This window comes from Drosophila biarmipes, chromosome 2R, assembly GCF_025231255.1.
Source record: "Drosophila biarmipes strain raj3 chromosome 2R, RU_DBia_V1.1, whole genome shotgun sequence".
NCBI lineage: Eukaryota > Metazoa > Arthropoda > Insecta > Diptera > Drosophilidae > Drosophila > Drosophila biarmipes.
The window spans coordinates 21776521-22053652 of NC_066615.1; the positions used below are offsets into that span (position 1 = coordinate 21776521).

The window sequence follows — 277132 nt, forward strand, 5'->3', positions numbered from 1 at the left end:
AAGCCACCTAGCTATGTGGCCAACCAGTTATGCGTATTAGCCAGGCCCAAAGATACAGCTTCCAGTCTGCCCGACCGCCAGTCCGCCAGTTCCAAAGCTCCGGCTTTTCGCATTGAAATTACAAATGACGAGAAATTTGTCATCTTTATTATTGCAAACAACGGCGCAGTTGTACGTTGCAAAGTTGCAAAACGACAAACGCCAGCCGACAAACGACGACAATGCTCCCCTGGACAATTGCAATTGGCGGGGAGTGCGTGCCACGGAGTGCCGTGCCACAAAAGCAAGAGTTGCTGACAACTTGCCACACATCCGAGTGTGTTCGGGGCAGCCAGGGGATTCAGGGGCACACTTGTGGGTTAACCGCAGCCCCATTGTGCGCCAATTGATTTTTCATTCAAATGAAAAGGCTCCGTGGAGCGAGGATTTCGGCTTTCGATCCCATAATGAGCACGGCCAAGGCTTCGTTTGGTACAAAAAATAGTCGCTTTTCTTTTATTTCTCAAAAAATAATACAATTTGTTTAGCTTTTGTGTGGATGTGTATGTGTGCTAAAATCTATGATGACAGTTGGTATGAGGCAAATTGCTCTCGGGGCTCGCCAGGGAATGCAGTGCGTTCCGCGGCCATAAGGCAGTTTACAGGGTACATAGATGTTATGCTAAGTAAAAGTAGATGGAGTGAAATATAAACAAGTTTCCTGTGAATTCATTGAATTTATTTGGCGTTTTACGCGTTTGAAATATCATATTGTCAGCACACCAAGATGTCTTCAACGGGTAAAGGGTGTTATGAAACAGTATTTTCTAGGTCCCTTTTTAAGAAAATAATTTAAAAGTAATTTCTATATTAGATTATTTTTAATTGTGAAACATTGAAATAAAGGTAAGACAATAGAACAGAAAACGATGCATAAGCCCCTTATTCAAATCTCTCAATAAAGAAGTACAAGCACTCCCTTTTTGTACCCCATCAAAGTCCTCATCCACTATCACATCATATGCGTATAGTACAAAACGTCTAAGATACCCTACTGATGAGAGAATTTCTATATATAAATATTGCTTTGCTTGGCTCCTCCGTTTCCCTCTGTTTTTGCCTCTTTTGTAGTTCTTTTTTGTATATAAAATTTTCTACTTAATAACCAATAAAAATTTGATCTAAAATTAGTTAAATTTCTTCTTATCGCGCTAGGTTGTAAATGTTCATCTAGATCTATGTACACGCGAGTTGCTAGCACCAATCCAAAACTATCTGTATGTATGTATAAGTATATTTAACTATGCAGATACTTCTATGTGTAGTAGGTTAAAATCCACTTTGTTAACTTGGCTTCTGAAGGCAATTGTCTCTGGGCCCTAAATGTGAAAAATTTTACAAATCTTTCGGCCCCATAACTATAGTTTAGCTAATTCTAGGTTGGGCTTTGAGCCCGCTTACGGTGTAAATTGAGCTACTTAAGCGACATGGAATATCTGGTCTCAGTAAGAATGATCGATGGAAGTGGTTCGAGTGCGTATAAATAATCAAGAGCTGCTCCACTCCCCCGCAGCATCTCAGATGAGTATTCTCGGATATGTGAGTTCGAGTACGAGTACGAGTAGGTATGGCCTTGGCCGGAGGGGCAGTTCCGCCCCTCAGTGGCGGCGCATGTGCAGCGACAGGTGGTCCGAGCGGCTGAAGCTCCGGGTGCACAGCTGGCACCGGAAGGGCTTCACGCCCGTGTGCTTCCGGTAGTGGCGGGTCAGCTCGTCCGACCGGGCGAAGCGCCAGATGCAGCCCTCCCACGTGCACACGTACGGCTTCTCACCTGGGGAAGATCGGTATGTCATAGGGTTAGTTTTTTTTTTTAATAACTCCCCTTATGAGTAATCGAAGTAAAATAAATCAGTGTAGAAAAGTGAAACTGCAAACTCACCTGTGTGCGTTCTTTTGTGCGCCTTGAGGTGCGAGCTCTTGGTGTACACCTTGTCGCACCCTTCGGTGTCGCACTTGTGCACCTTGCGGTTCTTGGAGAGATCATTGTAGCCGCCGTTGGCCGTGGAGTCGGAGGAGGAGGAGCGTCCGAAGGCGGAGGCGCCACCGCCCCCGAAGTTGATCCCGCTGAAGCTGCTGCTGTCCTTGCGCGTGGCCCCAAGGGCCATGCCCCCGAAGGCGGGATTCAGGGCGGCGTGCGGCGAGCCCGAGCCGGCGTAGCTCTTCCAGCTCGGCGAGGAGTTGGAGCAGCTGGAACCGGCCAGGGACTTGCTGGATGCCCCCGCGGGGGAGGACTTCCTGGTGGCCTGACCATCTCCGAACTTGTAGGGGTTCTTGAACAGGCTCAGCAGCGAGAACTTGCGGTCGTAGTCCTGCATGCTGCTCCCCGCAGATCCGGCGGCTGACCCACTGCTGCTTCCGTTGTTGTAGCTGCAGCTGTTGTTGTTGTCCTCCTGCTTGCCGCCACTTCCGCTTCCGCTGATCCTCCGGTAGGTGAAAAAGAATGGCGAGGCCGCGAAGAACGGCGAGAATGGCAACTTGGACACGCCGGAGGCATAGAGTTGTTGCTGCTGTTGCAGCTGCTGCTGCTGATGCTGCTGCTGCTGGCGGGCAAAGGCCCCCAACGACGAGGATCCAGCTGAGCCCGCTCCGAAGTTGGAGGACGAGGATGAGCCGGATGATCCACTCTGCTTGCCATTGCTGTAGCCAGCTGCCTTGGTGGCCGACGCGGATTTGCAGCTGGTGGAGCCGCCGTGCGAGGTGCTCGCTGCAAGAGGGGGAAAAAGCGGTAGAGCGGTTGAGCAAACCCATCGAGTTTCGGTTAACAAAATGGCCAAAATGGTGGGGCCACTTTATGGCCGCCAATGCCTAATGAGCCTCGTAAATGAACCGCAAACTGAGCCAGGCTGCCGGCCAAAAAGCAAAAAGCCGGCTAAGTTAATTAGCCGAAGATATTGATACCCTGGCGATGGTGGATCAGATATCCAAAAGATATTCTTGTTATAAAATATAGTAAGTAAGCACAAAAAGTATTAGTTGTGTACATGGATATTTTTAAATCATTTTATAATAATTTTGAAGATAAAACAAGAAGGCCGAGATTAATTGATTTTTCTCTAAGTGCTTTATAAAGTACTTATAACAACATTAAAAAATCGAACGTCTATAAAAGATAACCAACGTAAGAGATTGAAATATGTATATATGCTTTTGTATATTAAGAATCCTTATAAAATATACCTTGGCAAAATTTGCAAGCTATAGAGCAGGCAAACAGTCGGCCGGGAAAATTTTGGCCCGTCAGCCGAGAGTCTTTACACAATTTCCTAATTTCGTTCGACCGCCTCATTGCATCAAAAACGTTTGCATGTCGCGTATTTTATGGCCGGCAGACAGCCCAGATGGACGGACATGGAGTTTGAGACTCCAAGAGTCGAATAGTCAAGGAGTCGAAGACTGCAAGACGCGGATTCCTATTCAGACGGACAGCGAATCCGTGCAGTCGTGATCCATTTAACCTGTACTCTGGGCTCCAGACGACGACGACTGCCACTTTCGGCTGCCAGTTGCAGTTGCATTTGCAGTTCCAGTTGCAGTTGCAGTTGGGACAAGTGTGTCGATTTTGGCGCCCGCGACATCAACATCAATTGCCAGCCAAGCTGCAGCTGCTGCTGGTCGCCCAGTGCCCCACCTGCCCCTTGCCCCCTGCCCCTTGCCCCATGCCACTTGCCTCTTGCCCCACCTGCTCCTCATTTTGAAGGGTGCCCCAAACAGAAGTCCCAGAGAAGTTCGCTCAGTGCAGGTTCCACTCCACTTGTCTTGGCTCAAGATTTTCGTACCTTCTTTTTTTTGCTTGTTTACTGAGATTGGAGTTCTCGCTTAAGTTATTTAATAACATTAAGTATTTATAATAAGAATTTGGAATGTGCTAAAAAGCAAATTGGTTCCTGTAAGAAGCACTCAAATTTTGGGGACTAAACTTTACTGAAAAAATGAAAATTTACACATTTAAGTCCGTTAATAAATAGTATAATTCAAAGGATTGAAGAGGTATCCTTTATTGATAAGTATAATTTTTCTAAGCCTTTTCGTACAAGGGTACTTTCTTGAAGCACCACAAAAGTTTGCCCAAAACTATAAGCCCGAAACTTGACAAATGAAAGCCCAAGAGGCCGTTGAAAAGTATTTAACCATTACTCCCGTTACCCTTGGGCCACCCCTCGATTTTTCGCCTGCTAAGCACATTCAATTTTCACTCTTCTTGGCGTTGCAACTCGTTTGTCAGGGGCCAAAACAAAAGGCCGGCGAAAGGGGCTCCGCCGGGGGAGCCGAACAAGTGACCCGGGCTTAAGTGCTTTGTCAAGCCTGCAACTCCACATGACCGAGGGCCACATGGCGGCCGGCCAGGAACAACAACCACAGCGGCGCAGAGACCAGACCATCCGAACGAACCGGGCCCAAACTGACCGGCCAAGCAGAGAATGGAGTCCGCTGGTTTCTTGGCCTCAAGTGCCTCAAGTGCGTTTGCGTTTGCGACTGTCTACACATGTGTGCCCTGGCCTGATGCATTTGTAATTTCCATGCCAGCGAGCGTTTTGTTTCACCAGCAATGGGTTACAGTGCCCAAGGTAGCAGACCTACAGTAGGGCTTCTATGGTAGGAACCTCTGTGCAGCACACACTTAGTATTATTGCAAAGTAATAATAAAAAAAATAAAAAATATAGTTAATGCATCCAAAATACCTATTGATTTTTAAAGGTTTAAGGATTTTATTGTGCATACATAAAGCTTCATAGTGACCTATGGCCCAAAAAACCTAAACAACTCTTGCTTCCTAATTAAGACGATTGAAATAATAACTTTTGGTATGAAAATTGAAAAAATGTCAAAGTTTGTAAAATATTTAAAAATATTTATTTTTAGTCAATACAAGAAGTAAACATGTCATGTCTATCTTTCTCTCGATCTATCTATCTATTTATGTACCTATGTATCTTTGTATATATGTATGTACTCGTATGTATCTATCTATCTATGCATATATGTATCTATCTATCTTTCTATCTATCTCTCTATCTATCTGTCTATCTATCTATTTTTCTTTCTGTCTACCTATCTATCTATCTATCTATCTAACTATCTATCTATCTATCTATCTATCTATCTATCTATCTATCTTTCTATCTATCTATCTATCTATCTATCTATCTATCTATCTATCTATCTATCTATCTATCTATCTATCTTTCTATCTTTCTATCTATCTATCTATCTATCTATCTTTCTATCTTTCTATCTTTCTATCTTTCTATCTATCTATCTATCTATCTATCTATCTATCTATCTATCTGTCTATCTATCTATCTATCTATCTATCTATCTATCTATCTATTTATCTATCTATCTATATATCTATCTATCTATCTATCTATCTATCTATCCATCTATCTATCTATCTATCTATCTATCTATCTATGTATCTATCTATCTATGTACCTATCTATCGATCTATCTATCTATCTATCTATTTATCTATCAATTTATCTATCTATCTATCTATCTATCTATCTCTCTCTCTCTATCTCTCTCTATCTATCTATCTATTTTATATCTATCTATATATTTATCTATCTATCTATTTGTCCATCATTTTACATATTTAAAATAAGAATGAAATGCAGATAAAATGGCTCTGGTTCTTTTAAACTTCAGCATAGAAAGTTTGAGTTTCGGAAGTAAGACTGTAGATTTCGAGGGAGGCAGGTAGAGTAGGCCCCGGGTCGAGGTCCGTTAGCCCAGGCAGGCGCGTTATTAAAATTGATGGCATTTAATTGAACTGGCCATCAACGTCAGCCCACAGTGCTGTTTGCTGTTGCTGTTGCTGTTGCTGTTTGGCCGTTGCTCTTGCAGTTGCTGTGTCTTTCCGCTCTACCCCATTTGCGATTGCTGGAAAGGGAAGTCCAGCAGCAGCGAAGATCTCGCAGAGAAGGGAAATGGATGGCGGGTACTAGACGGTGGATGCTACGGCGGCGTATGCTAATGCGCATTATGTGGCAACTCTCCGGCTGTCATATATTTCTCGTCTCCCAAATGGCCATTCTCCTGTCCAAACTCTGCGAGTATATAACCGAGTGTGCGAGTGTGTGTGTAATCACTGCTTTTACCGAAATGCACACGCTGACTTCATATTTCTGCCAATTTGGCTTTGGCAACAGGCAGCAGGCAGCAGGCAACAGGCTACAGGCCACAGCCAAGAAACACAGTAAACTCCAAACCCCAAACACCACACCGGGCGACCCAGAGATTTGAAATCACACTTGTGCCTATTGCCAAAGTGGTGCAATAAAAAAAGTGAATGTTGCCCCCAAGTGGCACCCGGCAGATTCGATCCAAGATGCGATGCGATGCCATCCAATGCGCCGCATATAGATGCTATATAGACAGGCTCCTCCATCTCGGGCTCCTTTGGCGCGTCTTCAAATGGTCGTCGCTGTGGCCATAAACTGCTCATTTGACTTAGCTAGATTTACGTTGAGCAGGCCCCCTTCTGGCCCCTTTAAGCCTCCTCCAAGCCCCCTTTGCACCCCCATCGCCAGCCCCGCCCCTCCGCTCGTGTGCGTAGTCGAACGTGCCGCCCCAGTCTCAGGCGGCGATAATTATGATGAGGCCAGATCGTCCCCAGACCAAGTCGAGTCGGGAAAAGCAGGCATAGCCGGAGAGAGGGAACAGTGGTGGAAAGGGTTAGTTTTGAGGAGAAATGTAATCGCATAATACATACTAATTTATAAAGAGTAATTGCTTATAAGTCGGGGGTTCCTTCATCGAGAGCTAACATCTTCAGAAATCTACCTAGACTGAATATGAGTCCATCAAAATTTCTATTTTAAAGAAGAGTATCTTCAATGACTTTTTTTAATAAAATAAATTTAGCAAGCTAAGTAAATTGTTTTTAATTTTCCACAGATTTCATTGGGTGTATATAATATGTATACTACACATTTTCTAATTCCAAAAAAAATAATAAGAATAAAAAAAAATATCTTATATTAAGGAAAATTTTTTTTAAAATAATATAACTGTATTAACGAAAGTAATTTTTAGTGTATTACATTAAAATACTTTCTCGGTCCTCCATTAAAATTTTAAAATAATATATTTCTTAGCGAGCAAAGACAATTCCAAATTATAAAGTCTCTGAAGTTTATTTTATTGATACAACTTTTAAGTTATTAAAACTTCAACAAATGTAATGCTGAAGTTCTATGTGTACCCACTACTCCCCCATTTGACAAAGTAACCACTTTGCAACCCGTCTCGGCCCACTGTGCAGTGCCCACTGTCGCAGCGTGTGCTGTGTGTGCAATGTGCAATGCGGATCTCGCACCAAATGCGACTGCAGACCTCGCAACTTTAGAAATGAGAAGCAGAAGAGAAAAACCCAGGCGAACAATAAATTACAAAAACAGTTGATAGGGTTTAATGTGCACTTGGTGTGCGATTGGTTATAATTGACAGTTCGCTTGGCTGGCCTGGGCAGCGCAGCTCTGCTCAACTTGGCTCTGGGCTCTTGGCTGTTAGCTGTTGGCCGTTGGCTCCCATCCACCAGCTCCGAGCTGCAGGTCCGATTCCGGGCTCAAGTCAGCGACGTGCTTGGCCAAGCACCACCAGGGCACCGAGAGGCACCTCCGAGCACCACTGGCACCACCATCGCGGTTACGTTTCCAGCCACTTAATTGCCAGGCGAGCTTACGTTGATTTACTAGTTGATTTTTATATGAAACTGTCGTATTTAAGTTATAATTATGAAACAACATGGCTGCGTATCCGTGTCCGTGTCTTTTTGATTCAGCAACTCAGCGATTCAGCTATTTTCACACATGAACCGCTCGCTTTCTGGGCCAACTTTGACTCCAGTACGTTTTTGGGCCACCGACGAGTGCGAGTCACATTGGATTTATGGCATTGCGCATACGCCGTGGGGGCAGCCATCGGTTTAAATCGCCACTACAATATCGTACCCTCCGCTCTGGAGCGCTGGCTTTTTGTTTCAGCCATTTTTCACACTCTGCGGGCGTCTTTTGAACCTTGAAATAAAAGTTTTCCCACACTGAACACCGCCGTCTGCGCACTGCACACTCCACACTGCAAAACATTTCGATTTTCCTTTTGGCGGCCTTACCTTGCCTTACCTGCTAATCCAGCCAACGATTCCCAGCCAGCCCAAAATGGTAACAGACGTAGACTCCGTGGCAGCAGGGAAAAAACTAATGAGCAACAACACAGCGAATGCAAACTGCACCTGCCAAAGAGAGCCTCGGCCGGAGGAGCCGAAAACGCCACAAAAGTCAACTGATTTTGGGAAGGCGAAATCGAAATGCCCTTTAGATAAGGAGGACCCACTCTTGGTTAAAGACCTTGCTGCCAGAGTATTGAAAAGGGAGCTGCTAAGTTTTAGTAAAGATTAGATGCCTTATAAAGAAGAAGATGCCTTATAAGAACAGGTAATCTGGAATTATCAGATCATATTTATTTTTCTAAAAGAATATTTTACCTCGTACCCGAACATATTTCAATTAGATGCTTTTCAAAATATGTATAAAAAATCTAAAGCTTTAAATTCTTTTAAAAATTAATATTTTTTGGTGCTTAAAAATATATACGCTATAAAATACCTAGCTCAACTTGTTATTCAAGATGCTTTGGAAAATAAACTAAGTCTAGATCGAATTGTAATATAACAAACAAAGAAGCCATTAACAAAAAAGCCATTAAAAATAAAGGTTTTTAAAAATACTTAAGAGATTAATACAAATGAGTATTGTATTTATTGTGTTTGTTTTTTAATACTTGGTACTATTGATCCAACAATGCTTTTAAGAAGAAGAATTATTCATTACTCAGAGCTAAGATTTGGATTGTTCAGATACTGTCGCACGAAAATATCTTTATCATTGCCAAGTGCCTCACAAAACCGGAAATGCCTTTCCACCCGAAGGGTAGTCTCAGTCAGCGAGGGCTGCCCACAAGAAAATCAGCAAACAGCATCGCCGAGACGTTGGCGGCGCTTCGTTAGCGGTTAGCCCCTCTCGGGGTCCCCAGTCCCAGATAACCCCCTGTACTATGCAACCCCTCGTGCTCCTGCCACCCACGGGCTTTTCTATTTATATTTCATTTTTTTTGTTGATTTGTTTTTTATGAGCAAATTGTGGAAATGTCTCAGAGCGACGGCAGAAAAACGTTGACAACTAGATAAATTTAAATGAATTTCTGAGACTCATAAGCTGACAGCGAAATGGTCGATCAGAGTCGCGTATTTAGGAGCATGCCTCGCATGGCGTTCTTGATCAAAAGGCGGTAGCAGAGAGCCAGCAAAAAGCGGACATTTAATTGTTTTTGCTACCAATTATGTATTTGTCAAGTTAATTGGTATGTCAACGCAACTAGTTTTTAGAGCGCAGCTCAGCCGAGCCCGGCTCCATCTCCCCGACGAGCCAACTAGCCAACATTGTCCAAGTGGCCAACTGGCCAACTGGAGTCATCAAAGCTGACCACCGCCGGCGGAGCAAACGCCTGACGCATTGTCAATAAGCCGGCGACGACACACGGACATGGTCGAAGATACAAAAGCAATGCCAATCATGCAGGCATTTTACACCAGGCCCCGGTCCGAGCCAAAAAGCCAAAGAGCCAAGCTCCCAGAGCTTCATCCAGGGAGAGAAAAATCGAATGGATCGGTGTGGAATGCCTACTAGCTAAAGACCCAAATTCCACTGCCTAATATTAAGGGTTTTCCAAATAGTTATTTTAAAGTTAAAGTTACCATGTGTTAATTTTAAGAAATTTATGCACATCTATACAGAAGACTGATTCATTACTAAAATATTTATAAATTATTTATAAAAATTTACTTAAAAATGGGATAGGGATTCTGTAAAAATTATAGGTCCACAAAAAACATTACAGCATTTCATTACAAAGTTTAGAATACACAACACAATTTTTATTCATTTATATAAAAAATCGAAATTGTATATATTTTAATAATCACTACATTAATTAAAAAAAAAAAGGATTATATTTGTATAATCCGTTGACTTCAAATTCTATACTCTCTTCAATGTAAATGTTTAAAATTTAAGAGCAATTCGTTCTTGAAAAGGTATCTTATCAACCTTTACCCCTCTATTTCTCCCAGTGCACGCCTCTGCGAAGGTGTGAAATAGCTGGCCTGCCTGCAACCCAAAACCGGACCCGTTTCAGGCAGCTTCGCTTGTCGCCATTGATTGTCAGCGCGTGTTCCCTCTCCTGGCGTTGATGGATGGATGGCTGGATGGACGGATGGACGGATGGCTGGATGACTGGCTGGGTGGACGAGTGGATAAAGGAGTCCGGTCGCCAGGCAGTTAAGCCCCTTCTGGGCGCTATCGGCCCGATCAGCGAGTGCTTAACAAATGCTTTGCGCTAATGACAATTTTGTTATACATTTTATGCATGCACAGATCGCGCGCACTCATGGCGTATACGCAATGTCCGTGTCCGCTGTCCGTGTCCGTTGTCCCCTGTCCGATGTCTCTGATTTGCCGATGTCCGATGACCAAATGCCGATCGCGATGACGATGATCGCCGTGCCGATAATGACGATTGCAGCGATGCTAATGATGATGGCTCGGATGCGTGTGCGATAACGCGCGGCCAGTCGCAGCCCATGTCGATGGACAAGCCGATAAATAAATTTATGCACCGACCAGACGAGGCGTAAAATGCGCAATTTGATTTAATGCCTATACATGTGTGCGTGTCCCGCCGTGGTGTCGGTATGTGTGTATGCAATGATAATCGATTTATGGTGTGTGAAGTTTGTTTCCTTTTTGCATTATTTTTCCACCTTCCTTTGCCCGCCGCGATTCTGTTTTTCCCCCGGCTTTTTCGTATATTTTTCTTTTTTGTGTCATTGCTAATTGTGTACAAATATGGACAAAAGCGTGGACACGGCCGCAAAGGCGAAGGCTTTCTAAATGGCCAGTAAGTAGGCAGAGTCGCTAGTTGCAAGTTGCAAGTTGCAAGTTGCTGGTTGCAACCTGGCCATCGGCAACTTGGCTAACAGGCGCTTTAAAATGCCCGCGAGAAATAATTTATGCATTTCTTTGTCTGCCGGCTGAGATAAACAGCGGCAAAGCAGTTTAAGTGGTTTTTTCTACGGCCGCACAACTTTGCTATACATATATGTATATGAAATGCCGTGGCCGCAGAATTCTGATTGGGCTCGGATCGAATCGGATGGGGCATTAAATGATCATTTTATGCAGCATTTCATTGATTTATTGATGCGCATACGTAATCGATGGGCTGGCAGGCGAGGACTTAATGCTAGTCGAACTCAAAATATCTCCATAAAAGCTGGGTATAGCTTGTATGCAGTTTGGGCAAAAAGTGTGAAAAAGTGGGGAAATTATTAGGCTTTAAACAGCAGTTTCTGGAGTGAAATAACTCGAATTATCTGGCAAAGTTGGTACTCGATACTATTTAGACATATTAATTTACATGAAATAGAGATTGTGTATATACGATAATTTCATGCCATAATATATTATTTAAAAATATTTTTTTACTTCAATTTTAATTTACCGGATGACAGTTGTGGATTTTTTAGAACAATATAAAAGCCGCTAATAAAAACGTAAAATATGGTACATAAATTCTACATAGGTGTTTCCACAGGAAACTGGTATTATTAAAATCACAAAAAGTAAAATTGTCCTGTAGATACAAAATTGTGTACTTAAGATAGTATTATATATTTAATATTCATTTAATAACTTATATAAATTCCAGATAAATGTCTTATGTTATGTTAACAATGGGAGTATGTACCATACATATAATAACTTCAATACTCAATAAATCATAAATACTATCTTTCTAATTTTTAAACCCAACAAATACCTGGTAGTTTATATCAATTGCCGTATTGATTGATGTATGCCGAATACAGGCCAGGTCCATTAGGAAGCCGCCTAATCAGTTTTACAGCGAATAAACCAAGTTTACGAGATTAATTAATGTTATTTATCTAAAAATTAGCACCCCGCAATCGCCGCGGCCATTATCGGTGGATTGATCGATTGTGCAGTTAAGCACCGACTTTTACAACCCCCTAAATCACCAGATGGACTTCGGCCCGATCCTCGCCAGACTTCCGAAGGCTCTTTCGGAGCCTCAGCCGGAGTTGCCGCTGGGATAATTGGATCGCCGAGCTCCCAGCTTTTTGGGGCTTTGGAGGAAGGAGTTCGAGTGGTGTCTGAGCTTGAGTTCGGTTTTGGTGAGCGGTAATTGCCGCGTGTTAATTCAAACAAATGTCGGGGATTGCACATTTAATGTGAAAATGAAGAAACATTGCGCCGGGTGAGTGTGTGTGTGAGAGTGTACTTATGTGCTTGCAGCTTGCCCCCAAACGAGCGAATAGTAAACTTGGACAGTGTTACACTTTGAGAAATATATCACCAAGCTTAAAAAATATTAACATCTTGTGCAACTAGTAAAAATATTTTCTGAATGCCAAATTTAAAAAAGTGAGCATTCTCGTAAGGAAGGATTTTCTTTCGCTTAATGGTATGATAAATAAACTAGTCATGTAAACATATTCTTATCTTAGCACACTTTACAGAATAGGCTACATGCTGTATTAAAGGTCTAGTTACCAGACCAAAAAGTATCTAGGCAATCGACTTTAATCAAACTTTGGTTTGTAATAGGAATAAATAAAAATATATATGGGTTGAATAAACGAATTATTTTGAGTATTTTAAATGAGTTATTTCCGAGATTCACATTTTAGAAATTATTTTAAATAATTAACTAACGCATACACACTTTTCTCTCTGTGCCCTACGCCGGTTAGGTGGAGCGAGTGAAATAAATGATCCCAGCTTCATGTTTAATTTATTTGAAAGTTAACACACATATAACAACGGCAGCAACAACATCACTAGGCAAAAGCTGCATATACGAAGAAGACGAGGCCGGTGACTGTAAAACAGTAAAAAGCAAAGCCAACAACAACAACAAAAACTACAAGAACAACAAAAATTGTAAAAAATAGAGAAAAAATAAAAACAAAACGTAGACACAAGGTGGAGATGCCTGGACGTTTGTTGGCCATTTGGCTGGAGAGCACGGCATTAATGCGTCGTAATCACACTAAGCAGACATTAAATGCGTTTTCGCTGTTTGAGCACCACCACAGCAGCAAGGCAGCAGAGGCACCACAGCACCACCGCACCACCGCTGAAAACCCACAAAAAACCAGACGACTAGCCAGGCGAAGAGGAGCTCGCAGCTACAGCATTTACCTGTACTAGCGCCTAAATGATTGATAAAATAATTGCCTGCACGTGATGCTGGAGAAAGAGGGAGATAGTCCACGAGAAATAGAGAGGTGAAAAGAGAAAGGCACCGCCTCACGCAATTCCCATTCCCCGGCTACAAGTCCAAGTGTCAACCGAAGGCCTGGGAATGCCAGGAACCTCCCAAAACAAAACACCCAAAAACAAGAAAGCAACAAGTTACCCCATGTCCAAGGAAGGAATTCCTGCGCAGAACAATTAATCTTAGCACGTACACAATCTACAATGCAATAGGTGAGATTTTGGTTAACACAGATATAAGATAATATGGTAACCTCTAAACTTAGGAAAACGAAAGTCCTAAATAAATGACTAGACATAAAGATAGATCTCAATAAAATATTTTTAACATCACATCGGATTGGATTTTTATGAAAATGTTACATAGCTTTTTGTCATGTCAACTTGTTCTGACAAATTACAATCTAGAAAACTATCATGACTTTACAAGAAGTCTCCAAGAGAATATATTTGAGCTATACTCATTAGATAATTAACTTCACTAACATAATCAAAGGTGAGTAGAGAGTAGGAGAGTTAATTGGAATTCATTTTAAAATAAGAGCTTTGCTGCACCTTATTTAAGTCCTTTGAATATTTGTTCACCAGGAAACAACTAACAAATTATTAAAAGTGTTACATCCTTTCCTTAATAATTATACACATATTGAATTGATATACTAGTTCTTTATGGACTCTTATAGACTTCAGGGAACCAGCAATAATAGAGACCACTGCTAATGCAGTCAATAAAAAAAGAACCTTCAATCAGCGGTTGAACTAAAGCCTCCCAAAAACTAAAGCAATTCGAATGGAGCAGGCAGAGCAACTACACCGAAAACAGCATTGCAAATCCAACGAATTATAACGTGGGAAACTAACTAAAAAAGACACCTCCAAGAGGGAGACGGAAAGTGAGTGAGGGAGAAGGCACAAATTGCCGCAGTTAACGGTTCCTGTTTCATCGCAAATTTGGCGGCTGAAAACAGAAACAGAAAAGCGGAAAACCCCGAGCCGAACGGGGAAAAATACAGAAACAGAAACCGAAAGACAAGCGCCTGAATGAAGCTTCCAAAAGGCAACAGCGAGCGGGCGTCACTAGCCTGCGGTACCGTGGATTGAATAATCGAGAAAATCCAACCTCACAGCGAAATTTAATATAGATAAAGCATTTATAATGATTAAACTTTACATTTGAATGGATTTTTAATCAAAGGCACCTACATAAACAGGGTCCATAATCTTTTTTCCCTCTGTGGGCCTAAAATTCCCAAGTAGTTCTATCTTTCAGTCTTATTTGCAACACTTTGTAACATTAAACTTAAATTTTTTTATTAAATAATCCCATTAAAAGCATACTATTTTGTTTTTTTCCCAGAAAGCTTCATATTCTGATACAGATCTTTCTGACACTAACATTACTTTCTAGCATTATCCTTCCCACTGATTGATTTTGATGAAGCCTTCGCCCCACTGTGCTTTGTATCTTTGGCAATGCCAAAACGACTGCTCCACGACAAGTGGCCCCCCGCACGGTTCTGCCCGCCCACTCGTGCGCCACATTATTTCATGCAAAATCATGCCATGGGAACCACGACCCAGCGATGCTCCACGAGCAGTCATCCTACCGTCCTCCCATCCTCCTGTCCTCCGATCTCCGCCCCAGTCCAAGCCACCCCGCCTGGAGTCCACTGCAAGAGGCAGCAAGCAGTCTAGAACTATTACCCCAGTCCATGGCCATCATGGGACAGCATCCGACTGCAACTAATGCACAATCATCGCAGATTATTTCATTTAATGTCAATACAAAACCAGCAAGAAGCCATCGCAGGCTTCCTCCGCTGCAGTTCCTCCTTCCCCAAGTCAATGCACTGAGAGAAAGTCAAAGTCGTAAACTACTAAAATTATAGAATTGATATATATAAACTACCTCAAAGTGCATTTCCTACATCCGTATTAATGAACGTAAAAAAAAAGCTAGAGTTACCAGTCTAGTGAAAAGTACGCCGAAAACAAAGTGTGACCATCCTATCAATAATAATTCCAAAATTAATGTAGTATTTGATCATTCGAATATGTAAGCAACCAAAAATATCCAATTTTTCTCTATGTAGCGATGACTACGTTTCTATCTCGGTTTGCGTCCATGGGCTTTGCCATGGGTTTGGGACGGGACCCGGGATCCTGGCGTGCATCGAAAGCTGAAAGTTTGACACTCCAATTCTCAATGCCGCTGGGCAAACAAATTGAGTGTAGAGCGCGGCAGGGGGCACTGAGGCGTTTTGCCCGTTAGTGTTTTGCAAACGAGTTTAAACTGCTGTTGACTTTTGAAAAGTTTAAGGGCCCGGGCGACCAGCAGTTAGCAGTTGCCATCGACTGTAGTCGGAGCTGGGAGCTTCGATCCGGACAAAAAGACAGGCGATCGGGCGATCCCACAGCCAGTTTCAATTCCTCCGTTTGACCTTGCTAAATCGATGTTCAATGTTCGATTTCGGCACATTTTTCGCTGGTTTCGCTTTATTTATGGCCCAGCCAGGCGATATTTATTCGAGGCTGTCTCTATGCCCGATCCGATCGCATCCGTCATGCGCCTTTTCAATGGCATTTGAAGTGTGCAATCAATTTTGGTTTGCGGTTTTGAAAACAACACAGCGGTTTGCATACTAGGAGCGAGCGAAATGCGATTGAGATTTAGCGAATGACAGAAGATGGGACATATTCTGGGGCGGAAATCATTGAAAGTTAGTTAATTTGGAAAGTAATTTGTTAGGTTTTCGATTTTTTCAATATCATGTCAATTTGTCAGAAAAAGTTAACATAAAGTTTTTGGTATTCCCAATGCAAAGTACATTTCATGAACGCCAAGTCCCTACAGTCGTAAGCCAATGATTATGTTAAGAAACAAAATATTTTCGAAACATGACTTTGAGGAATGGGCCCTGAAAGACTCAAGCTCCCAATTAAAGGCTTCCATGTACGCCTCCTATAACCAACTTAATAAGGGTATATTAATCGCCCGAGATGGTATCTTAAGCTCCCCATCGCCTACCATTCCCACAGTCGGCCATAAAGTATTCATAAAATATATATCCCAGCTCCCTGCTGCCAGCTATCTTCCTGCGGTCATCAATTGAGCCAGCAACCACCCACCGATGCTGCTGCTAAGGAGGCTAACAACCCAAGTAAAATATAAACCGAGCTGATATCTGGGCAATCTTTTAAATTAATTTGTTGTCACCAGTTTGTTGAAATAATCTGGCGGGCAAAACAAATGTTACCGCCAATCGAAGCCAGGTGGGTGGGCACCGGCAGCAGCAGCAACAACAAGAGGCAGCGACACATGCCGCAGCGGCAGCAACTTGCAACTTGCAGCTCGGACCCAAAACTGCCCAACCCCAAAATTGTTCACCTGTCAAATCAGCGAGCTGCGATCTTTTATTGGTGGCAAGAGGCGAGCGCCAATTGTTGCTGGCCACAGAGCAGCAGGCTGCAACAGCAGCAGCCGCAGCAGATTTATTTATTTAAGCGAGCCGGGCTGCGCGGTGCACCCAATTTCAAATGGTGCTGGCTATCCCAGACGTGCACTGTGAGAAAGTTGTGGTGGGACTTTAATAACAACAAGCTCTAAGGTCAAAGCAAAGTAGACAGGGACATTATGAAAGTTTAATAAAGAAATTTTTCACTATAAGTGATAAATGACTAGAAAATGAATATGTCAGTAAGAAAATTGCTTTAATGAATTATATTTCGACGTACATATTTTAAGAAACTTCGCTTGTCCTATCAGTAGATAGGGACAGTAGTAAAGTTTTATTAAAAAGCTCCTGCTTTTTCCCTTTCTACTAATAGATAACAATCAAGAAAATTAATGTGTTATTTACAAAACGGCAGTAAAGCAATACTATTTATTTTTACATATTGGCTAAGCAACTTCCCTTACCTATTAACAGTCCAGTAGATAGGGACAGTAGCAAGGTTAGGGCTTCCTACGTTGACCACATGGATTACAAGTATAACAAAATGCAAGATTAAGTTAATCTTCCACTTCCAAACGACAGTTAGTTTCTTGAACATTTCACTTAGTCACTGTCACGCAGCTGATTCTCTAAGCTCTTGACGGCTTGAAGCGGAAAATCGTGTGGTTAATGATGCCCACAGTCTCCGAAAAATTGTTTACGGATAGGATCGATTCGGAACGGCTCCTGGTGGTCTCGGTCTGTGGTCACTGATCCACAATCTGTAGAGGCTTTTCTCGCAGTGTCCGGCAACAACGGCTGCCGCTGCCCGACTGGCTGGCCTCGTAAAGACTTAATTAAAGCGCCTGGCCTGGCCTGGCTCTACTCTGCTTTGCCTCGCTGTTGCCCACTCTCAATCCCCGAGTCCGAGTCTCTCAATCCGAACCCGAATCGAATCCCGCTTTGTGAGCTGTGAGCTGGCTTTGCTTTTGTTGCTGCCTGTTGGCCGTTGGCCGAGCGATAAATTCATGCCGCTAATTTGGCAGCGTTAACTCAATTTGTGACCACAAAATGCACAATTTGTCGCTGATTTTGATTGCCCATTGGCTTGAATCGCCGCTCGAGTGCCTGTGTGTGTGCTGTCTGCTGTGAGGTATTAAACCACGCCCCAAATGATCACCCAATGCCTTTGTCTGTGGCTTTGTTTATTGTCTAATTATAGAGAGTGGGGCATAAACCGCAACAACTGGGGGGGAGACACCGAAAATTGCCAAAGGGGAAACGACTCTCCAGCCACAGAGCTCCCAGATGCCGGATCCCAGCGCGAACCCAGAGCAGACCCCATCCCAACTCCACCTCCATTTCCTCCGTGGGCATCGTCATCATCTCACGAGTGCATCCAACTGCATTCGGCTTTATCGGAACTCGCAAATCTCTTCTCCTCACACAATTGACTGTCGGCTCTTTTCTACTGCGGGGCCTCCGATGGCAACTCCGATCCCGCGGAGGTTGGTCTATAAAAAGATTTTCCCATAGCTTGCCGCTTCATATTTTAAACAGATAAAAGTGTGAAGTGGCTGCAAAATGTGGTTCAGCTTATGCATAAAGCGCGGCAGCCTTATAAGGCTCTGCTCTCAACTCTAAACTCCTAACGGACTGGGCACGCACTCCGACTCCAACTCGGACTGCAACTCGGCTTTGCCGAGTACCTGCATCCGCGGATAGTATATGTGCCTACAGCTCGGACTGGCGAGCCCGATTCGATCCACTAACTGGCTCATAAATCTCGGCAATTAATTTTTTAAAGTGCAAGACCGCTGGAGTGGGACTCCTAGCCGTGACAACTGTCACCAGCTACACACGTTAAGTAAATAAAAATTTGCTCACATTTGTTTTTCCAGCTTTTGCGTAATTTGCGCAGGAATTTTTCTTTTTCGCTCGTTTGCTTTCCTGCAGATTTGCAAGATGATTTAGGGCAAACAACTCGTTACGCAACGCGTTGGGTGGAGGGGCTAAAACTGGCTGAAAATGTGTTTAATGATAGTGAAATTAATTGGCGGATTGCGCAACTTTGTCATCTCTTGTAGGAAGTTAAGGGAATAAAGGAAGGTTGCACAGAATTCACAGATTAGTTACAGTAAATGTACGACTGCGTTAAAAAAAAAGCTTTGAAATTATAATGTTGACTACTTTAAAATCTTCTTTGAAATGTCTAGAGATCGTTTTAATCTTTTAAGATTTTAATTATCGATTTGATCACTCAATTTAAAACATTTAAACTTATCTGTTCAGATTAGGATGAAAATAATAATTTTTCTTTTCTTTTTTAATTTTGTTATTTCAATCTCTAGAAATAGCGTGGCAAAAGTCATCATCCTTTTATATAATGGCTAACGAAACCCTGCACATTCAGAGATGCCACCCCCAACCATTTTGGCTAAGCAGTATTAACTTTCCCTTCCTGGCCATTGCCACTTTTACTTTCAAAATGTGTACAAAGGCATCGCAAGAATTTATCATGTCGAGCGATAGGATATCACTGAATTTCTCACACTGATTGCACAATCGAGTCCATCAGCCATATTTAAACACATATATGGGGTCTCTGTGTGTTACTTTGGGATTGCTTCATTAGGACTACTCCATTCGCCAGCCTTAATTTCCTTGTACGAGGCGCGCACATTCAAATCGTTAGGCCGAAATGTGCACAATTTTATTTTACCAATAATTTGCGAAAAAATATTTTCACGAACGTGGGAAAACCGCCAGCGTCTGCTGTCCATGTTGTAATGGTCGTCTCTCCCCTTCCCCGCGGTCTTTTTCCCGCCTGTCGATCCCTGATCGGGACCAGCCGATCAACAGCAGCAATCCATGTCAAACTGAAAATTCAACAGAATTCGAGCGCAGGCGCAAAGTCGACGTCGCCGTTGCCGTCGCAGTTGCAGTCAGCTGAGCTACAGTCAACCAATTATTTTTATCGATTTGGTTGCAGCCACAAGACGCAGCAAAAGTTGCAGTTGCAGACGCAGGCTTTTCATAATCAAATGTGTGTGTTTTTTCCCGGCCCGACTTGTGGCATCAATGCTCAGCAGCTTACACAGCTCCCAATTCAATCCCCATTTCCATTTCCATTCCCCATTCCCCAATCCCCAATCCCAGTCCAAGTCGCAGTCTGGATCTGTCTGGGAGTAGAGACTCCGTCTCGGGGTTGCGGACATGTGGCAGGCGCAAATGTGCGACTTGTTGTACAATTTCAAATTGAATTAAATGATTGAATGCATGAATGACTGACGCTCGCAACTGGCAGGCAGCAAACGAAAGACTTAGGCAGCGAACGCAGATTCGCGGAGAAGGCCACTGGGAGATATAGTTGGTTAGGAAACGAGCTAATGAAGATGTTATAGTTAGGAAGTCTTTTCGCTCTCTATGGCAATAACTTCTACTTTCATTTCTTTAAAAATAAAAATTTATTATTTTATGAAATTCAATTTAAAAAATAAACATTTAACAAGAAAACCCTAAATAAAAAGTAAATTTATTTAGTATTTTCTAAGAAAAATCGCTTAATTAAGAAATAAAAGTACGACTTTACCCACTTGATTACGTTTATTGTTTTAAGCGAAGGTTTTGATACTTACATCCCACAAGTAAATGAAATCAATGATTAAATTTAACTTAAATGAAAAGTAGGTCCCTCTGACATCCTTAAATATTTCCTCATAATTCTTGTTTAACGCTTCTTTATAATCGATAATATATAGTTACCTGCTCCCCTTTTTCCCAGTGTAAAAGACCTCTTGAGTCAGGTACCTCCTCGGCTCTCTGTGCGAGTGTTGAAAATCCTTTCAATAAATAGCTAAAGACAAGTAGCCGTTAAAACGCATTCAGTTGATTCTGGTTGTCGCTGGTTGTTGTGGTTGTTTTCGGCTGTTGTTTGGGGGGGCAGTTGTGGCTGCTAAAACGCCAAGAGTGTTTGATGGTGGCTTGGCTTTTTGGCTTTGATTCATGATGCTGCTGGTCCAGAGGTTGGGACTCCGTCTCTGGCCGGGCTCCGTGTGGCATGTTTCGTTTGTTGCGTTTTTGATCGCAATTTGACAATGCGAACAAACACAACAGCAACAACAGCAGGGGCAACTGCAACTACAGACAGACAACGCTAAAATGAACATGCGCCCGCTTGTCATTTAACATTTTTATGATTTCCAACATGCAAAGGCAATAACATTGTGGCCGGGAAATCGATGGGAAAACGGGGGAAAAGGCGGAACACTGCGAATGCGACTGCGAAATGGGATGGATTTGGATTTGGAAAATTGGTCTTCAGTTCAGATTCGGCTTTTATGGCTTAATTGAAATGGCCACCTAATGAATGGGAATGGCCGAACGGCAATGCCAAATGGAGATTGCCTTGCATTTACATAGTTCCTTTCCTCTGTTCCATGGCCAATTCCGCACGGAGTCCGCGGACGCAGGAATTCGAATGAAGCTCGTTGATGGCTGACAGGAAATTGATTTAGGATTCCGTGCTGCCCCTCCTCCCTGTTTGCTTTTACGTCCCATTACCATTAACGTCCCCATTAAACGATACATAAATTTAATTGGATTATAATTGTGGACGAATGCATTTAGGAAATTAAGCCGATTTTTTATCCTTGCCATTAAAGTTTTATTCAGTCTGGTCATGGTTTCTCCTCTGGGAACAGTGTTTACTTGTAATAAAAGGAACCCTATGTGGTTTTCAGTGGGTCAAAGTAATTAATATAACTGCATCATTTTTATATGTTTTACGCAACTACATAAAAGATATATTCCTTCTCATAATAATCATAATACTAGGAGATAGGCTAAAATAATTGAGTCACTTAGTCAGGTAACTGAAATAATGTAACCAAGAATGGCTATATCTACACCTTTGGCAATCAAAACTATCAGAGCAATTGCCCAACCGAGACTCACTTCTTGGAAACGATCATGGCCAGAATGTTGTTCACTTCCGATGACAATCTTGACAAGATCCGATGCATGAAGTACAATTTTCTTGCCTTATATCCCACTGTCGGTCGTGAAAAAGTTCCCCCGAAATATCGAGGCGATCAAAATTACTGCAGCACAAAGGGGCTGAGAAAGCAGATGGGCGATCGAATTATAAACTAAACCAATCCGACCTGGGCTGTCTATTGATGCCCTGCACCGAGTCAATCTCCCACTGCCCGAAAAAAGATAAACAAAACAAGACAGAGGGAAAAGACAGGCCCAGCAGCAGCAACAAAAAATAGAACGTGAGAAATATTATTCGATGAAGCGCCAAAGTAAACGCTTCGAAAAGTTGTTAGTTTATTCCCCTCGTTGTATCGACTCCCAGACTCTTTCTGCCTGTCCGCAACCCATTTTGCGCCTGGTACACGCTACTCGTAGTCGCCGTCGTCGTCTTCGGAAACCTTTCTGAAGGTTGATTGTGAAAGTCACGATTAGAGCAAAGTCACACTCCCCGAGTCGAATGAATGACGAACTGCGGCCCACAGGGCCTCCCCCTTCTGCAGACGGATTTCGTTGTTCATCCAGAATTTGGCGGTTTTACTTTTCGGTGACAAATTGGCAAATTGGCCAGGCGAAGCCAATTGCGCGTGTCATTAAAACGCCGACTACGTTTGAAATGCACCGACTGCAATGAGTGAATGAATTGTTTAAAAGTGCCGGAGTCTGAGGGGTCTCTCAAGAGGGGCGGAACACACCTTCTGCGAATTGCGAAATTGTCGCCGCTGGGGGACACACCCGTCGAGGGGAGACGAGCCGAACCCGGAGCTGCTCTCAGCGCTTGCCGCATTTATTAAAATCGCATACCCTTCACTAAAACGACGAGCCACTATTGCTGATTCTAAAGTTAAATGTCATCGGCAACTGGGCTTCTAGGTGTCGTAGAATATTTCTACACATTCGCAAAAATCCCTGGTAAAGAATGCTTTACATTGTTTAAATTCTATCCGCAAAGATACATAACAACAAGTTTGGAAAAAAATATAGAAAATACTTAGATATTTATCAACTATTTTTATATGATTTAAGATATTACTTTGATAGTATTCTTAAGCTACTAACTCTTTCCATTTCCTAGAAACATTAATATTTAAGTTTAAATTATTTTAAGCTGTTTTAAATTAAAAATAAGAGTATCTCACATTTCCGATCATCGAAACCTCGCGGATTTCCCCATTTATTATTTCTTTCTAAATCACTTGAAGCTGGCTTCCAATCGCAGACTCAAATCGGGGTGAGGGCGGAAGCGAGAGGTATGAAGTCTTTTTCCGACTGCCACAACTGAGTGAGTGGCTTGCCACATTCTACACCTACACCCACACCTCCGATGACATACGGATGCACTTAAAGAAAAAGTTTAAGCTAGTAAAATAATAATATTATTTTTACAAATCTAAGAAGATAATCACCAATATTATCAATAAGTCAAATTTCAGTTTATGCTGACAGTTGGATAAACTCTTATACAATATAAATAAATAAATTCTGCAGTGAAAACCCAAAGATAAATCAAATCTACGAGTATTATAAATAACATGTAGTTGGGAATCCTTTTTAAAGAAAGCTATTTTACATAAAATCCATGTCTACAAATCAGTTTTTGGAGATTTTTTCGCAGTGCCTCGCTGGATGCTCCCACATGCCGCTGGCTGGGCCCGTTGTTGCTGTTCCTTGTGTCGCATATCGGTTACAAAACGCAGAAGAGCGGTCCACACCCAAAAGCAACAGTAACACACGAGCAACACCCAGGCAACACCAAAGCAACACCAAGCAGCAGGGCAACCCAAGTGCAACAACAAAACTTCCGTAAGCAGTCGACAGTTTAATGACTTTGATGACGCAGCGTGTGCTTTCAATTTACAGATACAACTCGACTGCCAAGGCTCCACTGCCCCGTGTTGTTGCTGTCTTCGATCTCTAGTTGTTGCTGTGGTGCTGCTCATGTTGCTGCTGGGTGTGAGGGTGTTGCCGCTGGCACTGCGTTCTGTGGGCGTCTCCAAATCGCTTTTATTATTTTTATTTCATCCCATTTGGCCACTGCAGCATCAACGTTTGGCAGCCAAACGTTGAGGCAAGATTTGTGGCAGAGTTCGAGAAGCGCAAAGAGGTAGCCCAGCCTTGAAAATGGGCTTGAACCACGAATCTAGGTCATTCGGAAAAAGGAATTCTGAGTAACTATCCAGGAAGTAGCTTTATAGTTTGGTTTTTCTTATTATTTAAATATAAAAATGTTTGCATTAGGCAAGACAATTTGAAAAACAGATTTATCTTTAATTAATAATTTCTACAAAATTTGTTTGCCCTTATATTCTTAATATGATTAATATATTTAAACACATATTTACTAAATTTTTTCAGGTTTTCAACTACAAATAATATTTCTTAACATGTAACACAATATTACTGATCAAAGTACTTAAATTTTTTAGGTTTAAACACGTTAAAACCTTTATAATTGTTGCAACATTTTCAAAGAGTTTCCCCAAACAGAGTTTTAAGCCATTATTTCAGCTGACAATCCAATGCAGCAGCCAAATTCTTTTCATTCAGGCAACGAGACAAACTGTCAACTGCAAAACCTACGGACATTACTCATACGCCACATGGGACCTGATGTTTGCCGAAATCTATTTACATGTTTAATTGATGGCTGCGATGCGATTGCCGCGGAGTTCTCCTTCCCCGGGCTTCTATAAGTTTTAATTTACTTGCAATAAATTTCTGTTGGACTTCTGTTTATTTTTTGAACATGTGCCGCGAAAATGAGCCAATTAAAGAAATGCTAACTGCCGCCGTAGAACCGTAACAACCTTGCGACCATAAAAGCGGCAACCACGAAAAATTGGCACACACACGGCGAGAGGGAGATAGAAAGAGGGGGCGCAGGGAGACAGGGAGAGATGAGGGGCCTTCCCGTGGCTCTTGGCCAAAGTAAAACCAATCAAGTGGCGCACAGTGTCACTATTACCACCTGACATTTACACAAATCTTGCTTTATGCCCCGAATGAAATGAAACAACAACAGTGTGCGGCGATGGACGAAAACTGAGCTGCACTGCAAGAAAATATGTTCAGAAATTGTATTTTAGCTGGGAAATATCTCTTTATTTTTAGAAAGAAAATCGAATTACCATAGAACATTCCTTTTTAAAAATTTACCCATTTTTTGTTTTATTCATAAATTATTTATATAACTCTTTTGGATCATAGACATAAATATCTAAAATTTAAGGGTTTCCAACAAAATAAATATAGTTGACTCGCGGAATAGGAAAAGTCTCTTCCGCGGCTCTGCTGACGATCTTTCACTCTTACAATTTTTTATTTCAATTTAATTTTCTATAAATAATTATTTTAGATTGAAAGGATTAAAAACCAATGAGCAAAACTTGATGACATCTTAACTTTCATTTATTCTATATCCAGCCTATTATAATTTTCAATAATAATGATTGTTGAATCTCTTGAAATGCACCTGTACCCGTACGTTTTTCTTTCAGTGCACCTGGCAAACAAACAAACAGTCCAGCAAACGACAACGACGACTTCCTAACAACGCCGCCTGGTCGGCTTGGACCTGGTCCAATCGCTGCTCTGGCCTATCGCGATGCAGCGATCAAAGTGCTGGGACCCGGGCTCAGGTTCAGTCTTGGTCTTAGTCTCAGGCTGAGGCTGAGGCTGAGGCTCTGGCTCAAGATCTGGCTGAGACCCTGGCTGAATCTGAAGAACGGGCCTCCGCCGGAGAGCGCTCGGCAGCCACCAGGCGGCTTATCTTAAGAGCCGACCAGCAGCAAAGTCAACAACAACCACATCCACAACCGCAAGCAGCCGAACACCAAACAACCAAACACCAAACAACCGGGGAAAAACTCCTTTGTATGCTGAGCACATGCGATGGAACGACGGAGCTCCGCATTGCCTGCCTGCCTTAAACTGATCGCTAACAATCAATTTATTGATTGAGGTCTCAGGTGTAATCGATAAGAATGTTTTTTACCCCTACTTTTGTTTTTCCTCGCTGGTTTTTGTCTTTTGTCAGCTCGCTTTTTGCTTGACTTAGTGCTCCAGTTCGGAGCTTTTTGCCGGCCTAACATATGACATGGCTACATGACATTATCCGATCTCGATCCGCATTTGTTTATCTTAATGCATCGCTGCAGCCCAGGTCGCAGACGTTTTGCCGTTTGGCCGTTTACACATGACTTAGCGATGGACACTTGACACGGCATCGATGGCACGGATTAAACTAAGGCCTGCAGAGGTGTATCTGAGAACAAACCAGATCGATCTATGAATTTATTTAAACTGATGATGATGGTGTCGGCTCTAGTGATAAGAAATGAACGGGCTTTCAGTGACAGATCTTTATTAGGTTTAAAAATTGTTCTAAAGTTTATGTTTATTAATGGTTATTTCAATATGTTCGTGTTTCTCTGCTGAATAGGCAATAGGAAAATTATAAACAAAAATTCAAAATAATCTGAAAAGTTGTTCATTTAAACTTTCAGAAAGTTTTTAAAATATTCTAGAATTTGTACATTTTTGATATTAACAAAGAATTAAAGTATAACACATCTGAGACTCATTTTATGTACAAAAACTGTTCGACATCCATTTTTAACAATACTAAAAGTTTACAGAATATAAGAGCATAAAAATATTATTTTTCTGGGTCTAGCAATGAGAAGAGCTCTAAACCATCCCACTTTTCTATGTATCCCTCTTGTTATAGGAACGTCATCCCAGTCTCATAGCAATTTTAACTTTATATCTACAAGTTTCTATCTGTTGAATAAGTGATTTTTATGGAAAATTAAAATATACTTCTCATTGCCATAGTTTTAATTTCTTATTTTGTGAAGTAACCCACTCTGCACATTCTTCTTGTGAAAACTTTAAAAAGTATCTTATCTGCCATATACAAATACCCTCCCCCGCTCGAACTATTCACCGATAAGAGTCAAAGTTCCTTTCTCAGGATGGCCCACCTTCACACTGAGATCGCTATCCGGCCAGCCCGGCCTTCAGCATCTCCGATCTGAATCCGAGACCTAATTAGCCGCCGGCTGGTGGGGCTCATTGAGGAGTTGGCCACTGGTGCACATGGCCGAGGTTGATCTGGTTGGCTGGTGGGCGTTCTCCGTGTGTGCTGGCCAAGTGGCTGTGGCCGGGCAGCTCTGATGTTTATTGCGGCGGCCGCTACAGATTTGGTTAACAGTTAACAAGCTTATCGCTCGATACGGTAAACAAAGGTGACGCGACCGCAGCTGTTCGCCCCCCAAAAACCTCTGAGACTCACAGGCATCCTGCATTAAGTCTATATGTAGATATTCGTATTTACTTTATTTTTCTTAGCTTCTTGCAGCTCCTCCAGATAATTAAGGCAAGACGCTCGTTCGGGCCAAGCAGCCAGCTGCATTCGGGCCGGCAGACCAATTTCGGCCGAAAAGGAATCACAGTGTGGTCGGTAGAAGGCTTTGTTGTTGCCACTGCCACCGCCGGTTAGCCTTGTTAGCCCGGCCGCCGAAAAGAGATAATGATCTGGGTTGGGGGCGGTCAATTTAATGGTTAACTATTAATAACGTGATACGAAATTGGCGTTAATTTGTAGAAACATTCCCCGCCGCATGCACGGACTAATTTGAGCAAAACCAAAAGTGTAGCAGCGGCCAGGAGCGGGCCAAAAAAGGATGTGAATGGTGGATAGGTGGGTGGCTGACTTTGTTCAGCTCTTTTTTTTCCTCCATCCCCAAGTCATGAGTCAAATTTTTTGCTTGGCAAACACGAAGAGCGAGCTGCTGCCGTTGCACGATTCGCAGACGCTGCTCCGAGAATTCTTTTTCACAGCTTCGAACAGAAGTCCCCCTTACTTCTGAAGGGGCTTCCAAAACATACACCTATTGGAAAGGCAGGCTAAAGTAAACCACCTCTTTCGGCGCACCAAGTGTGCTCCAGTAGACAATGCAAATTGCTAATATGCGATTGCTATGCAACTCGAGTCGGAGACAAATTTTCAAATATTTTTTGCCTGCTGAATTTTTTACTATTCGTTTGTTTGTGAGCTTGCCGCACTTATGACCAATAAATATGCAGCCAGCTTGGCTCCGTTTCTTGGCTTTTTTGCTTATTTTTTGGGGGCATTGTCTGCGGCTTGCGAAATTAGCTTGCCAGGCTAATGAGCTACACGAAAAGATCTTGGGAAACCTGGGAAACGAGCCGAGATCCTTAGATGCAATCGGCTCGGCCTTATCGATCCGATAAATGGCACAGTTTTGGGGAGCAGCCATTATGAGGAGCCTCATTATGATTCGTGTGGGCCGAGTCGGCTGTGATGACTAACACGAATCGATCGTCGCCGAGATCTCTGCCAAGTCGTTGTCAGCTTTCGAATTGTTTGCTCACGAAAGCGTGGATCTACTTGGGTGCACTGAGAAAAAAGAGCAGTGCAGCCAGGGATTTCACATTTAATATTTTGAGTCTCGAAAAGGACCAAATTAACAAGTATAGTCAATAGAATAATGGGATGACTACAATTTATTAACCCTGTCCTACATTGATTTGAATTTTGATTTGAATTTAATATGTTTTTACTGAAATATATTAATTTTCTTTGATATTTTTATACAATATTACATTTCTTTCAGTGCTTGTTGTTGTGTGGATTTTGTGCTGTGGTTGTTGTGTTGTCTGCAACTTCGACTGCGTGGTTGTTGCCTCCTTGCTCCGTCGTATATTTTTCGCTTTTTTTCGGATCTCTTCACATGATCCTCTTTTTTCAGGCTTTTTTGTAATTTTTCGACTCGGTCTGAGAAGATGCGCACGCGGGAAAACACTGTGCAACAGGTTTCTTTGGAACTTTGATTTATGCTCGCCCAGATGCAGGGCATCTCGGCTTAACGGGTAAAGAGGGACTTTCGATTAGCCCCGGGGTTTCGGGGAGTTGGGGGTGTCTCGCTATAGAGCAGGTGCCCTCTTGGCTTGGCCATAGATTTATAAACACTTTTAAGTATTTAAAGTTAAAATTATTAGGCCAAATTGTATCTTTTAAATATTTCTAAAGCCAAAATTTAAAGCCATACATTCCCCAGCTACTGAAGTACTCCCAGGTTTTTCAATTGTCTCCTCCCAAAGAGCTTTGCAATTACTGTTTGCATAAACTTTCAATTACCAATTGCCAAATCATCTTCCCCGCCCAGAAATTCCATTCGGCCGCACCCCGACCATCCGCGTCGCCTGTTGTCCAGTGTAATCTTTTCAAAACTTCGTGTGGCATATGCTGTCTAGCATTTTGTTGCCGGTGGTACTGGTGGTTCACCGGTGGTGCACTGGTGGGGCCGTCGGTGGAGGTGGTGTGTCAGTTGCACGATTGCCAGAGACAACGTGTCTCCAGTGTCATCAGCATCTCCATTTTTCTCCGCTTGTTTCAATGTTTTCGGGTGAGTGCTGCCACCGAACATCCGAGAGCACCCCAAAGTTAATGCACAGAGAAAAAATACTTATAGTATGTCTAAGTATTTAATTTGGATTTTAAATTTAAAGAAATAAGTGATAGAGGCCATATGACACTTGATAGATTTTTAAAATTTAATCAGACAAGTTGTATATGGACTATCCCTTAACAAAATATATCAATCTTTAAAGGTTATAAAAAGAGTTTCAAATTGATTAAAATTTTTTGTTGTTTTAATTATTTCGTTACATATATCTATGAGAATGCTAATTCTTGAGTACATTTCTAAAAGTATTTATTTCCAACTTATAGCATTTAAATAAGTGGAACGTACTTAGGTTGAATTTTTGACTTAAAGGATTGATGTATATTATTTATGGGCAGCAACATAAGACAACTATAGGTCCTAGCTTTAAGTTTGATATGCGCCCTCGAAGTGCTTTAGATTTAGCTATTAGAATTTCTCCCAGTGCATATTTCGATGTTGTTGGAGGCGACGCTGGCCGTTGTTATAGTGCAGAAAAATTACTATGACAACGCTGGAAACAAGTAAACCACAGTTTACATTCACTCAATTCGGTTCCGGCGAGGGCGGCGGGATGTGGCGGTGGGATCTCCGCCAGATGGGGATTGCGATGGGGATATAGATGGGTGAGAGGGTGGGCTGGGTTAGCATGGGATGCTGATGAGGATGGGGCCTGCAGAGCCAGGGAGACGGAGACGGGAATGGCAGAATCGTGGCGTGGTGGTGGCACGCTCATCTTCAATTTTTCTACGATGCGACGTCGCTTGGGTCCGGTATTTCTTCTCTCCCGTCTGTTTTTATTTTTTCAGTTTTTCTGTTTTTCGGCGGCGGCGACTCACACTCGTGTTCCTTGCACTCTACTCCCGTACTCCCGTGCTCCCGGCTCTGGGTCTCCGTTTCCATCTCCATCCCATCCCATCCCATCCCAGTTCCTCTGGTCTGGGCCTGGTCTATGGTCCCTGGGCCCGATCTGCGCAGCGAGATGAGTGGTTGGCAAAAATGTTTGAATGCGATCACGAACTTGACCTTTCACATAACCTCAAAAGCCAGTCACAGTCACTCAGTCAAGTCAAGTCAAGTCAACTCGCTGCGCTACATACGCGCCATGTTAACCAGGCCCAGAGACACGGCTCCGAGGTCTCCACCCAGCTTCGGTTCCCCAGTTCCCCAGACCATCTAGCATCCACCATCTGCCCATCTTCAATGGTCATCCGCCCGGGTGTCAGCTGAAGCATAATTAAAAAACAATCACCACGGTCTGTCCCCACGCCCCTTGTGCTGAGGTTGGCCCCTCTTAGTTTCGGAATCGCATTGTGCGGGCCTGGCATCGGGGATCTGGGATCTGGGGATCTGGAATCTGGGATTGGGGCATCTCGCAGATCTGGGCGAGGCCAGCTGGAGTGGAGTCGCCACTCTCCAGGTCGCTGGGAGCCGCCAGCGATTATGAGATCTGGCTTCAGTTGGCCATCCCATCGCTGGGGGAGCAGCAGATGCATTTGCCAAATCAGCAGCCCAGCCAGATCCCCGAATCGATGAAGTGCAGCAAAGGTAACACAACTTCTGGTATGGGGTTCGGGATAAGACCATAGACTTCTCTATAAAATTCTTATGGTAAACGATTTCTAACACTTTCTGTATAACTTATAGATTTCTGCCCTTTTATATACTCAAGCATAAAAGATTATTGAGGTGGGAGTATTAGTATACGATGACGATGATATTATTTAAGATAGAGTCTATTATTTAATGAGAAATCGTAAGTAGGAGGTCAGAAGGGGTGTTTTACATAAGCCAGTGTGTGATATTAGAAATAACCCATGTTGTAAAAATGTTTACTGCCGCAGATCTGCCGCCACAACGCAGTATACACACATCGAAATGTTTTACTAAACACATTACTCACACAATAAAGTTCCCTCATTTCATTGTATACTCTGCTACTGCCAGCTACTGCCACTGACACAAACTAATGGAATGAATTATGATAATATAATTCGGTAGTCTTTCGAGCGATTTACAGACCTTAAGATGGCACTCTGGGCCTGCTAAGATTACTAAATAGTTAGTAAACGAGAGCTAGCATTTCCCAGATAGCATCACTGCTTGATCATGATCATTCCCTTGTCCCTTTGGCCCAATCCCCGACCTGCCCACCTGCCCGTCACATTTTCACCTTGCCATCAATATGCCCCAGCCCATGCTTGGTACTCGAGCACTTCACTAAATGTTGCATATCATTCGATAGATGCCGTGGATGCTCCGACATCGTCGCCCGGCTGAACCCCTCCAATCTGTCCCCGGCAGACCCCCGATTCGGGCTGGGATCTCCGTCTTAAGGTCGTTCGCTCGCTGGATCGACCCGCGTGTCGCCGCATCTACTTAACCTGGAAAGCCTATGCCCCTGAGTGGCGAGAGGCCGATGGCTTGGTGGTTTCGGCGGGGCGGCAATGAGGCAGGGGCTCCACCGCCAGTGGTGTGGGATTGTAAGATGTTGTGCTGGGTTTTCCATCCTCTGCTTTTTTGGGTAAGGCACTGTGGATGTCCCAGGCTCAGTTCAGAGACCCTCCCGGCCGATCTTCGAGCTGCAGCTCCAGCTCCAGCCCCACCCTTCTGCTCCGCTCCTGGAATGGTGGCTAGTTCAACAGCTTTATTTATGGGCTGTTTGGGTAGCTTAAATAAATCAAGTTGTAGTTGCAGTGCCTGGCTTCCCAGCTCGCCAGCTCCACAGCTCTCACCTCTTCTGGGCACTGCAATTAGAGTTGGTGGGAATTTGGCACTGTCTCCTCGGTTCTTGGGCCTTTGGGCTTTGCCCTCCATTCATTGGCAATTTGAGGCTATCTATCGCTATGCTGGCTAATTGCATAATTATTTAAAACCCATAATTTATGTGTGCCGAAAAATCCCAGCTCAGCTCAGCTCGGGTGGCATGGGCTTAGCTTTTCTCAGATGACCGTTAAGGTTGGAAATTAACCCGAGCCATTATGTGCCGTTTGTTTTACAAATTTTAACGCTATTTAACACATTTGCCACGGATCTGCGGATCGGTGGGCCCGTGGTCCCGTGGACCTGCGGACGCTTTGGTAGCACGCCATAAACCATTAGCATGAGAGATTGCCGTCGCCGCCTCTCTATGCGCTTCTCAAATAGCTTTTGTGGCCAGGTGAGCGCATTGACAAAATTAATGATGCCCTCACTAATATCATGCCTAATTGATTAATATGCGCGGCGAGACAACAACGTTTCAGCTCCGACTCTCCAATCCACCAGCTCTTGGATATCTTTAATGAACGGAGCAGAGGTTCAGCTCGGCTTTTAGCTGTTAATCTTACTGTATAGCCATTTAAGGTAAGCTCTCTGGCTTCTTAATTAAATTAGGTGTACCGCTGGGCACCCTACGGCTGAGGAGCTGTGGAGCTGAGTAGATGGCCGTATAACTAACCATCTATTTATCTAGTCAACTTTTTGTGGCTTTTTCGCTTTTTCGGGGCGTTGCTGTTAACTTCACACACACATCGAGGCAAAGAGAAAGGCTGCCAAAGGTCAAATGGTCAAACAGTTGGTGGTTGGTGGGTCGCTCGTTCGATCGCTCGATCGGTCAAGTGGGTAAAGTAAACCTCTTCTTCATCACGAACAAATCCCACAGACACTTGCTGTGGGTCAGGTTCCTGGGCGTCGGATATGGAGCGATACTCACAGCGGAATCAGCATGAACCTAATGGGCCCATGGCAGATCTGCTGATGATCCCACAGCGCTACTCATCAGGCTTTCACGTATGAATGGCCCAGCGTGTTGAGCATTAGGCAATGACTAACGTTTTGTCTCCCCTTTTGTTGGAACCTGTCTGCGAGATTGCCGGATAATCTCGCTCTACTGATCCGCGGGGGAGAAGTCGGGGGGACAGGCTGTGGAAGATCTAAGGAATTCGGTGTTTGGAGCTCTTTATAGAGGAGTGCGATCATGGGTTGATATAAATGCTGATAGATATCTTTAACATAGATCTTCGTATTGTGCCCAACGAGCTGCGCTGTTCCTTATCGGTTAGACTGTTTGTTCATCATTTGTTGCCCATCAAGAATATCTTTTATGATCTGATTGAATATCGAAGATAAAGACAAAGGAATTCGGTGTTTTTGTTATGAATTTCGATCATTTTTAATTAAGCTCATTTATTTCTCGCGCTTTAATATTATTAATTTTCAGATTTATGGTCAAATTTATTTTACAAGCCCCTCAGCCATCCCATGTTTTGGGATCATTAAGGTGTTTTTGGAACCTAGTATTTGGCACAAACTTATAATTCTGCTCTGCGTAAATCTATATTTATACTATTTTGTTTACAAACCAGAATTTTGCATACATTGTCCCCGAATCAGTTTTCTATTTGTACCTTTCACTCCACCCACAAAAGGTATTCCAAAAACCATCTTTTAAGCACTTTATGCCCACGAAAAGTCCAACTTCATCAGAGAAGAAATGCAAATTGGTGTTGTACCTAATTTTTTCTAGACGTTCGGTATTTTCCATCTCGCTGTGACCTGCTTTTTTCAAGTGATCAACTTGTGGCGGCCATTCCGTTGATTAATTGTTCTCGGCCCATGAGTTCAGGCTGAGTCAACTTAGATAGCGTATAATTAGCAACTTACCGCGCGGCGATCGCAAGCTCAAATCAACTGGTTCAACCTGAACCGGAGGGCCCTCTGCCTGTGGATGGGAAAGAAATTAAAGATTATCAGCGTCGTCATCAATATTGTTTATCGCCGGCCAGCGGGGGAGACCCACTATGCTAGACCTATAATGTATGCAGCCGAACAATAGAGTCATAAGCGCTGCTTTGCCTAATCAAGTTTGACAAAATGTTGTTGATGGGCGAAAGTGTTGGCCGGGCCAGAACCCGGTCCACGGGGGGCTCATAGGGAATGATTCCGGGGAAATGGTACTCATGGGGCGTGCGTGTTTGGTGGCTGTTTGCTCATTGAATTCGTCTAGCTGGAACCACCGCAAATGACTTCCGTCGATATCTCACTTGCTCCGCATGGCGGATCGTGGCAGATAAGTGGGAAGAAACCGAAAACCACAATTGTTGCGCATTTCATGCGCTTACGAAATCTTTAGCCAATAAACTAGCGGCAATAAAAACCAAAAAAATAAAAAAATCAAGTAAAAAATCGCCGCAAAAATAACAAAGAAACAGTTATGAGCTGCCCGCAGCGCCATAAAATGGATAAATTTTAATTTGGCACTGCATATGCATTTTCGGAGGGGGCTGCCAGAGCCAACACTTTGCAGCATTATTTAAATGAGGCTTACAATATATTTAAAGGGTGTTTCGGACCACGAGTTACCATACAGAGTGCTCGTTTAATTTATGAAAATAAAGCACACGCAATTTTTAATGACGGCATCTAAGTCCTAAGTCTGCTTTAAATAAAATTTACAACTATTTTATGTTCTCAGGGAGTAAGCTTATGAGGTACATAAGTGGCTACAAAAATATGTTGGGCAACCGAGGTAAACTGATATTGACACATAATCATAAATGGATATTTTATTACATATTTTTGATAAATTATGGGAATGCTTTTTTAATAAATGAATAATAGACAAAAAACCCATTTTGGAAAGGGAAAAATAAAGCAGATAATACTCTGACTTATCTGATTACGTTCACATCGGAAACCATAAACTATATTTTCTTATAAACAATTTGTATTATTTTAGGAAACCTACGACTAAGCAGATGGCAGATTCCTTTCTTTTATAAATATGTAAATTTATCGGTTGAATATAAAGATGCATTTTAAAATTCAAAAATATTTAATTATCTCAAGTCTGTAAATTTAGTAACACCTTTAAATTGGTTATTACCTTACAAGTATCCCTTTAAACTCCCATCCTTATTAAATAATTATTAGACTCAACATTTTATTAAATGGTCTTAGTTTTCAGTTAAATCAAAAGACCTCTCTCAACCTTTGAAGCGCTTTAAATATTTCGAACCCATAAATTCAGCTATCCCTTTAAGGGGGACAATCCTTTTAGCCAGTCAACTCGGTTAACCCGACTAACCCCAAGCCACTTGCAGGGTAGCCAGGGTACCCAGCCTGATGCCGACAACACGGTCGCGAACAACGCCAGCAACACCGACAACCAACAACCAGCGAGCGACAACCGCGCGGCAACCAAGATCCATGGATGCAGAGTGTGCCCAGTGGGCAACAACGACAATTGTCAGGCTTGTAGCGCAAATTATGAAAAAATGTCAGTGGCGAGTGGGCGAAAGGTGGTGGGGTCTTCAGGGGGCCGGACGGGGGTTTCAGAAGGGGCTGCGGGGTGAGCCCAGAACTTGGCCACGCGATTTGAGCAGTTGTCTACCGCTGTCGCCGCTTACTGCCATGCAGTTATTTACACAAACAAATGCTCATTGCCAGCATTAGATTAGATAGTTTGTCTTCGACTGTGTCGAATGGCAGCCGCGGGGCTCTTTTCGGCCTTTATGGCCCACAACATTGACAACAACAACTTCATTGGCCTGTATCAAGATCGGGATCCCGATCTAGATCCCCATCGAAATCGAATTCGAGATGGGAGACGCGGCGATCGACGATGGAGATTGCAATTGATATGCGACTGATGCCGGCCCCTGTCCGAAGGTATTTATATTTATATTTCTTAGCCTGCGCTTACTTTACCCTCTAATTGCCCGCGCTGATTTATTGTTGTACAGATACAGATAGATCCCCCCGCAACTGCCCGCCATCCCGTGCTTTATGATATTGTTATGGGGCGCTGCAGCCTCCGATCTGCTAATTTGTGTTGGGACGTGCTGAAATTTCTCATAGGCGCCGCAATTGATAGAATGATGGTCGGAACATTAGTTGGCTCCGATTTCCCGATTTCCCCACTTTTCCCTTCCCCGAATCCAACTCAATTTTATGGATTGTCTTACGCTTGGTATGTGGTTTCTGCTGCTACCGCTGTGCTGACGGCTCCTGCCTTTGAGGCAGACGGACGCGTTGGCTTGGGATGGGTTTTATGGGGCATCCAAGCGAATTGGTCCACTGGGAATTCCTTCGCAATTGTCATTTCGAATGGCCCGAAGTGTATCGCTAACATGAAAATATTTCCCTCTCCGCGGGCCTAATTGACAGAGGCTTTTTTCGGGCGTAATTGTCGCCCATGAAACCTATCGGCCCTAATGAGTTGTCTTTAACTGATATTGCAGACAAATTGCAGCCTATAACAATTACTTAGATGGCATAAAAATAACATAGGTGCAGCTCTCATTAAAACTAAGGATAGATCTAGTCAGAGTAGGTGATCAGAGAGCGATGCCCTAGAAGATTCCGCTTTTAGGTGTTAAAAAAATTATGAATGATAATGTTATTATAATATTATTAAAAGGATATTAATTTATAAAATTGGGGATAGTGTTAGGGTTTATAATGAGTATTTATCAGATATAAGATCATAAAATGGTTTGTTTGTTATCTGACTATGATTTATATGATCTTAACTCTTAGGAAACGAAATATTAAAAGCTACAGTCTCACTGATTAATAGGATGAGACCCTGTTTCCCCCAGCTCTTATCACTAGGCTCTGCGTCACCTCGGAACTCACCTCCTTTGCTGACAGAGGGTCGGATCCAAGTCCATTCTGCAAAGAGAGAAGCAGAAACAGGGAATTAAGAGCTGTTTCTCCCCCCTTCCCGCTCCGTTCCTGGCCAGAGTGCAACAGGTTGGCGGTGACTTGACCCCTCCTGAACCCTTAACCCTCGAGAGTCGCCAAAACAAACTTTCGGCTGACAGGGTCGCAGAGGTTGGCCGAGCAGAGGAAGACGAAAGGGGAGCACATGGCATATGGCGTTGGCGGTTCGCCGTCGTTGGTGTACTTACCATGAAAACCATTAAATTGTAAAACGTCTTACAAAATAATAATTGCCCGGCAACGTTCTGGCCACGTTACAAAAGACAGGCAGCAAGGGTTTTTCCGCCCGCTGAGGGGGTGTGTTGTGAGGGGGGGCGGGCAGGCGGAGGCGGAGGCGGATGCTTGAAATAATCGCTGTTTTGGCTCTGGCTCTTGCTTTTGGCCTGGCTTTTGTCGCAGCAGCTGTTGCCTGTTTCTTCCTCGCTTCTGCAACTGCCGCATGCTATTTCGCATCCGCGGAATCAATGACAAAACGAGTGCAACGCACCTTGGGTCTCTGTGGCCCCTCTGCTTTTCGCTTCTTCTCCGCTTCTCTGTATTATTTTTTTTTGTGTTTTTGTGGCTCGTTTTTGCTCGTTTTTTAACTGGCGTTTTGGTGGCGGGGGGCGGGGGCGACCCTTTCGGGGGAGGGGGGCCACCGTAGCAGAAGCAAAAGCCGCATTTTGTGGGGTAACGAATGCAGCGCGCGCAGTGCGTGACGAAGTTACTTAGGCAAATATATTATGAGCCGCCTAAGCATGACTAAAAAAACGGGGTAGAAGAAAACTAAAAACCAAAAACCAACAGATTTTTACAACTAAACGAAGGGGGGTATCGAAGTTAATTAAACTTTCTGATTTTGAAATTGGCAAAGCTTTTAAAAATAAAAAAATTATCTAAACATGAATGCCAAAAAAAATAGAAACAACCAATTTTTTTAATGAGTGAAAGAAGCAAGTCAAAAATCTTGCTAACTAATAATATTTAAAAAATCTTGGTGCGTATAAAAATATTTAAATTAAATAAAAAATAAATAAATCAAAGATTTTTCCATTGATCAAAAGTATGGTTAATTTTTCCCATTACATGATCTTGGCAATACATATCGTTAGGAACATTCTGTTTTGAAAATAATGTGAGTCGCCTAGGCATGACAAGAACAGAAAACATAAAAACCCAAAAACCAACAGATTTTCACAATTGAACGAGGGACGACAAAGAAAACAAAGAGATGACTAAAATTGGCAATTACTAGAGGCCCTGCATCCGGTTTTAGTTGTAGTCCGCGGCTCACTTATTAGCACTTATTGCCGCCGTTTCCTGGGCGGGGGTGTTACACTTGTTGCCGCTGTCGCTTGAGGGGTGGCGGGGCGGAGGGGGTTGCATTTCCGGTTGCCCAGTCGGCCGGCAGTCAATTGCAGTTCCCGGTCCCGCGGGCGCTATAAAACTCGCACTTAATTCGATCAACTAAGGCACATGCTACAGACACACAGCACCATGCAACGCCCCTACTAAAACAGCGTGTGTTGCTACTATTTATTCCTCCGGATTCTTTTCCACCCGTTGTTTTTGTTGTATTTATTGGGTGAGCGATCGTGAGTGTGCAAATTACAGCACATCCGTCATTTTAATTTCACTTAAAACGCCATTTAAAGCGTCGCACCAACACAAGCACTCGGCGGCAGTGCACGCAATGCACGCATGCGCAGAAACGCCGGTTAACGCGGAACGTAACGCGGCGCAACGGAAGGTGATTAGACGCAACGTAAGCAACAAAGGTCAACAAATGTGTGTTTTCATATGTATTTTGCTATTATTATTTTGTTATTATTATTTTGTTTTATTATTATTGTTTATTTGTTATCTTTTGTTTTTGGCTAAAAAACAGAGTGGTAGTTAGAAAATAAACCGCAGCACGTTTGAACGCGACGCGGAGCAAACTTGCTCTGAGCTCTTCGAATTTCAACCGCCAGCTTGGGCTCCCCCAGCGTGGTGAGCTTTGCCGGCTGCGAACTCACCACGCCACACCGCACACCTCGCGCACGAGTGCGTGTGTGTCTGTGTGCGTGTGCACCACTTTGTTTGTTTGTTTAGCCAAGGTGGAGCTAGGCTAAAATGACAAGTTGGCGCTTGTGTTATTGGGTGGCCAGCAGCCGTGCGCCTGTGTGTGTGAGAGCCCCCACCCAAGTGCGCCCGTGTGGGTGTGTGAGTGAGCGCCTGCTTGTGTGTGCTCCGCTGGCTGTTAATTAACATGCCAAACACACACTCGCACAGCTCGCAGTGTAGGTGTTTGGCGCCAGCGATTTCATTGGCTGTTGGCCTGGGAGCAGGGCGGCCGAGGGGCCGCGGGGAGGGTGGTGCAGGTGGGTCACGTACGTAGGCCAGGTGAGTGGGCACAATTAACACAGGCACAGGAACAGGCCACTTTTTGGAGCACTCGCTGACAGCAGCCCGAGTTTCCATCAAGCGGCTTAGCGCCTAATCTCAGCGGCAGCATCACACACGATTTTCTACATTTTTCCTCTCTGCTAACTACAGTCGAAGTTCGGTAGGATAAGTCGGTGATCGGTGATCGTGGATAAGCCAAGAACGTATCTGCAAGATACGGAACTAGTGGTTACATGTAGGGTTCGCTCTATTGACAAAAATAACGAAGAAAATAATGAAGAAAGAACAATCCAAATAATGAAAATACTAACCTACTTATGAATATAACTCAACTATTCGTTCCACATAACTTATTCTACCTATTATAACAGTAAACTTTTATTTTATCCAAGAAATAAATCATCTATAAATGCAAAATATATCTTCCCGCTCTCAAAATAGGAATGGTAATACTGCATCGCTGATAGATATTTTAGTAAATTAAAAATGTATACCTTAATTAAACCTTTCTCAACTACATGTTAAAAACATAAGACAACATAAAACATAATTAAATATACTTTTACTTACAGTTACTTACAGCTTAGCCTCAGTTGTAAATAGTTTTCTGCTATTATTATCTTAAAGTATCTTACAGTTTTTTTAACAATTTAACGGATGGGTATATTAAAGAGCTACAGAAATCCTTGGGTTATCTATTATTAAAAGAAATAATAATAAGAATAAATAAAAACACAACAATCATTTTTTAATCTTTTATAACGTTTGTTTTTATTTCTCCTGCAAAAATGGTAATTTTGATGCACAAGTAAAATCCATGCCAGGAATATCCCACCTAGGGGACGTCCACTGTGGCAGCCAAAAGCTGTGGGAGTCTGCCCGCCGACCGCTCGCCGCCCCGCTTTGACCCAGCAGCCGAACCGTTAGACGTCGCCAGACTACCTGATCCACTTTTCCACGCGCTTTGACGACCATTTTTGGTAACAATAAATCGTGATACATCATCAAAAGTCAATTCGAATATGTAGACAACGCTTGCGCTCTCGGCAGGCAAAAAATATTTTAATTTTAATTGATTGTCGAGCGAGATTTACGTGCACCAAAAGTTTCTTCTCACGCTCCGCACACTGCCACACACACGGTTTTTGCGATGGCAGGATTAGAGCATTGTCAAAATGGAAAGTTGGCCCGCTTGGCAATCGTTTGGCAATCGCACCACGCAAGGCCAGAAAGAAACGACCAGAGATGAAAAACAGAAGCAGCAGCGCTGAAAAATGCAATACGCAAAATACCTTTTCCAGCTTCTCTCCCATTTGTTTTTTATTTTTCGTTTGATTTGGGCTCGTAAACGGAATTGAAATCAATAAACTACGTGACTGCAGCGTGTCCAATTTGAGCATTAAGATCATTTTGAATGGTCGGATCTACATCTGTGTTACACTCGCTGAGGCGCCATCTATCGGGGGATCCCTAAAAGATATTCAGTGTGATATCTGTAAATTTGTTATAAAAGATACAAATGTATCTCATTTTAGTTCCTTATATTTATAACGGTCGCAAATTCATTATTCATTATTAATCTTCAAAAATTCATCACCTTCCTTTTTTCACATCAGATTTGTATTTTTTGGTGCATACTTTAGGGCGCTCCTCTTTTCTTACTTTCCCAAAATATCTCCTACCATTTCATCCTAAAAGCTGACAACTTTTAATGTTTTGTATCTTTTATTATTCTTCCTGGCAAAGATAGAGATATTTTAATTAAAAACCTATAGCCAATAAGAAAATAAAAATATCAAGACTGTATCTTTTAAAGTATTTAATGACATCTAAATGATTTAATATGGTGCCTAGATAAACTTTATTATTTATTATCTATTATTTATCAATCATATTACAGGTAGCTTATCTGCTTGTATTTCGATGATTCTGTTCGTAATATAAACCTAAATAATGCAAAAAGAATTATTTTAGAGTGTAAATAATATGTGATTTTATCACTTCGATGTTATCACTTTGAAAATATTTAATTATATCTTGTTGATTTAACTTACTCCCTAAATTATCAGCAATAAAGGGCCTTAGGAGAGTAAAAATAGGTAAATATACTTATAAATTGATGTAATCTTTTGCTTTCAAGAGTCATCCTAATTGATAAAATAATAACTATTTTAGACAATAAAAAATATGGGTTATCATTTTGAAGCTCCTTGCGTCCAGGTAGCTTGAGACCAGGGCAAAACCCTGTTGGTGGTTTTTCTGAGGGGACATTTCCACGTTTCCACGTCCTGGGGTTTCGCTATTACCTAAGCCGGCGATCGGAGATCCGAGATCGCGGTTTTTTCCAGCGGAAGTTCGCGCTCGGCATTAATCGGGTATTTTCGGTGGCCGCGGCAGGCAGGCAGATAATTATATCCGGAAATTTGACTTTTCGCTCGTATTTTTCTGGATTTTCGGAGATTCGAGTGGTTTCGGCTATTCGGCTGCTATTTTCCCGGTACGTGTGTGTGGGAATTCACTAATTAGGCATAATGGAACCTTTTTGTGGAGTTCCCCTCGGTTAGGGTTGAGGATTTAGACGCTTTACGATGGTTGGCAACTGAAGATTATATAATAGCGGAATGATTTTGATGGGCCAGCGTCTAAACATTTTGGCTTGTTTCCTGGGAAATTCCCGGACAAATTACCAATAAATCGTAAGTCCCCCAACTAGAAGCGGTGATTGGGAAAATTTTCAATCAGATAAAGTAAATAAAACTGGTTTTTGATCTAGGCGATTTATTGACATTTATTTATAAAATACTATGCCTTATTAACCCCAAATTGTTTAGATTATAAATTATGTAGATGGTTGATTTGATGAATTGAAAATTCATAGAACAACAAATTAAGTTTAGAATAGTTGACGTAAAATCGTAAATGAGGTTCAAAAAGATTTAAATGGTTCACATTAGTTTTCTAAACAAATACCATTTTATATAAATAATTTTTGATTGAAAATAAAGTATGAATACAACAAATATCTGACAAAAACAAAACCGATATGGTACAAAAAATACTTTATACAACACAACGGATTCAAATACCTTCACGATACTGTTGTTTAAACATTGTCTCAAATATATTTTTAACGAATAAATTCTGAAAAGTAAAATTAACTAATACGAGTTCTTAGTTGGTAGTTTTTTCTTCAATTTTTTTTTAAAGTGATTTGCTAAAAACACAATGTCAGTTCATAGATTCTCTTCAAACTTCACCAAAAAGGAAATACATTTACAAGCAATAATACAAAGATATTCTCCTCCCCTCTTTGAATCAACAAGTAAAAATATTTCAAAAATTGCCGACAGTTCCCATTCCCATTTCCCAGGGTCCATTACCCGATATTTTCCCAGATCGAGAGAAAACCCAGAGAATAACCCAAGAGAGGGCGATGAAAAATCCAGAGCGCAGAGTCAAGGCGCTCTTCCAAACATTTTCCATTTATTTTTGTTTTTGTACTTTGCAGCCGCCGTTGCCGCTCGAGGAAATCGAAATCCCCCGCCGCCGCCGCCTGACGTCATACCTGCGCTGCCCCGCAGCTTCCGCCATTGGGAGCAAGCGAGACGGCCGTATGAGGGCGTGCGAACGGGACGACGATAGGCCGGCGGCGGCGAATGGCCGTCGAGCAGTCGCAAAATGTCAATTTGAGCAATGGCCGGAAGGATCGTGCGTCAGTTGCGTTCCGTGAGTGCGTGCGAGCAGATCGATCCACCAAGACGCGGGCGTGAAAAAAGATACAATATCTATCAGTTCGGAAACATAAGACTAAGCTGCAGCCAATTCTAACATAAGAAGTGATTTGGTAACACCTGAAACATCACCAAATGATGAGCGCTCGCTCGGTGTCGCCCAAAGTGCTGCTGGACATTAGCTACAAGCCCACGCTGCCCAACATCATGGAGCTGCAGCACAATGTGATCAAGCTGATCCAGGTGGAGCAGCAGGCCTACATGCAGTCGGGCTACCAGCTGCAGCAGCAACACCTCCAGACCCACCAGCAGCAACATCAGCACCAGCAGCAGCAGCAGCAGCCCCAGTACGCCCCCTTGCCCTCGGAGTATGCGGCCTACGGGATCACGGAACTGGAGGACACCGACTACAACATACCCAGCAACGAGGTCCTCAGCACCAGCAGCAATCAGAGCGCCCAGAGTGCCAGCCTGGAGCTGAACAACAACAACACCAGCAGCAACACCACAAATGCTTTCGAGTCCCAGAATGGAGGCGGTGGAGGATCCGCCTGGAACGAGCACGGCAAGCGGGCCCGGAGCAGTGGGGACTACGACTGCCAGAACGGAGGATCCCTGGCCATGCAGCCCGAGCACAAGAAGCTAATCCACCAGCAACATCAGCAGCAACAGCAGCAGCAGCAGCAACACATCTACGTGGATTACCTGCCCACCACCGTGGACGAGGTGGCCTCGGCCCAGTCCTGCCCAGGAGTCCAGAGCACCTGCACCTCCCCGCACTCGCACTTCGAGTTTCCCGACGAGGAGCTGCCCGAGCACAAGGCCCAGGTCTTCCTGCCACTCTACCAGAACCAGCAGCAGTCGCAACAGCAGCAATCGCAACAGCAGCAACACCAACAGAATCACGCCCAGATGCACTTCCAAAACGCCTATAGACAGAGCTTCGAGGGCTACGAGCCGGCCAACTCCCTGAACGGCAGTGCCTATTCCAGCTCGGATCGGGACGACATGGAGTACGCCCGCCACAATGCCCTGAATTCCGTGAGCGATCTCAATGGAGGCGTCATGTCGCCCGCCTGTTTGGCCGATGATGGCAGTGCTGGGAGCCTGCTGGACGGATCGGATGCCGGCGGAAAGGCCTTCCGGAAGCCACGGCGGCGTCTGAAGAGGAAGCCCAGCAAGACGGAGGAGGCGGACGAGTTCAGCAACCAGCGGGTGATGGCCAACGTGAGGGAGCGCCAGCGCACCCAGAGCCTCAACGACGCCTTCAAGTCCCTGCAGCAGATCATCCCCACGCTCCCGAGCGACAAGCTCAGCAAGATCCAGACCCTCAAACTGGCCACAAGGTAAGATGTCTTCCCAGAAAGTTTCCAAAAACAGGAGTCCTGAAGTTAGGAATTGAAAATGAAAATGGAAATTAATGTGATTTGGTGATGTGGAAAGGTTTACTTTCATATCCATTTAAAACACAGCTTTATCATCCTATATTATTTCCAAAAAGTCCTTTCATGATTTTCCACATTATTTCAAAACATAAGGAATTATAAGGATTTTTTTTGTAAAATCTATTACGTTTTTTATAAAATCCTTTACCGAATTTCCATAACAGGCCAAAGGATTGTAATAGATTTCTATATTTACTTTATAAAATGTAGATTTTTAACACCTTGTTTTGATAGTAACTTTTATTGATCCCCTGTAATTTAATACTTTTTTTCTTTTAAAAATCCCTAAAAATATAGAAACAATTCGAAAAGGATCCCTTATGATAATCAAATCTCCTTTTATCGTAACCCGAAACTAACCAAGGATCCCTCTCTTCACCTACAGATACATCGACTTCCTGTGCCGCATGCTCAGCTCGAGCGATATATCCCTGCTGAAGGCCTTGGAGGCCCAGGGATCCCCCTCGGCCTACGGATCGGCCAGCTCGCTCCTGAGTGCCGCCGCCAATGGAGCCGAGGCCGATCTCAAGTGCCTGCGCAAGGCCAACGGAGCACCCATCATCCCGCCCGAGAAGCTGAGCTACCTCTTCGGCGTGTGGCGCATGGAGGGCGATGCCCAGCACCAGAAGGCATAGCACCGGATCGGGACACTATATACGCAGTGATTATATGTGCCAAGGATCCAGGAGGGCTTCCAGCAACCAGCAGCAACTATCGTGTGAATTCCAGAGCCCCGCCGCTCTCACTCTTCAATTCTCTGTCACTCTTTCCATATATACGTGTGTCGCTTATATAAGTCTAAACCTACGATTAAAACCTATTTAATTTTATAGTCTAAACTAAATTAATTGTAAAAACAAGAAACAAGCCAAGAAACAAAGAAAGAAAAGCCATGAACAAAACCAGTCGCCATTTTGCATTTTTTCGTTTCTCCCCCTCTATATCTGTGGTATATCTCCGCTCATTTCGTTCCGATGTGGTTTTGGATCGTCCCCTCCACTAAATTGGGCGCGAAAATGTCTTCGCTGGGGGGGTCGGGCCCCGGTTTGAAACTTTTTGTCTTATAGAGCGAAGACAATCGAAGCGACGTCGACATACTTAGAGCGTAACGTCATTCCGCCGACAGATGGACTGTATGTACACATAATATCTGCGAGATACACATTGCATCCTATAGATGCTCGGTGTTCATGGGAAGGCAGACGGCAGCGCGATGGAGCAACACATCCACATCCGGTTGATTTATGTTCAAAAGCATAAAAACTGTTTACAAAGTATACCAGCCACCGAATATATAAACCGAGCAAAGTATTTATGTCGCCAAAATGCGTGCTTAAAATGCTCATAATTAGCCCAGTCAGATAATTTAGTCGCCGTTCTTGGGGAACTGGAACTGAAACTGAACTGGACCCGTCCTCATCAAAGACTTCGAATATCTCGTTCATAGTTGTTGACTTAATTGCTTTTTAAATGACAGCTCTCGGTGCGCGAGAGTGCTCAACGCTCTACATACATTGTGCGCAGCTTATTTTGGATCTTCTTGAAGATCTGCACACATTTTGTGAGGATACAAATATAGATTTGTATTTGGATCTGGTTAAATTAGCATATCGCATGCATGTTGACAGGTTGCCGTTCGTGGGCCGGGGAGTACTCATTTGGAAAGTGTTAGAACTTATTAGGGGACGGTATCATGGAGATTATCTCAGATAATGCGACATCATACTTGAGAAAGGATAGGGGGAAAGTAGGGAAATTATCCACTTAGACCCCTTTTTTTTGTTTGATCACTTCACACATCGACCAAAGAATTGGTAATGTTTTTGAATGATTTATTTCGTGCCAATTGATTTACTTTTCTTGGAAAAAAATGAGTATGCCTTGGGAATTTAATTCTTTATCATTCATAAAAAATCGTTGGTTATGTTTCCAAGTAAAATAATAATAAAAACTCGCTTAAGAAGGATCTCCCTGATCCACACCCATTTAGATATTAAATTCTATATTTAACACAATGCTTTTCCTTTATTTTATTAATTGTGGCATTTATCATTATTCCTAGTTCAGTAAAGTTACATTTTCTTAGTTAAAATTTAAATACTTAAAACCATTTTACAAAACTCGTTTCTAAATAAAGGAGTATGCAAGGAATTATATTTTCTATTTTCAATAGGAAATCAATTGTCCAAAAACACAGAAATCAAAAGCATGCTTTTGAGAATCGGCTTGTTTTTCTATCCCATGTTTGTCCAAATATTCCATTAATCAAGGCGATGGCTAGCTGGCCCAACAGATCAATAAACCCGAATCACCATTTTATTTTTCTGGCAATAGTCGTATAACGAACACAGAATTTCCAAAGAATTTCCGCATCTAATTAAGGCGGAAAACTATATGGTACATAAATGAAAGAGAAATCAGGGAAATAGAAGGAGACAGAGACGCGTTTCAAGAACAATTGATTTATACGAGTATTGGTTGCCAGAACGCCCATTTTCGGAGCCTGATGAATGAATCCGAGTAGCAGAGGCCCAAATATAAATGGTAGATCCCAAATTTGAACTGGCGGCGCCTATTCCTCTTCCCTCCGAGAGTCAGCGAGGGCATTGAAAATCGTGGCAAGGGACCCGGAAAAATCCTGGCATTGTTTTCATTTCATTTGCGAGTCGACTCGAGTCCTCTCGCCCACACATGTGTTGGGAAAATAGTACGAAATCGGTTTGTCCCCTGGCATGAGGTCCTTTTCGCTGCGCAGCGAGATTTGCAGTCCTTAGGCGCATAGCACATGCCATTGATTACCATGTGTGGGAATCAGCCTTGCGAAAAAGAATAACTTAGCTAAAATCACACATTAAGAGGCAATGTCCTTGCTGGGACCTCGCTCGTCCTGCGGCGAGCCCATCCACCCTCGGCACGTTCTAAATTTAGCTACAGCATTTATGATCCCCTGACATTTGAGCCGCTCTTCCAGCACTTTTTTGAGAAGCCCCTGGCATTACTTACAAATATTTGAAAAGGAAGGAGAGTGGTGGGTTCTGAGCAGGGGGCGTTGACAGTTTTGTGTCTCCCGTTTTTAGGTAGCTATGAATTTCCTTCTTGGGATCCTCAAGGTGGTTCCCCCCTCATATCTTTTCTATGGGGGCTGAACTAAAGCAATGTTCAGAGGAAATTCTACGCGGTAAGTGCAATAAGTGAAACTAATACTTCAGCCATAGTTTTCGTTAGATTTTTGATGCAGGCTTTGAGTAAGGCATCTTATTTCTTAGGGGAAAATGTTATAGATGCTGTTAAACAAGTGCTTATATTTGGTTAATTCGAAAGTATATCATAATTAAGTAAGCAAATTAATTTCATTATATGGTTAAAGACATACAAGGGACAAACATCCTAAGCCGATTGTTGTTCCATTCGTATAACCCCTTTCTTTAACCTTAAATGTTCACAAAAATCTTTCTTTGAAATCCTTATGTATCAGTTAATCAAAAGGCGAATAAATAGTTTCACCAAAATGCAACACAAGCTACTTTTATTGTTCCAACGAATTCTTGGCAAATTTCAGAAATGTGAACAACCCGCTTACAGCCATGAATTCGCATTCCTGTCCGAGATCCCCTAGCCATTCCCAGACGGGCAGATGACCGTGTCCGTGTCCATGTTAAAGTCAAAACGGTGTGTCCAAAAATTATACGAAGCGTTTCCGATTTCAAAGTAAAACCAGACAGACAGACGAGAGGAAGCCGAAACGGAAGCGATTTCGCTGGCCACTCGGAGATCGCGATGCATTGTTGTGACCCATTCGCAGACTCATTTGTGACCCGCTGATTGATTGCCAGTGGGAGGCTGGGTGCCCCCTGCCCCAGTCCTAAACGCATGGGCGTAGGTATCATCGGTTGTTGCGGGGAGAGGTAAAATATTAAAACTATTTATAAGGAAATTAAATTTATATCCATTCATATAACAGTTTTAAGATGCAATTCAGGTATATTTGTCATTATATTAAGATTATTCAAATCTTATTCAAATTATATTTTGATTGATATTTTTTAAGAAATCTTCACTGTGATGATCTCAGGACGAAATCCTTAAAACATTTCTTATTTTCCCTTGGAACACTATGCTTATTTTTTCGCCCCCTTGCCACTCCCATGTCATGGATTTCCCCAGACCCATCTCGACACCCCTATTCCTGGGGAAAACATCTGGTTCACGCAACGCTTGCACCGACAACCGAGTATGCAAACTGCTCAACGGCTCAAGTAATTAAAATCATCGATATATGTGCGGAGGTGCTGCCTGCATTTTCGAGTGCATTTGGCCAATCAATCAGCGATCAAAGCTCATAGATGCTCCGGCGGATGGGACTGCGAAGGGGCGAGGGGTCGAACCCTGACTAATGGCCACCGATGATGAAGTCGGCCGATCTGTCCATCAGCAACAATAACAAAAAGCCCAGCTAATGTACTGGCTGTGCATCTACAAGATACATATTAATGCGTACGTAAATGTTTGTTTATGGCCTAGCTGGGTGCTTCGGTGTGTGTGTGTGTGGAAGTTCATAAAAAGACAAGTGAATACGACTTTAGCTTCTGTCATTCGACTACTAGTTTCTCTCTAATGATTAAGTTGTTGTAAAACACATTCCCATTTTTTAATATTTTTTATAAATCTGGTAAGTATCTCGAAGTGGCATGTTGAAATTTCCAAGTTAAAATGCTTCTAATGTTTAAGTATTCCAAACAAATTATATTATGTAAAAATATATTGATATATTTGATATTCCCGAAACTATAATTAACAAATTAAAATATACTTTTATCAATTAAATAAAAACATTTTCTTGAAATTAATCAGAACTCTTTTAATTATTTGTAAATAATTCTTCTTTTCCCATCGAATCTGTATAACTGTATCTTTCTCTTTTATTATATTCAATTTTAAATTTCCAACCTTTTATTAATATATTAAATAATTGGTTGCCCACAGAGGATACACCCCATATTTCAGTAGCACTTGCAGGGTATTCGAGCAGAAGTAATTGCTCGGAGGCGTGAAAAAAGGGGTAGCAGAGGCCGATCGCTACTGCGGACATCTCGCTCCGACTCTCAGTCATCCGCCCCGTTGCCACCCCCATTTGGGATCCGATTCTGGACGGAGTGACGGACGGCTGTGCCTCGCATCGGTCGCATAAATATTTTGCTTTTATATTTTTTCAGCCGAAGATGCGCACAGCACATAAAAAGCGAGTTGCTCACAGCCATACATACCCACACACCCCGACTGTAGTTGTCTATAAACAAAAAACAATCCATAAAAAAGCCCAACGACGACGGCGGTCGACATCCAAAAAGGAACATCCCGGGCAGCAACAACAAAGGCAAAGGAGGGAAAACCAAACCAAACTTTTGTTTATTTACATAAAAACATTTTAGTGACTTGGCCCGCAGGCAAAACTGTTGACTTCCCCCCACTCCACAAAGGGGTCCCTAAAATTCAGGAAGTAAGGAGAACGCTTTCTCAACTGCAGGTCAAAATGTGATCAAAGATAGAACCGATAAAGGTCCAAGATCTGAGGCTCAGATACAAAGATAAAATGTATAAACTATGGGATTGGCTTAGGACAAGTTATTTGCGAAATATGTAAGATTATAAATGTAGTTAAGTACTTAAGATTACTCCTTAAAAGTTTAAAAATCCCTTAATATTTTTAAGATGTTGTAAGCAGTAGAAGAATAATACTTTGGTAACAAACTTAAAATTTTAAGTATATACCTTTATGTATTACCTTCCGAATTATTTTAGTGGTGTGCAGGGGACAACAAAAGAGTAATGACGGGGAATCAAAGGAATCAAAATGGTGAATTCCTTGTTCTGGGAACCCGATCATCTCTGATGTAAACGCTTGACACTTTGCGCCAAGATCTCGACTTACCCCTAGTCCTCCCTCCCCGCGTTCCCCTTTGGCCAACCGCAGCCGGCAGAAGCAACATCTGGCGAAAGGGAAAAGATTAATTTCTGACAGCGCGGGAGCGTCCCCAAAGGCGGGCATACATACGGAAATATAGACATATAGACGATGAAGAGCAAGATTCCTGGGCGGCAAACATACAACCAAAACCAATTAGGCGGCAGAAAGTCGGAGGATGATGTACCCTTTAGGTCAAAGTTAGATAGAATATATTTACTTAGAAATCATATACTTTTTCAGTAAGACCATCAACTCGAAATTTAATCATATATCCCACGTATATTAATGATTTGTATGATATGATAGAGTTATAATTTAATTTAAACCCATATTATGTTTTTATTTACAATCCCTTTTAAATTAAAATAAAATATATTACCTAAGTCCCTAAACTATAATATATTTGCAAAAACAAGGCATTGTTATATATATTATTTTTACCCATTTAATCCCTAAGGACTAACCTACCCAATATACCCCAAATAAACGGTTCAATGGCGAAAAATTATTCATGCCACCGCTGATGGATATGAACATCGATGTCGAAGTTGAAGCGAGAGTTTTCCACGCCGCGCTTTTCACGGTCGCCTCCATCAGTCCGGACGTAACACAATACGCCATATAAAGTCGGAGGAGAAAGTATACACACATCTCCTTGGATTTGCGCTAGTCTCAGTCGGAGGAGGCGACAGTGCGTCTCTAGAACTAATCATTAGACCCATAAAACATCGCCTTGAAATCGAATTCCTCCATTTCGGGGCTTAGTCGCACTCTCGAGGGACTGCTTCTTGGGTTCCTCTTTAGTACTTCATTATGGACGCCCTAACGATGTTGTTTTAATGATCTCAAAGACTCGACAAGAATCCACTTGACAAAATCCCCAAGAAGCCGGCCGAGCAGGCAGCTCCCTTCTCAAGTGCCGCAGGCGGAGGGCGAAGGGCAGGCCCCGAAGGGTAGAACATATTCCGAACTATATAAAGGCAGTGCGCGGCATATATAAACCGAGTATGTGCGACTGCATTTTTTGCACAGACACTTTATGTCTCCGGTTGGGCATGTGTGAAAAAGACCATTGAATGTCGGGCATATCTTTGGAGCCTTGTTATGGGCACCTCGGGGCGCGAAGGGGGTGCGACGAGCTGTTGATTGGCGGGAACTATAAAACTTGTAGAGCAGGGACTGCCAGGCGTTGCCATTTTAGAGATTGTGCCGACAGATATGAATTATGTTGTACAGGTAGGTAAATGGACCGCGAAATTATGATCGCGAAGAAGGACAGTGCAACTTTGTAGGGAGCTGTAAAATAGATTTTGTAGTATTCAAATACCTTCTCTTACCTAAAACGAATATAATAATAAATAGTTTAACAATTTTAAAAAAATAATAATAACACCAGTACGTTTAACTAATGGTTCGATTGCTTTAGATACTTACAATATATATTTTTCAACAATTCACTTTGTTCGAACACCAAAACAAATATAGATACATATAAAGACCCAGTAAGCCCCTTCAGATATTCAAGCTGATTGTTCGGATAATTACAAGATCAGATTTGTACCTGTGACCTGAACTCTGCCTCTCTGTGGGGAGATACTTATCATGATTCACTTGTTATTTTCCCAAGTCGAAGCTCAGACAATTATAACCTCTGACGAGCTTTGGGTTCGTGTACGAGTGTAATTAGAACTATTAAGATGAACGAGAGTCTTGTTAAGAGGGTTCTCCTATAATATGACATCACGGTATTAAAGCTCTTTGAATATCAATACCAGCTTTTAGTTAATAGACTGGAACTTCCAGCTACCTAAGATCAGCTACGATCCAAGCAATTGGAGCTATAAACCCAGAATGGGTCGATGCTTCGATACGAATTACAGCTTTGTATTTAAAGATGCTGAATGCATGCTTAAAGTGCCTCATGCACAGTTGTTATTTGACCAAAAACCTTCACCACAGACAGCCCAAATTTGTTTGGCAACACCCAATTGACCCAGTTCCTCAGATCCAAGCCCCCGCCTGGCTCTACAGATCTGTATTTCTCAGTCCCACAGACTGTTTATAACAATTTAGCAGAGTCATGGCGAGCGATCTGAGCTAAAGAAATCAACATGCAAAATTATATTTAATAAACGGTTTGCGTTGCACTTGCCAGGGAGTTTTCGAGTTTCGGGCAGGGGCAAGAGGTCGGCATAGGGGTAACGCATCAATTGCTGGTACGAAAATACATGTACATGGGCACAGACGTACTTTGTTAGTGCACGGAAAGAAAAGATTGGGATGAAACCAAGAAAAAAATAGAAAACAATTTGCATATTAAGGTACGGCCTTTTGTTTTCGATTTAAAATGACTATTTAATTTATTATATATTTTTTTAACTTTATTTTTTAATACGTGATAACTATGAAATAAATACTAAGATTATCTTAAAAATTTGAAATTAGTTTGGAATGGTTTTGTAGTTTTGTAAATTTGTTTGTGGGAAAATTGCACTTATGGATAGACAATTTTTCTAAAAGGTCTTTTCAATTTATAAATATATATTCAGGTTTCGCAGTATAAAATACTCTTCGTATAGCTGGGAAAGCTTAAAGAAATGCAAACGACTAAAGCTAAATTTAGCATAAATATATATTTTTTTTCCGATTTCTCGCAGTGCATACATAGAAAGAAATGCGAGGGAAGGAATCGCGAAACTGAGGGCAACAGCCACAAAGAGAGTACGAAGTGAGACACGTGTTTTGAATTAAATGCGCGCTGCACCGCGCGCGACCCGCCCCCAGCGGCACCCCACTCGCCTCCCACAGCGCCACCCCCTACTCCCTCCCATTATGGCCACATTCTTGACGCTCCGTGGTTGTTGACATGTTAATGGCCACAAAGGAAACGCGCTTAAGAGGCAGGGCAAATAAGACAATACACATGTTGCATGCGGCGCAATCACGTGCAAACACACAGCGAAAACAGAATCGCAACTGGCAATTCCAGCGGACCAGCAGCAACAGCAGCGGCAGCGGCACTTTGCTAACTTGGCTCAGAAGCCGAGCTCCGACCCGAAGCTTGGCTCTTTGTGTGTCAGTGTGTATCTGTGTTTTCCGATTTTTGCGCCGGCGACCTGTTGCCACCGACGTCGGCGGCGGCAGAGCCCCGGCAGCGACGGCTGCAGAGGCAGTTAGCTTTTTGGGCGCAGTTGATGAACGAAGCTGTTGGCCGAAAGACGCGACCGGCTTAAACTCCGATTTAAACTGCCGCCTGACGAAAAAGAAATACCTGGAAAAAAAGTAAAAAATCTTTAAAAGTACTTAAGTATTCCTTAATGATAATTCAAGTTTTAGCTGAACTTCCATAAAATAAAGTCTTTATAAGTCGAACTTGTTTCATGTGGAGTGCAAAATGATAACTTAAGTGTATAGCTCAAAGCTTAATAACTGAAATTATAAAGTGGCAAATTGTGGATAATTTTCTTTCAAGCAACTTCAATAAAAATGTTATCATAATCTATTTTTGCAGTTCTTCAACTTTTAAAATTTAAATAAAAATCCAAAGTTATAACTCTAAACCACCACTAAAAGTCCCTGATCTAAAAATGCAAATTAAATTCAATTAAAGTTTTAAATATATTTAAGTTTAATAACATCATAAAGCTCCAGAATGCTACCTTAATATGCCACTAAATCTTTTCATCTTCCAAATAAATCTCTTTCGTTTCTATTTGTGCGTGCAATATATCCATTAAGTTAATAGAGTGCGCAGCAATTTCAACCGCAATTTGATCGCATCCCACATCTCATCGCGTACATCTTAATCCCCTGAAAGTTCCGAGCTTGGGAAGTGGGACCCACAAAAGGCCATGAAATCCAACAAAGGAAAGGAGAAGATTTCAGTGAAAGTGATGAAGCGTCGCCAACATCCGCATCTCTTAATGATCTCTGCCGATCTTATGTGTTTATCCATATGTGTGCCACAAAAAAACCGAAAGAAACCACTATAACAACAGCCGTCAAACTAAATGTTTGCATGTGCAAAATGTTGTAAAAAAATAATTTGCAACACGAGGACTGGAATTTAAGTTTTGAGCCGCAGGCTGAGAAAAAGCCATGTTTATGCATTGGCAAATTAGTGAACAAGGCGAAAGGGAATGGGTTAAGCTTATTTAAATAAATTATTGTTTGACATAACAGCCATTAACTAGGCAACACAAATCATTTAGAGCTTTTCGCTATTTAAATTTGATTTCTCCTAGCTAATTTGCCGTTAAATGCATGAGAATTTAATGCATGTTTGCCAACAATTAAATTTTACGAATTGTTTTGTGTATATAATTTGGGGTTATCACCTATCACTATAAAAATAATTACATTAAAAATATGGGAGGATATTAAAGAAAATTAACAAGTAAGCCTGTTACCTAGACCAAATATATTCAACTATAAAAGTGTTAATTTGCTCGTTCCAATTCACATCATCGTATTTTAGTTCAAACGGTTAGAAATCAATTACGTCTTGAAATGACCTTAAACGTTTTCGGCTTGAATCCGTAAACTCGTTAAAAGTAAACAAATGCCACTTCCTGTTCAAATGCAGACACCTTCCTCCAGCCCAAGCCCACTTCCTCAACTCTAGGCCCAGTTTAATTGTCTTCGCCATTAAGTGAGTTACCATACATTAACGGCTTTATGGCCCACCTGGAACTTCACTTGACTCAACTCTTGCCATTCGTCGCGCATAAACAGCCGCATCAGACCCCAAAAGCCCAAAACTCACCTTGGGCTCGCAAACACACTGTCGTCGCTTGCCGAACTAAAAAACTGAAAATGAAAAGTAAGAAAAACGTCGCAGCATCATTCAAACCGCGTCAAAAAAGCAATTTTTCTCCATCTTTTCTGCGGTGACACTTGTGCACTACAATTGCAAGTTCCCCACATCGTTGTATCTGCTTTTCTCTTTGTGCCTTTTGTCTGCCCCTTCCGACTGCTGCACGTCGCCTAATTACCCATAATTTCGCTTCGAAAGTGCACTGGGAAAAAGTACCACTTATTACTAGAAAGGTGCGCTAGGAGTGCGAAAGAGATGGAGATGTGCATGCAGCAAATCGACTGTTCCCGATCTTGCTTTTTTGCTTATAACTTTTGAATGAATAGTCCGAATAAAACAACATTTGGGCAAGAGGAGGGTATTGATAATCAATATAAAACTCTTCTACGAGTAATAGATAAAAAAGTCTTTGAATTCAATTTAATTTATTTTTTAATTTTAATTTTTTAAAGAATTTTGTAGTCTTAATAGGAATATCAGAGTTTTAAGAACAGCATAAATCGAAAGATCTTAAAATTAGGTATTGTTATTTGAACTTTGAATATATATCAAGTATATATTTTATTAATTTTTTACCAATAACAACACATAGAAATTTTAAATCTTCTTCCATGTGTAGCCATCGAGAGACCACAATAAAAACCACCTGAAACGACGGAGTTAATTGAAGACCCAACCGAGCCGGACTGCAAACCACATCACTTCACAGCCCCTGTGGATGTGCTGTTAAATCCGAAATCAGTAAAATGTGCACCGCTGGCGCTGCGGCTGATGATGGTGGTGCTGCCACGGGTGGCGCTACTACAGGTGGTGCTGACACTGCGGATAATGGTGGCTCTGCGGCCGCCCCAAGTTCGGCGGCCTTGAACCCCCCACAGGTAAATACACATCGCATACCCATCCACTCGCACGAGTGTGGTCAAAATACATATGGTTTTCGGTTTTCGCGCTTGATTCGCTTTGTTGTGCTCACTAGGTGGGTCGTCATCCCCGTCCCCGCCCCTCGTCATCGAGCTGAGCCTTATCTGACAACACAATAATACTCACGTTGCCATCAAAAGCAAGCATCTACGAAAGCCGCAGAAAAAACCGAAACCAGTTTACTTTTGGCCTGTTGACTTTAACCGGGACTAGGTCTGGGTCTTGGGTATTATGCGATCGGTCATCTGTTCAGATAAAGCTCATAATCAGGTTTTATACGAAAGATTATTGCAGCCCAAACTATGTCTTCTCGTTGAGTTGGTCCGAAAAAATTTGAAAGTCAAGATCAGGGTGAATTCAAATGGCTGTTAATGGAGGTTATTAAAATGAGCTCGGTTCGTGGGGGGAATACGTTTTTATAGAACTAGTTTTAGTGCACTTCACGACACAATATATCTAGCATCTGATTGAAGTAGTTTATGGAGGATATACTTCTTTAAAGACCCTGTTTTAGGGCTCGACAAGATAATAACTTAGGTTATTAGAAAGTGAAAATGACCTATATATATTTTAGAAAACCAATATATCTTTCTCATCATACAGTCTACGATTTATGATTTATTTGTAGAACTTCCAGCTAATTTAAAGAAGAATAATAGGTGATTAGGTTAGGGGAGTCCCCTTTAAAATCGATCAGTTTGCTTTTACGAGGAACCGTCACACCTTCTGAAAATTCAATGTTACAATACTTCCCCGAACCAACTGTCAGTCGCCTAGGAAAAACCCCAAAACAAACCGATAGACGGCTGAACCATTCAAGCGCCAAGGGTCGAGAGAGTCGAGCAAAGGTTTGCCTACCATGATGACGGGCAGCGATAACGATCCGTTGGTAGAAGACGGTGGTCTGAGGGTCCCCCAGCACCGACTGACCATTTGGCACAAGGTAATGGGCAGTCCCTGCAGACCCCACATCCCCATATACAGAACTATTCATACCGTGTGCATAACTAGATCGTGTTCTTTATGCTGGGACTGATCTCGGCGCTGACCATATGCGTTCTGATCCGATTGTCGAACCGATTGGCCTCCGACGCCGAGAAAAAGGCTCTGATGCACTTCCGCGAGCTCTCCTCCGGTCGCAATGCCCACCGATTTGGCCACTAGATCTTGCTCATCCTCACACCACTTATATTTTTTGTGTGTTTGCCTTTTTCACTGTTTTGGTTGTTTGTTTGCAAATTGCCTAAATAAAGTGCTAATTGATCGATGCGGAATAAGTTATGGGGCAGCTGTGGCTGGAGTGCAAATTAAACAACAAGCAATTAGCTGAAGATCAGGAAAAGCTTTGAATAAACCTCATCGGGAGGGGTCAGGGTGGGGGTCATTCTATTTGTCATCCAACACCCGTATCGCGCGGGCTTACGCGGCGTATGAGCGATGCGGCGGAACTGTCTGTCTCTAGAGTGACATTATACACACATTTCTATTATCGTATTTTGCCTCTTGATTTGTTTATAAGGTGTCTTAAAATTGTCGGAGGTTTCCTTATTTGCCATTTTAATTAGGAAAACACCTAAATTCATTTTATCATCACATCAAACGTCAATTTAATCTGGTTTAATCTACCTTTATTTATAGTATAAGGTTCTATTCCATTTTCTAGGTCACCATTACCATTGATTCTCCGGAAACCCTAAAACCATCGAAGAAGTGCAACTTTCGGAGTCGTCTTCAGTGGGTTCTAGCCCCCATCCTAACTGCTGTCACCGGCCTGATCCTCTATTACCAAGGACCTTGGTATGGAGTGGCTACCTTATATGCCAGTTTGGTGGCCACTTTGCTGGTGCGTCCAGGGTGGAGATGGTTCTACATAGCAGCGGTCACCACTCCCCGAGACACTGTGTAAGCAAATATTTTATTAGAAATATATATTTAACTCTAAGAAGTATTATGAGCAAATAAATTTACTGAATACTTGTGAGTAAATATTTTATTGCATATCCCGCAGGGCCCTCTTCGCCTACATCCGCGTGTTGATGTTCATCAAGCGGCAGGAGCGGAAGAACCTGAACATAGGGGACATCTTCGAGGCGAACGTGGCCCGGCAGCCGGACAAGCTGGCCATCGTCAGCGAGTCCCAGCAGTGGACCTTCCGGCAGGTGAACGAGCACTCCAACCGGGTGGCCAATGTGTTCCACAGCCATGGCTACAAGAAGGGCGACGTGGTGGGCCTGCTGCTGGAGAACCGCGCTGAGTTCGTGGCCACCTGGCTGGGTCTCTCCAAGATCGGGGTGATCACGCCGCTGATAAACACGAATCTCCGGGGGGCCTCCCTGCAGCACAGCATCGTGGTGGGTCAGTGCACGGCGGTCATCTACGGGGCCAGTTTTCGCTCCGCCGTGATGGACATAGCCAAGGATCTGCCCGCCCACGTGGGTCTGTATCAGTTCAACGACGAGCCCTCACAGGAAATGGTGGCCTCGGAGGGCCTCAGCCAGGGATTGGCCCAGCAGTTGAACGGTCTCCTGGAGACGGCGGCCAAGGATAAGGTGGCCGCTGGTGCCTCTCGAGCGGATCATCATGACAAGCTAGTCTACATCTACACTTCGGGGACCACGGGACTACCCAAGGCAGCCGTCATCACGCATTCGCGGTAAGGTTCTCCATTTAAAAATGTAATCCCCTCCTGAAAAGCGACTTCTATTCCTTTAGGTACTTCTTCATCGCTGCGGGCATCCACTACACTCTGGGTTTCAAGGACCAGGATGTGTTCTACACACCCTTACCCCTTTATCACACTGCTGGCGGAGTGATGAGCATGGGTCAGGCCCTGCTCTTTGGCTCCACGGTGGTCATCAGGAAGAAATTCAGTGCCTCCGGCTACTTTTCGGACTGCGCACGCTTCCAGTGCACGGTAGTACTCGTGATCCGTGATCCAAAAACCCATTTTTAAACAATTCCATATCCCCAGGTTGGGCAGTACATTGGTGAGATGTGTCGCTACATCCTGGCCACTCCAGCGGCTCCTCACGATCGGAAGCACCAGGTGCGCATGGTGTTCGGCAACGGATTGCGGCCACAGATTTGGCCGCAGTTCGTGGAGCGTTTCGGGATCCAGAAAGTGGGCGAATTCTACGGAGCCACCGAGGGCAATGCCAACATCATGAACAACGACAGCACGGTGGGAGCCATTGGCTTCGTCTCCCGGATACTGCCGCAGATCTATCCGATATCGATCATCAAAGCAGATCCCCACACGGGAGAGCCCTTGAGGAACAGCCAGGGACTGTGCGAGAGATGTGAGCCCGATGAGCCGGGCGTCTTCATAGGCAAGATTGTGAGGGGCAATCCCTGCCGGGAGTTCCTGGGCTACGTTGACCAGAAGGCCTCCTCCAAGAAGGTGGTCCACGATGTCTTCGCCAAGGGCGACATGGCCTTCATCTCGGGCGATCTGCTGGTGGCCGACGAGCGGGGCTATCTGTACTTCAGGGATCGCACCGGCGACACCTTCCGCTGGAAGGGTGAGAACGTGTCCACCAGCGAGGTGGAGGCGCAGCTCAGCAATCTGGCTGGCTACAAGGACGTGATCGTGTACGGCGTGAGCATACCCCACACGGAGGGAAGGGCCGGAATGGCGGCCATCTACGATCCTGCCCGCGAGGTGAAGGTCAGCCAGCTGGGCGAGGAGCTGGCCAAATCCCTGCCCACCTATGCGCGGCCGCAGTTCCTGAGATTCCTGCGCAGAATCGACCTCACGGGCACCTTCAAGCTGCGCAAAGTGGAGCTCCAGCAGCAGGGCTTCAATCCGGAGCTCATCGAGGACGAGCTCTTCTACGTGCAACCGGATGGCGCCTATGCTCCGCTCACCCTATCCGTATACGAAAGGATTCTGCGGAACGAGCTGCGCTTCTAGAACCCCGCGACTTCTCTCTCGGAGAAGAAGGGAAGTCAAGACTGTGCCTAGTGTGTAGTAAGCAGGATTTCGGTTGGGTAAAAACCGAGGTTCCACTATTTTTAGTTTCGGTAATGTGGTTTATTGTGCTGCCAATAAAAAGCATTAACAAAGGAAATTTACCTTTCTTTGAATAATTGTCATATCTTATTGTAATTATTTTTTACGTGATAAGCATTTGGACAATAATATTCATTGTTAATTAACTTCATATTTAAAAACATAATAAAAGCATTTATATCAAATTGTTCATATGGGCTGATTCTAAAAAACGAAATTTTCTAAAATTATTTACCATAGAATTCAAGACATTTTTATAATGAATTGCTTTAAATGATAATGGGATCACATTCTTCAAGTAATTTCCTTTTTGTAGGAGGCAATTTAATTCAATCGCAGTTGTATTTGATTAGTTTTGTAATTTATTGTGCTATTATTAAATAACTTTAAAAAAGGAAACTTACAATTGAAAGAGCATCATTAGCCACAGAGAAGGAGCAATTAGAAAATCTAATATCCGGATTCCACTTCCAGTTCCAATCAAATGCTATTTGCTTATGTTACAGTATTCAATATAACTAGCAGCTTGCTGGATCTTACATAGTATATAAGAGTAAGAGCTGATAGTTTTATGAAGAACTGAAAGATGCAAACTACGCAAATCCAGACTTGACTATGATTTGGTCGTGGAAACCGGGTCGTATAAAATACTTTCAGCAGTCTTTAAAGCGATCTTTGCTCAATCCTTGGGCGGCACATCCTTGTTGAGCTCGGCCCGCTTCCGCTGCTCCATGCGCTCCTCCACCTGGTCCAGCCGGTCGCTCATCGCGTCCAGGGAGCTGAGGAGGCCCGCCTGGATCTCGCCGTAGCGCTTCATGGCCAAAACGAGGCTCTCCTCGATGAGCTCGCTCTGCTGGGCGTACTCGCCGTTGTTCTGGGTGATGCCCTTCAGCTGCTCCAGGCACTCGGCGGGAATGCTGCGGAAGTACTCCGCGCCCAGGGCCGGCTCCAGCTGCTTAATCCTCTCCAGCTGCTCGGCCTGGGCGTGCAGCTCGGGGGCCACGGCATGCAGGTAGACCTCCTTGGAGCGCACCTGCTGCTGCTCCTCGAGGAAGTTGGGGTCCAGGTACTTCTCCAGCTCGCCCGATCTCTTCACACACTGCTGCAGTGGAACACTGCCCGTGGTGGCTTCGCCCAGGAGGGCGTGAGCGGAGCACAGGGCGTCGACCACGCCCTCACCCGGCTCCGAGTCCTGCACGGGACCCAGTACTCGCGTCAGGGCATCGATGCGCTTCTCCAGAATGTCCAGGGCCTCCATTTTTCGCCGGATTTCTCTTTATTTTGTTTGGTTGCAGGAATGATGTCAGCCTCTAGGAAATATACTAATTAATACCACATTTATTAATTAAAAGATACCAAAAAGTATACTTAAGGTGTGTGTACTCGCTAACGGGAAGGTGACCTCGCTAGGCATCTGATGGGTACACACTGGCCGGGGTCGGATATTAACCCTTAGGTGGGTTCTTCAAACAATTTTAAATACCTACATTTATAACGATCTTTATATAGGTTTTTTAGATAATCTGTTAATCTGTTAATGCTTTGTAGTAATAAAAATAAAATAAACAAAGACCACTCTCATAATTATGCAACTATTTACTTAGTTTCTTTAAACTAAATCGGGTATTTACTATACAGTTTAAAAATCTCTTTCTCTGGATCAGCAACTCCTTCTACAGCTTAAAATTCTCGAGGGACAGCCGCTCCGCATCCTTGTTGATCTGCGCCAGACTGTCCTCGGAGATGATGCGCACGTCGGTCTCCGGATCATCGCCTGCCGAATCATCCAGCACGCACAGCAGCCCGTCGTTCTCCAAGTAGGGAAAGAAGAACTCCGGCTTGTCCCAGCTGGCCTTGTCTCCGATGCCGCAGTGCTGCTCCTGCGCCATGTGCTCCACCAGCAGCTCCTGCTCATCGAACTGCAGGTCACAGGTCACGCAACGCAGCAAGCACATCTGGCGGCGCAGGTAGTTTACCACCTTGACGCGCTGGTAGAAGTTCAGCGAGCTGGTGGCCTTGTCGAAGTCCAGGCGATGGGCACCGACCATGTGGTCCTTGAGGGCGGCAAAGTTGTGCCCCGGATGGGGGCAGTACAGGCACTTAATCGCACTCGGCTCACCGTCTGCCGCCCAGTCCGACCAGTCGGAATCATGCTCGCCATCCGAGTCCGGACGGGCAAAGTGCTTGTCAAAGTCCACGCTGCCGGTTTCGGGATCAGCGACCGTCGACACAGATGCGGTCTCCTGTCTTCGTTTCGAGTGGTGCTGCTGCTTCCGGGGTGTTGGACCCGCAGGTCCACGATTGTAGTTAATGAGGAAGTACTTGTCGTACTCCCTTCTGTTCGGATTGATCCGCTTGTGTCCCTTCTTGCGCATGTGCTCCTTGAGCGTGGGCCGATCCCTGAAGATCTTCTCGCAGTACAGGCACATCAACCGGTTGAGGTTCTCCTCCAGGTGATCGAGCAGCTCGTCGACGTAGACCAGCTTCTCCGGCTTGCCCACCAGCAGGAAGTGCTTGTCGAACAGGTGGTCCAGGTAGTCGGCCCGCAGTCCCTTGATCACTGTCCTGCAGAAGAGGCACTCCTTGCTGAAATTCCTGTCTGTTAGCTCGAATTGGTGGCGCTCGAGGGCCTCACTCAGGCGCTTCTCCTTCAGCCTGCGTCGCAGCTCGTAGTCCTGGGGCAGGATATCGCACAGGAGGTAGTACTTCTCGTTCCTGGCATACTTCCCATCGGGCAGTTGATCCAGAAACATGGTGGTGCAATATTGCTCGAATTCATGGGCTAAATTGGGGGAATCGTCAATTGAAAGTGCATTTACTGGGTGGGGGTACTCCTACCCTGAAACTCCTTCTCCCAGTACTGCAGGTAGTCCTCCAGCAGGGCTATGTCCTCCACATCGGCTATGACCAGGCGGTGCTCTAGGTACAAGTGCGCCAGGCAGTCGTCTCTGTCGGCGGGAAATATGTAAACCTTGTCGCACTTCAGGCATTTAATGGCCGTATTGGCCGAGGGCTTGAGTGGCGGACTAGGTTTGGTACCCACTGGGGGGCAATCCTCCCCAGAAACAGCCACCTCGTGCTCCATTCCGCGGTGTTTACGTTCTGCTCCTAGAATTAGTAGGACCGTTCGGGTGTAGGCAAAAAATACTGCAGTATATGATCAAATATGCTCTACACTGAACAAAATTGTTAACAAAAATCTAACAAAATATAAATGTTTGAAAAGAAATATTTAAAAAATTGTACAGGAAATGATTTTATCTTGAAAATTTTAAATATTTTTATATTTAAATATTATAATTTAAAAACATTTCTTAGTTTTCAACTTTTTATTTATTAAAAAAAAGGGTGTGCGAAATTATAATTTCTCTCTAAATTAGATACGGACTATACCATTTTAAAGACTGTTCCTGGCTGGAGTGGTTTTATCTAATTTGATAATCTCGTAATTGTGTCCACGATCCATGGTGTATAGTGCGTGACATTTGTGTAGACAAGTAGTGCACCTGAAGTAGAGCATTTCGAAGATCCATAGCTAGCCAAACCGATCTGGAAATTCAGGGTCTTGCCCCCGTAAGCGAACTCTGCGGATAGCAGGTTTCCCAAGCGCCACTTGCAGGTGTCAACCGTGTTACTGCCAACACATATCTCGGATTGATCTGCGTGCTTGCCATATTTTAACGTACAATGCGATCGATTGGTATTGTACAGAATGGCCTTAAGTAGTATTTCCCCCGATTGATTATTTGCACTTAGATCGTGTCCCCATCCGGTGGAGTTAAAGCTTGAGCCGGGTGGCAGGTGCTCATCGACGAGGAGACAGATCGGCCTTACATAATCTAAGGAAGGGGCGTGAATATGGTTCTTGAAAGCGAGCCATTTAGTTACCTGAATATACAACGCCACTCTTCATTCGAAGCAGGCCGATGTTGGAACTCTTTTGCCCCACGTCGAAAGCTGAATGAACTATTTTCATGTCGACAGAAATTACATATTGCCTTGGTACGCACAAGCCCGAAAAACAATCTGGACCCGGCTCTTCAACTAAGAAGTCGCCCAGGTGCACATACATTTCTTCTAAGGATATGCAATGCGCCGCAGTCAGAACAAACCCTTAAGAAACAACAACCTAGTTAGGAACTGAATCACTCAACAATTTGTAATACATACGTGAGGTGATAAGCGTACCGCCAAACTCAAAGCCATAGGTTTTATTCAAGACTTTCACCATCCAGGGATTCTCGTATATACCTATAGTTGGAGCATGGTCAGGGTTTGATGTTCCACAATCGCTGTCAAGCAAAAAGGCCGATCCTCCTTTGGTGCCGACAAACAGGCAGACTGCAACTCCCAAAAGAAAGACCTTCATCGTTATACGGAGACTGAATGACTTTCTCCTGAGACACCGGTATATATACGAGTTGGCCAGTCCTATCAACGGGGTGTCAAAAGGTCAGTACGCAAATAAGAATTCCCACGAATCCAATATATGTATTCTATACCCAAATTGCTTTTAAATCTCTTGTTTCTAATGCTCGGAATTCTTATCTTTCGGCTAACCTCAAGGCTATTAAACATTTCTTTATGCCAGAAAAAGCCATAACTTATTAAAACGTAAAGGTTATTTTGAATAATCATTTCTTTTAATCTTTTAATAGTAATAAAAATATAATAATTTCAATCAGTAGTTTCCAACGCACGAAAGGAGACGTTTCCGACCCCATAAAGTAAATATATTCTTGATCAGCATCGCTAGACGAGTCGATCTAGCCATGTCCGTCTGTCCGTCCGTTTCTACGCAAACCAGTCTCTCCAGGAATAGTCGGTATAACAAGTTTTACAAAATTATATCTTTGTTGTTTTTAAACATATAGCATAGAATGCTTGGTAATACACTTTTTTGATTAGTTCTGAATTTTGACTTTAATTTTATCAAAATCGGACGACTATATCATACAGCTGTCATGGTGGAAAAATAAAATGAAACTATTTAAAGCTTCAGAGTCGGGAATATCCTTTTTTAGTTGTCAAAAAAACGGCAACAATCCTTAAACATTTAACAGGGCGGGTATATAAACTTCGACTTGCCGATTGGTCCATCATAGCAGACTTTCGATGCTGCGGCTCCGCCACTACGTGTACTGCCGTCCTCAGTGCAAGCCCCTTATCCCTGCCCATTTTCTTGCCGTGTACTAACGTACTTAGTGAAACAAATAAATACCAAATATACCAGACCGCCGCAGTATTTACCCCCTCGCGGCGAACGGTAGCACTCACTGCTGAGCGGTTGCGTTGGTCGGGGGCGGAATCGAAATTGTTAAACAAAAATCGAGACTCAAACACGGCAGCTCGACGTCAGCGTAAGTGCAGCGGCGATCGATTCAGCTCGTCACGCCACCCACCACTTGGGGAGTCCTCGGTGCACAGATACACCCGCGCCCACACGCACAGCCCGGGCAGGGAACTCGGAGCCGGAATCTCAATTTATCAATTTGGCAATTCGAACTGAGACTCGTCTGCACTCGTCTGCAGTGGGTACAAAGTCCAGGCCGTGTGCACCGCCCTGCGGCTGTGTGCGTGCCAGTGCAAGTGTGTGTGCAGTACGCGAGCGAGGAGAGGAGAAGAAGAAGCAACAGAGATTCCACTGCAAATCATTTTCAGTCTGTGTCCAAGGCGCCCTTGTGAAAGTATTCCCGTGAAAGCACTCGGCACTCTGCAGTTTTCCGCAACTACAATGGCTGCGCACTTCTTTCGCACTGCGTTCTACGCAACGGCGGCGAGAAAATCGATGAGTCTGCCCTTCGCCGGCCGGACAGCCGCAACCCTAGCCGTGGGCCTCTCCTTTGGTGGTAACATATCCCAATCTCACCGTGCACACCGATCCACCTCACTGCCCCTACTTACCCGTCTCCGTTTTATTTATAACCGCCCATCATCCGCCTCGGAAACGTAGCGCAAAATAGCCGGGCAGCCGTGCCGTACGAGAACGCCTACGCGGACAGCTTCTTCGGGGGCTGCCAGACCCAGGGACTGCTCAAGGTTCCGCCGCCGCAGGTCCGCGGGTTCCAGGCGCCGCTGATCAGGAACTTCTCGAGCCTGCAGACGGGCCAGCAGCAGCCGCAGGCTCCAAGTGTAAGCATGATCCCAGATAATGCACTCTATTCGTGTGGAGAAGGGGTTCCCCCAGGAACAGATCTTTAACTATCTAATCCTCCCAAAAAATCTTTCCCCCACTTTTGGCCTAGTAATGGTCCATTGGACCTCTTCTTTGATTACCTAATATCTTCAAAATTCGACTACTTCTTTTTTGTATACCAAGGAATTCATAATGTTGGTTCGGGGGTTCCCCGGAGCAATCGACCTTCTTTTCCTTTAGACTTTTTTAATTTCAAATATTAATTTCCGATATATACATATAGTCCAGGTCTATACAAGTACGCTTCTAAAAAAACTGTTCAACTTATTATAAAACAGCTCTTAACTAAACATCTTTATAGGGAGACACTGATCTACCCTTTTTATTTTAACATTTTTGAGACCTCTGGCAGTCTGTCTGACTTTAACCCAAATTTCCATTATTATAAATGTTACTATCTCCACAAAGCAGGTTCAGAGAACAGTTTATAGAGCAAGGTTCAAGAGTTTAACGACTTATAAAGAACATTTGTTAAAGATGCCCTACAGTATGATAAAATTTACTTTGTAAGGAGCGACCTTCCTATTACTGGGTTAAAAAAAACCCCATATAGAGTTCTGTAAATGTTATACATTATTCTAGTTATTCTTAGCCAAGAGCTGTGTAATAATTTTTATAGATAAATACTCAATTCATGACAATAATAATCCATCATTGGCCCTTGGTTGGCCACTATATCTGCACTTTACGACCTGAACGATCAGTAATGGGTGCCAAAGTCAAGCCTCTTTGTAAATCGGATATATGAAGTACATACTGATGATTTTGGATTGAATATCTATTGATCTGTGTTGAACCCTTAATTACCTCTATTTCTATTCTTCATTTTGTCCCCTTCTTGCTTGTGACTTTGGAAATTTGCATGCTTGAGTAAATTGTAGTCCCTGCACTTTGTACCCGGCAAATGATTTCGGCTCTATCTCCCCTAACCTCGCCCCTCTTCAATGGTGATTTGTACAGATAACCGGGCTTACTTTATATGTGTACATTGCACATCTATGAACATGTTTACGTTATTTTAATTGCTGTTTTCCATTGGCCTGCAATTAGCAGGGCTCATTAACCGCTTGAACTAACCAGAAATTTATGCGGCGTATGTATCGCCCCGATATCGAATTGCGATGAAGTGGAAACGCCGTCCTTGGACGTAGTTTCGGAACCACCCTCGCTTCCAGCAAGCTCAATTGAGCAGCGACTTAGCTTTTTCCATGATTCAAATCATAATGGCGCCCAATGCCAAGCTTTCGCCCGGGCCGCCAAACATTCGTGTTCTGTGTTTATTTCCAGACACCAAGTTGATCATACCTAGAACGCATCGCTCTTAAGGGTATCATGGGTTCTAAGATCCCTATAAGAAAGCTTTGATACCATTTAAATATGAGTTTGTGCTAGTAGTAGATCTCTACCTATAACTTACCGTTTCCAAAAGGTAATTTGGGATCTCAGGTCTTTATCTGAACAAGTAATTGTTATATGTATAAAGGAAAACTTGACAGATCTATAAATAAGAAGAGTTTCTTGAAACTATAAAGATATCTTACATACAGGAATTATCTAGAATATTTAGTTTACTAGTTTATTTTGGGTTCAAAGATAGTTATAAGATCGAACTATTATCTTTTTAAGCTGAGTTAGTATATAAATCTGAGGATCTTTGGTTGGGAGTAGGTTCTCCCACACAACTCATTAGTTAGATGGTATCTGCTAGTCGGAACTCCTCCTCTACTCTCCCAAAGGGTACTGGGGCTTCCAGTGCCGCAATGTAATTTAAACCAATGCCGCAAGAGTAGAAAAAACGTATTCCCCATATACACACACATCGTCCGATATGGCGAATTTCCATGGGGAATGTAAGCTCGCCTCAATTCCGCTCAACTGTCCACGATCGTTCCAGTGGATCGCTGGGTGTATATGCTACATGCTGTAGATCAGTCGGTTGGACAATGTCGTTGCACCTGCTTAGTTTTATCTTCGAAATGGACTTCCTGATTGAGCTCTCATTGCTGGTCATACTGGCGATTATACTGCTGAAAGTCTACCATCGGGCGAAGCGTGTGAGTGGCCTTGAACTTTCGGCTCAAGTTCAAAGTGTCAAGCCGAAGTGAAAGTCTTTCCGGCCTCTCCCATTCATCGTGTCACCCGGTGCCTCTACTATGCGATCTTCCTCCTTGATTTTTTTTGCTACAACCAATTCGTGGTTGATTCGGTTCGTCCCCCACTAATCTAAATTGCAACTGCTTATCGTTTGGTTTTGCGGGCTATCTTCGAATCCATAATGCTATCAGTCGGTTTAGCCTCGCCAGAAGGTAGGAAAAGAACCTAAAACCTTTGCACCGCCCCATTTAGTCTTTCGCCGCCGTGCCAATCAGTCGCTTGCTCCAAGCAATTTCTGGTAATTAGCTAGTATAGACTAATTTACGGAAGCAAAAGGTGCAGGTATATTACAGCTTCACTGGAGAATCAGATCAGTCTTCCGCTTGACCGTGAAACACACTGTTTGCGCATTAGTAAGCCGATCGCTGTAATCAATATCTGCAGAAAGACCAAACGCACTCGCACCTGGAATAATCTTATCAGGAACAGCTGTTCTTATCACGTGCTCGGCGACTTTCCCAAGGTCAACAGCTGTTGCCGTGGATAAATCGGTGCCAAACAGAATATTCCCCATAATTTGCATGGATTACGGTGCCCCCTTCAATCTGCAGACCCCAGACTAACCGATCGGACCACATTAACCACTCAGGCCTCCTATCTAATCAGACAGCCGTTCGGTGGCTGGCTGGACCTATCCAAACTTTGCCTTCCCTAGCGATAAGTTCACGATATAGCACAGGTCTAGACGGTTAGTCGTTTGTATTTAAGTAGCACATTACGTTCTCTGCATGTTTGCTAAGCTATGAAGTGCGCACAATGCACTTAAGCCTAACTGCTGGGCCCAAAGTTTCATTTCCTCTCACCCCGCTAATCATATCGTACCATATACTCATGTGACTAATAACGAACTTCTGTCGCATACAGAGCGCCATGGCCCCGTCGAAGAATCGCCGGCATCTATCCTCGCAGGATATCACCAAGAACATGACGCTGTACACCAGCAACAAGACGCATATCGAGGTGGACCCCAAGACGCTGGCCTTCAAGAAGCCCACCGGCAACCCCCTGGTGCTCATGATGGCCTGGCTGATGGCCAAGCAGAAGCACCTGAAGAAGTACGCCCAGATCTACACCGAGATGGGCTTCGATGTGGTGGTGGTGCACATCACGCCCTGGCAGTTGCTCTGGCCGGTCAAGGGAACCCAGGTGTGCAATAATCTTTTTGCTAGTCATTCGGTTACTAAAGCATCTTGATAATCCCCACCAGGTGGTGGCCGCTGAGACGCTGCGTTTCCTGGAGAACAACAAGTCGTACGAGCCGATCGTGATGCATGGCTTCTCCGTGGGCGCCTACCAGCTGGGCGAGATCATGCTGCAGATGTCGCGCGACATGGACCGCTACGGCAGCATCCTGGAGCGCTTCGTGTGCCAGATCTGGGACAGCGCCGCCGACATCACCGAGATCCCCGTGGGTGTGCCCAAGTCGATTTTCCCCCGCAACGAGCGCATGCAGAGCGCCCTGCGCAACTACACGCTGTACCACATGAAGACATTCCACAACCAGGCCACCATCCACTACATGCGCTCCAGCCAGATGTTCCACTCCACACTGCTCAAGGCCCCGGCGCTGTTCTTCGTCTCCGACAACGATCCCATCGGACCGCCGTCCTCCAACCAGGCGGTGCGCGAGAACTGGGAGCGGGCGGACATCAAGGTCACGTTCAAGTGCTGGGAGCGGTCCCAGCACGCTGCCCACTTCATGAAGCACCGCGACGAGTATCTGCAGACGCTCTTCCATCACCTGGAGACCTGCGGCGTCCTCGAGGCCATCGGCGTGCCCAAGCGCGCCAAGTTGTAGGCGGCCCACTTCGCGGAGCCGCTGGCGAATTCGGTGATATACAGTTATTCGGAAATCAACGCGATTATGATTTTACCCTAGCTGCTAAGACCTAAAGTTAAACGACCACGACCCGAAACAGAAGTAAAACCAATGTCCTCTTTCAATGATCATGATCTGAGTGTCTTGCGAGGCAGAATCTTCAACGCCCACAGGGGAATTCCTAGGCTAAGCTTAATGTCGTATTGTATCAGCTGAGAAAAGAATGCACTATGCCTCTATATTGTTATATTTTGAGATCGCTGCAAACGGCTAAATAAAGTAATTTAAATGATACACAGAAGTACAGATTGTGGTTTAATTTGACCCTGCAAATTGTTAAGTTTACTGTCTAATAAAAACGTTTGCAATGGAGTTCTTTATGATAAAACCGCAAAAAAGAAAATAAAATGGAATTGAAAAAAAACTTTCACCACTCATCGCTGCGGACAGGACTTGAACCTGTGCGGGTAGAACCCAATGGATTTCAAGTCCATCTCCTTAACCACTCGGACACCGCAGCCTTATCAGAACCTTCTCTATTTCTTATGTCATCATTTGAGCGGCGTGAATATAGCCATTTTTTTTATCTTAAATGTATTTTATTAAAATGTAATATTTATTCCCCTTTTTATATCAGAACATTTGAAAGATTTAAAAGTATAATATGGTATAGAAATTAATTTGTGTTATTTGAATTCTTAGACCATTTAGCTAAGACACCCACCCGGCCGCGTTCTCGGCATGTGTCCAGTAAGCCAGTCCTGCTAAAATAACGTGTTAAAGAATATGTTATTATTATAATTTATTGGATTAAAGCGTTAAGATAATACAAAGAAAGACAAATAGTCAAGGTAATGATAAACAACTTTTAGAACACCCCAGCCAGTACACAACCCCAGAAGCGTTCTCGGTTTGTGTCCAAATAAGCTATACTCCATCCCTGGAAAGTGTGCTAAAATCCCCCCTTATAACAAATAGGAACTTTGCCACAAGGTCGGCACAGCTGCGGTGTCCGAGTGGTTAAGGAGATGGACTTGAAATCCATTGGGTTCTACCCGCACAGGTTCGAATCCTGTCCGCAGCGGACTTTTTGTTTTTTTTTTATTTTATTTAAAAGATATTTTTTTGCTTTACATTTCATTTCTTGCGGTGTTTGTTGGACAACAATGTTTATAAGCAACATAAATCGAATTATGGATTGTTTACTATTGTTTACAAAGCATACAGCTTACAGTTTACAAAGCTTTGCAGATAAATAATTAACCAAACTCTTTCGACAACAATAGCCTTTCAAGTTAATAATAGCTAATAATCGTTCCTTTTGAGCAACAATTCGCTCTCATCTGCTTAGAGGTCCTCATTTTACACACCGCCCCCCTGAAGTCTTTCATTTGCTTTTGGTTTCTGTGTATATTTTGTACGTCTGCTACAAAAATAGTTTGCATTTTGATTTATCTTTACAACTATGGTTTTATATTTAAAAGAAACTTAATACAACACGTCTGTATTAGTACAATAGCCTTAAAACTAAGCCAGGCAGCGGGTCGTCCTACTGCTTGGGCGGTGGTCGGTAGACGCCGACGACGACGGCGTGGTCTCGCTCGTAGGGCTCCAGCGTGAGCTGCTCCTGCGGCTTCAGCTTGTCCGCCTGCATCTTCTTCACCTCGGCAGCGAATACCGCCTCCGGCTGCGCCGTCGAGTCGATGCAGGAGGCCTTGATCGAGATGACGAAGTGGCCGCCGTTCTTCAGGAAGTGCTGGGCATTCAGCGCCACAATGCGGCCCTGATCCGGCTGGGCGACGTCGGCGAAGATCGTGTCCACCATGCCCACCAGCATGCGGTACTTGTGCGGATGGCGAGCGTCCTCGATGATGGGTATGATGTTGGTGCGCTTCTTGGCCACGTTGATCAGGTCGCGACCGGATCGGTGTGAGAACTCCACGGCGTAGACAAGGCCCTCGGGCCCGACCACATCCGACACGTGCGAGACTGTCGTTCCGGAGGCGGCGCCCAGGTAGAGCACCTTGGAGCCCGGCGGCATGTGAATCTGCTCAACGCCACCCAGCACGGCGGCAGCCAGCTTGGAGCGGAAGGGGTTCCACACACGGTACTCGATCTTCTCGCCATTGGTCTGCAAGGGGAATGGGAGAGGTGATTAGACATGTGGATTGGTTTACTTTGAAATAGTCGCTAAACAGACTGGGAAATGGAAGAGGAAAGTGAGAGAGTAGGTGCGGGATATGGGGTAAGCCTTGTGTTCTTTGATTTTAGAAAAAACTAAACAAAATTAACATTGTTAAAATGGTATCAGCACTGGTTGCACTTGAATCGTTAACTCTTTAGGGTATAAACAACATTTCAAAGTGGAAATATAGACTTAATATGAACTAACTATCCTCTTTGCTTAAGTAAAACAAGTAAAATCTTGTGCAAACTGTTGACAAACACATGGTATTCGAAGATAAGAGGCTTGAAAACAACCGAAAATCACTTTTCAAAATGGAGGATGGGGCTGTTTGGGCTAGGAATGCCTTGGGATAGGGTGGATAGACGCCTCAGTTGTGCATTGTTCTAAGCGGACCGCGGGGCACCCGCAACTGCTTCACGTGCACCTGGAGTGCACACAGCCACAGGTGGCCGCCATGGCTGCTCATGGCCACATGATGCCATGTTCTGTACCCCTGCGCACAACCTCATCATTAGCCGGGGATTGGGACTTAGACTGGGATCAAGGATAGAGATGGAGTATGGAAAACAAACCTCGACGGAGATGCGCTTCTCGCCGTAGACCTCGGATCCGGGGACAAAGTTCCTGGTGACCAGGGCGTCCTCCTTGCCGCGGGCAATGAACACTCCCTCGTGACGATGGGCCTCGATGGTGACGGTTTTGCCGCCCTTGAAGCCGCCGGCGCCACCACCACGTCCTCCGCCGCCGCGACCACCGCCTCCACGGCCGCCGCCGCCACCTCGTCCTCCGAAGCCACCGCGACCGCCGCCGCCACCACGCCCTCCGCCTCCACGGCCGCCGCCGCCTCCAAAGCCACCACGACTGCCGCGATCTCCACCGCCTCCGCGGCCACGGCCTCCTCCACCGAATCCGCCGCCGCCACCACGGCCGCCACCGCCTCCGCCGCCGCCACGACCACGGAAGCCACCGCCTCCTCCGCCGCCGCCGCCGCCACCACCGCGTGGACTGAATCCTGCAAGGAAAACGATCACATTTGAATATTCACCCACTAAGAGGTTAAGTTAAGCGGCCCAAGTGGCTGCTGCGCCGACTGCTTTTGGCTGGTTCTGGTAGAGGGGGATCTTGCGCACCTGGTTTGCCCATTTTAAGCTGCTGTACTTGCACTTTTTAATACAACTTTCGTCGAAATGTGAATTGGGTCCGTTAACACGCGGCAACCAAAACGCTTGAAAAGAAAAACACGTGTGTGCGCCAGTGTGTCCACACCAGCGGCGGTGCGTAAAAATACCGAAATACCAGCGGGAAAATACCAGAAGGCAGTGTTGGTCACGGGGTGGGGAAATTGGATACGACTTTAGCGACGTTCCAAACCAGTATATTAGGGGGTTCACCCATTAAATATTAGAAATATTTGTTTTGTAAATATACTTTCAAAAATTATTTTTAAATAATATATAGTACTAATATATATATATTTAAAAATGTCCTCTTCCCATTTTAATTATTAAATATTGGCACTTGTGATTCACATTAAAATATTTTTAGGAAAAATGTAACAAATGGAAATATTCTATTCATGATTGGATTGGGTATGTTTGTAAAGCTCTACTAGCTTTATAACCTTTTTAAATTGGAAATAATAAATTGAATAAATTCACCAATTCACCAATATTACCAAAAGTTCGAATATTTTCGGGCTTTAAAGATGTATCCCGACAAAAAATAATTTTATATATTTATTGTACAAAAGTTTAAACTAAAGGTACAGGGAGGAATCGACCATAGCTGCTATGACTTTCGGCCGAAAAAAGAAATTCCTTAATTTATTACCATAGAAACACATTACTATTACTAAGGTATTGGCACACGAGCCAAGAATGGTATAGTTATCTTGCTAAACAAACAAACCGGAGCCCGTTGTCCTTGACAATGACCCAAACGCCTTGGAGATCTAGTGTTCGTTGACCAAACAGCCATTTGAAATCGATGTTTCAGAAAAATTTACCAGTCCTCTTTGGGAGTTCCAGTTGGGAGCACATATTTTCTGAAATTATTTACGAATAAATCCAATTGTTTTTGTTTAAACTTATCCCACAGAAGATGGCCTTCCACTCGGTGGTAACGATGGAAAAGCCCCTCCAGCACATCTCGCTGACGGACTGGTACGCCCGGGTGAACCAGATGCGCAATGTGGCGGATGCCCGGAGGTCAGACGCTTTCGCCATTCGCCACGCCTCCCGGTCCCTGAGGAACGAGACGAGGATCGAGGGCGACTGGGCCAACTATGAGACCAATGAAGCTCTGACCGATCGGTGAGTTGTTATAAAATACAATAGTGCATCAAAAAAAGTACTTTCAAATTGGGAATTCTCTCACTTTTTGTAAAGAAACGTTCTTAACGACAATATTTTAATAGTTTAAGATTGGTTTTTGAAAACATACCCAGCAATGGTTCTTAAGTTGCTTACGTACGTAAAGAATATAATTCATAATAGTGACCCAAACCTAATAGAATCTCCGAGTTGAATCGCTGGAGGGACATAATCTCCAAGTCCTTCGAGAAGATCGAGCGCGAGATCTTCATGCTGCAGGAGGAGAAGAACGCCACGGAACGAGAGCTGGAGGCGCTGGCAGGTCCGATTTCCGTGATAGCCGAGTGCCTGACCATGCGGGACGGCCGCCTGGGCTCGGAGATCACCTACGACGAGGCCGACACTGAGATCAAGAACGAGCTGGTGGTACTGGAGAACAACCAGAGGCTGCTGGCCGATCGCTGTCAGAAGGCGTGGGAGAAGCTGAATCGGCTGGAGGAGGTGCGCTTCAAGATCGGCCTGGAGATCGAGTTCAAGGTGGAGGCCATGCAGCTGGACAACTCGCAGTTGGCCCTCGACCGCAACTCGGCCAACATCTCCTACAAGCCGGATCCCACCAGGAACCCAAAGAAGTAAGTTTTGAAGTAGCAGATTAATTTGGAAGTTAACCTCCCATGCAGTTCCTGCTCGTACGAGTCCTGGCTGGAGAACGTGAAGAACATAAAGCTGCTGGCGGAGAATGAGCTGGCCGACACGTACGCCATCCGGGAGGCGCTGTTCGTGTGCCGCGAGAAGGCGCGCAACATGCTGCAGTCCCAGCAGGAGCGGGCTGAGCACACCATTCGCAAGCGGATCTTCGAGACCCAAAGGGCCAGGAACGAGCTGGAGTGGCAGCAGCTGAAGATGAAGGAAGAGATGGAGAAGGCCATGTGCGAGATCCGCACCTCGGAGAACGCACTGCGCGACAAAACCGATGCCCTGAAGCTGGCCGAAACGCGTCTGGAGAACCGTGCCCAGAGATCGGGCATGGAGCTGTGCATGGACCAGGCCCACGACATGCTCTGCCTGGAGGTGGAGAAGCTGCGCGAAATCCGACGCCGGCTGCAGGCCAAGATCGACGAGAGCAAGACCAACTTCAATCTGCTGGAGGAGCACGGCAAGCGCATCGACGTGGATCTGGAGAACAAGCAGCACTCGCTGATGACGGACATCCGGGCACTGGACTTGCGTATGCGCCTCCGAGGAGGGGAGTTCGGCACCAAGACGGCTCCTGCCACGCAGACCGACAGGAACATCACGCTCACGCGCATGGAGAACGAGATTCCCAAGGATTAGATTGGATTTCCGTTTAAAATATCACTCATTCAATGCATTTACCCTGACGTTCATTGCTCGTTTGTAATTTGTCCAAATTTTTGTGAATAAACGATCGTAATCTAAAGCTTCTTTTGGCTGAAGGTGAAGTTCAGTTCGCCCAGCAGTGGTTTAAAATCGGTGCTCCATTCCAGGTGGGTGACGGCCTCCTTCTGTTTCCTGGGAAAGTGCACGCCCTGTCGGACGAACATGTCCCACTTGACAAAGTCACCGATAACGATGGGTTCACTGGGACCACTGCTAACAATAGATCTGGGACTGCTGTCGTCTAGCAACTGCCAGTCCACCCAAAGAGCCACTCCGTTGCAGCTTCCAAGACTGTAAGGGCGTATATTATTAATACTTTACGAAGTAGTACCCCTGGTTTGCACTCACTGCTTCAATTCTATGCTTCCCCTGAGGCTGTGCTTTTTACTGAAGTTGCTGAACTCCACACTGAGCACTTCCTGCGGTTCGGAGAGGGCGCGGCAGGGGTATTCCCAAAGAGGCTGGGCCTCCACCAGGGACACTGCCTGCTCAGCAGACCGCTGTAAGCAATACGAATCATTATTTCATCTGATAAGATCGTCAAGGTCCAAGTATACAGGCTCACCTCCACCATTTCATCGAACAAACGCAGATCGAATCCCTCGCAACTGCCAACGGGTGCCCGAATCTTGTGCAGATCCAAGAATTCCACGGGCAAAGCGTATACCCTCGCCGAGCAGGGCGAAATCTTCACACCCTCTGGCAGCCTGTCCTTAATTTTCAGCAGCAAGGTGCCAAAGTAAAAGTTGTCCCACGGCAGGATGGCGTTCAGAAAATAGGGCTCTGCGAAAATGTGCGTTAGCGATGTCAGCTGCGAGTCCTCGAGCTCCTCAACTTTGTCCACGAACTGGACGTTCTTCAGCTGGTTGTGCTGAACAATCGACTCGAGCAATCTTCGCGAGAAGCGGTGAGGTTCGTGCAGTTGAACAGAGGCAGCTCCCAGGGCAGAGCTGGCCAGGCCCAGGAGGCAGCCATTTCCTAGAACCAGAACATTAGATTTCCCCGCCTCAATGCTCTCCTCCAGGTAGCGTAGGTAGCGTTTGTTTCGCGGCGACTGGTTAAGCTGCCCGATCCGGCTGCGAGAGTAGGTCATGTGCAGGTCACAGGAGCAGGTATGGCGACGCACACTCTTTTTGGGCGCCTCCTCGTGAGCATCGAACCAGAGGGAGAACTCGTCGTGGTGACAACTCAGGTGAAAGGATTTACCTGCCTCGAGCAGCTGGAAGGGCTTGGGTATGTAGTAGATGGCCTGCATCCAGTGATCCCGCCAGGGCACCACGTTGGGCAGCGGGTGATCCTTTGCCTTCTCGGCCGCCAGTTCTTTCAGTTGAGGATGCGCCCAGTAAGGAGCGCAGCTGAGGAGGATCTCACCGCCATCGTCTAGTAGAATGTCCCACCAGTAGAAGACCAGCTCAGCAGCTCCTGGTTGCTTGGATTTCAGTTCAAGTAGCTGCTGCCGCTGCTTTTCCCGCTCCTGCTTGCGCTGAAAATCAAACTGGAAGATCTCCACGGGGTCGGTGAGCGGACGGAAGGCGGAGCTGGGCAACTGCGACAGCTGGACGTCGTGGAGGGCAGCCTCTCCTTGGCAGCCCTTAAGCTGTTCCGGCGGTTGCAGCAGAGGTTCGCCGTCCAGGTTGGCCAGCGTTTTCAGACTGTTCCACTGCGCAGCTAGCGGGGATTGGGCCACCTGGGCGTAGCACCTGGCGCGGGCGGGAATGCAGAGGGCATCTTCGGTGAGCAGTTGAGCATGGGCATGGTTGTAGATCCCGATGGCTCCCTCGCCGATGAGTTCTGTGTCCAGCAGCTCGGCTACCAGGAGATTCGCCTTCTGGGGCATGTCCTCGCCCACCTGGATCTCTGTGGAGCGCTTGCGGATGAGGCGCACCTTGTCGCCGACTCCATTGGCGGCGAGGATCCTTTCCGCGCAGTTGGCCATGGGCAGAAAGGCCTCGCAGGCGGTCACCGAATCCGCTCCTGCATGCAGGGCCATCATAGAGAGGATGCCTGTGCCGGTGCCAATGTCCAGGACATGGACCTCCCTGCCCGCCGCCCGCATTCCCGCGATGGTCTTCTTTAAGGCGGCAAAGTACTTCTGATTGCGCTCCCAATCGTGCAGCATGTCCCCGAATCCCGCGTTGGCCACCTCCAGGTGGTAGTCGTACTCATCGCCGCGCTCCTGCCAGGAGTTCTCCCCCGTCATGGGGTTAAGGACTTGCGAGAAGCAGGACATCATGCGGGGACTCAGAAAGCGTGCTTTTAGCAAATTCCTCAACATAAAAAACCGGCTGATTAAACTCTTTCTTTAGTGCTGGCTGATTAGGCTTGAAAAGAGCTGGAAAGGAAGCCAAAATAGCTATATTTAAATCGATAAGAACTAGCTACAATTTATCGGCATATTGCACTGATTTGGTATATACTGATATTTTTGAATAAGTTTGCGGAACATAATTTTAAAAGTAAAAAAAATATATGTAAATTTTATTTTAAAAATTATAATTCTTTTTTTATATGAGATCGAGCAGTTTTCGATTTTCGTTTAGTTCTGTCGATAGGAGAAATAGTCCTTATATATGTATAATTTTTTTAAGTAGTCTTTTGTAGTCAAGGATAAAAATACTTATAGTACTTATAGAGTAACTGCTCGATCCTTGTAGTCTTCTGGGACTTTTCTAATGGTCCCCAGCAGCCATGCTCTATGCAAGTCTTGAAACGTATACTATTGCTTTCCTTAAACATCGAGATGCTGATCCTGATTTTGTCCGTATAAATGAATTTTTGGAAAAGAGCTATTTAAAAATAGACTTTTTTGCATTTGTCCAAATGCTTTTTTCTGTTGGTCTACAATAGATATCCCGTATGCCAATCCTGGATCCTACTATGTACTTCCATTGCAATTCTTAAACGTGGAGATCCTGTTCCTGATTTTGTCCGTATAAGTCAAATTTTGGGATATGAGTTAATTAAAAATAAATATATAAATAGATTCAAACATTTTAGTTTAGTTTTCATGGCTGCCTTGTAGCTCAGCAATGAAGACATTTATGACTCTGTTCGCCGCTCTCGCCCAAAAGCTCTCGTCTAAGCTGAGCTTAAGTTTGGTAGACGCAACTAATTAGAGTCAACGATATCGAGCTTGTGTCGGCCACCGGATTTACATTTATTTATTGGGCAATATTTAAAATGATAAATTGCGAATATATGCTAATGCAAGAGCCTGCAGTGCATATGTTATTTTATATTTTTATTTAAATCGTCTATAAATTAACGAAGCATTCTTGGCATACAGCAAACAAAATTGGCGTACGATTGTCATGCATAAATTGGTTGTTTTACTTATATTTTTCGTCGTACATGGTTAGCTAATTGGTTAATTAAGTGACCCCTGAGCAGAAGGTATAGACCAAAAAACACTTTTGTGCAAGCCAAGACGCTTTGGTCAAGTTGGATGTTTGTTGCTGTGTGAATTTTTTAAATGGCATAATTAAGACGGATTACGCTTCTTCTGCAGGCCATCTGCTTCTTCTCCGTAAAAAAGCATCTGAAATTGGCAGTTTAAAGTAGGCTAAGCAAATTCGCGATGCCTTATGAATAGATTTCGCTTTAGGGGAAATATGCTTTCAGCTGCTGCATTTATGCATTAGAAATTTAACAATGAGCAGGGCTTCGATGGGTAAAAACAACAATAAACAACGCGCAGCCCGGGACGTCTGAAGGTTGTACACAATAAAAAAAACCTTGACACCTGCGACACATTAAATTACATCGAATTTATCAACGAACTAAAATGTGTTTTATAACACTGGAGCAAATTGATATAATTTGGTTTGACTGATTCACTTTTTTGTTGATATTTTAATTTTGTTAACAAATCTTTTGTTATCTATACTTTTAATTTACATATGTCTTGGATGTTTATACAACATTTAAAGTTAAAAGCAGTAAGTGATTGATAAAGTTTGGGTGTCGAACCCATCATCTCTCTGTTAACTCAAAAATATCCCCTTCGAAAATTATTCATTTTAAAATATTATATATACATTTGCAAAAAAATTTGCCTTATAAATGTTGCTTACTTTCGATTCATTTACAAAATTAATTAAAAAGTTAAAAGTAGTAATTTATTTATAAATCAATTATCATTGTATTTATATTGGGAGTAGAAAAAGTGCCATCTCACTGTTGTGCAAAAAATGGGAAAATTCCCAAAATAGGTATTTCCCTTCAAAATCCATTTATATCAAACTATAACATATGTACATATTTTTTTTTTAATTTTTCTTGTTTATATTGTTTTTTCTATACATTTGTTGCTAAACTTTGGGTGTCAAAACTATTATTGTATTTTTATTGGGAGGGGTAAAAGCGCCATCAACTATTGAGCAAAAAATGGGAAAAATCCCAAAAAACTATATGGCCCTTAAAAAACTACTCAACTGCAACTTGGTGCTTCGCACGCATCGCATTGCTAAGGCTTACCCAATTAATATCAATAAAAAATAAAGCCATACTTCGGTACATCTTTCGACTTGGCTATTTACAAGTTCACTGAGGCTAAGGCCGAGCTGGGCATCCTTGAGCGCTTGGTCGGGCGTGTAGATGTAGTTAAACCATTAGCACCGGCTAATAGCCAAACAAAACTGATTCCGCTAGCTGCAGCCGCAGATCGGCTGACCTCTGACATTAGCCGGCGGAGGCCCTTTAATCGCTGCGTGGCCCGCTGCCTCGCATGCAAATGAGCGTTGGCGTGTCCCCTGGACGTGGACGTGGTCGCTCTGCCCAGTCGCCTGCCCCTTGACATTGCCAAACCCATTCAAATCTCCCGATAACGAAGAGCGGCTGCCGGCGAGCAGCCACGGTCTTAACCCCCTGGTGGGCAGATGTGCGCAGAAAGAGCTTCCTAACTACTAAATCACATTCATTAAAAATGTTAGGTAAATAAATGCGGCAATTAAACATAACTCATTTTTAAGCATTAAACTCGGGCTATCTTTTGATTACTTTCTTCAAATTCTCTGAGTTAATTAATAATTTAATTATTTTATATAAAAACAAATTAAATTAAAAAAATTAAAATTAATTATTTTACATAAATAATTGTAATTATGTCGTAATTAGTATAATAATTTCAAGATGTAGCTATAAACTGGTTTCCGTAAACCTGATAAAGAAAAGCACTTCGATGGACCTTGAGCTGCTCTGGACCAATTAAAAGGGTCAAGGTCATTCATTTTTAGGCTGAGCTAAGAAGCTGAGTTACCTTCTAATTAATTAGCAATGCAGTTTGTTGCTAGGCTTTTATTCTACATAACTAACTTTTTAAAAATCTAAGGTACTTAAAAAAAGAAACACGTAAAAGCTAAACCGGTTTCTAAAGATAACCACTTGAAACACTAAAAAACTGCAACTTAATTGAGTAATTTATTTCCCGGAATTAAACAAATACTGCATTCTTTTTTCATAGGTAATTTCATAGTCTATATTTAAATACGAAACTACTATCTATAATGAAATAACGCATACCCGAAACCTACCAATTTTATAATATATTTTAAATGGTCTTGCGTGAACCCAACTTTGATGCGTTGCGAATACAAACTGGCGCCAACACCCATCGCAGGGTTAATGATCACCACTTCACTCTCTTCGTAACTGGCTGCCTTTCTTTGACAAAAAGAAGCGCAGACACGGAGACGGGCAAACAGCTGGCCCAATCTTTTGGGCTCCATCTCCGGTATAAAAGTGCCGGCCCATCTGCAGTTGGTCATCATTCAGCCTCAGCGTCTTGCGACCAGAGCTTGCCAAAGCAGATCCAACGAACTTCGAAAGCCCCTCAACAAATCAACAACAATGGTGAGTACTCAGTGGACTGTGCCAGCTGATAGTCGGCGACCTTGGTCACCGCTCACCTTGGCCGGCGGCTAACATGTTGGATATGGATCCCGGTCTTCGAGCAGGTTGCTCATCCGCTTCCGCCTCTTGCAGAAACTCTTCGTCTTCGCTGTGTGCGCCATCGCCGTGGCCTCCGCCGACGTGTCCCACCTGAACCTGGGCAGTGGCTACAGCTACAACAAGCCCACGCCCACCTTCAACATCCCCTCGGCCCCCGCCCCGGCTTACCTGCCTCCTGTCCAGGACATCCCTGCGCCAGCTCCAGTGTACTCTGCTCCTGCTCCTGCTCCAGTTTACTCTGCTCCTGCTCCAGCTCCAGTTTACTCTGCTCCCGCACCAGCTCCAGTTTACTCTGCTCCCGCCCCAGCGCCCGCTTCGGAGTACCTGCCCCCTGTCCAGGACATTCCAGCTCCAGCTCCAGCCCCAGTTTACTCTGCTCCTGCACCTGCTCCAGTTTACTCTGCCCCTGCTCCTGCTCCAGTGTACTCCGCACCAGCTCCAGCTCCTGAGTACCTGCCTCCTGTCCAGGACATCCCTGCCCCAGCTCCAGTTTACTCTGCTCCTGCTCCCGCTCCCGCTCCAGTTTACTCTGCTCCTGCTCCTGCTCCAGTTTACTCTGCCCCTGCTCCCGCTCCAGTGTACTCCGCACCAGCTCCAGCTCCTGAGTACCTGCCTCCTGTCCAGGACATCCCTGCCCCAGCTCCAGTTTACTCTGCTCCTGCACCTGCTCCAGTCTACTCTGCCCCAGCACCTGCTCCAGCTCCCGTTCCAGAGTACCTGCCCCCTGTCCAGGACATCCCAGCTCCTGCACCCGCTCCAGTTTACTCTGCTCCCGCACCCGCTCCAGTTTACTCTGCTCCCGCACCTGCTCCAGTTTACTCTGCTCCTGCTCCCGCTCCCGTGGAGTCGGGCTACCAGTACAACGTGCCTGCCAAGCGATTCCGCTTCTAGGATGGATCACAGGTGGAGCCCACGGAGCGCCACAGCCATTCGCGTGGCGACGGCTTGTTAAATTAACAAGCGCAGTCGCCCATTGTTGTTGAATATTTGTTGTTACGCAAAGTTCCCGTTGAGATTTTAGCTAATAAATAATCATAAAAAACGTATTAAAATGTAAACACAAGCGGTGTTAATTGCAAGTGGATCAATGGGGCGCAGGGGCTCCGTCCAGAGGTGCGCGATTCGGCGACCGCTGCAATACTTATGTATGTATATTTAAATTCCGCGCCATAAAGCCTGGTGAGAGTCGAGATCAGCGTGGCCAAAAGCGGAGCAACAACAAGGCAGATTACAGAAAGATGACCTCAGGTGTAGGCCATAACCGCGCTGGCAAACTTTGGCCAAAAGTCTTCGGCCAGACCACTCCACACGCGTTCGTATAACAAGTTTATATGGAGGAAATCTCTCGAGGGTTACCAATTTGTTTGTTTTCTGGAATTGTGACTCAAAATAAAGATCGTTTGGTTTTGAATTTGAATTGAACAATTTATTTTCAGTTTTATCAATTTTATTTAGTATAAACGAATTGAATAACTATATTTTATGGGTGGATTAACTATGAAAATAGTTATTTAACTATTATCCAAGGGTTGGACTATTCTATGCTTTTTATATAACAAATTTGTATGGTAACAAGGAGCAAGTTCCTTTTCAAAGTTGACATTTCAATAGCTGAAGACGGTTTTACTTTTATATCGCTTGATTAAACCAATGTATTTCAAATATTAAATAAAGTTGAAACAAAACAAATAATATTAATTGGTATTAATGGTATGTTGTTGTGTTATGAACATGCGCTTTGTTTCTATCCTTGGTTATATTATGTTGCTTATATTCAGCGAGCGAGGGAAACGGAAACTTTCAAAATCAAACTTGAATCTTGGCGGCATTGTCTCCCATTAAAGCTGCCACTCTGTCAGAAAACCCGGCCATATGGCAGCATTGGTAACAGTTATCGAATAAATCGATAGATGCTTGGCGGTTTTTTCTAAAAACGTTCAAAAAATTTTAAAAGTTGTAGTGGTTTTTGTTGTATTTTTTTTTTATTATTTATAAGTATCTCCTCTTAATTCTAAATGCTTATGTGTAAAATATAATTATAAAGTGCTTTAGAACTGTTTATCAAGCCTCCTTTTGACGCTAGCCAAAAGTTTAGCCCGATGACTAAGTCCGGAATTCCTTACCAAAGGAGTCTCGCTCTCGCACTTTTTGTCGATGATGTTGATGTTACACCAACATCTAGGATCTTCAAAATTATGTTGTGGAGCGCACCAATTGTTGACTAAGAACTCCACCAATAAAAATCCTGAAACAATGAGTATCAGACAGGCAGGGTTAAATTGAAGAAACGACAGAGGACCCTCCATTTTGTTCTATGTGTTGACTTCTGAAGCTCTGTGCTTGAAATGATGTGGAGTTCCCTTGGTCAACCCATTTATATAGTGAACAGGTAGTGTCTGAACTGTAGTACCTGGGCCCTACCGTTAATTCCAATATTAGTAGGTACCCGGAATTGGGTTGAAAGGTCAAAAAGGGTTACTGATTTGTTTGGTAAACAAAGGCATAAAGCCCTAAATCTATGATCCTTTTGTTTTGAAGAAATGGTATACTAATCGATTTTAAAAGGACTTGTGCTATCATGTTTTGGAGTGAATTGTTGCGCAGGACAAATGTACTTTCGAAGGTTGGGCGTCCTGTAAAATCTATTATTAAAACTAAATTGGGCTTACAGATATTACCAACTCATTTATGGGTTAAAACCTCATTTCTGGATTATCTTTTCTGTTCATTTTTAATATCTGCTTATTATAATACTGCTTGGCGAAGTTAGGCACTGTATCGGTATCAGATGTCCGATGATCGTTTGTAATTGGTCAGTGAATGTTCATGCTAGTTGCGAACTGGTCGATAAATGGTTTTACCGGACCCATCCTATGGAATGAAAAATTTAGTGGTTAGTTTAAGTTTGAACCTGCTGGAGAACGGTCCCTTGCGGCGGCAAAATGGAGAAGATAGTGAAGATATACCATGCATACGCCCTGCTCATTGGCATGACGTCCTATAAAGTGGTTGATGGCAGACTCCAACAAACGAAAATAACACGCGCTTATGCCCTAGCACTTAATGTATTAACCATTTTCGTTTTACCACGGGCATTCTGGAGGGCCGTCAAAGCAATGATGGTGGCTCCCTGGCTACCTGATATAATGTTTTTGATTCCGTTTGTTCTTTATTCAGTCAACTACATTGTCGTGGTGTATATCCTGGCATCGCGTTCCTATCGGGATAGTTTGTTCTTGGATTTGCTAGAGCTGGGCAATAAATTAAATCGAGAAATGGTGCGTGCCGGAAGGAAAGCGAACCCAAAACTGCAGAGACTGTTGCATTTGAAATCCTTCACACTCACCTATCTGTGCCTGGCCTCAATGCTAACGCTTTTGAAATTAGACTCGGGCTTTCATTATGCTCTCTTGATTAACATAGCCTACAGCATCTTGAATGCCACCACATACTTTTACTTTACATCCTTCTGGCAAATCGCCAGGGGCTATGATTTCGTTAACCACGAAATGGAGGAGCTCCTCAAAGCCCTGAGATCTGGAAGAAATACTACAAAATACTCGGCTCTGAGGGATCTGTGGTCTCTGCACGCGAATCTCAGTGTCATGGCCAGGAGAATAAATAGAGTATACGGTATCCAGATGATGGTCTCCCGCACGGATTATGTTGTATTCACTATCATATATGGTTATGTTGGAGTAATTTACCTATACCGTGAAATGAATGTCATTACACTTTTTGCTGGTCTGATATATTTGGTTCGCACTGCAGATTTCTTCCTCAACGATCTCGTATGTGACCTCATCTCACGGTATCAGTGCTTGCCGAAGCACGACATTACGGAGGGAAAAGTTACCCAACAGGTAGTTTAGGTAACCAGAAGTTTCAGGAACTACCCATCCGAATATCATCATGTTTTCAGCTAAGTGCCTATCTGATCTATGAGGGCAGCATGAGACTTGACTTGAAGGTGTCCGGACTCTTTTCGGCTAACAAAAGCCAGTGGCTTAGAATGATGGGCTGCATCGTTTGCCACTGCACATTGCTTCTTCAGTTCTATGTGATGCTGAGGAACTAGTAGATAAGACATTAAACTACTTATTTAACCAGCAAGAATGCTTATATTATTAACATTATATTATAAGTTGTAACCTTATTGGCCCAAAAATCACACTACATTCGAAATAAAATGAGAAGAAAATGACAAGAACAAGAACAATACTGGGAGACTTCAAGTGTTTTGATGAAATAAATAAAATATATGATATGATATGATATCGAACCGAAAAAATGATAATCAAAGGGGAGCATAGGGCCCTGCAATTTAACCAGATTTGGATCGCTGTGCGGGATACCACTTTGTCTAATTGACTCCCAGCTCTACGGAAACGATGAGCCACTGACTTTAGTTGCAGTACGAGCGTTTTGGACGTCGGTTCATTCGGATAGCGACAATGAGGTGGATAGTTCACGCGTATAACGTTTACGCCATGGCCATCGGCATGACGTCATACATGACAGTCGGTGGGGAGTTCAAGGAGACGAGGACTAGTCAGATATACACGATTGTTATGAATGCCATTGCCCTGACCTTGCTGCCGGTGGGTTTCTGGAATTCGGCCAAGTTGATGACCATGGCCGAGTGGCTGCCCTCCTTCATGTGGATAGTTCCATATGTTCTCTACTCCATTAACTACTCTGTGATAGCATACACCCTGGTTTCAAGGTGCTTCAGGGATGCCATGCTGTTGGATCTGCAGGTGATAATATTCCAGGTGAATCGGGAAATGTCGCGGAGGGGAAAGAAAGTGAGCTCGAAACTTCTTCGAATCTTTAACCTGAAGACCTTGACTGTGAGCTACCTGTGCTTTGCCTACCTACTCGTTGTATGCGTTTACCAGTGGAGACTACCCTGGCCTCACAATTTATACGCCCAACTGGTCAACACTTTCCTAACCATCCAAATCGTCAGCACATACTTTAACTTTGTTTCCTTTTGGCAAATTGCCAGAGGCTATGACTTTGTCAACCAGCAAATGAAGGATGTTATCTCAGATGAGTCCAGGGACTCCAAGGATCAGGCAGAGGAGCTCCGTGCCCTGTGGGCTCTGCATGCAAGCCTCGGCAGGACCGCCCGCAGGATAAACCGGCACTACGGCCCCCAAATGCTGGCCAACCGTTTCGACTACTTCATGTTCTCCATCATCAACGGCTACATGGGCACGATCTATTCGCAATACGACCATTCTGCTTCGGTGGAAAAGATTTACGGAGCTCTTATCTATTGGGTTCGAAGTGCAGACTTCTTTCTAAACGATTATATCTGCGATGTGCTGACCGAATACCAAGCCCAGTCAAAGTGCTTTGTCACCGAAGGCGAAATGTCCAAAGAGGTGGCTTGTAATCTGTTAGTTAAAAACAGTCTTCTAAAGACTTTCCCCTTTTCCAGCTGAGTTCCTTCCTCATCTACAACAGCAGCATGAGGCTGGATCTGATGGTTTGCGGACTCTATCCGGCGAATAGGAATAAATGGCTGCAAATGGTGGGCTCTATTATCGTCCACTCCATATTGCTGTTCCAGTTTCAGCTGGTTATGAGCAATAAGTAGAAGGTCTTAAGATGGAACCAATGCAAAAATAAATAGTCATCATCAATAGTAGAAAGGATTATGTTCTAAGTTCTTGGGACGCCTTTTTACACTTGTACTTTTGAGCACTTTAGATTATTACCAGATAGAGGTGACATTATAACAAAGTCCTTTACAATCTTAGGACTTAAGACTCATGTCATGTCATATTATCATGACATCCCTTACGATTGGTACAAGGCTTAGTAATTTTAATGGCGAACTGAAGATGTACCTACTATATAGGGTCAGTTTAGTAAGTTAGTCTCACTCACACATTCCTCAGAGGAGCTGCTTAATAAGCATAAGCCATGCAAAGGTTGGCCTACTTGCACAACGCATACACCCTGCTCATCGGCAGTACATCCTATAGATTGGTGGACGGAAAGCTCCGTCAAACTGGAAAAACGCGTATTTATGCGGTAGTTGTAAATATAATCTACCTAGCAGTAACGCCTTATTTCATGTGGAGAGATGCCAAGTTTGTATCGGCAAATGAAAACCAGCCTCGGTTTTTAAGATTGGCTCCTTTTGTTCTGCATTCTGCGACCTATGCTGTAATATTCCTCATTCTGATCACGAGATGTTACGGGGAAAATGCGTTGCTGGACTTCGAGTGCCTAAACACCAAATTAAATCAGTATATGACGCGATCTGGAAGAAGAACGAGCTCAAAGCTTCGCAACGTATTAATTTTAAAAACTTGTTTATCAGCTACTATTTTGCTGGGTTATAATGTTTCAGGTGCGTTTTTCGGGCTATGGATGTGTTCCGATACCTTAAAGCTCTTTGAAAGCATACTTATAGTCACCGGGTTCAATATAATGGTCAACAGTGTGTATTTGCATTTCATATCATTTTGGAACATTGCGCGAGGCTATGAAATCGTGAATCAACGGATGGACGAGCTTATTCCGGTGACTAAGCCATATACGTCACTGGAAAAAGAGGAAATATATCAGCTATGGGCTTTGCACTCCCATCTTGGCAGAGTTTTCCAACGGTTGCAAACGACATGTGGTATTCAAATGCTGGTTTTGCGATTCGACTTCTTTTTGAGGATTATCATCCATGGCTTCCACTGTTTCATTTTTATATTTTATGATAAAGAGTCTACGCCGAAGGGCATTAAAACTTTTATAATCACCTTATGTTGTATGCGCATGGTGGGATGTTTCCTGAATGACTATGTTATCGAATTAGCAACCGAGTATCAGAGACGACCCAAGGACCTGATCATCGAGGGCATTCTGACCAAGGAGGTACTATCCTTCTTATGGGGTAAAATAACATAAGTATAATTTTGTACTTTTTACAGCTTAGTGCTTATATCATTTACGAAAGGAGCATGCCGCTGAATTTGAAGATAGGAGGGCTCTACACCGCCAACCGGAGCAACTTTCTTCGATTGTCTGAAGGTGTTCTTTGCTTTTTTATACTCTTACTGCAATTCCTACTGCTTTACACTAATTAAATTGTGCACTGTCAACTCTAATAACACTTATGCAAAAGATTAAGTAATCTATATATTATATATGATCATTTTTATAATGAGTAATGAGTATTTCCAAATATTCATTTATATATCTTACGCTTTTATTAATGTGAAACTCTTTTTATTTATTACACAAATTCTAAAATATCTTTTAAATACAACATCAAAAAGAATGTGCTTTTTATTTAATTCGAATATTTAATACAACGTTTTGAAGTCAATGTGTTGTTTTCTGTTTACTGTTCCATTCTTTTTTGTCATCGATCCAGTATCATTTCCGGTATCTGAATATCTGGTTAGCATAGGCACTTCCATTTATTAGTAGCAAAGCAAATGACATCAGTCAATACAATAGACTGGTTCAGAAAGGACGTGGTCATGGTTTACCCGTTGGTGAAAATATATTTCGGCTATTCGCTGGCCATCGGAATTACTTCCCAAAAACTGGCCAACCAAAGATTCTACACTACATTATTCTCCCGGGCTTATGCTCTAGTTGCAAACATCATAACGCTTACAATGCTGCCCCTGGTAATGTGGCAAGCTAGCTTGGTGTTCCAGGCAAAAATGCAGTTTCCTCTGCTCATTTTGATTACCTATAACGTTAGATATCTGGTGTCATATGCGGTCATATTATATACCGTTCTATCGCGTGGATTTCGAGATACAGCCTTTAAGGAAATGCAACCTTTGCTGCGGAGATTGCTTCAGCAGAAAAAAGGACTCAAAGGTGTACCATGGGTAAGAAAATCCCTAATGGTTCTCATATGTGTCAAGTTTTTCACCGTAACGTGGTTGTGTCTTACGGAAAACGTATTCTTATTTTATTCCGTCGAGCCTTTTAATGTTGCCAGTTTGGCCACATTTCTGTTTCTGACCAATGCCTGGAACATTCTGCATATGGTGCCAATGGGTTATTTCCTCGCCCTGTGGCATATTGCTCGAGGCTTTGATAATGTGAATAAACGTTTGGAAACGATTATGACTTCAAAATCGTCTAGGCACTTGAAGGAACTTCAGGAGCTGTGGCTGCTTCATGGCGATCTCACCAAAACAGCCTTAAGTATAAATACGATCTATGGCCCCCAGATGTTGGGTACCCGCTTCGATTACTTTATAATTGGCGTAACACACGCCTACTGGGGAGCCTTTTTTACCTTTGGTGTATCCACTCCTATTTTTTGGCTGATTTACGGAATTGTTCAATATTTAATTCGTGCACTGGACTTTTTTCTCATCGATTACCTAGCCGATTTGGTCTTGAAGTACCAGAGTTCGGCCAAGCATTCCTGGAGTGAAATTCCATGGACGAAAGAGGTATTTAAAGTGAATTATGTGTTTATGTATGTTTATCAATTTCCAACGATTTAGATAGATTCCTACGTGACCTACGTTAGTAGTTCAAAGTTGAAGCTCTGGACTTGTGGATTTTTTCAATCGAACCTCAGTATGTGGTTCGATATGATCAGCGGCATTTTCTATTATATTTTAGTGCTACTGCAGTTTCATTTTGTTATGCAGAAATAATAGGATCATATAATTTAGTTTCTTATAAAAATCACTGTGCCTAAGAGTATGCATATAATTTTTAAAATATTTTGTTGCATACCTTCAGACACCTTTTTAGGTGAAATTGGAGCATATTGCGGCTTCATTAAGTTTATGTTACAAAAATCACATAGCTTCATCTTATGGTAATACAGTCACTTAAAAGAATGCCTTAATGTAGGCTTTGAAATAACTCCTTTAGATTTCAGAATGATAATTAATTTGTTGCATACTTTTAGACATCATTGAAGGCGAAATCCAACCCTATTTCTAAGTTTAGCATAACCTTGTTTAAGTTACATAATATTATTGAAATGTTTGCACTCAGAATTGTTAATGAAATATTTTGCATTGCCGAACCTATCAAATATCCCTGGCAAATTGATTTTGCATAATCCGACACCTAAATGCCTCCAAACTATTGTGATTTCCTAATCATTTTCTGCCAAGAAATAATTGTAACTATTTGAATGGCTCACGTTTGAAGCGCTTACGGGCAACAATGTGAGCAATATAGCAGCAAAAACGTTCTGTTCGCAGGAGCCAATAATTTCCTATTCGATAATTTCCAAATGAATGCGTTCAGCAAATAAATTCAGCTTTGACAGCACTCGCAGTTGAAATTCAAAACGAAATCACGTTTTGCTGTTGCATACTTTTTGGCGTATGCACATCTGCTCTACGTTGTACGTGATGAAAGTTGTGTCATAAACACAGGCACACAACTTAGCTGGAGAGTGCTGGGAAGGGCAGCAGGTGAAAGGGGTGGGATTCCAGAGTTCAGGGAGGCATAAATAAAATGAAATAAAATAAATCAAAGCATAATTTTCGCAATAAATTCGTTTTGCCAAGCGCTGAATGCAAATCTAATTCCTTTTGCTGGCAAAACGTGTATCGAAGTTTTGCACTGTTCTATTTGCGGTTTCTGAAATTTATAGGCCCTTTCTTTTTAAAATCGGCTTATAGGCCAATGCTTTTTTGAAAATAAATACATCGAATCGGAATTAAAATCAATTAAGTAACAGGGCTTGCATGTATTTTTGAAAAACGACAACGTTTGTATAAACTGCGGAAATTAAACGCTATCCGTAGATTTTATCCGTAAAATATTCGTTATGGATGCTTTAATAAAGATTGATGTGTACTATTTGTTTCTGCATTTAACCCATGGTAAAATTGCTATAAATATAGGAGTTAATGATCCCAAAAACATTATATAAATGTGATGGTTAATATATAATAATGTAATGATTTATTTTCTAGAAAATGCTTACTTCAAAATTAATGAAATATATACTTACCCATTACGCGTAAATACTTACCGATTTTGTTAAATATTGTTGGTAAACTGTTATATCATAGCTGTAAATAAAGGCCTTTTTGTATAATACAAAATAGAAGTATTTCCTGAACTGGTTTAAAGAGCCTCATCACATACTTTGAGCTAGAGTGACGACATTTCGTGATAAACTACTTGAAAATGAGATGATTTCTATCGACATTCGCTTGGGTAAGTATATATATTAACATGATTTGAATGCGCATCGGGGCACGTCAACGCAATTATGTTGGATAACAAGAGCCAAGATTTATTATGCCCGATTCGAGCAGCAAACATATATCGCACGTAACGGATGCGTCGGCTGTACGCCCCCCGGGCGCTGTGGGCGTTGGGTAGGTGGGCGTGGCCGTCGCTCGACAATTGTCAAAATCGTCGCCATAACTCACGTGTTGCCAGCAACAGAAACAAATGCATGAGGATCGCGGGGAATGCAGGATGGCGAAGGGCGAGGACGAGGAGCTGCGGCACCGGGCATCGACAATTTCAATTGAAGCTGATTTGCTCAAAATGCAAATTACGCAATGATTTACATTCCGATTGACATATTTTAGGCGAACGGTTTGCACTCCATTCCGGCCCCTTCCTCCCCCAAAATCCTTGGACCCGCCCTTTACGTGTTGCTGAAAAGAATCCTTGATTTGCCATTGCCATTGCCACTGCCAGGCGGACGCAAATTGGCTGGGATCAGAGAGCCCTTTGATTTGGCCCCGAAAAATCATGGAAATTGGTTATAGGTATCGTGGAAAACATGTTCATGATTCCTCTAAGCTGGTGGAAAATATATAAATATTGATATTGTTCATTTACTTGCTGAAAATGTACATTTAGACAGACATTTACTTTATAAAATATAGGTAAGAAACATAAGATGAGAAACATCAGTTCATCATCACATTTATTATTACTATCTACTTTTTTGATCAGTTAATTTTATAATATGTTATAATTCAAACCACAAGATATTCGGGTTCAACCCGATAAATAAATGTTAATAGTTAAAATGTATATCAAATAGTGTCTATGACACTCAGTTTTTGTTTAATACACTAAATTCGAGGACGAAATTAAAGCATTGAAATGGTTTGCTGAGTATAAAATTCAAGATATTAAGATATTTTCAAGCCCATAATTTAAGCCGGAATTAAATTTCCGTTGTGCTAATTTACAGGACTGTAAACGGGAAACCCAAACGGTTATCGCAGATAGTGCAATAAGAATCTTATTTATATGAACCATCCGACTGTGTCATTACTCACAGGAGGACGGGTGGCGGACGACGTGCACATGTCCCGGTGAGGTCCTGTGGTCATCATTACTCTGGCTTTGCCATTGCGCTGGACGGGCATCATAAAATTGCTGAGGGGACATAAACGCGTTATTATATTATGCCTTTGAATGCCCATGACTTGCAGGCCAGGGCCGGGCCCCAAAGCCCCAGTGAATGGAGGCCGCAGGACGAGATGGAGGCAGGATGCAGTGGCCACACACCCGAACACCCAGGACACACAGCTCACACAGAGGACACAATGGATGAACATCAATGCCAGGAGCCGCGACGTTGAATGGCCAGTGGCAGGCGCAGAAGGAGGAGAAGCAGAGGGAGCAGGACCAAAACCCGCGTCCATCAATGCAACTTTGAGTCAACGTCAACAACCAAAGAAGCTATTCAGCTTAACTTGCATTCTCTGGCCTTCTTCCCTTCAGCCGTAGGGTATAAATTTAAAAAATAACAATATGAGGAGATGTCCTCCAGATGTGTGCGGCCAAAAAGTCATCTCTGGGGAGGGGGAAGAGTCCTCCAGGCCCCTTCCGAGGACAAAGGACTGCTCAAGATGCCAGGAAAAGTTTTTAATGATGCCGCAAAGTCGTTGAACCAAGTTCGATGCACATCCAGTGGATTTGACCTGACTTTGGCTTCCTTAGAGCGGAGGACAAGAGCTTCTGCATTGATTTACTTGGGGCTCTGGCTCAGGCTCAGGCAAATGTAAGCCACAGCTGTGCCAAATCGGAATTTTGGCCAAGTGAAAGTTGTTTTCGGCCTGCAAAGTTTCTGGAATGTCTGAGTTTTCGGTGCATCGCACCAGTTGACCTCCTAGTTAAAAAACCAATTAAATAGGAGTTTAGCTAACAGAAAATTAAGCAAGAAATTACATCTCGCAGTCACATTTTTCATTTTATAAATCTATACCCAACAAAAATTAGTCATTTTTCAAATATATTATTATGCTTAATAAATTCAACTTACCTTACCTTACCCAGCTAAAGGAAGTGCGATAGAAATGGAGATATGCATGCACTTTATTTGCTTATAAGTTTTGAATGAATGGTCCGCTTTGCCGAAGTTTTGGCATGCAGATGGGTATTTTAAGATATAATTCCCACGAACCTAAAACACCCCCTTTTTAGTCTACTAGTAAAAAGTATAAAAATAAATCCACTCATTCTGGGGTCACAAAAATATAGAATTTAATTTATTAATATTAATCGGGCTTAAGAATACTTTTTATCCCAAGAAGCCACCGCCGAAACTGTTGGCGGAGGCCGAAGAAGTTGAGCTGGCACTGGAGCCGCCGAAGCCGTTGTTAAAGCCATAGCCTGGATAACCGAATCCGCCATAGGCGGGATATCCTCCTCCGAATCCGCCGTAGCCAGGATAACCGAATCGACCGAAACCAAACTGGGGAGCGGGCACAGCGTCCAGGACACTGAGGAGTGCGAAAATCACAGCGACGAACACGCAAATAGCCTTCATCTTCAGCTGACTTGTTTACTTTAGACCTTTACGTATCAGACTGTTGAGAGACTTCGACTCGGCGGCCTATTATATAAACAGATCCGAACCACTTGGTTCAACAACCTGCTTGTCTGGTTCTCTCCAATTAATCGATCCCCTCGAAAATGACACAATTCACGACGAAAACAAAATATGTCAGATGACCAGCCCCTCGGGGGGAGCAGTTCTGGAGTTTGGGGTTAACCTTTCCGCAAACTCACTCTTCTTTTGTGGGATTTTGGGAATCACTCGGCGCGAGTTCTGTCGCTCTGCTATTAGCATAATATAAAATGCAAACAAAGTTGTGTATAATTATTGGTATTAAATTTCGCAGGGCTTTGTTATCACATTCGCTTAGTCACACACACTTTGATTTTCGTTTAATATACTCGTACATTATGCTAATCAAGCCTGTCATCAATGGGTTTTCTATTGGACATCGATATTGCCGAAAATAAAATGTTTTTCACCTCATTTCTTTTGTTTGAATTGATTTTAATTTGCTTCATGTTTGCGCCCTGGGGTAGATTTTAGATGATGAGCTTGATTTTTAGATAATTGCGTTCTAAAATCCGTTTTGGATTGTGCAACGTTAACCAATCAAAATTCTGTATATTTTTTAATTTGATTTATAATTATGCCGTAGGTAAACATTTTAAAAGTATAATAAATACAGCATTTATTTTATTTTTTCATTTCCTGACTAATACTAAATGCTGTTCTATAAAGCTTTGTAATATTTTACCAAGTCAACAACCTGACCTTGGTTTATAATAAATGTTTGTCATAAAGATTCGTAAACATTCTATGCCCAGGTGGACTTCGACTTGAATCCGGTTCTGAAGATCAGCCCTGGCTAGCAGGTCACATTGCCGTGAATCGGAAATTCATAAACTAGACTTAGACAGCATAAACAAGACTGAAAAGTTACTCAAAATTTCTGTTGTGAACGAACCGCGAGAAATGTCGGTGGGCGGCGAATTTCAGACGCTCTGCAGGGACTTGTTCTCCAACTCCATGACCCACGTCTGCTCGGCCGTGGTGCCGGAATCCCTGACCAAGAAGTATCGCAACCGGCTGATAAACACCCGGGATCCCTACAGTATCTACCAGCTGGACAGTCGGAACACCAGCTACCTGCTGGTCTTCCACTTCGAGGACATGCTCGACTGCCAAACCATCCAGCTGACCGATGTGCACAACCTCAACTGCAGGACCCACAGCGGTGATTCGAAGAACCTGTACTTCGGCTACAGCCATCGCATGTGCTACAACTACACGATGGACCTGACCTCGGACCTCAAGGAGCACTGCGGCGCCAGGGGCTACGAGGAGAACATGCAGTCGGGCTACTACTACACCAACCACGATCCGAACCCGGACATTAGGACCGATGTAGACGCCGGAGCCCTTCTGGCATTACCCACTTTGTTCATATGTCTGGTTATATCCATCTTATTGATCGCCTTTCTGCGGTGGAGGACATCTCGTATATAGGGCAGGCACATCTGATATTTTCAGACTTTCAAGTCAAAACCACCTTCCCCTGGAAAAATGAGGAGCCGGCATTCTCTACTCACCAACCGCTGCCAACGAATAAGCGAAATAACGTGGAGCCTGATCTGTTCCGGCGATTATCCCGAGGATGTGAAGATCCGCTTCGGAGGCAAGTTATCATCCGCTGGTGACCCGTATGCGGTATTTGGGTCCCATTACGACGAAGATTCCCAGGAACTGATGGTGATAATGGGCAGCGAGCAGTTCGGCTTCTGTCAACGCCTTTATGTGATGGGCATGAACGAGTTCCAGTGCATCGGTGAGGACGAACTGCTCAGGATAGTCCATACGAATCACAGTCATGTGGTCTGCTTGGACTTCTTCTTCCGCATGGCCTTCGAACTGGAAAGGGCTTGCAGTCCCGAAAAGGTGGTGGAAAAGGAGTTCACGGTCCTCTATTATGCAAATACCGAGTACACAGACTCCCAGAACGAAGGCACCACAATCGGTTTCGATGTGGTTATACTACTTATTTCGGCAGTTCTGGCGATTCTTCTCCTTCTACGCTGGCGATAGTCATAATTCTAAGCAAACATTTTATTCCCCAAATCGATCCGGTCATTCTGACAGGCCTCGCCAGTGCTGTAATCAGATATTGTGCTTTGTATAGATATTCTGGTGAGCCACCGAAATGTTCCGAGATTTAAAAACAATATTTTTTTAGATTTCTTAAAAGCATTGTTTCTACATCTCTGGAACATTTCCAGCGACTACGCAAATATAAATTGTCAGTCTTGTAACTATTTTTTATTCATTTTGCTTATCTTGATAATAAAGTATGGCGTTTTCCCAGTTTTTATACCCCAACATATCCTTCTCGATTTCATAGGCGCCCCCTTTTTATGATCCATGTGATGTATCCATCATGATATGACATATTTTGACAGTGCTCAAGCCTAAAAACGCTGACAGTACACAAATCTTGGGGCTGTGTCGGCATGCAACTTAAGAAGCTGTCACCGCGATCCGAATCTCCCCATCTTTTTTCCGCGATCGCATCGCATATTCCTTTCATCTGACAATGTCGCCCCTGTCCTCTTCTTTATGCCTCATATAGTGAAGTGTGCGGGGTGTGTAGAACGCATCTGTGCGGAGCCCTCGTTCATTAGGCTCTTATTAATAATTGCTTTTTAACAGAGGCAAAAATTATCACCTAATTATAGAGCTTGACACAGGGGACTTCAACTGTCTCTCCTTTTACACTTTCAGTGGCGGCGAGCTTGGGTATATTTATTAATTACAAATGAAAATTTAATTCAAAAACAAACCTTGCTTATGTTAATTAAACTGAGTATATACATATGTAGTATGGGAAGTATAGGAGTCCAAACATGCACTTCTAGATGACATACTTTGAGTAATTTTATACCGATTTCGACTATGAGTTTTTGGTTAAATTCTGTAAAAATTTGTATTCAAATAGATTTATTTAACAAGGGTAGCAATTTAACCCCAATTGCTTCTCTCCTAGTGGGGGTCCAAAACTGAATTTCTGGCTTCTATAACTTGCGTTATTAGAACTCGATTAACACGTGGGATATCTCTGTTATTTTATAGAGGAATTCATTTATATTCTACGTATATGTAATTCTCTTCCTTAAAAGAGAGTCAAAATTTTAACCCATTTACATGTTCGATTTTTCCTTATTTCTACTGGCTTTCAGAATGGGGCCCAAAACCGAACTTCTAGATTCTATAACTTTCGTTATAAGAACCCGATTTACACGAGGGATACCTCTATGGATTTGTGGAGGAATTCTCTTATATTCTACATATCATTCTCTTCCTTAAGATTTTTCCGTGGCTTTCATAGGGGGGCCCAAAACTGCACTTCTAGATTCCATAACTTGCGTTATTAGAACTCGATTAACACGTGGGATATCTCTTTGAACTTGTTGTAAAACTCTCTATTAATCTACGTACAATTCTTTCCTTTAAGCGAGGGTCAAAATTTTAACCCATTTTCATGTTCGATTTTTCCGTATTTCCAATGGTTTTCCTAGTTGTGGCCCAAAACTGCATTTCTAGATTCTATAACTTGCGTTGTAAGAACCCGATTTACACGAGGGATACCTATATGGATTTGTGGTGGAATTCTCTTATATTCTACACACCATTCTCTTCCTTAAACGAGAGTCAAAATTTTACCCCATTTACGTGTTAGATTTTTCCGTGTTTCCAATGGCTTTCATAGGGGGGGCCCAAAACTGCACTTCGAGATTCCATAACTTGGGTTATTAGAAGCCGATTAAGACGTGGGATATCTCTTTAAATTTGTTGTAAAATTCCCTATTAATCTACGCCCAATTCTTTTCCTTAAGCGAGGGTCAAAATTTTAACCCATTTTCATGTTCGATTTTTCCGTATTTCCAATGGCTTTCCTAGTTGTGGCCCAAAACTGCATTTATAGATTCTATAACTTGCGTTGTAAGAACCCGATTTACACGAGGGATACCTATATGGATTTGTGGTGGAATTCTCTTATATTCTACACACCATTCTCTTCCTTAAACGAGAGTCAAAATTTTAACCCATTTTCATGTCCGTTTTTTCCGTATTTCCACTGGCTTTCAGAATGGGGACCAAAACTGGACTTCTAGATTCCATAACTTTCGTTATGAGAACCCGATTTACACGAGGGATACCTATATGGATTTGTGGTGGAATTCTCTTATATTCTACACACCATTCTCTTCATTAAACGAGAGTCAAAATTTTACACCATTTACGTGTTAGATTTTTCCGATGGCTTTCATAGGGGGGGCCCAAAACTGCACTTCGAGATTCCATAACTTGGGTTATTAGAAGTCGATTAGGACGTGGGATACCTCTTTGAATTTTTTGTAAAATTCTCTATTAATCCACGCACATTTTTTTCCTTTAAGCGAGGGTCAAAATTTTAACCCATTTTCATGTTCGATTTTTCCGTATTTCCAATGGTTTTCCTAGTTGTGGCCCAAAACTGCATTTCTAGATTCTATAACTTGCGTTGTAAGAACCCGATTTACACGAGGGATACCTATATGGATTTGTGGTGGAATTCTCTTATATTCTACACACCATTCTCTTCCTTAAAAGAGAGTCAAAATTTTAACCCATTTACATGTTCGATTTTTCCTTATTTCTACTGGCTTTCAGAATGGGGCCCAAAACCGAACTTCTAGATTCTATAACTTTCGTTATAAGAACCCGATTTACACGAGGGATACCTCTATGGATTTGTGGAGGAATTCTCTTATATTCTACATATCATTCTCTTCCTTAAGATTTTTCCGTGGCTTTCATAGGGGGGCCCAAAACTGCACTTCTAGATTCCATAACTTGCGTTATTAGAACTCGATTAACACGTGGGATATCTCTTTGAACTTGTTGTAAAACTCTCTATTAATCCACGCACATTTTTTTCCTTTAAGCGAGGGTCAAAATTTTAACCCATTTTCATGTTCGATTTTTCCGTATTTCCAATGGTTTTCCTAGTTGTGGCCCAAAACTGCATTTCTAGATTCTATAACTTGCGTTGTAAGAACCCGATTTACACGAGGGATACCTATATGCATTTGTGGTGGAATTCTCTTATATTCTACACACCATTCTCTTCATTAAACGAGAGTCAAAATTTTACACCATTTACGTGTTAGATTTTTCCGATGGCTTTCATAGGGGGGGCCCAAAACTGCACTTCGAGATTCCATAACTTGGGTTATTAGAAGTCGATTAGGACGTGGGATACCTCTTTGAATTTTTTGTAAAATTCTCTATTAATCCACGCACATTTTTTTCCTTTAAGCGAGGGTCAAAATTTTAACCCATTTTCATGTTCGATTTTTCCGTATTTCCAATGGTTTTCCTAGTTGTGGCCCAAAACTGCATTTCTAGATTCTATAACTTGCGTTGTAAGAACCCGATTTACACGAGGGATACCTATATGCATTTGTGGTGGAATTCTCTTATATTCTACACACCATTCTCTTCATTAAACGAGAGTCAAAATTTTACACCATTTACGTGTTAGATTTTTCCGATGGCTTTCATAGGGGGGGCCCAAAACTGCACTTCGAGATTCCATAACTTGGGTTATTAGAAGTCGATTAGGACGTGGGATACCTCTTTGAATTTTTTGTAAAATTCTCTATTAATCCACGCACATTTTTTTCCTTTAAGCGAGGGTCAAAATTTTAACCCATTTTCATGTTCGATTTTTCCGTATTTCCAATGGTTTTCCTAGTTGTGGCCCAAAACTGCATTTCTAGATTCTATAACTTGCGTTGTAAGAACCCGATTTACACGAGGGATACCTATATGGATTTGTGGTGGAATTCTCTTATATTCTACACACCATTCTCTTCCTTAAGCGAGAGTCAAAATTTTACCCCATTTACGTGTTAGATTTTTCCGTGTTTCCAATTGCTTTTAAAATGGGGCACCAAAAATGAACTTTATTATTCCATAAGTTTTTATAATACGACTTAGACCTGATACCTCTACGAATTTGTGGTTGAATTATCTAATATTATACATAAGAAGGGGAACCTAAATGGCGTTTAGAATGGGTTACCAAAACTGCTCATTGCGTTAAGTTTTTGATCTCCTTAGAGATATCTAAATCAAAGCGCAAAATGAGGCTTCTTTTCTATACCTTAGAGAGGTAAAAGTATGTCACGTATTAATGTAACTGTCCAATTCCAGTTCCTTCTCCCCAGGTAAGTGCTTCAACATCCTTTCAAAGGGATAATACACGACACTGTCCCATAACTCAACATTTTCCCCGCATAAGGACCTCGTTTGCTCTGGCATTTCCGTTTGCCATTTGATTTGACAGGACTTCGTGTGTCTCCCGTTGCTTGGGCCATAAATTTGTATTTCCCATTCGAGGAGGACTTCTGCAACATGTTCGCCTGTCAGCAGAATGTCGTCCTTCCACCGGCAACAATTTGCCGCATCGCAAAAAAAGAAGAAAATAAATAAAAAGACACAAAACGCATTTTTCCATCGCTGCCGTTCTGCTTTTCAAACATTATTGCAATTTCGTAAATATTGTAAAAATGTTTTACGCCCGGAGCGCCGACGCTTTATGCAAATTAGCTGCACAAACCGTTCCACATTCCGAATGTTAATTTGCATTTCGCATGTCATCCTGCTGCTCAGTTTGGCCTGCGGATAAAAGGGAATTTTTATTTGCATTTAAATATATTACATACTTGTTAACCTCCCTGGCAGCAGAGTGGATCGGGATGTAGTTGGGCCTTGGGATATGGGATAGGATTTTCCGGGCTGTTCTGCGGATCTGGGGAAGGTCCTTTTGCGGCTCCTTCTCCCTTGAGTTTTGGGAATGCGTTTGAGTGCACATTCTATTGCGCCATTCAAAAGGCAATCTGTACTTTTAATTGCCCTGGAAAACCGAGATTTCCACAATCTTAATCTACTTCGATTGCGGCTTCGCTTTGCCAACGTTTGCGGCTAGGCGAAAGTTTTCCCTCACTGTTGGCCCGCCGCCCTCGCCCGTTTGTTTATTTGTTTTGACTTTAATTAAGTTTTATTATACAAATTAGCACATGCGGGTGGAATAACACATACGGGGACTCGCAGAGGGAAGCCTCGAGCTGGTTTGCCGTGCTGTGGGGAACATGAATTTTTAATTAAATCATATTACTAAGTCAATAATTAAATAAACCATGTCATATTCATGCGCCTGAGTGACAGGTTAGCAAATGGGAAACTTGGGCGTATTGAAGAGGAGGTAATAGCTTCTGGCTCACAAGACGGTGGGTTCGCTCGAAAGTGTTATCTATAGAGGGTAGGAAGAGGAAGGGTTTAAGGGGAAAATATTTAAAGTTCTTATGCAGGACTTAAATCTAACCTGGCTTTAAGATAATTGTTTCTTTTTAGGAATGGGAAGGATTAATACGTTTAAGATTAGATAAAAATAATTCAATAATTAAGTTAAAATTAATTTGAAGTATTTATAGAATTTATAGACATTTAAAAGTTCCAATTCAAGACTGGTTTAAGTTAATGCTTCCATCCTCCTTTACGTTTACTCACCCACACTTAAACCTCTCAAACAATGAACTTTCCCCCGTTTCCCTATCAAGTAAAACCCACGAGGTATTCCTAGAAAGTGTTATTTATTAGTAACTTCCCTCGCCGCGACACATCTGTCCCGGCATCGTAAAAATATAAATATTAGTCAGGTAGGCGGATTCGTTAGACTTAATACACTTTTAAGCATCAATGCAATTTGGCTAATTGAAATACATATGCATGAGGCAACCCCGGGGCCCCGTTAAAAGACCGGGCCAGGTCCTCAGAGCGGCGGATAGGCGTTCTTCGCGTAGTTGGCCGCCACACAGTAGTTGGTGGCCCCGAAGAAGGAGCAGACCCCGCTGTTGGTGGCAGGACTCGAGCCGAATCCCCCGTAGCAGTTCGAATAGTTCTGGCACGAGCGCAGTTCCAGGGGTCCGAAATTCAGCGCGTACGCCCCGGGGGGCGGCGGCGGCGGTGGGTGTGGCAGATTGGCGTATTTGTGCATATTATTGCTAATGGGCGCCGGCACCAGCTGAGGAGCTGTGTCCAGCAGGGGCCTCGAGCCCACGCTCCTCTCGTTCCGCCGGAATTTCGCCCGCCGATTCTGAAACCAAACCTGAAACATGCGTCCGAGTAATTGATAAAGGAATTAGGTTTATTGGCATGACTGGGGCTACCTCGGCTGGCTAGGATTCGGTTTAGCTATGCAAACAGCGATTAATTCTGGGAATGAGCTTGTGCGAGAGACCTAGGGTTACCGGAATTCCCCAAATCTTCTTAAATACTTATCGTGCTCGGGTTCATGAGAAAGTGCCTTTAATATTCTACTTCTGCAATTATGAATTTTCGTTTGGTACATTAGAGTGTGGAAATTGATATGCATTTAAATTCAGCCTTATTGCTGTTGTGAGTTGATTAATCTTAGACAAAGAAAGCAGTATAATATTGGTGAAATTATATTCAGGCAAAATCAAATAATCGCCTAAAAAGCATAAACATGTGTTTTGTCTATAGACAAACATCTGTTTACGTCAAAATATTCAGGTGCCTGATACACGATGTAATAGGGAATTATATTCGCTTTATTACAAATCTGTATATTGATGTGAATTGCACTTCTCTTTATCACTCTAAAAATATTGTTTTGCTTTTCTACAAATGAATGAACAATGTAAAGCCTGTTGCCACTTCTTGTTTTACTTTATCAACTGGGAAACCCACCTGAACTCTGGCCTCGCTCAGGTGCACCTTGGTGGCCAGCTCCTCGCGCACAAAGGCATCCGGGTAGTGGGTCCTCTCGAAGATCTTCTCCAGGGCCGTCAGCTGGGCGGAGCTGAAGGTGGTGCGATTCCGGCGCGGCTTCCTCGAGTGGCCAACTGGGAGATTTCCGGAGCAGGCGCCTCCACCACCACTTCCACTGCCACTTCCTCCTGCAATCAGGGAGCCATTAAATTGGGAATTTTCACTTTTACTTTTGGGGCATTAGCCCGAGGGGGCGAATGCAAAATCTCTTTGACGGTCAGTGGCTGGAGGAATGGAAAGCGGGGAGAACTGGGGGCACCAGCTCGTAAATAATCGATAAGAGCCAGCGGATATCAATTAATTTGGCAGCCAGCTAGGAATTTTCGTTACTTTTATGGCTTGTCGAGAACACATAAAATTTTGCATTCCGTTTGATCCTTCGTCTGGGGGCTCTCAGGGCGAGCAGTGGGGGCAGGGTCGTAAACAAATGGCATCGACCATAAAATATCTTTTGACGACATCGGCGGACAGCTGTCTACTAATTTCGTCGCCCAACAAACATGAGCTAGCACATTTACGATCTATTAAGTAAAGTGAAATTGTGACATTAAGCGGTCATAAGCGAGCTCTCTGCTTCTGGCGGCCATTAATTGATTTTCCATAGAATTGGCTTTGGAAATCGTTTTACAAAGACTGAAGATATTTTCGCCTGAATTTTCTATTTAAGAGCTAATTGGACAGGACGCCAGGGAAAAACTTAGGACTTTAGTTAACGACGAAGCGAAACTAAAGCACTTTTCCCCAAGTAATACTTAATTCAATATTCCAGATAAATCTTTTGATTTGAAACCCCTTGACCGGGGGAAACTAATTTAAAATGTTAAATTTTGAACAAATTTAATTAATATTAAAAATGAACTTATAAAGCATCAAATCAGTTGTATAAGTCGTGAATTAAAAAATCACTTAAATTGTTGTTGGTTGGGCAATTTAATTTTTGTTGCTAAATTTAAATTCTTTTTTTTTCATCTGCTTTCCCGATTTTTCCTTTGCTTTTAATAAAGATGCTTTTAATAAAGATGGTCTTTCCGGGATGTTTCGATAAATTGCTTCTGATTTTCCCATCTTGCGGCTTGTTGGAATTTCCTGGTTCAGCTTCAGGGTGGCCTTGCCGTGACTATCCCTATCAACATCGGATAGTCTCCTACCCACGCCATTTGTCTCAATTTGTCAGCCAAGCTGTCCACAAAGTTGGGCACTGCATCGTAGATCAGCTCGGAGCACTTCATATACATCGGAAAAAGTGGGAGCCCGGAGCAACTGCATCGGCAAATGAAGTCCCCGGGGATTGGAAGGGGCGTTTTGGGAGTGAGTGAAGGGAAGATCTTTAATTTGAATTGCCAACGAGCGATAAAAAACAGTTGCGGCTTAATAAAAAACCAACAAATCGAAAGGGAAACCTCAATCAGATTTGTTCAGCGGCAACCGCAAGGGGTGAAGAATGGCCGAGGAGTTGCACTGGGAAAAATATATTGCGAACACGATTTGCGAAGTTCATTGTTCATAATATTCAGATATAAATATTCAAAGTTTTAAATGTAAGCAAACTGAATATACGAGTCTGTTTTAATGAATATTCATTGTTTAGCAACTACAATTTTAAAAATATTTCCTTTTTAGTTGATGTGAAATTGTCTCAGTAATAAGTAAAATTGGGGCTTAAATAATTGTAATGTAATTTTGAAAAATCTTAATGGCTTTGATGAAAAAACAGATTTTTCGGAAGCATATCTCCATCCCTCTCGCACTCCTGTGAGTTGCGTACTGTTTTTGCTTTTACTGTTCTAGAGCGAAATGGTACACACTTTTTTTTACTTAAGGCTTATTGATTTTAAATGCTAATTTTTTTACAATACTGAAAGAAGTAACATCTCTGACTTTATCTGACTTTATTTCTGTTAGGTAAGGTATATTTTTTCCAGTGCTGGGATGCAACCGACACATGTTACAATCCAATGGAGCGACGAAAATAAACGAGGGAAGGTCGGCAGAGGGAAGGGGCATAGTGCGTGCTGCGTCTGGGACTGGTTACAGTGGGACTGGCGTTTTATATGCTCCACTTGGAAATTATAGTCGTGGTAGCTACTCGCTACCTCGGGTGCTTCAAAGGCATGCGGCCACTGAGGGAATATCATGTCAGCTTTGATTACGTTTTGTCATGTTGACAATGTTGAAGTGTTGTCGGCTCGGAAATGTTTCCTCTGCCACGAAAAAAGCAAAATAAATAAAGGAAACTGGCGACCGGGAGCGAGAAAAGCGAAAACTGGGTGCTGAACTGTTAACGAATTGTTAGAGTTTCTGTTCCTTCGTGGGATTTTCGTTTTTCGACTAGGATCTCTCTGCAAATTATGCTGGGGCTGACAACCAGTATATGTTGACAGCTTCCACTCGGTGGGTTAATACTGGAAAACGTGGGGGCAGGGCCGAGGAGGGGTTAAAGCCGCAACCGCAACAGGAAAAATGCAAGGAGATGACATTGCACCGGCATTGGGAGATGTGAAATGAGCGAATGTCGCCCACATCTGGCACCTAATTGTCATCCATGAGTTGCCCCACAGCCCGCACACATTTATATGTGATTATATATGATGATCCCATCTTTACGTATATAGCCACTTATTTATGCATGTGTAAAGATACAGCCATGGCTATGCAGTTGTGCGAATAATGGCATAAGTTCTCTTGGCTCGCATCTCGGATGAATTTATCATTTGTGAATTAGGCCACACAGACGCCCTCGCTAAGCCCCTCAAAGTCTTGGTTCGGAATATGCATAACTCAGAGCTACCTGAACTCATTTGGCATTACGCATTCTGATGCACATCTGGTTATGCCGCCAATTAATTGGCTTTAAAGATAAATAAACGAAGATACCGGCATGAATGGAGGTATTTTAAATAGAGAGAGCGTTTAAGCTACTGACATCTTAAGACCTCAATTCATAAATATTTAACTAACTTTTCGAAATAAAAAATCTAATACTTTATTTTTCATTACAAATTTTTTCATGAATTATACTTTCTGAGTTAAATAAAACGCTTAAAGCAACGTTACAGCATTATCAAAATTAAGTAATAACAGTTTAGGAGTAAAAGTTCTGAGTTGTTCATAGACACCTTATATTGACTTTAAAAGTTTGCTAAAACTTTATAATTTAACTAAGATATATAAATTCTTTAGTGAACGGTAGTATATCCTTTTAAATGTATGATTTTTTTAATATATGAGAATTTGTTATCTCATTGGTTTTTGGGGAATATTCAATTTTCCGCTTACTTTACTTGATCATAGCATTTGTTAACTGAAATATGATTGTTTTACTTGATAAGGCTTCGATTATCCCTCACAGTTTTTATAATTTTAATTTAAATATTTTATTTTTTAAAAATTTAGTTTTATGTTTACCATTTATTTTTGTAGGCAATCGAACTTACCGTAGTTGTTATTAAGTTCCATTGCAATTTTGCCCTTGGCATAGGCGTCGTGCTTCATTTCCATGATGTTATCAACCGAGAATCTGTGCATTTTGTCCTCGCGATCATTCAGTTTGTCCTGGGTCTCAGGATTGTGCGACTGGTGGGTGGGATACACCTCCCCAGAGACTGTGAGGGAATGCGATCCCGTCGGTCCATAGTAAAAGTTTCCGGGATTGCCGACGGGCAGCGAGTGCAATTGCTGCTGGTAGTTTAGCATGTTTAAAAAATCCGTCGTTAAATTGTAATTATATTTAGGTTGAACTTTTAATTTTGATTTTGGTACACTTTCGGCCAAATCAAGATCACTAACTCGAGACAATACAACTGATTCGATTGATTGAATTAATTTGTGTTCTGTTCGCCTGCCACTATCGGGGGCATCCTGTGCGAACTTGGTAATTGGATTAGCACACAACACATAAACGAGTTAATTACGATAATTGTCGCGACGATACTAAACCGTGCCAAAGTCGTGTGCCCACTGAAATTAGCCTCAAAAAATCGAAAGAGTGCGCCCTGAGCGATCCCGAGTATCTCGAGCATCCCCAGAATCCCCATCCCCAACCCCCGAAGAATCGAAACCGAAGCATATGTACGTCTCCGCGAGATTCTAGCGATTCTGCGCCTAATTATAGCCAGCCGATCTTCCATTGGCTGCCGGTCTTGCTCTCTGGCATTTTCATTTCTTTTCGAATGCGTGGTCGACATCTTGGGGGCGTTTCCCTCTCGAGTGGCTGGAAAACTGCCTGAAATACGAGGTGAAAAGTATCAACAAGTTTTGAGCATTTAAGTAGCAATAAATACCAATTAGCAGGGTTTGCTCTCCGGTTCCCATCGTCCTGTCAACACAGGCCATGTGTCTTGGTCCCGATTCGGTGCTGCGCTCCCATTTCGCAGGACATGTTGCATCTGAAGCCGTAGTTTCGGGCAACGTTTAGGCATAAATCTTGGCACGCACAGTGTTTGTCATCCTCCTCAGCTAATTTCCATAACCACAACATGTTGTTCATTTTCCCGGCAAGGTGGAGCGATGGCAATCGGAAGGCTGGGCGGAACTGGTTAGTTAAGTGCATGTTTGTGGATCTCTGCCGCTCGGCAGCTGTGCTTGCCTTGCCTCCGAAGGTGTTCCCATATTGTCTTACAATGTCCTCAGTCAATAGGGCTTACATGTTGAGACAGAGGCGGACAGTCGATTGGAATCTGGGCCGTTCCTAGTAGGTAATGTCATTTGAGCCTGGTTTATACATAACCAAAACCATAACATATCATATATTCTAATTTTCAATCTAAGGTTTTATGCCATACTATTATCCTTTTTAAAAAAATAAGCTATACTTATAGCACGAGATGTGTTGAAAAATGTGAAGTACATATTTGGTATTGCACTGAGTTCTAGTGTCTTTGTAATAATTTGGTTTGGTTTGACTTAAGAAATGTTAGTTTGTTAATTTATCTATAATGTATTTAAGCATTCCAAGTTTTTTCTTTCCTCTTCATCACTCTTTCAATTGTGAGTTATTATAATTAATAAGTATAACATTTGTTTAGCTGCCTATGCTATTTATAAGTTATTTAATAATTAATTAATACCTAAATAGTAAAGAAAAAATTGTACTTACTTATCTTCTTTACTAATTAGCTGCTAATTACAAAGGCAGTTTAATGTAACCCAAAAAACACCGTTTAGTAACTGGCTTGCATTTTGGATGAATCACCAAGGACGCCGGTGACCTTCTTTCCTTTTGCGACTTGTTGACCAAACTTTCTGACTCAAATCCTGCGTTTTTCCGACTTGCGGGAGTATGAGAGCCCACATCAAGGCGTTCTTCAGACCCAACTATTCCCCCGAGGGAGGACTTCCGCTCATTAGTTGTCCCCTGCAAAGCTCGCTATTAATATTCTAATATTCTGCTGTCGGCCAAAGGAGCAGCTTTTCGGGAATGCTTACAGACACACATTTTCCCTTCCAAATTGAGCTGTCAGAAAAGTTTATCCAAACTACTTGACACTTCGCTGCCGGTTTTTGGCTACGCTTTTCCACCTGCAAAAGGGAGCTGCTCGTCCGGCTCGCTTCTAGTAAATTATCTCACGTTTTCGTGTGCGAAAAGTTCTTGAGGAATGTTGCGGTGTGTATTTTTAATAAAACTTCAAAGTTTCCCACTTGCCGCGCTTTACTATGTCTCGCAAACGTTTTTCCTTCCTAGCTCAATTTTCCTTCTGTTTCACTTTTGTCTTATTTTATTTTTTAACTCTTGGAATTCTTTGTCACGAAACATTTCTCGCGTGGTGCTGCTGCTGGTGGTGTTGCTAGTGTTTTGTGGGTGTTATCCATGTAATGTGGTTACCCAGACAAACTTTGGCCGGGAAATTCCTCTCCTGGCAAGTCAGAATTCGAGGAGACAGGTTTAATGCTGTCAGATAGCAGCAAAGTAAGTAAACTTGTCAGGTTCCTCGAAGGGACTGGGTGAGTTTCGGGAGAATATCGAATATAATGTGGAATCCTGATGGGATAAATATGCGCAGGTAATGTCGATTACGACGTCAAAAGAATGCGTTGAATACAAAATGGCTGGGGATGGGTGTTCAGTGGCTGAAAATGGCTGAGTTTGCGAAATAAGTGGTCTTAACATTACTTTAAACAGCCTTAAAATACAGAAACAAAGTTATTATTATGTTTACTAAGCCTGAAATCGATATTTTTAGAAAACGTAATGAAATTGGAACTATTATAAACAAAGAATTTTTTAAAATTATTCTGAATTCAAAAAATGTGTTTGTCTATATTACTTACATGCTTATTTACTTACTTACTTACTAGCTTGTCGTGTAATTTTGAAATTTGGTTGTATTTTAGTGTACTTGTATTTGATATCTTCAAACAATAATATGACAAAGAACTACCTCATACCCTAACCCTAACCTTGACTTCATAAAAAAGGCAAAACAATCGATTTCTGTTTATTTACAGGAAGCCATCGCTCAAAAATCGCGGAAAATGTGATGAGCAATACATCAGCCAGGACAGTCGCTAAACCAGTTTGGCAGTTTTTCTAGTTTCCCGCACACATTTAACAATTTCAATTTCCTTTGAGCAACTCAGAAGCGGGGATTTGGCCAAGTTCCTTTGAAGTTCATGTTGTTTGTCAAGAAAATGAATTTCACTTGACGGCGATTATGTGGCAAGCGTTTAAACGGTTTTCGTTCAACTTGCTGTCGCTGGCGCGTAGCTTTCGCGAAACTTTTGTAAAACATTTCCGATGTTTCAGAATATTACCGAACCGAGGCGGAACCGCAACAGGACCTGCAACATCGCAGGAACCCATCAGACGCCCCTCGTCTGCTTCTAAGCCCAAAATGCCAAACACGAATGGCACACGCTCCCCGACAGCGGAAAAATCGCAGCGAGGGGAGGGTGCAAAAGTTTTGCCTAAATCACTTAACAGAAAACAAGTGTTGGCATGTGCCCTCCGCCCCGCCGGACTTCCTGCCCCTCAGAAGGGTTCTGCTCCCCTCCCCTGTGCTCAGCAGAAATATCGCACAAGTTGCAATGGAAACTTTGGGCATACCCATTAGAAAGCTGGTAAGCAGGATGTACCAGAATGGAATAAATTATCTAGCTTCCATACTTAATTTTAAAAATATATTTGTTCGATTTCGACTGTACCTAATTTTATTATTTTTGAAATGTAAATGGGCTGGAAATCCCTTCTTAGAGTACCTAAAGGTATGCAATAAAAAGATTAGTAAAAAATCTAGGCTCCAACGTATTGTTGCATACTTTTAGACATCTTAGTAAGTGATTCCAAAAATAATTTTTAATGGATTCAGTTGAAACTAATTTACAATCCGATACTTCAAATTTACTAAAATTATTTACTGGGTACTACATATCCTAGCCTTGTCTTAAATCTTTCAGGATCCTACTAGTTGTTGGGTTATTCACGATGTGTAGGAATCAGGCATCAAAACAAAGTTGACGGCAAATGAAATATAATAACAAAAAGTAAGCGGAAGCATCAGGCTCGGCAACTTTTCTGCCCGACCACGCCCACTTCCATCTGCGCCCGATTTTAGGGCAGTGCGTAAACAGAAAATCAATTACACGGTGCATACATATATTGAGAGGAGGGTTGACAGGCGCCCTCTGTCGGTCAGCAGCTGTCAATGGAGTAGATCCGTAGGGTAATTTGGAGGTAAAGGCAGGAATAGTACCTGGTATTTAAAAGTATGTAGTATTTTTTAATTTTAAAGGTGGTCAAGAATGAGAATACGATATGATAGCATTTTTCAGTAAAGATTCTTAAATATTATTAAGAGGTTAGTTTTAAGCACAAGCGAACCGTATTTGAAGTAACTTCCTACCCAATTGCACTCGTCGTTTCAAAGGGGTATGCCAAGGAAAAGTAAAAGGAAGATTTACATTAATTACGGCACGCAAGAGCTTCTTGACTTTTATTGTGACATAGGCCTGGCAACTTACCCATCCCACTTTCGCCGCCCCTTTCGTTTTCACATATAAAACGCATGAATATTTTATACTTCCCCAGTAATCGGGACCAAGTGGGCGGCAGCAGTTTTAAAAGCCATGTCGAGAGACTTTGGACCTCCTTCCTGCTCAGATGTCCATTTGGACACACACAAAAACACACAGTCTCTGCGAGTTGGGTCAGTCGTCGGAATTTTCGGGCTGGCCAACATCAATTTTGCAAAGCTTTGACCAAGGCAAAAATGTTGAGGCAGTTTCGATTTTTGCTTCTTGTTTGCCTCTTAAATGGTTTGCATAATTTATGCATTTTTTATGCCAAACATTTGAATTTTGCTGAGCCGCAACGAAGTCGAGTCCCGAGTCCAAGCCGGTCCATTTAATATTTATCCAGCTGAGATTGAAAGGGATTACAGTGCCGAATATGGACTGCCGATGGTTTCTACAATCCACCCTCTAATGAATCTTAATTAATGTTTTTGCCAACACGATATGCCTGTGGCCCCTGGGCCCAGAGTTAGCATTTATTCACGGGAATTGCAATTTTTGATGCCATGTCGGCACGCAAGACCATTGACCATCAGCAACAGCATCAACAAATCCAACCGCAGAACACGACAAATACCACAAAATGCGGTTTGGCCCAACCCGATGGGGGCATCACAATCCCATCTCCTTTATATGGGACTCCGTGTGCAGCGCATTTATGATTAAAATTCATGTCCAAAATAGAATATCTCTTGTTTTGGAGCAACTTGTTGAAGAGGAATTTCAGGCGCTTCAACAAAGCTAAACGTTAGGTTTAGAATAATATAAAAGAATAAGAACATTTTAGCAAAAAAATCGTACATATATACAGGAAACAAATTTAATATGGTGCTTAGGAAAGCATTTTTAAAGGAGCTATAAATATTACTTAAATAAATATTATATATTTTCATATACTGAAGTTCGTATTATTGTAAATTTGACTCTGTTGTGCTTACCATATTTTTACGATATAGAATATCCCATCTTAATGAAACTAGTGTAATTAAATTAGTGCAAATAATGGATTAACTATGCCCACTTCCACATCTCCTAGTAGAATCAGTGCCAAGAAGAAGGTCTCTCAGCAACTAGTTTTCCATTTTCGATGAAGATGCGCATTGGCCCAATCACTTTCCCTTTTTGTTTTCAATTTCCAATCCATTTCTCTTGCAAAGGCCGTCCCCTCCGCCCATTTTTCGCGATTTTCCGGGCATCGGAAGCTCTAATTGCATCTGATTGCAGTGACAGTTTTTGCTACCGACTGGCAGATACATCGAAGGGACACAAAGAGGAAGGGGACCTGAGTTCTGAGTGCCCGTACATCCGTTCCGTATCCGTTGATTTTCAATCCGCGTTACTCCTTCCTTGACTGTTTGCTCCGCCGGGCTGTTCCTTCTGCTCACTCGCTGCACTGCTCATCCGGAGACAATCGTGAGCGAAATTTAAATGCTGCTGACTTTGCAGCTCACTGAATGTCAACTATACAGCAACACGAAAAAATAATGAAGAAAACAGCGATTCAGCGAAAAATTTCAATTGGAAATGTTCAATCAACAAAATGGCATTTCGCTCAAACAAATTGTTTAAGGCTACTCTGAAAACAGCACAAAATAAAATCAAATAAATTAAGAAGTTATCTATCAAAACAACCAAATTTATTTGATTTCTTTTAATTGATTTTGAAAATATAATTAAATTTCAACCTTTATTATATTGCTTTATTTTGTCGTCACTTTTTCCTATTTTATATAGTATAAATTCAGATACTATTTTTTAGGGAATTATATTAGGTCTTGAAGAGTAGGATTTATAGAGAGGAAGATATTTTTTTAACAGAAATATAATAATAATATTTCATTTGATGTGCGTATGGTTAAGCTCTACGAAAAGGGACATTTTGAAGGTTATCTTAAGAAAGTATTTTTACCTAATTTTTTTAAAAACCTTAAATTTTACAAAAGTATACTACAATTTCAGGTTTTTGATTTAATATAGAATATAATATACATTTATAAGAAATACTCTTTGTTTCGGGCTAACGAGAAATGCCGCCTTCCCAACTCCTCGTGCTCCCGCTGTCCCGTCAATCCTCTCGAACTGCACTTCAGATCTGCATTACATTTCTGCCGCATCAATAAAGGCAGACCTCATTATTTTACAGGCGCAGGCGTTGCATAACAATGGATCCGTATTATCCACATGCCATATGCCACCCGGTCCGGCCAAAAATTAATGAGTGGGCGTGAGCAATTGTTGCGCTCCAGCATCCCGACTGCTTTAAGCTGCGACGCTGTGCCAGAGAGATAAATCAAGTGGAAAACTTTTTCACCGGCAATCCCGGGAATATTTCATGCCAAGACTCTGCGGCCAAAATCCAAATGGCGACGGATTAGGCCAGGTCGGGATGAAATACTGTCCTGGGGCGTGAGCAGATTTTCGCCACGAGCTTTATGTGCCACTATATACGGCTGGCGTACATATAAAAGGTGTTGCTCCGCCTGTCTCTTTCTTTTTATGTCCCTCCCTAGGCACACACACATGTGCAGTCCAGGTGGCAGGTGTGTGTGTACATTAAAGGCCATAAAAAATTCATAAAATGCATTTCCAGCAAGCCAAAAACCAAACACAAAATACGAGAGCACCCAACATGCAAAGTACGCAGAAAACATAAATATTAAAGCTCGTTAGGGATACTTACGTGTGGACCCTATATAAAACCAGCCGGATCATAAACTAGCCTCAGAGCATAATTAAAACACTTTAGAAAACCTAATGGAATCCAGGGTTAAACTTGGGCTTTATTAGTCTTCTTCGGGACCTTTCTGGATTTAGTTGGATTTCTTGGTCGAGGAGCCTCCCTCACGCAAACCGTTGCGGAAACGACGCCGCAACTTCTTCAGATACCGCATCCTTCCAGTTCCCTGGGCCTTGCGACCCTTGGCCTTTCGGGACCAGTTGAAGGACCGGCACTTGGCCGAGGGATAGCCGCACTGGGAGCATTTCGACTTCTGGAGGTGATACGAGGAGTTCCCGCACCGGCGACAGATGGTGTGCGTCTTGTTGTGGCGCTTGCCAAAGCTCGTAGTTCCCTTGGTCATCTTTCTTGAGTAGGTGTCTCCAAAAATAAAATGGGTAGATTCTTTAGTTTTTGTAGCGACTGCTCTTGAAAAGGATGACAAGCGGAAAGAGAAATTTTGGAGATGATATTTAATATGAAAAACATTTGATGATGCTATCGATATTAGTGTTGAAAAGTTGTGATGCGTAGTATACTTACGTTAATGTGTGACTTACAACACTGAACCTCAAGCCTCCTAAACATATATTTCCTCTTTTGTTAACAAAAAACGTTTAATAATTAGACTATAAAAGTTTTATTTAGTTCGACTTTGAATTAAAATATAGTTTTTTATATCTACAAATCTACTTAAGTTAATTATAATCCTCTACCAAGAATATAGATAGGAACAAATGGGTCTCAAGTGCAACAAATTATCTCTGCTGTTTGTAATATCTTAAAAGCCAAATGGCAAGTAAATATTGATAACGTAAATTTCGCGGTTTGCTTTTTAGATTGCATTTAGCTCTCCTAACCCAATCTTCAGCAACCCGAAATGGCACTATCACGTGCGTGACATTTGCCAATTGCTGCGAAATTGCGCGAAAATTATATCAATCTCGTGGCGTAATCATTGAAAACTTATCAATTTTCCCGAACCCATTTTCCCAGCCAGACGATTTTCGCTGAGTCGGAGTCGCAATCACAGGGACCTTGGAAAAATGAGGGAAAATCAAATATTTATGATATGTTTGAGCAACATTTTGCTGCCGCTGCTGCCTGGCGGCAAAAGTAAACTAAAAATTTGTACTTTTCGGCTGCATTTTTCGTTTGCCCTGGCATTTGGATTTATGTGAGTGGCGTTTGAAAATTCAATTTAATTCTCATTTTTGTTGGCCATCGCGGCTGCCGCTGTGGGATATCCTATGAATTTTTGAGGCACTCTGCCGCATTGCTCCTTTGCATATCGAGTGAGTTGTGGTTCGCCTGGAATCGAGTTAACTGTGGCGAGGTTCAGATTTCTCTGGATCCCCATAAAGTGGTTTTTGTTGCTCCTGCACCCTAGATTAAGTATTTCTAAAAAAATACACTTAAGATAAGGCCTCGATACTGGGATACATGGGTTAAACTCCAAAGAAAATCGTCCTTTATACGTCAGATTATCGATTTTAATACATGGAGCACTACATCTTTTTGATAATTATTACATGCTTTTGTCAATAAACGTTCCTAAAATACAAATATTTTGAAGTTTTGGGAGAACACTTTGTAAGGAAATGCAAGTAAATGGTAATTTAAACCTAGAGCTAACTGAACTTGTGGATGTTAACTTCCTTCGAAAAACATTAGAGCAAATTCTTAACTGACTATTGGACTTCTTGAAATGAGGAGTTTCCCCTATATGTCATTTGCAGAATCGATGACCAGCTTCATGCCAAATGGAGAGGTTCATAGCCCTCAATTCAGCCTCATACATCTCGGTTTCCCTTCGGATAAGTTCGATCATCTGCAAACGCCTGACCTTTCCCAGCACCTTTTGCATGCACTTGAGTTCCTGGGTAATCGGTTCTATAACCGAGTCAATGGGACTGGTTTTTCCGCCGCATTGGCAATCGAGCTTTGACGCAAGTCTAAGAAAAAGCATTTACAAATACTAGGATACTTATTTTATAAATTAATATAAATATCTTACATGTGCGACATAATGGTTTCTGGCTAGGGTTATAATTGTAGTGACAGTTTTTTCAATGTTAGATGGAGGTACATTTTATTGTGTAAAACATGACCTACTTAAATTAATTCAAAAATAATAAAATGTATGTCTTTCGATATAGTAATTCCGTAATATATAATATTAATAGTAATAATATAATATAGTAATATCCTTCCAATAAGAAGCTTTGGATCTGCTTTATAAATCAAAAGCTGATTTCCACGCACTAAGTAATTTGAAAATATTATCCCAATGATACTACCTACTTACAAATAAACTTCTGTGCGATGCTTTGACAATCGATAAACCCTATTGATGTTAAAAATGCTGCATTGTTAGCCCAGCCAAGCCGATCCAAGTGCCGGATTGGGTGTCCCAGGATAACGACGAGGAGGAGTCGCAGCTCGGCGGCAATGCATTATGCTAAAGCGTCTCCGGTTCCATCCGTTCGATTGTCTGCCTGCCCGTCCGGCAGTCTGCTCCTCCGATTCCGATGCCGATGCCGAATGCCAATTCCTACTCTCCGGATGGCGGTGGTGCAATGTCGTGGCCTGTTCTTGGATGTCGGTGCGGGATTAAATTGCGACTTATGCTAAGCGAACTCATGGCGAGGGCAAATTGAATGGAAGCTCGTTTATATTGCTCGAATTGCGCAAAGTATTGATGCTGTCGCTGGATTTGTCACTGTCGGCGGGAGTTTCGCACTCTGCCAGCTTTCCCAGCCTCCAATCCAACAGCTTGCCAGCTTCCGAAGACAGGACCAAGTTTATAAATGCCTGGCAATTGGCACTACAAAGGAATCCCGGCCAGGCAATTTCCATTACCAACTGGCAGATTCCTCTGGCAGAGCATGAAACGGCCATTATCGCTTCTCTCCGGCCAACTACATATGCCTTTGGCACTCAACAGTTTATTGATGGACTTAACATTTTCTCAGTTAGTACATAAAAGAGTATTCATTATTTTATTGGTTTTTTTAGGGCTTTGGGGCTTAATAATTTTTTAATTTTTCGAATGATTTGTTAAGCTTGCTTAGTAGCTTAAAAAAGGTGCTGTAGTTGTCTCAACATTTTTAGTTATTCTTCTGATAGCGTATCTTAAAATCTACAGCTTGAACAAGGAAACTTGACAAACTATTATGTTTGAATTTTGAAAGGCTTTATGAAAAAAGTAAGAAACGTAGTAATTTCATTGTGATATACTTAGTCACTTTAATTTGAGAAAAAGTACTTGCTTTGCATAACTACTACTAATTTTAGAACCCCTTAAATTGTTTTCAAATCTTTCTTATTTTATTAAGTGATAATTAAGGAAGATTGTGTTGCAGTTCCCATTGGACTAGAATAATAGAATGGGTAATAACGGAGTTGAACATGGCCATCAATTGACCTCGTTCTACTTTAAAAAGTCCCAGGACATAGAATTCATAGGGGTCCCGCACCAATTGCAGCTGGAAGTTCTCGAACTGTAATTGAAAAAAATAAATAACAGTAGGAAAAGTATCTTATACCTACAGCGGTTTCCAATCGTCCGTCCAATTCCTGGCTGAATAAAGTGCGATCCGCCAACAGTCGGATTAGCTCCTCCTGCTGATCGCGAATATGAAATCCAATATTTATAGATATCCAATTATCCGCGTAGAAGAATGCCGTGGATAAAAAAATCAGAACAAGTCCCCAATACGAAGAACCGAACCCCGTGGTGTTGTACAAAATCGAACAGAAAGTGAAGTATATGGAGCCCATGGTGGATAGATAGTAGACCAAGCTCATGCTAAAGCTCTGTATCTGAAAAATCTCCGACATTTCGGCCACTGCATCCTGCAGAGTAGAGTGTCTTTCGGCCAAATGATCCAGCCGATCTGCCAGGGAGCAGCATTTGATGGAGTAAACTCCTCCTCGTCGATTGCGAATAGAGCAAATGGTTTCAGCTTCGCGAATCAAGACACTCAGATCTTGTTTCAGAACTTTATAGAGTCCAAGAACTTGCAGCACGGCCAGGAAATACTGAACCACAATCATGTTGAATATGGTGGTGAATGTGGTCCATATAGCTATGCTAGTAAGAAGGTCAAAGGTATAATTTTTTCGTTGAGCACTTAGATCCAAAACGGTGTGAAAAGAGTCCGACAGAACAACGAACACAAATTTAAAAATTAATCCGCGTCGGTACTCTTGAACCACCTGGGGTCTTTCGGCGACCATTTGTATGATTCTATTCCACAGTCGAAGGATCCTGCAGCGCTGGAACCACCTGGTGGTCAGGGAGATCATCACTGCCACATTCCTGACCAGCGTCATTAGCGAAAAGAAGTACTCATGCAGATGCCGAGCATTGGTTAGGCCTTCCAATATAGACCTATTGCTGAGACTGCGCAAACACATCAGAGTGATTAGGAGCGAATTGTGAGCCATCGCATATATGGTGACTCGTCGAGAGGCCGAAGCCCTCCCCGTCGACCAGTCCACCTCAAAGTTGAGCACTCCCACCGCAAGACCATACCAATAGGCTAAGCGGAGAATGAACCTCACGAGGTCAACCATGTTTCACAACTAAACTCGAGCATTGGTCAACTCGAATGGATTGATGAACACAACAGGTTCGCAACTCAATCAATATGGGAGGCCTATGGGGAAAGCTAATTATCCAGTGATTGATGGCTTAAAAGGAGGAGAATAACACCTTCCGACTATTAAATGCCCACCAATAAGCTAATTTAATGTTTCTGCATGTTTTGTGCTTATAAGAAAAAGTGCAAGGCGAAAGATTGTTTTTATTAAGTAGTATATAGAAACATATAAATGTTAGGGGACTATTAATTATGGGTGAACAAACTTTTAACTAGATTATGTCTACAGCAGGCGACTATTAACTTTACCATTAAAGCGTGTTTCTTCTTTCTAGAAAATTAATATAAAATCAATAGCGAAAAATTAAAAAAGGGATTACAAAAATGATTAGGCCGTCGCAGGTCACTCTCGGGGAAGTAACATTTCCAAATTAAGGAGGAAAAATTAGAAAATTAGACATTTAATTGCTTTGTTTACTTTGTTGCTTTAAGAATGTTCAATATCATATTGGATAAGGAGTATAAGGTGGCTTAAATAAGTTTCAAATAAGGCAATTGAAGCAGGCCTACTATTTGTATAGAAGCCTAGGAATCGAATCCTCAATGGATTTCGGGCCAGGTTCAGTACGAAGCTATCTATCTGAAATAAAAAGAAATCACACACATGTTATCATAAGCAAAAAATCGCTATTTTCGACTCACAACTGCCTCCAAGCGTTGATCCAATTCGGGTTTGAAGAGAGTCCGCTGACCTAGCAGTTGGACCATCTCTTCGTGGGCGTCTAATAGGTAGAATGAGTTGTACACGTTTGTCCAGGACTCAATGAAGTAATAAACTGTGAAAGAAGTGACAAACACTACTTCTTCGCTGAGCCAAAGTTTGGCCAAAATCCCGTTTTTATAATAGCTGTATAGGATGTACAGGTTCCCGACCAAGTTTAGATAGGAAAGGATGATTATGAAAACGATCCGAACTTGGAAGGTCCTTACAAGCCGTTCGACGAGCCCCTGTACCGCTGACTGGGATTGAGCTATCCTTTCCAAGCGATCGGCAAGGCTGCAACAAGCGGTAACAAATACTCCCCTTTTTCTTGGGTTCAGGGCTCGGGTTTCGGCTAAAAAGGTTCTCAAATCCCTGTTCAGGAGAAAGTAGCGTCCCCTCAGAGTGGCCAAAGCTATGAAGTATTGCGCAGTAACCACATTTATCACAACCGATAAAGCCACTATGTTCCCAACGCGTATACACCGGGGTATAGTAAGCTGATCTCGCAAGATATAGAAGATGACTACAACTTGCAATATCTCCGATACGTGGATACACAAGCACTTGCCAACAATGCTCTTTCTGCAATACTGGACTGCCTCAGGATTGTTTTGAGAGAGTCGGCGGAAGGAGTTGTAGAGTCGTACGAAAGTTCTATGATGAGTCCAAACACTGACCAAGGCCAAGATGATGCCAATCACTCGAGAGCATTCTATAACCAGGAACACGTAATCTGTGAGTGTCTCGACACCACTTATTATGGTGGTTATAAAATCCGTATGAAGCAGCTGATAATAAAGTGAGCCGAGTATGAGTATTTGCAGGCAGGCTGCACATACAGTGGCTCTTTTAGTAACTTTTAATCGAGCCGTTCTAAAATCGATCTCGAAGTTGATGGAGCCAGTAAGACGACCGGTAAAGTACAAGGAGATCAGACTCCACTTGACTAGGTCAACCATTGTGAAATACTGAACGGTTGCTCGGGTGAAGGGCTCTGAGGTTTTGCCAACTCTGACTAATTATTTCATTAAAGGAATATCATTTGATCAGGTATCGGCTGAAATATTGGCTTTATAATGACACCAAATTATTCAAAGCCAGACAGCATTCATACTGCTTCACATCTTGATCTTGAAGTAATTAAAAGTACCTTGTGGGATTACAAGGTAACACTTAAAAGCTTTTAAAATTCTATTACAACATTCTACCAACTCAAATAGGCAATAAGAATATAGACAGGTCAATTTTTTAATAATATACAACAAAAATAAATATATATATAGTTTTAAAAATTTTCAATATCGTATTGGATTAAAAGAATTATGTGGTTTAAAAGGGATTCGAACAGAGCGAGCGCTGCAAATCGGTCAATTTTAAAAAGACCAAGAAATCGAAACTTCAACCGCTTTCGGGCCATGCTCAAAGTGAAGCTATCGAGCTGAAAAATATTAATTAACATCAAAAAACATGTAATTTTTCTTAGACTTACTGCGGTCTGAAACCTTTTGTTCAAAGCCATCTGAAAAGAAGTGTGTTCTCTCAGCAGTTGGGTCGTCTCCTCATGGGCGTCCAGCAGTTCAAATATATTGGACGCGTTTAACCAGAAATCCAAGAAGTGAAAAACTGCGATCGTAGCGTAAATAAGAAGGAAAAAGATGGGGAAACAGCCAGATATGCTTTTGTTTTTCCTAATGTTGAATATGAAATACAGGCTCGCAACCAAGTTTGAATAATACGTGATGATCAAGCAGACAACCTGAACTTGATAGGTTCTTGACAAGCGTTCGATGAGCGATTGTAACTCGGATTGGGAGTTAGCTACATTTTCCAAACGATCAGCAAGACTGCAACAAATGGTCTCGAGTCCTTCCCTTTGTGCGGGATTCAGGGATCGGGCTTCGGATACAATCGCTTGTAGTTCCTTGTTCATAAGAATGTAGCGTCCTCGAAGGGTCGATAAGGCAATGAAATACTGCATAATGATCACGTTTAGAATGGGTGCCAAGCAGAAAATACCCAAAATGCCAAGAGTTACTGAAATACTTAGGCGGTTTTGAATCGTAGAAAAAGTAATGATAGTCTGTAGGGACCCCGAAACTGCGGCAAAGTAAAACTTTGTCAAAATGCTTCTCCGTATGTACGGGATTGTCTTCGGACTGAACTGCCGACGGAACGTGTTGAACAGCTGCATAAATGACCGACGATTGCACCAACGATTGACCAGAGCCAGGAACACGGAAACAATGCGAAGCACTCCCAGAGCCTTGACCACAAATTCCTGAAGAGAACTCTTCATGTTCCATACTTTGACCACTGCCTCTGCGTTGAGTATGTAGTGAGTCACCAAAATGATGATGGCAAGGTGCGAGCCAGCTGCACATATTGTAGCTCTTTTGGTGACTTTTGTTCGACCCGTCTTAAAGTCGACCTCGAAGTTTAAGACGCCTGTTAGGCGACCGGTAAAATATGTTATGAGCAGGCACCATTTTACCAAGTCAACCATTTTGAAGTACTGAATTTAGCCACGGACAGTTCTCAGTTGTTTGGCTGGTTCGCGGATTCCAGGCTTTTGATATATATGAGGGATTGCTTGGTCTTAAATATGATATCGTGTCATCTGAGGTCGCCTTATTTATTGACCATATGAGAATAAAGGCAAATTGAATGGGATTACAGAAAGTATGATAATACTTTTGTCTTTTACTTATTTTGAATGTCAATTTGAATTAGGATTATGGCCTGGGACAAAAGGGAGTTGAGCATTGCAAACGCTGCCGATCTATTTATGTCAAAAAATCCAAGAAACTGCAGCCTCATGGGATGGCGCACCAGGTTCAGAGTGAAGTTGGTGATCTATAAAAACACTTTTAAATAATGGCCTTTTAAAAATTGTTTTGCGACTCACAACTGCCTCGAGTCTCTGATCCAAAGCTGATTGAAGGACAGATATTTCACTAAGAAGTTTGATCATCTCTTCGTGGGCATCCAGCAGGGAGAATAGATTGTACGCGTTTATCCAGAAATCGGCCAGGGACATGACCAAATGAGCAGTGTAAGTAACGACGATGAAGTTGGGGAAAATTTCCTCTGTAACCCCGTACTTGTGCAAGGTAAATATTGCGTATACATTGGCCAACAAACTTGAGTAGGCAGTGTAGATGAAGCAGACAATCTGCACTTGGTAAGTTCTTGGCAATCGTTCGATGAGAGCTTGTAAGTCGGACTGGGCTTGGGCTATTTCTTCCAAACGATCGGCCAGACTGCAGCAAGTGGTCACAAACACTCCGATACGGTTGGGATTCAGGAAACGCGTTTCGGCTATTACAGCTTCCAAATCCTTTTTAAGGAGAGTGTACCGCCCTCGAACATACGCCATGCCATTAAAGTAGTGCAAAATGATCACCTGTATGATGAGGGACAGGTTGAAGAAGCCCAGTATGCCAAGGGCCGCGGAAATATTTATCCCTTTTCGCATCTTAGACAGACAGATGATACCCTGTAGAGTCTCAACTGCCGAGGCGCAGAAGAACTTGCAAGCTATGCTTCTCCGGCAGTACGGAAGTATCTCGGGGCTGTACTGCCGGCGGAACGAGTCCACCAGATGCATTAGGGACCGACGGTTGTGCCATCCACTAAACAAAGCCAAGATAACGCATGATGTGCGACACACTGACAGCAGGATGAACACGAGCTCCTGGAGAGGACTCGACACCTCCCATATTTTAGCTATTACGGGGAAGTTGATTACGTAGAAAACCAGCGTGATTAAAATGGACAATTGCGAGCAAGCTGCACATATTGTAGATCGCCTGGTAGCTTTGGTGCGACCCGCTTCAAAGTCGACTTCGAAGTTCAAAACCCCGGTAAGACGACTGGTGAAATATGTTATGCAACGACACAATTTGACCAAGTCAACCATTGTGATGTACTGAACGTTGCTTTGAGACAGTTGCCAGTTGGCTAGCCCATGTCTTGCCAAAAGTGACTTATGGCCTAGTGTTAAAAATGATATCGTGTCATCTGTTGTCAGCTTATTTATTGCCTGTGGGATGATTCGGGCATGGGGTATTCATGATTGGATAGTTGCAAACGGTTGGGATTGGGACTTAAACTAAAAAGACCATACAATACATTGTTTTTATCATGTACATAGTTTAATATGGGTTGGAAGTGTAAAAGCTTCAGCGTATTCTTCCATTTTATTTTCGACTGTTAAATTTGTATTTTAGAAATGCTCTACATCATACTGGATCAGAAGTAACGAATGCGTTAATATGGAGTTGCCCAGGGCAAACGATGAAACGCGATCGATTTCGAACAGGCCAAAAAATCGCAATTTAAGTGGATTTCGCGACAGGTTCAGAACAAAGTTTTCGAACTGCAAATATAGCAAAAGCCGCAAAACGTTATGATAAATAATAATGTGATTTTTAAGCACTTACGACTGTTTCCAATCTGTGATCCAGGCCTGGCTGAAACAGAGTCCGTGTCTCCAGTAACTTTACCATCTTTTCGTGCTCGTCCAAGAGATAAAATACGTTGAGCGAATTGAGCCAGCAGTCGAGGTAGTAGAAAACAAAGTAGGCAATGCTGCAAATTGTAACGATCATCGGCGAACTATCCGTTAGGCCCTTGTACTTGGTGATACTGAATATTAGGTAGGCACTTCCCACCATATTCAGGTAGTAGCCTATTACCAAGCAGACGACCTGGCCCTGATACGCTTTCGATAACTGATCGATAAGTTCTTGCAAGCCCGACTGACTGGCGGCGATTTCTTCCAGGCGATCGGCAAGGCAACAACATCTGGTCACGAAAACCCCGCTTCGGTTGGGATTCAGGGATCGGGCTTCGGCAACAACCATACGCAGGTCCTTGTTCAGGAGGATATAGCGTCCTCGAATACTGGCCATGGCTATAAAATACTGCATGATGATCACATTTATTATGGCCGTCAAGCTCAGTATGGCCCAAATGCGAAGACCCGTCACGAAGGTTAGCTGATTTCCTATCATAACGAAAGTGGCTATAATTTGGAAAGTCTCAGCCATGGTCACGCAGCAAAATTTGGTTAAAATGCTCCTCTGGCAATACTGTATTATCTCGGGAGTTTCCTTGTAGAGTATCCAAAAAGAGGTTAGCATTCGCATAAAGGTCCGACGTTGCGACCAACGACTGACTAAAGACAGGAAAACACAAATCAATCGAAATCCCGCAATAACCATGAAAACGTATTGGTGAAGAGCATTGGCATGGTGCCACAAGTTGCTCAAAGTACGCGTGCTCATTGTGTGGTAAATCAGTAATGTGAACATCAGTAAGTGCGAAAGGGCTGAGCACACCGTAGTTCTCTTGGTGGCTACCATTCGACCCGTCCTAAAGTCGGCTTCGAAGTTCAATACGCCGGTGAGACGTCCATACAAATAGCACGTTTTCAAACACCATTTCACTAGAAGAAGCATTGCAGTATACTGAAGCTCGGTTAATGTCGCCTGCGACTAGCTCGTTTCGGTGCTTGTACACTGGGAACACTGGATAGCTAAAAACTAAACTAAAAATTAAATTCAAATAAAGTTTATGTATAATATGTTTAACTAAAATACAAATATTTAACATATGTAATACAAAACATTTTACCTCGCTTGACTCAGTTTAAAAATAAGAAAATGTTGTGTATGTATATGTTTTGTAATGTCAGTGTAATGTGGGGACAATTAGTTAGGGTTGCAGTAGATATCATCTTGATTCAACTAATGTAATAACTTTACTAAGTCGATGGGTCCTCTAAGCAGGGACAGCACCCGTTGTTCTCTTTATTCGAGGTAATACATATCAATTTAGGTTTGATGTAAATCAGAGGGTAGTTAAGGAGACGAGCAAGGAGTTTATTAATAACAAAGCACCAATTCAGTGAATAATAATAAAATATTTATATCTGAGTTTTGGTGTAGATTTAAAATATTTTTTTTATTTAAGTTTCTTAAGAAAGCGGCAAGTGCAAATTAGTTCTTTATATCTTCCAGTTTTTATGATGTTCTACATCATATTGTATCAATAGAATTGAGTGTGTTAGCAATGAGTTCGCCACAGCAAATGCTGCCAAACGATCGATCTTAAATAAGCCAAGAACATTAAGCTTAAATGGATTGCGGGCCAGGTTCAGGATAAAGCTATCAAGCTGAAAATATAAAAATAATAGCTTAGTGCTTTGTGTGGAACCCTTTCGACTACTCACAACTGCCTCCAACCTTTGATCCAATCCTGGCTGAAAGAGGGTTCGTTGACTCAGTAACTTAACCATCTCATAATGGCTGTCTATGAGGTAGAAGATATTAAACAGGTTAAGCCAGCAGTCCAAGTAATAAAATGTTAAGTGTAATACGGCACCAACTAAAGTAATTCCTGGCCAATTTGTTGTTATCAAACTATATTTTTTTATAGAGAACATAAAGTAGCAAATTCCCGCGTGGTTTAGATAGTACATAATGAACAAGCAGATGATCTGAACTCGATAGGTCCTGGATAAGCATTCAGTGAGCTTTTGTAAGTGCGACTGGGCTCGAGCCATATCCTCGAATATATCAGCCAGGTGGCAACATTTGGTCATAAAGACTCCGCTGTTGTTGGGTATAAGTGGTTGAATGTCGGCTAGAGCGGATCGGATATTCTTATTTATAAGGGTATAGCGTCCCCGAATTATGGCTATGGCTGCAAAATGCTGGCTTATAATAACATTTACTGTAGACGTCAAGCAAAACACGCACCAAATGCTTAATGCCACAGAAAAACTTAGGCGGTTTGCACATATTATAATAATAATTATAATCTGAAGTAGTTCGGATGTTATTGCACAAAAGCACTTGCTTACGATGCTCCTACGGCAGTACCGAATTATCTCCGGATTTTTTCTATAGAGCCGGTAAATCGAGTTAAATAGTTTCATGTATATCGGGCGTTGAAACCACCGACAAGCCATAGATAGCAAAACACAAATCATCCGAACGCTCGCCATAATAATTAGCAAAGTTCCCTGAAAAGAGTTCGTTTTAAACAATCCTTGAGTTACAAACCGAGTTCTAGTCATCTGACACCACATAACCAACATCAGACACAGGTGGGAAATGGCTGCTGATATTGTAGCTCGTTTGGTGACCCGACTTCTTCCTGTTTTCAGATCGATCTCGAAGTTCAACACTCCAGACAAACGTCCCAAATAGTATAATATAACTAGGCAACGTTTTACTAGATCAACCATTGCGAAAGACTGAAAGACAGTGATGGCAACCTAAAAGAAAATGTGGGCCTCGAATATATCGATCCTAATGTGCTGATATACAAAACAGATAATATCGGTTATATCACTGAATGTTATCATACGGGCAATCATCAATCTATCCATTTACTAAGTGCACAATCAATTGTGTAGAGTCTATTCCTCATTATAAGGTTTTGGACTCGAAGTGGTGCCTGATAGCCTTTCTCATTGACTAAGGCGTGGGTTTGATCGTATAGAGCTTAGATAATAGCGAAAAAACTGTACTTTATTATACCTAATATATATATAATCAGAAATTCTGCATATCATATTGAATGAGGAATATAGAGTTGGTTATCATAGAGTTACACAAGGAAAAGCATGTGAATCGGTCAGCATCAAGGAATCTAAAAAACCGAAGCCTAAATGGGTTGCGCGCTAGGCTTAGTTCGAAACTTTCAAACTGCAAAATGAACCAGAAGTTATTAAGAATTAATACACTTATCAGATGAAAATACTTACTGTTTTCTCCAACCGACTGTCCAGGCCTGGTGCAAATAAGGTTCGCTGCTTCATTAGCTTTACCAACTCAGCATGGACGTCCAACAGGTGAAAGCAGTTGAACATAGTTATCCAGTTATCGAGGAAGAAACACACAAAGTATAGAGCTCCCAAAAGAAGTACGATCGGGGGCCAGTCATCCACCATGTGTTTGTACTTTACCATGCTGAACATCATGTAGAAGCTTCCCACCGCGTTGAGGTAATAGGATACTGCCATGCAAACAAGCTGTATCTCAAAGGTTTTCGAGAGGCGATCTGTCAGATTCCGAAGTTCAGACTGCCTTTGCGCGATCCTATCCAGGCGATCTGCTAGAAAGCAGCATTTGGCCATGAAGACCCCACGTCGGCGGGGAATCAGGGACTGAGCCTCGTTTAAAAGGGTCTCCAGTTCCTTGTTCAGCAGTATGTAGCTCCCACGTATATGTGCAATGGCAATAAAGTACTGCGTGATGATCCCATTTATAATGGCCGTTAGGGTTACTATAGACAAAAGGCCCAGAATCATAGTGATAGTCAGGTACTTTCGCGCCAGTACTAGTCCCATTACCAGCTGCATGGCTTCCGTAGCTGTGGCGAAGAAGCACTTTATAAAGATCTCTCTGCGAAAGTGTTGTATAGCCTCCGGATTATGGCGAAAAAGGCGACGGAACGAGTTGTACAGTCGTATAAACTCCTGTCGCATCAACCACCGACTAGTCAAGGCCAGCAAAGCACAGAGAATCCGAAACACAGCCATGATCAGGAAAACGCACCTGTGCAGCAAGTTGGTCCTGGCCCACATACCAGTCAAAGTCTTCGTTGCATATGTGTGATGAATCCATAGGGTTAATAAGCATGCTTGGGCACAAGCTGCGTAGATGGTGGCCCACCTGGTGATACGGGTCTGGCCCGTTCGCAGGTCGATCTCGAAGTTAAGCACCCCAGTTAAGCGTCCGTAGAAGTACGAGACGTACAGACACCATTTGACCAAGTCAACCATCGTGGAACACTGAGTTGGCTCTTTTTAAATAGCCCCATTTAGCTTGATACATTAGTAGGAGCTTCGGCAGTGCAAGCATTTAATCTGCAATCAATTAATTTACTGAGTGGGTAGTTAAGGGACGCCGAGTGCATTATAGGGTTCATTTCCATGATTCTACTTGTTCTTGTAGAGTAAGGACTTTACAGAGTATTTTAGTAGACTCTGATATATCGGAGTACTTAGTGACTAATCGTTTATTTAATATATTGTTATAAAGACTTATCACTACCTTACCTCGATCATATTTATGGGTGAGTATGAGTGTTATGTATAGATTTGTTAAAGTATACTTTTTTCCCCATAAGGGCTAGAGCCTTAACTTCAACTAACTTAATTAAAATATTTACCTCAAGGTAACTGTGTTGGTATTTATAGATTCCCTAGTTACATGCTGACCCACCAAAAGTGTAATATCTTTTTCTGTCAGCCCTGGCCACCCGTATCCCCTATCTCAGTCAACACGCAACCCCGTGACCTACCCACTGGGCAGAGTGTTAAGCATCTTGCACTGCATTCTTGTTTGCAGTGAAATTCCGCAGCTCATGGCTTGACAAACATGGCCCTGTTTCGAGAGGACAAAGATGGCGATGGTGGAGATGATGCTGATGTGGCAGCGGCGCACGGCCATGTCCGCAGAATGTTTGCTCAACACTTATTTTTAGTGAATGGTTGGGAACAGTGGGCGAAGAAAGGAGGTCTAGGTGTAGGACCCTAAATGCCGTACAAATCTACACTCAAAAAAAACTTGAATCTAACAAAATATAAGACTATTCTGTTTTCTTCAAATCATGTAAATGGGGATCATTTACGTTTTGTTTTATTATTATAATTTTTATTTCCTAAATTGTTTTTATGGTTTTTCTATTATGGTTTTTCTTTTTAAGTGAAGCTGCAGTTGAAACCGAAACTTCGACGTTCTCGAGTGCATATTAAACAGCGGAGGGCCCTCAGGTCGTCATCTGTGGCTGATGCCGTCGAATGTCTCGAGAGTTTCGTTAGCGCATCCTGGATACTGCATAGTTGCATCGCATCCAAAAAATGCACTTTAAAATGCACCGTTCACCAGGCTAGTTCGCTCTTTCATTTAAATTTGTCATGGTCGAGAAGGGAATGCATTTTTATAGTTCTGCATTTGTCATCCTGTCAAATACCACGTTTGAGGCCCAAAAAGAAACTTATACTGCCGCGGAATCTCGCGACCGACGGGTGTCAAAAATGTTGTGAATTTAGGCGACAAATCAAATTGCAAAAAAGCTCACGCTTTTAACTCAAAAATGCAAACCGCCATGCAAAACGGAAGCGGATGCGTTCAAAATGGTTTCTGATTGTATGAAAATCCGATGCCGCACTCGTCCAGAGACTGTTGCATACTTTGGGGCTCGCATGTCACAGGAAAGTGCATTTTCCATGCTGCGGCGGTTTAATGCGAACGCATACGAGAGATGATTAGGCAGTGTACATAATGGGGTTATTTGGCAATTCTATATGGCAGTGCCTAACTAAGCACGCCTAAAAACAAATCGGAAAAACAGCACATTGAGAGCAAAATGTTTATAAATATAAACCATTCGTCTTTTTAGAAAATGCCCTTGCAATTTGCGCAGCTGCATTATTAGTGTAAAAGTTCAAAAGTCATCTCGAAAGTTTTACTCCCTGGAACCCAAGTGCAGACGCCATTAATTAATATAAATGACGACAGTTTCTAATGTTTGTCTTGGGCCCGCGGTGCTAATCACTGGGCCAGGGACCCTCTCCAAAGAACAAGTCGTGTTGGTTGGATGTCATTAGAAAAATGTAGCAAAGTGCCTCTTACATTACAACCCATAATTTTCGCATATTAGTCCTGGCTGACTGAGGGCCGAGGACTTTGCCAAGTGGAAACGAAGGGGGAATCATATGCACTTCACATGCAATTGCGTGCCGAGGACGAAGGCGACTTCGCCGGGCTAAAAATGAAAACATTATTCATAAGCAGACGGTATCGGTGGCTCTAAGGATCCCGGGATCCCAAGAGCACCCCAACCGGCAAGTTTCTACCCAATTCAGGGCTGGAGGTCCTCCGTCTGGTCGTTGGATATACTTAGCACTCACACTATTCGAGCACTAACGAGTCCAGTGCCTCGGTAACTGTAAACTTTACTTGCCCACATACAGTTTGCTACACTAAGGAAACAGATTTAAACTTTAAACTTGAAGTATATGTATTTTATTTAAATTAAAAAAATTAAAAACTGTTCATATTGCTTAAATACCATCGTGAAGTTTATTGATAATTATTGGGAACAGGAAAATAATATCAAAGGTTGTAATATCTGTATTATAGTTCCTATCTATCAATGGTAATGGTTAAATAAGTTATGGTCATGAATTTAAAGATCAGAGTACATCGCAATTCTTTTTCTTTGTGCACAATGTCAAGGGAGTGAGTTACGAGTGGCCTCGTCATCTTAAACGTAATCAGAGGCGATATCAAAATCCCCGTGTGAGTTTCTAATGAACTGGCGTGTTAGGAGTTCTTTGCCTTTGGTCCAATTTATTGAGCCATAAAGGTGTCAAAATGCTCTCCGTTTTTCCCCTCACCATTCCGGTGGCATATTCGTTCATTGTGAATAATTAGGAAGACGTTTGCGTGTGGCCATCCCTCACCTGCGCCGCCACCTTTGGCATCACCATAAAAAATCTCATTAGGCCAAATGTGTATCATAATGACTTTCCATTTACCTTTGCTTCCTCCGCACTCCTTTTACCGGCCCGTTTCCCCCGTTTTTTCTTTCTCTGTGCCCTGTATGAATTGGGTTCGCTAATTCATTAGAGCAGGTAAATGAATGGACTAGGAGTTGGGCGACTGGATAGATTTCTTTAGTTAATCACTGACTGGAGATTGAACTTCCCCCTCCGTTTTTCTCGTTCCTTCAGATTATCTATGATTAAAGCAAGAATCGAGTAATAGTGCCTTTGAATTGTACACTTTGAAGAACTTACTTAACAATATTTATTAAATACTAAAAAGAACCCTAGAGGAATTAACGTGATTAAAGTATTTAACGTTTTTGAAAATATATCCAATTTTTATTTTTTGATTTAAGGGGTACATTTTCAAAAAATTCTAATAAATATGTGAAAAAAGTTTTTGAGGTTTCAAATAATTTATAACGGTGTCTAAAAGTATGCAATAGTTTCAAAAAAATATTTGTAGACTACCTATTTTTTAATGTGGAAACTGTAGCCGATTCTAAAACAGATTTAAATTCTAAGCAAATGAAGGTAATCGTGCTCTTTAACGTCTTTCACAAACACTGATGATTATTTCATGCATTAGGCGACTGTTACTCCATCATCATTAGCAAGCTCCCCCTGTTTTTCCCACCCAAGGGGCGTTTTCGCTTTAATTACATGCTAATTATCAAACAATGACTCCGCAGAATCCAGTCGAATGAGTTGCATTTCGGCTTGTTATTCCTTTTGGGGGGTGGTGCCTGATTAATTTCCTTAGGAAAATCCATTTTCCCTTGGAAAAATCGAAGCTGAAAGAACGAATTGCTGTCTATTTGCGGGTAAAAAGGACGCAGGAAATTGTCAGCGGTGAGCAAAATTCACAGCCAAATTGGGATCAAGTTGTGGTTGGACCCGGGCTTGAGTTGTTCTTGAGTGCTTGTCGGACATGGCTTCCCTTCGATTTCGATGCTTTTGTGGTCAGTGAGGAAAGTAGTGGGTAGTGGGTAGTGGGCGGAGGGGCTGGGTAGTCTCTTCTCCGCCTTCCCCCTTTGAGGACGAACCCTTTTCATGCATCGTGTGAAATATGCGGAGCACTCAGCACGGAGAGAGCTCTGCCCGGAGGCAACTTTTGTTGTTTGTTGGTCAAATTGTCGTAAATTAGTTTTAACACCTGACTGAGTGGCTTTTCGAGTATCTGGCAGTGTGTGCGAGTTTTCCGATTCACTCTCAACAAGTTTCCTGGCCACTTTGTCTGTGGGCGAGCCGAACCCTTTTCGTCACTCTACAGGAGAACTTCCCTAATTTAAACTTGAATTTCATCTGAAGTTTTTAATTGGATATGATATACTCAGTAATAGTAAATAGTTAAAAACAGAGTTAAGAAGCTTAACGTTTTTCTACAGTATTATACATTTGCTAAATCTGAAATTCCATTAAAAGTTCAATATATTGAATTCCAGCTGTTCCTAAGTCCTGACCTTGCCATCCTCATGGTGATGGGGTGTAAAATTAATGTAATCGGCTTTGTTTGGCCGTAAACTATGTGCGAACATAGATTTTCAATTAAATGGAATACGGAAAATGCCCAAAACTCACTCGGCCATTGACTTAAGTAAAAGGTGTTTTTGAGAGAGGCTTGGGGTTTGTCCCGGCTCAAGTGGTTCGGGTTTCTTACACAAGGCTTAAAAGTCACTTCCTGGGCTTACCCTCGGCGTGCTATTTAAGTATTCACATGGAAATTCCATCTGTTCCTGTTCGAGGGGTCCCAGCATCTCGATTATGCGCTTCATGCCTCATCATTAATTACAATGTACTCTTCCTCGTTTCTGGCTTCCTCAATGACTGACTTTCCTTCGGTTTTTGTGCGGCTTTTCCCCGTTTTTCGGCTTTTCCGTTTTCCATTGCTTTCTGATTTTGGCTCTTCAAGCGCTGAGGTGGCCGCCATTTTCCGGGGTATTCACAGTCATGTGAGTGTTTGTGTGCATTTTTCATTTCCGCTTTGTCGCTGCGGCATTTCCGTTCATTTTTCACATATTTTTACGCCGGCGAGACGATGACTCCACGTGAGTGTGCCGGTCTGCATGTGTGTGTGAGCTGGGCAAATGAAAACTCGCCTTTTTTGTCGTGGCTTGCAATTCATTTTTCATGTCACCAGCTCCTTCGGCGCCCTTGTCGCCAGGATTTGCTTAAAGCCTTCGGTAATCCTTTTAGAAATTACATTTTCGCTCCCTCTCATGCGTTGGTTTATGCCTTTCTCGCCCTTTTGGCCAACTACAATGTTGTCAATACTTTGAACAATGAGATGAGGCATTCATTTTCAGCGTTTCACCTGAGACCTTCGACCGAGGGGCGGCAGAGAGAGAAATAATGAAAATGTTTAGTGAAATCATAAATTTTTAGTGCCACAAAATAATATATCTATATACTGCAAGTTGTACTTTAGCTGTACAATATGTATATACTAGTATAAACAATATCTAAAGGAGTTTTACAAATATCTTATAAATATACTAAAAAAAATTAAGAAATTGAATAAAAATTTTTGCTATTACTAGGTCTTTAAAGTATATCCTTGTATGTTAACATGATTGGTAATTATTTTAATATTAGCTCATATTAACATTATTTATATATCCTCACGCAACGTAAGAATCCCAAGAATTCGGCGCTTTTCAAAATACTATTATCAAGACCAAATGTACTATAAAAACCAAAACAAACTAGCTTCGCTTTATACCCAAATACAAAATATTATATTGTTATGCATTTATCAGTTCCAAACTTCCATGGTATTTTTCCTCGTGCAGGGACGAGCTTTTAGTGCTGGGGTTCTCTGGATCAGCCTGGGCCTCTGATTTGGGACGGCCCCAAGAAGTCATAAACCACTCAGTGGCCAACTGGAAGTACCACAAATATTTGCCGCTAACCAACTTGCCGCCAGCAAATCTCTCCGTCCTGCTGGTCCGATCTCTCCGCATCTCACGTTCGTTTAGTTTGGCTGGTTTTATGTGCTTTACTCTTTCGCCTTTTGATATATGGCCATTGCAGGCTTCGCTTTTCCACGTTTCCACCTTTCCAAATTGCCTTTTTCCACAGGTAACTCGCCGTGTCTGCGTGAGTGTGTGTGTAAAACCGAAAGTGCTGCCATTTATTTTATTGCCACCTCAAGAGCAGCAGCAACTTCAGCTGTCCGGCGATGAGTAAAAACTTTGAAAGCTGCCATAAAATAAACTGGAACCGAACAAAACTGGCAAAAAAGTGGAGAAAAAAACCAGTGAGATGCGGAAAATTGAGAAGAAAAGAAAAGTGACCCAAATGTTGTATTTTTACAGTATTTGGATTTGTGCAGCGTTTCGTGTGTTTTTATGATGGGATTTTAACGAAATTTGCTTGTCTGGCGGGGCGATTGAATGGCTCTGGACTACAGCCGAAAAAAGCAGAGAAACCTCCCAACCATCGCCATCTGAGGCCAGGGCTGTGATGCAGTGGTCCACGGCTCGCTCTGATGGGTTTTTGTGTCACCGGGGTTATCGTAATGGGCAGCTTATTAGGGGCAATCAGGTGCAGTTGGCAGGTCATTGTCTTGGCCAGATCCGTTGGAGTTGAGCTCCTCGGCTGGGGCAGCTGTGACCGGATGGAGGCAGGATAATTCTGGAAAATTGAATGAATGCGGCCCCAAGGGTATTTTAGTTGCTTTTTATCATTAAAGTTCGAACGAAAATCATCTACATTTTATACAGCATACTTTTAGGCGACTTGTCTACTGATTTCAAAACCCTATCATGTCAATGTCATGTGATATTATGTTATATTATTTAGTTCTTATCCCATCTATTGTTTATGTATTTCATCGTTACTCCCCATAATTGTATGCACTTTTCAAGCTTTTTGCCGCCCATGCCACTTTAAAGCCGAAACAAAAAGTCGAAGATGATTCGCTCCTTTCAGACTAATGAATTTGTGGCAAACTCTGAGCGAGCAAAAACAATGCACTGAAAAAGGCAAAGTTTCGCACTGATTCACTTCACTTTATATGATATAAATATTAGTTATATGAACCCGCTCACACACAACAACGGCACATTGTAGTCATAACCCAGAAAAAAGGGAAACAATTTTATGGTTTTTGTGGCCAAGTTGGTTTCCCAAAGTGGGGCTTCTGCCCGCTCTTGGGATTATTGGGGTGTGGAGGGAGGGAGGATGCTTAACAATTTAGAAGGCCCTAATTGACAGCATTAGGATTCTGGAAAATTGACAGGCCCCCGAGTCGACTCGAGTCGAGGCTCATAAGTATGCTTTAAAATGTTCTCGGTTAGTTTTCCTTCTTCGCTCGGCAGCTCAAACATTTACAAATATTTTATGAGCACTTAACTTGGGACACTCACGCTCACGGATATAGAAAGTGAGGATGGGATGGGATGGTATAGGGGGCTGAGACACGCAATAAAAAGTCAGCAACTGCTTGAAAGGGGGTGGGTCTATGGAACTGGGAGGATGGTATCGGTAGCCATCATCCAAGTGGAGACCGTCTCAGAGGGATCTGGATGAGGACGCCTTAGTCAGGACAAAAGTTGTGCGTGATGCTGCTGGCGGTGATGACGATGCAGCATGACATGTTTGCCAAGTCCTGAATTAAATCAATTTAATAAGCTGTCAATAATGCAGAGCAGCTGGGGGTACAAGTAGGGGAAAGTAAAGTAATACGAGTTAAACCAGCGAGCGCAAACAGTTGCGAATTCGCAGGATTACATTACCTTCCATACTCATCTTCATATTGACGTACTTCTCATTAGTAAACAAAAGGATAATATTTTTGATTGTTTCCCTTTAGGCATTCATGGATATTTTTTAAAATACATAAATTCCACAACAAAATCCTTCACGAATCCCAAACTGAATTGCATTACTTAACAAAGGAGTATAATTCCACACACATTTTTCGATGAACACAAATCGGTTTGTTTAATTTTCGAATGCCTTGATAAATTCGAATTAATTGCTTTATAAACCTTTCCCGGGAATGCTCAGGAATTGTTCCTATCCATACAGTAAATATTTCCAACTGTGACTACAACTCGCCCATCATGTTGAATTAGAGGTAGGCGTTAATTACATTACCTTTGAGGGCTTTTACATTACTTGCAGTCATTTATGCATGAACACATTTAGTCAAAGTATATTAATAGAACTGCCTAACTTGTTTATGACATGCCACCCTAATTGTCACCAGAAACACGCTTTGCTTCTTGGGGTTCTAACCTTCTTACCTGTATTTATGCAGTAGCAAAGTGAGGCTTAAAGTTGGCAAAAATACCTGAAAGTAGAGAATCAGAAGGCAAATCTTTGTCAGATTATGGAAAGGAGTTTATGGGCCGAGGTGAGAGTGTGTTTGTTTTCATGGCAACGTACGATATTATTCCTTATCTGGGCACAAACGTGATGTTCAACCAATGGTCGAGTTCCCCTTCCTCTTCCCATAACCATCTTTGTTCCTGTACCTTTCCTTTTTTGCCTCCTGGTTGGCCTTGTTGCGATTTCCATAACTATAAATATCGATTACCTTTACTGCCAGGCATTGCCCCGAGTGCTTAAAGTTGCCATCAGACTCTCCCATACGGGAACAACCACAGTATGTATACCTGTAAAAGTACTTTTAAAATTTAAATGGTAATGTGTTCTAACTTGAACAGAAATCAAACTATTTTTTTCCGACCGGTATCCTAACTATAAAACATGTTACGAAACCAACGTTTCTTGCTACACTTCAATTTGTCATAAATATTTATAAATATTAAAAAATACATATTTTAATCATGTTTTTAAATAAAATTATTTCTTTCTTTCTAAATTTGCATATTTTTTTATTCGGGACTCACCCTAGTTTTAACAGTTTATGAAACCAACAAAATCAGATGTCTAAATAGAAGAACTTCTAATAAACTAGACAATGGGAAACTGGTAAAAATGTAGGTATTCCTTAGTCAGCTGCTGTTCACATTAGGGACATAACACTGTGGGCTCAGATAGGCAAGACCACCCACACATGCGGAGCAACTCAATGGGAGGCAACTTGAGGCTGTCATTGTTTTCTCCTCCTCTGCCTTGCCACTTTCTCCGCCTCGTATCTTTGACGCTTTTATGCTCCAGCTATTGCTATTTCTTCTTTGCCCGCTTCCACTTTTACCTGCCTTATTTTTCTCTTTGACAAATAAATTGACATGCCACATTGCGATAGCGACGAATAAAATTCCCACATAAACTCACACTGCCGCCTCAACGCCCACGCTCACGCATTCCCAAGGAAAAGCTGGGAATTTTTGACTATGGCTTGAGTATTCTCACGTTTATGCGCTTGGCAACTGTTTAGGTAGGAATACGTAAATAAACAATGGGTTAATCGTAAGAGGTGGTTTGCTAAATTAGAACCCCTATTATATTCTCGTGATTTTATATTATGGGTAATTCACTCAGATATAAATGCTATTTACTATTATACTAACATCTTTATAACCTTAATAATTTATTTGAGATATAATTTGCGGTAATAAATAAAAGTAAAAGTGTCTTACACTTCCTATAACAGTTAAATGGTTTTGTGTGAGTAATATGAGATCTAGTTATTATTTGTAGTAGTATTTTTAAGGGATTACGGAAATATTCCTTAAAATATGAAATATTTTTTTAGCTTCTGCTTATTTTTTACCCAGTATCTTAAGATAGGGTATGTGTTAACTGAAGCTCTCGACATCAAACAGTTTGGGGGCCACATTTAAAGGTTGCTCTGGCAATGATGGTGCGTAGGTCCCATCCCAATCCCCTTTCGCCACCCCCTTTCTCCGCCCTTTCACCTGCCCCCTAACTGCGTTCTTTCTTCCGCTACGAAAACAATGAAATGTCAGGCACGTAGGAAAGAAATTCGTTTACTTCGACTGTTTTCCTTTTCTCCCGTCTGTTTCTACGACTCTTTATCCCTCCACTCCTTTAGACCATTTTGGGTATTTCTCTACCCTAACAAAGGGTAACACAATTTAAAAATAATAACATAAGCTAATAATTATTATACTTTTTTAATACATTTATTGCTTTCAATTAGCTTAAATGTTATCCTTTATACCTTTTAGATATATTTCCAATGTCTGTGATATATTTAAATATTTTTGGCAATAGTACTAAAGCATATAAATTTTAATTTTAAATGATGTCTGAAAACCTCCTCCTAAATACTGTTCATATTATATTGTCATTGGCTTATTAAATTTTAAATTTTTCTTCTATTAATATATTTGATTCAAAATCAAACTCTTCGCAGAAAAGGTATGCTTTTCTTCGGCTTGAAGAATCCATTTTACTATTTCTCTATTTTTCGCTTTTGGCCGACTAGCTTGGCGAATTTGACGTGCAACGTGAACGTCGACGGCAGGAGAGAAAATAAATATGCCACAATATCTTAACGACAAGTCTGCCTTGGCCTCCAGTCACTGCCACGCCCCTTCCACCGCACCGCCCCTCCGACATTAGCACTTTGCTGGGCCTTCGCTAGGTGAACTACGTGCCGAGTTATACTTTTGGCGCTGACTGTAAATAAATATTATTTAAGCGACACTAAAAAATTGTATTCGATTATTCAGCAAGTGCTGAGATAAATGAATGGCCTTCGGGTGTTGGGCTGGGAAAGTGGGCGAGTGGCTTACCACGAATTATGTGCAATAAATGGAATGCGACAGCATAAATCATTACGGCTGATAGCTCTGCGGCTCTGTCTGTGCCCGTTCACTCCCGTTCCGGCCAAAATACGCAATCATTTTTCAATAAGCTCTATTAGCTTGTCAGCCAGCAGATGGCTGTGTAGGTGCTTTGGGTTGTAAACACATAGAGATACAGATATGGATAGGGATACATGCATCAAACGGGGAAAGCATTCAAATATTGTCTCCGCTTGGAAAACGCCAGCGGGCTCTTTGTGTCGGCCAGTTGTAATGCGATCGTTTGTCTATCAGGGTCTATTTTTGGGGGTGTTCTCGATTACGATGTACAATAAAATCGGTAACCAGCATGTCTTTCTGTGTCATGCCTCAATAAAAGATACTTACTAATCTAAGTGACGACCAATAAAAATAATAGGCATTAAATAATATAGTGATGCCTAAAGAATTGTGCGTTTCTGTATACTTAGATATTGTACGCATGAACATACGTGGATTGCATCCTCATCTTTGAAATTCTGTTGATTTTGAAGGTTGTATTAAAATTGAAAAACATCCTTAAAAATTATAATCGTTACAGTAAGAAAAAAAAGAACATGCTTATATGTATAAATTAAAGGCTTTTATCTTTACAAAAATACCAGAAGCTTTCCTTCTGAAGAAAAGGCACCTAGCTAGCCCCTTTCAATCGTGGGAAATAGGTTTCCCCTGGGAAATCGCTTTCTAGAACAAGTCAGCCCATAGTTTTCCATTAGGCAAAGTGTGCGGACAAATTGCAATCACAACGTTCGAGAGCTTGTGGATACGGTGCAGTTGGCAATTGGCCGAAAAGCTCCACAACGGTTGCCAATAAGTTTGGCAATAAAGCCGGACTTCCCGTGCGCCACCGAGAACCGGCCATAATTACAAGTTAATGGTGTCCGCGTGTAAGCTGTTCTGGCTCCCGTGCCCGTACTTCCATGGCCAGAACTGCGCCTTGTTGGTAATAACTTTATTAATTACGTCCTCGGTCTTGCCAGGACACTTGCAGGGGCCTCGAAGTCCCTTTCTTCCCTGGGCAACAGCTGGCCGACTCCGGTTTTTCGTGTGCGCCTTATTAATTTATTCAATTTCCCCTTTTTACGGCCTCTCCAAGTGAATTAGCAGCTGAAAGTGCTTTCAGACTCGGACTCTCGCTGCCACTTCATTTCCCTTTCAGCAGTTGCTGCGGAGTTTAAAGTGAACTCTGAGCTCAAGAGACTGCTCCTCATCTAAGGTGATTCTTCGATAATCAAAGATTTTATAGAGTACTCTTAGCCAACTGCAAATACTTTAAAGTATAATGTATATGTACGTTGCAGAGTGTGCTGGGATACTAAAAAACTAAATAAATTATTAAAGCCCTGCAAGAAGAGGGTCAAAAACTTTAAAGCGATAGCTTTTATACCGATTGCTGATGTTTACTATTTACTCAAAGGCCTTTAATATTTTGATTTACATTGGTGTTGAAATTACCAATGTTTTCTGCCCACCAATTACTGCAAAGTAAATTGAGCGATTGTTTGGCTTATTAATAAATTATGAGGCAAGCATAAATGTTTATTTAGCCATGTGCATGCCCAAACTAAGCTGCCGAAAGGGTTGCCCAGCCAATTCGATGGGAAATACCATACATATTTATCATATAAATCACTGACGACTGTACTTCAGAGGGGACATAGCATCAAAGACCGCCGACGGTTGCCTAAGCTCTGCTTTTGGCCCCCGGGGTCCAACTTTCCTCTCAACCGACTAACTTCCCACCAGCCTGTCCACATATGGCAACTATTTCCGCAAATTGGTATAAATGATGGTGGATTAGGCCAAATGCTCTCCATAAATAAGAATTCCGGATGTGGAAGGATGAGGTATAGGAATGAAATCATACGAAGTTTATTGTACTCTCTTCACATTTTAAAAGTATTTCATAGTGATGAAGGCTTCATAAAATTAAAAAGAGGTTAATATTAATATATTTATTTACAATAGTTTTCTATCCTCTTTTAATTTAAGAGAATACAGATTATACTTCATAGCATTTCTTATGATTTGGTTTGCAAAAATGAGAGATTTCATTACTTCTTGAAACTTGAGTAGTTTTTGAACTATCCTGCAATATTCTTTTGAAAAACATATTCGTGAAAGCTGAAACAACTTTCAGACTAGTATATACCCCAACTAAAGAAGAGCATGGCGAAACCCCAAGGCGAAAAGTTCCCCCGAGGAAGGCCAGGCCAGGCAATGCGCAGAAAAGTAGGCAATGATTTTTATTAATTGATAAGCATTTGCAACAAGTTGCACAGACACATGGGCAAACACCAGCGCACGCACACGAGTCGTGTATGTTCGAGTGAAAAGTCCTTCCCCGGAATTCGTTTCATATTTGAGGTAGGATTTATCTATCAGATCATCGCCCGGCGATAAGGCCCATGAGGACTTTGTGGAAATCTAGAACACAAAATGAAAGCGAAAGGAAAAGCGGCGAGGGTTTGGGAAAACCTACATCAAAGCGAGTGGAATTTAAGGTTCGAAATAGCTAGGAGGGGGAGACCCAATGGAAAACCTTTAAAGTACCTTAAACTTTGGCAATTTCTTCAAGACTAGGAGACTGACTAGGAGGCTGCCAGCCATGACGTATGCGTTTAATTACCGAGCTGAACACAACCATAACGAAGATAATTAATAATTTTTACCAACTAATTAATAGAAAAATTTCAAACTTTCCTCGGGCATTCACGGCTGACTAATTTGCCAAGCTAACAAAGAAGCGAAGGCAGTAGGAGGACAGAAAAAATGCATTCTTCAAACTTAGTCGATAAGAAAAAAGAAAGACAAGTAAGTATTTACTCCTCAAAACTTTTTCGAAGTTTGCGCTTTTCTTGGGCCATAAGGCAGGGAATATGGTAAGCAGGCGGGCCAGGAAAAATGTGCACTCGTCAGCAGAAGAAAGGCGGCGAGGAAGGAGACCAAGGCAGGCCAAAGGGACTTCAACTCGAGGCAAACCAAACAAACTGCAGTCGAAATCATTAAAAAAATGAAAGCGTAATTGATAAAGGGAATGCGGGCTTGCAAAAAGCGAAGGGAGAAAATAATAAGTGGGGGCATGAGATGCCTCAAGTTTATAGCGATGACATCGTTAAAAGTCTACCAAGTACACTTCTCATGGAGTACGACTTCCTCCGTCTGCCCCCCACCCAACACCCAAATTTCCCCGATTTCGCTCAGTTTCTCACTGCCTTTCCCCGCCTCAAGTGACTATTCAAGTGCCGAATTAGTGGCCACAAATTGGCCTGACTTCGGCTGAAAAGAACCAAGAGCGAGCCGAGGGCAAAGATTCATTGCAGCCGACGGAAGATTAAGGAATGTGTGGTTAACTGTTAGCAATCTTGGCAAATTTGCCCGCACTCCCCACTCGTTGCCCCGCCCGGAAAAGCTTCTTGTAAAATGCAAATGAGGGAAATATTTGCCTCCCCTCGTCTTCGGCCATCTGAGTTATTTGAGCCAACCAAAATGCCATTTTGTGGGTATTTCCCTGGGAAACAAAAGGCATTCGCTGCGGAGTCAAGCACTACTGACCCCTACTTACCCCACCGTAACTCAGCCCATCGGAAAAAGACCCCTTCAACCTTTTCCACGGTACTTAAACCGAACTAACAAAAAGTTCTCTTATTTTCCCTTCTGTTTGATTTCAGCTGGGGAAAGAGAGAAAACTCTAAAGACGGGGCGGCATGCAGGGCGGGCGGTCTGAAGATCCTGCGCTGCATAAGACATTTGCATAAGTTCCTGTTAACCTAACCCCAAACCAACCCAAACCCCAATTTTTTCACGACTAAAATTTTTGTTTTCGCAATTGTGGCGAAAAAGCGGCGGCCGCAAATTAAATCGACGGCGGCGAACGGAATAAAATGGAAAAGTTTTGCAGTGGAAAAATATTTGGTTGGAAGGAGTTGGCATATCCACACCAATAAAGTAAAGTTGAAAGATGTTTTAGCATTTGAAGTTTCCCCAAAGACAAGCAAAAGTTTGCCAAATAAATCAATACAATATTCTGCCCGCTTTTTGTTGAGCATTTTTCACCCTCGAGCTGTGTTAAATCAAATTCAATTGAATGAAATAAAATTGTTAGGCGACTATCAAGTATAAATAAGCTTTTCGGCTTCCGATATTTAAGGTGTCACAAAGTTAAAGGTTGCACGAGAAGGTGGGAAATGCCATGAAGACAACAAGTTAGAAAATCGATTTATTTTGCGTGACAATATTAAGGAGGCAAATAGGTTATAAAAATATAAGTTTAAGTGGCTCTTAAAATACAGGTTCTTGCAGTACATTTTGTTAAAGGGTTATTTTTATATTATAGAGTTTTATATCATTTACTAGTTCGTTTAAGAGTATACAAAATAGCTTAATTAAAGTTTTAAACCGGAAAATCACAGTATTTAATTTCCGTCTTCAGATCCTAAGCATCTCAAAAAGTTTTGGCCTAATTAAACATATAATAACAGCTTATATTGCTTCTGGGGGCCTGTCAGCGGAAGTATCGAACAAAAGCCGAGCGGTGAGAGGAAAGTTTTCTGTTTTCCCGTTGATAAGATAGGAGACCCCCTGTCCACGCCCTGTCAATGCCAAGTTCAAGTTTCCCCCGGCAGAAAGGGTAAACAATATAAAACAATGGAATCGGAGGGGAAAGTGCGAGGGTCGACACCAATCTATATATGTGTATAAATAAGGAGGGAAACTTTTTGCTTATTTTTATGTGCTCACATTATTTTCTGCTGCTGTTTGCACTTTATTACATTTTGACAAACGGAAAGGCTTTCCCTCTTTCCCCGCTTTCTTTTTCGGCCAACTGACATATGAATATGCTGTGGGGCGGGGCGTTGATTGCTGTTTGGCCAAATTATGTTGTTTGAGGGGGCAACAACAAGTGCCAAGATCGTAAAGTTAAGCCGACAACTTTCCTCTAGGCCCCATCAACCCCATATCCCACATCCCGTTTCCCACATCCCACACGCCAGATGAGGAAGTAAATTTGTGGCACTGAGGCGAGTCAATAAAGTTGCCCCGTCTTCCGTTTCCGGCTGGAGTTTAATTTTCTGGTTTATTTGTGTATTTTCCTTTCGGGGATCCTGGCCTGGTGGAAATCAATAGCGGCATTTATTATTCAGCGGCCAACAAGAAACTCAAAACCAACACCGCTCGCAAGACGGTTTTCTTTCTCTGTGTACATCCCACTCCGAAGGCCATCATCATATCGGGCCAAGGTTGCCGCAAATTAAAATTATAAAAAGAAATCATGTATACGCATTACGTATAAATAAATTCATACTCGAGCGCCCCTTGTGCAGCTGTGTTTGTGAGCGTTTTTCAAGGGGCTGGCTCAAAGTCACGCGATTGTGGCCCAAAGTCAAGTGCCTTGCACAAGTTGGTTTCGCTTTGCCCGACTCTTCGAGTGCGTTTTCCATTTAATTACTGTTTTGTGCCGGCCTCCTTCCAGCTCTCTCCGCTTTTTCTGGCTTTTCACCAGTAATTATATTTGCAACTTGGCCCAATCAGTCGGCTGTGATGTAATGCGCACAAGTTATTTTCGGGCTATTGATTGGGCTTCAATTAAAGTCCTTCGCTCTGTTTTGATTGTTTTAATGAATATGAATGCGCCCCCGCCTTCATGTCGATGTTGAGCCGTCTTATCTGTCTTTTATGGTATAAAAAAGGAATTTGGGTAATAAATATTGTAATGATTGACTTTAAACAGTTTTACAAGTTTCTCGTTGGGTTTTGTAGTGCTTTGAGAAATAAAACATGTTTGGCTTCAAAGATTATTACTCATACGCACTGTTGCCATTGATCATACATTTACTTAAGCCCAAAGGATGTATGTTTCTAAAATAAGGAAAGAGTATGTTGTTTTCAAAAATATAATAAAATATAAAATTTATAAATATGCTCTTTTTCAAACTAAAGCATTTTCTTGTACAAAATTGGGCAACGTGTCCTATGAGTAATTTGTAAGCACTGAGCAAAGCCCAAATTAAAATTTTAATGGGAGATATATAAACGCAATACTTTATCGAATTATTGAATTAAAGCATCAAAGATATTTCTTGCTTTTATTTAATAAATGTGTAAAATTATCACTAAAGTTAGTTATATTTCTTTGTGTAAGATTAAAATATTTATTTCAAATATATTCTCATTATTTCACAATATTATTAAGTAAACTTAATACACAGAAAGGTGTTTGTTATTTTGGCGACCCCAGAAACTATGCAATGAGAACATTTTTTAGGAGGGGTAATTGACTTTGAAATGAGCTCCCGCTTGGCTCGAACTCCAAGAAGATGCATAATCCACTTAGCCTTGGACATTTTGGGGCAATCAAAGGTGGCTGGTTGGAATGGAGAACATGTAAGCTTGGAGTGCTGGCAGGCTGCAGACAGACAGAGAATTCTGTCATTACGAGCTTGGGGAACCATAATATCCGAACACATCCTTCCTGCTTGGCTGGCCTCCCGCGACTTTCCCCTGCTTTCCCTCTTTCCCACTCCAACTGCAAGGAAAAGCGGCCACGAATAGTTTCGGGCCGTTGGCTTCTTTCTGTCGTTTCCATTTTTTGTGAATATGTATATTTTTCTTCGCGTTAGAAAGAGTGTTAGGGGTGGGGGTAGGCTGGGAAAATTCGAGTCATGTGTGGTAGACATGCATAATTCAAAACGTGGCTGGGAAAATGTTTGTCCTGCCTGTGTGTGTGTGTGTGTTGCCACTTTTTATGTTGGTAACTTGACTGCGGGGAATACTATATATGTTTGTGTGCGGAGCTAACGCAATTTTCGTATGCTGAAAAAAAGAAACGAACAAAATGTCGCCGCCTTCGCCTTCTGTTTGACATATTTTTCACACAACGTCTGCTTGTTAAATTGTTGGCGGCAATTTTGAGGTTAGCGTGACAAACAAACACTGCCACACAAGCCCAAACACGCTCACCAACACACTCGCACTGTTGCAAGGACATGGCTTGCAACAGACTTGGTGTTGCTAAGCTCCTTGGGCTTTGCGCTTAAATTCGCGCCTAACAGACTGAGTCTGGCTTTTTTAGCAGTATTTTTTATAGCCCTAGGAAAGATAATATTGTCCATATAAAATCAAATAAACTGTAGATAATAAACTTAATCTATGTAAAACCATGTTATATTTTGTAGATACAAAAAGAAAAAAGGAAACATACATAGACAAAAACTAATATGTCCATATGAATCAATCTTGATTTATAAATTAACACATTTAGTCTACATTTAAGCTAGTGTAACATGGCCATAAATAATGTTATCCAAATATCTTCAACGACTTTTACTTTTCCTAATAACGCATATATTATGTTATAAAATAAAAGTTCTATGTCTTACCTTAATTACTTAATAGATCCAAGCATTTTGACGATATGATAACCAGTGTAACATACCAACCTCTATGGCCCCTCCGATTCTCCTTCACCATTTTATTTCCCCAAAATAAATAGTTGCTTAAAAGTTACTTAACCCAAATTAAAGAGTGCTAAATAATGACCCAGTGAAAATTGAAATCAAACATCCCAAGCACATTTCCGTGTTGATCTCACACCATTTTTAATAGACTTCCACCGACATCTGACAGGGTTAGTAAATATGCAAAGTTGCTTTTTATCTTGGCACATTTCTCTGCAACGTTTTCCATACAACGGCACGCGAAGCGGAGAAAGAGAGTGGCGAGGAGGGTCAAAGGGCACAAAGAAAGTTGGTGTGAAAGCAGGAGACAGGAGAGAAAGCCAAGGCGGGATTCAGAATCGCTTGCATGTTTAGCACTTGACGGCTTAATGGCGAACAATTTGGGTTAAGACAAGGGCCACGCCCCTCACAACTGGACTCGACTGGCAGAAAGGACTGGCCCGGATCAAGGGATATATTCCGAATATGTAGTGAGAAATAGTGGCAGCCAAGGCAGCTTAAATAGGGACATTTCCATTATTGCCAGAGGCCCCTGCCAAGTTATGGAAATTAAAGTTGCAGTCGTTTAAGTAATCAATTTCCGGAGGGGAGTGCACTGGCAAAAGATGAAAATCTCATTTCCCGGAGAATTGTTTTAACTGCAATTGTAATGCGAGACATAAATAATTCGCCCGGAAGTGGAGAGCCAAGCGGTTGAAGCGTCGACATGGGGGACAGGACTCGAAGGACTCGCAGGACTCCGAGCCACCCACTCGACCAATAGCCACTGGCCAAAACAGGACAAAGAACATGGTCGTGGTGAAATGGTAAAATGGTGAGGGGGCAAAAGAGTTGGAAGGGGGCCAAAGGATTGAGCCCTGAGCTCAACAAACATGCAGCTGCCAAGAATTTATTGGCTGGACAATGACAACGACAAGGACCGAGCAGGACAATTATCATTGTAAACATTTTGCCATGACTTCAGCAAAATGAGGAATGGACTACCGAACGAGGGGAAAAATGGTTTTAGCTTGCCATTCAAGCTGCTTTTTTCAGGTTCGACATATGTGTGTCTTGCCAGGGTTTCTTGTATTTGCTTATCCAGCTGTCGGGAATTTCCATTGGCTGAAAAAGGAAACTTTAAGGTAGTCTTTCTAGTCTTTCTAAACTTAAAAGTTTAACTTTAATTTGGAAAACGGCAATTTTGGAGATATGTTTGTTAAAAACCTTCACTAGCATTTTATAAGTTACAACTGCTTTAATATGAAGTTGTTATATTGATATATTTAATATTTTAAAAAATAAGAACCCCTGAAATATATCTTCCAATAGAATATCAAGATGCATGTTAAACTTAAAAAGTGATTCCAAACGTAAGTTCATGAGCAGACCTTTTATGGAAGATATTATTAAAATTATTATTGAAGTTTTGCCATCGACAACGGATGAAAACAAAGCAATTTTGATCACTTTATTATTACCCACTTACTTGTACAGGTTATACAATTATTTTTAGAGTCTTGCCATCGACAATGGATGGAATCAAGGCAAATTTGATGCCTTCATTTTTAGTTGCTGATGTACCCACCTCCTTTCAGAGATTCCCATTCTATATACCTCTCAATTCCTCAATATCCCCCAGCTGAAGCCATTAGTGCCTCTCACTTTTCCGACTGCCGCGAGCGAAGTTTTCCCGGCCAACATAGTTTCGGTTACATTCTCAAGAGGTGGGAGGAGGAAAATGCGAGGGCTGCGAGTTCTTCAGTTGCAGAAGTGCATTAGACGCAGAGTAATCGATACTCGATGGAGGAGCAACTCTGGCCAAAATGCTTTAAGCCTTCAATCAGAAGATGTGTTTGAGTTATCGCCCCTCTGTTTCGGGGCTTCCTGAGAGGAAGGGGACTTTGTGAATCTGGGAAATTTGTTTATCCAACGTTAAGTTTACGTTTATAGGACTTATCAGTTTCCCCAAATTGAAATGTTTGCACTCCGCTGAATCTGCACGCGCTTCCTTCCGGTTTTGTTTACCTTCGTAGAGTGTGTGTGCGTGGGCTAGTATCTGTGTGAGTATCTATGTGCTCATCGAATTTACTTACTTATTTAGGTGGCTATGTTAATGGCACATTAGAATGCGAAAGAGGGTGGGTCCCCTGGATGCCGTCGTCTCTAATGCCAGGTTAGGTAAACACTTGTGAAATGAATTAACTTTAAGCCGCAAAATTTGTGCTCTGTGTGGGTGTCCCGTGTGTATTTAAACGCTTGTGTGAGTGTGCATATATAAATGCTCGTAATTGTTTATTTACATAACTTGACATAAGATTAAAGACGCTTTTGATTAACGATGCGAGAGACAGCAGGGACTTAAAATTAAATTGCAAACATTAAATTGTTGACAGGCGAGGATGGAAGCCTCCGAAGGTGTCGTCGATGTCAGGAAAATACTAAGAAATTCTATTTCATTTCAGTCTGTTTTGTAACTGTCGAAAATGTAATCAGATAATCAGGCACGAAAATGTCTGACGGACCAAAAATAATAATAAGAAATCCAAACACACAGATACACTGGATTACTCACAGTAAAATCTATTTATCAACCCGATAATAACAATATTTCTTACTTTAACCCGTAAATTAATGCATTAAAGTTCTCAAAATTGAGTCGAAAAATCCGCTAATTTAAATAATTGCCATTTGCATAATGCAGAGCCCCGAATTCGAGTGACAGCTTTTTAGAAGCATTTTTCCCGATTTCAATTAGTGTCAAATGCGCAGGAAAAACAGAATTTGCTGCTTCATCCATATTCATCCAGCCCAAGGCATTTGTGTGCGGATTTGCGCGAAAAATGCCAAAAAGTTAAGCGAGTGGGCGGGCTGGGAGTTAGGGAAAGCCGCCCTAAGCCATAATTTAATATATTGACACAAAGCTTTGTCGTAAGACGTGTCTTGGCACCATCATAATCCCCAATATTGTATATTGACAGCTGTCAAAGGAGCCACTTCCCCACTGCGTCCTTCCAGACGAAAAAAGCCACAGAAAAAGTGCGAGGCAAAGTATGTTTTGGCTTAATGCGCAACTATGCGGAAAATATTTGCGCTTAGTTTGAGTTCGGCATAGGAAAATGTAGTCGCACACATGAACCCCGGCTACGTGTGGTGGCCGAGGACACGGGACTTGATGTGGAAGGGGCCAGGACCTTAATCCCGCAAAACAGATTGGCCCACAAACGAACTGGGCCAGAAAAAGAGGAGCGAGGTGACAACTTTAAGACGCCGGCATAGGAGTCCCGAGCAGCCTTCAGCAGGAGATTACTCTAGGCGAAATTCAAATTCAGTGCTTCTTGCTAGGTTCAATTTAATTTATTAGGTGTATCTCTTATTGAGCGGTTGAAAGTAGTTGCTGCTCATGACCTGAATCGAAAATCGCAACCCTATACTTGTTTTAACTTGCTTTAGTTTTATTAGGTACACGAAATTTTGACAACCTTTTTAATTTAGAGAAGAAATTGTTGTAGAAATCGATGGGTGGTCAGGGAAAGTTGGGCCCTCTAAATTGGGCCAGGGACTTGGCCAGCATTAAAGAAGCTTCCTGGGCGCGTTGGGACTTCCCTTGGCTCAACTGTCGACCGGAAGTGGGATAGGTGGCTTCGGAGTCCCTCCCCTGGACCCTGTCTAAATCGTTGGTGGTGTCACTAAACGCATTCTCTGGCCTCGACGGATTTCCCACGCCTTCGAGGGATTTGGACGAGGGAGACGAATAGATACTCTCGGTCTGAGATTGACTTATGATATCTGGCAGGGAACTGCTTTCCAAGTTGTGAGCTGCCCCTGTCGGCTGTTGTGGGGATACGGACTCCACAGTCAGTTCCTTCACCCTATCCGCATAGCGCAGGGTATTCAGAGTGTGCTCCACCGAGTGCAAGCCGGGTGATATCATGGCTATCATGCAGGTCTTGACCTTCTTGCCCCCAATGAAGGAGTCCCGCAGCACCTGAGTGAGCTTGGAGCCCCGGAAGGGCAGATGACCTGACTGGCGACCCAGGGCCCGAATGCACTCCTTCAGAACCAGCAGCGACTTGTTGATCTCCGATCCTTCCAGGCGGGTCACCCTATCCGCCGAGCTGTTATCCGCACCCCTTTCATTTCCCGCCAAGTCTATGAGCGAGAATTTGCCATGCAAACGATTGTTCGCCGAGGATCTCAGGGCGATTTGAAAGACTGCATGGGATCGGGAGGATTTGGCGTTGGCCGAGGTTTGACCCGAGGTTCGAACACTGTTTCCCAGTTCCAGTAGAGCCAAAACCTCGCCAGTGCTCTGGACAGGATTCTCGGTGAGACCCACCACCTGCACCTGCTGGTTGCCGTCTTCCAGGACCCTTAATTGTGGCTTCCCCGGCATGAGGAGATCGTAAACCCGGGAGCCATAGATTTCGAAGAAACTGCAGGAGACCCTTAGCTGGAGCTTTTCATAAGAAGGTGATTTCAGAGTGGTAAAAACATCTCCGGCGGCCATGGCATAGATGCCATCCACGGAGCTCGGCTGTCTTCCGGTGAACTGACCGCCCATCGTGTGCGTCTTACCACTTCCGGTCTGTCCGTAGGCGAAGCAGGTGGCCATTCCGCCCTCGAAGACGTGTCTTATCAGGGGACGAGCTGTACATTCGTACACCGTTCTATTAGAGCAATCCTCATTGAAGACATAATCGAAGCGGAAACTATGGTTATCCAGGAACTTGACCAGGTTCACATGCTTTCGGGGCTCATGAACTACCAGCATGTCCTTTGAGGGTATACTAACCACGTCCAGTTCCCCATCAGCCAGCTCCTTGCGCCTCAGCGGTCTCTTCCTCACACAAACCACTATTTGGTGCTCCTTGGGGGGTTTGTCGGTAGTGCCACTCTTGAAGGGATGGCTCTTCATCTGGAGGCGTTGCAGTCCTATCATCTTAGCTATCTCCCAGTTGGGATTCCCGGGATCCGCGCTCTTTTCCTGCTCCCGCCGCTGGCGAGCCTGCGTTTGGGTTTGCCGCCTGCGTTCCCTTTGTTTCCGCATCCTTTCCACCTGGAGCACCACACCGTCCTCCCGACTGGGCGGCGCCACCTGGCGGGGCGTGGCAGTGGCCAAACGCGGGGGGAAACTCCCTGCTGCCATGCGTTGCTTCATGGAACGCGGTGGTATGGAAGCCAAGGTGCCACTGCAGCGGGGCGGATCGAAGATCTGCGGGTTCATCATGATCACCAGCTCCAAGGGCAGCTCCTTGCCCCTCACCGCATGTCCCTCGGGCCACTCCACCGTCACCAGGTTACTGGCACCGCCCTCCAGCTTGATAATCCCCGCCAAGTGGACTCGGCCATCCGAACGGCGGATAAACACCTTCTGGTTGATCGACAGCTGATCCATGGCCAAAAAAATCCGAGATCACGCAACCCCTGTCTTCCGACGCTCACTTTCTTCCGATTCCGCAACAAATTTATTTCTTACCACTGAAAATTTTCACCAAACGAACGTGCATAATATTTGGGCCGAATCCAGAGATTGCTGATTTTATTTTTAGTTTTAGCTGGAAAGGCTAAAAATCAAAAGCGACAAGCAAAGCAAAGGGTGGTAAGAAGCAATCTGATTTTGAAATTTATCAATTTAAATTTTAAGTAACCAGATCCTTTAATTAGATCTGTTCCTGGATTATATTAAATAAAGATGTTAATTAAAAAAAAAAAAAAAAAAAGTAACCAGATCGAAGGCTTAAACTGTATTTATAAATAACTAAATACCAATTATTTTTTGAAATTTAAATGTTAAAACCCGACTTGCAAGAAATACTACTTTATTTTGTTTGAAGCAGTATTTTTTATGGAAATAATCTCTTATTCGGTTTCGTTTGAATACAAACTAGGTATTGCATATAACCCACCGAACATAATTTATTAAAAACAGTATCTTTTGTTTTTATAAACTTTGTGAATGAGCGTAGGGACGTTAAAAAAATATTTTAAAATAAGTTACTTATTTTTGACAAAGCAATTTCTTGGTCCTTTGCTGTACCATCCCAGTAGCTTAATCTCTATTACTAAAATAAAAAAATAAGATGCTTTATTCCTGGTTCTTCTGCACCATCCCAGTGATATCTATTCCAGCGAGGATTGTTTTAGCTGTTTGTTCAATTTGGGGGCAAACAAGAGGCAGCAAGAATAACCGAATCAACAAACAACACCATTCCGAGGGCCTCTCGGCAGTGGTCCTGGGTATATTCTATTTGCCAAGTGGGTGGTCATGAAATGAAGCATTCTTTTACCAGAAAGAGACGGCCATAGGAGGGGAGACAGAGACGGACAGAGGGCGAACAAGTTGCAGATACGTTTGCATAAGCCGAGACGTGTGTAACGTACCAAATTGTTATTTATTTTTTGAAGTGCCTGCGCTACTGCCTGTGTATAAAGGTGTATCTGTGGAATTTGTAGCTGCAAATGCATGGGTGTGGGGATGCACAGATACATTGCTTGTAGATACGTGCAACTTGTTTTGGGTCTTCGCTGGCATCTTGTTTGCTATTTGACGTCACATTTTGCCAAATTTACCGTGTAATTATCGGCAAAGGCGATGGGGTAGCATCGGAAAAACCGGAAAACCCAGCCCACCACCCACTGAAAAGTGCAACAAGAAATGTGCAAATAAGTGGAGCTTTCCCGGCGCTGGTCCGTCCCTCCTGATATGCAAATTTCCATAGCTTTTTCTGTTTGCCCCGTGCCCCAGGCATATATTTGTTTAACCGTAGTCAGACCGAGCCGGACAGTTTGATTTCGTTGCGGGGATTTCCATTTCATTTTGGCCCGCTTTTACCTGCCCAACTATTTTGTACCTGCACGCATCCAACACGTAAGCCGAATATTTGCTATATGCTTGCCTAAACTGCAATCTGAAATGAACTAATAAACCAATTGAAATGGAAAACATTCGCCCTGTTTTACACACGCACAAAAAATTAATTCCAAATAAATTGAAAAGCCATTGGAGTGGATGTGCATTAATTTTGATGCTCTCTGGAAAACAATAATATATGCATGAATAATGAAGAAAATGATTTCATGGCTATAATCTTTTGATATATTGTATGAGCTCCCGCTTCTTTTCCCACTAATCTGTTTTCCTCGACCAGTTTCAATCATTTTTAAACTTATTAATAAATAATACGCATGCATATTGTTACACACGAGGAATGCATTAAAAACGAGCCGTATCACAGAGTGCAATCATACACAATAATTGTCATTCGGCACGGATTAAACGCTGTTTGCTAATGTAATCAAATTGGACAATTCCGACATTTGAACTAATCCGTTTACATAATCCGGATGCAATCTCACCCCGCCCGCTGATTACCGCCTTTATCGATTCAATTTAATTATGCCTGGAAAAGTTCACACGAAATCGCAAAGCCGAAAACTAAATGAATTGCATAAATCATTTATTAAACAACAATTTCAAAATTGACTTTTATGGGCAGTGAACAGATTAAAAGGTTTGCCAGGCGGCTAAAACATCTGGATGTAGCAGATGTAGAGCTGCATCTTCGGATGATACGGGTCAAAGAATAGAAACAAACAAATGGGTTTCAGTTTTCATGATTGTATGTGATTCTTCCAAAGATCCAAGAACATCCTTCAAACTGCAGATGGTTTAAGAGGCTATCAAAATATAGACGACTTGGCTTGGTAAAACATCGTTCGGGTGTCTGCAACTTGAGGTTGAACTTGTTGTATTGATATGATTCGAAGGGTCCAAGACAGCATGTATATTTAACTCACTCACCTGCAAGGCTGTGTTGTATCCAACGGATTCCTTAAGATGATTAGCACATCACAGAGTTCATCAACCTTTGATAATAGTTGGGCACCACTTTTGGCTTCTCAGGCTTCGCTAAATAGTCATAGCCCTTCCTTACCACGATCCACAATGCCGAACTATCCCGGTTTACGACAAATTCAGCCTTTTGGAGGTAGACCATCATAGAAAAAAGAACAAGCAGCACCACGGCCAAGATCACATATTTCAGGCCTGATTTTTCTTGGATAGCATCCCCAGTGTTGATGGCCATTTTGAAAATATATTTATTTTTCTATGAACTTATACTCAGATATAGTTTTGATGTTACTGCTACGAGATCTTTCGTTGACTGACTGGACTGCCTTAGAAAATCGTGTTGACATGTAGAGCTGGTTGACGTGTAGTTCAGTGAACCCCTGTGGAGATCTCGACGAGTCCTCCAGTGGTTGCTCCCATTTCCTCAATTCCGATTGGAAAGCACTTCAGCCGCAATACAATGCTGCGAAAGAAAAGAAAACAAACCACCGGACACCGAGAAACACACATAAATTTATAGTTGGGCCAGGGAAAACAATGAGATGGAAAAGCGGGGCGGCTTTCTTTTCCATTCATCCGGATCCGGATCCCCGACTGAAGTGATTTCCGTTGTTTCCCGATGTGCTGCGAGCGTTGGTGCATTCAATGGAGTGCACTCTCCCCGCACAGGAATACTTGAGCTGCAGCAAGAAAAGACGCACAATACCAGTGTGGAGGGGCTTTGTTCGAGCATCGAGCAGGGCGTCCTGGCAAATGCCATATACATCCCAGACAAAGCCCCAACTCATGTGCTCCATTTTGTCGGCTAAACGGTTAAAGAAAGTACGCAAATTTCTGTGTTGCTCGCTTGCAGCTGTCTTGGTTTTATTTAAATAATTTTATTACTAAACAAACGCGCTCAAAGTTGGAATGTGTGGAGCGGGTGAAAGCTGCGGGTGAAGTTATTATTAGTTATAGATCAGCAAAGGGCGCCCAGGGATATCCTTCTTACATATCCTCCCGTGCCTTAATCAGGGTTTCCACCAGGCGGTGCAGGGGGTAGTCCCCAGTGCAGATCCGGTAAACACATGTGAAGAGGGGAAATCTGCAGGGAAACGAGATGAGTGGGTGTTTTCATCTTAATATCATACTAACTTATCCTCCAAGCCCTTCTTTTTGAGCATATGATGCACCAGTTCGGCTGTCACCGGACCCAGTGGCTCGTGTCCTGGTATAAGGATGTGCTCCAGCTCGCTGAGAGGCTTTCCTGTCTTGACAAAGGCCTCGGCCAACTTGCGATTGCGGTTGGCTGTTGGACAAATACATATTTTAAAATGTGGCAAGCATAGAAAAAGCTTTTACCATAGCAACTAGTGACCAAATCTGAAATTCCGCATGACTCAAAGAAGGTTCCCATGCGGCAGCCTGGGTAAAAGACATCCACAAACTGAAGCATCTCCAAAAATCCCCTCCGAATGATGCCACCCTTTGTGTTCTCGTTCAACTCCATGCCATCTGAACAACCAGCCGCAAAGGCTATTATGTTCTGAAGGAAGGGAACAGATTATATTATATTTTTAAGTGCCGAAACCCACCCTCAGAGTGGAGCAGATTTCCACACAATCGGCATCCTCGGTAACCACCACGCGGAAGGTGGGCGACTTGAAGATGTCGTGCAGCACTCGGTAGTACTTCTGATCTCGACAGCCCACTGTGCCCTCGGCAAAGTGATCATGAGCCAGCTCGTAGGGCAGATTGCAGCCCACCAGGACGGAACAGGGAATCTATAGAGTTACAAAAATAAAAGGAAAAGTATATAATAATTATAAAGAGCATTAAAGATATAGCCCTGCATGCTAGCCTTAGTTTGGTGAACTATACTACTTCCTTCATAAATAAATAAATAGATAAGTGTAATAAATTAAGGTACCCTAAATCATGATAGATTGGAAGCTACCTGCTATCTTTGCTAAAACCCTATTTTCTATTTATAACTATGACAACCTTCAGCTGCCGCATTATGATCTGGGATATCAGCACGAACTGCCCATCATCGCCGCGCTCGAATCCTTTAATCAGGGAGACTGCGTGGGCAGTGGGCTTCACTTTTCCCAGCAGCGTTTTGCAGCAGCTACTGACGAAGGTGGGCGGGATGGCGAATATTATGATATCGGCATCCCTGGCCGTGGCCACTATGTCGTCCACGGCCACCTGGCAATGAAAAAGGAGACATTACACACATCAACATATGTCAATCAATCAAAGGGCACCCACAATATTCGGCGGCAGTTCAAAGTTCGGCATGTACTTGGCATTTATGTGGGTGGTGTTGATGATCTCGGTGAGCTTGCGACCGTCGACGATTTCCTCGTACACGTACATGGGCACCTTCTCGTCAAGTGTCTGCGAGTTCATCACATTCCTGCCCACATTCCTGGCAATGGTCGTCGCCCAGTTGCCCGACCCAATGATGCAAATCATTATCTTGTCCATCTTGAGGGGCTAAATTTGGAGCATGTACGTTGAAATAAAGTATCTAGTATCTGTTCCGGTGACTTTAAAGTCTGTGGTGCTACATTACAAATGTATTGTATTCAATAGATAAATAATATCTATGATTGCCGTAACCTAGTGTTGACTTCGCCGAAGGCATTTTATTCGATTAAATTTCAATTTTCGTCTGTGGATTAGTAATTGATGACATTAATTATGCTCACGGATAGGTATATTAACTGAAATCTATTCAAGAGGCCCTTACTAACCGAGCGTAATTAATCTGTTATGTATAAATAATGCGCTTAATTAATTGTGATTTTGCCAACTTGAATCGAAGCTAATTTACCCCGCAGAAGTAAGTGCATTCCGATTTGCGGCCATAAATTCCGCTGTTAGCCTTAAAAATTAATGGCCAAATATATTGAAGCAATCGCCGGGGCAAATACACAATCGCGCATTAATATATATGCATATTTACATGCATATAAGTTTCGTGTACACATATTGATTGAGTGCTGGGCAAACAATTCATCAGTGAAAAATTACGTATACGTCACGTTCGCCAAAATGGCAGGGCAAATAATTAACTGTGGCAACCGCTTTCCCCTTCAGTTACCAACATGGCTGCATATGCCGCAAAAAAATTAAAGCTGATGCTGCAAAAACTTCATAATTCGCATATTTATTTTTTAATTACGCAGGCGTTAAAAATTCTGGAAGAATTTCGCAGGTCGCGCGGCGGCGGCAGCGGCGGTTATTTAAATAAAATATCAAATTGCCAGCGTTGAAATGCAAAGGGCGAAAGCCAAAGTGAAAGTCCCATCGAAATCAATGTGCAAGAAAGTAAACACTTCGGCTCTGTGCGACGCGCAGTTGGCCACCCCCTTTCCGGCCCATTGCAGCCCATCTCATCCAATTCCGACCAATCCGACCAGAATCCAACTGCAGCCCGCCGCCCAGCGCCATCCACTCGACTATGAAATCAAAATGGATGATGGGCGAAATGAAAATGGAATTTTTAATGAGTTGCTGCCGAGGCAAAGGCCAAACGAGCTGCTGGCCGAACAATGGAGCGGAGACAAAACGATGGAAATGAGACGGTCCAGAGGGTGGATGGGGGCGTGGGGGCGGTAGCGGACCAAGGCCGTTGCAGTCAAGTGGGGGGAGGGGTGGTGCGACGAACCCAGGCCCTCAAAATCGCTGGACAGCACTTTAAAGGGTCACGAAAAACAGGGAAATCGCTGGCACTTGGCTAAAGTATCAGGATCACTTTATGTTACCGGAGGAATGCAAAAGGTTGGAAATGGATATACTATAAAGGTATATTAATAATTTAACAAATAAATTGGATGTTGGGATGCAAACTTAAATAAACACTTTATTCAATAACCTAATAATTTAATTGCCTAAAAACCTTTTAATAATCTAAACTACGCCAAGATTTAAATCCCACATTTAAGTGGTGCGTAGTTAAACAGTTTCCACCTAAATGAACACATAAGTCCATAACTTGGTCAATGAAAATTCGTCATTAAAGCTCTTACACTTGGTTTCCTTTAATTAAAGTTACTAAATGAGCTTAAGTCTCGAATAAAAGCAAGCAAATTGTGGAATAAAATCGCAAAATGCAGACAAAACATAAAGTCTCAGTCCTATTTAAAACCTGCAGGTGGCCTAATGAAACGCTTTGAAAGTATCCCGAACAAAATTCGTTTTTTATTCCGTCTTGGGAGCGTATAAATTATTCGCACACATGTCCTGTAGCCCCTCCGTCCTACATTAATTTCCGCTTCTATTATTTTATTCTCGGTTCCTGTGCTCTCTGTTTTTTCCTCCTGCCATAAAGTAAACTTAACTTGGGCGGTTGACTGAAATCATCTCAGGGATACGCACATAAAGTTTTACCACGATTTTTTATGCTTTGCACCTTTCATACCTGCCCGCCCTTCCTGCCCTTTCCTTTGTGGCAGTTACTCATATGATTTTGTGACTACAAAGTTGAATCGTAAATAAAATTATTCCATGTTTTTGTTAGCTGCAACGTGATTTCGAGTGTCTGTGTTGGATGGGGGATGGGGCGATGGAGGGCGGGAATAGTAAGTAAACTTTCACTTTCTCCTGGCTTCAACTTTGAGCGAACTTTGCAATCTTGAGATAAACTAATTAGCCGGATGTGCTCCATTTTTACGATTCTAGGTTGTATATCGATTTGCGTTAAAGATGGGCTGAAAGGAATTACAGATTTGTCCTAAATGTAGAATTCTTCGGAGCAGTTTATACGAAAACTTACGATTAGCCGTAGTTAATACCAAGGATTTTATCTAGAATCCCAAATATTTATTAGGGTTCTTAGTGAAGGTATTGAAATAGTACTCATAAAATGTATACATCTTAAAACCTAAGCGAATCTGAAAGATGATATAGCTTCCCTGTTATAAAAACTGTTTGTTGCGCTTTCATTTTAGCCATCTTAGCTGCCATTAGATGGCACACGAAAAGTTTTTTGCTCCGCGCTGGCGCTTTAAAAGGCATTAAATTACGCGCAAAGAAAAGTTTCTGGCCCCAAAGTTGGGCTGGCTTCGAGTGAAAATCAGATACAGACACAGATGCGGATACAAAGCGAGAGCTCTAGAGTGGAAATGACGAAGCCACAGTCTTAGATTGCGTGCGAAATGCAAGCAAAGTTGGCTTGTTAATCGGGGGAAAAGGGGAAAGCCGGGCTAAAACTGCCAACTATGCAAACTGCCCGGCTCCGAATGAAATCGAGATAAACTACTCACAATATTTACTTTTAATTGGAGAAGTTCAAAGAATAAACAAATATCAAGGGACCGAGCGATAGAACGATGCGGCATTAAAAGTTTTTGTTCTGCGTCCCTTAGCCACCTTCTTCCCCATACTAATGGGCGAAAGAAACACACTGATATGTACACGATGAGAAATGGGATTGAGATTTATTACAATTAATTTAGAATATGGTTAGGAATCTTGATGATACCAGGATATGCCTGGAAAACGCTTGTTAAAGAGTTTACTAACCTTCTTATTTTTGCAAATGTAATATCTCTAAGATACTAATTCTACTTTTGTATCTTTCTTCTTTCTCGTGTAGCTTTGGCTTTAATCCCGCGATTCAAGTTCATTAAGCTCCTTAAATGCGGCCCAAAAAGGCGAATTAATATTCCGAACAACATTTGCCGCATTCTATTGCTGTTTTGCTCGCTCCCATTTGACAGCCGACGGGAAAGTTGAGCCAGAAGTTCAAAGCGGCAGTTGGGTCAGGGGTCAAGGGGCGTGGCAGGGGTCAAGGGGCGCGGCAGAGACGTCTGCAGTTGGCTTCTGCTGTTCTCTTTTTTCTTTGGGTCTTCTTTTGCGTTCGCCTAAATGGTAATTAAAATATGCCCAGATGGTGTCTGGGTGTCCGTCAGCCAGATGAGATGAGGGATAAGTGAGTGGGCAGCTCGGAGTCTCGAGGTCAATTGCAATCAGAGAGTCTTTTGCCATCTTCTCCGTGCTCAGCGAACACGGTCAAAGTGCAAAAAGGTCATCCGCAGATGCTACTTTTCAACTTCGCTTTGAGTTTCGCTATTAGAATTTTTAATTGGATTCGGATTTATTCAACCAATGAAATTAAAAAATTAAATAGCCCACTACAATTTTGCACCCACTTAAAATATTGAAACAAAATTATTTCACACTTGACCATAAAGAATTTATTACAAATTCCATTCCATCACAAACATTCAAATAATTTTTTCCTACAAAATTTATTATTTTTTATTGATCATTTAAATATTTATCATTACAACTTTAGGTTTAAGGATTAATTTTTTCCCAAACATTGCTGTTCAATAAAATAGTAGTTTAAATAGTAGCCCGTAATAAACTATTATTTCTTTGCACCTAAATCACAATAAAACTGTTGCTTAAAAAGCCATTGTAAACTATTATTTCTGTGCATGCTGTTATCCAAAGAATGCAGCTACTGCATTTTCCCTTCCCATTTCTGCCCCCCTGTCTTTTACATTTTCCAGTAGCCATTTAGCGAACTTTACCGCCATCTTTCATTCATAATTTGCTAGTCCTTTTTTGCCGCAGATTTTCCACACACACATACCAACACACAAAGGGCTGGAAAATGGTTGGGGGCGGGGGGAAAGCATCAGACGCAGCTGGGCGACAGGGGAAACTGTGTCAACGCAGCCATTTGGCAGCCGAAAACTCCCTTCTTCCTTGCCGCTTTCCCTGTGTCTCCATTTTTCCGCCACGCGGATGGCGACATAAATAGCACCGCTTGGCTGATGGCTTATTCCCGCTTCCACCCCGGGAAATGCCCCATTTTCCCGCCCGAGTGTGGGCCGTATCCCCCAGGTAACTGGCAAACAGGTAGCAGGTAGCAGGCGACAGCCGCCAGTCGCTCATAAATGTAAACTTTTTCGGCTAGTTACGTGTAATTATGCCATTTTACTGACAGCAAAGATGAGAGGACTTTGCCGCACAGTCTGTGTGAAAATCATCCTGCTGATGTCTTTTCACTTGATTGCCAATTTAATCGGCCAGCAATTTTCCGCCTTGCCTGGGCGCCGTGATTAGTGGGCGTGGCCGTCACTAATTTGTGTATCAGTGCAAAAAAGAACATACCGCTGAGCGATTTTCTCCGTGAAACTGGGGGAAATATTCAGAAAGTGGGTTTTTTATATTTATTTATATTTCTCCCCCCGCCTGACATTGGCGTGTGTGTATTTTCCGGGCTCACTGGCACACATAATTCAAATACGTGCCGTGCATATGCGAGGAAAATGGCATGCACACACACTGACTGCAGTTAATCTGCGCTTAAGTCATGTGTGCCTGTCAATATTTCCGTGTGACCAGGGATGAGCTTTTTTCTGGCAGTGCATATTGCTTTTTTCGAGCTCTTGTGGGAAAAACTCATCTACAAGAACTCAATAAGTCTGGGGCAATCAGCAAAACAACCTTTGGCCGCACACTTTTTATGGCCACTTTATTTAAGCCTTTACAGTGATATTTTTATGCTCATCAAAGGCAATTGCATTAAGTTAAGTTAAGTTAAGTTTTGATTTTTTAATATATTTTATTGTAAGCCCCTTTTTTAAACAGAAACAGCTCAAAAGGCTAATGGAACTTTAAAAATAAATGGTAAAAATTAAAAGGACACACAAGTTTCAATTTACCATAGTTACCACTTTACCACAATTTTAATATGAAGTCTACTGGATTCCCAGCTATATTATTCATCATAAAATGCAAACAGAACCCTCCAAACTCGAAAAAATATTACTTTGAATTGAAAAAACTGGAATTTTTATCGAACCACTCGGAAAATAAAGAAAAGCACAAAGAACAAAAGGGAAAATAGCATGAGCAGTCGTAGAACAAAAGGAAAAGCGTTTGCTCAGTCCTGCAATTTTCCTGTCATTTTTCTTTTTACTCCCACACTCCTGCATATGTGTGCGTGGCGGTCCGTGTGTGCACACACTTGCATGTTTGCTTAGTTCACATGAAGTCAGTTGTTAAATTGTTGGGGGTTTCCCTGGGGTTTTCATGCCCTCCCCTTCGCCACAACTGCCGCGCTCTCTTTCTTATTTTCAGGTGGCTCTGGCGGTTTTTCCGGCTTTCCGTGCTTTTTTCGCCGCAGCTTTCCTTTCCTTCTCGGCCTTAACAAATAGACTTTAAATATTTTGGCACTGAATTTATCTGTGCCAGCGTGTGGGCGTTTACACATTCACAACCAGGTGTACAAGATTTATGACATTCGGCCGAAAGAGGAATGTAAATACCGCTTTCTATTCCGCTCTGTAGTTTCCCTTTTTCTTTTTTCTTGTATTGTGTGGGAGTTTCCAAAATGATTCGTTTGGTTGTCATATAAAAGGGAATGTGTTGTCTATTTTCAGCACGTCTTATTTATATTCTTTTTTTGAAGTGCCATATCTTATGGTCTCTTTTTGTGGCATACTTTTCGGGGTAATTCGTGGTTTCGGGAACAGGAAACATAGAATACTTCTAGATATATCACATACTCAGTTAAACAATTTAAGCCTTTTCTTACATACGAGTACATGCAAAAAAAGATGCAACTTCTTAGAAATAAAATGAGTTGAAGTGACACAACTTTATAGCCCTGATCGGGGGTGTTTTTTTGGAATTCACTTCATCTATCTTCACTTGTTAATTTGAAATATTTACGCAACACCATAGAAACTTAAAACTACGATTTAGGGCTTGGCGATTTGCTGGAGTTTGATTCAACTTTTTGCATATTTCACTGCAGCAAACGAAAATTGTATATAAAACTAAAGCAATTTTAACTTCTTTCGCGAATCGTTTGGCCTTCTTCCTTTTCCTCTCCTTACTTTGTTAGTTATATATGACTATGAATTTATAAGGAAAAGTTTTGCGTTTTGCAAATCATTTTTAACACCTGCGGCAGGGTTAAAGTTCAGTCAGCGTGAAAACTTTGCAAATTAGTAGTCCTGCGCTGTTTCTTTATCCTTGCCTGCTGTTCATATATTTTTATATTTCGCTCAGCGCGAATTTCATTTAAAATAAGTTAACCTGTTAATGGTGCAATAATGGGGCAGCAGGCCAAGTGTATTCCAGTCGTGACTCGTAAATTTGCTTCCTGTCGGGGAAGAAGAAGTGCCAGGATATCTGGGAAAGTGGGAAGTCCTAGCGTTCTCGAGGAAACATATAGTTCGGGGTCACCGAGCCGATCGGCCGAACTGCTGACCATAAGCAAACACCAGAGATTTATGGCTAACTAATCGACACCGGCAATCCCATAAATCTAGCCACGCTTCGAATGTCAAATGGCCAAAAGGCCGGCGAGAGGTAAGCTTCCTGACCACCAGGCAAATTAAAGTTCAGACCCAATAAATGTTAATCGGTTGCTCTTTGTCTTGTGTTACCCTTGACTTCCCCATCCTTTCTTGGTGTCCTTTTTGACCATTTTGATAAGTAAAAAGTCAGAGGGAGGAAAGTCAGAAACTTCCTATAAAGACAAGATTCATAGTTTGGATTAGCAAATTTTAAATAAGTAAGAAAATAAATAACGTAAATATATTAATTATTATTTTTGCGATTAATTGATTTGCGAAATATGTTTATTACTTACTTATTTACTTAAAATATTTGTCTATCGCTTGACATTTAGTTGCTTAGACAGGTAATCAATTGATTTTATTTTTTATTCCAACAATATTTTTACCATATTTTCAAACTTTTAATGAATAGCTTTCAAATAAATGTAAGCATTTGTAAATAAAATGTTTCAATATACATTTTCATTCCTTCCTGACAAGTAAGTTATGATAAATGTTACTCAACTCAAGCCCGGAACAAAGGAACATGTTTGCTTGCTGTTCGTGCACTTGTTCATTTGCCTTAACTGTTTCGGGCAGGTGCCAATGATGGCCAGGCGTTGTTGAATTTATGGCCAATAAATTAAAAAACTTTTGCCAGGCCAGACAAAGCGCGGTACCTGGGAAGACATTTGCCAAACATTAATTGAAAACCCCGACTCCTGAGAGTGTGGCTGAGCATATCAAAGGTAATTACGGATGCCGTTAACAGCAGCCAAATGGCTAAGATACAAACACGGCCCACACCACGCGCCACACTCATCTCATTATTTAGTTAATTATATGTTTGTGTGCCGGCAATTAGAACTCAGATTTCATTGTTGGCCAAAAACCATCTTGTGGCCTTCTCGGTTGCCGATGACGATGACGATGATGATGATGATGTCCATGAATGACTGCCACCGCCGAAAGGGCAAGCAGCAACTTGGCTCCGCTTTGCTTTGCCCACCGCAAACTTCTAATTAATTTGAAAGGAAACATTCGAAACGCCTTGTGTTGCGGTTACAGCAAAGCCCACCTCCCAAGTCCACCCCAGTAAAAGGGCCCTAGACACATGCGAGTGCCTGCAAATTTTCCTGGAAAGCTCATTCGAAAGCCCGTCGTTAAATGTTTCAATTCCAGCAAATGCCATTATGATAAACTTTCTGTAGATTGGCAGAAATCTTCGTCACGAAACTATAAATAAATGGCTTGTAAGTTAGGCAAGGACGAACCGACTGTCAAAAGTGTTTATCTTGGCCCGCTGAAAGTTGCACAACTCTTGGCTCTTAACACATTTAATCAAGGGGCGGAAAACCCCGAATTTTGCAGCCCACGGACCACACACAATGCATTAAAACTGAACGGAAAGTGAAAATGCTGGCAATGCAACTTTTATTTTTAGGAATCCATTTCGATGTGGTTACATCATTTCGGAGGCTTAGCTCAACCCCTTCGCCCGCCTGCTCGCCTAATGTTTGGAAAAGCGGCTTGAGATTTTCCCCGAAAAGCCGGCAAACCGAGAGAGAAAAACAACAGCAACGAAAAAGTTTCGCTGGCTCTGCCAAATGTTTTTATAAATTAGTTGGAAAGTTTTAATAAGCTTAAACTAGTCTCGTTTTTTTGCAGCCCTCATTGTAGCTTTCCTTTGCTTCGGGATTGATCTGGGTTTTATAAGTTTAAAATCTGAAAAAATAAGGTTTACTTAGCTAATAATTTGTAACATTTCTAAATATAAAATAGAAAGTCATCGGTTTAGCATAGGAGGGACTTATCTAAGTCTTACATTATTCAATGGTAAAAATGATACCTTCAAAATGTTTCATGGGAAGATTTCTTAAATAATACTATAAACTTATAGATACTCTTCTAAAATACCGATAAATTTAAGGCCAAAGCAAACTGACTTTAACTGTTGATTAGAATGAGGTTCATTATAATAATGCCAGTGGAGCATGTCAAGAGCCCTGACGTGTCAACCGCAAGAGAAACGAAATTCGTTGCTGGAGGAGAAAAGCAAGGACATCCCCTACACCCCCGGACCCTGTGAAAACTGACCACAAAGGATCGGGGGAGGGCATCTCCATAAGTAATTAACCGGGTGATAAAGAACCCGGCCCCGGGCAGTACAAGTTGCCATTCAAGTCGACGACAACGGCTCGTCATTAGCGGCCGAAAATGTTGCATTTAGTTGTGGGCTTGATGAATATGGTTAATTTCACCGTACGTATACATACTTCTGAGTCTGGCAAATATGTATTTGTCCCAGGGCGGCGATGACAGCGCCTGACCGAGACACATTTTTCGTTTGTCCTCTAATTGCATATCTGAGGACGGTGATTATTATGGAGATGGCGATGACGATGGCGCTGGTACAATTACCACAGCCTCCTGCTGAGCCGGGCTCTGTTTTGATGTCCTGGCCAGACGGAGAGGCCCAAGAAGACCCCTGGACATTGCCCCTTGGTCGAGCGGGGCCGGGCTTAGTGTCTAATTAAAAGCAACAGAAACTGGCCTCTTAATTTATGCTCGTTCGGGGACAGGCTCCGAGAAAATCCCTCACATTCGGCCTTTCCATTCGGTATTTGCATGTTTGCTCTCGGATGCCTAATGTTTTTCGCCTTGAAAAGTTTGCGGCATAAATCGTGCACTTGGCTCGTAATTCGCAGCTGTGTCACAGGTAAAAGTTTCAGGGGTAAATTGAGTGTTTCGTGACTTTGAACGCGTACACCTTTGTTTTGCGAAATTCTGACGGTTCTTGAATAATGCAACTGAAGATATAGTGTGACTTTCATTTATTAGCACTTCTTACTGTTATTGCTATCTTTTTAATCGAAGAGCAAGAGGCTATATAGTATTTGCATTTATTGTATACCATAATATACCTTTTGTTGACTTCACCCTCTGCTCCCATCCATATGAGCCCTCATAATATCAATACCAGGGCTGACATTAACAAAGAATGAGAAAGAGAAATAAATTTTGTCCTCAGAATTACACCCAAACTGAGTAATCTATGCTTTACCTTTCGTGTTTCCTTTACCCAGTATTCAAAATCAAAATCACAGCTGTGCCAAAAACTTTTCAAACGGGCGATAAAATAACTTTATAATTTTGTTCAAAATTTTGAGTTGTGCAGAATATTAGATAGGGAGATTTCATTGACTGAAGAAACAATTTCTAGTTCACCATGGCGGATCCAGATATTTCGGAGATTGAAGAGACTGTGGCCCCACCCATAGGCGGCGATATAAACTTCGACTTGAACAACCAGCGATTAGATTGCGAGCATTTGGGTAAGAGTAATACTGAAATATTCTTCCAGAATATTAATTAGTAGTGTCGAAACAGATCAAATGACCGACAATTGGACCGATACGCAAAGACCCTCATTCGTCACCGCACTGCTTCGATTTTTTGGCAATGTCTTTGGTAAGAAAATTGAATCGAAGCCAGAATTATATTATATATCATATATGACATATTTTTCGCAGTCGATATATTCAACGCAATTTTCAGCTGAAGAGCAGTACCAAGATCCATGTGGGACATATTCTCAGGAAAGCAGTTTATGAAATTCAGGGTATTTACCAAATTGCAAATAAAATCGTTTAGTATTCGAGTTCTTTACATGGTTTTTATTAACAAAAGTATTACATAGTGCTTTACAGAAGGTGTCGTTTAACGTGTTTAGCCGCAATAGATTTCGGTTAGTACGGGAATGCGGCAGTAGCAGGTGCAGCTCTCGAACTCTTGGCCGTAGGCCGATATTTCGGCGAGGAACTTCTCAATATTCTCGGGTTTCCTAAAAATGTTTTTGTCCACGCTCAGGTTGTTTTCCACCAGGATTTTCCAGCGACGCATGCTGGCAATAACATCGCCGCAGAAGTCGCGCTTGTTCCTCTCAGCCGACTTCTTTATGTTGCTCATGAGCTTCTTCTGCTTTTCTGTAAAATAAGTACAAAATCATTATTAATAAAATTCTTCAAGCTCTAAATCTCTTTACCCCACTTACTGTATGCCAAATTTTTCTGAGCCAACGCCGCTTGGGCGTCCCTCTGCGAGGCATCGTACATTTCAATGATCCTGAACATGCGCTTGTCAATGTCCTTGGACAATTTCAGGGCGGCCTCGCACTTTGGCTTGCATTGGCTCCAATACCGGGCTCCCCTGAAGGGAACGTCACTTAGCCTTTCACTCTTCTTAAAATTTCGTTGATCCTTCTTTCTGTCGGCCAGATACTTGGCGATTTGCAGCTTCTCCCTGCCATTGTGGAACCGAAAGTGCAGGCTGGCCAGCAGTTTCTCCACACGCGACAGGCAGCTGTAAGTAGATATAAAAAATATTTTTATAGAAATGAGTAAAATATGGAGTCACACATAGTGCTTACTTGGAGTTCTTCAGCGAATAGACCCCGGGAATGGCGTAGGTGCGGAGGAGGTGGTGCAACTTGAAGGCCACGCAGTTGAGGAGGTCCTCGGCGGCGCAGACCTGCAGCCTGAGCAACTTGCTGTTGTCGTGGATCGTGAGGCGACTCCGCCAGCCGCGGAACAGAGCCTGGATCTTGGTGGCCGATCGGTGGTAGTGGTCAACCAGGCGCCTCTGCAACATGTTCTCCACAAACCTGTAGTGGTTGTTCCTGACCGAGAACCCTCGCCACCAGCGCTGGATTGTGATGGCCGCCTTCCTCCTGTTCTCGAACCTCCTCCGGTAGAAGAATCCCCGCCAGTTTGACTGGATGGTGCGAGCTGCCTTGTACTGCTTGTAGTCCAGCAGCAGCAGCCAGGTGCTAAAGTAAAGGAAAATATATGTAATTTTCACAAATATAAATTTGTTATAAAATTAAATTTATAATAAAATATTTTTTTGATTAAAATAGGAGATGGAGTATAAATGGGAAGGATAAAAATAGAAAACCATTGATTTGGTAAAGTTAGGATGGGAGAATAATATTTTTAATGGAATAATTTAGAACATATCAACTAGTAATAGTCAAATGTAGTCCCTTGGGATTATTATTTTCAGAATATATCATTAGGATTTAAATATTTTCTCACCGGGAAATTATTCGCGTCCTGTATTCAGTTGACAAAATTGACTCATTTCGGGACTCGGACTTCATACTGCTGCAAATCAAAATTCGTAATTTTAGTTATGCACATATGTATTCTGAATGAAAAATCATACCGCAGCTCATCACTCATGGGCACAGTGCCCCGGCGGGTGTGGTGCATCATGGGGATGCGACCTGAGAACATCCTGCCTAATGTGCCGCGCTGTATCCTGTTCAATTTAAATGTGTGTTTGGGGTGACTCGAGTGTGTTTTATAACATGTTTCGGGGGAACAAAGTGTTGTTTGTGACTGACAGCCCGATGGAAAATCGATGAATCGGAGATTTTTGTCTAGCTGCTGGCTATAATTTATGGCCGCCGGCGATTATTCGGGCATAAATCTTCGGGCTTTGCATCCTGGTCTCCATTCGGGCGACATATTTTATTTCGCCTCTGCATCAACATGTTTTGCCGCTTATCGCGTCGGGGGGAAGCGAATTTATGTGTCTTTTTCTCCACCTCGAGTTGCCATAAATATTCGCAGCGACTGGCTGGAATTTCCCGGGGCTAAGGCTGTGTTTAATTGAATTGTGGGCTTAGGTCTACTCGATTCCGGCCACAGCAGCCATACGTCTATTGGCGGCCACCCATTTATGATGCCCTTGACTGCAGCGGCCATGTTATCCAATTGTGTTCTAATGCTGACAAATGGCCGAGGTCAAGTTGCCATAAATTCAGTGCGGCAAATGGCATTAGGTGGCCCGCTGGCAGGCACTTTAAACGAAAATCGATACAGAGCCACGGCGCCTTCCCAGCTTTCCCCGCCTTCCCTGCCTTCCCTGCTCATTATGGGCCACAAATGAGCCGCAGAGCCAACACAAACAAACGGACGGAAATGAAACGGAAATTCTCATTTATGGCGCCCTTGACGCCATTTCCAGTTTGGTCGCCATCTATTCGGCCCTGACAAGTTGGCACTGCTCGCTGATTTCAGATGCAGATTGCGATTGCAGGCCCTGATTGCAGCGGCCGTGAGATTTATGGGCCGCACAGCCCGTGCTGACCCAGTAACTGATAGGAAAACCGGACCAGCCACATTCACACATTCTGGGCGCTGTGTCCCCTGAACTTTTCACCTTGAGCTCCCGTTGCGGTTTTTGGTATTGGAGATGTTCTGCGAACTTGGCCGCAAATTAGTTTTTACACCTGACTGACTGGGAATAGCATGTCGTTTGATCCCTCGAAGGGTCCCAGAGGTACATTTTAATTGTCCTCCAATCAGAAGTCTAGACATCGGAACGAGAGCGCTGCCTCAGCTATTTATTTTTGGAATGCGCACGCTTGTGTAAATACAGAAAGGTCCTTCGTTTCGCTTTATGACATGCCCACACAAAGGCGGCCAGGGATGGGTGCCCAAATCTAATTTGAAAAGTACTAACCCGTGACGGGGCAAGAGCCATATATCAAAAGAAGCTGCTAACCCAAAACCCGGCGAGCGAGGAATTTACGAGCCGACACCCCAAGCATGTTAACCATAAAATCGTCCTAGGACCCACCTAAACATACTTTGGGAAAGCCCTAACTTTGAGTTGCCGGGCTCACAGCCAGAAATAAGTAGTTCCCTGAAAGAAGAAGACGTAGTGGTACCAAAATATTTCATTTAGAAATCATTACCAATAAATTTCGGGATATACCGGAACAAGCTATACAATTTAATAAAATATACGCGTTTTAAAAACAAAAAGTGACTAAATGGTCTTAGTATAATAACAAATAAACATTCTTTAGTTGTTTAATTTGTATATTTAAAATGGGTAAGATTTTTAGCGTTCTGTAGAGCAATTGTAAGGATGTGGGTCTCGTTGGCTCAGCTTCAGGATGGCCATTCTAAGTAGGAATTCTGACAGCGGCTATGCCTTCTCAAAGGTAGATAATCCATCCTCCAAAAAAAGTGGGATATCTTAACGTGAAAGCCAGCTGGTCGTAGAGGTTGCCCCATGAGGACATCCTTGAAGAAGTCCAAGGATCCTGTGTACTGCTCCCGGTTGAAAACCAATCCAATCATGGCCAATATGTTGTTGTATGTGCTGGGTTACAGACGGGCAATTCCGGGGGAATCCCCATGCCGCCCAGGAACACCACACAACCGGACATCATTCGCTTCATATGGGCAAACAATCTCCAAATTTTAGTTAGCTTGACAATGTTTTTGCTTTCGATAGGGATGGCGACATGGGACTTGGGCAGTGTGGTCGCGGAGGCGATCGAACTTGCCATCGCTTCAGTGGGAGGAAACATATCTTGGGATCACTGGAGCACACTACTGCTATTCTCCATCTCACTAGCTTTGATTATCATGGCGAGAAATGATGATCCTCCTCCTAGGTCTGGATCTTGATGCCCGTCATCTGCAGCCACGCGATGTACTGAAAATACAATTCATTTATTTAGCTTTAAAGGATTACCGAAATGTGTTTTTCAACAGGATAGGGGAGACAAGAACTAGAGAAATAATAGGTATAGCTTCGTTATTTTTGATAATACTCTCTAAATTATTTTAATAATATTTATATTTTCTAATTCAATCTGACTGCTATGGCATAAACCTGCCATGGGATCGGAAAATAAATGTCAAAATAATGCATATTCGTTGGCACATTGATAGGTATCTTTAACCGAATAGTTTTGTTATTCGTAGTTATAAAAGACCCGCAAGGATATAAAACTTCGGCTTGCCGAAGTTCGCTACCTTTCTTGTTTCTGCTTTTCAGTACATCGAGTGGCTGATGATGACGGCGAAGACCATCGGGAGTGTGCTTCAGAGGTCCAGCAGATGTTTCCTGCCCGGTGGAGGCCATTAGCCAGTTCACTATTTCCTGCGCGTCCACTCTGTCCAAGGCCCATATCGTCATCTCTATGGAGAGCAGAAACATTAAGCAGACCAAAATGTGGCGTTTGTTGGCCCAAACGAAATGAAAGATGGTCGGTTAGTTGGCGTTTCTGTGCGGCATTGTTATATAGCTGTGGAGAAACCCGTGAGCAAAAGAAAAACAGTTGAAGAAGTGCTTTACCTTTCATCTTTCTTGGAAAAGGAATCAGAGAAAATGTCTTTAAGACAAGCGAACTGAATCGGTCGGCTCCGTAAACGAAAGTGAAAAATTATTAAATGACACTAAGCTAGGATGACATTCAGTGATGGGTTAATAAGCACTCCAGCAGTTCTATCGATATAACAAATTTTTTAGGGAACTAGTTCATATACCAATTGGAATTGTATTTTTAAAATACCAAAACACATAATAATATTAATTTAAGTGTGATGTTTCTATTAACTTGGCCAAGCCAAAAAATATCTTAAAGTAGAAGAAATTTTGACAAAAATTTGCTGATCAGGAATATTTATTTTTCTTTTTTGTAACCTTTACAATGTAGTCATATTTTTTAATCTCGCATGTAAAAATAAAATATTTTTAAAGTAGGCGTTGCCTTTGAGGTAAGTTCCGTGTATTCAACCTTTTTATTAGCTTATCAAACCTCACACTCGCAAGTAACTTACAGAGGCAACATATCTGGTCGCAGAAATATATTTGAATTGAGGACCGGAAAATTAGAAAAATATATATGCTAACAAAAAAGAATCGGAAAGTAGTGCATCTTTTGTAAATTGCTGGCTCCAGCCGTGGCCACCGCGAAAAGTATGGATCGCATCAAGATTGGCGAGCAGTTGTTCTTCCAGCGGAGCGACGGAAGTGTCCAGCCGGTGGTTTGCACGGGGAAGAATCCGGAGCTGGACTCGGTGACCGGGGAATGGACCGAGGGAGCGGTGGTAAAGGGCAAGGAGGTGCCCATCAGTATGCTGATTGAAATCAACCGTCACATTTTCGCGGAGAACCAACCTCCACCGGGGACGGCGGGCTCTTTGATTCCTAAGCCCTGGGATGTGAGTCCCTCCGGAGGACGTCAGGACTCGCAGAGGAAGTCGTTGGACGGAACCGGAACAGCAAACCCCTATGCAGAGCGCCTGGGAGCTATGGGTTTTCGCAGTAAGCTGCCTTCCACAAAAGTGGAGAGTACTCCCCCAGCTCCAGTGGTGTATCGTGATCAGGGTGGACCGTATACCTCTCGACTGGTGCCCTGCAAGCCGCGTAACACCAGTCCCATGCAGAACCGCAGATCTCAGGGCTCCAATAACAATCAGCGGTGCTCGAGTGTCGTTAGGGAGGTGAATCGCATGAAGGACGAGCGGGAAAAGCGGCGCGCTCGGCAGGTGGAGCAGCTGCAGGAGAAGGATGCACTGCGTCGCAAGGACCCGGGGAATCCCAACTGGGAGGTGGCCCTCATGCTGCGCCAGTACCGCATGACCCTGACCTTCACCCCGCTCCGCAGTCTGAATCCCCGCGAAGCTGCTGCCCAGCAGATCACAGTTTGTGTGCGCAAGAGACCCATGAGTCGCAAGGAGGAGAACACGAAGAACATGGACATTATCACGATTCCCACTTCCGAGTCGCTGATTGTCCACGAGCTGCGCCTCAAGGTGGACCTAACCAAGTTCCTGGAGCACCACAAGTTCCGTTTCGACTACACCTTCGACGAGGAGTGCTCCAATGCGTTGGTCTACGCCCACACAGCTCGTCCGCTGATCAGAACCATGTTTGAGGGGGGCAATGCCACCTGCTTTGCCTATGGACAGACCGGCAGTGGCAAGACCCACACCATGGGCGGCGAGTTCTTCGGCAAGATTCAGGACTGCGGCACCGGGATCTACGCCATGGCAGCCCGCGACGTCTTCGAGGAGATTTCCCGAGCTGAGTACCGCGAAATTGGAGCCAAGATCACTTGCAGCTTCTTTGAGATCTATGGCAGCAAGGTCTTCGACCTGCTGCTGCCAAACAAGCCCATGCTTCGTGTTCTGGAGGATGGCAGGCAGCAGGTGGTGGTGGTGGGCCTCACGGAGATCACGGTGACCAAGGTGGAGGATGTCCTTCGCCTGATTGAGCACGGCAGCAAGGAGCGCACCTCGGGACAGACCTCGGCAAATGCCAAGTCCTCCCGTTCCCATGCCGTCTTCCAGATTGCCCTCCACCTGCCCAACTCCTGGGGACCCTACGGCAAGTGCTCCTTCGTGGACCTGGCCGGCAATGAACGCGGGGCGGATACGCAGTCCGCGGACAGACAAACTCGCATCGAGGGAGCCGAGATCAACAAATCCCTGCTGGCCCTCAAGGAGTGCATTCGGGCCCTGAGTCGCCAGTCCAGCCACCTCCCCTTCCGGGGCTCCAAGTTGACGCAGGTCCTCCGCGACTCCTTCGTGGGTGGCAAGAAGAACAAGACCTGCATGATCGCCATGATATCACCCTCCATGAGTTGCGTGGAGCACACCCTGAATACCCTACGCTACGCGGATAGGGTTAAGGAGCTAGTAGCCAAGGAAGACGATGCCTTGCAGAATCCGGGAGGGACCAAAGATAAGTCCCCCGATCTCAACGACGAATCCGAGCCAGAAATGTTGGTCGAGGAGGAGGGGGAGCAGTACGACTACGAAGAGAATCCACACATCACCATTTCTTCCGAGGAAACCAGCTCATACATTCAGCACAATGCCAGTTCCGATACGAACTTTAACCAAACCATTAACATGCCACAGCAGCCCTTGGAACTCAGGGAGGTGGCCGAGCAATACGTAGCTTTAATGAATTGCATGGAGAACCTGGTGCGCGACTTCCGTGATCTTCAAACGGAGGAGGAATTCGGCAGGCACCTGGCCAACTCGGACCATGCCTTTGACGATCTGCTCGCCATGGTGAATCAAACCCGAGACCAAGTGTTCAAATTCAAGACCCAACAATTAATCAAGGACTTGATGCAGAAGAACGGGCAGCTGGAAGGGGGTGAGGAGGAAAAGAAGGAGGAGGACTAGGTGTCTTCCCCCTCCAGCCCCTTCTGCATGAATTTATTTTTTACCACTCTCTGTATCTTTGCATTTGAGTTTTGGGCGACCCTCGAACGGCTCAAATTTCAATTCGATAAACAAGCAGTTAATGAAATTTCAAGCTCGAATCTAGTTTCTTTTATTTTCTTTTTCACAGCCACAGCTCCGCACTGCACTCAAGTTTCACTCGAACTCGCCGCGGTAAAATAAAAACTTTTCCGCCCTCCAGCGGAGTTTTCCCTTTTATACAGCTTCCCAACTTGCTGCATGAGTTTCCCCGCTCGCAGATACAAATTTATGACCGTCCGAAGTGTAATCAACAACGTGAGGTAAGCGAGTCGGTGGCGAACAAAAGAAGCGGATCCTTTGGGGTGGATTTGTTAACTTGGTTAACTGCCAATCTCCCGGAATCGTGTGTAACAGGTCCAGGAGACGCCGCTTGGGTCCCAAAAAAAGCGCAAAAAGAACGCCGCTGAACTTTTGACTGCAATAAAGCAAAGAGTATAGGTTACAAGTGGGTTGAAAGGTATCTGGCTTATGGAGCGCAAGATATTGGAATGCTTTTTTATGTTTCCTTAACAGGACTACCAAAAATTTAATAAAATATTGTTTGGCTATACTGGTTTTTATATTCCATCACTTCATCATATCAAACTCTTCCGAAAAAGTTTATAATTTTATAATTTATATTTATTTAAGGGTACAGGCTTACACAATTAGTTACAAGTGTCATATAGCCATAAGAAATACACGGCTTAGCTTAAGTAAGAAGAGAATAAACCTTACCAAAACAACTTTAACCAAAACTTGTTCTTCCAAAAACTGTATTTATTATAAGTCGTACAGATTTTATTGTACTTTCCTATGTGATACCCCTGGGAAAACTTCTTAGCCTAAGTTCTCATTCTTAATAATATCAATGCTAGTCAGCATATAAAAACTGTTCTCAAGCTCGTAAATAATCTTCCCCTAAGTGGACTAAACCTCATGACACTTCAATATCTTTTATAAATCAATGGTGGTATCATATAAAGACACTGAGTTACAACTTTAGCTGTTAACAATTTTCAAATAAATCCCAATTACTTGAAATTTAATTTGGAACGGCTTGCAAACTGTGTACCCAGCCGTGAACTTGCCTCGCCAAATTCCTGCAGAACTTTAAAGTGTCAACGCTGATGACGACGAACAGGAGATGACTGCGATGGCGAAGGGCGATGATGAAGCCCTACCACAAGCAGCTGCAGACAATTTCCCGTTCCCCGTTTTGGCCACCGATTGCCCCACCCGAAGTAAATGTAAAATCTTCCCCAGATGCTGAAAATTGCAACTAATTCCACGAGCCGGGGAAACTTTGCAGAACTTGCCGCACACACAGAGATCTCTCATTTGGAAAACTTTAAAATTAGTTAAGTTCGAGCCGAGATATCCAATAATGCAGCCCCAAAATGTGAACAAACAAATTCATCTGCGACTCGACTCGGGTCTCTCTCTTTGCCACTTTGCTTACATTTGAATGGATTGGTCGGGCTGCGAGTTTGGCTCGGTCTGGGTTCGGTCTCACTTCGGGGCATATATTTGCATCAACTTTTCCTTTGATGTGGCCTCAAATTTGCGGCATATGTAAGACTACCCACACAAACTTGATCCGAAACTTTCAATCAAATTAGCCCAATGCAACGCACCCTGGAGTTGGGTGAAGCAATTTAGCTCCATCTCTGAATTTTATCTCTATTTTATATATTGGGAATGCATTTTGGATGTAATTGAAAGGAAGAAAGCCTTTTTGGATATTACAATTATTATTTCTTTTGGGCCAGTTGTTTTGTAATTTGTATACATTCATTTAACCAAGTTTGTTTAAACTATAAATCATTTGATTAAAACAACCTTTTGTAATCGTAATCTTGTAACGTCCTTCTTAAATTTTGAAGAATATTTTGTAAATTAATAAGATGTATTTTATATTTGTGAAAAAGTACAGTTTTATAATCCTTACTCTTTTTAACACTTTTTTACATTTTTAAATGTGTTTAAAAATTGTTAAATGTATTTTATAATTTTAAAGGGTGCAGTGCTCTAGATTCGCAATCCCAAGTTTTCATTTGGGTAATGACTGTTAATTATTTGCAGTTGGTCTAATGAGGAAGCCTCTTCGAGGGCTCCCCGAGATACTTTCTGCTCATTGTCTGCTTAAGCGGTTTTCGGGGGAAAAGCGAAAGTGCAGTGCTGAATTTTAACGAAATTTATATGGAACAGCAGCAGCTGCGAAAGAAGTTAAAAGGACAATTTACCTCCTCTCGCCTCGGCTGCTCCTTGGCTTGGAATGCGTGAAAGGGAAAAGCGGAGAGCACAAAAACCTTTCCACGTTTTCGCCCAACTTTGTTGGTTTTTCCTAGTTGCCCTTCCTGTTCGCCTTTTCTTGTGGTTCTCGTTTTAAGCCGGGCCAAAAGCACTGCAATGCCAAAGAATTTAAGGAGGTCTGCGGCAACCGGGGCCAGGAGGTGGCTCGGTTTCAACTCGAAGCAAAACACTTAAGTTTTAACCCAAATTGTTGCCAACAAAGCGGTTTGTCTAACATTCTTTTTGAGAAAATTTTGTGAAAAAGTGTTTTCCAACGAGACCGAAGCGCACACACCCGTATGTGTGTGTTTCCACGTACGTCTCCGCACATAAAGCCGTGAACATCCGACGGGTAAACAAGGCATGCGAAGAGCTGAGGACCAGCCTTGGAGCTGCCCCAAAGCTAAGTAACAATAAACGATGGGCTGGAAGGGGCAAAGGGCGGATTTTTCTGGGGTTTTCTTGGGACGAGAGTCGCCCAAGAGCCGAGAGAGTGGGTGGACTTTGGGGATATCAATGAAGAAAACAGTTCTTTGGTGGGATTTCGACTCTCTTCCGTTTGACCAAGCAGCAAAAATGGTAAGTGCTCTATTTCCTTTCCTAAAGTGAGAGACACAGCTTTGAAGATGTATTTAGGGATTACTATTTGAAAGAATTTATAAAATCACATAGTTCGATTGAAACTTCTTTGTTCTTATAATATATTCGGTTATTTCGTTTTATTTCAAACAAAACATCTCCTAACAAGGGAAGAATATAGTGCTGATTGCACCTTCAAGAAATAAGAATATCTACCTAATATATATCTAGAAGGTCTTCCTGCTCTATGCCTTGATTTGCATCAACTACCATTGAGACAGTGGTAAGTAAGAGAATTTTTTATTAATTAAGGTAGTCAAGCCAATTTTGTTTTATTGAACATGTGGTTCTCGATCATCCTATTCAGATTCGTTTATTTAACAGATCTAACACCCCTCCAAAGGACTTGAAGGCAAGGCACTCTGAATGGGGAACGAAGGACAAGGTCCAGTCCTTTGCCAATCGCCGCAAATGCAAATGGCATTCCGCCCGTTGGACCACCCAATGTATCCCGCTTTTCTTTGGCCAACCCCGCTTCCGCACCCCTTTCACCCACCCCTTTTGCCACCCCCTTACCGCCCGCGGCGTGTTAGCCATGTCTGATGTCTAATGTCTGGCCTGCCTGGCAGCGACATGTTGACCTTAAAAAACTTGACGTGTTCAAATGTTGCAAAACAACTCGAGGGCTTTCGACTTGAGCACTTTTTCAGTTCTGTTCACTGTTCGGTGTTCACTGTTCGGCTTTCCCTTTCATGCACTCGCTCGCCCTCTCGCTCGCACGGGCTCAGGCCGTCTCTCTCCCGCATTCTGTTTGACGCACATGAAGTGCCGCACTTGAAATATGCTTTTTGCCTCTGGCCAAAGGGAAAAGCGGGTGGGAGGTGTGGAAAATGTGTTTTGACAAGTGTCACTTATGCGTAGCTACTATGAAATATGCAAGCCCCCGTCCCAGCCCCCTTCGCCGCCCCTCTTCCATCACATCCGCTCTAATTGCAATCGAGCCAAATGCAAGGGGGCGGGCTTAGGGGGCGGATGAGCTGTATGGGTGGCTGTGTGATCAATGCCTTTATCGAGTGCCGACGCACACACGGGGACGGAAGGACCTGGAAAAAGGATGTAATTAATTTGCACCCAAGGACTTTGGCTGTGGCAATTTGAACCAAGTATAAAATAAACACAGAAATGCAATAGTTGGCTGTTTGATACGATGTTTTCAAGGGTGTTACATAATCCAAGGAAATGTTTCGCTGGCCTTTCGCCTCAGAACATTTTAAAGAGAGTCGAAAGCCCTGGATGCTTTCATTCAGATCAAAAATATTTAAGGGAATTTGTAAAGGTGTCTAGAAGTAGGCAACAATGTAATTGGAATCTTAAGTACTCGATTTTTTGAAAATTTTAATTGCAAAGTTTCAAGCTAAGAAATCTTAACTTACTTTAGATTTTAAAACACTTGCATGTACAAAATACTAATTAAATCATTATAAATACCGCGGAATAACCCAATAAGGTGACAAAAAGTATGCAATAGTATTCTTTAAACTCGGACTATTGATGGATTTATTACTAATTATTAATGTTTTAAGCCTGCCTGACAAACAAACGATCAAGAATGTATTATACAATCCCACAGTATTGAAACCACATCCAATGAAGCTTGTGCCAAGTCCACTGTATAAGCACAGGTTAACTTTATAAGTAACTTTATCGAGGCGGAGGTTCAGCGCCCCATCGCCCGCAACCTTTTATTAAATCCATCCGCAGCCAATTGAAATCGCTCCCCAGTTCAGTTGAGTTCAGTTCGGTTCGTTTCGCCTCGGCTTCTCCCACGGAGCACGGCACTCCACAAATTACCAAACAAAACCGAATCCCCCAGTGGAACCAACAAGTTTAGAGCCATATAGCCGGGTCCTATAGCCCCAAAGGCAGACGGACAGATGATAACTCGCTGCTCAGACCGTGGCATTTAATATGCGAACCTTTTTCGTGCTTAAATTTCACAAATAGAGGGAGAGAGAAAAGCCATTTCGTCCTCCAGGGACTTTGCTATAAATATTAAAGCAAAGCAGCGCCGAATCCGGTGCAAGAGAATATTTAATATATATATTTTGATATGAATTTAAGACCCGCAATTCCCCGGGCAGGTCAGCAGGGATCGCGGCCACTCGCAGCGAGTACGTAATGCGACCATTAATATTTAGGCCACGTTAAAGCGTCTGCTGGAAACTTTAAGGAACGCCAGCTTAGTCCCCGTCTTAACCCACAACTCCCCACCGCAGCCCAGACGGGTAGTCGTTTGTCAGCGGGTTAAAGTTTTCCACCAAACTGGAGCACTGCTCCGTTAATTAGCATTTTACCGCAATCAAACGGGGAGCACCTCCCCGTTTGGGCCAGAACCACTGGCAAATGGCAATTGGAATGTAAACTGCGATAAATGCCAGGGGTTTCGCCATTCTGTATCTTGGCCATCTCCGAGGAATTAACCGACTATGCAAATGTGCAATTCAATTGCCCGTAATCATGAAATATTCCCGGCTTCCCAAAGGATTGTGCTTATTATTTCTGTTTTTCAATGGAGAGCAATTAAGTGGAACTGAATGGGAAGGCCGAGGGAAGTATCTCGTAATACCTTAAGAAATAAATAATAAAAGGATTTGAATAGATAACAAAGTATGAAAAATAAGTGCTTGAAGGAACTGACTTTAGTATATAGCTGAAGTGGTCTTAAGATTGTACAAATTAAATACCCAATCAGTTAAGAAAAATCCCATTGATTTAAGCAAATCCCATTTTACACGGTTAATAAAATACATAAATCCCAAATCTAATTTGCAATTTCCAGCTGGTTCCGACAATGGCTGCAACTACTAAATATAATTCCTGCCTTTCAGGAATTAGCATAGCAAACACTTTGTGGTGTCCCCCGTTAGGCGAATTTTCCTGCATAGTTTTTCACACCTTTTTTCGCACTCAGGCGGCTTTCCCTTTTTCCCTGTGCCCAACGACATTCGGGTCAAATGCGTATAAATTTAAAACCAAAAACACACTGCCGCATTCCTGGACGTGTGTGTGGAAAAAGGGCAAAGAAAAGCGGCTCTAAACTGGGGGGAGTTTTTCCTTTGGGGCAGCAAAATCAAAGGCAAACGCTGGAAATTGAGATCGAGAATGGCAAACGCTTAGCAGCAATTACGAATTCCGGTTCTGTCATCCTCGGCTCTGTCGAAGCGGAAGTCATTATCGTGGCAAACAAAACGTAGTAGTGGGGATGGGGGTTCCCCTGGCCCACAGCCCCGGCCCACCTTAACCCCCCAGTGCCCCCTGGGCGACCGCAGGAACAACAACTGCGACACGCCATTACATACATTTGCGACAAGACAACTCGGGTGGGTCTGGGTTTTCTGGCTTTGACTGTACGTGTGGCTACGGGTTTTGTCCTCATTATCGAGTTAATTATGTGTGTGTGACCGTCTTTATCCGTGTTCCGGGGCTCCACTGTGGCAGTGTGTGTGCGAGAAGGTAATTACAGCCAGGCTCCATTGTTGGCCAGAGCCGCTGCGAACTTTGCCTGTGGATTTCGGGGTTTCTTGGCCCTCACGCCACCCACTTTTCCACCTTTCGCTTCGATTGTAATTAATTTGCAAGTCGACTGCCCTAATGATGTGGTTCGTGGTCTATTTAAAGTGATGAATGTCTCCGAGCAGCGAGTAAATCTTTGCCACCTGCCTCCCTTTTTTCGGGGGTGTATCGCAAATATGTTAACCCATGATTTACACCAAATAATCTGGCTTTTCGCATCTGCTGTCCCTTTTCTCCTGCTTTTTAGTGGACAGACCCAGCTCAATGTGCGCGATCCCGAAGGTTAATTACGTTTATCCAAAACGCAACTGACCCCGCAGGACATTGACTTAATTTCCCTGGCGTTTATTTTTCTTCTCTCTCTGTTTAATTTTTGTTAAACGCTGGGGGGAGAAGAGGAAAAAATGGCGAGAAAGTCGAAACCAGAGAGCTGCCAGCCATTTCCCTTGCCTATCTTTATTTTTTCGCCTTTCTGCAAAGCTCGTTGAAGCGCCTAAATGGTAATTAAAAATTGTTGCATTGCCGCTCGAATGCGTTCGCTATTTATGTAGTTCGGGGCATTATGTAATTTCCCGACGACTTTCAGGGTTCAGTGGACTAGCATATTACGGCCTTATTTTCTGGTATTTGCAATTCTTGGCGCAATTCTTTTCAAGGGTTTGCGGGCCTATAAGGGGAAATTAGGGTTTAATAATCTCTTTAAAACAGAATCACTTAATTAAGGGCAATTAAGTCTATACTTTAATCATAACAAAATAATACAGCGTTTAAGCTTTACATTTCCTTTATCTATCCAATGATTTCAATGAAATGAGTATAGGAAATGATTTGAATGTTCTAGTTGGCATACGTGTCGTATGATTTATTTTTGGGGAATCTTTTTTGGGGATAATCATATTTCTTACCCAACCGTAAAAAGCCCCTGTCGCCCTATAAAACACTTTCAACTTCTCATAGAACAATCTCTTTCTCGTCGGGTTGGCTCCACTTTACACCAAAACACCTTGCCAAGTTGCCAAATCGAATGCATTGGCAAAATAAATTCTGATTTGACAGCAAATAATCGACAGTGGAAAGTTGGCAGCTTTTGCGGGGTGTCAGCACGTTCGGGGACGTATGAAAGAAGGTTGAGTCTGGCGAAAACCTGATTATGATGACGTTGGCTGCGTTCGTAATGCCGCAGTTGGCTTAATCCGGTGGCAGCTGCAACATTTGCAACATTCGCAGTGTCTGAAGTGCTGTAACTGCGCAACCCTAATCCAAATCCTAATCCCGTGCCACGCAATTCAAGGGGCAAAACCACAGCATGTTGTGAAACATAAGGCACAAAGTTATGGCCGGGCTTTGTGTCCTTTTCGCAGTACTTTTCCGCTTTTCCACCCAGTTCCCCCCGCCCATTCAGGCACGGCGAGCTTAAATATTTAATTTCATTACGACTCCACACACTCAAAGAAATGTATGTAAGCGCAGACTGAGAGATATCAGGCATTCATCATTCATTGAAAAGAAAGGCAAGGAAAGGAAAAGCTGAAGCAGCGGGAAATGTGAAGACTCTGGAGAAAGGAACATTTATGTGGCTTTGTACGGCATGGAAACCCACTTCTGCCCGCCTTTGACTTGACTTTTGCTTCGTGAAATGCTTCGTTTCATTTGGCCCCCAAGAGCCTGATGGCCGAGTGAAGAGGACCAACTCCCTGGGGACGAGGAATTCCTGAATTACAATTACGAAATTGCTAATAACAAGTGAAACGATGCTTTGAGATCGGGCTCTCGAGGTTGCTGAAAGGAGTGACACAAATTTCATCTAATGTGCAGTGACATAAGCGGTTTTCTGAGCTCTTCAGCAGCTGTCGTTATTTTTCTAAGACTTAAATTTGTATTACTGCATTCAAAATTTTATTGCTCTCTGTTTTTTCTTATATTAAATATAACCAGTTTAACCTAACATTAATATTGCTATTCGATTAGTACAAAGTAGTAGTAATATAAATAGTAGTAGAAATATTAGTAGTAGGAATATTAGTATAAATAGTAGTATTAGTAGTAGTAGTATGCTTGGGTAAAATCATCTTACACGGCACCATGTGCCTACTTTCTAGAACAAAGTATATTTATTTATTTTTTTCAATATTGTAATTCGCTTTGATTATACTTGCATATGTTTATTTTAAAACTTTCCGTTGGAAAGTCTTAGTGCTTAACGCAACAGGAAACCAAAGTCATATCCGGAAATAACTGCCATGTCAAGGGAAAACCTCGAAAATACCGGTTACTGCACCAACGTGGAGATTTTATAGGAGAACTTTATATATTTTTCCCCCGAAATCGATTGCGTGGGAGCCCAAGGCGAGGATTGCACTTGATTTGTCCATAGCCCTTCGCAAAGTCACGAAGTGTGGAGCAAAACGAACATTTTATGTCCTTTGTATTTCGTTTTGGGCGCCGGCCATAATTTTGTCAATAATATTTGTTTGTTTTGGCCATAAATGCAAGTTTGGATTCCTTATTTCGGCGTGTCAATGGAAGTAGAAGTTGGCATTGCGGAAGGGTTCGGGCATCGGGAAAAGGTGCTTCCCTGATATTGATATACTAGCAAAAGTCATGCAATGCGGCAAATGATAAACACAACGCCTTCAATAACACAATACAAGTACAATTGCTGTGGGCAGGGGCGGGCTTTGGGGGTGGCCAGGTGAGATGGGGGCTACGAATTTGGAAGGTGGATGAGGTAAGTGCTGCCAAAAATAGATGCCTCGATGAAATTATATCGATACATGCAATTGAAAGTGAAATGGAGACACAGTTTGGAAGCCAATAAATATCTTTACAACATTTAGCACTAAAACTCTTTAAGATGCATTATCAGTCTTTGCTTATCAGTATTCCAACCCCAGTTCATTCCTGAAAATCCACCTGGCTTTATTGAATTGAATAATATTTTAAATGCCCAAGTGGCTTTTAGAAATTCCATGACCAATTCACTTAGTGATAAACCCCATAAATGCTCTGCCATAGATAGCAAAACAGCTGTTTCTGAGCAGCCCGTTGGTATAGTAAAATAAAGTGGACGAGAGCCAGTACTGGAGGAGCCATTCGACGGGACAGTAAAGTCTCTTTTATGGACAATGCCCGGCAGTGAGAACTTTACAGCTCAGGGAGGTACACCCATTAACTCTAAAACTCCTGCTATATAAGTGATGAGTGATTCTCGTTTAGTGTCCGAGGAGGAACGGGCTCATAACAATCTGATGATGGTAATAGCCACCTTGACGTGGCTCGTGCTCAGCTGTTTAAGTGAGAAATTCGATAAAAAAGAGTGGAATTTCCAAATACTAAGCCCGTACCCCGCAGCGCTCTTCATTTACTGCTGCAATTACTGGCAACTTTTGAGGCCCTTTTCCCAGAGGAACCGAGAGGAGTCCGAGCCGCAGCGGAGCACCCTTCTAACAGTGGATGATTAGCCGGGAAATGCAAGGAAAACCGTATCAAAGGGGAGAAGGAGCTCCGACAGCTGGCGGCCATCATCCTGGGGCCTTGACACTGGCCATATGCCTCTGTGCAGCAGCTTTCATTTCCATTTTCCATTTCCGTTTCCGCTAAGTTAATTCCACACGACAACAAAAAACAAAAAATGAAACCCTGCAAAAACGGAAAATTCCATGTGTTGCTATTTCCCTTCTTTTTTATTCGCGTGTCTCCCTTTGCGCTTCTTGTCGTTTAGTTTACATTTGCTTTTCCTCCTCCCACACCGCCTCCGACTCCCATTTTCCATTTGCCTTTGCCAAAAAATATTTTATTTCCCTCGGCTGCCAGGCAACCCAACAAAAGCGGAGGCGTCCTGAGATATTTGCAGCCTGAGTTTTCATTTCTTTGGCTGGAAAAGTGAAAAGCATCTTTTATGCAAATTTAGCAGGTGGGTAGCCAAGCGGGGCGGGCCGGTGGGGGAGGCGGAGGCGGAGGGCGTGGCCGGAGCCAACATGACTTCCGCTCCTTAACTGGCTTAATCTTGCTGGGGTAAAGAGAAAAAGAGTTCAACAAAAGGCAACGGCTAAAGGGAATCTCTAAAAATGGTAGAAATGATTAGATTAAAGTCTGGCATAAAGCGGCGAGGGGTTAAAGGTAAGGAGATACCTTTGAAGTACTTTAATTCTTATTTAATGTTGAAGAATAGGTATAACATTATTTGTTCGGGCCTTCATGCAGTAATTCCTGGAGCAGAATAAAAATAAGTTCCTGATTGTATCTATCTCCTAGCGTCAAACCATTGTAATTCACTTATTAAGTGCCGACTTACCCTTTTGTTTCGAAAACATTCAGTGTATCAATATAATATATAAATGGATTTAAGTTATTTAATATATTTAAGTTAGTTTATTAAAGTCTGAGTTTCTTTGAAGGATGACAAACTTAAACCTTAACAAGACATTGAGAAAACAGCGCTAACTGATCTGATTATTACGTTTTATAAGGGATAACAACTTCCGTTTCCAAACTTAAAGCACTCTTGTGAGGAGCAACTTTTCCGTAAGCTCTGCTCTGCAGTTTTCCCACAAAAAACCAGCAGAAAACGAAAACCGCAACAATTATCCGTAACCCATTTACAGTGGCACACATCATTACCGCTCACCGCCGAAAGTTCCCTCATCCTGGGTTCCCAACCTTTAAAATTTCGCCAGACCAAAATCGATTCGCCGAAGGCCTCGACAAAGCCTTTGCCACATAACTCAGACCAGAGTCGAACCAGAGTTGACTTCACAATCAGCTGTCGCAAGGGGAAATGCGGAAAACGGGGCCTGTGAAGAGGTAGACTCTTGAGAAAAGTTTTCGTCGGCACCAAATCAAATGCCGATTATCGCCCAGTTAGTTGCACTCACAAAGGAAGCCGGGAAATCCGTTGAATTGAGAGCCGCAGTCACAGGCGAAATGGTAGCTCCAATTCGTGGCCTGGCACCGAATGCGGAGAACCTGGGCCCAACCTTCTCCCGGCTCGGATTCGCAGGCCCTGCTCTTTGGGGCAACCTACGACTGTTCACTCATTATCGGCGTGTTTGTTTTATGAAGGTCGTTTCCAACAGCCCGCACAAAAGGATTCGAGCCACGCACGCACAGACATCGTCGGTGTCGCCTCCCCACTCCTCATGCCCCAGCCACCCATCTGCAGCCCCCAGAAATCTCTGATCCTTTCTGACAGGGCTCACTGAAAGAAATAACTGCGGGTTCTGGCTGAGATAGATAAATCGATTTTATTAAAATTTTTATGATGGAATATATATGTATAACTTCTTGGTAGAATAATTAATATTATATAATACTAAAATAATATATCGTAATAATGAAGTTCTTAAAATCATTGGTCTAACTTCTAAAATTTTAAAGTCTTTTTTAGAATTATTATAAAGTTCCCAATTATTTTTGGAATAATTTTGTAGTATGTAAATTTATTATTATTATAAATATATTATATTATTATATATTAATATTGTAAATATTATTATGTATTAACAGAACAAGTGTTCATATATCAAAAGACTGTGCAATGTTGGATATGGCCATCCACCTTTTAATTTAGGGTTCGTATAATATGCTCTAAAAGTAAGGATTAGCATAGTAACTTAATCCCCACTTTCCCCGGTGTATGTACTGCCTTTTTGTCCATTGTTATCTGCCCGCTTTGCCTTTGCTTCTTCATCTGCTTTTCCTCTTTCCTCCCTCCCAATTTTCCGGATGCCTCGCCTCCTTTGTAGCCATCCCCTCGCCGCTTCTGTTGACACTTTGCGTTATTGTTGACTGGTCCATCTGGTTGATATCTTTGATAAATCTCGGCTTTCGCTTGTCCAAGTAACCAAAAATTTGTCTTAGCTTCAGCAAGTGCTAATAGCAAACACTGGGCGCACAGTGATGGGGGAAAACGGAGTGAAAAGAAGGGAAAATCCGGCTCAAGTTCGTCATAATTGCTTATGACGATGAGTCGAGGGAAGTCTGTGGGACCTGCCTTGCCTCTAACCAGCTTGGCTTGGAGGCTGCGCATTAAATTATTTCTCATTATTGACAGTTTATCAAATTGATTTAACAAACCGCCCACCAGAGCCTCCGTTCTTGCCTCGATTTTCCCGGTTTCCCCGATTTTCCCGCATTTGCCCCTTTGAGCCAACTTAAGTGTTCGTGATAAATGTTATGGTTGTTTGCTAGCTTCTTTTCCGGACCACCCCCCACCCCCCTCGCTTTTCCACCCGCTTTTCCGCCCCGCTATCTAAGCTTTAATGTGCTTTTGTTGCCTTTACTTGTGTGAGTTTGGTGCTAGTGTGTGTGTGGAATTTATGTAATGCCCAAAGTTGAAGCATACTTTTGGGCTGTTTACTTAATGTTTCTGCTGCCGCCTCAGCCGCCCCAACATTTTTAGTTAATTTTAGTTTGTTTGCCCAGAAAAGTGTACGTGGTGTACTCAAGCTGGCTAAATGTTTTATTAATTTAAACGCACAACTGGGCGGAAAAGCAAAAGTTTCCGTTCCATGGATTCCATCATGAAATAGTTATGCAGGTCCATTTGAGCATAAGGAATCTGGGAAGTATGTATTATACATGGCATATTTGAAGTGTGGAAAACTATGCCCAGAGTGTGCAAGGGTTTCAGTTTCGGATTTTAAAGCAGAAAGGGAATATGTATATATTCTGCAGAAAGGAAATATGTATATTTTCTGCATTTCTTATTTTACTAGTAAAACGAATACTTAATTATGTATGCTTTGAATCTCAGACCTTGGGGTTCTTAATTAGCCTTTAAAATAATCAACAAATTTAATTTAAGGACTTAAGAGCTGATTAAAATATTCTCTTATTAAATAATGAAATTAAAAATGTTCTGAGTTAATTATGTTGTTGATTTCTTCTAGTGAACATTACTAAAATCGTATTTAACATCTTCAGACTTTATTAAAATTCTCCCAAATTTAATTAATTTTGAATTTCATGAAGTATTAAATACTGATGAATATTTCACTATTTATCACTACTTCTCTGCAGCCGGAATTACGAGTGAAAAGGCAATTCACAGCGCTTCCATGGCAATAGATATGATTTCCGTGCCAAGAAATATAAATAATACTGCAGTGGAGCTGAGTTTCCTGCTCTTTCGGCTCCGACAGGATACTCGAGGATGCTTCAACTAAACCGAATCGAATTTGGAGGGAAAGCTGCTTTCACCGAGTGGTTATAATCCGATATTCGTTTCCCCTTTCGCAGCTGCAGGGAAATTGTTTGTGATTCGTATTTTGTGTGCTCACAATATTGTTCTATTGTCGTCCTGCCCATTGTAATTAAGCCCACGCCGGGATGGAGTGCATATCAAACACGTCCTGGGGCATTTGGCTGCGTCTCAAGTGGCTGGAAAACGGGGATCCTGGGCGGGGGAAAACGCTTCTGGTTTTCCTGCTGGAAATGCCATTGACAATGGCGACTTGTGCCGGGATTGTCACGTCCTTGTCTAAAATAAAGGAGGGGAAAAAGAGAAACAGAGAGCCTGGCGTCTGAAGTGCCATTGCACAAAAGATCCGGGATTAAGTCCATCTTCTTTTATATCCGACTGATTCCGGCCAATTTGTCTGTTTGTTTTCCATAACAGCAGTGCAAATAATCACCCTGGTCACTTAATTGCCGACAATGCGACAATACTGGCCATCCATAATTTATGCAGCACTTCCCTCCGCCCCAAAAACAAATCTCTACTTCTCTGTTGACTTTTAAATAATTTATTTGCCAAGTCAATGACTGGGGAGATAGTATTTAAGGAGCTGGCCTACCTTCTACAGTTGTATATTTTCCAAAATTTCATTGGCAAATGGTTAATTAAACATTTACCAGGACAAACTGTAGTAAATTGTTGATTAATTATTGAAGAATTCCAACTGGCAGTCAAAGTGCCTCAGATGGAATGCTATCTAGAGTTCGCAACTCTTGACTGCCGCTTGTTGCCGTTGTGCCGGAAAACTTCCGAAAGTTTTCCCACCCATTTCGGATTCTGGTTCTGATTTTTCGACAAGCCAACACTTGTTTTTCCGACTGAGGTCTAAGTGATTTAGGCTAAACTTTTTCCCCGGAAATGTAGCGGGCAAAAGTTTCGTTGTTCTGCATAATCGTCTGTCGGAAGTGTATCGCAAAAAGAAGGATTTCGCTAGGGCATAAGTGCATTTCGGGCAATCAATAAATTTGCTTGGGCGCTGACTCATATAGGAGTACTCAAGCGAACTAGGCTCCGGGAGTTGGCCAAAGTCCTGCTTGTGGTCCATGTTTATGGGCCATGTTGGGGATTAAATGTAGGGGGCCCATGCACACACTCCTGGCTCTGTGTGTGTTAGCCACGTGCCTGAACATGGCACAAGCCTAGCCCGGCCGAGTCGTAATTCATTTGCATAACATTAACGGGCGGGCGGATGCATAACATGAGCCACATGCCATCCTGCAGGATCCGAACTGGGCCAGCAGGCAAGTTTGAATAAAATATGTATGCCGACGAATTAACCTTAAACACTTTCGGGGCTTTCAGGTGTGCGAGGGAGGAACAGCAGGACGAACTCAAAGGTCCTGTCCACTTCATTGGCTCAGTCGGACTTGCAAACGGGTTTGCTGTGTTTTAGAATTATTAAAGAAACATTTACAAGGCATTAAAGGTATTTAAGAATTGGGTATTTTAAATTTTAAAAGGAAAAGAGGGTAACCACTTTAAAAATAGCGATCAGGATATTTTTACTTACTAGTAAAACCCTCATATTTGTATTTTATAAATTATTTAGTTTATTGCAGATAATCTTGAAGTATCTTATTGTCACTATAATATCATATTTTTTGAAAATGTATCCCCTTTAAAATCTAATAAATTTATTATAATGAAGTATAGTTTTATAGCTCATTTATAAAGCAACCCATCTAGTCAAAAATTTTTAGTAAGATATTCTTCCTTAATTATTTATTGATAACATTTTAGTTTTAACTAAAATATATTAAAGCCATGAACAAAATTCCCCAAATCGTACACAATTCTTTACGTAAATTCACAGCTTTATTTCTTGGAAAATCGTTGACAAAATGGGCGACATATTACTTGATCGATCTGAACACTCTACTTCTTGAGCAGGGTGGAGACGACGGCAGGGGCGGCGTAGGCGGAGTACACGGAGGGGGAGGCCACATAGGCGGCGGAGGAGTAGACGGAGGGGGCGGCGTAGACCGAGGGGGCGGCGTAAACGGAGGGGGCGGCGTAGGCGGAGTAGGCGCGGGGCAGGGCGGCGGCGTAGGTCAGGGCCGGAGCTGCGGCATAGGTGGCGACAGCGGGGGCCACAACGTGAGCCTGGACGGCGGCGATGAAGAGGGCCAAGCAGATGAGGAACTATAAAGATTTGATTATTAAATTATATTAATGAATTATTTTTTAAGTTGTATCTTGAAGATACTACTTATATTTTTTAATTCTTAACTATATTTTATACAAAAATCTCTTACTTTCATGTTGATTGTTTTTTGGGCTTGTGTTCTACGAACGTTCTCGAAGACTGGAAGTGCGTTGACTGATGCTATTCCCCAGTCTCAGCCAAGTATTTATACGCCAAAAAACTCGGGGCAAAAGAACAAGTTCCCTGCAACATGCGGATGTGGAGTTGGTAGCTAATCCGGGCAAACCATATCGAATGGATTAGCATTGTTCGCTGGAATGTGTGTTTATTTTTACACTCCGTCAACAAGCTGACAATTGGCCAAAAGGCGATGGTGGTGGAGGGTGGCAATCCGACTGGCAAACTGGCCAACTGACGAACTGACAGACTGACAGTAATGTCCGCACCTTTTGGGTCAAGTTTGGTGACAAGCAAAAAATGCGAGTAAAGTGCTTTGGAAAAAGATTGAAAGCGGAATCATGAAATAATTGCGCTCAAACTGAAAACGTAAGTGGAGAGAAATCATTGTAATTTACGTCACCGAAGTGTAACCCTGGCATTGACATTGAACCATGTTAATAAAAGAAGCCGTTGATCTTAGGAATTTGGTATGAAAATTTGGGCTATTAAAAATAAAATATGTCTCAAAAAATAAATCATTTTTTAATTAAAATCTGTTGGAAACTCTATCAAGAACTAAGAACCAATACCCAATTCCTGTGACTTTTGTTTACCAACACTTATCGATATAAACAAGGGTCTGAAATAAAATCTTTTCAAATCAACCCTTCTTGTAAAGAAAACGCAATTTTTCTATTGGAAGTGGAAGTGTTTAGGTGGCATCGAAAAAATTGAATCAATTGTAATGGACTTGGAGGAAATGCAGCTGCATGAATGCATTCAAAAAGCGGTGAGCTCTTGAGATTCCTAAACCTATTGAAAAGAAACTAAGTAAAAATTCCCTAGTTGAATTCTTATTCTAGTTCTCAAAGGAATACCTTTGCGAGGCTCCTGGAGGCAGGCATCAAAAAGTGCACAACCCCGTACAGGACCTATAAAGAGGATCTGATCAAGGCCAATACTCTACTGGCGGCCTGTTTCACCAACATGGCCTACAAGGAGCAGGGGAAGCTGCGCAGGGCCCTACAGGCCAAGCTTGTCAACCTCTTCGACTCACTGGAGGGCTGTAAAGGATTCGGGAACCTTAGCCTCCAGCTAATCAAGGGATTCGCCTTGATGCTATCTCCCAGCACAGCCCGAGAGGCCGATGCCCTTTTTGTCGGCATTCTCAGAAAGAAGTCTGACAGCATACTGGCCCTGGTGGGACGTGGCTGTTTGGCCTTCAATCGCCAGGACTACATAGGATCCCTGGGCTTCTTCAAGAGTGTCCTGATGGCACAGCCTCAAGCACCCGCGGAAGTTCGCGTTGGGATGGCCCACTGTTTCCTCAGGATGGGCGATCTTAACAGTGCCCGTCGCTCCTTCGAGAGGGCTCTGGAGCTCAACAAACGATGTCCAAGTGCGCTTCTCGGAAGGGCCATCCTGAAGCTGAATCAACGCGACCCCGCCCTCTATAGGGAGGGAATAGATCTCCTCAATGCAGCCTTCGAAAGTGATAAACGGCATCCAGAAGTCCTGAGTATTCTAGCTACCTATTACTACTCCATCGGCGATCACCCAATGGTGCTGAGATTGGCTGGCAATGCGATGAGGTTCACCGACATCCCGGAGCTGAAGTCTCACATTTGCTACCAGGTGGCCAGGAGTCACCATGCCACTGGGGCATATGACTTCGCCAGGACATACTACCAGAATGCCCAGAGTTGTGCACCTAAGGGCTATGTCCTGCCCCTGATGGGACTGGCCCAGCTCCACCTGAGGAACGGGGAGTTCGGAGAAGCCAGGACCTGCCTGGAAACATTCCTCAAAGCCCTGCCCAATGAGTCCAGCGCCCTGCGACTGTTGGCCATGGTTTATCTCAACGAAAGGTCCCCAGGAACGGCAGACAAGGCTATCCAAATGCTGCTCCATGTGGTGAGAAAACCGTCGGGTAGCCAGGAGTGGGATAGCTGGTTGAATTTGGCCCTCGCCTATGAACAGAAGGGGCTCTGGGAGTCGGCCATCAATGCCTACGAAGAGGCCAAGCGAATTATCCTGGGCCAAGGACTCCACATCCCCATAGAGTGGCTCAACAACCAGGCGGCCAGTCAGATGTTGGCCAAGCAGCCACAAGGTGCCCTCACGACCCTCAACGAGGCGTTTTCCCAATTGGGAAGCCAGGAGGATAACCCCCTCAAGAGTACTAACTACCTCACCATGAGGTACAACTATGCCAGGGTTCTGGAGGATCTGAGAATGTACGACCAGGCTCAGCTGCATTATGAGGACATCATCGTCGGCTATCCGGGCTACCACGACTGTCACTTGAGACTGGGCATAATGGCGATGCAGTGGGGTGAGCTAAGCAGGGCCTTGGAGCACTTCAAGGATGTCCTGGCTATAGACTACGGCAACATTGCAGCCAGGTGAGTCCCAAGTTATTTTAAAATAAGTTAGAATTTTATATCACATATTTTTTTGATTTTATAGGACCTATCTGGGAGACTGCTTTATGAAGATGCGTCTTAGCAAACAGTCCCTCTCTAACTACAGTGTGATCCTGCGGAGCCCTGGACACAGCCAAGACAGCTACGCCTTGATGGCTCTTGGAAACTTCTACCTAAAAAAATGTCAAAATAACGTGATGAAAGGGGACTTATCATCAGCCAAAAGAAACCAGGAGAACGCCTTGAACTTCTATTCGAGAGTAATATCAGCATGTGAAAACTGGTTTATAACATGAGTAGTAATTAATATATAGTTCTGAATTTACAGATTCTCCAACGCAACCCCCGAAACGTTTGGGCAGCCAATGGAATAGGAGCTGTCCTGAGTAGCTGCAATTACCTCGCCGAGGGTGAGGCCATCTTTAAGCAGATTGTAGAGTCTGGGAACCACTGTACCGCTGCCAGCCTTAATTCGGCCCACGTAGCCCTGGAACTTGGCCAGTTCAAGCTGGCCAGCCAGACCTACAAGCTGTGCCTGAGGGACTTTCTTCCCGAGAACTGTGTGGAGGTGATGCACTACCTAGCCAGATCTCTCTATGGGCAGGGCAAGAGCGGCGAGGCCAAGATGTGGCTGCTAAAAGCCCGACACTTGGCCCCTCAGGATCCGCTTTTGATGTTCAACCTGGCCCTAACCATCAAGAAGGAAACCAGAGATATCTTAGCCATGCCAAAACCCGAGTGGGACGATCTCCAGAGGGCTGAACTGGAGCTGAATGGGGCCTCTCGGTGAGTCCAAGAAAGGCCTTGCCATCGACTAGATTCTCAATGATTTATTCCTCTAGATATTTCTCCTACATTCATGAAAATCCACCCAACATCCCAGCTCGGTCTTCTGCCAGGGCATCTAAAGACTGCCAGAACTTGATGGCCAAATTAAAAGATCATCTCGAACAAGTGCGTAGCTTGAAACAATCGGATGAGCAGCGCATCCGCTTGCAGGAGCAACGGTTCCAGGAGCACCAGCGGAACCTGGAGGAGCAGCGTGTGCAGCGGCAGGAGGAGGAGCGAGTCCTCCGAGAGAACCAGATGGCCAAGCGGAGGGAAGTCCTGGAACGCATCAAGAAAATTGTGAATGCCCCTCTGCAGTCTGAAGTCCCCAAAAAGGATTCCAATAAGGCCAAGGGACGCGGCAGGAAAAACAAGCAGGATGTTGAGGAAGAGGTAGATCAGGACTCTAGAAAAAGTAGCGCCAAAAAGCCCCGGAAAAGAGCTGCTGCCCAGGAATTGGTTACAAGTTTGAACAGGAAACCGAAGTCAAAGGAGTTTATAAGTTCTGATGAGAACAGTGATTCGGATGAAGGTAAAAATCTATTAGAATCGGAACCAAAGGGGTCCCTAGAAACCAATGATATTAACATCAAAGAAGCCTGAAATACTCAAGCCACATTTCCGGTAGACATATGTCATAGTGTGTAATTCTTAATAAATTTAAGTTTAACATTGTATTCAAAATGGGAGTTCTCCCCTCGAACTGATTAATAAACAAAATGCTCCTAATGAATTTACACACTTTGTGGAACTCCGATCGAGTTTTCCCGTGGCAAACACAAATGATTCATTCAATTTGCTGCTACACGAAATGTGTCAGTTCCTCTCTGGGGAGTCGAGAGGGAGTTGCCTGCCCCCGAAAGGAAAACACACCACACATGTTCATTTGAATGTCGAAGGAGCCGCAGGACATTGGCGTCCTGCTCGAATTACGCATCTACTTGACTGCCACTTTGTAACTGTCAGGGAGTCTAACGAACCGCACCAGAACCAGAACCAGAACCGCACCGAAACCCCAGTCGAACTGAGTTGGCCGAGCCGAAAGTTAAATGGTCGTTAGGCAAACGCGAAAAACGGTTCGTGGCCGGGGTGCCAGGGGCTCATTAATATCAATTTATGAGCTGAGACACGAAATTAGTCTGTGACAAGTTTCGCCGCAGGATGTGGACAAACAGCAAGCGCCCACATCCTGCCATCCATCCGTCTACACGTCCTCATGTCCACATATCCACAGAACCATCCACTCCAACTCCGCAGCCACTCACACATGTCGCTGCCTTGTTTTCAGGGTGGTGAGTGGTTTCGGTCTCCGTCTGGGGTTGCGTTAATTAATTCCGAAAGTGTATTGCGTGTCCTGCCAAAAGGACAAATATGCGTACACGACTCATGTCCTGTGGTGAAATGGGCTTGTTACGGGTGTCCGTATTCCCGGGCCCCCCTGCCCCAAATTATGAAAAATATTTCCAAATAAATCAGGCGAAACGAGCTGGCCGAGCGAAAACACATACGTGTAACCCCACTGGAGACAGACTTTTTGGTCACATCCAGTTTTGAGCCCGCCCACAAAACCACACCGATTTTATACACATTTTCTTCTTTATTTGCTGTTCACTTATTTTCACTTGTTTTGCTCACTTGCAACATTAAGTTTTCTCTTGCTTTACATTGAGGGGAACCAATCGAAAAGAAATGTTCTCTGCACGGAAAATAAATATTAAACTCGCTTACAAATCAAGGGTTAATTAAGAAAATATATATGTACCTAAGCTTATGTTCGTAGAGTCGAAAGTCTTAGCTGCTAGGTGTAAACCAAAGTTAATTTCATTCTTAAGTTTTCGGTTTCCAATTTATAATTCGAGTCACAATTCAATTTGATTTCGTCATTGAAGAAGCACTTTTCATGTTGGTTTTCTCCTGTATGGTGGGTCCGGGGCGTGAAAGAATCCTTGAATGGGAAAACCTTATAGCGACTACGGGGAGTTGGAAAGGGGCTTTCTTTGGGCAGGTGGTGGCGGGAGACACATTGAACTTTTGCTTTACTTTGTTTGGGCATTCCTGCGCGGCTTATTCGTGGATACATACAGATCGTTGATATATTCGTATTACATAGAGTGATAAAGTTCTCGACAACAGATGCTTATAAAATTTCATACCACACCTAACAAAATATGGTTCGATCGTATCGTATTGTGTCGTACCGTATCGGACCGCTCGCTATATATAGTTTGCGCCTATTTCAGATTCCTTCGCAGGTGGCTGCTGCCGCTGTGTTGTGCTATACGTATTAAGTCGATATAGAGATATGCCATTAAATTCTGTACTTTACCATACCTATATATGATCAGGGGATAGTCTTTTCGTAGATTCGCAATGTGACTAACTAGGTTCAATTTAGTTTAGGCTACGTTAAGTGGCTAAGTCGTAAACTAGTTTAAGTATTAGCTGACCTGATCTTAAATGAGTTACATATATACACATCTATGGCTTAACTAGTTGCGATTCGGTAAATCTCTTAGTTTGAAGTGTAAACTAGGGTTTCGTAGTTTGCCAAGCATAGCTCATTGTGTTCACTTGTTATACTTCGATTTCCATTCTTTTGTTTGCGCACAAAGACAGATACAGTAGGTAAACTAAATAAATGCCTTCCCCTGTGGGTCCGAAAACAACGCTAAGTCCAGAGTACACATAGGCTATGTCTATTATATGATTTACTTTAGGTTGATGCTCCGCCCGCTCCGCTGCTCCTTGTGTGTGGAAGTCTTGTCGAGTTTCGAATGCAGCTTAACTACTATAATACAGATTTTGGGATTCAGTTGTATCTTCGCGATACTCTTAGACGATGGTGGTGCGCTCGGCGCCCAGAGTGGTGGTGGTGCACGTGCTGCTCCCCCCGATGCACACGATCTGACACTTGATGTCCTCTTTGGCTAACTCTCAGGAGCTCACCGTCTCGTAGTTCCCCACGCCGCTCATCAGGAGGGGCGACTGCACCCCGGTCAGCCCGTTGCTGCCCCCGCCCAGCCCGAGGGTGGTGCTGTAGGTGGCCGTCTGGGAGCGCGGCGAGGTGAGCAGCGACTGGGCCGCTCCGATGGTGATGTTGCCGCTGGTCACCGAGCTGGTCAGGGCCGCCGAGATGCCGCCCACGTGCAGGCTGCCCGGGTGGGGCAGGGTGTTGCACGCCCCGCCCCCGCCGCCGAGCACCACGGCCCCCAGCCCGCTGCCGTTGGTCTGCAGCGATCCGTTGGACTGGCCCCCGAGCAGGGGCATGGTGCAGGTGGTGGTGGAGCCGTAGGGCGAGGTGGGCGAGGTCCGGGTCTCGTACGCCGGCAGGTGGTAGCCGCCCCCAGGTCCTGCCGCCGTGACCGTTGCTCCGCCGCCACCGCCTCCTCCGCCGCGGCCCGGGATGCGGGTGTAGATGTTCGGGGGCGTCCGTGTGGACAGAAGGGGCGGCGGGGCGGTGTAAACGGGTCGCTGAACGGCAGGGGCGCGCTGGGGCGTGTTGTACAGGCTGAAGGCGGGGTTCGTGGTCAGCGAGAGTTCACCGTACTGCAAGGGAGAGTGGGTAAATGAGGGACACATTTAATACAAATTTAAAACATAATTTAATCGCTGGATTAGTTCAATATATAAGTATAAATATTTCACTAGAAATAGCCTATATTCATTTGATTTTTAAGGAATGTTGCTTGTATCCCTTCCAAATAGCAATTTTATTTTTATCAAATACAAGTGTTTATAATAAAACTCGCTTCAAATAAGTTCAAATATTAAATGAGATTGCCGAAGTTCTTCTTTGATTTCAACATACTAATATTTACCACAACCCATATGAAATAGGACTCTAAAATGCACAAACTTTATTTATAAAACTGTCTAAATATATTATATTAAAAAGGGGATTTTCGTAGTTGATTGAAATTAAACCTTTATAAAAACGCCATCAGAAACCGCAAATGTAATTGGATTTTCCGTTTGGAATAGTGAACTAATTTGATTTTCGCCCAGTTCATAATTAGTTCGCTCTTGTGCTCCGCAGTATTCCGGCTCAAACTTTGACGAGCACCATCTCCCCCACCTTTTCGATCCAACATTTATGACGAACGCTGACAAAAACAATTTCTAATCGAAAAGTTCGCAAACTGACCCACACAAACACCAGGAACTTCTAATGAGCTTGTTAGGAACTCTCAGCTCGAAGGGACAGACCGACTGAAATTTACAGAAAGCCAAGCTAAACAAAAGCTAAACATTTTTGAACTTTTGCTGTCGACGACTGGCATTTTGCTCATCAAAATTTGATGCCACTCCTCGCCCCTCCAGAAACCTCAAACAGGGCAAAAAAGGAAACCAAACAATGATAAAAATTTAAACAAAGCGGCACTGGACGTGGACATTAAGGAAAACTTTTGCTGGGCCAGCAACTTGTTGTTGCTCCGGGAACAACGAAACTAATTTGGGTAATTTATTTACGGTTTCTGGCTAATTGGCGGCAAAAATTAGGGGGCAAGGACGAATCGAAGCTGGTAATACCCTTGTTTAGGGAGGTAGAAGAAGTCAAGCTGGGAACTGAATGCCCTATAATCATAGGATACAATAATATAAAAATATCCTAACCTCTATAAGTAACAAAAGTAAAAATATTGTAAGAAATCTATAGAAAAATTTATATTAATTACTTAATTACTTAATCATGTTTGTAATTATACTGCTACTGAATACCCAACTTATTCCTAACTCTCACAAAATGGACCCTATGGTTGGAAAACTTAAATACCATCTTCAGTAAAATTAATTTCGGACGTCTAGGATGGGACCATAATATTGATACCTTACGGAAAGCTCACTTCAAAAAAAACATATTTCGATTTGTAAGATGGCACTATAATAATGATATCCTATAGAAGAGTCATATACCCACATAAGCCAACCCAAAGTTGTTTTTTCATATGATATTCATATTAAATCAATTTTTTGTTCGTTAGTAATAATATTTTTGGGTAATTCCATTAATTCGCAATTCAACTTATACAAAATTGCAATTATTTATTGAATAATTCCCCACCCACTGAGATCACAAGCCATTCCAGGCCCGCAAAGCCCCACTTTTAATCTTATGTGACTGGATTCTCTTTTCATTCCACAGCCAAAAAGTATGCAACACTCCACTGATTCTCTCCCCTGCCCACTTGCGGCATTCGCAATATGCAAAGTGGAATCTCTGGGGCCGGGAATCGTTTGTTGAATCAAAAGGGAAAGCATATATATTCACCTGTTTGCCGAAGGTGGGCGACAGCGAGGGCGGCGGCGGGGAGGCGGTGTTAAGGCGCGTCGGCGGGGTGTACAGGATCCGCTGCGATTCCATGTTGAGCCGGTCGAAGGCCTTCTCCTCCTGGTGGAACTCATCCTCGCTGTTGGCCTCCTGGGGCACCACATCCGGGTTCTTGTCCTCGAGGCTGGAGTGGCTGCCCATGTTGCGGGACAGCGGCTCCGCGCTGCCCTTGTCCGCCTCCGTGGTGGTGGCATCGGGCCCGTTGCCGTGCCGCCTGCCGCCCCGCTTGCTCCGGAACTTGATGACGATCACCACGCAAATGGCCACCAGGATGAGTGTGGCAATCACGCCCACCAGGGCGCCCAGCAGGGGTGTCAGCTGCACCAGCACCGCCGTCGATGAGGCTGTGGAAATCGCGGAAAATGGAAGCAGATGCGGAAAAATTGGTGAAAATTGAATAGCAAAACCGGAACAATGAACCCATTCGACAGTGTTGCCCTCGTCCCAGGGAAACAAATCAAATCAAACGGGGCCAACTAAAATGGCAAAATAACCCAATATTCGTGGGCTTCCTATAAACTTTTAAAAGCAATTTAGATAAATGAAGTCATTTGAATGTGAATTTAAATATTTGCAATTGCATTCTAAGTTTATAAATAGCTGTTGGAATGGGCTTTAAAAGATAACTAGAGTTCGCTGTGTATTTGAAAGCATATTGAACTTCAGCAAATTGTGTCCTATGAAAAGGACGAAAAATATGCATATATACAGTCCAAATAGTCTTTGCAACAAGTAAACAAACTAGTGAAGGAGTGATCCTTTTACAATTTATTAAATATTTAAATAAAAATATATTTCTTTAAGATTCCCCAAAACCTTTATCTCACAAATGGCCAAACTGGCATCTCCGATACCCTGATTCCCTGGACAACTCACCTGTCCGCAGTAGAGGCGCCGAGAGCGTGCGTCCTCTTAGACGATAGGCCACCTTGCTGGGTCCCTGGGCGTTCACCGCCGTTATCCGGATGACGAACACGGAGTCGCTGGGCAGTCGCTTCACCGTGAACTCGGCGTACTTGTACGAGGCGTTGTAGAGCACCTGGCGGTTCAGTTCGTCGTAAATCTGGGCGTGAAAGTGCTGCGGAATGCCGCCATCGTAGCCCGGGATGCACTGGATCTGCAGCGAGTTGGCCGTGGCATTGAAGGCCGTGCAGTTCTTCACCGGCTCGGGAAGGTCTAATGGAGAGAGAATAAAAAAATCATTATATTTCTTTTTGTATTTAATTTAATTAAACTATTTTAGGCCATACAAACTTATAAAAACCCTGAATTTTTGTGTATAACTAACTACCAAACCCCAAGTCAACCAATCCCCCTCAACCGAAATCCCTGCCGATGGCTTCCCACAACCAGGACACTCTCGCTGATGGCCTTTCAAGCTGTTTTCCTGTGGCCGAGCACAAAAATCGCGCATGTTTTTGGGCCATGGCCGCGGAGGTTTTATAAATAAATGATGTACCCTGGCAATTTATTGCATTTGATTATCAGATTATCGGGCCGCGCACAGATTGCAGTAGTTGCAACAGCGGCAGCGTGGCAGAGTGGCAGCATCAGGAAGACAAACATGCAGATGGCGTTGGTAAACATGGCTTTTATTGCTGTCAGGGACAGAACCGGGCGACTGCCGGACGGACAGTGGATGCGATGCCCGGAATCTGCGCCCCCGGCCACGCGTTGAATGGCCGTCTGCCGGGAGGCAGCTTCGCCCGGCGTCCGGCGAAAAGTAAATAACGTTCAGAGATTCGCTCGCCGGCCGCCATCCGTACGTGCTGCCTGCCACAATTATCTACTGACCAGCCAACAGCCAGTATCCAACTTGCAACGGCCAACAACCAGCAGCCGAATCGAGTCAACATGTTTGCCCTGTGCTGTGCCTCTGCCTTTCCTAGTGCTTCTGCTCTTGCCCGCCACCTCGATCCGAAATTAATTACATTTTTTCGCATACCCTTTCGAAGGGGAGGTACCACGACTTCATTTGCCTTCTAACCCCTTTTCTAATTAGCAACAAATAACTACTTTTTATGATTTAAATAGAAAAAGTTGTGCGCAAGGCAACATTTCTAACGCAAGTTGTACTGTATCCTTAAAGAGGACCAATGTTTTTATAAACTTAAAAGATTGCAGATATATACCTAATCAGGTCAACAAATAAATAAACATTTTGGACACCAAACTAATTTTGGGAGCTAAGGCTTCTAAGAATTTCACTGTTGACCTGGTTCAAGCGTTTATTATGCTCTGGGAGGCGTAGAGATACCCTGAAAGGGTATCAAAGGCCAGCCGTTCCATCTGATTTCCTGGCTGCCGGCATTCCTTATCACCGGACCCCCACTCCGGACAGCCCCGGACACTCACCTGCCGGCTGGATGTGGTACCAGCAGGGCGCACTGTGGCCCATCGGACTACTGGCCACGCAGGAAATGGCGCCGAAGCTCTCGTAGCTCTCCACGTGGTAGCTGTACACGTTGTGCAGGGGCGGGGCAGCGGTGGTGGTTGGGGGCGTTGCCACGCCGCCCCGGTGGTGCTGCTTGTGCAGGGCGGCCAGTCGCTTGCGCTCCGCCAGCTGGAACACTGCGCCGGAGGAGGAGGAGGAGCCGTGGTGGCTGTCTCCGGACGAGCCGCCGGATGGCATCTGCTGGGGGGACAGCTGCTTCCGCTGCTGCTGCTTGGAGCCCTCCACGTGGTTCTTGTGCACCATGTTGGAGTAGACCATCTGGGTGTAGGGCTGGCCCACCTCCTCGCCGTACTCCTCGAACTCCCCGTAGCCGGCGTCCCCGTCCTCGTCCTCGAACCGCACGGCCGCCATGCGCCCGTGCCTGCCGTGGAGCAGGCGCTGCTGCAGTCCGTGCGAGTGCTTCCGCTTGCTCCGCTGATAGAATGCGCCCAGATCCGATCCGGAGGCCAGCATCACCGGGCCCAGCCCCACGCCGGACTGCAGCTGGGGCAGCTCGATGAGGCTCTCCAGCGAGTTGTTGAAGTGCCACTTGTAATTTAGATTATCGAGTGGATTGGCGTCCACCTCGCAGGTGATGTTGATGGTCTGCTTCAGGGCGGCACGTATGACCGTGGACTCCGACTTGCAGACGGGGGGATCTGAAAGGGTGGCGATGCACAGGGGAAAATGACGGTTAACTCAGGGTTGAGCTTAGTATTTTAAATTAATAAATAAAATACTTATAAAATATTCTTTGTGAGATATCTATGGTAATTTTAAGTATCTCTTTTGCCATTGAATAATGTTGCATTGATTGCTTATATTTGAAAAATCCCTCTTTAAAAGTAACCAACATAAGGAAAGGTTTTTGGTTAATATGCTTGTACTAGTTCTTTTTAAATTGTAACATTTTTTATCAGTGCAAAGTTCAAGTGCTGGAGTTAAGTGAGTGGTGGGGTCAAGGGGCAACACTTACACTTCACGTCCAAGTAGACCTCGTTGCTGGACACACTGCCCTGCAGATTGCTGGCCCTGCAAAAGTACTGCCCGTGGGAGGACTTGGAAATGCCCTGCAGGACGAGGGTCTGGTTCGAGATGATGATGCCGCGGGAGGAGTGCAGTTGCTTGTCCTGAAAGGGGCAGAGGGAACAGCAAATGTTATTCAATTAGTGGTTACTGTAGGGAGTTGGTTGGTTTATAAAGTAATTAATAGAAATTCCAGAGCTCTGCTATGGATGGATTAGGATTCTTGGGTGTACTCACACTGTGGTACCATTCCACACGGGTAATCGAGGGATTCGCCTTCACGTCGCACTCCAAGTAGACATCGGTGCCCTTGAGTAGATTATCAGGGTCTAGAGGAGCTCCCAGATTAAGGTTGACAATGGGTGCATCTGCGTTACATTTTTTATTTAATATTTAAGCAATAACTATAGTTCTTTAAGGCCAACTTACGCGTCACATTTAGCACCCTGGAGTCCTTGAGGTACAGTCCCGTGTGTCCATTTCCCAGAGTGGTCATCACGGTGGTGTGGCCCTCGTGCAGTTGCTGGGAGGTGATGCCCGCATTTAGCGATACGGAGCACACCACCTGCCTTTCATTGTCCTCGGGCACGGGTATCAGCATCAGCTCCGATATGGTGGTGTTACCATCGGAGGAGGTCTGTTCGAGGAGTTACATCAAAAGTTACATGCCCTATTAGTAATCCCCAGTTGGCCAAAACTTACCGATGACGTGGCACCTCGCACAATCTGGCCCGCCTTTGACCAAATGATTTCCGGCGGCGGTCGAGCTCCAATCGCCGTGCAGGTTACATGGGTCCGGGTCCCGGCAATTACGGCGTGATTTAGTCCTTGCAGAAGCAAACTGAGCGGCGGAACTGTCGAGAAAAATAGCCATAATTCAGTTAGGTTTGTTATCAGATGTAATAGCTTTCTTTTTGTGTAATTTGTTAATAAACGATTTAGTCATAGAACGTTTTCCAACCCCATATATCACTGATCTTATCTAGTATTTTAATAAAATAACTATGATATCGCTGACACGCAAAAACCTAACCAATTAATTGTCCGTTGTTCAAAAACAGAGTCTAATAAGTTAGGGCAAAAACTATCTTTCTTTTCAATAATTAGATATGATAGCCCATTTGAGTAATCTAATATAGATGCTCCCCTGTTTTATTCACAACGCCATAAAGCCCGATTAACTGGCGAAATTCAGTTATTACCGCACAAGGACAGCGCGCCAATTTCGCTCCCAAGGATCCCGCTTAATTTCCTGCTCATCTATAACCAACCTTTATGGAAATGTCCATTATTTATGACACATTTTATTATGCCCATCTCTGGCTGGCCAGCCCCACCCGAGGGACCCCATGCGATTAGCATAGCGAGCCGACCCCCGGCCCGGCCAGAAACCGCCCGCATAACCATAAATGCATGGATGCGGATGAATATGCGAGTGGTCGGTCGCTCGGCCTTGTGGCGAAATGACAAAACTTTAATTACATTAATTTCCATGAAAATGTCACGCCCACCAGCTAAAACAGAAACAATAAGCCACAGCCGTCCGTGGAATGCCAAAGGCGATCTTGAACTGTGGGCTGCTTGGCCGCAGGAATTATAACCAGTATTTAAGCTCTCTTTATAGAAGGTACTTACGATTTATGTCGAGGATAACCTTTTTGGTCAGCGCCGGAACCACATGGCCATTGGTCGCCTGGCAAGTGTACATCTGGAATTGAGGTGGAAAAGAGGGAACCATAGTGAAACCCGATGATTTATGCTCATTACAATAATTGCCTTTTACTAATAACAGAAACAATAATATCGATGATAAATCACCCCGCCGAACATTTAATTCTAATTGCGGGAAATGTGTACCAAACACGCAGAAATACCTGTAGTATAGGGGAAAAGCCGCCCATAAGACTAATCAATTATGCTCTCAGTCGAAGACAGAGCCTCAGACCTGCCACAAAGAGTTCAAAAGGTCGGCGAATGCAGTATCAACATCATAAATTCCCCTGCGCCCCGTAATGCGATACTTCTCGGAACCATATACATTTCGGACACTTTATTGGTCCCCAGGAAAACTGTAACGCTGTCTGGCCGTAAAAATATTTGCATAACTTTTGGGTTCGCCGCACCGCAGTCTCGTTTCGATTGGAAAATTAGGTCATAAATTTCTATTCGGTTACACAAGAGTGTCTAGCGCTGTGCGGAGACACTTGGGGCAGGTGGGGGTCTCCAGGGAGCTCTCTGGATCGGGAAGTGTCATCGATACGGCGAGGTGTTTATTATGACCTCGAACGGTTTTCAGCCATTTAACTCAAATCGATTGGCAGAAGCGCGAACAATAGCCGCAATTCATAACCACAAGCGCTTTAACTTGGTTCTCGACATTTAATCCGGGCAGTTTGCCTACAGCAGAGCATTGTCAGCTTTAAAAACTGTTGAGATAGATTTTATTTGCTTTATTTAAAGATATTTCTTGGGAGATATATACTGCCTCTCTTATCGGATCATTAAATATTTTTAGTTTTTAAATATTTCGTTGTATATAAGTTGATAAAAATAGTTGTTACCTTTGCGACAGAATTGAATTTGAAGAGTTTTAATAGAATCTTCCCATAAATTACATATTTATTCTAAACGTATTGGCTTGAAAGCCCGTGAAGTAACCGCCCCAACTCATCTCTTTAGTCTAAGCTAATAACTTTTGGCATTACACGAACAACACTCAAGTGATTCCACTCCAGCCATTCATCCGTGGTACAAAAGACCTGACCGACTCACAATTTGCCGTGGGTCTGGGAGCTGGTTGAGCGGAAACCGAGATCTGAATGGCGGGATTAGCGCTGTCCAACAATAATGTTCATTACACGGACCAAAGGAAAATCCGGCTTAGAGCCCACAGAACAGGGCAGCCCCGATGGTCGGGAAAAGAGCATGCAGAAGGGGATTCTGATTCCGCCGGGGAGACGGTGTGGACTCTCCTGGGTAAGCCGCAGAAACCACCCAGGGAACAATTCCCAATGCAGTCAGATGCATTTGATTTCTATTAGCCATTGTGCCCGGCCGCTTGCCACACGGAGCGCTGTCATTAACGGAGGCCCGCGGCAAAGGCGTCCATTGTGACCGGCCGAAAATAAATGGCCAACTGGCCGCCAAGGGGTGGGAGCCAGAGCTGGGAAACTGGCTATCTTATGGACATCTTTTCAGGTCTCTTCAAGGTAAGGAGTCTGATTTCGATTCCAGTGTTATAATATTTGTTATTAATAAACAAATGAAATGATTTTCAAACATTTTTAGGTATTTTTAAAAATAAGTTTATCTACTAGCATAATATAGTTTATTTTATACCGAATTCCGTTGCATTTATGTACTCCAAAATTTAAAAAAAAATCGGAATTTCTTAAAATAAATATAAAACATTTTACCATCTACCGAAGCCACTACATCGTCTTTTTATTTTTAAAACATGAAGTAACGAATAACTTCAGACTTTTATAAAAACAATTTCATAGACATATTCATACTTTGGAATACAAATTCTAAAGGCTTAGGAACTGAGCGCTAAATTCTGTTTATAAAACAGTTCCTTCGCTTAAAAAATATTATTTCCAAAGCTGTTCGTGGCACTCGAATGGCAACACTGTTGGTGCACAGAAAACTAAGGCTAGAGCATTGTGCCAGAAGGTGCTTTTGTGCTAGGGTCGTAAATAAGGCTTACGATATTTGGAGCAAACACTCCAATCCCCCGTTCCCCTCCAGAGCGCTGGATGACTTACCGTCAGGAGATCCTTCCGCTGGATGTTCTTAATGCGCAGGACGTTGCGAACGGAGCCGTCGGGCAGCACCTGGAAGGAGTCGTCCATAAGGGCGTGCTCGCGCCACCAGGAGACCCGCGGCGGGGGAACTCCGCCGCTGGAGAGGCACGTCAAGTCGATGCTGTCGCCCTCCAGGTAAGGTCCTGCCGTTTGGTCCCGAATCTCGGCCCCATGGCGGTCCAGGATGGTCAGCTGGGTGGGTGGAACTGGGGGTGAGGAGACGAATAGTAAGATATATGCACCTCTGAGAAGAAGGAAATGCCTTGAAACCCACCCAGCACTGTCACATTTATGCGCCAATTTCGGGTCGGTGACTTTTGGAAATCCACACGGCACTTGTAGAGTCCGGCATCTGAGGTTTGGATGTTCTTGATCCGCAGGACTGGGGGATCGGTGTTGTGGTGGAAGTGGGCCTTCTTGTTGAAGACACTTTCGTCGGCCCAAGGAGTGCCCATTTCGAGGGGAAGGTTTCGGGCATCGAAGCTGCAAGGAGAGGAATAATAACACAAATAATTGGGGATGGTAAAAACTATAATAACTAAATTTTAGTTACATTTTAAAGTCATTCTTAAACTCATTTATAGCTTATTTGCAAAGTAATAGTTATTTAAAGAGCACTTTGTTTTCATCCCCTAAAATAGCAATAGCCTGGTCTAAATATAACCTTTGCCCCGCTCCCCGGCAATTAATGTCACATAAACCTGAGTTCCCCGGAAAAAGCCCTTTTGACACGTTCCACCACCACACACCTTCAATTACCAGGCTCGATAAGCCAAATTGTGTTAACCCGGTTCATTGATTTTATTGTCCAAACAATTGAGACAACATCGGCTACTGAAATGTGTGTCAAATCCGGGGAATCCACTAAAAGCGGAATACTTAATTAGCTTTCCCCCGGGTCAGACTATTTCCAGCCACATACAGCTCATAAAGCAGGGAAAGGGACTCGAATAGACGGAGTGCATGAATGGCCGAAAGAGAACTTTGTTTTTATTGTTATGGGCAAACGCTTTTGTTTTATGGCTTTGTCCAATGCATTTTGACAAAGTGCCGCATTAAATGTCAGCCAAAGGCCCCACTTTGAAATCAGGGATCGTAAAATGCATTTACAGAACTTTTGATTTCAGATCGCTGTGCGCTTTTCGCTTTTCGCTTTTCGCTTTCGTTTTTTATCTCCACATTTTTAGCATTTTTAAATGGTCACATTTGAATTGGTTTCAGTCTTTTAATTTGATTTTTCATTTCGTTCTTTTTCCAGCATTTTGTTTGACCGTTTTGTGGGCGGCCAGGAGGGGCGGGAGGCTCTGCGAAAAACCAGAAACACATTTTTGCTATTTATGTTAATGCCTTACAACGCCCTCGATGCGGCACGCCCAGCCAGCCCACAAAATCGTGTTTTTCCATTTCCATTTTATAGTTCACTTCAATTAATTAATTGATCAATTTAGCGCTTGTTGTATTTCCCTTTTGGCTTAAGCGGATTACCATTTTATTTTCGTATTTCCTTGAATTTGTATTTCACTTTGTTTTTAAAATGAATTAAATGTTTTTTCTGTGGACATTCTTTTTGTTTTTTGTGGCACTTTTTAAGTAGCTTTAAAGAGCCCACAGGCATTTAAAGTTCGCCTGAAGTATTTGGGCGATAAAAAGCACATGGAAGAATTTAACGTAGTCTTTTTATGTTCGGCTGTGAGTTGTGGATAAAAATCTGTGCTGGCTTAAAAGGGAAAGTCTAAAAATATAAAAGGGGACCCTTTAGCACAAATAAGATAATATAATTCTTTGAAAATTCAGTTTTTTTGCTGATTTAAATATTTTAATAAATACTATTTCATCATCGAACCCATTAAGCTGAGAAAAGCTTAAATGCAATTATCGACTTTTCCCGGATTATCCCACTTTACAGATACACCATAGGCCCCGTTCTGCACTTTAGATGATTTATCATTTGGGAAATGCACTCGAAAGCCAGAAAACCCAGCCCAAAAGAACAGGAGTAAGTGGCACAAGATGGATGGGATATTTGTTAATGGATTTCAAACATAATTAAATTATGTAGAAAAGTGGGTGAGAGAGGGCACGGAGTGACGGGAACAAGAGGTTATCCATGGGTAATCCATGGCAATTGGAAAACAAATTTCTCATGCAATTAATCTCTCGACCTTTGCCAGCCTTTTGGCCATATTGAAATTTCCAGCCAGCCAGAACATGAAAGCAACGAACACGAAAATTTATGAAGTGTGGGAAAGCCAAATTAAAATTGATGGAAAACAATAAAGAAATGCGGGCGAGAACCGCCTGCAGAGGGGATTGAGGAGAGATGTATCTGCATATCTGCATAAACCTCAACTTTATGCGGTCGTAAAAATTGCCCCCCTCTCCGTGGTAGCTGCAATCGAGGGCACACTGTGCCGAGACCACAGGAGTGCACATTCCCCGGCAGAGAACTTTGACACTTTGACTTGACATCATCGATTTGTGTGCCCCGAGAACAGACGAGCGAATTTAATGGAAAATGAAATAAAATTCAATTTCTGGTCTATTGCGCATCTGTCTACTTGAGACTCCACTCGACTTCACCTGGCAGGCCCCCTCTTCGCCCACCCAGAACTTTCCTCTTGGCTTTTGCTGGAAAATCGCAAAAGAATGAAAAAAGTATAAAGTGAGTTGCCAGCAAGCGATTTTTGAGCAGAATTGCTGCTGCCAATCAGTCAGACTATATGGCTATATATACATTACCCATCTGCCAGAACAACCTCCCTGCTCTTACTTGCGACATTTCCTGGCACACTGCCTCACAAATGTTTTTTCCTTTCCTTATGAGCTTGTTAAAAATTGCTAACGTACCGCGGTTACACTTGGGGAAAAATAATGCAGTTACTGGATATAAGAAGTATAGGTAAGGATGTTTAAATAAGGGTACAGTAAATATAAAAATCATCGATTATAACAACTAAGATTTAGTAATTTCACATTTCAAAACTGAATAACTTTACTTTGTGCATAGTTAGGTATTATAAAATGTATACTTCTTTAAAGTTTAAATATAGATATAAAATAAAATAAGAACTACAACTTCTATTTTATCACATATATCAAGAAAAGGTTTTATGTATATTAGATGAAGGATATGTATATTATAAGATACAGATTGGTAGATTTCTCTGAGTGCCTATTACGCGGTATAAAGGGGGTGGGATTTCCTACCTAAGCCCCACCCTCACGTAGATTGTTCTGTGTAAGTAATGTTTATATCGTCAAATTCAACATAAATGCCCCACGTTAATAGAATTTATAATGAGCTAGCGCCTACTTCGGGTCCCTCTGTATGGATTTGTGGGCGCCACGACCCCCGCCCCACGCCCATTCAACACCGGGAGTTTCTTTATAATTGGCTGCCGTTCCCGACGGTATCGAAACCAAATTCACTTTGGCTCCCTGGCTTAGTCCAAAAAAGTACGAGCTCAACCTAGGGTTTGCCCCTGGTAAAATCATTAAGTGGAATTCATTTGGCTGACACTTTAGCGGGGCGTTACTGTGAAACCCAGGAGAGCGGGAAGTGGCGAAGGTTTTAATATACATCAGGGGAATATAATTCCCCGAAAAGGATGAGGCTGCAAAGTTCGGCGATGAGATGAAGAAGGCTTTAGGAAGATTTGGTGGGGGCTTTGTAGGAAAGGTGAACAAATGGGAAAGGGATGTACGAAAAGGTTTAATTTGGATGAAATCCTGGAAATCGTGCAATGGAAAATTTCAAATATTTCAGGTGCGTTGAAAAGAAAAGGATTGCTTAAGCATGTTTCTTACAGCTTGTGGGATAGGTTTCTGTGAACTTACGTGTAGATGGGCTTCACGTTGCCCTGGCGGTACCAGATGACCAGTTGCGGCTTGTCGGTGATCCCAGGCCCAGGTAACAGATCGCAAGGTAGCGCCACCTCATTTCCCACGGCAGTCAGGATTTCCGACAGAGGTCCTGAAAACATAAAGCAAATTTAGCATTAATTGGCGCTGTTCTGTAGCAATTATAGTGTGTTCTACTCCGAGGTTCCACTGCCAGTTGCTGTTTCCGAAACCTCCTTTGCGGTTTCCCCTAATTGAAATAGGTGAACTCTGACCTGGCCCTATCGCCCCGTCCTTTGTGTGCGCCACTACAACTATGCATCTATAAATTGGCTGACAGCTTGATTTCCCTTTGATGATAAAGCCCGATCGCGAAGCGGTTCAAGCGCCAAGCGGTCACTCCATTGTGCGGATTCCGACATGGAGACGTCATCGGCGCAGCGAGTGGCGCCTCCGCAGCCACGTTTCACCACGGTTCCGAGTGGTCGGGTTCGGGTTCCAGGTCGGTTTGGGTGAGGTTCGGCCAGCGGAGACATCTATTTCAGTGCGATGGCACCGCGCTGTGCGTGCCGCCGCCCAGAGGGGGGTTAAGCGGGTAAAAATGCGGAAAACGGGGGGCGGAGCGCTTTTCAATTAGTCGACGCCCTTTGGAGATGGACGCGTGACACGAAAGAAGTATCTATGTACCTCATTAATGCAGTAGCCCAAAGGTATGTACAATTTATAACTTAAATGTGGTTAAATATTAACAAAACTATCTTTAAATTACTCTGAAAATGAGATTTTCATATAAGATAATGATGGGTATTACCGATCTCATCTAAACATTTTAACTAACTAAAGGTAGAAGCTAATTTAAAAGGATTTTCGCTATATTTTATATGGATTATATAAAATAATATATTCAATATTTTTTAAAAATCAATATTTTTAAATAATTTTCCAATTGTAAAAAATCATTCCAACTATTCAACTCCTCACCATTTCAGGGTGTTGCGCTGGGCCCCCCGCGAACATCTTTGACTCCAATTGTGGCCACGTTTATTGCCGGCGTTGTTGTTGCTGCTTGGTATGTATTTGGAATTATCAGAAGGCAATGTAATTATACAAATTATATTTTCCATATTTTGTATTGCAACACCAGCAGAAACAACGGCGCAGGCATTAAAGGGCGTGTCGCTCGTACGTGCCTATATGTGGGATCCCCGAACATCGGTGGGCTAGCCCCCCAAGGGGAGCCGCCGTCGAGCGCCGAATGCCTTCCCAATATTAATCAATATTTATCTAGATTAGCTATGTGCCTCCCACCGCCAAAGCGACTGGCTCTTCCTGTTTGTCGAACGAAATTCAATTATTTTAATGCGTTTTACCCGATTAATGGGCATTTTATAACGATTAAAAAGGCAGTATGGAAATGGGAGTATGTATTACTGGCATATGGCTATGCAGATTCGGTTGTTTCAGTATTACAAAATAATGAAATTGAAAAGGGGAATACCATTGTATTATTATTAGATAAACAATTTCGGTGCTACAAACTATTTGCGATGTGTAATTAATAAATTCTACTAATGAGCGTTCGTGCAGATGGATCTGTGCTGGGAGAATTACCCAATTCGGAGTATCCAAAGCATTTCCCATTTCGCTGCTTGATTTCGTGGCATTTCCGGATTTCCGAGCGCCATAAGTAACATTTGCCATTAACATTAGGCAATCGAGAGCCTCCGCCGATATGCATAAACACACTCAAATAAATTAGGGGCCAAGTGGGCCGGGAGGGGCATGATATCGACGAGGAGTCGAGAGGCGCCACGAAAATAAAATAAAATTGAAGCAATTGCTAATCGGATGAGTGATATAACTCATTGGGGCCAACTGCAATTTGTTATGGCTCCGGAATGGATTTGTATTTGGGTCAGCGGATCAAAGTGATTAGGCCTGGCCCGAAATGGTCTACAGAAGAGTTCAATTGCTAATTGCAGTCGCGGCGATGCAACAAATGTTCACACACACCCGGCACCGAATGCCTCTGAACCTTTGCGATTCCCCGCGATCTTTGTCCGCTTTTCGAGGCCCGGCGGAAATTGGACGGTGTGGGGGGGCCTCTGAAAAGATTTATTGTCCCTCGCAGTGGTAGTGATTGAGCGATCGCCCAGTGTGACAGAAGTGCCTTTCAGTGTTTTTGCCCCTCCGAGTCTGATTTTCTATTTTTATTGGCGGCAATATTTTGACAAATTCAGCCGGATCTGCTGGCTGACTGTCGGACATTTGGTCGCTAATGGTGCGTGCAACAAATTTCCCGCCCCATGTAGTCTATAATTAAGCGGATCGCTACGAATTGAGGCAATGGACCGCCTCAAGATGTTGTGTGTTCCGCGTCCGATGTTGTCGCCTCATAATTGTGCCACTTTAAGTGGGCGTCAACATGATAGGGCCAAGTTGTTGGCTCTTCTGCCCCTTCCTCTTCGGGAAACGGAAAAAACATTTCCATCTGATGGAGACCGTAATGCCGCAGAACTAATTCTGGTTTCCCCAGCACTCAGCCCCTGAAATTCATTCAGGTTCGTGGAATATGGAATTATGTGTCATATTCAATGCTGCTCTGTTTGGTGTTCTCGGAAACGGGCGATAAAATATTCAAGTTTTGGATGTTCTCGAGGGAATTACCCTTCTCCCACATTGCCTATCAGTTCACAGTTCAAGTCAAGGAATAAAATTTATAGTCGTGTAGCAATTCGGCGAAATAAAATATCTTTTCGGAAAAATAGAAAGGGGAAGCGTCAATAAATTTCACAGATAAAAAACGCAGTAACATCATCCATTCAGATTTTTTACTATCCAATAATATATCCTAAGACTAACTAGATATAATTCAAGCATCTTAAACTTGGATTTTGCATGAATTTATTTGAAAGAAGTATTTTTTAAAGTACCACATGAGACTAAAAAATGATATCTCGCTCCGCTTTAGGGATAATTTGCATAAAAAGTACATTCACAAAAGAAAAACCTTTATGGGATGCGCTTTAATCCATTTAATCCACACTGCCATAAAACAAATGGTGAAGTTTAAAAAATAATCCGGCTGCCTGAAAACATAAAACGAAAGGGAGAAAGTGCGTGGAATACAAAGCGATTTTCCATTTGGGGAAATGCATTTGTTCTCTGCACTGGTTTTCCCGCACCACGGCACCCCCGCGGCGGAAAACCATCCGACAGCCCCATTCGCTAAGCTCATTTAGAACTTTTATGGAAACAAACAAAGGCCATGCCAAGTGCCCGGGCAATTACCCAGTCAATCAGTCATCCATTTAAATCGCAGCCTCGCATCCATCTCGTTGTGCCGGTTATTTATTTATTTATTTGTTCTGCCTGCAACTGTGAAAATATTTTGACAATCGCCTCAAGTGATCCCGATCTCTGGCCCCCTGTCGATGAGGTGATTATCCAGATCGTTTGTGTTGCCCAACGCTGCGGGGGCTCTGGGAAATTGATAGGCGAAAGCCCTTTGCGGAGCTTTTCCTAGGCGCCAACGAGTATCATAACAAATAGAAAGACCATACTGCAGGAAATAAATCAAATTAGATGTGTTTACGTTGCAATCTCGGAGAAAAGGGTACAAATGGGGGATTTGGAGGTGGCAGAGTGCTGTCTATAAATGGAACTGTTGGCTGTAAGTGGATTCCCACCCAGAAAAGGGAGAAAAACAGCACCTGAACGACAACCCAGCAAACAATTGCCGACGACAAATTGCCAATGACTCAAACGACGCCATCAGCAACAGCAGCAATTTGTACAGCGGCAACATGCACAGCAGCAACATCAACGGCAACGGCAGCAACAGCAACAGCAGCAGCAACAGCAATTGTCGTAAAATGTCTCTTTGATTTTTTCGCCTTTTTGCCTTTGTCTTGGCTCTTTTATTTCTATATTTTCAAATAACAACCAGGCAACAAAGTGGGGTTCCCCTCCCTTAGCCCGCACGTGACCAATGACAATTGGCGATCCACTGGCCATTTATGACCCCCAAGTTTAGTCGTTGCCGTCGATTCTGGCTTTAATATTTCCTGCGGCATTTGTCGAGTTTTAGGCGCCTCCATCAAAATGTCGTAGGCGGATGTTGGAATTGCTTAGGGGGCGGGGTCGGTCATAATGCCAATAATACGATTTGCCGATTGCCGATTGCTTATGGCCCAAAGTGGGGAATTGGCCAGAGGAACGACTGACAGAGTCACCTAAATTAAGTTCGAAATTAGCCGGGCTTGCCAGCTTGAGTGCTCAGCTCCCCGGGTTTCCCTCCCTAATAAAGTTCCTTTGTTATTTCCTCTCCATGGGAAGTTGTAAAATATGGAAAATACTCGTTAGACCTTCGTTTTCCTCCCAAAAGCCCTGACTTATTTTATTTGATTTTCATTAGATTGACTTTGGGCCTTGGCCCTTGCCGAATTATTATTATGCATGGGGCAACATGAAGACGGTATTGCCGGCCCTCTCAGGGGTATTTTTCAATTGAATAGGAGTGGCGAGGAGAGGATACTTTTGGGACATCTCCGAATATCGAAGAAATTGAGGTTGGATAAATGTCGGAAATGGGGTCGAGGTAAGTGGGGTCAATTTTGGGTTTACTCTCTGTGCGGGTCAAGGTTTTTAGTTCGAGAGAAGAGTAACTTTTAAAGGGTTAGTTAAGGTCAAGAAAGATGGGTTATGAAACTACTAAAAATACTACAAATAATAACTTAAATATTTTAACATATTTTATCTTCTTAGTTCAAATTCTTATAGATTTTATTTACCCCCGAAATGCCCCCCAAATATCCCCAAACTTGTTGCTCTAAGATTTTTGTTGGAGCTGCCTTCGAATGGCGTGTCTGACCCACATCAGCCGTCCAATCCATTCACATCCACCCTTCTCCACGTCTGTCCAGCGCCTCAGTTGGCATTGGCTACCCGGTGCATGGCCCTACAGGTAATTTCCTAAATTAATATTTATACAACACACCACCTACTACGTATACCCACACATATTTCTTATTATTTGATATCACAAATGTAGCACTCTTTCACCGCTTGGCTTAACTTTTCATAATCTTGGTTAAAAATCTAATGCTCGTAGCATTCGTGGCAGCCAAAACTAATTTTATGATGGATTACTCAGCTGGGGAGGGGGATGGGATCCATAATATGTATGTATAAAGGTATTAGAACCACCCACCACCAAAATTACACTGAGAATGAAAACGTTCTTTAAAACATTAAATGATTTTAAATATTGATCTTAAATAGGTTCAAATTTATACCAGTATAAGCCCCTTTTTCAAGTATTTCCCATACTAAAGATATATATCACTTCATTAACCTAAATAATTACTATAAAGTTTTTATTTTAGTGTTGATTTACTTAGTCGCCAGCGGAGGAGGTTCCACTTATCGCGCTTGCTGGCTGTCCATCAAATGCAGCGCTCGACCGCGCTTATCAACCCTCACCTGACCACTAATAGAACCTCAAAGTGCATTTGCCTTTGTTGACATTTGTAAAATGCAAACAGACACGCAATGGCGATAGATAGTCCGCCTGGGGGGGGACGTTCGTATGCAGACAGATACAGATACGGATACCAGGGCAGCCAAAGATACGGATATCGGTAGACGGGGACCTAGACGGAGTCGGAATCGGAGTCTCAATGCACCGAAGCCATCACTCAAAGTGATTAGATCGGCGAGCGGGGTAATCGAGTGTAGCGCTCAAGATACGGATACACGGACACTTAGCCGGTGGATGGATGGATAGATAGATGGATGGATGGATACAGATTATGTGGGAGCTTCAATTGGGTTCTCGGTTTTATTGCCCCAATGGGGGAAGTTGGGAATGCCAAATGGAAGTGGTCTTGAGGTCGGAGTTCTGCCCGAGTCGGAGTTGTCTGTATTTACGATATTGACACTAGAAATCGTGACTTTTCCATAATGAACGGGATTTACACGTGTTAATGGCAGGTCATAAATGGTTCGACACCTAAAGGAATTCGACCTGGCCCTTTTCCCTGTCGGTAATTTCCTTTTGTAGTACCACACGGAGCGGAAGTCAATGCTTGGAATGAAAATATTATTTAAGCTCTTTTCCCTCCTAGTGCACTAAGAAAAATATTATTAAATTTACTATGTGGTTGAAGATAATAATTTTTAGTTCCAATTCAAAATCCAATTTTGAAAGCACTACTAAAATCGGACAAAAGAGTCTAAAAGTATGCAGCGAAAAATTTAATAAGTGAGTACATTGGACTTCTGGTCTCAACGTTTATTGTTGCATACTTTCAGACACTATTAGAGCGTATTTCATTTGATACTTGCGTAGTATCCCCTCCGGCTTCCACTTATCGAATTATTATATCTTCTGAGTGCATCTCCACTGTTTTTCCTGCGTTTCTACAAAAAGCGAAGCTTTCAGACTGCATTAAGCTGAATATCTGGGAAGTCTTTCGCTTTTCCGACCCCCTTTCCCTTCCCACGGAACTCCTGCCGTTTCACCTTTGACAAAGCTGGGACAATCAGAGTGCTTAAGTGCTGCTCCCCAAACAAATGAGACATCGTTCCAAGTTTGGCTAAAGTTTGCTTAAAGTCGCTTCTACAGAGGGAAAATGCACCCACTTCAAAACAGAGTGGGCGGTGGGTGGCGTGGGCGGCGGGAAAACCTAATCGTTGTGGGGCACGAAATTCATGCCGCATCAAATTACCTATCCTAGAGACTCCGTGGCGGAGAAGAAGATATTATGCAAAATAATATATAATTTTGATAGCACCCAATTTGAGCCTGTCATAACAAGACCGAGCGCTCACCCCCGTCGACCTCATCCGGCTGAAAATCGATATATGTAAAAAATGTTTGCATGACTTTAGGAAATTTAGCAAACTTTTTCCTTCTCCTTTGTTTTCCTTTCTGGTGGTTTTGCGTGTGTGTGTGTGCGAGGGCCCCAATATGGAAGCTTCATTGATATGAAAAATATCTTTTAAATGCAATAAACCAACGAGAAAACGATGGCGAACGAGGGGACAAGATGGCAGGGAGTGTGCTCCAAAGGCGGTTTAGGAAAAACAAGACTCATAAAATTAATATGATATAATAAAGAAAAATTTGCAAGCTGCCAAAAGCATAACGATTGATTCTGAATTATAGCCCAAGGGGCAGAAGAAAAAAAAACAGGGAAAACAGCTCACAACCGTGGTAGAAATAATATGGGCGATATGGCATAATCGAAATGAAAATATGATTGAAAAAAAAAAAAAAACAAAAGATCTATACAGATTTTCAATATTGAAAAAATAAGTTTAACAATTGAATTTATTCTTTAAAATGTACATCAAAATGAAACATGAAATATTATAAATTATAAATGATATATAAAGAACATTACCTATATAACACATATAGCTACTTGGGCTTTGATTTAAGTTTAAGATGTGATAAAAATAAAAACGAATTTGTTACTAAACCGCTTTATACTTGATGCTATTATTCTGCCCGGAACCAAACCGTGAGGGTCGAGAGGAGCATTTGCTTTTGCAATATGTTTGAAGAGCAGGCGATGGAGGAACCGAAATCAAATCGAATAAATAACACGCAGAACCCCGGGAAAAGAAACAGCAGCAGCGGCAACCCAAATATGCTCGGCAATCAATGGCAGCCAGAGAGAAGAAAAACTTTCGATGCCGCAAGGAATTTTCCGAGGGATTAGGGGAGCCCCGGTGCCAGGGGCGGCGGGTGGCAGGGGCGATGTGGTTGGCCACTTGCTCCACATGCAGCGAAATTAATCATGGCATTGTTCGGCGCTTTTCAAAATAATAAATACTTCAGCGCGACTATAAAATAAATTACTCAAAATCATTTCATTTCATTTTACTAACGCAACCAGCGAATAGAAGGGAGTGGGCTGGTCTGGGTTTGAAGTGGGGAATGTGTCATGTGACTCTGAGCACTGGATCATGACGAAAAAAGAACAACTCAGGACTCGGGGGTGGATCGCGGAACAGTTTCAACTTTTCGGTTTCGGTTTTCCCCGCGCACGTGTCAACTTCAAAACGAAACGAAATGTCAGGGGAATTTGTTGATCATTAATAACGTGGCACAAAAACATTTCGGCCACTTAGGAGCCATGAATGGGCCCTCCAGCAGCAGGAACAACAGCTCCCAGACAGTTGTCAGCCGCGGAGAAATAATAAAAGCGCCCATGGCAAAAATTAATCGCAGCCCCAAAGGGCGAGGGCTGCAGGGGAAATGTAGGTAAATAGAAGCCAATTTTAACTATTTAAATTGTGCTACAAAAATTATTTAAAAAGGAGTTAGCAATAACTAGAATTTACTTAAAAATTGTATTATCAATTAAATTTTTTAAGATCTGTTAGTGTGTTAAATACCAAATCTAAATGGCTTAAAACTATTTTAGCTCTTTAACTTTGCTAGGCAGTTAATTATTTTGGCCCAAAAATCTGTTGAAGTGTTTCCTGTAAAGATTTCTTTAAAACATTTTAAAGCCTCGCCGATTTATGTGAAATTGAAAACAAATTCATGTGCATATTTTGGTGGATTTAATTTCACTTTTCCCACTCCCAGCCTCGTCCTAAAAAAAAAACTGGAGCAGCAATATTCGTATTCCCATTTTTTGGCTGCTATTATTTTTGTTTCCATTGCATTTTTCCTCTTTTTTTCGGTATCATTTTGTTTGTGTTTCGGCGTCGCAGCCTCTTCCGCCCAAAACTTTTGCTTTTGTTTCGACTTTTTTCTATTTTCTTTTTTGGAATGGGAATGGGAATATTTATACGTCAGCGCCTCCCTTTCCACTCGCAGCTCCTCCTTAAATACTACCCTCGTCTTTTGTGTGTGCTTTTTAATTTGGAGCAAAATGTCAAAAAGCTACAGAAAATTAAGTAAACAAACTATAAAAGCAGATTATAAAGCCCCATAAACATAAACAACAAGAGCGGTGCTCCTCGAGATATGCAAATGAATTGGAAACCCAGGGAAACTAACTTGAACCGTTGATAACTTCATTAACAAATTGGATCCAAAAAGCGGGGGGTGCAGCGGCTAGTTTGTAAATTATTCGTGAATATTCATGGACAGTTTTTCGCTCCAAAAACACTTAAAAAGGCGTCTCATAAATCTACCCGACTGACTGCTTTTAAGTTTAATACCATTTAAAAATTGTTTATTCTCCGCTGACTTAAATTTATTTGTTGCGGAAGGGAAGGGAAGTCCACAATATAATTTGAAAATTATATGTATATGATATTTAATATATTATATTTAATGTTGATCACCTAAACAGGGGCATTGACATTCTGAACTTTGATAACATCAAAAGTTTCCGTCAAAGAAATCCAAATTCCAAGCGATACAAAATGTTCGAAAGTGATGTTAGACACTCGGACGTATACTTGTCCCTGCTTTCGCGACATGTCCACAGATACCCAGAAGATGGAACCCACAAAGCGTGGGTGCTCCCGCGCATAATGATTCTGTTCGCCAGCGGGGATGTGGACGAGGTGGTGGAGGTTATAGTCTCCGATATGACCCACCCCATTGGAAGTGGGCAGGTGGCCAGTGTCCTAGTGGAGGAGTCCATAAGAGACGAAGTGATAAGGAAGATTCGTGCGAATCTGAGACCCATGAACGAGCGCATTCAACACCATCCAAATTACCTGAGTTCGGTGAAGCTCATCGAGCGGATGAACTGCCCAACCATCCACATAGAGGAGTTCGATGAAACAGATACGAAGAGGCGATATGGTCGCAGAATGAAAGGATCCCCTATAATAGTGCTGGACTTCCCCCAGTACTACTTCGGCGACATACCTTCGGCCATAATAACCTTGAGTACCTTTCGGAATCTCCATGAGGTGGTGAAACTGTATAAGCGGGAGGGCCTGCCCTTCGATTCGGTGTCCGTGTGGTCTTCGAAGTTGGCCCAGTGCTTCGACCTGGTCACCAGGATCTCCGAGGCCTGGCAATGGACTTTCAACTGCATTAACGAGTCTATCAAATTCCCCAAACAGCCTGCTGTGCCAACTTCTGGAGTTTTTGTGGTGGCGGGCTTTCACTATGAGGTTCATGTCATAGGGGACAAGATCAAAACCATAGTCTTTCCAATTATGCAATAGGTATTACATCGAAAAATCATTACTCCATGTGAATAAATGGCCTACATTTGTTTTTAATAAAAATCTAACACGGAATTTAAGGAAATAAAAGGGTGCCTCTTCTAAAATGAAAAGAATTTATTTATGGCATGGGGGAATTCTACTCACACTACCCCCAACCGGTGGCTTTTTTGGGAAAATCCACCCATCAATCGGTTCGAGAATATTTATTGACCGAACGACTCTAATTTGTAAATCTCAAACCCATCGAACACACACTCGCGCGACAGATAATTTGTCAGATAATGGCTCATCTATCAGTTTTTGACAAGATTGATGGCTAGATAATGCGATTGATAAATCTCCATTATTTTTCAGCATCCTTTCTCTCCGTTTTCCTCCTGTAGTTAATTTGAAGCGGAGCGCAGTAGGATTTTTCTCTGCTGCTGAGACAATGATTTGATTTTGGCCATGTCACTTGCCATGTCATCATCCCCCGGGGGAGATGATTTCTCCCCTGACTTCCACACGCCCACCATTCATCAAGGGGAAAGAATGGTACACAAATAGAAAAATATGGTATTTGTTTAGCAACAAGAGCCTTAAGAGGAATTGTGATTAACTCACATATGAAATAGGTATCTTTAAGATTAATGCCATTAAGTGGCAAAGAATTTTCGAACAAGGAATATAAAAGCCAAGAAAGCATTTGTTTTTATTCCTTCTTATTCCAGTGTAGAACCACCATCAACTAAGTAAGTGACTCTCGTGGAACTCAGGTTTATATGGCAGGCAGGGCAATAAAAGTGGCCATTGATTGGCATCATCCGTCGGATGAAATCCTAACCCAATCACACACACTGGCCCATTAATTCAAAGTCATTCACAGCTCACATTGTGATGGAGATGAGGTGACAGTTACTGCCCATTCAAGGTGTGATCGTTAAATTGGCCACAAGCCAGGAAAAAGGGTTTACACAGACGGCTCTTTGATTTAGCCAAACGATTTTGGATCACATTTTGGGAAACGTTTAATTTTTAACGAGGCGGCTCTCAAAGTATTTGATTTCTACGAATACCGATGAGCTAGTACCTATCTAAAGATAGTGGAAATAATCTTCTTGGCTGTGGAATCCATATGGCAGCCATGGATTCAATTTTCCATCTAGTACTTGAGTGAATTATTGAGTGGGTAATAATAGCAAGCACTGATTGCAGGGTATTCTTGTGTCAAGTGGCACTTTTTTCACTTCCCTCTTGAACTGTCCCCCCTAATTACATTAAAAATTGATTCCAGTGACTTGTGAGACCACACAATTCGAGTCATATTAATTTTCCCAGTGCCCAAATTGATTTCCCATGTCATATAATTCTGCCAAATTACCAATTCACTCTGGCGGACGGGTATCGATCAAGTGGATTACTATCGATTTCCATGCGAGGGAGCAGCTACATAAGTAAACATGGGGTTTCGTGCAGCTCTCTCCGTGTTTTTGAGCCACTCCTGCTGCCATAAAAGTAGTTGAGAGCATTTCCCGAAAAGAAAAAGACACAAACATAATAAAACCCAGCAATGGCAGGAGCAACATCAAAGCAAGGACCTCCCATAAACACACAAACAGTGGAAAATCGCTTATGCAGGAAGCACATTTCTTGGTGGCTCCTCCATGCCGAGATTTTCCACATGCAGCCGAGGAAAACTCTTATCCCAACCCGCTCTTTTTCCATTTCTGTGTGGGAACGTGATTTCAGCATAATTCCGTATATCAGCGCATAAATGGAGCATGCCACACGTCCGTTGGCCAAGGGGAAGGAGCGAATCCACAGTCACGGCCACAGGCTCAAAGAAAGGACATCCCGCAGAAAAACACACACGGAGATATAGAAACCAGGCTGCACTTTTGCCAGTTTATTGTGCCGCGATAGGAGAAGTCTGCCTCCCCTCAGAGCCCCTCGCAGGTCAAGTACATTATAAGCGAGTGCCTGAAATTCTGCTCGAAGCCTCCGCACAAATATGAGAGCCGTCTGCTCAAAAACCTGGGGGGTGTTGAAAAAATGAAATCGATGAAAAGGCCGAAAAACACTTTGACTGATTTGTATGAGGAGCGCATATGGAGATGGCCAGGGGGTGGATCGAAAAGTTACTCCAAAGTAAGGGCCAATTAATTACTAAATATCTAAGAAAGAAGAATAAGGGAGGAGGAAATGGTAATTTCCACATTTATTTGTTTGTTTTTTAAGCTTAAGATTCATTTCTATGAGCAAACGGGAGGAGTTTGGGCCACTGGCAACTGTGGTCTCGAGTTCGACACTTGCACCTTAAAATGGTTTTAATGAGAAATTGTTTATTTTAACACAATATTTATTATAACAAGACTATTTAAACAAGATATGAAAGCTAAAAGGTTTTACATTTTAAATACAAAATTAAGGTACAAAAATTCTCTGGGTCAAAGTCCTAAAAGTCGAGAAATTTTTTTTAGTAAGACTTTCAATAAATACATGTTCTTCTCCAATTTAGTTTAATTTGTTTAATATTTAAATATTAGGTCAAATTCCCCAAGACATCATTATATAAACACATTTATGGATAAATATATTTGTCACCCTAAAAACTTTTTTTATAAGGTATCCCTAGCTACTCTTCAGTCTGCCCTCGCTGACCACTGGGCCCAGAACTAAAAATGAGGCGAAATCCATTGATTCGTTGAGTGCCAATTTACAAATCGAAAAGGCAGCCGCCAATGCACAAACGGCAATCTCAAGCGGAATGAGAATCGAAATCGGAATCAGAATCGAAACCGGAGCACACACACGGAAACCGTGCAGGGAAAGGGGGCCAGGAAAAAGGGGAAAAGCGGGATCGAGGGCTCTTCGCAAACATGGAGAACATGGAAATCGAGCGCTTTAATATTTTGAGCCCATTGATTTTTGAGCCACCCGCTGGCCATCCGATGTGCCCGTAACCGTAACCGTACCCAAAAATCCTCACCCACGAACCCCACCCGCAGCCTCTGGCTTCCTCATCCATGCATATGTGCATACATGTGTGTTTGCCCAAAATGTTTCCCTGGGATTTTCCACAACATTTTCATTCATTCATTCTGGCCGCCGGCTGCCTGGTTCTGGGTTCAGATTGTAGGATTTGTGCCGCCGCTGCGGGTGAGTAATTTTTCAAGTATTTTCCATGTTTCCCGCCGCGTCTGTGTGCTTAGCTTCTGTTGTGGGTCAAGGGTCATGGGTCCTGCGTCCCGAGTGTCCTCCGCCAATATCCCCGAAAATCAAAGATTAAAATGAGCAGCGAAAGGACCTCCGCCGCGTATTTGCAGGAGCGCTTAGTCCCGGTCAGGAATCGGTTTTGATTTCGTCACCAGATGCTGCCAGCATTTTTCCACAAATTATTGTACAAATATTTGACTTCCAAAGAGCGGGGCGAAAAATGTGTAAAAAAGATAAAAACTCGTGCTACACATTTATTGAATTAATGGATTATTTCTGCGTCAAAACAGCTGCGACCTCTTCCCCGGTTTGATTTTTTAGCCTCGCCGGATTATTATTCAAAGCATTTGACGACCTTTTTTATTGAACCCCTCCTGATGACGAGCGGTTCTGTGAATGGAAATCGAAGCCAATACATTTAATTAGATCGAAAATTAACATTTTTATCCGTGAAATCCATGGAATTGTGTAGGAGTTGAGTTTTCAATAGAACTCGTCTCATAGGAGGCAAGCGGAAAAATGTGGAAATCATTATTACTGCATAGGAATGCCAGTTAGCCTGGTGAACTTTGATTGAGCGGCCCTTTGGAAAGACAACCCGTGACCAATGTTTTGATAGATTTTGTCTGGGTAACTTATTTCTGATTGAGTGAAGTGCGTTTAAAATTCGTAAGTGAATACATGGATTAACAGGGACTTTATTTAATATTCCACCGAAAGGTAAGAAACACATTACAACCTTTATTCCCTATTTTAACATTTCCTTTCCTAGCACCCCCTAACGACGCCCCTGACCGTATGTACTGCAGTTAAGCATACGGTTTGCATGTTCACATTACATTGGAATCGAGGCAGCAGAAGCGGAAAAAGGGCCGCAATCACAAAGCACAAAAACCATTTCACAATTTTCTGTTCCAATTGGCCAAAACACACACTCGCACACTAAGTGGGGGCTTTGGCCATTTGTAGGCTTGTGTTTAGTGGGTTTTTTTATAGCCCACATGAATTTCAGTTGTGGCCACTCCATCCACAGAGAAACACACACATGTGCCACATTTTGGCCAAAAAGCCGAACATTAAAATGCACTTGTTAACAAGTAATTTGTTGGGAATGGCAGATATTTGCTTATCGCTGCCATGAAATCAGTTTAGCCCCCTGAAAAAGGTTGAATATTTGATTAGATATAGCCTCGTTAAGGCCCGAATCCTTTGGAGTGAGAAAGGACAGCCCTTTACGTGTTGGGATAGTTGTGACCCCCTGCCCAACTAGGGGGTGGAAAACTATGCCCTACATGCACTCACATGTGAGCAAGTGCATCACTTACAATTAAGATCGTAATCACTTCGAATGGTGTTATAAATAAGTCAGAGCCCTGGGCGCGGGGATTACCAGATTACCATAACGAGGCAGCATCTGAAAGCACTTAGAGGCCTCCCTCCTTTCCTTGCCGCATATCTCAATGAGAGGCCATTCGGCATGAATTTAATCTTTATTGGAGGAGTCAAGTCAGGGTGAGTCAAGTGGGAGAGAGCGGGTACTTGAGAACAATGTTTTATAAGGTCTGGTTCTGGCTCTGGAGTCTGCAGTCTGGGGTCCGGAGTCTGGCATTCCGTTCCGACAAATCCCCGCAGGCGAGACAAAATCAATTTCAATCAAACAAATGCAGCGAGTCGAAGGAGGAGTGGAAAAAAGAGTCCCCAGACCGAATCCACTCGAGTGAACCAATAAAAGCATGAAAAATAATTCGAGGCAGGAGCGGTTTTTAGGGTGCCTTTCTTTTTGGGCAGGGGGCTGAGTCACTGGAAATGAAATGCTTGTAACAAAATAATTGAGAATAATCGAGTTTAAATCACATTTGGCTTTGACACTGATGACGATGACACAATGATGATCTCGGGATCGTGAGGGGTTGGGAATAAATCTGGGGGTGACAAGTCACCGTGGGGTGACAAGGGTGAGGAAAAGTTCGATTGCGACTTTCCACATGTCACTATTCAAGCGGAAGGACTGTCAAAAGAAAACTTAAGTGTTGCATATTCCTGAATTCTATCCTTAAGTAGATTTTGTCATGAAACTGATAACATTGTGAACTTTGTTTTGGGTTAATTCTTGATTATATCTTCTATGACATCTTAAAGATCACAAATATGATATTGGAATTTCTTCTAAGGCTCTTTTAAGCCCCGCTGATAAACTCCAATTTTCTGATCATACAAGTCTAAAATTTTTTGATTCGACTCCACTTCATTTGGCATAGTCACACTTTGGTAATTACTGGAATGCACAGTCGCAGCTGCAGTCACATCTCAGTGATTCCCGCTGGGCCTTGCCATTGAGGCTCGACATTTATTGCTCGGGCTGTGATCCCCGAGATCCGGAAAGTCAAAAATTAAATTCTCCGCTTTCCACTTCCCATGTCCCCGTGCAATTAACCCTCGAGAGCCCGGTTTTGCCCGCCAGATGTTGGCTCTGTTGGGTTACGCCTCCGTTTGCGTAATGGGAAAACTAAACGCAATCGTAGTCCGAGGTTTGGGTTCGGGGCCATGCCCCATTTATATAAACAAACTCATTGACATGTTCTCTAATTTCATTTGGATGTCCGTGAAATGTCATTATGGACAGCTGGAGAGGGGGAAAAACAATTTGAAATGCTGAATTTTTTATGGAGTTGGGCTGGCAACTACGAAATCCTATTTTAAAATGGAAAGCCGTGTCCTGTCGAATATCAAATTCCATTTAGCGCTTTTGTTCGGTTCAAGGCTAAGTTTTCCCGGCTTTAATTGGAATTTATAGTGCCGCCCTCCGAAAATAGTGTTAATGTCTAAATTGCTTTTGTTGCTGTTTTAATAGTGGTTGTTTCTGGTGTTTTTGGTGTTTCGGTGTTCGGTTTTCGGTGTTATTTACGCTGTTGTTGTGGCAACCCTGCATTAAATTCAAAACAATTTCCACTGGTTTTCTGCGGTTACGCTGTTTATATTTCAATTGAGGTTTTCACGCAATTCGGAATGTGTTTGTTTGTCGTTTTTACGCTGCCTTTTATTTATTTATGCCGTGCCACTTCCGTGGATTTTGTGTATCCCTGAGTTATGTGGAAATGGAGCTGGTTTTTCGGGTACCTACCTTCGTCGGCGGTGGCGGGGTGCTGCTCACCCTGGGCCAGTGGAAAAGCTGCGGCCAGCAGGACCAGAAGAAAAGCCACTGACTGGCGGTGGAAAGCCACAGCGAAAACGGTATCCATTTTTGTGGTGTAATTTAATGGGAATCCTTTTCTTTGGCGTTGCTCTGAAGTCGCGGCTTCTCCTCAAGAACGTTTATTATTTTTGTGCACTTTCCTGGGTTCTCGACCCCGATTCCCCGATAATTGTTGCTTTAGTTTTCCTCTTGCTAACGTTGTTTTTCCCTTTCTTTTGCTCTCTCGGCTCTTAGTGCTTTTCATAAGTTTCCCGTTTGGTGTGGCCGCGTTTTCGTGTTTTTCTCGCTTTTTGCTGCAGCTGCCTGCATTTTCAATCTCATGATTTTCCTCCGCTCTGTGATTTGTTGTTCAATTCGATTTTCCCATCACCAGTCGCTGGCTGTCGCTGACACTCGCCACTGCAAATAGAAAATGCCGAACATTAAAACAATAGCAAAACATTTGCACGAATTAGTTTTTATTTATGCACAATTTGGATAGTTTCCTCCCTCACCCCATCAAAAACGAGCGAAAAAGAGAGCAACAAAATATTGAATTGCAAATTGAATCAGAGAAATGCATGTTCGACTTTTTCAGCTCTTCCCCTCATCCGGAAAATTTACTTGCTGGCGAAAAGTGCATAATATGGAGCACTCTTGGGGGGAGTTCCTGGGAAAATCTGCATACTGCTGTGTTCGATCAAGCTTTCTTAATTACAAAGTGGAATTTGACCAGAATTGGAATTGTATGTGAATGCAAATCGGAATGGGGAAGATGTGGAGACCATTGAACTTTTCCCTTTGTTTTCCCTCGTTAAGGAAGCGGAAAAGTTAGTGAATCCTAGGGAAAAGTAAATACGCTCTTATAAATTCAAAATTTATTTGGTTCTAAGTAACGAAAAAAAAATATTGAAAACTCCGAGTTACCGATTTTAATTGAAAAGTGATTTTTTAAATTCAAGACTTTCTGTGAAGTAATGCTTATTAAATTGAAACCATAATACAATGATTTTCCAAGCTATTCTACCTCTTTAAGTTCATAAAGTAACCCAACCTTCTAGCTAATTTTCCAGCCGAGATCTGTCCAATTTTCACCTCTACAAATTGGATCAATACGTCGACGCCTCTTGATTCAAATTCGTCGGCAACAAAGTTTACAGCCACGCCCCCGAAGGCGGGGCACAAAGGGCTCGAGCCACAGAGAAAGGTATCCCCGGAGAATTTCCGCCCCGCCCCCAGTTTTCCACCCACTCATTTCGAATGCAACTGGCCAGCACCGAAACCCAATAAGTTTAATGATGTTGCTGCCTTTTGGGGCACGAAATGACTTAAATATTTAAAATGCCAGCACAGACATCACAGAACTGGCAGACAGACAGCCAGAAGGCCCGCGGGCCATATCTCTGGGAGACTACAGTGGGCCCTCGGCGGACGGACGGGCTGCAGACCGAGTGACCGGGGAACCTTGGCAGTTGCGCCGAGGGCAGTGCAAACAATAAATAAATAAACTTGTTATATTTAACAACAATGTCGGTCGGCGGCAGGGAACACAAATAAAGCGTTGGAATATGGAATATGAAAGTACGTTTTTGTCAACCTTTCAACATGCCAAAACAAATTGACCTCAATTTTTCTTAGCCCCCGCTCCAGCCAGATGGAAATGCACAGGAAAAGTGAATTGTTTCGGCGAACTGGGTGCTGGGGTGGGAAAACAACGCACATCGTCGGTTTGGTTCGGAGTTCCTGGCCAGGTGAAATATAGCTTAATGCGGGCCAAATGCCAAGATTTAAGTATCTGGCTAGGGCGGCTCCACCCCATTTCCCGGGCACTTTCCCCCAGCCTTTCCGGAGACTTTCCCTCTCGTCCGTGTTGTTTATGTGCTCTACTTTATTTGCCTCTATTCTCCGCTTTCTTGAAGCAATTTAGCAGCATTTTGTTTGGCCAAAAGGGGCTTACAGCGATTCTTCTAATATAAACACTCACACATGCCCGCACGCAAGGACGAACACACACACGTGGGGAAGGGGGGCTGGGGGCTTACATTGACACTTTACGGGTGACGAAAAATCAGGAGCGGACTTTAGAGTTACGGGGGTTGGTTGAAAGGGGCTACGAAAAATGTTCTACCCAAAAAACACATTTTTATTTTTAAGATTTTAAAATAAAAAGAATTAAATATACTTATATTCCAAAAAAATATTAACTCAATTTAACTTTTTAAGGTAGGGTAAACAGAAACCTATTTTTAATTTATTTAAGTTAATATGTGTTAACATCTTATTTTTTAATTTAATCCATAAGATAAGCCGAAATCCCGTAAACTTTCCTAGCCGCCCCTGAGTCTCCCCCACACAGGTGAGAGGGCGACCACAATTTTCCGAGGAGCAGCAGCAATAGAAAGCGAAACAGAAGCTGAGACCGAGGAAAACTGGCTACAATGCATGAGTTGCCGTTCATAATATTAGCGCGACGGGGCGAGTCGAGCAAAGGGGCCAGAACCACCCCTTTGCACCCCCCAAAAAAGCTGAAGGAGCCCAGGAGCTGGTAAGTAAGGAGGGGGCCCAAGGTAGAGAAACTACACGTGTAGGCAAAGCAATCAACAAGCAGGATACGAGTCGAATGAGTAACATAAATAATAAAAAAAGCCAGGAGGGGGAAATCCAGTGGCCAATGGCAGGAGGAAGCGGAGCAGCAGGCGCAGGAGCTGGCTCAGACATTTGTATGAATGATGTCTGAGACCAGGACGACGCATGAATGGCAAATGGCAAATGGCGAAATGGGTGAGTGACGAGTGGCAAGCTCCTGCCGGGAAGCCCCCGCCCAACCACCCGCCTCACCTGCTCGGAAAAGCCTGCTTACTTATGCTGCGCCTATTGCTGCCACTCGAGACCCCAGACGTCCCCCCTCATAAGGAGTGCGTTTCCCCCACATTTTCCATTCCCAGCCAGCGAATGGAATATGACGGCAAATAGAAAATATTTATGTATTATGCAAAGCGAAATGCGAAGGAGCCCCAATAATGGAAACCTGTTGTCCGGGAAATCTAATTTTCGACATTCCCACACGGCGAGAGTGCTCCGGGCCATAACTCACTTCACCCGGAGCAGCAGCAGGGGCACATGGTTATTTAATTTGGCCATTCTGCCAGCCCCAAAAGAAGTAATGGCCGAATGGCTTCCAGGTGCCGAGTGGTTCGGAAGACTCCCCGGAAGAGAAGATTCGATGTGATGTCTGGGGAGGGTGCCAAATGTGCCAGAGATTAACACAGTAATTGTTGGGTTATTATCGGGGCAATATCTTCCAAAACGGTTGTGAAATCCTTGGGATAGCATTGCCTGGTAATTTTTAATTTTTTCCAATGTTGAATTGGTTAAGGAAAGGTATATATTTTTTAAATATGCATAATATTCAATGCAAAAAACGCAGATTTTTCGTCAATTATTATCCCAAGGAATGTGCACCCCCTTAAAACATTTGTTTGATTCTCCCACGCTTTAAGTCAGACTTTTCCTTCCCCAACATTTTTCCCTGGATTTTTGTTAACATTTTATTTCTCTCAACAGAGTGAACAATGCGAGAAATTCTTGGCCAATTTGCATAAGTGATTTGCCCCCCTTTTACTCCCCACCGCTGAGCTTTATTGGGTGCCAACCTGATCCCTCCCTGAATAAGCTTCCTGTGGCGCCCCAAAAGGCCTTCACCCGACTCCTTGTCTGTCTGTTGGACTGTCTGTCTATCTGGGGCACAGGTGAGAAAAAGGAAGGTAACGGAAAAAAAGTGTGTGAGAGATGTGTGAGAGTGTCAGCAACGTGACGCTTATAAATTTATGAAGAAAACTTCCCTGGGTGGGGGAAAAAGGAATGGCAGCCCCCGAAGGACCAACACCTTTTCCACATCCTCCATTGGGTTCAAGCTGAGACTGGACCATGTCACATTGACAACTCGGAGCAATGCACTGGAAATACTTTACTATTTGATAATGAGAAGAAATGTAACCATATAAAATGCTTCTAAAAATAAAATGTATATTTTGTTCTTCAAAATGACACTTCTCACTTTCGATCTACCTTTTTGCTTACAAACAACAAATATTTTTCTTTATCTGTGCCCTCCTAAAGGATGGGATCCCGTGAGGACAGGAAGCCTGCAGGACAGAGGGACTACAGTAAGTGAAATTAATTAAAAGGGACGAATAGCGTTAGTCAAGGATTGTTGCCCGGTGGCGGAGGTTGGAGCTCCGAGTGCCGAGCGGCAAGGAGATGGATGGACTGGGACACACAATGAATGGGCAAAAAGATGTCAACACTTTGCTGGCGATGACGACGTCGTCACGTTGTTGGCCTGTCTGTGCGTCTGTCCTCTGGTCGCTGGGTCCTTGGGTGCCTCAGTCGCCCAGTTCCACACTTCCTCAGTTCCCTAGTCCTTCAGTATCCTGTGCCATCGCTGCCCATCATCCATTGTTGCTGCCATTGTTTCATATTGCTCTTCTCGGCAGTCTGCTGCTGTTTATGAAGTGGCAGGAACGAGTGGCGTTGTTAATAATAGAATGTTACTTCTATTTTAGCCCGCCTCGCGTTACAATCTCCATCGCCGGGCGAATCTCGTTTCACGTTTCGAGGAGCTTTTTGTTTCTTGTTTTCCTTGCACTCGACAAAGAGTTTTCACTCCTGAAAAACTTTGCTGCCAGCGCCCCTTGAAAAGTCTGATGGCAAGTCCCTGGGAGGTGGAAGTGCGGAAAGAGTTTTTCCCACTCGCCGGCTGGCAATTTAAATAATAGAGTTTAATATTTTATTCGACTGACTTTTTCAGCATCTCCAGCCATAATTGCACATCTCTCTCCAGCTTTTAATGAAATATTTCATAGAATGCCTCTTGAAATCGGAGCTTTTATTTGTTTTCCCAACTAATTGCACTCTTTGCGCCTGGCAAGAGGCAAACAAAAATGTATGTTTTGTTCTAAAAATATTTCGTTTGAATTTATGATATTTAGAAATTAATACACGAGCCAAGTCAACAGTGTGGAGTTTAAATATTGAACATGTTTTCATTTTACCCAAAGTACTTGGCCAAAATCAAAAGACAAATAGAATGCAGGTATTCACATTTCAAACCTGTCCGAATCGCCAGGCAAAACAAAAAGGTTTGGTAAACATATGGGGATTTTATGCACTGGCATGGCAGCCAGGCAACAACGATTTTTTTCATTCGACTACATATACTTTTAATTAAAAGCAAAAACGGCAGAGCCTGGCTGGATATATATAGATGTATATGCACACCGATTCCCCTGAGCAGGGACAATGGCAGAGCAAAGCTCGTAAAATTTCAATGTCAACAATTTTCCACACACACGGTGGCTCATAAAATGTCCTGTACATATACGACGTGTGTGTGTCTGATTCTATATCTATGACAAAAAATTGTTTATTTAATGGAGGCAAATCCTCCGCCTTCGATGCTCTTTTCCATCCTCTGCCTGTTTACATTTTACTCTTTTCAATGTAGTAAAAACGCGTGTTTATGGCTAACTGAAGGGGCAAGGTGGAAAAGGTTGGAATCGGGAGGAAATCTGTGGACCGAAAAGTACCCTTCGGAAGACGAAGAGGTTGGGAAAATAGTACCATGTAGTTTTAGTCAATATAATGACTTAATCGAAGTTTTCCTTAAGATAACACTTAACACAAAAACCAAAAAAGATATAATTGGAAAATAAGTGATAACATTTTTCATTATTATCCCTTAGCCCTATAAACATAATCCCTCCTGTTCTGGCGCTACCCTATAAACATAAGGGATTATGTAGCGCCAGAACAGGAGCTGGTAAACTCGTGGGATTTTTCAGTGGAGCGGGGGCCGCGTAACGAGTCAAAAGGCGCGGCACACAGATACAAATATCCACCAATACAAGCACAATAGCACCAACACACAGACTCCGCGGAGGTCGTCGCGCATCCTTGGCACATTTCATATGGATAACAAATGCTTGGAAAATTATTTTCAAAGGGGCCGCCAAAGGAAAAAGGGGAAATCGACGGGAGCATTAAAAATGTGGGGTAGTGTCTGTCCCCCTTTAAATTGTTTACTGTTTTGGTATGATTATCTCCTATTTTTTCATTTTCCAAGCTAGCAAAGTAGCTTGTTGCCCAGCTAAAGGGTTAAAGAATTCTAGTTGCTATATAGTTCCTTTCTCACTTTGTTGTATTAAAAAATTCCACCCTTTCCTTTTGCGATTTAAAAACCCTGTCAAGGGAGAATCCTTTGAGTTGCCTTGACTTCTTGCGGGACAACGGAGGTCTCGCAGCGTTTGCAGTCTGCGGTTTTCCCTGCCTACGCACTGCCCTCGCACTTCCCCGCTTTTCCTCTGGCCTTTCCTGCCTTCCCGCGAGTGTGTTAATTGGCGGTCTAGGTGTGCGATTGTGTGTGACCTCGCGTATTTGCTCTGGTGCGAAAGAGCAACAGGATTTATTCGCCTTTTTCCGCGTTCCCCGCTCCTTTGGCCTGTCAACTTAATTGGCTTCAGTTTGCAATTAATTGGATTTCGCTGGCTCCTTATCTTTGCATTTACTGTTTTTATCGCTGTTTTTATTATTTTTTAATTACCACAAAAAGTAGCTGGGCGCAGTTGGGTTGCAATCACAAGTTGCATAATTGGCTGAGATTTGAATTGACTTTATAATGGGTTTTTCAAGTAGGAGATATAAGTTATTTCGGTGGCAATAATTATTGTATGAGGTATTACTATAAATATTTCATATTTTATGTTGCAGGAAGTCACATTCTAGGACCTATTCGGTTCAACTACTTAGCTTGAAACCCAAAATGACACTGAAATACAGGCATTTATCCAGCCCCTAATAATTATAACTGATTTCCCCTAAATGCTTTTACTCACTCTGCAAAAATGTAATCACTCGGTCTGCGTCGGGGGATTTACATTAGCAAATATAGTATTTTTGTGATTGTGATATATGAACGGCTATCTGCGACAGTCCGGTGAATTTTAATTTCCCCCACTAATGCAAAGTTAGTTAAGTTAGTTAAGCGGACTAAGTTGAGCACGCGATCTTAATTATGTAGAGGGCTGAGCCTTCGAGGGACGGGAATCGCATTGCGTAAGCCCGGCTAACTGGAAAACTAAGGGAAAGAAAGGGGACTGGGGACACTGGGACACCACCACCAGACGCAGACCACTTGGAGCTCCGGTTCGGGCCATGGCAGGCACTTTATGGCCATAACCGAAAGTGCCATTGACTGTACACCCACCCCGCCCTTCGCTACTTACCCCTCGCTGCGATTACCTGCGGGCGACAACCCTAGGGCTGACGCCAGCCCCCGGCCACACCCACTCCTCTAATGGGGATTAACTATGGAACCCACTGACAAAGCCGGGGAAAAAGCAGGATAAAAGCGTTTTTGCGCCCTCGCAGAGGGTATTTTAATTTTAAATAAAACTATGAAGGGATAAAGAACTTTTCAGGCATTTTGAGCATGATCGGGGTGGCACTCTAATGAAGCAATTAATGGGTTCCTAGGGTGTTGAATACAGGAGTAAATAAGATGAAGTTACTATACGAGCAATCTTTATAATAAATTAGAGTACTATTAACTGAGACTAAGCAAGGTGCTTAAATTTGGAAACATTAAATCTAGGAAACTGCAATGTTCACTGTCTATATTATTTTTCGGGTTTCTGGTTATTACTATTATTTTGAAATATTACTAAATTTATTTTAGACAGATACTTCTATAGTATCGTAAGAATCACAATTGTAGGCTGTACTATTTACTACCAAAGGGTATTTTAAATTTCGGTTATCAGGCTAATCTACTTAGTAGCAAGGTTTATATTTCCCTCTTTTTGTGGATCCTAAGTGCGACTCTGAATTATGCACAAAGGGCCTCGCATGCAAAGAGGTGAGGAAATGGCAAGCGTTAGGGGGTGCTGGAAAAGCGAGGGGAGGGGGAAAAGTTGGAAGTAAGAGGCGAAGGGAAAACTCAGCAGGCGCTGCGACACGCACCACGCAAACATTTTTCATCGTTAGCAGCCATAAAGAAGACAAAACCATGCATCGGCCACCCCCTTTTCCACGGCATTTTCCCGCCCACTCCCCATTTCCCCACCCCCCAGGTCTCCGCCAAGTGGCTAGCCGGAGACAGACCACAACTAATGTAAAAACAAACACAACACCAGCGACCAAAACAAATTTGCACAATGCACAAGTGGGGGGAGTGGGCTAACGGGGTGGGAATGAGGAGGAAAGAGGATACAGCTAACACATGATAACAATTTCCACATCTTTTTCGCCAGGATATGGCACTTTTTTTTGGAAGCTTCAATTTAACTTTTCAAAATGCGGAAAGTTAGCGCAAACCAAACTATCAACAGTGATTGAAAATTATATTTTTTTAAAAGTGTGGGATGAAAAGTGTACTTTTGAAATCAGGTAAGCAAGCCATATTTTCAACTATCTATAAAATTATTAAGTAATTATTATTTAGAATTAGAAAATATTTTTTAAATATTACATTTGTTTCAACGGGGAAATGGGCAGGGGGAAAAGCGGCGACTAGGCGTGAATTATGACCTATTGAAACCTCAAACAAGACCCGGGCTCAACAAGAACAACAACAGACTGAGTCAGTTTCCCCTTTTCCTCCGTTCCTCCTTTCACCCTTTACCCCCTCACATACACACTCCTTTATTTTCCTGGGTCTCAGGACGCTCCTCCCAGCCCCCTTTCCCCGCCTGTCTGCAATTTTTACTTTATGACTTTATTCTGTCCTCGTTTTATGCATTTTTTATGCCGCTCCGTTGCGGTTTTCTCACTTTGTTGGCCGACAAATCCACTAACAGAGCCACCCCCTCGGGCCCGAACGGGTTAATATCGCACAGAGCCGCTCCCCTGATCCTGTTTCTGTTTGGGTTCCGCTCGGTCGGTTATCCCTGCTGCATTATTTATGCATTATTTAGTTGGGGCGACAATTATTGGCTGTCGGACAGCTTAATGGGCGTGGGTTAATGTGCTTCACATGTGAGTAATGGGGGTGTTATGAAACGTTCGCACCGGTGAGGAAGATAAATTATTTTTAAGTACGAAAAAGCAAGCGAGAGCTGTGGTTCCACTAGGAGTAGCGAATATACCAAAGGAATAGATCTTTCTGGTTCTACATAAAACTGTTTTGTATATAAATAGACTAATCACACAATAATGACAGTATTATGAAACGTTCACAAAAGGTTAAGAAAAACTTTGCTTTAATGTAGGAAAAATTAATGTAATCGTCATAGTTCCTGAGGCTTTAAACAAATAAATTGCTAGACCATGGTTGAGGAAGGAATAACTTTTATGAATCATAAAAATGCATTTTATATGGGAAAATAAAAAATGAAATATCCTTGAGGTAGGAATAACTCATATCATCAACATTCCAGTTGTTCTCTATTGTATTATACATGAAAATAAAATAACATTTTGGAAATATTAACAAAATTGCACGCATAAAGCCCCGACTAGATGGTAATTTAAGATCTCTGAACCAATTACTAACCCCTTTGTTCCCATTTTTTAACCCCCACGATAATCACTAGCCATAAAAAGCCCCAGCAAAACTCCAATTAAACTGCATCTAAAAAAGTAAGCCGCTCGTACATGGCAAACTATCCACGTGTCGACATTTAGGTCCAATAAAAAATATGAAACGAAACCGCCTCGTGTCGTGATAAAAATCTATAGATAGAAACTGAAACTGCCGAATGTGAGACATAAACAACTGGGGAATTTGTTGCCACCCAAAAATGATGAACCAGATGAAACATAAAAGTGTTGGCAGTTCGGCGGTTGGCTTTAATGCAATTATACATCCCCAAAAAGGAAAACTGGGCGAGAAATCGGGCGGGGAATCGGGGGCAGACAGCGGAGAAAGTGGGAAAAAGTTTAAGTGAGGAAATTGCGTGCAAAAGGGAAGAAAATTTATTGGAAAAACAGGACGAAAAACGAAATTAAACACGCGCAGTGGAGCCACAACGCAGCCCCTTTTCATTTTGCCCGCCCAGCATAAAAAGTCTGAATTATGTTCCATAATAAAAAGTTATGACTGTAAAATTTTTTAATTGCACATTTGGGAGTTTTTCCCCGTCTTCTGTTTTCTGTTTATTTAATTTGAAATTCGTTGTGGGCTCAGACACCGCAGGAATTTTATTGGCCGACTCCATGTTGCGCTGCTCACAAATGTGTCAATACTTGGGAGCAGGACCAAGTTTTGCCATTGCGGTTAAGCCCAAGTTAAATACTTTAAAGTTTAAACAAAGACCCGGCAAAAAACAGCTGCAAAAATAATTCGCCCCGAATATATTTGTACTGCAAATCATTTTTTTCAGTCTTTGTTCTGGCTTTGGAGCAGCAATTAAATGCCCGGCGGGCGAGTGTGTTGCTCACTGAGTTTCCACAGAAGTGTTTTTCTCGAGTGACTCGACTTCGTCGGCAGGAAATTGAATTATTATTATTGGCAAACTTGGAGACAGCTCGAAAGACGAGGCCTGGAGTTCTGGGGGATGGGATCTTCCTGGAACGCAAAACCGAGATTGACAGGGAAATTTGATAGACGCCTCGTAACACGAACGTAAATATAAATTTGAGACAGTGTTTGTCTAGGCAACTCGAGAGTCTGCCGCTCAGGTTGCAAATGTTGAATCAGCCACAGAGCAAATCAGATTTGCTGAACACTAATTGGGGTTTCAAGAAAACGCACATTTTATTGCATCATTTAACAAGATATTTAATAAACGAGACTAAGGGTTTGCTTTGCACATATAAATCAGGGGCATTCAACTAGTTCATATAAAATTGTATCCTACTTCCAAAAAACTGCATCTATAGAAAGGGAAATAAATTTGTTACGTGAAATAAAAAAATATATGTTTTCAATTAGTTAAGCAAACTGAAAAGATACTATACATTTTCTGTCGTTGAAAACTTAAATTGGTATTTTGCATGAATGCCATCTTTTTTAGAAATTTTATTTATGCATTTCTGACTCATTTGCATTTGATTCATGATCTCAATTGTATAAACAGCGATTATTTTTTGTCTTCACTTCTATTGTGTGCACCCTCAGTTATTTTCAGATTATTAAATTAATTTAGCTGCTAGAGCTAATCCACTGCAAGTGCTGAAATTCCAAGCTCAAAAATTTTTTAAATCCTGAATGCCCCACTTTGGTTTACCCCTCCCGAGAAACCAAGAACTCCTCCGCCTCTTTCACCCAATGACATCTGTCGTCCATCTGCATTTTTGTTGGCGGAGTCTCAGGCTAATTTGCTTCTCTTTTGCTTTAATCTGGCCGAGTAAATTTACAAATTAATTAAAGCAACAAACAAACGAGCGAAAAAGTCGGAAAAAGGCTGGGAGGAGAAAGCAAGACGAGCCACAGTCGCGGGGCCAAAAGTCAAAAATATTTAAAACCGACAGAGAGCATCCCCCAGAAAAAACCTCAAAAAACCTACAGACAAACAGCGAAATTAAGGCACTAAAAACAGGGGCAAACAACAACAATGAGTAGTTGAAAAGGCCAAAAAACAGGGACGTCGGGGGGGTCTGAGTTTTGGTAGCAGGTTTTTGGATATCCCCGCCTTGTTTGCCAGTAAATTCAAGGGACACCACAACAACACACAAACAACAAGGGGGACAAAAAAACAAGAACATTCAGACCCGTCGGCAAATGTAAAAAAGTCAAAAGTGGCAAAAACGTTGGTGGATGACGAAGGGGGCAAAGGACCTTTTTCCTTTCCTGAGGTCGGCCAGGGAAAAGCGCGTGGAAACGCACAGAAATAATAATAATAAAAGCGGGAGCTCTCAAGGAGGTTTCGGGGGGAGGGTTCCAGGGGGTTTCGGGTGCTAGGCGATTTCAGTGAGCCGAGAGTAAATTATAAATTAACGCTGCAGGCGACACGAGGTCAACTTGGCGGTGTCCCCTGCCCTTTCACCCCCACTTTCTCCTCCTTCTGCAAGCTGCCTTTTCTGCTGTTCTTTGCCTCGCACACATATCCATGTCCTTTCAAAAAAATAAGAAGCCAACTATCAAATACCGGGTAATTATTTTGTTCTTCTTAAATGTGTATTTTTGTTAAAAATTCTATTAAGCTTCTGCTTTCTTTGGTGTAAGCTAAGTACCCAACCTCAACGAGCCACATCCCAAATATTTCAGTTCTAACTCACATAGGTCCTGAGATATGGGTTTATAATCCTTAGACCCTATACAACATACCCTAACTCTGCAAGTACTGGGTGCGCAAGAAAAAAATAAACACGAAAAGCACACATACAATGGAAACCCGGCACGCGGCCTCAACTGACCGCAAAAAACATAACGAGAAGAGGGAAAAGAGAGTGAGAAAGGCGGGTGGGAGTTGGGCGGAAAAACCAGAGGGTTGAGGTCAGGCAGCGTGGACAAGTGCTTCAATTGGCGTTGGTGGCGATAGTAAATTTTCTCCTGGTCCCTTTTTTGGCGAGGGGGACTTCCCGAATTACCAGCATGGAGTTCAAGTGCAGCTGGTGGCGCAAGGAAAAGGGGATGAAAAGCTGAAGGGGAAGTGGCTTCCCACCAGATGACATGATAATTGAAAATAAGTTGAGATTTGGTCGAGAGCTTAAGGGCGGAACAAGAGGAGTTCCACTTGCTGGCTAATAAAGTTAGCGAGGCGACCGAGTAGAAAAATCAGGAGTTGTGGGGGCTTTAATTTCCAGGGGATTTGAGTTTAAAGATAACTGAATAAAGTTGAATGAAAAATGTGTGTAAGATAACTTTACAACTTATATATTTTCTACAAAGACATTTTTATGAAACATTTTATTCAGCTTAAAGTCAAAAAACACAAAAGTGATGTGCAATAAATTCTCCAGATCAACTTCCCTCAATATAGTAAAATGAGTTTCAAACTTTTAAATGGCATCTTTAATATTTCATTCACTATGTGGGCTTCCCCACAACTTCCTATAAAGTCAAACTTTTCCTTTCATGCCCAAACAATTTAATTTCCCACAGAATATTCCTTGGCCAGTTGCGCAAGTTTTTAAAGTACGTACGCCTTGATGGTTGCACTTTTATTCCTGTTCCCGGGGGACTCCCCCCTAGACCCGCCCAGCGATCCCCAGGAGATTGTTCACCCAGTCATGCATTCATCCAGGCGATGTCCATGACAAATATGCGGGAAACATGAACATAAACCCAAAGGGGGCGGGGCCGGCGGGCACGAAGGCCCCACAGAACAGGTGTGGAAGGGGTTGGAAGGGGTTCGGCAGGGGGCTGGAAGGGGTCCGGCAGGGGGTTGGAAGGGGTTCGAAAGGAGTTCCCTTCAGAGGGGCACGCGTGCACAATTAAAAGTTTCATTGACTCGCAACATGGACATGAACGGACATCCGCTGGCGCAGGATCCTTGGAGCAGAAAGCAGAAGGAGAGGGAGGGCTCCGGCTAATATTCGTGCATAAATTTGTGCCTAGTTCGCTGTCATGATTTCAATTTATTTTCCAGATATGCAAATTACTTTGTTATTTAATCCTTATGTGTAATCCGCTTGGCATCATCCTGCAGTTACGCTCAGTAGCTTATAACTCTCAATCACTGACACTGGGCCACACGAATCTGCGGCTGTTGCAGCAGCCACATCTCACGAGCACACCTCCGATGTGATTATTATTTCAGATTTCTGTAACTGAATTTTGGCTGTCTTGAACTACTTGACTTGAGGTGATTTTTTAACGATTCTGGGCTGACTTGGGGCCCTTGTGTTTCTCTCACGAAGTTGCAACAACCCGCGACGAACTGACGACAACCGACAGGCGACGACGAACGAGCAATTTTGAGGATATTTTTCTAACTTTCTATAGGCAATGAATTTTGGTCACTTTTCGGGCTCAGCTGTGGCCGATTCTTAACTCGATTCTAGCACTTTTTGCCTCGAAAACGAACGACACTATGATTTTCTGATCGAACTCAATCCAAAACGCCACAGAACGCGCCTCGCGGTTTCGAGTACCACAACGCTTGAATCTCTCGGCAACACTAAACGCAATTTATGAATCGAGTCGGCTACTGCATCGCGAGTGGATTGTATCTTGCGCCTGTGGACGGTATGTTGGAGGTACGCAGAGAGTGGCCAGTGCGCAGGCGCCGCCCTCTAACAGGGCCACGTTGAGAGAGAAACGCACTCCACAGGGTGTGGGAGCTATGTTAATATTTAATTCAACTGATTTGGGATATTATATGGTGGCCAGGAAGTTCTTGATCTTGTTAGACGAGGTTTTTCAGGAATATTACGGAATATACTTATTAGAAATATAGAATAAAACGATTATATTTATAACCCTCCTGAATCCATGTCAACCTTCATGTGTATATTATAAGGAAAACAGTACATATAACATAATAAATATTAAGTGAAAACAATAGTTGAATATACAATAGATTTGTTTACTTGTCTATAATTTTTAAATTTTATGGCTAATTTATTTTTTTATTTATTTCTGGTTTTTTAAGTAAATGTGTTTTCCAAGTGCAACAACAAAGGTAATATTTTAATATTTATGTTGATTGATTTCATAGGTGATCTTTCTGCGGTGGCGTTTAAATTGGCCTGGCAGAAGAGTCACTGGTGGTCACTTTGCATTGGCCGCAAAATGACACACATTTTAGACGCCATCCACAAACAAAAGCAGAAAACTAACAACTCACTCACTAAGTTCACATAGAATCCCAGAGAGTATAACATAAGTTCCGAAAAGTAACTCAGTGGATTACATTGTGCTGTACGGAAGGGGTAAGGATAGGTATTGGATATCAAAGAATTCAAGATCATAAGAATACACAAGCAGTGTCATAACTTAACGAATTTATTTTTTAAGTATTAGTTGTTCGCAATCTTAATGGGATAGTCAATTTATATTTTTATTAAAAAATGTCTTAACACACAATCTGTTAACATATGGTGGAGCACTATCTTTCGGAGTGATGCCTTCCACAATAAATGTTAGCGACCTGTTAAGGGGAAGTGGAAGCAATTCAACAGATTTCGGAGTGCCGCGCTGTTAGCAGTACAGTATCTTATTGGAACTGACCTATGCCATTTTATTATTATTTTAAACAATTTCTCTGCAATCTTTTGCTGCAAATTACGTTGCTCCTCGATTTAAGCTTTAATAAAATTTTATAGCCAGCTGTATCTGGATATTGCTGGTGCGGAAAAACGGCTTAAAATATATTTAAATAATGTGCAGCGAACTTAATTACGTGTAAGTGGCCACATTTAAATTTAATCCTGCAGATATTCTTGCATTTTTCCCACATAAATGCTCGTGGCATTAAACCCGAGCGCCAAACAAAAGGCGAAATGCAGGTAACAGAAAAATTAAACGAAACAAAAATTCAGAGAAATGTGACGAGGAAATCGGAGGCAGAAGAGAAGCCTGTTTGTCTTTCGATTTTAATCTCGACCATCGAGATGCAATCTGAAAGATGCGTTTTGCCCAAAGTCGGGTTACGGCTCCCGGTTAATGCAATTTGAATAAAGTGCGCAAGGACAGGACTCCAGAAGACAAATGCGGCACCGTTCTAGCTATTAAGGCATCGAAACACAATGGTCGAGGGAAAAAAGTCAATTTTAATACCAATTAGGAACTTTTTCCTGCCCTCGCCTTTCTATCCGAATGAAATGAATGGAACTGCGGGGAAAACGGAAAAGCGAGTGGAGAGTGCGTCGGAGCCCGCCGAGCGGGACGGACAAAAGAAAGGAAACCTGTTCGCCTGGACGACGGCTGACGGCTGACGGCAGGTACGTATCACCGGCAATCGGACCGGGAAAAAAGATTCCAAACTAAATAAGGCGAGCCGGCGAGGAAAGCGAGCGCAGTTGAGAGATTAAAATCAGAATCAACGTAAACAGCGGCAAAGGAAATAATGCAAATTCAGATGAGTATCAAAAGTTGAAGTTGAATTGTGTGGATGCTGACAGGCGCGCGGGGGCGGGGGCGGGGGCGTTGTAGGGGCGTGGCACTGCAGCAGCATCCGAACAAACGGCAGGACAAATGCTCGCCGGCAGAATGAAGATGACTCCCGGAGCAGCGGGCATTCATCAGGGGGCGGACCTCGAAGTTCACAGCATTACACGGCAAAAAAAGGAATAAATAAACAGCAAAAAACAACCTAGGGGGACTCCTGAATAGAGCGGGCAAAGGTCAGTGAACCTAGGGAGTGAAGTATGCAATCTGCACTTACACATATAAATACACTACTATCAGCTCGGTCATCGAGGAAATGACAGGTACACATGCTTATGTATGAGAAGGGGATGGGACACCCAGGGGAGAAAATATTTATTCGATGCTTATTTGGTTCATTGGACTCGAGTGTTTTGATAAATCGATCAAGTGTAGGAAAAATAAATAAACTGAACGCAATAATATCCTGCTAATGTGACACCAGTCAGCAAAAAAAAAAAATATAACAATGTTCACATATAAAAAAAATTGTAGAGTTTGGGTTACCCAAGTTTCCATTCTACAACACCTTTAAAAAATTTAAATATTTAAGAATATATTTACATTGGTTTACATATCAGCCTGAAAGTATAGAAATAAAATACATCTAAAAATTCATAAATATTAAAAATAAAACATTTCTATATACCAAAAAATATTTACATAGGCTATAAAGCCTTCAAAAAAAATCCTTACTTCAATGATCACGAAATATTTCTCGCAGTGCGTGCGATTCAGGCAAAAGCAGGACAGTTGAACAACAAAATTAAGTCGGACATTTAGTTTGGATTATGCCAGGCGGAGTGAAGTGGCGGCCAGTCGAAAAAGTCGGGCATTTCGAGGAGCTTAAACTCGGATTTCCCATTGTTTCGCTGCCTGCTCTTATTGTTGTCTCGCATCTGCTCCGTTTTTTCTCTTTCCGGATTATGTGTTTCGGCTTCACTTGGGGTCAAAGTTGACACGCATTTGCATGGGAGGAGGAGCAGAGAAGACCCCTTGGCGTAATTCCCAAACAAACGATTTAAAAGGTTTGCGGCAAAATATCAAAGCAAATACTCGAAATAAAGGAAAATGCTAAATGGTACGAAACGGTTTCCTCCCAAATCGTCAGCTCTGGGCCACTTAGATGTCCTTTTCGGCCACAGAGCTGCCTATGCTCCTGCCCGGGATAATCGGCATTATAATTTCATTGCCGGCTCACCTGTTACGCCTGCTCGGGCTTGGCTTGGTTTAGTTTCGGTTTATCTGTATGTCTCGGTTTATTTTTTGTCTGGAGGCTGAGGCCCGGCGCTTGATTTTATGACCCTCATTAAATGCGCTCGACTCGCAGGTTATTTCGCGCTGCTGCTGGGCCCTCCCTCGCCGCGCCGCTGGAAAAACCCATTCAGGTGCCCACCGCTTTTCCTTTTGTTTTTCCCTCGGCGCCGTGGGGTGTCCACAAATGGGTTCTTCGAACTCGCGTTCTGGTCTCGGACTCGGGACTCTGAGCTCGGACTGGATTCGAATTGTGTAAGAGTTTAGAGAGACAAATGGTGCCTGAGCCGCGTAATAGATCAGCGGTATTATCGTGTAACAATGTGCTCGAACGAGCTGAATAGCCGGCTAATGGTTAGTTTAATGGTGCAGGGGGACTAGCCCAGTATATGGTAACTTTCGGAAGAGGTAGCGAGATTTATGTCCCTGACAGGGAGGTGATTCAGCTGAATGGTTCTACCTATTGTGCGGAATTAACAAGCGAAGTGTTTTATTGGAGATCAGCTAACAAGGGGTTGTACAAACAAGATTATATTAGGAAAAATGTCTAAGTATTATTAAAAATCGAAAATAGTAGAAAAGGTAAGCGATATTTGCTATGAGCAGGGTAACTTAAACCACTTGGAAGAATGTATCAAAGAACTTACATAGTTTGTGAAGAACATGTTAGGGATTTTTCAAGAGTCCTTGAATAAATAGTTATACTCTTTAATCAGAAAATATAGGTGCCCAACGCAAGCTTGTATTTAAGGGATACCAAAAAAACCTTGTAAACTTAGACCCTCCCGAAGTACACTTTCCGTAACCCAGCATTGTAGCTCATTCAACAGTTTACGCAAATAAAACCCAAACAAATTCCTCCTCCCCCAAAAAAAGAACTTCAGAAGCATTTAAAGAACGCTTTTTCGGCATTGCGTTCTATTCCGCATTTATTATCGCCCGGCAAACAGTTCAAAGCGAAACAAAGCCCTCCGATGATGTCCTTTAATGAATTTTTATCTGCGAGTGGGACGGGATGCAGGGGGTGGGAGGGCAGTGCGAACCGAGGCGCTTAGAGGTCATAAAAAGGGTTCACAGACGATTTGCTCGAATTAATTGCGCTGCCATTAACGAAGCGACGTGGAAACCCTGGGACGGGCATGGCAATGACAGCCCGCAGTGGGTGGGGAACACCTCCCAGGGCCCGGCCCTCCCCCCAGACACAACCCCAAGTCGAAATTTCGGGGAAATTATTCTCGCTGGTAATTTGTTTTTGGCCTTTGTTGTTGACTATGAAGGGGAAATTACAAATTCGCTCGAACTGCAGAACAATATTTGTTTATTTGATTTTATTTCGCATGTTTTGTTCCTCGCCCCTTCATTCCTTTAATTTCTTCTTTTTGGGCCCGGATATGTGAATTGAACTGCGGGTGAACCAAACAAAGCAACAGGTTCTGGTTAATTGACTGCGGCACAGAACTTCTCCCTTTGAGAAGCGGAAAAGTTTCCAGCTCTGATGGCATGATTTTTGAATATTTCGGAGATTAACTTCTGACCTGCCTGCGATTCGCAGTCCAGTTCATTAAACCCGCTTTTGTCTCTGAAAATACCCGTGTATCTTAATTAAATCTGTACAAATTGAACACATGCGAGATGCCTATCGCGATCGTTAGAAGAACAAATTTTTATGGATACCCCATCCGCCGGGAGTATCTCCAGATCTTTGGCAAATTTATACGACGCTCGGCCACCTAAACTATCATTAGTGAAACACAACGTCCTGCAGATCCAACTAATTAAGTTGGATAACCCGCGAGATACACAAATCAAGTGATGGATGCGATAGGTAAAGAAACAAGCTTCTGATACCATTCCAGCTACCAGATGGAGCAATCAAGTGAGGTAAAAGAGTCATTTAACAGTCGCCTTATCGAGGGCGTTGCTCTGGCAGGAGCCCGGCAATTATCTACTACATCATATTCAAATGAAATGATGAGAATGCAATTAAAAATGCAGGGGAGATGGTAGGGTTCACTCAACTGCGCCTTTGATTGCTTCATTTCGATTACCTAACGTCCCGGAGACCCTAACCTCGGTCACAGTCCGCCGGCGGAAGGGGGAGAAGTTGCTCGACGAGATGCGGGGAGCCGGAGAGATTAGAAGTCAATCCAGTTAATCCCCAAAGCGCAGCTGCCAGATCATAAAAATCAACGAAGGAAAAACTACAAAATCAAAGAAACCCTTTTGAGTTCGATTCCTCATTCCTCCCAGCCTCCTCGCCTCCCCGCCTTCGATTCCAGTCTGGAATTTTTATTGTATCCGCATCTTTATGGGCGTTTATTAATTACCCATCGAGGCATTGATTTTCATGGGACAGCAGCGGCTTCGAAAGAAGTTTTAGTTACTTTTTTGGGGGAACACGGGGCATGAAAGGTTCGCCTTCAGATCGGCTCCTCCGGTGAATGACAAAAGTCCAAGGCGTTGAATTAATTTGTGTCCACAATCCACTCAGGTTCTCCGTCTTTTCCGCTCCTTCCTGCCACAATCTCGGCCGCTTCGATAAAGCGTTTAGTTGTGGTCGTCGTTGCCACTGATAAATCGCTCAGTCTGGAGATGGGCTTTCAGCGCTCTTAAGGATGCACTGGGGGAAAAGATGGCAGGTTTCCTGACACATGCGTAGAAATTATTCTTATAATAAGGGTCGATTTCTCAATGTCGGGCTAACCTTTGGAGTAAGTTTCTCAATATCATGCTAGTAAACAGACAAGAGACTCTGGAAGTACTGGTCGTTCGTAAAGTGAACATCATATAGGAAAATATTTAGCAGTTAACCAACTAGAATTTTAACATTACATTGAAAAATTGACCATTAACTTTTGAGACTTAATAGAGGATATTCAAAATGTTGGGTCATCAATATATTGCTGATATTTTGCTTAATCTAATAATCAGGAAAAACATATCACTCTTCCTTTTTTAATTTTCTTTCTATTTTTACCTCTAGGTTATATAATATACCTGCCCTTTTTTCCGTGTATAAACCATTTCATTACGCGAACGGGTATTGATGATCGGCTGTCCACGAAATGACCAAAGTCTGCGATAAGCAAAGACCCGAGGCGGATGCCCGAGAGTCTTGAAATGTGAGACCTGAGAAAATGCAACCGTTCGGAGATAAGCAGCCGAGAAGCTTCCTCACTGGGGGCAGGGCAGGGCAGGGCATTAAAGAATTACCTGGGCCCGCTGCGTAAACAGCAGAAGGTAGGTGTGAATATGCCCGAGAAATGCCGGCGATAAAGCGTAAAGTTTAAAATTTTAATTAAGCAAGAGCTTTGCTGGCGGAGGGCAGCCGAAAGTGAGAGAAAAAGCAGAGGAGGAGGTGTCAGCTTTGGAGCAGCTTTAAGGATTGCAGCTTAAGTCGGTCTGCCTAATTGAATCCCGGGCAGCCCCTTTCGGGGGCGGCGAGGCGTGTCCTGGCATCCCATCCCCAGATAACTCAAGGCGACTCCCCTGTCATTAAGCAGATGATATCACAACAGCGAAAAACAATAACGAGAGCCGGTTCTTTCGCAGGGGATTAAATGCGTTATCGCAGTCTGGCCTTGGGCCCATCAGTTAACCGACTCCACGGCTGACAAGATGGAATTCTCGGATACTTAAGTACTTATCAACAAGTTCATTTCTCCAGTCTTATATGTAGCAGAATTTCAGTTTTAAATTCAAATCTAAGTTATTATTTAACTCATTACTGAAGGTCGTTGGCCAGGTACTTTTCGGGATCGTAGAACGAGGTCATCACGATGCGACCGCTGAACTTGCGGCCACTGATCGACTTCAGGGCCCTCTGGCAGTCCTCCACGGTCTCGAACTGGACGAAGACCTTGCCACAGCCCCGCTGCGGAGCAGGGCCGATGGGTCGGGGGATCTTGAGGCTGCGCACCTCGCCGTACTTGGTGCACTCCTGCTTGATGTCCGAGCTGATGTCCTCGTACTCCTCGTCGTCCAGGAGCTCCTCCGGCAGAACCATGTTGAACATGCACAGAACCTCCGTGGCTGAGCCGGTGGACAGTAGGGTGGATATCCCGGGCACCTGGACAACGGGAGGTGGTCCGTTGATTCCGTTCTTTCCTCCGGGAATGGACCGCTGGACCACCAGTCTGCGCTCCCCCAACTGCATGCCATGTAAGCCGGCTATGGCCTGTTCCGTGACCGTGGGATCCACATACTCGAAGAAGGCGAACCCCTTGCTCAGGGTGGTCTGGCTGTCCTTCACCAGATTGAAGCCCCTTAGTTTGCCGAACGAAAGCAGCAGCTCCTTGATCTGCGCTTCATCCAGGCAGGTGGGCAGGCCACCCACGTAGATCTTATTCGGCGAATCGGGGACCACGGAGGATATGACATGTCCACTTGCACTGCCAGAAGTCGATGGAGTGTTCAGAGGGTTTGTGAGCGTCTTGAAGTCGAGGGAACTTTCTGCTTCGGGCGGGCAGAAAGCGGGTACCGCCTGGTAGTCGTGGGGTCTTCGGATCTTCAAGATCTGCCCGCGAAAGCTAATCCCATCGAAGGTGATGGCCTGGGTGGCCTCATCCATGGACCGAAATTCCAGGAAGGCGAAGTTCTTCTCCAGGTTCGTCTGGCAGGTCAGCACCGCCCTGCTATCCAAGCCCTGGGAGGCGTTCAGGCCCAGCGACATGATCTGGTTGTTGAAGAAGTCCATCATGTCCTCCTCCGTCACGCCAAAGGGAATGTTACCCACGTACAAGCGACGAGCCTGTCTGGTGACCATGGCAATGGCAGCGGACTCCCCCGTGGGCACGGCATCCGGAACAATCCTCGAGGCAATCTGCCCACTGGCCTGCATGGCCTTGTACTGGAGCGGGGTCAGGTGCTCATATCCGGTGGCCGGGATGTCCCAGGAAGAGGGAGCGTGGCCCGGACGTCGCTCCAGTCGCGGTCTGTCCGAGAAGATCGTGTCGGAGCGAGTGGGTCGGGGACGCGACTTGGAACGCGAACGGGAACGGTAGCTCCGGGAACGATTCCTTTGCGACCGGCGCCCAACCATGATTGCGAAATAAATCCACAGATAAACAAAGCCTGGAAACGAGAGCACAAATGCTTAAAATATTCTGATAAAATTTTGACAGCTCCTCAAGTAAGTTCAGGGTGCCTACTTTAAGAACAGATATGGGGCAATGTGACCATACCATAAATATGATATAGTCTTTAAATTATACAAAAAGTTTACAATTTAAAAAAGAGGAATAGTACACGGCTAATGAAACATAGTTTTTGGTTTAAGTTCCTCTTAAACAAAATTGATTAATCGTTTTCATTTCCTGACATTTCATAAACATTTAATAATCATCAAAAGATTGTCACTTCTTTTATAAAATATTTGGCTTTCATCACTTTTCTCTTTTAAATTCCATTCCCGGGTTTAATCATTTTCCCACTTTTGTATACCTTAAAGCGCGATTCAAACCGATTAAAATATTCTTTTTAGCCGCGCAGATGATATATCAAAAGTTTAATAATTTAAATGCCAATGGCTCGCTGAAAGCCACAATTAAGTCGTTTATCATGCAGCCGAATAGTGTTCAGCTTTCATAACGAATCGTTATATCTACGTATCTGCGGGTGCATTTCCAGCGAATAGTCGTAATCATCATAATTTTCGTTAATATCGCCAATCAATTATAATTAATTGGCAACGCTCTGGCCCGCAGGGCGAATAACTAGAGAAGAAGAAATTTGTTAGGGAATGCTTTTGGGTTCGTCAAAAGAGCTGCGTGTGTCTCCATCGCAATGTGTGGTCCTCGCTGCCCAGCTTCCCTCAGGGGTCCATCTCAGGGGATGGGACGAGGTCTCGGGTAACTCATCCTCACGGCATTCCTTGGAAACACGACAGCGACAACGACTTCATTTGGAACCGAGGGGCGGCTCAATTAATTCAAAACACAATAAAACTGTCAACTCGGATCGGACAAAAGAGGGATTTCGAAATCATTATATTCGTGGAAAAAATATTCCCTCTTTACCATTTTGAATAAAGGAAGCAGAACCAAATGTGGTTTGACTAAAGGATTACATGTGTTAAGTACTATTGCTATGGTTGAATCAGAAAAAATATTATAATATTAAAGAACATTTATTTTTCATATTTCGTATATATGTTTAAAAAAAATCGTAGCTATATGCGTATATTTGTATATTTTCAACTTCAATCATTTTTTCTTACACATTACATATTCATTCTAATATAGTATATAATAGTATAATATAATAGTATATTTTTCCCTTGTATACTAAAGAAAACTTTTATACTTCTTTCTCAGTGTTCTGTTCGTGTTCAATACACAGTTCCTAGCCCGCACCCTTCCCCGTCGAGTTCTCTACAAGTCACTTTGTAGGACCCCGAACCGAGTGATAATTTATGTTCCGATCCTCGATCAGCGACTGCGCCACACGATCGCCTGCGGTTCGGGGTCCCAGGTCCTTTATAGAGGGTTCTGGCACTCTCGCCCCATCAACGAGGATAATGGTCTACTGTTTAATGGCTATTTGATGGCCCGCCGATCGCGTACAGATAGAGATACAGTCCCAGTCATGATTCAATGCCAATTTGACACTTGTGCGGAGGCAGATAGAGAGAGGGGATGCATACTAAAAGGCAATCTCTGTCCGGCATTAAGCCTAAATTAAATATATTTCATCCAGTGTCCAAAAACCAATTAATTCTTTGTTCGGGCGTTTGGCCGCCGTTGTCCCAATGGCCAGAACCTGTCCACAGGCCTGACAAACGCAATTAATTTGTCCATTTAAATTCAGGCAGCGTCTCCCCGCCTCCTGATACGACTTTCTGACGTATCCCCACATCGATGTCCCTCGATGGCGGTGTCCGAATGATGATGACGAGCCTCCGAATTCCCTCAATTTTTTCGATCGTCGATTTCGATTTGGGCCTTTTATTTGAACAACAACGAACCAGCGAAGGCGATAAATTAATTTTTTCTCCAGCACACCAACAACTCAATAAAAATTCATAACATATTCTGCCGCGTTTGAGTTCTGGCCACATGCTCGAAATGGAAATCAGTTATTTAAAATCGTTGCGATCGAAATTGAAGTTTTTTGGTTGTGTGGGAACAAAATTTCAAAAATATTCATGTTAAGGAGATAATAAAACTATAAAAAACGGTATTGCTACATTGCTTACTTTAATTGGATTTATGGCTGTTAGAAAATCCTCAAGATTGAAAGTAACTTTTTTTAAGCTTTCTTAGGTTACTTTATTTTACTTGCATTTTTAGGTTGTTTGAAAAGCCTTAAATCTTTATACAGATTGGTATCTCATAAATCTTTCAACAATATTCATAAAACATCTTTTCATTTCACACAAATTCTGTACCTTGCCAAGGATTAATTTTGATTTAGTTATTTAAGTCAGCGCTGCTTTTCACGTCATTTCTGTTTCGTTAATGAAGCTCTTTTCAACTTTTCCACCACTTTTTTGTGGCGTTTGCCGTATAATTGCAATGTTTGTTTTTAAACGACCACCGATATTGCCACCAGTAGTTTTTAGTCCACATATTTTTCTTGTTCCGGCTTGTTTGTGTGACTTTCGCATGAAACACAGTCATATTAACCAGAAAAAGGGGACCGCACAAGTTGAAAGAATCTGTTTTTGTGGAGTTCGTGGGATAGATTGGTATTTATACAAAGGCCAGAGGCGAATTCGTGTGGGTGGAGTCCTCACTTGCGGTCAGAACTCTTTCCACGAATTGGGGACCCCAAATGGCATCAGAAGACAAATAATTTTATAATGAACTTTGGGTTCTCGGGGCCGAGGCCGGGGCCGGGGCCGGGGCCGGGGCCGGTTTCATTGATGGGTTCGTTTTCGGTGGCTCCAATTGATTTGTGGCCGTAAGCGTGTGAACGTGATTTTATTGTCAAATATTTTCCATGTTGTGTTAGTTTTAGTAAATTAAATAAATCATCCAACGGCAAACAGCAAAAAGTTTTCTGTCCGCATTCGGTTTTGTCAACAAGAATATTTCAATTTATTTTCTGATGAATCAACAGAAAATAAAAAGCCATCACGGAATATAAGGCAGAATAATGAAAGCAGAAATAAAACAATTTTTGCATGCAGCTTTCGCCCTTTGCCCAGGGAGTGGGGCCGTCTCTTTCTCGCCATGCTCCCTCCCACTCCCACCCGCCCCATAAATATCTCTCGAGTGCATCCGCAACTACTTCAGATTACAGATTTCAGCATAACAATTTGTTTTTTCTCCCATGCCTCTGGGTTTTTTGCCCTTTTTATAGTTTTATGCAATTTCTCGACAATTTGTCGGAGGCTTCTTCTCGTGCCACCGCTTCGTTCTTCAGTTTTTGGGCGAGGAATTTGCATCATAAATTGTCAGAAATGTCATAAAAAATATATATATTTGTACATACTGCTGTATACACATTCCGTTCGCCTTTGTTTTTGGCAGCGCAGCTCGAGGAGCGGTTGGGCAGGGGTTTTGTGGGAGGACATTGACATTCAGCTGGCTCTTCGTAATTTCATTTCACATCTGAGTGCTGCTCCTGCTGCTTTTTTCAGGGTTCCTCGGGAGGTTGTGTGAGATGCAGTCGCATTAAGCCCGAAGATACAGCTCCCCGTCTCCGATTTCGGGCGGGAAAAGGGAATTCCTAATGGTATTCTGGCCCAAATTATCTGCTTAGGGCTGCCAAGGCGAAGTGTAATGCAGTTAGCTGGAATGCAATTACGTCGGGCTTAAGCTTTAACAATCGTGAGGTTTAATCGGTTCGGGTAACTGGACGGGGATTAAACTCTTCCAAACACAGGAAAAAATCAATGTTATTATAACAAAAAGAGAACAAGAAGTTGGTGACCCCTGAGGCTAAACATTTTTAACCAAATGAACCCACTTGAAATAGTAAAATATTTAAATTTTCCTTCTCACGTACTTAAGAATGCATGAAAGTATCTTTCGTCAGTATCTTTCCTTCAGATAATTTCTAATCGCAAACTAAAAGTTTTAATCAGCAACCCAATACATTTGTGATTATCGTTTGGAACGCATTTCAATAACTTTTAGATTTAAGCTCAGCTTCAAGGCGCCAAAGGCAACCCCTTCAAATGACTGCTGCTGAGCATTTCATGAGCAAGTTTCCCTAACTATCCGATTTCTAGCAGCCAGTGCTCAAGTCGCTGGTCGCCTTTCATTCTCCCTTCGCAACCCAAAGAAACTAAGGAAAAGTCTTTGTTTCAACCCCAGCGACAAGCCACAAATGCCATTAAATGGAAGCCCCTCCAGTTGTACCCCCACCGCCCCTGATTTGTGGGGTCTCTGCGCCCCCACCCTGCTCAGTTCTCCCCTCGTTGCATTTACAAAATTTATATCCTCCCCCTTGGAATTGAACCCTTGAACGCTTCTTCTCTGAAATTGATTTCTATGCAATTGTTGTTTCGCCCGAAGACTTTCGAGGAATTTATGTTTATGTTTTTCCCTTGGCCATTCTGCCCGACATCGTTATAATTCAATAACCAGATTCCTTCGCCGCCTGCGAGGGGGAGACTTTCTTCTTTGTCTCGGACAATGCGTTAAAATCAATTCAGAATTTATGCACTTTGGCTGGGTAATTTATTTTATGAATGTTTAATAATCTGTGCACTGAGTAAATTTATGACAATCGCATGTTAATTGCCTGCTTGGCGCCGATATGTCAGTCAACACGAGAAGGGACTGCAGGGGCTTGGAAGGGGTTCGGAAGGGGTTCGGAAGGGGTTCGGAAGGGGTTGTGGAAGGGGTTAGTTTGGTTTTGGGATTGCCTGTGGTCGATTGCCGGGGGATAATGTCACCCGTCGACCGAGCTTTGCAGTGGAGTCGCTCATTTTGTTTACATTCAATTTCATAAGTGGTAGTCCAGGGGGAGATCCGGGCTGTGAGTGGTAGTGTTGGCTCTGGAGGCCCCGACCCCCGGAATCGATGGACATAAGCACTCGGCTGACATGTTGAACACATTATTAGAGCGCCCTGCTGACGGATATCGATTGAATTTCCATCAGCCATTTAACGGGAGGGGAAAACGTGGGGCGAAGGAAACTTAAACAGGCAAATGCATAGTCTGGCAATCAACAGAAATTTGTGGCTTACTTGGGAGAGTTAAATTTGGCCATAAACATAAAGACCCAACTAGTTTTATTTGAGCTTATAATGAATAATGGCCGGCAATTTTGGTTAGCAATAAACAGGCAAATGTTTGCTGCTCTCAAACCCAAGTTATGAGCATTTTGGGATGAATAAGTCAGGCAAATATCTTAGGCTTCCACAATAAACAAATTGCTGCCTGGGTTGTTCAAAACGTACTTGAACATACCTGGTAAAACAAAATAAATGGCTTTATAATGTGTAGGAATTGGGCTTAGGCAACCTCTCCTTTCTTCAGCATTAAAACGTAGCTCCCCCACACATTCTGCTATCTTTCGTTGTCCCTTTGAGGAGTTGCAATTCCATGGAAGTACTCTGCATTTCTTCTGTCATTTACCTAACCAACTGGACTAGCTGGTCCGCTGACTAGCTGGTGACCCACTTGGAGCTCGTAAATCGCCAGAACTACTCGTAGTTACCATCCCTGCCCCTTCCATCACATGCCATACCATCTCCATCATCATCTCCAACGTGGAACCGAAAGCGACACTTGTTTGTCTAAGCGCTGTCGCGTGGCAACCTCTGACCCCTGACCCCTGGACCCCCGTACCCCTGTACCCGCCGCCGCCCCTCGTGATCTCTTGGCCCAGGCAAATTTGCGGCACTGCCAGTAGTGCCTGGAAAAGACCAACAGCAACTCTTGAAGAGCATGATTTATGAAAGCTCCGCACATCATAAGCGAATGCGTTTATCATTTTCTACACTCGAAGCTGAAAGCCAAAGCTGCAGCTCGGCCGAAATCTTGAAGCTGGCGACGTTGACAAATGACAAAGAACGGGCGGCGAATCCGGAACCCGGGCCCCCAAAAGCCTTCAAGGCCCTCCAAAGCTGCTGGCTGCTCTTAATTTGATCTCCAGCTTCTGGCGCGGCACGCGCATCCGGACTCTGGATTCGGGATTCGGGATTCGGGACAGGAAAGAATTCCTCTCGTGGCGTCATTAAATATGCAATAGATTCCTCCGCTGCTCGCAACTTTGTTTTTGCCTCTTTTTAAAGCATTTGGCCAGTCAGTGTCGCATAAATTATTCTGTTAACAAGTTGTGTCAACATCATCATTAACAACAACCTCTGCGACTACTCTGCGGCACATCTCATTGTCGGTCGGCTAGGCTGGATGGCTCGGAGTCTGAAATGTGAGACGACCGGGCAAGACTGGGCCGCATCAAGTGAAACTTTTTTATTTTCCTCTTCTATTGGCTAATGGGAAACATGTGTCGCCGCCAAAGTTGGACATGCGAGCTGGCCGGCGATCCAGGGACTAGAACGGAGGCATTTGCAATGGAAATCGAGGGGACTGAAGGCGAAACTTCCAGACTGCCAAAGCAATAAGCTGCATAAGAAACCTGTATATGACTTAGTTTTTGTAAGTAAATGTAGCTGGTATTGAATAAAAATAAATTATTGATAACATTTCCTAGGTATAAATTCTTGTTCTAAGGAATTCGCGTTTTCACAATTCATGTATGGTTAAGTCATTGCTAATACAAACACATATATGTTATTACGATCCATTTTGGTTCCTTAAGCTCTGACGAATTCGCTGTATTAGGGAAGTTCTGTTAATATATATGGTAAAGTACTTCCCCTAAAGTTATTAGTTTTCCCGCTCCTCCCCTCGCCTAATCGGCTTGCCAATTCCCAGAAGCTCAATTATTCTTATGGGCAATAGCACACCATTCCCATCGTAACCACTCGACACTTGACCATTCCACGCACAACCAGCCGAGCTTCCTCCCACTCGCCGGCGATAATCCAGAGCCAGAGGATGTCAACGAACCCAGGAACACTAGCTAGTTCGTTCTACCCATTTGCGGATGGCTTAGCCACGACCAAAGACGCGGAGACGGTGCCTTGTAGGCTTCTTGGCAATTATCGGCAATCGCAGAGGAAGCGATCCCGAGAAACATAAGTCAAAATTCCCCGACTTTGCCATAATTGCAACATAGTGAAAAGCAAAGGGAAAACAAAGGAGAGGCGCCTCAGCAGTGGCGATTACCTTTCGCGATTAGAACGCAGTGGGCAAATATGAATCATATTTTCCGATCGGAGCCAGCCAGCCACTTCCTGGTCAACAAACTCGGCGTTCGGAGAGCCGATGCCAGTGGCTAATTGGATTTCCCGAATGGTCGAGGATTGGGCCATGCTCTAAACAATAAATGTGTGGCCGAGGAGATTCCGCCACACGCTGGCCATTGTCAAAGGGTCTGCGCTCTTTGGCCGGCTTTGTTACCCTCGGACACTCTGGCATAAAGTGAAATTGTGCGTAAAATTCGTTGGTCACGTTTCCACGTCTGTTGACAATTGTTTTTGCCGGCTCAGTCCGCCGTTCCGCTGTTGTGTTTTGCCATTAAACGCGTGCACATGGTGACCCCGTCCCCGAACCGTCCCCTCCGCCGCGCTCCTTTTATCCCTCCTTAGATGACTGCAGTTCGTGTCATTTCCATTGTGTGGTCCCAGCACTCGGAAAAAGATTGTTGAAATCGCACTTTTTCTACACTTTTTTGTGTGCCCTAAGCTGTTGCATACTGTGCGTGCAGCGGCAGAGAATGGGGAGGGCAGTAGCCGTGCTTGCAGCAAAGGAAGCCTACAACCGCTAGACTAAAAATTCAATATTCTACACTATAGATGTTAGGAACTACAATAAAAAACTAGTTAGCACAAAAAGTTCCATGTTAGAGTGTTTTCCTCTCTCTAATGGGAGATATTTTTATCCAAATTTCTGCAAAAATGTAATATTCACTGTCAACATTATTTCTCCAAGTGCACTTCCCTCTGGTGACTGCAGCTAATCTTTTGTTTAGTCACATGGCTCAAAGGGAGGAAGGGAGAGGAGGGAAATGGAACAGGAAGAGTCGCATCCCGCTGAGGCCTCAAATTAGGCACAAATTTCACTGGCCGAGTGTCAATTCTGATCATATCTGGGACGCACTCGGGCCAAATTGCACTGGCGACAGGGAGCAGACAGGACATGGCCGGAACGAGATGGGACGGGGATGTGAGGAATACCGAAGTAGGGCGGGGACGGAGGGACACACCTCTTTCCAGAAGTCGGGTCCGAACACATTACCAACATTTGGCAAACTAGGGGACAATAATAGAGAATGTGTGTCTATAGGTTGGCAACCGTATGGACGGATAGTAATACTCATACTTCTTATATTTTATCAGGCTAGCTGGAACCGATTCTAATTTCGTACTCTAAGAAGCTAATTAAACAAAGGAACCTCAGTCCTGGCCTCACAAGATTTCAACTGAAGAGGGCCTTAAGCCGAGAGGAATGCAAAAGCAACAGGAAGCCGAACAACACTCGAAGAAATCCTGCAACACTGACCAACAAGCCGAGGAGCAATAAGGAAGCCCGGAGTGAGCTAAGGGCTCGGTTTGCGCCGGCGGTTGGCGGAGTGAAGTGGCTTATAAAGGATTGCGTTGCCAGGAAGCAAGGTTTATTGTGCCACACCACAGCAGCACAAGGAATCCAACTCAACTCAAGCCGGCCCAACCCATCCCCAAACCAAACCGAATAAACCAAACGTAAAGTACACACACTCGGTCTGCGTCCCTCTTCTTTCTGTCACTTGCCCTCCAGTCCCTGCCCCTTCCTCCCACCCACTTTACTTACTCACTCACATCGCGATTTTTGGTGTATATTTTGACCCGTCGAGGTCTTTGCACAGAGCTGCCCACCTTCATAATTTATAGCCATATTTTGGCGCTAAAATAGATAAAACCGAGCTTACAATCTTTACATTTCTTTACAAAGGACATTATTTTAAGCAAGCCTTTTAAACTTGTTTGTGACTTCTACTAAAGGATATCATCTGTATAGTTTTGGTACAAAAAAACTTAAAAATTATAAATCTGTTTGCCAACATACTTCATAGATTCATTTAAAGCAAGTTGGCGTATTTAGAATAAGAATTACTATTCTATATACTTTACTTTACTATATGGATTACGTTTGGGAAACCTACTTATAATTCATAACTTGGAGTTCCTCAAGGAGATTATACAAATATAAATATATTTTTTTCGTTATGATAAAATCTAATTTTAGTGATTAGTTCGATCAATTGAAAAATTACCTTCAGAATTACTAAAAACAAAACTTTCCTATCATAATTTTAGCTACTTTTAAAAATCCGGAGAGGTCAGCACTGTCTCTGGAATGATAAATGAGGACGGGCGAGAAGGGTGGGCGGGAAAAGAGGGGGATAAACCGTGAGCAGTTGGTCGAGCGAAATGCAAAAATTATTGCAAAATGTTTTTATGACGAATGAAATACTCTGACTCCGGCTCGGGTTTCTCTCGCGCGTTAACTTTATGGAATACCCCGACCATCCAGAAACTCCCGGTTTTCCCCACCCTTTTCCATATTTGTTGTGTTATTTTCCCTCACGATTTTTTGCCAGAGATCGACGTTTTTACTTTTTGCGAGATTGTAACGCACCGATGATGTGGGCCTCTGTGGGTGTGCTGTATCTGTGTGAGCTCGCTGCGATGTCCTGCTGGATCTGCAGCTGTGTGTGGGTTAAGCCTTTGGGCATTTTATTTGTTTTAAATAAAGGCGTCGAGGGGAAGTGAAAAGGCAGGAATCAGGAACGAACTCGGTGTGTGGAAAGGAAGTGTCCTGCTGAAAGGATAAAGGCACGAATTCCCCATGCTCTTTGGATTATGCGGAACTTCATTTAATATTTTACAAATAATGATAGTTCTGCATAAATAAGGGACAGCTTTATATTGTGTTTTACTTTAAAAGAGAACCTTTATCTGTAAATGTAAATACAAATCTCTTTCACAATTTTAAACAAATAAAACTACTAAAGAGATACCTTTTAAATTGCCATTTTAACTTTACCATTTAACCATATAGTTATGACTGATTTCACCACAATAAAAATATATATTTTTGAACTATGAAACAAAAATAATCATATATTTTTCAAATTTTATAGCTCCTTGCATTTTCTTCAAGAAGTATTTTAAGCAAACCATTCCATTAGGTCTTTCACCATATACCTTGACAACCTTGGTATGACAACCATTTTCACCACACTATCTGGCAAGACTTTGGTATCTGGAACCGGAAAAATAACTTGGTTTCCACTCCGGGTGGTAAAAGTCAACCTTTACTCCCAGCAAGTACATGTTGTCCTCGACCGCCACAGACTTTGCTCAAGGGATGTGGTCAGAAGAAGCATCCACATACAGAAGCAGGGACGAAGGACTCCAGGAGCCGCCAAACAATTGTCCTCCACAGGCAAAATATTTGTATTTAATAAAGCCGGGGCAGAGTTGAGAGTTGAAGGGCCTGACTTTGCATACAACTTGCGGAATTTAATGTAGCCTGCGGACATGGAAATGCGACTCAAGGACTCCGGCGAAAAAAGATAAAAAATACAGGAAAGGAAAATAAAATAAAACAAAACGTGGCAAAGTGCGGCCGATGCAAAGCGTAAAAAATACAATAAAATTCGAACATGAAAAGCCTATTTAAAATGCTGACATACGAAATGCGAATGAACCGACACTTGAGGGCGCCGCTGTGCAGAGGCAGTGGGAGGTGGAAAGCGGGAAATCGGGAAAGTGGGAAATTGGGAAATGTCAGAGGGGAAAGGGGTGGCCAGGCGGAATAAGGGACTCGGCGGCATTACCATAAAATGGAAACAAAAGGCGCGGGCCAACAAGATCCACTTGACTCCTCCGGTTCTCCGGCCGGAAAGCCCCACCGAGAATGCGAAAATATGAAAATTGAGTGAGAATATGTAAATGTAATGAAATATTGTTTTCACTGAGGGAAAGTGGCATAGTCGGAGGACTTCGCACATGACGTCCTCGTCTCCTTTTGGCCAAAAATTTATGCGTAACAAGTCGCTGCTCCATTTATCATTTCACTCCGTGATTTACACTCTCGCTTTTGTTTTGTCTCGGCGCCCCTCTGGCCAAAATAAAGGAGAGCCGAGTATCCTGACGGACTAACTGGGTGAACGGGTGAGTGAGTGAGTGACTAGCTGCTGCATTCGGGGGCTGTTATTTAAATTATGAAAATTATTCAAACCGCAAATGGAATCATCATCATCAGTTATGGCCCCACAGACGGAGTGGAGAGGAGGGCCTGCCTCGAGGAGTGCGAGGCTTCTCAATCAGACCGAAAAGATAATCCCCAAATGGCAATCACAAAACGAAGAGGTCCATTTATATAAAAAATGCGAACAGATTTCGGCTTGTCTCGGCTGTGGCCCAGTGAAATGGCCGGAGACTCTGGTAGCGAGGAGTTAACCCATCAGAAGTCCTCTCGCAAATTGATTTAGCTATCATATCATGCCAGGCCTAAGGTTGTTTAAGAAGAGTTAGAGTTACCTTTGCCCCTCCTTGGACTATCTTAACTTCTTTCAAATTGGTTCTGTGACAGCTGCCAAGCTTGTGCACTGCAGCACAACGAGCTATTAATTATATAAACCGAGAGAGATGTTCAATCTCAGCCAGATTTCCAAACTGTCACAATGCACAAATTGCGGCCATTTAGGGGAGAGAGCTCAAATAAATTAAATGAATGTTAGCCCCAATACGAAACGTCATTAATAAATCCCAGAGCTGACCAATCCCAAATCGTACGCAAGCCATGTTTGTGCAAAATGACATTTGACCAAAATGTTTGGCACACACTCAGCACACATCCCAGATAGACGAATGAAAAATGCCTGAATTATCTTGTTTGTCAGGTCGTAGGTAAACCCAACTCGGCTGGAGTGGTCGGACTGCATAGATGGATTTACAGATATTTACGTCTAATGAGTTAATTCAATTAAGGAAATGATGAGCAGAAGGCAGGCGGGGCTCGGAGACCACCGACTGCGACTTGCAATTTGACAGTTTTCAATTAGTCAAAGTGTCATTGGGTCATGAAAAGTCAGAGAGGTCAGCCTCCGGTTGGATTTCCCACCTCCGCGACCCTGCCCTCCGCCTGTCTGCCACAGTCGTACTTAACCTACCTACTCTTCAGGCTAGCCACTTTAGCCGATAATTGCATCGAATGCGGAGTGCCCTTTGGGGGAAATTCGGATAAAATAATGTGAATCAGTTATCAATTATCCGGCCTAATTGGCTAAAGATTGAGGCAATTGTGAATTAAGAAAACAATTAATCAATTGCATTGCCTTCAGTATTTCCTTTAAGAAGTATTACACAACAATAACAGTGTGACCAGATCTGCTTTTATACAGAACAGTGTGACCAAATGCGCCACTATGCGCCCAAATATTATAATTTTTCTACTCTAGCTATTAATTAGGTTATTGACGGCAGAAAGAGTGAGTGCATTTGGGAGTTTGAAAAGATGTTTGTCATGAATTTAGCCCAGTGGCGCTTAGGCAGACCTGCCAATTCGGGGTGAATAATTCATGAATCCTGCTAGGCAAGCCCCAGTAAATGGAAAGAAAAAACGTCGAGGGGTATTAAAATCGACATTGCTAATTTAATGAGTTTCCTGCTCGACTCGCCCTCTCTTCTTCTCCTTTTCCCCGGAGGCAAAAATAAACACTCGAGCGTTAATGCACGAAATATTTAATTTATACTTACATCAACATCGGACAACCTTGGGTCCAAATGTTTTTATGGCCAGTCGGTCGACAGAAGGCGATGATGAAGTGAGATGATGAGCGAATTGGAATGTGGCCGGAAGGATGGGGCTGACGGTGGCCAAAAAGGAGGACCAAACGCCAAAGGCGCCAACTTCTGACACGGCCTCAGATGAGGGCTAATAAAAATCAAACATGAGGGCATATCCCTGAGAGGAGAAGGGTGCTGTGTTAGTCCAGGTGGAAGGACAACATCGACACCGCTTGTTCACTTGGCCAAAAGCATTTTGAGTTATAAGCTGCCGCTGTTGATGGATACGAGCTTTGCAGCAGAGAGAGAAAAGGATCTGAATACTGACTAATAGTATTAAGAATTAAAGCGTTGCTTTTCAAAGAAATATCAGAGGTATCTATTGATTTGTATATGTATTTATCCATATTAAATGCTGCTTTTAGTTTTTACGATTTAAAAAATTACAAACCCTCATTATTTTATTTTCTGTGGAACTTACCCCGAACTTAACCTTAGGTTGCCGTAACAGAGACACGAGCAAAAAACCAACAGCCAGGTGGGCCGGAGGTGAAAAGGGGGCGGGGCAGGGACCTAAACCTGAAGCACGTGGCGATAAAGAAGACATTCACGGCACTTTGTTCGAACATTAAGTGGATTTAATGTAAACTTTATGTTTTCCTTAGGTTACGTGGTCGATTTCCGTTTTATTGCCTTAATTAAAAGGTCTTCCTGGCCACAATCCCCCTGCGATCAACAATATTTATGACTATTTGAAATATTTATTTGCCCTTATGCCATTTTATGGAGGTAGGGATACGTATCCCCAATATCCATCTCCATCCCAGGTGAACACTCGTCTTCTTTTCTCCCCCGACAGTCATCAAATTGGAAAATGCGCTGGGCACAAAAATTAAAATCGCATTAAATTTGATGTTGGGGAAATTGTTATGGGGCCGCTGGAAAATGGAGTGAGATGGCTGGGTAATGCAAGACCCTAGATAAGAAACGTATTCAGGGACTACCCTTGGGCCATGGTGCCCATAAAAATTAAACGAATTCAAACAATTTTATATATCGAAGTCATGGTCAACCAAGCTAGTAGTGTGGATTACATAATGATCGCTTCAACACCTTTGGCAAAAGAATCACACCTGCCAATGTGACACCTGGGTGGGTGTTTATAGTCGCGAGTCTCGTTCAGAGATCGGTCCATAAATCCAAGCCATAAATCGACCACGCAATTCGCTGAGCCCGGTTAAGATTACGAGGCTTTCTCGAGCTGAAAAGCTTATCTCCAAAGAGATAGAAAAGATGGCAAATAAAGAGCTGTCAAGGAAAAATACACACTTTCATTTTCACCAAAGATAGGGGAGAAAAGGGGGCCGTTAAATCACTCCCATTATACAACGGATTAACTGCCAGAACTCCTCATAAAATGGGTTTAAGCTTAATATCTCAGTTGTATATATCAGTCATAAAACACCAGATCAAGCGCAGAATGGGCTAATCCCAAGATTAGGGTTCAATAGATCCACAGAATCTTCAGTTCAATGGGTTCGTTTCTTACCAATTTCCAGCTGCAATTTAGCCCTAAACTGCGCAAGCAGGTTGGGGGAAAATATAAAAGCGGAGCGGAAAACAAAATGTTTATCTTGTGCAAGCATTTTGCTTTCCAAATCCACTTCCAGCTACGAAATTGTTGTATATTATTACTTGGGAGCATTTTACAACTTCTCTTGACAACAACTTTGGGCTGCTCGACAACCCACTTGTGGAGCTACCTCTGGTTGTTGCTATATATTTATTTCTTTTCCCCGTTTTTGGACGATGTTGTTGTGTGGACCCCGAGCATTCGTCGTTGAGGTAAAATGCAAACATGAGGTTGTAAAAAGCGACGGAAACTAAGTTACCGAAAGCCTTTTTGGAAGCAGCAGCAGAAGCAGTTGCTCAAGTGCTGGGAAGGCCAAGTGCTGTTGGGCAGGTGCACTTTAAAAACTTAATTTAAATGTTATTTAAAATGTAAATTTTGTATTGATAAGACAGAGAGTTTAAAATGGGACTGCTTGGAGGTTAATGTAAAGAAAATACATTTTTAAAGATATCATTTATTACCCTTTTTTTAAAGTTAAAAAATATATATATATTAGAAAAATTCTTTATATATCATACAAATATAATGATTTGTATGTAGAGTTGTACTACACTTGAATTTAAATGTGTAAATTGGTTAGGATTTTTGTTTAATGCTTAAAAATGTATTTTTCAGTGTATTTAGGGCAGGCAGGTACCGCTTTAATGCAAACAATGGGGGTTTTGCCTCCAGCCCCAAAAAGGGAGCGAGTGAGCGAGAGGGCGCTACCAGAGTGCCCTTTCGCTAGGGGCTCTGTCTCCCTCGCTCCCGTTGAGGAGGTGCGGAGAGATGGGGTTCCCCCTTTTCAGACTGCGCTTAATTGCGTAGGTTGGTAGCCGGCAGAGCAGCCTCTTCAGTGGGCACTCTCTGCTTATCTGCCCCTGCCCCGCCCCTGGGGGACTCAGCCCCCGTCCCCCCTGCTCTGCACACCGTTTATGCCCCAGCAGCGCCTCCCCTCCTCTTCCCCGGGATGTGTACATTTTTACTAATTTACAACAATTTTCGTTGTACTTGAATACAAAATGCAACCGTTGCTTTTCGACCCCCCTTCCCGCCAGACCAACTCCACGGCTAACACTCCACCGCCCCCTTAACCCGCCAGTGGCCCCCCGCCCGGCATCATCCACTTGGCCTGTGCTACTTTATGGTGAAGTGCGCGAGGCATTAAGAAAAATGTATGATGATGCACCTGGAGAAGGGCGAGGTGGGGAGGTTGGGAGTAGGGGAAGTCCCGAAAAAACACCCAAGAAGGAAAAGAATTCGCAGGCCAGATGCGAGCAACAATGCGAGCTCGGGAAAAATATTCAAATGAGGTTAAGTTAGCGTAACTATTCTGCTGCAAAGCCCAAGGAACCCACCTGTCCAATTTTCCAGGTCCCTTGTTGTTCAAACTTATCACCCCCTTTTTTTCGCCCTTTATTTTCCATTCTTTCCACGAAAAAGCATATAAGATTTTTTACAAAAGCAAACAAATATAATGGAAAAATAATAATTTACACCAAAATAATAAATATTTTTATAAATATTTTATATGCTGAAGTCATATTTGCTAAATCGGACAGGAATATTTGGAACGAAGGGGAGAGACATATTTAAAGGGAAGCAAAATGCTTGAGAAATCAATCAAAATTCACCCTACTTTTTCTTACTTTTCTATACCGAATCTCACTTTTTAGGATCTTTTCAGTTGCAAATGCCTGTGAATTTCCTTCTGTGCAGCACGGAAAACTTTCCAAAATATTTTTGCAGCTCAAGGTGAAAATGTAGGGAGGTGGGGTATCTTGGCATACAATTCTGGGCGAAAAATCTCCGGGTTGTCTGCCTCCGTTGCGAGGGTTAAACTCCGGCATTCTCGCGCTAATTGGGTCAAGTGTGCCCAAAGTCTTGACAAAGGCGACCTGTTACACCTGCTTGGAACACAATTAAGTGGGCGGGTGTGTGGGGGCTGGAGAATGCAGGCAAATGCAAACACAATGGAGACTGCTTCCTCCGGGTTGCCTGAACAGATAAGCCAATTAAATATTTGCCTAGCAAACATCCCTTGGGGAAATAGGGGGCTTCGAAGGCAGTTGTACTAAAATCAATGTCATAATTGGGATATCGAAAAAGAGTACTTGTGGGTTCCTTAAAAATAATTAAAATTAAGCTCTGAGTTGGGAAGTTGTTCTCCGCCCGCGTCGAGTGGCTGAGCTTGTTTTTCCTGCCGGAATAATTCCGCAGAGGCACTTAGCACTTAATGAAATTAAAATTGTTCATACGAGTCCGCCGCGTTTTCTCCCCTGTTTTCTTGTTAAATGGAAGAGCACTTCTGCTGGCGGGAAATTGCATAACGCGAAATGAGTTTCGAATGGAGCGTTGACAAAAGGGAAACTTAATACCGGCTCCTTTCTGCCATCGCCCCGGGCCTTCTATATTCAATATACGAGCTTGCCAGTGTAAATAAGCAAATATGCGAATATGTGTGGCTGTCATTATTAATAAACAAGTATCTGTCTGTGTCGGCGATATGTATCAGGGCATATATGTTGTATTTACAACTGTTTGTTCACCGATCCCCCCCATTTCCCCTTGGCCGGCAGCTACCAAAAATAAATGCGCAAATAAATTGTCAAAGTCTCCAGCGAAATCAACAAGCGAATATCCTGCGGATATTTTGTTCGACATTTCGCCAGCTCGTTCACTTTCTCCCCCTCTCGCTAGAGAGAGACGGGGCGAGTGCGTGGGAGTGAGATAACAAGCGTAAGCCTTGAATAATGAATGGCAATTAGCGCAATTACAACAGATTGTCACAACTATGTAGTGCTGGTCAGAGGCTTCACTTGGCGCAGCCCCAAATAAACAGTGCACTGGGGAAAATAATCCACTTTTCAGTTCGTTTCTAAGGATTCAAAGAGTTTGAAGGCGTATTTTTAAAAATATCTCCAGAGGTTTCCCGCCTGCATTGGCTCTCGATTTCAAGAGGTTAGCTTTTTATATTTAGAGATTAATTTCCCATCCCGACAAGTCCCGCATTTTCTCTGCCTTTCTATTAATTTCGCTCCTTTCCTCCCACATGACACGTGTACATGTGGAAAATAATGTAATTTTATTTTCGCCAAGCAACGCGTGGCACAAAACATGACAAATTGAATAATTTAGCAAGGATTTAGAAGGGGGATGGATCGTCGGGAGTCTGAGGAATACCCTCTCTGAAATTGGGTCACATACTGCGGGGCCTGGGAGGGGGCCCCACCCCCTCCTTTAACCAAAAACCGCCAGCCCCAGTCCCAATTCCCCGCCCACTTTTCACCCACTCTCATTGTTTATGCGCGTGTCGAATTTTGGGGTTTTGTCGCCAGGGACCACTGGAAACATAAATATTTATCCAGCGATAAAAGAATTTTGGGAATTTTTCCTGCTCCTCGTAATAATGTTGTTGTTGCCGGCGCCGGGGCAAATAAGTAGCACCATTTGACTTGGTTAACCCAAAAAGCCAGCTAAATGCTCGGGGTTTGCGGCGGGTGAATCCGCAAATGTCAGGGGACGCACATAAGCAGCTCCTGGTGGGTAGTTCTTCGATTGGGGAAGTGGATTAGCCGAAACTATCCATCGGAGGTATATACTCCACTTAAACTAATGAGGGCTGTATGTAGTGGCCAACCAATATGATTTAAGTGGCAATTCATTAAATTATATTACAAATATTTATCTGGTAGGTGCTAAATTGATTATTACTTTTTTTAGGAAAAACTAACGAATGATTTAATCATTGTAAATGATCTAAACTTTAAAAAGCTATATATTATATATTAATTATATCTTTAGAGAAATATACACTATTAATCTCTTTTACAACAGGACAACCTTCTATAGTACTTTACAAACCCTCTAAACCCAATTATTTCTCAGTGAAATTCAGAGACTTACTTGTCCTGCGGCCTTTACTTCCTGACAATGGAAATTACCTCGCTGACGACGACGGAGATAATGGTTATGTGGCGAGGATCTGGTTGAGGCTGGTGATTCCGCGGGTGGGGATGGCCATCGTCGCCTCCTCCCAGTTGTTTGCAGGTGGGCAAATGGGCAATGAGCAATCCCTCCCCCCGAGCCCCCCTCATCCCACCCTCCCAACCTGTTTGCCAGTCAACAGGGCTTTACACTGCCGTCCCCGACTGCCACGCCCCCTTTCTGCGCCCCCCTTGACTGTGTCAATATTGACGCAGACCGTATCTCTTTATGACATATTTTTTTGGCTACTGTCAGCAGAGCGCTCCGGCATTTCTGGGCTCTGTTGACATCCTCTCGTGGTCTCCGCGTTTGGGGTTTATTCCCCGGCCCTTTGAGTTGATATATATATTAGCGTACTTTCGTATGATTGTGCGACTTGTTTCTGGGGCCAGCACACAAAGAAACAACCCAAAGTCCCCCGAAGTCTGAACTTAGCTTTTTGGCTCTGCTTTGATGTCTCTCTGTAGAATTTCTGGGTTACTGGGTAATGCAGTTGGCTTCTCGTCGGGAGGTGAGTTATGAGCCCAGAAGATGTTAACGACGTGGGAGAATCCCGTAGATAAACTGGAGGCCAGGGGCCCCGAATCGATCGCATTGGCATTATAGACTCGTAGCTGCAGACCGCCCACAAACCTGGTTAGAAATGCGCTACAAAAGGGGTATGTTGGGTTTAGGAATACCTCTTTTAAAGGGCATTTAATATATTTTTTTAAGTATTATTGTTACTATTTTCCCCCATTAGAGTCACAGAAAGTGTATCATTGGTATCACAGGTTACAAAAATGTAATTTAATATTTTGGAGTTATTCAATCATGTCATTTAGAAAATAGAGCAACCAATTTTCGGTGTTTCCCCCTTTCTGCTTGGGATTTCCCGTGTTTGCTTTGGGTGGCACCCGATGACTGGCACGCAAACTGAATCGGAAAAGCGAGCCGATCTGGGGTCATAAATTAATCGAATCGCCCAGTTTTCAAACGGATCGCCTAGGACAGCGTTGGGTAGGGCTGGGGGATCCATTTTGATGGGGTGCAAAGTCCGCAGACAGTTCTTGGAAGCCGGCGACAGCTCCATCACATCGGACCCACATATCAGGCCGGGCGACAAGTGAAGTGTCAGCCATGGACAGGTTGTCGCCCCCCGAAGAAGACCTCTATAAACTCCAATTTAAGTGGCCATGAGGCAGGCAGATCACGTGAATGGTCTCTTAGGTGTCGCCCTGACACATTAGAAGAGTTGGAGGATTTTAAATGAGTCACTGCACAAAGGATCCCCAGTACGTGAGGGTATTCGATTACCCACTGATTGGGGACGGGGCGGAGGAAAGACCTGACCTCAACCTGATCGACAGGCGGATTGGATTCGCCGTTTCCGCAGTGGCGATCGATTTGCCAAACAAATTGCACCAGCTACGGGTACACCTACCCGGCTAAGTGTGCGAATCGGGCAGAGAGCAACCCACCGCAGAGTGACAGCTTGGAAACCCTAGAAGTACACGGAACTCATGGGCAATTCCTCACGATCTCTTCAGTCGGAGGTCTCGTATCGCATTTCAATGACGCGACCACATTCCGCGCACTTTGCAAGGTTTCGAAGCGTATGGATTTCTATTCCTGCAGAGAGAAAAAAGATGCCGAACTAGTAAACAAAAAAGGTGGATAATATCCCGCGAGAAGTATAAAAGCTAGCAATAATAGTCGTACATAAAAAAAAAGGTAAGCACTTGAGAATGGTATTTAAAAAGTAACTACAAAGAAACCATACTATTACCAAAAAATACAATATCAAGATACAATATCTTTAAGCTTTACAATTGGTTTTTCAAGCTTCCTAAGTATGTTTTCTCAAAGTGGTGCTCATTTTAAGAGTGATCATTTATTGACAACAATGATTGTCCACAAGCACTAACCTTATATTGAGACACTGAATGTTTCCGAACAAATCCTTGAAGTTGAGAATGCTAAACAGTGTTTTTCTGAGTGCTTCCCACTCAACTCTCCACTTAGTCCAATCCATCGGGACTTGGCATTGTTCCAGTGGCACGCTCTTGGCTGTGATTTCTGCTGTTCTTTTGGATGTGTTCCTCTGTGGTCAAGTTGCCTAAACGGGCGCCCAGTGTGAAATTCGATACGATTTTCGGGCTGAAACTCAATTAATTTGGAGTAGGGACCGCGCTTTGACATAATCGAGGCGGCGCGGGCGGAAACATTTCCGCTTTGGTGCCGACAAAGCTGCAGCCACGTTCCAATCGTGTCAATAAATCTCAATATCAAAATATGCTAAATGACCACCCGCATGAGGAATATGTGCCCATAGTTGCGGCCCGGGCACACGGCGCAGAGAAAAATGCAAATAACTGCACGAACTATCTGTGAGATACGCGCATAAATTTACAAACTGTGGAATGGATAAAATGGGAACCGATGGGATGGCATAGCGCATAAGTAGTGCGCTCTGATGCGGGACGGGGGGCTCCATCGTTTGAGTTCCAGTTTCAGTTTGAGTTTGAGATCGGGCTCGGTCTTTTTCATTAAATGCCGCTCTGGGGCGAACAATGAACCGTGTTGACAGGTCTCCGTTCCGAAGTCTTTGTGTATGATTGATTTAACCTGAATGGACTGACAGGTACGACGACAGGCGAACCGAACCGAAAGATATGGAAATCCACGAGATACTTGCGCTTATGCTAACGATACATGGGGGTATATTTACGTCGATCGTCGCACGCGGAATGTGCGAGTATCTGGGGGATAAATGCATATTCAGGAGCTCAGAGCTCTGCGACAGTGCGCGCAAGTAATCCAACCAATCAATCATGGATTGAATTGTACAACTTCTAATGGGCCCACAAAGAACTCGCCGTTCTCGAGCTCATTACAGATGGCTGTGTAATTATCCACGAGTCTGCGGTCGGCTGACCACCTCAGAAATGCAGAAATGCGGGGAAAACGAAGGCTGGAATTCGTTTTCAGAGCCAAGACAACCGCATCGAAATTGATTGACAGCTGAATGATTTAATGAGCAGCAAGATAAACGACGGCGGAGTCGGGAAACCGCAGCGAAATGAATTACTTATTTTCGTTTGAATTTGAATTTCCCCCCATTGTATCTTTCTTTCGTTATCTTTTGTTGCTGCTGCAGTTGCAGCGCGGCGGTCCATGAAAGATACTTATCTCACTCGTTCCCCATATTTCGCTCTCTTTCTTCCTCTGCACAACCCTCTCTTTCCACCTGGGAAGCTTTTCTTGCCGTGTCATACGACGATTGACTATGACGATGCCCGATGACGATGACGACCACGCATATTGTGTCAACTTCAGAGGAGTATCTCGGCCCCTCCGTCGAAGCTTGGGATATCGAATTGATAAACTGAAAACGTTAGAATGGCTGGGGAGTTCGGGGCTCAAGGTGGGTTACTTGGTATGCATTCAAGTCTGCTGGGCTTCTTTTCCTATGCGAAAGGCATACCAGAAGCCATTGACCAGCAATAAAATGTTCGGCTTAAGTGAACTGATAAAGCTAAATGGATGCCAACTGATTGGATTACCAGTTTAGCTTTTTAAAAAGTACTTAACTTAGGTAATATTAAATATTATTTCACCTCCTTTAATATTCACTGTTTATTTCACTGTATCGCAACATACTACCAACATTTCTTCTTGGCCGTGCAGCAGCGACCTCATGTGATTTAACTACTGTTTAATTTTCCATTAAATCAGTTTACACATAATTAAATTCGCCGCGCCATTTAAATACGCATCCTCCAGCAGAGCGTAACAATTGCATTGAAAGCTTTTCATTTCTTCTCCATTTTCATTGTTAATTTTTATGTCATTTGCGTGAGACCTCAGCGGCTCAACGGTCTCCCCATTCCCTCGGTTTCAACCATCGAAATCCCTGACCAAGGGCCACTTGTCGCCGGAGGAAAAGCGAAGAGCAGAAGCCCACACGACCCCAGCTCACTCACGCACGTCGGAGTATAATTTATGTATCGGCGGAATAATGCTTTACGATCTTGGCATGTCATTGGGCCCGGGCGCTACCTGGGATCCAAGAGATGCGTGGGACGGTTCGGTTGGGAAGGGATTTCAGGCCGAGCCGAATGGGAACTTGTTTGGGAAAGGTATTTAAGTTTAAATTATTTAAAGTATTAAATAGATATGTGTTTCTTACGAAAAGAGAAAATAATAATAACAAATCGCCAGCCACACAACCTCCTAAGTTTTCGCATTTAGTTTGTTTTAAATGCCATTGCTGTCAGTTGTTTGTGTCTGACTTGCTCAAAATTAGGAGTGACACAACAAACACAACTATTCTCTCCAGGGCACAGACGACGACGAAGTTGGGCCAAAGATGCAAAGTGCCTCTTTCTAGGAGTCGCGATGCTATCAAAAATTCTACGTAAATATGTCACACTGACCCACTTGTTCGGCAACCAACATCCGTCGCATGGCACGCATCCTCATCCCACCTCCCATTCCCGAAATCTGTGCGGAACCCGGCGGAAATCGGGATGTGGGGACTTTCCCGGGGATCCTCAGCCCTTCCGGCGTGACCTTCACGACTGGGATCGCCAGAGCGCGGCCCACGATCAGCGGAGGAAGACCATCCCCAAGCTGGTCTACCTGCACAACCCCTGGAAGTACCTGGTGACCAAGTTCAATCTGTGGAAGCTGAAGTGGCTCTGGGACCGGGACTTCAGCGAGCCGGACTTCTTGGAGGGCGCCAAGCAGGCGGCCATCGTGATGACGGACATCATTCGGCAGCAGAGTGCCGAGAGGATCAGCGAGTACACCACGCCGGTGGGATTCCAGCAGATCACCCGGGACATGCTGCTCTCGAGGAACGACACCCGCCTGCAGTTGGTCAGGTTCGAGAGGGAACACCTGCGCCGGGCGATTCCCATGAAGGTGGCCACGCGGCAGAACTTCGGCAGGAAGTACGCCTTCATAGACATGCTCTTCGTGGGTCTGCGGAACACCAAGGACTTCGACACGGCCTCCGAGGTGGTGGAGGTCAGCGAGATCATTCGCCGCATGGACAACGAGCTCAAGACCCCGCCGGAGGTGGTCGCAGTACCCCATCGCATAGTCTTCGCCGAAATCTTCATCCGCTTTCGCAGGGATTACACAGCTGATGCGAGGAGAGTTGGCAATGCTCCAGCCCAGAATATTCCCTTCCACTCGCGGTTCAACGCTCCTACAAGTCCTTCGCCAGCGGCCAGTGACAGGCCCCTCCAAACCCCCTTCATACAAGCCGCCATAGATCCCATGAGATCCTCCCAGAATCCAAGTACAGCAGCGGGTCTTCCGGTGACGGGCAGGATCGTGCCCCGCATGGATGATGTGGGCTGGTCGGTGTCCTTCTACAAGATCCTGACCTTCGACGTGCTCAACTACGATCCGCAGAACCGAAGACACCAGCACCACCAGTCCCAGCCTTAGTGTTGTAGTGTGATCAGTGATTAGTATTCCTCTGGAAATTCGACCTTTTAGTGCAGTGGATATAGTAACGACCGATAACTTTTATTCAGCAAATTTAACAGCTAACAATAAATATATGCATCTTCTGCGGTTTCTTGATTTTATAGGGATTACTCAATCGCAGAGAGACCATACATTTCTATAATCATATTCACGTGATTGCAGACATTCTTTTTCATACTTCCATGATTAAATATTAGTTTTGTTATATAACTACAACCATCATTCAATCAAATCCCATACCGTTTATAATCAAACTCATCGAGCGACTTGTTCCCATAACTAATGCGCCCATTTAAATCCATTTTCGCGTGAACCTCTCAAAGCGCTCTGAAAACCCACAAGTTCACACCTTTTTTCCTTCGGGCCACACACAAAAAATGTGTACAAAACGATGTTGTAATGAGGCGCATTACACGATTTGATCTTGTCAGCTGATGTTGCGATGTTATTTTTGTGGTTATTGTTGTTTCGGCTCTAATTGGTTTTCCAACATGAGCTTTTGGGCTCGGAGTTTTTCAGCTCCGGAGGGCTTGGCCTTGGCGTGACCCAATCAATTTGAATATTCCGAGTGATTGAAGGAAATACCATAAATAAATTGACAAACGTATGTACAACAAGCTCATGTCATTCGATGTTTTTACATCGTGCCTAACACATTTTTGCATAATTCGAACATGGTAAATGGTTTTTCGGAAATTCACTTTGAAGGTGGTCCCGTTGGCAGACTAAATCGAAATTCAATTAAAATGGTATGGGGCTTGGGAATCGATTGACAAATGATGCTGGTTAATTTACAGGGGAAAGTTAGAGGCGGAACAACGAAACTCCATATCGATGATGGGCATAACAAGGCAATTACTGCATGGCTTAAAAATCTTAAATTAGGTCAAATGAATAATTTGATAAATGCTATTATTCTAAGACATATTTTAAAAACTAGGTGATTTCCTTTTTCAAATAAAATGCGTTATATATAACCTTATTAAACCCTGAGATGTTTGCTTTTATTGATGTTTTTTACATCTTTAAAAAAGGTGTCTGAAAGTATGTGATAGCTCTTGACCAATATATTTCTTATAGAAATTGACCAATTTAGCTCAAGCTTATTTAAAAAGACCTCAATCAAAGAGCATTGTTTTGACTGCAGTTTAAAGGATGGTCTACAAAGTGAATCCGCTCGCCTTTCATGTCCGCCAATGCCTATTAGTTACCCACGGGAAAAGCTATTTGCTTGAGTTAAATAAGACCCAGGACCCGGGAAGCCAGTCCCAAGTAACCAGTCCCAGGTCCTCAGCCCAATAATCCCGGCAGCCTGCAGTGGCCAAGGAGCGCGAAACAGGACGAACTCGAGTAACAGGAGCCGTCAAAAAGGAAAGAAATAATTTAAATAGGAAAACACAAACAGCTGTTGCAGCTCCGAGCCAAAGATGGAAATGTGCCACTCCAATCCTCCCAGGAAGACGTATACACAGGGAGCCACTGAGGCAGTAACACTGAACAAGCAAAAGGGATAATCTCATTATAATGAAACGCAAGTTATGCACGCGCAGCCGGCTGCCGCTAGATGGCGCCAGTCAGGGCGTCACTCAAGTGTCGCCCGCGCTCTCGGCTTAGGCGTCAAAAAAGATTTAAAAAATACAGGAAACACAGGGAGAAAAGAAAACCCAAATACAGAAAAGAAAAACAAGCCGATGGGAAAGGAAACCGAAGACACAGCTGGTTGTCTGAGGCCCGACTCCACGACTGGCTTACGCAGCTCGAATTGGCCTGGCTTGAGCTGACATGCAAAAGCGGCCATCGAAAAAAGGAAAAGCTAAAAATGAAAAGAAAAGGGAAAATTATAAAAATTTATGTGCTCCCGTCCTTCTGGCCATTCAATCTCTGCGGCAGCCAGCTTCTGTCAGCCTGTCTGCTGGATTTGTTGTCCGTTTCCAAGGATGTCAGCCTGGCAAATGCCTCCGGTCCGGTCATAAATAACAAATGGGAAGAAATCCTCTTCTTGGGGAAGTCGACGTTGGAATACCCTAGCCCGAATCTGCAAACTTTCATCAGTCACTTAAGAGGCAATATTTTTGCAATTTCAAAGATCATCACATACTTTTAGGCGCGCTTATTAAAGATTTGGAATACCTAAAAATTAGTGAACCAATTTAAAGTTTAAGTTTAAAGTTTAAAAAGTTTTTAAATGCTTTTACATTTTTTGAGTATCCCAAAAACATTAAAATATAAATTAAATTAATATTTAAATATTAATTTACGATATTAAAAAGTTTATCTAACAAATATTTTTAAAATATCAAGTATCCAAACCTTACTTTAAGTTCGGCAATTTGTAAAATAACCATCCCAAAAAAGTAAAAAAAATTAATTAGACAGTTGGAAAGCGGAGAAGATTCGCAGAAAGTCAGTACACCGGATTAATTTCAAACTCATTTGCAAATATTTACCGAGCCCAACAAATCGCAGACGCTCCATCCCAAAAACCCTTTCGGCGGCCCCTAAACCGGATCGGGATCCCCAGATCCGCCAGAGAAAAGATAAGTGTAACAGGTGTACACAGAACCCAACCCGATGGGCCCAAAACTTTCCACCATTATTCCCGGCCCTTTTTCTTTTAATTTTCCAAAGATTAATTACAAGTCTGGCGTAATGAGAGGATTTCCGGTGCAGGATTTGCTACGTCCTCCTTTTCTGCCCCAGCTAACTGCCCAACGTTCGGGCTCCTGCAGAAGCTCATATTTCTTGTGTTTAATAAAAATTGAATGAAATTTATGAAATATTCGCGCGATGTGCATAGAAATGCGTTCTCTCAGAGGGGGCAGAGGCAGAAACCCACCCACCTGCAGCCTGAATCTCGGCCCCGCCTCGTTGATCTTCATTAGCGGAGCCGCCGGTAAATGTCTTTATAGACATTCCCGGAGTCGCCGCGGCAAAGCTTTAAATTTATGGCAACGCATTTGCGGCGCGCGCTCTCTGCGGCCATAGTATGAAGAAAATAAAAGAGCAGGAAAGTCTGGCTAATAAAGCGTCGGCGTTGGGCTTCCTCTATAGCACCCAAGACACCCCCTCTATAAAGTCGCCCCGTCTCAGCCCATCGGCTCTTTATTAGTTCATTGCTTGGCCCAACCCCCCGAACCACTCCTCCCATATCCATTTACACTTGGATATTTATCGCCGCTCTTGGCCAAGTTAAAACGAGAGGTGCGAGACCTCCCTGGGCGCAAGACCCGGCCAGACCCGGCATAGAGTTGTCACATAATTCTCGACGCTAACCAGCTAAATGCGCTATTTAGCACAACATTTGTAGAATGCCGCCAGATCGGTGGGCATGGCGTGGTCACCTCAGGTCCATTGCATAACAGCCACGGATGGGTGGGCGGCTTGGAATTCGCTGCCGTTTCCAAGATTTCAGGGCTTCAATAGCGGTTGGGTAGATGGGCACTCCCAACTTAAAGACCTCGGGTTAATAGATATTTATGCAAATTGAGTTGGATCATAATTTTCGAAGATATACTCCTTTAGTTTCCTAAATTTTGCATAGATATCAAAACTCTACATTTATGTTGATATCATATTACTGCATTGCTACTCATCTTTTAGGTTTCCTCTATCGAAATTTATAAGCAAATAATAATTATTTTTTTTTAAATGTATTTTGGAGAATTTAAATATTTTAGTTATTTAAACTATTTTAATTATTAACTATTAACCATGGAATACAAAAA

General features: G+C 43.0%; 40 protein-coding genes, 2 long non-coding RNA genes and 2 other non-coding genes across 51 annotated transcripts; 17 read left to right on the forward strand and 27 right to left on the reverse strand.

Moving 5' to 3' along the window:
- Nucleotides 1-489: 489 nt before the first annotated feature.
- Nucleotides 490-38949, reverse strand: LOC108023127 (Krueppel-like factor luna). Its single transcript, XM_017092396.3, has 6 exons — nt 38283-38949; nt 37240-37792; nt 36965-37000; nt 33989-34046; nt 1919-2743; nt 490-1810 (listed from the first exon to the last, which is right to left on the reverse strand). Exons 2-6 carry the CDS (start codon nt 37249-37251, stop codon nt 1638-1640), a joined length of 1104 nt encoding a protein of 367 aa, XP_016947885.1. The 5' UTR covers nt 37252-37792; nt 38283-38949; the 3' UTR covers nt 490-1637.
- A 4201-nt stretch (nt 38950-43150) lies between these two features.
- Nucleotides 43151-45499, forward strand: LOC108022174 (protein twist). The gene is made up of 2 exons (XM_017091018.3): nt 43151-44495; nt 44980-45499. Exons 1-2 carry the CDS (start codon nt 43285-43287, stop codon nt 45227-45229), a joined length of 1461 nt encoding a protein of 486 aa, XP_016946507.1. The 5' UTR covers nt 43151-43284; the 3' UTR covers nt 45230-45499.
- An 8236-nt stretch (nt 45500-53735) lies between these two features.
- LOC108023048 (long-chain fatty acid transport protein 1) lies at nt 53736-60366 on the forward strand. Of its 3 annotated transcripts, XM_044091998.2 has the most exons (6): nt 53736-53841; nt 55995-56253; nt 57960-58198; nt 58305-58949; nt 59009-59210; nt 59268-60366. In XM_044091998.2, exons 2-6 carry the CDS (start codon nt 56122-56124, stop codon nt 60207-60209), a joined length of 2160 nt encoding a protein of 719 aa, XP_043947933.1. In that variant the 5' UTR covers nt 53736-53841; nt 55995-56121; the 3' UTR covers nt 60210-60366. The 3 variants fall into 3 exon arrangements, with proteins under 3 accessions (XP_043947933.1, XP_016947780.1, XP_016947781.1); XM_017092291.3 differs by lacking the exons at nt 53736-53841; nt 55995-56253 and adding an exon at nt 57008-57239; XM_017092292.3 differs by lacking the exons at nt 53736-53841; nt 55995-56253; nt 57960-58198; ... (1 more) ...; nt 59009-59210; nt 59268-60366 and adding exons at nt 57009-57239; nt 57308-57563.
- Nucleotides 60367-60647: 281 nt separating this feature from the next.
- On the reverse strand, nt 60648-61621 carry LOC108022215 (uncharacterized). Its single transcript, XM_017091069.3, has one exon. The coding sequence runs from the start codon at nt 61564-61566 to the stop codon at nt 60988-60990; it is 579 nt and encodes a 192-aa protein (XP_016946558.1). The 5' UTR covers nt 61567-61621; the 3' UTR covers nt 60648-60987.
- A 263-nt stretch (nt 61622-61884) lies between these two features.
- On the reverse strand, nt 61885-63432 carry LOC108022168 (zinc finger protein 277). Its single transcript, XM_017091012.3, has 2 exons — nt 63147-63432; nt 61885-63090 (listed from the first exon to the last, which is right to left on the reverse strand). Exons 1-2 carry the CDS (start codon nt 63391-63393, stop codon nt 61982-61984), a joined length of 1356 nt encoding a protein of 451 aa, XP_016946501.1. The 5' UTR covers nt 63394-63432; the 3' UTR covers nt 61885-61981.
- Nucleotides 63433-63660: 228 nt separating this feature from the next.
- On the reverse strand, nt 63661-64734 carry LOC108022135 (spaetzle-processing enzyme-like). Its single transcript, XM_017090977.3, has 3 exons — nt 64479-64734; nt 64197-64421; nt 63661-64147 (listed from the first exon to the last, which is right to left on the reverse strand). Exons 1-3 carry the CDS (start codon nt 64675-64677, stop codon nt 63738-63740), a joined length of 834 nt encoding a protein of 277 aa, XP_016946466.1. The 5' UTR covers nt 64678-64734; the 3' UTR covers nt 63661-63737.
- An 832-nt stretch (nt 64735-65566) lies between these two features.
- Nucleotides 65567-70778, forward strand: LOC108022964 (transmembrane protein 53). 2 transcript variants are annotated; one of them, XM_017092183.3, is made up of 5 exons: nt 65567-65668; nt 65970-66157; nt 66262-66440; nt 69523-69804; nt 69866-70778. In XM_017092183.3, exons 2-5 carry the CDS (start codon nt 66043-66045, stop codon nt 70454-70456), a joined length of 1167 nt encoding a protein of 388 aa, XP_016947672.1. In that variant the 5' UTR covers nt 65567-65668; nt 65970-66042; the 3' UTR covers nt 70457-70778. The 2 variants fall into 2 exon arrangements, with proteins under 2 accessions (XP_016947672.1, XP_016947673.2); XM_017092184.2 differs by lacking the exons at nt 65567-65668; nt 65970-66157; nt 66262-66440 and adding an exon at nt 68430-68558.
- A 137-nt stretch (nt 70779-70915) lies between these two features.
- Trnas-uga (transfer RNA serine (anticodon UGA)) lies at nt 70916-70997 on the reverse strand. The gene has a single exon. It is a non-coding gene; the product is annotated as a tRNA-Ser (tRNA).
- A 482-nt stretch (nt 70998-71479) lies between these two features.
- Nucleotides 71480-71561, forward strand: Trnas-uga (transfer RNA serine (anticodon UGA)). The gene has a single exon. It is a non-coding gene; the product is annotated as a tRNA-Ser (tRNA).
- Nucleotides 71562-71862: 301 nt separating this feature from the next.
- On the reverse strand, nt 71863-73932 carry LOC108023119 (rRNA 2'-O-methyltransferase fibrillarin). The gene is made up of 3 exons (XM_017092386.3): nt 73796-73932; nt 73238-73677; nt 71863-72608 (listed from the first exon to the last, which is right to left on the reverse strand). The coding sequence occupies exons 1-3, from the start codon at nt 73806-73808 to the stop codon at nt 72027-72029; spliced, it is 1035 nt and encodes a 344-aa protein (XP_016947875.3). The 5' UTR covers nt 73809-73932; the 3' UTR covers nt 71863-72026.
- A 721-nt stretch (nt 73933-74653) lies between these two features.
- On the forward strand, nt 74654-76418 carry LOC108022915 (tektin-B1). The gene is made up of 3 exons (XM_017092122.3): nt 74654-74977; nt 75178-75609; nt 75658-76418. Exons 1-3 carry the CDS (start codon nt 74766-74768, stop codon nt 76310-76312), a joined length of 1299 nt encoding a protein of 432 aa, XP_016947611.1. The 5' UTR covers nt 74654-74765; the 3' UTR covers nt 76313-76418.
- Nucleotides 76319-78690, reverse strand: LOC108022914 (protein arginine N-methyltransferase 7). Its single transcript, XM_017092121.2, has 3 exons — nt 76944-78690; nt 76727-76878; nt 76319-76669 (listed from the first exon to the last, which is right to left on the reverse strand). Exons 1-3 carry the CDS (start codon nt 78651-78653, stop codon nt 76414-76416), a joined length of 2118 nt encoding a protein of 705 aa, XP_016947610.1. The 5' UTR covers nt 78654-78690; the 3' UTR covers nt 76319-76413.
- A 3469-nt stretch (nt 78691-82159) lies between these two features.
- LOC108022293 (uncharacterized) lies at nt 82160-83393 on the forward strand. Its single transcript, XM_017091152.3, has 2 exons — nt 82160-82228; nt 82361-83393. Exons 1-2 carry the CDS (start codon nt 82226-82228, stop codon nt 83216-83218), a joined length of 861 nt encoding a protein of 286 aa, XP_016946641.2. The 5' UTR covers nt 82160-82225; the 3' UTR covers nt 83219-83393.
- A 944-nt stretch (nt 83394-84337) lies between these two features.
- On the reverse strand, nt 84338-84650 carry LOC108022431 (uncharacterized). Its single transcript, XM_017091316.2, has one exon. It carries the CDS (start codon nt 84631-84633, stop codon nt 84376-84378), a length of 258 nt encoding a protein of 85 aa, XP_016946805.1. The 5' UTR covers nt 84634-84650; the 3' UTR covers nt 84338-84375.
- Nucleotides 84651-85602: 952 nt separating this feature from the next.
- LOC108022136 (putative gustatory receptor 59b) lies at nt 85603-86405 on the forward strand. Its single transcript, XM_017090978.1, has 3 exons — nt 85603-86014; nt 86099-86190; nt 86250-86405. The coding sequence occupies exons 1-3, from the start codon at nt 85603-85605 to the stop codon at nt 86403-86405; spliced, it is 660 nt and encodes a 219-aa protein (XP_016946467.1).
- A 358-nt stretch (nt 86406-86763) lies between these two features.
- LOC108022137 (putative gustatory receptor 59b) lies at nt 86764-87958 on the forward strand. Its single transcript, XM_017090979.2, has 2 exons — nt 86764-87720; nt 87777-87958. The coding sequence occupies exons 1-2, from the start codon at nt 86782-86784 to the stop codon at nt 87933-87935; spliced, it is 1098 nt and encodes a 365-aa protein (XP_016946468.1). The 5' UTR covers nt 86764-86781; the 3' UTR covers nt 87936-87958.
- A 638-nt stretch (nt 87959-88596) lies between these two features.
- Nucleotides 88597-89427, forward strand: LOC127011024 (putative gustatory receptor 59b). Its single transcript, XM_050887806.1, has 2 exons — nt 88597-89215; nt 89272-89427. The coding sequence occupies exons 1-2, from the start codon at nt 88598-88600 to the stop codon at nt 89425-89427; spliced, it is 774 nt and encodes a 257-aa protein (XP_050743763.1). The 5' UTR covers nt 88597.
- Nucleotides 89428-89805: 378 nt separating this feature from the next.
- On the forward strand, nt 89806-91004 carry LOC108022437 (putative gustatory receptor 59b). The gene is made up of 2 exons (XM_017091322.2): nt 89806-90765; nt 90820-91004. Exons 1-2 carry the CDS (start codon nt 89827-89829, stop codon nt 90973-90975), a joined length of 1095 nt encoding a protein of 364 aa, XP_016946811.1. The 5' UTR covers nt 89806-89826; the 3' UTR covers nt 90976-91004.
- Nucleotides 91005-94779: 3775 nt separating this feature from the next.
- On the reverse strand, nt 94780-95147 carry LOC108022413 (keratin-associated protein 19-2). Its single transcript, XM_017091300.3, has one exon. It carries the CDS (start codon nt 95088-95090, stop codon nt 94842-94844), a length of 249 nt encoding a protein of 82 aa, XP_016946789.1. The 5' UTR covers nt 95091-95147; the 3' UTR covers nt 94780-94841.
- An 829-nt stretch (nt 95148-95976) lies between these two features.
- Nucleotides 95977-97409, forward strand: LOC108022248 (uncharacterized). The gene has a single exon (XM_017091107.2). The coding sequence runs from the start codon at nt 96075-96077 to the stop codon at nt 96606-96608; it is 534 nt and encodes a 177-aa protein (XP_016946596.1). The 5' UTR covers nt 95977-96074; the 3' UTR covers nt 96609-97409.
- Nucleotides 97410-102972: 5563 nt separating this feature from the next.
- Nucleotides 102973-107939, reverse strand: LOC108022345 (retina and anterior neural fold homeobox protein 2). The gene is made up of 3 exons (XM_017091208.3): nt 107429-107939; nt 103914-104122; nt 102973-103308 (listed from the first exon to the last, which is right to left on the reverse strand). The coding sequence occupies exons 1-3, from the start codon at nt 107685-107687 to the stop codon at nt 102973-102975; spliced, it is 804 nt and encodes a 267-aa protein (XP_016946697.1). The 5' UTR covers nt 107688-107939.
- A 6822-nt stretch (nt 107940-114761) lies between these two features.
- On the reverse strand, nt 114762-115254 carry LOC108022327 (probable 60S ribosomal protein L37-B). Its single transcript, XM_017091188.3, has one exon. The coding sequence runs from the start codon at nt 115079-115081 to the stop codon at nt 114812-114814; it is 270 nt and encodes an 89-aa protein (XP_016946677.1). The 5' UTR covers nt 115082-115254; the 3' UTR covers nt 114762-114811.
- Nucleotides 115255-116196: 942 nt separating this feature from the next.
- LOC108022404 (uncharacterized) lies at nt 116197-116828 on the reverse strand. The gene is made up of 2 exons (XM_017091290.3): nt 116735-116828; nt 116197-116672 (listed from the first exon to the last, which is right to left on the reverse strand). Exons 1-2 carry the CDS (start codon nt 116743-116745, stop codon nt 116447-116449), a joined length of 237 nt encoding a protein of 78 aa, XP_016946779.1. The 5' UTR covers nt 116746-116828; the 3' UTR covers nt 116197-116446.
- A 1233-nt stretch (nt 116829-118061) lies between these two features.
- LOC108022138 (putative gustatory receptor 59c) lies at nt 118062-119298 on the reverse strand. The gene is made up of 2 exons (XM_017090980.1): nt 118270-119298; nt 118062-118220 (listed from the first exon to the last, which is right to left on the reverse strand). The coding sequence occupies exons 1-2, from the start codon at nt 119296-119298 to the stop codon at nt 118062-118064; spliced, it is 1188 nt and encodes a 395-aa protein (XP_016946469.1).
- A 279-nt stretch (nt 119299-119577) lies between these two features.
- LOC122818180 (putative gustatory receptor 59d) lies at nt 119578-121051 on the reverse strand. The gene is made up of 2 exons (XM_044092101.2): nt 120027-121051; nt 119578-119964 (listed from the first exon to the last, which is right to left on the reverse strand). Exons 1-2 carry the CDS (start codon nt 121044-121046, stop codon nt 119812-119814), a joined length of 1173 nt encoding a protein of 390 aa, XP_043948036.1. The 5' UTR covers nt 121047-121051; the 3' UTR covers nt 119578-119811.
- A 1736-nt stretch (nt 121052-122787) lies between these two features.
- On the reverse strand, nt 122788-123694 carry LOC108022139 (putative gustatory receptor 59d). Its single transcript, XM_017090981.1, has 2 exons — nt 122993-123694; nt 122788-122940 (listed from the first exon to the last, which is right to left on the reverse strand). The coding sequence occupies exons 1-2, from the start codon at nt 123692-123694 to the stop codon at nt 122788-122790; spliced, it is 855 nt and encodes a 284-aa protein (XP_016946470.1).
- A 589-nt stretch (nt 123695-124283) lies between these two features.
- LOC108022432 (putative gustatory receptor 59d) lies at nt 124284-125549 on the reverse strand. Its single transcript, XM_017091317.3, has 2 exons — nt 124530-125549; nt 124284-124465 (listed from the first exon to the last, which is right to left on the reverse strand). The coding sequence occupies exons 1-2, from the start codon at nt 125547-125549 to the stop codon at nt 124313-124315; spliced, it is 1173 nt and encodes a 390-aa protein (XP_016946806.1). The 3' UTR covers nt 124284-124312.
- A 539-nt stretch (nt 125550-126088) lies between these two features.
- On the reverse strand, nt 126089-127334 carry LOC122818179 (putative gustatory receptor 59d). 2 transcript variants are annotated; one of them, XM_044092095.1, is made up of 3 exons: nt 127191-127334; nt 126323-127117; nt 126089-126265 (listed from the first exon to the last, which is right to left on the reverse strand). In XM_044092095.1, the coding sequence occupies exons 2-3, from the start codon at nt 127097-127099 to the stop codon at nt 126098-126100; spliced, it is 945 nt and encodes a 314-aa protein (XP_043948030.1). In that variant the 5' UTR covers nt 127100-127117; nt 127191-127334; the 3' UTR covers nt 126089-126097. The 2 variants fall into 2 exon arrangements, with proteins under 2 accessions (XP_043948030.1, XP_043948029.1); XM_044092094.1 differs by having other exon boundaries at nt 126323-127334.
- A 318-nt stretch (nt 127335-127652) lies between these two features.
- LOC108022140 (putative gustatory receptor 59d) lies at nt 127653-128884 on the reverse strand. The gene is made up of 2 exons (XM_044092534.1): nt 127865-128884; nt 127653-127805 (listed from the first exon to the last, which is right to left on the reverse strand). The coding sequence occupies exons 1-2, from the start codon at nt 128882-128884 to the stop codon at nt 127653-127655; spliced, it is 1173 nt and encodes a 390-aa protein (XP_043948469.1).
- A 19397-nt stretch (nt 128885-148281) lies between these two features.
- Nucleotides 148282-149101, reverse strand: LOC127011078 (uncharacterized). The gene is made up of 3 exons (XR_007764131.1): nt 148916-149101; nt 148765-148847; nt 148282-148706 (listed from the first exon to the last, which is right to left on the reverse strand). It is a non-coding gene; the product is annotated as an uncharacterized LOC127011078 (long non-coding RNA).
- A 1149-nt stretch (nt 149102-150250) lies between these two features.
- LOC108022207 (kinesin-like protein Klp59C) lies at nt 150251-152418 on the reverse strand. Its single transcript, XM_017091061.2, has one exon. The coding sequence runs from the start codon at nt 152215-152217 to the stop codon at nt 150346-150348; it is 1872 nt and encodes a 623-aa protein (XP_016946550.1). The 5' UTR covers nt 152218-152418; the 3' UTR covers nt 150251-150345.
- Nucleotides 152419-154262: 1844 nt separating this feature from the next.
- LOC127011077 (uncharacterized) lies at nt 154263-155220 on the reverse strand. The gene is made up of 2 exons (XR_007764130.1): nt 154624-155220; nt 154263-154552 (listed from the first exon to the last, which is right to left on the reverse strand). It is a non-coding gene; the product is annotated as an uncharacterized LOC127011077 (long non-coding RNA).
- A 312-nt stretch (nt 155221-155532) lies between these two features.
- Nucleotides 155533-157233, reverse strand: LOC108022333 (glycerol-3-phosphate dehydrogenase [NAD(+)], cytoplasmic). The gene is made up of 7 exons (XM_017091196.2): nt 156928-157233; nt 156658-156864; nt 156249-156437; nt 156016-156199; nt 155809-155962; nt 155666-155758; nt 155533-155603 (listed from the first exon to the last, which is right to left on the reverse strand). Exons 1-7 carry the CDS (start codon nt 157144-157146, stop codon nt 155573-155575), a joined length of 1077 nt encoding a protein of 358 aa, XP_016946685.1. The 5' UTR covers nt 157147-157233; the 3' UTR covers nt 155533-155572.
- Nucleotides 157234-167038: 9805 nt separating this feature from the next.
- LOC108022288 (uncharacterized) lies at nt 167039-167631 on the forward strand. Its single transcript, XM_017091147.3, has 3 exons — nt 167039-167305; nt 167361-167441; nt 167504-167631. Exons 1-3 carry the CDS (start codon nt 167200-167202, stop codon nt 167530-167532), a joined length of 216 nt encoding a protein of 71 aa, XP_016946636.1. The 5' UTR covers nt 167039-167199; the 3' UTR covers nt 167533-167631.
- Nucleotides 167627-169385, reverse strand: LOC108022289 (abnormal spindle-like microcephaly-associated protein homolog). 2 transcript variants are annotated; one of them, XM_044091967.2, is made up of 5 exons: nt 169197-169385; nt 169067-169132; nt 168400-168798; nt 168025-168332; nt 167627-167956 (listed from the first exon to the last, which is right to left on the reverse strand). In XM_044091967.2, the coding sequence occupies exons 1-5, from the start codon at nt 169265-169267 to the stop codon at nt 167700-167702; spliced, it is 1101 nt and encodes a 366-aa protein (XP_043947902.1). In that variant the 5' UTR covers nt 169268-169385; the 3' UTR covers nt 167627-167699. The 2 variants fall into 2 exon arrangements, with proteins under 2 accessions (XP_043947902.1, XP_016946637.1); XM_017091148.3 differs by having other exon boundaries at nt 169067-169135; nt 169197-169383.
- Nucleotides 169386-170804: 1419 nt separating this feature from the next.
- Nucleotides 170805-172203, reverse strand: LOC122818178 (uncharacterized). Of its 2 annotated transcripts, none has more exons than XM_044092082.2 (3): nt 172134-172203; nt 171812-172083; nt 170805-171488 (listed from the first exon to the last, which is right to left on the reverse strand). In XM_044092082.2, the coding sequence occupies exons 2-3, from the start codon at nt 171993-171995 to the stop codon at nt 171370-171372; spliced, it is 303 nt and encodes a 100-aa protein (XP_043948017.1). In that variant the 5' UTR covers nt 171996-172083; nt 172134-172203; the 3' UTR covers nt 170805-171369. The 2 variants fall into 2 exon arrangements, with proteins under 2 accessions (XP_043948017.1, XP_043948018.1); XM_044092083.2 differs by having other exon boundaries at nt 170814-171488; nt 171837-172083.
- A 392-nt stretch (nt 172204-172595) lies between these two features.
- Nucleotides 172596-175112, forward strand: LOC108022177 (kinesin-like protein Klp59C). The gene has a single exon (XM_017091029.3). The coding sequence runs from the start codon at nt 172760-172762 to the stop codon at nt 174977-174979; it is 2220 nt and encodes a 739-aa protein (XP_016946518.1). The 5' UTR covers nt 172596-172759; the 3' UTR covers nt 174980-175112.
- A 9460-nt stretch (nt 175113-184572) lies between these two features.
- LOC108022411 (uncharacterized) lies at nt 184573-185385 on the forward strand. Its single transcript, XM_017091298.2, has 3 exons — nt 184573-184645; nt 184703-184780; nt 184838-185385. Exons 1-3 carry the CDS (start codon nt 184612-184614, stop codon nt 184945-184947), a joined length of 222 nt encoding a protein of 73 aa, XP_016946787.1. The 5' UTR covers nt 184573-184611; the 3' UTR covers nt 184948-185385.
- Nucleotides 185386-190516: 5131 nt separating this feature from the next.
- Nucleotides 190517-191244, reverse strand: LOC122818182 (cuticle protein 16.5). The gene is made up of 2 exons (XM_044092199.2): nt 190979-191244; nt 190517-190865 (listed from the first exon to the last, which is right to left on the reverse strand). The coding sequence occupies exons 1-2, from the start codon at nt 190982-190984 to the stop codon at nt 190599-190601; spliced, it is 273 nt and encodes a 90-aa protein (XP_043948134.2). The 5' UTR covers nt 190985-191244; the 3' UTR covers nt 190517-190598.
- A 215-nt stretch (nt 191245-191459) lies between these two features.
- On the forward strand, nt 191460-195015 carry LOC108022141 (RNA polymerase-associated protein CTR9 homolog). Of its 2 annotated transcripts, none has more exons than XM_050888011.1 (5): nt 191460-191818; nt 191875-193433; nt 193498-193714; nt 193783-194240; nt 194297-195015. In XM_050888011.1, exons 1-5 carry the CDS (start codon nt 191774-191776, stop codon nt 194883-194885), a joined length of 2868 nt encoding a protein of 955 aa, XP_050743968.1. In that variant the 5' UTR covers nt 191460-191773; the 3' UTR covers nt 194886-195015. The 2 variants fall into 2 exon arrangements, with proteins under 2 accessions (XP_050743968.1, XP_016946472.1); XM_017090983.2 differs by having other exon boundaries at nt 191892-193433.
- An 851-nt stretch (nt 195016-195866) lies between these two features.
- On the reverse strand, nt 195867-241286 carry LOC108022831 (uncharacterized). The gene is made up of 14 exons (XM_017091976.3): nt 240782-241286; nt 227189-227659; nt 210715-210850; nt 207152-207360; nt 206839-207083; nt 204707-204779; nt 203774-203925; nt 203501-203708; nt 203309-203439; nt 203022-203175; nt 201967-202704; nt 200488-200787; nt 199552-199955; nt 195867-197828 (listed from the first exon to the last, which is right to left on the reverse strand). Exons 2-14 carry the CDS (start codon nt 227304-227306, stop codon nt 197217-197219), a joined length of 3480 nt encoding a protein of 1159 aa, XP_016947465.1. The 5' UTR covers nt 227307-227659; nt 240782-241286; the 3' UTR covers nt 195867-197216.
- Nucleotides 220051-220959, forward strand: LOC108022830 (uncharacterized). The gene has a single exon (XM_017091975.3). It carries the CDS (start codon nt 220111-220113, stop codon nt 220867-220869), a length of 759 nt encoding a protein of 252 aa, XP_016947464.1. The 5' UTR covers nt 220051-220110; the 3' UTR covers nt 220870-220959.
- Nucleotides 241287-248163: 6877 nt separating the features above from the next.
- LOC108022300 (splicing factor U2AF 50 kDa subunit) lies at nt 248164-249669 on the reverse strand. Its single transcript, XM_017091160.3, has one exon. The coding sequence runs from the start codon at nt 249562-249564 to the stop codon at nt 248248-248250; it is 1317 nt and encodes a 438-aa protein (XP_016946649.1). The 5' UTR covers nt 249565-249669; the 3' UTR covers nt 248164-248247.
- Nucleotides 249670-272165: 22496 nt separating this feature from the next.
- On the forward strand, nt 272166-273490 carry LOC108022276 (uncharacterized). The gene has a single exon (XM_017091134.3). It carries the CDS (start codon nt 272304-272306, stop codon nt 273363-273365), a length of 1062 nt encoding a protein of 353 aa, XP_016946623.1. The 5' UTR covers nt 272166-272303; the 3' UTR covers nt 273366-273490.
- The last annotated feature ends 3642 nt before the right edge of the window (nt 273491-277132 follow it).

Excerpts from the sequence above, each read along its gene's own strand:
- LOC108022207 (XM_017091061.2), bottom strand. The coding sequence starts at position 152,217 with ATGGATCAGCTGTCGATCAACCAGAAGGTGTTTATCCGCCGTTCGGAT.
- LOC108022248 (XM_017091107.2), top strand. The coding sequence starts at position 96,075 with ATGTCGGTGGGCGGCGAATTTCAGACGCTCTGCAGGGACTTGTTCTCC.
- LOC108022437 (XM_017091322.2), top strand. The coding sequence starts at position 89,827 with ATGGTTTACCCGTTGGTGAAAATATATTTCGGCTATTCGCTGGCCATC. Across the intron at positions 90,766-90,819 it reads AAATTCCATGGACGAAAGAG|ATAGATTCCTACGTGACCTA; the intron begins GTATTTAAAGTG and ends CCAACGATTTAG.
- LOC108022289 (XM_017091148.3), bottom strand. The coding sequence starts at position 169,267 with ATGTTCTCAGGTCGCATCCCCATGATGCACCACACCCGCCGGGGCACT. Across the intron at positions 169,136-169,196 it reads CCCATGAGTGATGAGCTGCG|CAGTATGAAGTCCGAGTCCC; the intron begins GTATGATTTTTC and ends TTTGATTTGCAG. Across the intron at positions 168,799-169,066 it reads AGGACGCGAATAATTTCCCG|CACCTGGCTGCTGCTGCTGG; the intron begins GTGAGAAAATAT and ends CCTTTACTTTAG.
- LOC108022914 (XM_017092121.2), bottom strand. The coding sequence starts at position 78,653 with ATGTTGAGGAATTTGCTAAAAGCACGCTTTCTGAGTCCCCGCATGATG. Across the intron at positions 76,879-76,943 it reads TGTTCGATGAAATGGTGGAG|CGGTCTGCTGAGCAGGCAGT; the intron begins GTGAGCCTGTAT and ends TATTGCTTACAG. Across the intron at positions 76,670-76,726 it reads GGAAGCATAGAATTGAAGCA|TCTTGGAAGCTGCAACGGAG; the intron begins GTGAGTGCAAAC and ends ACGCCCTTACAG.
- LOC108022136 (XM_017090978.1), top strand. The coding sequence starts at position 85,603 with ATGGTGCGTGCCGGAAGGAAAGCGAACCCAAAACTGCAGAGACTGTTG. Across the intron at positions 86,015-86,098 it reads TGTATTCACTATCATATATG|ATTTCTTCCTCAACGATCTC; the intron begins GTTATGTTGGAG and ends TTCGCACTGCAG. Across the intron at positions 86,191-86,249 it reads AGGGAAAAGTTACCCAACAG|CTAAGTGCCTATCTGATCTA; the intron begins GTAGTTTAGGTA and ends TCATGTTTTCAG.
- LOC108022177 (XM_017091029.3), top strand. The coding sequence starts at position 172,760 with ATGGATCGCATCAAGATTGGCGAGCAGTTGTTCTTCCAGCGGAGCGAC.
- LOC108022345 (XM_017091208.3), bottom strand. The coding sequence starts at position 107,687 with ATGCTAAACTACCAGCAGCAATTGCACTCGCTGCCCGTCGGCAATCCC. Across the intron at positions 104,123-107,428 it reads GGAACTTAATAACAACTACG|GAGGAAGTGGCAGTGGAAGT; the intron begins GTAAGTTCGATT and ends CCCTGATTGCAG. Across the intron at positions 103,309-103,913 it reads TGAGCGAGGCCAGAGTTCAG|GTTTGGTTTCAGAATCGGCG; the intron begins GTGGGTTTCCCA and ends CGCATGTTTCAG.
- LOC108022135 (XM_017090977.3), bottom strand. The coding sequence starts at position 64,677 with ATGAAGGTCTTTCTTTTGGGAGTTGCAGTCTGCCTGTTTGTCGGCACC. Across the intron at positions 64,422-64,478 it reads CGGTACGCTTATCACCTCAC|GGTTTGTTCTGACTGCGGCG; the intron begins GTATGTATTACA and ends TTGTTTCTTAAG. Across the intron at positions 64,148-64,196 it reads GAGTGGCGTTGTATATTCAG|ATTATGTAAGGCCGATCTGT; the intron begins GTAACTAAATGG and ends CCCCTTCCTTAG.
- LOC108023048 (XM_044091998.2), top strand. The coding sequence starts at position 56,122 with ATGTGCACCGCTGGCGCTGCGGCTGATGATGGTGGTGCTGCCACGGGT. Across the intron at positions 58,199-58,304 it reads ACCACTCCCCGAGACACTGT|GGCCCTCTTCGCCTACATCC; the intron begins GTAAGCAAATAT and ends CATATCCCGCAG. Across the intron at positions 59,211-59,267 it reads GCGCACGCTTCCAGTGCACG|GTTGGGCAGTACATTGGTGA; the intron begins GTAGTACTCGTG and ends CCATATCCCCAG.
- LOC108022137 (XM_017090979.2), top strand. The coding sequence starts at position 86,782 with ATGAGGTGGATAGTTCACGCGTATAACGTTTACGCCATGGCCATCGGC. Across the intron at positions 87,721-87,776 it reads AAGGCGAAATGTCCAAAGAG|CTGAGTTCCTTCCTCATCTA; the intron begins GTGGCTTGTAAT and ends CCCCTTTTCCAG.
- LOC108022915 (XM_017092122.3), top strand. The coding sequence starts at position 74,766 with ATGGCCTTCCACTCGGTGGTAACGATGGAAAAGCCCCTCCAGCACATC. Across the intron at positions 74,978-75,177 it reads AATGAAGCTCTGACCGATCG|AATCTCCGAGTTGAATCGCT; the intron begins GTGAGTTGTTAT and ends CAAACCTAATAG. Across the intron at positions 75,610-75,657 it reads CCCACCAGGAACCCAAAGAA|TTCCTGCTCGTACGAGTCCT; the intron begins GTAAGTTTTGAA and ends CCTCCCATGCAG.
- LOC108022138 (XM_017090980.1), bottom strand. The coding sequence starts at position 119,298 with ATGGTTGACCTCGTGAGGTTCATTCTCCGCTTAGCCTATTGGTATGGT. Across the intron at positions 118,221-118,269 it reads ACGGACGATTGGAAACCGCT|TTCGAGAACTTCCAGCTGCA; the intron begins GTAGGTATAAGA and ends TTTCAATTACAG.
- LOC108022174 (XM_017091018.3), top strand. The coding sequence starts at position 43,285 with ATGATGAGCGCTCGCTCGGTGTCGCCCAAAGTGCTGCTGGACATTAGC. Across the intron at positions 44,496-44,979 it reads ACCCTCAAACTGGCCACAAG|ATACATCGACTTCCTGTGCC; the intron begins GTAAGATGTCTT and ends CTTCACCTACAG.
- LOC108022327 (XM_017091188.3), bottom strand. The coding sequence starts at position 115,081 with ATGACCAAGGGAACTACGAGCTTTGGCAAGCGCCACAACAAGACGCAC.
- LOC127011024 (XM_050887806.1), top strand. The coding sequence starts at position 88,598 with ATGACGCGATCTGGAAGAAGAACGAGCTCAAAGCTTCGCAACGTATTA. Across the intron at positions 89,216-89,271 it reads AGGGCATTCTGACCAAGGAG|CTTAGTGCTTATATCATTTA; the intron begins GTACTATCCTTC and ends TACTTTTTACAG.
- LOC108022139 (XM_017090981.1), bottom strand. The coding sequence starts at position 123,694 with ATGCATCTGGTGGACTCGTTCCGCCGGCAGTACAGCCCCGAGATACTT. Across the intron at positions 122,941-122,992 it reads ATCAGAGACTCGAGGCAGTT|ATCACCAACTTCACTCTGAA; the intron begins GTGAGTCGCAAA and ends GTGTTTTTATAG.
- LOC108023127 (XM_017092396.3), bottom strand. Across the intron at positions 2,744-33,988 it reads GAGCTTGCGATCGCCGCGCG|CGAGCACCTCGCACGGCGGC; the intron begins GTAAGTTGCTAA and ends CCCCTCTTGCAG. Across the intron at positions 1,811-1,918 it reads GCACAAAAGAACGCACACAG|GTGAGAAGCCGTACGTGTGC; the intron begins GTGAGTTTGCAG and ends GATCTTCCCCAG.
- LOC108022141 (XM_050888011.1), top strand. The coding sequence starts at position 191,774 with ATGGACTTGGAGGAAATGCAGCTGCATGAATGCATTCAAAAAGCG. Across the intron at positions 191,819-191,874 it reads ATGAATGCATTCAAAAAGCG|TTGAATTCTTATTCTAGTTC; the intron begins GTGAGCTCTTGA and ends AAAATTCCCTAG. Across the intron at positions 193,715-193,782 it reads CCTTGAACTTCTATTCGAGA|ATTCTCCAACGCAACCCCCG; the intron begins GTAATATCAGCA and ends CTGAATTTACAG.
- LOC108022431 (XM_017091316.2), bottom strand. The coding sequence starts at position 84,633 with ATGGAGGGTCCTCTGTCGTTTCTTCAATTTAACCCTGCCTGTCTGATA.
- LOC122818178 (XM_044092082.2), bottom strand. The coding sequence starts at position 171,995 with ATGTTTCTGCTCTCCATAGAGATGACGATATGGGCCTTGGACAGAGTG. Across the intron at positions 171,489-171,811 it reads GAAAAGCAGAAACAAGAAAG|TACATCGCGTGGCTGCAGAT; the intron begins GTAGCGAACTTC and ends TTGTATTTTCAG.
- LOC108022215 (XM_017091069.3), bottom strand. The coding sequence starts at position 61,566 with ATGGAGGCCCTGGACATTCTGGAGAAGCGCATCGATGCCCTGACGCGA.
- LOC122818179 (XM_044092094.1), bottom strand. The coding sequence starts at position 127,192 with ATGTTGGTTATGTGGTGTCAGATGACTAGAACTCGGTTTGTAACTCAA. Across the intron at positions 126,266-126,322 it reads ATCAAAGGTTGGAGGCAGTT|CTTGATAGCTTTATCCTGAA; the intron begins GTGAGTAGTCGA and ends TTATATTTTCAG.
- LOC108022276 (XM_017091134.3), top strand. The coding sequence starts at position 272,304 with ATGCTATCAAAAATTCTACGTAAATATGTCACACTGACCCACTTGTTC.
- LOC108022168 (XM_017091012.3), bottom strand. The coding sequence starts at position 63,393 with ATGGAGCACGAGGTGGCTGTTTCTGGGGAGGATTGCCCCCCAGTGGGT. Across the intron at positions 63,091-63,146 it reads CTGGGAGAAGGAGTTTCAGG|CCCATGAATTCGAGCAATAT; the intron begins GTAGGAGTACCC and ends CCCCCAATTTAG.
- LOC108022411 (XM_017091298.2), top strand. The coding sequence starts at position 184,612 with ATGCCCGGCAGTGAGAACTTTACAGCTCAGGGAG. Across the intron at positions 184,646-184,702 it reads GAACTTTACAGCTCAGGGAG|TGTCCGAGGAGGAACGGGCT; the intron begins GTACACCCATTA and ends ATTCTCGTTTAG. Across the intron at positions 184,781-184,837 it reads GCTCGTGCTCAGCTGTTTAA|CGCTCTTCATTTACTGCTGC; the intron begins GTGAGAAATTCG and ends CGTACCCCGCAG.
- LOC108022333 (XM_017091196.2), bottom strand. The coding sequence starts at position 157,146 with ATGGACAAGATAATGATTTGCATCATTGGGTCGGGCAACTGGGCGACG. Across the intron at positions 156,865-156,927 it reads TTGAACTGCCGCCGAATATT|GTGGCCGTGGACGACATAGT; the intron begins GTGGGTGCCCTT and ends TTTCATTGCCAG. Across the intron at positions 156,200-156,248 it reads AAATCTGCTCCACTCTGAGG|AACATAATAGCCTTTGCGGC; the intron begins GTGGGTTTCGGC and ends CCCTTCCTTCAG.
- LOC108022300 (XM_017091160.3), bottom strand. The coding sequence starts at position 249,564 with ATGGTTGGGCGCCGGTCGCAAAGGAATCGTTCCCGGAGCTACCGTTCC.
- LOC108022140 (XM_044092534.1), bottom strand. The coding sequence starts at position 128,884 with ATGGTTGACTTGGTCAAATGGTGTCTGTACGTCTCGTACTTCTACGGA. Across the intron at positions 127,806-127,864 it reads ACAGTCGGTTGGAGAAAACA|TTTGAAAGTTTCGAACTAAG; the intron begins GTAAGTATTTTC and ends TTCATTTTGCAG.
- LOC108022830 (XM_017091975.3), top strand. The coding sequence starts at position 220,111 with ATGTTCGAAAGTGATGTTAGACACTCGGACGTATACTTGTCCCTGCTT.
- LOC108022964 (XM_017092183.3), top strand. The coding sequence starts at position 66,043 with ATGGCTGCGCACTTCTTTCGCACTGCGTTCTACGCAACGGCGGCGAGA. Across the intron at positions 66,441-69,522 it reads AGCAGCCGCAGGCTCCAAGT|AGCGCCATGGCCCCGTCGAA; the intron begins GTAAGCATGATC and ends TGTCGCATACAG. Across the intron at positions 69,805-69,865 it reads GGCCGGTCAAGGGAACCCAG|GTGGTGGCCGCTGAGACGCT; the intron begins GTGTGCAATAAT and ends AATCCCCACCAG.
- LOC108022413 (XM_017091300.3), bottom strand. The coding sequence starts at position 95,090 with ATGAAGGCTATTTGCGTGTTCGTCGCTGTGATTTTCGCACTCCTCAGT.
- LOC122818180 (XM_044092101.2), bottom strand. The coding sequence starts at position 121,046 with ATGGTTGACCTAGTCAAGTGGAGTCTGATCTCCTTGTACTTTACCGGT. Across the intron at positions 119,965-120,026 it reads ATCAACGCTTGGAGGCAGTT|ATAGATAGCTTCGTACTGAA; the intron begins GTGAGTCGAAAA and ends TTTTTATTTCAG.
- LOC108022432 (XM_017091317.3), bottom strand. The coding sequence starts at position 125,549 with ATGCTTCTTCTAGTGAAATGGTGTTTGAAAACGTGCTATTTGTATGGA. Across the intron at positions 124,466-124,529 it reads ATCACAGATTGGAAACAGTC|TTCGAAAACTTTGTTCTGAA; the intron begins GTAAGTGCTTAA and ends CTATATTTGCAG.
- LOC108022831 (XM_017091976.3), bottom strand. The coding sequence starts at position 227,306 with ATGGATACCGTTTTCGCTGTGGCTTTCCACCGCCAGTCAGTGGCTTTT. Across the intron at positions 204,780-206,838 it reads AGCGGAAGGATCTCCTGACG|ATGTACACTTGCCAGGCGAC; the intron begins GTAAGTCATCCA and ends CCTCAATTCCAG. Across the intron at positions 200,788-201,966 it reads GTACCACATCCAGCCGGCAG|ACCTTCCCGAGCCGGTGAAG; the intron begins GTGAGTGTCCGG and ends TCTCTCCATTAG.
- LOC108023119 (XM_017092386.3), bottom strand. Across the intron at positions 72,609-73,237 it reads AGAAGCGCATCTCCGTCGAG|ACCAATGGCGAGAAGATCGA; the intron begins GTTTGTTTTCCA and ends TTCCCCTTGCAG.
- LOC108022288 (XM_017091147.3), top strand. The coding sequence starts at position 167,200 with ATGGCGGATCCAGATATTTCGGAGATTGAAGAGACTGTGGCCCCACCC. Across the intron at positions 167,306-167,360 it reads ATTAGATTGCGAGCATTTGG|ATCAAATGACCGACAATTGG; the intron begins GTAAGAGTAATA and ends GTGTCGAAACAG. Across the intron at positions 167,442-167,503 it reads ATTTTTTGGCAATGTCTTTG|TCGATATATTCAACGCAATT; the intron begins GTAAGAAAATTG and ends TATTTTTCGCAG.